At 41.7% G+C, this 268892-nt stretch overlaps 5 protein-coding genes across 15 annotated transcripts; 3 read left to right on the plus strand and 2 right to left on the minus strand.

The window, feature by feature from the left end:
- Window positions 1-5449: 5449 nt before the first annotated feature.
- On the plus strand, window positions 5450-7368 carry LOC101837790 (stabilizer of axonemal microtubules 1-like). The gene has a single exon (XM_013116396.2). The coding sequence runs from the start codon at window positions 5835-5837 to the stop codon at window positions 7272-7274; it is 1440 nt and encodes a 479-aa protein (XP_012971850.2). The 5' UTR covers window positions 5450-5834; the 3' UTR covers window positions 7275-7368.
- A 1584-nt stretch (window positions 7369-8952) lies between these two features.
- Rab9a (RAB9A, member RAS oncogene family) lies at window positions 8953-34993 on the plus strand. Of its 3 annotated transcripts, XM_040744054.1 has the most exons (5): window positions 8953-9110; window positions 17043-17127; window positions 18269-18324; window positions 22976-23001; window positions 33859-34993. In XM_040744054.1, exon 5 carries the CDS (start codon window positions 33890-33892, stop codon window positions 34493-34495), a length of 606 nt encoding a protein of 201 aa, XP_040599988.1. In that variant the 5' UTR covers window positions 8953-9110; window positions 17043-17127; window positions 18269-18324; window positions 22976-23001; window positions 33859-33889; the 3' UTR covers window positions 34496-34993. The 3 variants fall into 3 exon arrangements, with proteins under 3 accessions (XP_040599988.1, XP_040599986.1, XP_040599987.1); XM_040744052.1 differs by lacking the exon at window positions 18269-18324; XM_040744053.1 differs by lacking the exons at window positions 17043-17127; window positions 18269-18324.
- A 3803-nt stretch (window positions 34994-38796) lies between these two features.
- Trappc2 (trafficking protein particle complex subunit 2) lies at window positions 38797-54197 on the minus strand. 4 transcript variants are annotated; one of them, XM_040744056.1, is made up of 7 exons: window positions 54050-54143; window positions 53849-53911; window positions 47303-47375; window positions 45007-45118; window positions 41978-42122; window positions 41198-41283; window positions 38797-39766 (listed from the first exon to the last, which is right to left on the minus strand). In XM_040744056.1, exons 4-7 carry the CDS (start codon window positions 45097-45099, stop codon window positions 39668-39670), a joined length of 423 nt encoding a protein of 140 aa, XP_040599990.1. In that variant the 5' UTR covers window positions 45100-45118; window positions 47303-47375; window positions 53849-53911; window positions 54050-54143; the 3' UTR covers window positions 38797-39667. The 4 variants fall into 4 exon arrangements, with proteins under 4 accessions (XP_040599990.1, XP_040599989.1, XP_040599991.1 ...); XM_040744055.1 differs by lacking the exon at window positions 53849-53911 and having other exon boundaries at window positions 54050-54196; XM_040744057.1 differs by lacking the exons at window positions 53849-53911; window positions 54050-54143 and adding an exon at window positions 53554-53775.
- A 25-nt stretch (window positions 54198-54222) lies between these two features.
- Window positions 54223-89182, plus strand: Ofd1 (OFD1 centriole and centriolar satellite protein). Its single transcript, XM_005074185.3, is given in 24 exon segments — window positions 54223-54546; window positions 54711-54809; window positions 57862-58062; window positions 60577-60645; window positions 60728-60758; window positions 63538-63645; window positions 66589-66725; window positions 67037-67210; window positions 68903-69009; window positions 71273-71392; window positions 72369-72442; window positions 73624-73715; window positions 74986-75175; window positions 77058-77188; window positions 77890-78001; window positions 79648-80259; window positions 80724-80895; window positions 81891-81991; window positions 82826-82930; window positions 86649-86809; window positions 87473-87520; window positions 87522-87626; window positions 88129-88196; window positions 89056-89182. Coding segments are annotated over 24 exon segments (3069 nt in total). The 5' UTR covers window positions 54223-54537; the 3' UTR covers window positions 89099-89182.
- Window positions 89183-91233: 2051 nt separating this feature from the next.
- On the minus strand, window positions 91234-236345 carry Gpm6b (glycoprotein M6B). Of its 6 annotated transcripts, none has more exons than XM_040744050.1 (8): window positions 236024-236345; window positions 126659-126778; window positions 107367-107553; window positions 104395-104551; window positions 99681-99852; window positions 97455-97528; window positions 96191-96256; window positions 91234-93245 (listed from the first exon to the last, which is right to left on the minus strand). In XM_040744050.1, the coding sequence occupies exons 1-8, from the start codon at window positions 236025-236027 to the stop codon at window positions 93096-93098; spliced, it is 930 nt and encodes a 309-aa protein (XP_040599984.1). In that variant the 5' UTR covers window positions 236028-236345; the 3' UTR covers window positions 91234-93095. The 6 variants fall into 6 exon arrangements, with proteins under 6 accessions (XP_040599984.1, XP_005074243.1, XP_005074248.1 ...); XM_005074186.3 differs by lacking the exon at window positions 236024-236345 and adding an exon at window positions 135549-135940; XM_005074187.4 differs by lacking the exons at window positions 91234-93245; window positions 236024-236345 and adding exons at window positions 93632-94771; window positions 135549-135940.
- Between the last annotated feature and the right edge of the window lie 32547 nt (window positions 236346-268892).

The raw sequence follows: 268892 nt of genomic DNA on the forward strand, positions 1-268892 counted from the left end.
TGCAGAAAGCCTAGGTCAGTCCCATGCAGGCTCCCTGGTTGTCTGTTCATTCTCTGTGAGCCCCATGAGTCCAGGCTAGTGGGTTCTGTGAGCCTTCTTGTGGTGTCTTAGACCGCTCTGCCTCCTACACACATTTCTCCTCCTCGTCCACAGGATTTCCAAACTCTGCCTAAGGTATGGCTGTTGGACAGACCCCCATTTTTTAGCATCTATTGAATTGACTGTATTCTGCCCCCTTTAAGCTGCTGAGATACATCCAAATTAATCCTAATAAGGAAAATCCTATTGTTTTGTTTTCCTTTGATCATCAGCCACTTTCCCCTGGCTCTGTGCATGTCTAATGATCCCTAGTGAGTGTTGGACATTGAATATAAGACAGGAATGCTCCAGATTGTGTCTTCCACCAGTGAAGGTTCCTGCTTTTCTGTTAGCCTGGATACAGTTTGGACCAAGATCTCTGTGAAGTTCGAGTATTTATGCCCCAGTGTGGGATGGAGTGAAGTTGAGGTTAGGAGGATGGGGGATAAGAAGTTGGTACTATAAAGATGGGAGTGGTGGCTCATACCTGGCCCTTGGGATCTGAGGAAGGAGGATTGCTTTGAGTTGGAGGCCAGCCTGGATTGCAGAGAGAGATTCTGGCCCCTGCCTAAAACAGAGGATGGGAATATGAGTGTGATAGCTGTCTCAGCTCCCATACCAAAAAGGTGAAGATAGCCACTAACGGGGATGGGATGGTTACACACTGAGTGATCAGAAGAGGACAAAAGAGGAAGGCTTTGGGAGTACTTGGAGTAGCACAAGCATTTTGGATATGTCTGTGTAAATTAAAAAGGACTTTTTAAAAAAGGAAATAGTTGCTAGACACTGGCTTTCTGTCTTGCACTAACCATTGTAACCTAAGGCGAAAATTATACTTGGATGCCCTATAAAAGACTTCCAAAGTTTAACATTTCTTCTTTGCTGAGATTATAGGTGCAGGACTTTAGTCCTAGATACCTGGGGGGCTGAGGCAAGAGGATTACAGTATCTGCCTGTACTGCAGAGTGACTTAGAAGGCAGCTAGGACAACTTAGTGAGACCCTGTCTCAACCTAAAAAGCAAAAAGGGGGCTATGTATGTAGTTCAGTGGTGGAGTGCCTGACTAATGAGTGCAAGACCCTGAGTTCAAACCACAGGAAAACTTCTAAAACCACTGAAAGTTTCTACATGGAGCTGGAGAGATGTCTCAGCAGTTAAGATCATAGGCTGCTATTCCAGAGGACCTTGGTCTGAATCCTAGCACCCTCATAGTGGCTAAAATTCATCCTTAACTCCAGTTCCAGGGGATCTGACATCCTCTTCTGCCCTCCATAGGCACTGTCCACATGTGATGCACAACCGTATATGCAGGCAAAAGACCCACACACATAAAATAAAAATTAATGAATTTATTTAAAGATGCTTTATCTATTGCTCAAAAGACTATTATAACAGAGTTCAACTCTTGAATAAAAATTACCCAAAATCTTTTTTTTTTTTTTTTTGGTTTTTACGAGACAGGGTTTCTCTGTATTGTTTTGGAGGCTGTCGGTCCAGCCTGGCCTCGAACTCACAGAGATCCGCCTGCCTCTGCCTCCCGAGTACTGGGATTAAAGGCATGCGCCACCACCACCCGGCAAAATTACCCAAAATCTTACTGCCAAAATAATTCAATTAAAGTTTTTTTATGTGTATCTTCTGTTCTTTTGTTTATAAATACTCAAATGAAAACACAACCCATATCCTATTTTGTAACTGTAACCACAACATTTAGGCAACAATCTCCCTTTTTTCTAAGATTAAGTTCAGTCTGTAACTAATATTTATCAGTAAATCAGCAATGGGATTAAAATTTCTTCATTTCATTTATGAATTTTAATACTTGTTCCCTTCTGTCAACTGGGGAGAGGGCAGAAGGCAGTATTGAACGGAGGGCTTTGTGCTTGCTGGGTAATCATTCTACTGACTGAACTATAGCTCCAGTCTCTATTCTGCCATTTAAAAAACCCTGATTTCTTTTTATTCTCATGTAAGTGCATGGATATGTTCACAGGTGCCAAAGGGAGCCAGAGAGGGCTTGGGATCTCCTTGAGCTGTTGTTATTGGCAGTTTTGAGTCACTGGACATGGATGCTGAGAACTGAATCAGTTCTTTGGTAAAACAGCCATGGCTAGCTGATACACATGGGAGGCCTTCTCTTTTCTAAAGAGAAAGGAGGAGGAGTGGATTGGTGGGAAGAGGGGGAGGTTGGGGGGAGGGACTACCAGGAGAGGAGGAAGGGAGGGTAAATTGTGATCAGGATGGAAAGCAATTAATTAGTTAATTAATAAAAAAAATAAAAACAGCAAGTACTCTTAACCTCTGAGTCATCACTATAGTCCAATTCTGCCATTTGTCATTTAACTTGGTTAACCTACATTTAGAGTGTGGCAGACAAAGTGCAGCCCTATTTAAGACATGCGAGGGCGACACACACACACACACACACACACACACACACACACACAACTATATTAGATGGAGGCATGGCTAGAAAAACATTTACAACTTTAAGTTTTCATCAGGCATGAAGTGGGCTGAGTTTGCCTCTCTTTTTTTTTTTTTTTTTGGTTTTTCGAGACGGGGTTTCTCTGTGACTTTGAAGGCTGTCCTGGAACTAGCTCTTGTAGACCAGATTGGCCTCGAACTCACTGAGATCTGCCTGTCTCTGCCTTCGGAGTGCTGGGATTAAAGGCGTGCACTGCCACCACCGCCCAGTGAGCTTGCCTCTTTTCCCCCTCCTTTTTTTTGGTGTTTTTCGAGACCAGGGCCTCTCTGTATTGCTTTGGTGCCTGTCCTGGAACTTGCTCTGTAGACCAGGCTGACCTCGAACTCACAGACATCCGTCTGCCTCTGCCTCCCAAGTGCGGCCAGAGTTGCATCTGGAATGGACTATGGAGTGACATAGCAGCCATGGGACCCTGGGCTAGCCAGGGTCCTGCCTGAGTGCATTCTGCCAAGTGACAGGGGCCAAGCCAGCATAATGCCTGAATCCTAACACTAGGTTCTTGGTTAGCTTCTCTGTACTATATACTTCACTTGTAGGTCTCTTCCCATGGCCCTTCCCGTTGTTGCTTGCTCATCCTTAGGCTCCAAAGGAGTCACCCCTCATGCATGCCTTCTCTAGTGGCATCACCTTGTAGGACTACCTATTGCATCTTATTTATTTTCCCCAAGTGCCAGAGTCCAGCTCCAGCAGGGTTCTTGTGCTGCAGAAAGGATGTTCAGAAATTGGCGAAAAAGGAGGAGTCTGACCACAGGTTGTCTTTCAAACTGATGGCCCCGACTAGCTCAGGCAGTCTTTATTTATACAAGTTCTAATGCATTCAAGCATGAGCAGCTCCAAATCATTTCTCTTTAATCATTTTCCAAGAATTGTTAACATTGTAGTTTCTCTTCTTTTCCACTCCCTTGACGTCATTGACCTTTACCCCATATCATTATATAGTAAGCCAAATGTTTATGTCTAGCTAGGTACATGTGGTTATAAAGTAACATATTTGAGCCCTGTGATTAATTCTTGATAATGTGAAATCAGCTGAATATATTGTGATGCCTAGAGTATCATTTTCAGTTGTATACCAATTTCTGAGTAAGCTATGTCAACTTTATTATATGGATTGCAATTATAATCTTGTTCTTTATAATTTCTCAAAATAATGATTAATACCTAACTATTTAACTATTAGGATTAAGTTTCTTTATTCTTTCTGGCAATTTCTACATGTACTTTTTATTGAAACTAGTAGTGCTGGGATTAAAGGCGTGCGGCGCTACCGCCCGGCCCGATTTCTTTATTGATACTTTGATATTGGAAAAGTATCTGAGTGTTCATGCCCTAGTGCCAGAGAAATGTCTGATCTTTCATGTCCTATATCTTTTTCCTTCTATGTTCCTATAAGGTTTTTAATGTAATCTTTTAAGAAACTGTTTTCCAAGTTCTTACGTTCTTTGGAATATATTTATCTCTTTTTGGCATTGAATAAGCAGTAATCATTAACCTCAGTGAGTTCCTCCTGCTTATTCAGGGTGACTGCAAAGGGAGCCAAGGGCGACTACAGAAACTGGTTTCTGTAACAGATCAGAGAGATTTAATTTTTCTATAAAGACTTTTGTTCCCAGTAAACTCAGGTATAATCATGACTAGCAAGGCAAAACTAAGAGTTACCATAAGAATAAGCATGGCAAAAGTTAGAGAAGCCTGAAGCCCATGAGCTCCCTAAGGTCTTTGCAGTATTGTATTCATAGGTCCTTGCCAAATGGATAGGATTCTCCAAAGGGCCTTGTCATCTAAGGAGTTCCATTTGCAACACACCTATGCGCCGTTCCCAAGGGTGACGGCATGGCTTCCACCACCCAAGGTCCTCGATCCTTTTTGTTTGTTTGTTTGTTTTTGTTTTTGTTTTTCGAGACAGGGTTTCTCTGTATTATTCTGGAGGCTGTCCTGGAACTCGCGCTGTAGACCAGGCTGGCCTCGAACTCACAGAGATCCGCCTGCCTCTGCCTCCAGAGTGCTGGGATTAAAGGCGTGCTCCACCATCGGCCCTCAATCTTATCTGTAGCTACACATTTGCTGAGTTGTTTGCCCAGTGTCTCTTCCACTCCTCCTAGAAGGACTGCATTGATTTTATTCACCGGACTAAAGCCAGCAGAAATGTGTAGAGTTTTAGTTCTCTGGAAAGAAGGGTGGTGGTGGGCACAAGCACCACCCCCCATTTCGTACATGTTCCTTTACCGCTCTATTCTCAACTAAGCCCCGAGCATAATGGGTGCTTTGTGGAATAAGTAAGTATTAATGCGGATTGACTGTTCACTTCCAGTGAATCTTTAAAAATCACCCAAGTGAAGAGAGTAAAAGTATGTCTATACTGCAGGTCCTGGAAGGCTTTGGAATGGTGTGGCGCTTACTCACATATGTGGGAGGTACAAGTTGTATTGGCCCCTCTCTCCAGGTTTCTTGGTTTTTGTCAATGGATAAACTGACAGAACACGCAAATGGGTGACTTTTGACTCCCTAATCATATCAGCTTCATAGTGGATGCTAAACGTTGCTCACTAATGAGACGCAGGCTAAGGAGAATACTTGAATTGCAACAGACACCTGAAGCCAAAGGAATTGGAAATTGTATTCGAAGCTAGGTTTATGAAGGCAAGGAGTGAGTTTCTATAAGAAGGTGGAACATGCATGATAGAAAGTGCCACCCAGTGTGCTGGCAGTGTGATTTTTTACAAGTGATCATGCATATACTTACTTGAGAACCCGGGGCCTCTCCGAACTTAACCAGCCCCATCTTTCATCTTTCTTCTAAGGCCCAGTAGGGGAAACCCTATCATGGGTCTGCCAGTGAAGTAATGAAAATTTCCTGACCTCACAAGAAGTCTTTGTGACACCATTGCCTCACCTTCAGACTTGAAGACGTCATAGAGGACCCCCGGTCTGGGCCCCGTGGCTTCCGGGAGGCTTTAGGAGACCAGACCAGTCACTCCGGGTGCTTGGTCCTGGCAGCAGCGGAGGCTGCGGAGGCTGCGCTGCCTCGCTTTGCGCAGCGGAGGTGGGCCAGGCCCACAGGGTGTGGGCTAGGTGATTCTTGCTCGTGCAAGGCAAACTTTGGGAAGGAAACGGGCAAGCGGAGTGTGGAAGCAGGCCGCTTAAGTTTTCTTTCAAGAAAGCTGCCTCTGCCAAACCTCTTGAAGTTTGGCGGTCCTCCCATCAGGCCAGTTGGGGGTCCATGAAGAGGCTCACGCCCAGAGGTATGATGTGAGGTGGTATTAGGAGAATGGCACTCATGAATAGGAAGTGCATCTGCGACCTTTGCTCCTGCGGCAGGCATCACTGCCCACATCCCCCTACCAAGATTTATGAGAAGACAGAGAAGCCATGTCTTTTCACCGAATACGCCGAGAAATATTCTACCTATCATTCTTATGTGCCACGAGAGTCTTTCAAACCCAAGGTGGAGTACCAGAAAGGACCTATACCAATGGAAGGCCTATCCACGACAAAGAGAGATTTTGGGATTCACAACATAGCACCAGTGAAACATTATCGTCCTGACAAGTTCACACCAAGTCCAGACGAAATGGATTTCCTGACAACATATAATCAACACTACAACTACTACCCTGCCAGTCGAGTGAGCCTCATCAAACCTCGAGACAACAAACATCCGTGTACTGACAAAATGGAGAGTGTGCCTACGTACAAAGCTGATTATTTACCTTGGAACCAACAAAGAAGATCTTCGTTTCGTCCACAGCAATTATACCATCCTTCGTCCTGTAGGTTCGATCATAGAACCACACACCAGGACGATTATCCCATGAAAAATCTTGTGGATACAGTCAGTTACAAACCTCAACCTGGACCAAAGATCTGTAACATACCCCTGGAGAATATGACAAGCTACAAATCGAGCTATGTGGCCCATCCTGTGGAGAAACGGTATATGTACGAGGTGGAGAAATATAAACCATGTGAAATCCCTTTTGACGGCCTTACCACCCACAAAGATTCCTACAAGGGTTTGATGGGCGAGCCTGCGAAGAGCTGGAAACCTGTATCCAAGCACTCTGGGCTAGACATACCTTTTCCAACCAACACTGAATTTCGAGATAAATTCCTAGCTTGGCCAACACCTCAGATAGTCCCCAAAGAGCCTGTCCCCTATATTCCACCTGAAGGGGAGATGGATCTTCTGACAGTTGCTCAAGCTGACTACATGTGCCCTAATGCTGTTCCTGCCCAGTCCTGCCGGCCAATCCACCACATAAAGAAGAGTGAGCGCTTTGAAGGCTCCACCACTACCAGAGAAGATTACAAACACTGGGCCAATGTCCGCCGAGAGCCTGTCAAACCTGCTTCCCAGCTGAAATTCCCTGATGAGCCTATGGATTACATGACCACCAATCGTGCACACTATGTGGCCCACACACCTGTCAATACCAAAAGCTGCAAGCCTACCTGGTCTGGCCCTCGTGGAAACATCCCTTTAGAAGGTCAAACCACCTATTCTACTAGCTTTACTCCCAAGGAAATTCAAAGGTGCCCAGCTTCATATTCTGAACCCCCTGGCTACATCTTTGAGGAGGTGGATGCTGTAGGGCACAGGGTGTACAGGCCGGCTTCTCATACAGCTTCTCAACAGAGCCACCATCTTGGCTTTGGTGATGCGGAAAGTCCTAGCCAGAGAGAATTGGTAGTCCCAGACTGCCATTGAAAAATGGTTGTTTAGCAATTAAAATGGCACAGTATAGTAAAAGCAAAAAAATTGAGGATTATTAATTGGACAAAAAAAAAAGAATTCCCCAAAATGAAAGCAACAATATAAATGAAACAGCAACTTTTATTATCAATTTCAGGATATTTGAATGAAATAAGAATCACTTAAGGAGAACAACATGAAATTACCAGCTGATTGACTCCTCTTAACCCTTCGTCTATTGTAACTCTCTATGCCCCCAACTCCCCCTTCCCCCCATTTCCCTTGCTTTGTGCTCATGAAATCAAAGCTGGTCTCAAGAAAATTCTTATCTGATCTAGGTGTATTTTACTAATTTGATCATTTGCCAAGCTTTAAGTGTCAATAATAAAATTTGTTGGGGAAAAAGTAAAATGGTTGTGACCGCTCATTTTTGTCTTTTAATTCTTTAAAATTTTTCGTAGTGTTGTGAATTAAAATTTCATAGTGTTGTGAATTAAAAGTAGACCCTTATACATGTTAATCAAATACTTGACTGCTGAGCTATACCCTAACCTCTTTAATTCCTTTGGGTAAGCAAATTTCCAGTACTTATATATTAAAATTATTCAACTTAAAATTTATCTTAGTATCAACAACTTTGTATTACTTCAAGAAATATTGGACCTTAGTTTCTAGGTAAACTATACAAGTACTACAATTGGTTTGGAATGCTGAAAATGAATGGATGTTTTTGTAAACCTGTACTGAAAATAGAAAAAAAAACTCATAAAATACGCACAAAAGTAGTGCTTAGCCCTTGGTTTAAGCAAATTAGCAAAAATTAACCTCCAGATTACTGTTTTATATGGTAAATTTTTAAATTTCACTTACTTTATTTACTTATTTATCTTTTTACCCTGCAGGTTCTTTGTGTATATATTATGACTTCCAGTTTGTGTTTTTATAGGATTGGTGAGTGTGCAAACTAGTGGCTTTATATTTGTTTCTTATGCCTTTTCTTGGGCTATTTCCTTTTCTTTTGTCCTATTCCAATATGTTAGGGTTTTTAAAAAATCTTATTATATTTTATTTTTATCGTTTAGAAGCCTGTTTATTTTCTAATGAGAGACAGAAGGGTTAGATCTGGATGGAGAAGACTTGGAAAGGAACTTGGAGTAAATGGAGAAGCCAGAAGCCTAAAACATTTAATTAGCAAAACTTTTACTATTCTATAATCTCACAAACATATTCCTTTTTCATCTACCTGTTCGCTGCTCGCTTGCACATTCATTTTTTAAAAACAGAGCAACACTGTTATGTCATTGCGCTTATATGATCAGTTTCTACTTTAAACTTTAAAAGTATTATTTTATGAACACGATAGAAGGAACACAGGCGGGAAGACCAGAGTAGCAGCTGGCACAAAGGAAAACTGCGATTTTGCAAAGCAGTAGGTTGGGAGAGCAGACTCCAGACTTCCTGGCTCCATTATCCTCGTCCCTACATTCCTGGGACCCGCATCAGGGTGTTTGCCTCAGGGTTCAGTCTCGCAGCATCGGGTCCCGCCCCTCAGCTCTTGGCCCCGCCCCCACAGACGCAGGCCCTGCCCCCTCCTCGGCCCCATCTAACATTCCAGGCTCCGCCCCGCCGACTTAGGCCCCGCCCCGTCGCCCCACTGCCTAGGCCCCGCCTATCGCTTCGGCCCCGCCCCGGCCGGCCGCCATATTGATCCTTCTGCCGAAGTCGCCCGCTTTCGGAGCTGGAGCTGAGTAACGCTCTCTACGCCGACGAGCCTCCGGCGCTCTTTCTTCCCTGGTTGCGTCCAGGCGGGCTGGCCAACACCTCCCGGGGCGTCCTGTGTGTGGCTGGAAGGTGAGCGGGGGCTTGGGTCAGAGCTGGTTGAGGGTGAGCGCGCCCACAGGAGCTGGGGGCCGCCTGGGGCGAGGGGCGCGCCAGATTGGCGCGGGCTTGTAGATTGCTGGGCCACAGGGGCGGCTTGTCCCCCAGTCTGGTGACTGACGCAGGAGGAAACATCGGCTTGCCCACTCAAACACACGAGCAAAGGGACACACACCCAACCACTCGAGACACTTACGCCCACGGGTGTGCGCGCTACCACACACACACGCGCGCGCACGCGCTACCACACACACACACACACGCGCGCGCGCGCTACACACACACACACACACACGAAGAGAAATCTATAAAGCACCCCGGGGAGGAGATACACCCAAACCCCCAAACTCTTAGGGTGGTGGAGAGATGCGCACACGGACAAATAACGCAAACACCTGGGTACACACATATACACCCGTCTTTCCCCTAACCACATAGGGCCACACTCACTCGAGACCAAATCTTGCTCTGGAGTGACTGACTAATGCTGAGGAAAGCAAGGGCGCTTGTGTTATTTGAGTTTGACGACCTCTGACATCCTACCCAGTTGAGCATTTACTTAATGTCTTTGGCCCACGCAGGTGAGGGAGCTTGAAAGATAAAACCAGGGCAAAGACCATGTAGGCGGTTGGGAACATTGATTCAGATCTTGACTGAGGTTTCAGAATCGCGTTCTTGCTTTTCTTCCATCTTAGTACGTGAAAAGACCAGATGAGACTTTTTAAGTGCTTACCAAATGGTTGGTGTGTGTATTATTGTTTTGTTTTTTAAGTGATGACACATCCCGTGATCATACTTCTTTTGAGGAATAACTTTTCTGCAAGTTTCCAAATTGGCACGTGACCAGTCTTTTCACAGCGTCCTCATAAAATCATAAAATCAACAGACTGAATTTGGGTTTTGTTTTGTTTATACAAGTTTTTTTTTTCTGGCTAGTTTCACTGCAGTGGAAAATCCCTACACTGCCTGAAATCTCAACTAGAGTTGAAGGAAACCCAGGGCTTTCAACTAAGGACTATTTTCCTTTTTCTTTTCTTTCTTTACTCGTCTCCTTCCATTGCTGGAGACCAAACCCTGGGCCTTGAGCTTGCTAAGCAAGAGCTCTCTACCCCTGAGCAAAAGTCCCAGCTCTTAGGGACTTAAGTAGCCTGCCTTTACTTTTCTTATATAATCCTAGGTCGAAGTTATCATTCATTGTGTAGAACTCCAAAGTATCTAACATCAGAGTGCCATATCTTACATATCTTACAGTGGTGGGCAGTTTTTTTCAAGGTTTTCATGTACATTGTAGTTTCTTGTTGTACTGCAATGTTTGTGCTTTGGAGGCTTATTTACTTAGAACATTTGGGGATTTAGTGACATTTTTGTTTTCTGCAAGGTTAGAATAGACAAGCAAAAATTAGAACATCCATTGTTGGAGGCTAGCAAATACATTGATGGTGTTCTCTTTTTCTAGAGATTATTTTTACATTTTCCCTATCCAACGACTTCTATTTTATACTATAGCACTCTGGAGGCCTGAAGTTCTTTTAGTTCTAGCAATTTTTTTTAATCTTCAATTTCTTACTGTTTATTTCGAAGTCCTACACCATATCACTTGAACTTGTTTTCCTGGTCTTTCCAAAGCAATGGTTCTGTTTTACAAATGATGAATTTGCTGGGACCTGGGAGGGTCAGATCTCTCCAAGGTCACCTAGGGAATGAGGGAGCAGTGCTGATTTACAGAACATGTTTGTGGGCTTTTTAGAGTAGTAGTTTTGCACTGGGGGGAAATTTTATCCTCTCAACAGATATTTGAAAAATGTGTGGAAGCATTTTTGGTTCATAACTCCATGTCACATCAGACTTCTATAGTTCTTTAAGCACAATGTGATTTTACTATTCAGGATAGCATTTGTATTATTTTAAAAGCTTGCTGAGGGGAAAATTCTCTTTATTAAGAGGTATATGAATACCTGGTAACAGAATCCATTTTTTGTTGTTTCATGGTTTGTTTGTTTTTTATTTTTAAGCTGGTCTCAAATTTGGTATATTATCAGAGACTGGCTTTGAACTCTTGATCTTACTGCCATGGCCTTCTAAATTCTGGGATTACAGGGATGCACTACCACACAAGTTTCGGGATCTTTTTTTTTTTTCTAAGACAAAAGTGAGAAAAGCTTTCAAGATATTGGGAACCATTCCTCTGGATTTAATTAAGTTTGTTTCTTCATTATTCCATTCATCCACAGACATTTTCTGAGCAACTTGCTGGGCACTGGTACAAAGGTGCTGGCCAGAAGGAAGAATAGGGGAAGCCTTCACCTTCCTGAAGCTTGCAGTGTAGTCGCAATCATAGGACCAGGTTCTGACGTGGTCCTAGAACAGAGTTTGTTTTTTGGACTACTCAGGAACTGAGTCAGGTGCTCATTAAGGAAACAACACATCCACACCCAGCACAGAAGTACCTGTGTCATGGCATTCTTTTCTGAGCAGACTTAGATGAAGTGGAGGACAGTTGCTGTGCTCTTTAGTTTTGTATAGTTGAATTAGGTGTGTGCATTTACCAAACTATAGCTAGAGACTAGTCTTTTTTCCCCCATAATAAGGTGTCACTGTGTGGTTTCAGCTGGCTGCAAATTCACTTTGTAGACCAGGAGGCTGGCCTGCAAACTCAATCCAACTCACAGTCCTCTTGCCTGGAGAAACTTTGTTTTTTGGCTTTTCGAGACAGAATGCCTCTGTATTGTTTTGGAGGCTGTTCTGGAACTCACTCTGTAGACCAGACTGGCCTCGAACTCACAGAGATCCTCCTGCCTCTGCCTCCTGAGTGCTGGGATTAAAGCTGTGTGCCACCAGTGCTCAGCTGGAGAAGCTATTCTTAATGAATATAAGCATCTTGCTTAAATTTAGCCTCAGTAGATAATAGATAGGTGTTTTATTGTTGAAATCAAGAAATAAAATGAAAAATTTAAAAATAACACTTGTATAATTTTCTTTTTAAAGATTTATTTATTTTTAGCAAAACAGTGATAGTGCACGTCTCTAATTCCAGCACTTGGGAGGTAGAGGCAGGTGGATCTCTAGTGAGTTCCAGGCTAGCCTGGTTTACAGAGTGACTTCCAGGACAGCCGCGATTATTACACAGGGAGACCCTGTCTCAAAAAACAAATACAAAGCTCCCCCCTCCAATTTATTTAATTTGTGTTTATGTATATAGGTGTTTTGCTTGCATGTGCGTCTGTTCACCATTTTCGGTCTATGGAGGCCAGAAGAGAGTAATGGATCCCCTGGAATGGAGTTACAGATGGGTGTGAACTGCCAAGTGGGTGCTGGGAATCAAACCTAGGTCCTCTGGAAGAGCAGCCAGTGCTCATAACTGCTGAGCCATTTCTCCAGCTGGCATTTTTTTTGGTGTTTTTCAGCCTGATTTTTTCCATGCTTGTCTGAGACCAGTCAGAGTGTATGCTGCTCCATTCTAGTGGCAGTTATTACTGTTAGGTGAACCTTGGGGATAGGTGATGGTTGTGGGGGTGGGGTGGGGGAAGGGTTGAATCTGTTTAGCATTTCCTGAGAAAAAAGTCACATAGTCAGTAGGTTTGTTTGTGGATGTGAGTGCATGTATGGCATATATGCAGGTGTCTGGGGGTGAGAAGGATGTGGAGTATCCAGTACTATATTCCCTTGTATAGTCCCTTGAGACAGTCTCTCACTGAACCTGGAGTTAGGCTAGTGGTTAATAAGCTGCAATAATCTTCGTTTTCATGAGACCACAGCCAGCTTTTTCTGGGGGTTCGAACTCAGGGCCTCTTGCCTGCACAGCAAGTTTTGTTACCCATGGAGCCATCTCCCCAGCTCTGAAACTGGCTTTTGACTCCTGCCACTGCACAGTGTTTTTCTTTGCTAACAAATACAGATTTCTCTATTGCTTGCTTACCAGATATTCTCTGCTGTGGGGAGTGTGTGTGGTGCTTGGGGGGCAGGTTACAGGAATGCTGAGTTTCATATCACCTGAAAATGATTGCCAGTACATGCAGTCTAACAAAGGTATGTGGGTTTTTGTTTTGCTTTTCTGGGAAGGGTCAAGAGGAATTGGTGCCAGGAGTCTTGTTCAGTTACTATTTGTCTTGCTACTCTAGCATAGTTATGTCACCACATTGCTTTCTTTGTAAATACTTCCTAATGTCTGCAAGAGTATGTATGTCAGGTAGAGACAGCAAATATTAACTGCCACAATTCTGCCCTGGGCAGTTTGTTGGCTAAGTAGCAGGAGGAAATAAGCCAATTAGAAGTGGTGCCCAATGAGGCTAAGTTGAAAGCTATGTAGATAATAAAAGCTAGTATAAGAAAATAGGGTTTGTAACTTCCAGGTCATCCACAGAGGCCATTTATTAAACAGCTGTTGGGGAGGGGAGGAACTGAAGTCAGAAAACGCCTCAGGGAGTTTGGTGGGAAATCAGGAAGCAAATGAAAGGTCAGGCTACCTGAGGTAGGATACCTGGAGCCAACTAGGTGTGTAGGTGGTGGTGGTGGTGGCCGTGGCCGTGGCGGCGCATGGCATGGCGTGGCCGGGCAGGCCTGTGGCAGTTCCAAGCCTGCTTTGCCTCAGGGTGCCTGGGCTGGTTAGATAACTTGAAGGAGAAATGTGTTTCTCAATGTGACTCTTGGTATTGTACATACTGTTATGTGCTCTGGGTATTTCCACATTCTGGATTTTTCCACTACCGTTTGTTAATTTTTGACCCTGATGATTTCAAGCTGTAGAATGTCATTGCATTGGAGAGACAGACAGGACCTGGAGATGTAGTCAGTGGGTGTTAAGTAAGATAACAGCTCTGTGTGAGGCAGTCGGGCCTGGCTTCATACTTTGTGGACACAGACTCCACTTTTGTCTTGGGCTGAACGCATTATACATGTTTGCCATTGTGTTGACAGGCTGGAGAAACAATATGGAAGGATTCCACTCATTCATTCCATGACTATGTTTGTTTTAATCTAAGAGTAAAGGGCTGAACTAGTTTAATCCCAGGTTTTGGTTATTTGGAGTAAGTGTTCGGGTACAGAAATTTTAAGATAGCTTCCAAGAGGTAGTTGCTCATAAGCAGCTAGTGTTAGCAGTGTAAGAGAAATGTGTAAATGCCTCACACTTATTTCAGTATCTTGCTCCTAAAAGGTAGAGTGTTGAATGATTCTAACAGGGCCAAAAAGGCCAGGCTTGGTAATGTTTGCCTGTAATCCAGGCACGTGGGAGACAAAGACAGGAGATTAGGACTTCAAGGCCATCCTTGGCAGTATAGGAAATTCTAGGCCATCTTGGACAACATGAGACCCTGCCTCCAAAACAAAGTAGAATAAAAACAAATGGAAATCTTTGGGTTGCTGTCTTAAGCTTATAGGGTCGCTCTAGTCTTCTGGTTTCAAGCTTCTATGGTTTCAAGCTTCTATGTTTGAACTGGTAAGTAGACCTGGACTACATACATACACATTATAGTAGGAAGTCAAATAAAAAAAACTGTTAGGGGGCCACATGTTGGTGAAAGCAGAGTAGTCTGGAATGAATTATGAATTATAACCCTTTTTTTTTGAGACAGAGTTTCTCTGTGTAACAGCCCTAGCTATCCTGGAACATGCTTTGTAGACCATGCTGACTTTGAACTCACAGGGATCCACCTGCCTCTGCCTCCTGAGTGCTGGTGCCACCACTCCCCGACTGAATTCTAGTGATTTGAAAAAAACAGTTGGTTTGCAGTAAACAGACAGTTACCATCCTTATAATCATCCTTTAATTTTTTTTCCTGTGATCCTGGGCAGATGCACCTTCACAAAGTTATGTCACCAGAAGAAATGTGTGCTATGTAGTGTTGAATTTGAACTCCCTTGAGCATGGTACCATACAATGCCAGCATCTCTGTTTCCTTTAACATTTAGAGTAGCCTGTCATACTCCTGTGAAGCCATATAGTTAGGAACCATAGCATTAGATGTTGGTGTTTTCCATTAGAGTTTGTGTAAAGATTTATTTAGTGGTAAGGAAACAAGGCATTAAAGTTGGTTTGTAATTCCCTACCACTCCCCTTTCTTTAAGTCTGTAAGCTTTTCTCCCCAGCTTGTAGTTTTGGAATGCTGAGGGGAACGGGCTGCAAAGGAAAGCACAGCCCAGGTTTCCTATGCAGACTGTCCCTCATCCCTACTTTGTATCTCTTTTCTCCCCATTGTCTACTCTGTGCACTTGTTCAGAAAGCAAATGTGCTGGGGTGGTAGGAGGGTGCCTGTTCTTTCAGAGTGCTCCGGCTTCCAGTCTTTTCCTGTCTCTGGTTGGAATACTGCTGGAGAACTAGGCAGTGGCTTTTCAGTCCTCTGGCTGAGTTTCCTTGTCAGTCATTTCTTCTTGAGCTCCACACTGCCACCTCTGTAGGATTAGCTTGCCATTCTCTAAATTTTGTTGATTTTCATCTAAAATAGTTTTTTCTTGGTGGCTTTTTTTTTGGCCGTGTATTTTTTTTTTGAGTCCTTACTGTCACTTGGGGGTGAGGTTACCACTTTTGACCTACTGTGTTTAGCTGGTCCTGGAGATGGGTAATCTTGGTTAGCTTCCTGTGTCTGATCTGTGAAGCATGGGGGGTAGTATCTGATCTGTGGGAGATTCTTAAGAAGCTATGTCTTAGATACTGTGATGGTTAGTGTTGTCAACTTGTAGACTTGTGGGCATCCTGTTTAACTGAGGTGGGAAAAGCCCTCCATTGTGGCTAACACCATTTTCTGGTTGGGATCCTGAGTTGTGTACTTGGAGAAAAGGAGCCACATGTATTCATCCTCTCCTGCTCCTCATTGTGATGCAATATGACTAGTCACTTGAGATTCTTGGTTGCCTTGACTTCCCTGCTGTGGTAGGCTGTATCCTTTCTCGCTTCCCTTCAACTGTAAGTCACAAACTTTCTTACGTAGCCTTTGTCAGAGTATTAAGACAGATACTTAATAGATTTATTGTAGTAAGCAGTAGCTGTTAAGATATTTAACTCAATAAGACAATGGCAATGGGTTGGGAAGGAAGTAGACAGAATTCTTTGTATGATTGAATCAGGTAGATAAGACAGAAGAGGTCTTGGAAGGATAAATAACATGCTTTGCCATATTGACTTTGAATACTGCTACTATAAAGGGACTGGAAGTTCTTGTGTGGCCCTGAGGTGAGAGAGGGTAAGGTGAACTTAAGTGTGACTTTGAAAGATTTCCTGTGAGAAGAGTCCATTCTAGTATCTCAGTAGGGTTAAACTGGGTGCCACTGAAGAGGTGTCATGTACATCCAAGAAACAGACTTCATAGTTACCAAGCCTAGACTTATTCTACCCTTCACTGCCTATGTCCCCATCTGCCTCCACACTAGATTAACTCCCCAGAGTTACACACCTCCATTCCCTGGAACATCAGCAAGTCATCAGAAAATGGCCACTAGCCAATCCAATGGCTTCTTCTCACTTCTCAACACAGGGCCCTAAAGTGACAATAACCCTCTCTTGAAAATTTTCTAAAATAGTTCATGAAACCACTGACGAGAGTCTGCTTTCTCCCTGACATCATCAGCTTTCTTCAGCCAGGTGGCTCCCTTTCCTAACAACGTCTCAAAGAATGTACTGTCCTGAGGTTGAAGTCCATAACTCTTCCCACTGAGGCGATAATGGGGGAGTGGCTAGTCCTTATTAAGACAGGAAGGATCCCACCTCACCTCTGGGTAAATGTGTTTTACTAGCAAGATACTTTGTCAAGTGAGTGTCCATTTCCTCAGTTGTTTTAGAAAACATGATTACCCTTCTGAGATTCTGTGGCATGTGTGTCTTCAAGGAATTTGCTGTCAGTTATCATGGCCACAGATGGAGAGACAAAAAAAACCAAAACAAAAAAACCTTCATTCTTCTTTCTTTTGCTTTAGGGCACTGTGTTGAGAAGTGAGAAGAAGCCATTGGATTGGCTAGTGGCCATTTTCTGATGACTTGCTGATGTTCCAGGGAATGGAGGTGTGTAACTCTGGGGAGTTAATCTAGTGTGGAGGCAGATGGGGACATAGGCAGTGATGGGTAGAATAAGTCTAGGCTTGGAAAGGTTTTCTGTGAGAAGAGTCCATTCTAGCATCTCAGTAGGATTAAACTGGATGCTACTGGAGAGGTGTCCGTTACATTCAGGAAACATTTATGAAGAGCTACTTGCAGTGTGTCTGGCATTGGACTGGTGACAACTTCTCTGTAGGTAGGATGGGATTTCTAAGCCTTTAATCTAGTTGAGTCTTAACAAACAGCTGCTCTTTCTATATTTATATCATTAGTCAGCAACCAAGAACGGGTTCATGCCTCAAAGTCTCTTGGTGTTGAAGCTCAGAAGTAGTGTTTTTTTTTTTTTTTTTTTTTTTTTTGGTTTTTCGAGACAGGGTTTCTCTGTAGCTTTGGAGACTGTCCTGGAACTAGCTCTTGTAGACCAGGCTGGCCTCGGACTACAGAGATCCGCCTGCCTCTGCCTCCCGAGTGCTGGGATTAAAGGCGTGCGCCACCAACGCCCGGCTCAGAGGTAGTGTTTTAAAGACAAAAATCACAAAGACCATTAACTCAAATCAAAGTTGGATGAAGGTAAGAGTAACTGTGAAATGTCTGTTCCTGGCAGAGCATAATTGTTATTTCAGACATAATATTACAATTATTTTTTGACTTGTACATTTTTCAGTTAGTTTAGTTTACATTAATTGTTTTGTTTAATATATCTGGACCCTGGGCCATGGCAATCTCAAATGTCTAAGGCAGATGTGACTGTTTAGGGAGGATGGGACATTGGGTGAGAACAGTCTAAGCAAACAAAATGGATTCATGACAAAATGGCCATTATCTTGGTCACTTTAGTATGTTGTGGATTGTATTTGGTTTGTGTTTTGCTGATTTTATTTTTCTAATATACATGTTTAGATTCGTCCCTTTCATAATTTAATTTTCTTAAACCCTCAGCCATAATTCCTAGTATTTTTTTTAGATAAGGTCTTGCTTTGTAGTCCAGGCTAGCTTCAAAATTTCAGTCCCGTTAGGATTACGGGTCTGGGATACCACACCAGTTTCCCATTATTCTTGTGACTTTTCTCTGTTTCATTCTGTTTTCATTTTGCCTTTTAAAATTCAGCCTTAAATTGGGCATAACAGCACACACCTTTCATCCCAGCTCTCAGGGACACAAAGGTAGGTGGATCTGTCTTGTTTCTGGTTTACATTGAGAAATCCAGGGCAGTCAGGGATATATAGGAGACCATGTCTGAAAAGAACAACCTAAGCTATTCCCACCCTTTTCTTTTTTGTGGAAAACTGTTTTATGGGCCAGTGAGTTGGTTCAGAGTTGGAGATCTGAGGTTTATGCCTAAACCACATAGTGGAGGGAGAGAACCACTTCCCACAAGTTGTACTCTTGTGTGGCACACATACACAAGTAAATAAATAAAATGTATTAAAACTTAAGGTCAGACCTAGTCACAAGCATGAGGACGTATGATCCCTAAATCCCAGGCAAAAAATGCCAGGCTTGGTAACAAGCTCTTATAATCTCAGTGCTAGGGAGATAGAAACAGGAGGATCCTTGGGGTTCTCTAGCCAGTCAGTTGAGTCTAATTGGTGGGCATTTAGGCCAATGGAAGATCCTGTCTCAAATGAGGTGGATAGCATCCAAGGTTGTTCTGTGGCTTCCGTATGCAGTGCCCTCATGCACACATACACACCACACCATAACACAATCTTTCCAGTATAAAGTTCAAGCATACAGGTTTCTGTTCCATTATTATTATACTTATCCTGAGACCACATGGGATTCTAGGGATTGCCCCTCTCTTGTTCACTCATCACTTTGTAGACCTCCTTTGTCTGATACAGTAGCTACTAGTATTGTGGAATGCTTTAATTAAAATGAAGTTAAAAATTCAGTTAAGCAAACTTAAGCACATTTCAGATGTTCATTGACTACGTGGTTCATTGGACATCTCCAGCAATACAGAAAGTTCTGAATTATCTGTTATTTAGTTGTTTAATTGAATCTTTTGTCCTCTTACCGTACCCAACTACAGATGTGCTCTTATGAAAAATTAATGTATGTTTTTATTCAGTTAGATGCTTCATTTTCCAGAAAGTGTACTTACTGGAATGAGTTACTTAAATAGAGTATGTGCTTTGTCAGAGATCGTTTGTTTTTTTATGGTTTGATTTCCACAATTTTTTTTTGTTTTATTGACCTTTCCTATCTTTGAGTCAGTATTCAGTGCTAGATAAACTTACTTCACTTTGACAATTTTTCCCCCCGAGATAGCTCTGGTTGTCCTGGAACTCACTCTATAGACCAGGCTGGCCTCAATCTCACAGAGATCTCTCTGTCTAGGTCTGCACTACCGCCACCTGCACCACTGCGCCTTCCCAGCACCACCTGGCAAAATCTTAAGTCTCCAAGTTGGCCTGTTCTTGTAGTATTTTCCTTAGTTCTGGTTTGTTTGTGTTTGCTTGTTTTGTTACCTTTTTGCTATAGAGCTAGCACCCATTAGACTTCATGATATCTCTGGCTTATATCTCATTCATTTTCTCTCTTTGCCCCCACCCCCCGCCTTCCCACCAACCTGGTTCCAGAGCTGCATCAGTCCCAAATAACACACAGGAGGCTATATTAATTATGAAGCTGTTGGCCTTGCTTGTTTCTTACTGGCTAGCTCTGACTTAAGTAATTACCCCATAATTGTTAATCTAAGTATTTCTCTTACCGGAGAAATTTCTGGGCTTCCTACCCCATGGCGGTTATATCTTGACTTCCTGTGTTTCTCCTACCCAGAGTCCTCCTGGACTCCTAATCCCACCTATCTTGCTTCCCTATTGGTCAACAGTGCTTTATTGACATATACACAGGACTTCCCTCATCACCCCCCCCCCCGTTCCCCCTCATAGTTACATTCAGGCTTACTATGTAGCCCAGGCTAGCCTTGAACTTGTGATCTACATGTCTTCAACTCCTGAATTCAGCCACCCTGCACTGCCTGAAGCTCAGCTTCATTCTCTCTTTTAAAAATAAGCATGACCTTTTAAATATATAATTTATTTAACTTTATTTCCATGTGCATTGGTGTGAAGGTGTCAGATCCCCTGGATTTGGAGTTACAGACAGTTATGAGCTGCCATGTGGGTGCTGGGAACTGAACTTGGGTCCTCTGGCAGAGAACAGCTAGTGCTCCCAACTTCTGGGCCATCTCTCCAGCCCTGAAGCTCAGCTTCTTAAGCTAGGAATTTAAGTGAAATGGTAACGATGCCTCTAATTAAGGCATTCAGGGTGAATGAATGCAAAAGGAACTTGTGAATTTGGGGAGAGGAAAACACCTTCCTAAATTTAAATGAGGAGTGATAAATTCAATTAGAATTTTCAGGGGTGAGAAGTTGCAAAGGGAGTATGTGTTTCTGAAGTTTTGAGGAGGTGGCTTATCAACTCCCTTTGGTACCTTACTAGACGAATGTGCTAGCTTTTCAGCATGTGCATGCCCACTTCTTGTTGATGTCTGTAAAGTACTTAAAGTGTTTTTCTTATTAGAATTGCAAGAATCAATTTTCCCCACATTTTAATGGATATCAAAAGTTAGAGGAAGAACTTACATATAAGTATAGCTAGAAATAATAATAGAATGACAAAAATAAAAAAGGAAATGATTTATTTTAGCATTTATTTGCATTTCACCATGCACAGAACATTTTACTCAATGTGGCAGACAAAAATAGGACAAATGAATTGTCTTCATTAGGGTTTCTGTTGCTGTGATAAAATATCATGACCATAAAAATCTTGGGGAGAAAACTTAATGTACTCATCACTGCCCATTTCCTCATCTGCTTTCATACCGGATTAACACTCCACTGAGTTAATTTAATTTACAGCTCTTAAGTCACACAGCCGTTGATGAGGGAAGTCAGGGTAGGAACCTGAAGCAGGAACTGATGCGGATCATGGTGGAATGCTGTTTACTGGCTTGTTCCCCATGGCTTGTTCAGACTACTTTATTATAGCACCCAGGGCCACCAAACCCAGGGGTGGCACTGCCCACACTTAGCTGTGCACTCCGACTTCAGTCACAGGCTTGCTCAGAAGCCAATCTGGAGGGAGCATTTTCTCATTTGAGGTTCTCCTCTTCCAAAAAGCTTCTGTCAAGTTAACATAAAACTAGTCATCAATGAATGGATGACATAGGTGTTGTGTACCTCCTGGGGACTTGACATTATAATTGGGAAACAGACATATGCAACTGGGAGCATATAAGCAAGTGGGAAATCATAGTGAAGGTGTGAATGATAGTGAGTACAAAGAAAAGAGAAAGGGTATCTTGGAGGCTTTTTGTATGAGGTGATTTGACCTAGGCCTCTGATGGTGAGTTTTGTAACCACTGTGGTACGAAGGTGCCTCCTAAACCAAGGTCATAGCCCAGGCTAAGATGGGGAGTCCACTGGAGGCAGTGGTAGCTTTGGATGGGAGTGGTGGTGAGTTGTGAATATACTGGAACAGACTTCAGAGGTTGGATAGCAGTAGTGCTCTAACCTGCTGAGCCTTCTCTCCAACTCCCTTAGTTAGGTAAATCATTTCTAGGAGTTTTTTTTAAACCAAGTTTCATTTTCTTTTTGGGAGAAGGTGGTTGTAGAATAATACTACATGTATTTTTTGTCTCAAAAGTTGATAACCAAGAAGAAAATATGAGCACTTTTATAATGGTATATAATATGTGTTTTTTTGTGTGTTATTGTGAATGTTTTTAACCAGCATATTTCGTTTTTATTACGAGGCATGGTAGACATGTTGAGTACTAAATTCTGAATGGTAAATATTAGGAGCATGGCAAAGAGGTTCATTAGAATTGGACGTATTTGAGACAGGGTGAGGTATAGCTGCATTGGCAAGTGGGTGCAATAGTTCTGCTTATAGTGGTTTATGGCCACTTGAAACTTGTCTGTAAACTTGCCTACTTGGGACTTCATGTTCTCATCCCACAGAAAGTTCCTACATTCTTCTAATAAGCCTGGCACTGTGGTGAAACACCTGTGTGCAGTTATCTGAGTACATGTTTCAGTAGCCCGTGTCGGCAGACACTGCTATCCCTGCTGTTCCCATGCGCTTTTAGGGAATTAAGTTCTCCCACCCTTGGGCTGTGTCCCTTGGGTTGGTACTAGGAACATGCTTTCATGATACTGCACTACCTCCTGGCCTTAACCTAACTCTACATAGGTGCCTTGCTCTCCCTTAGCTCCTGTTTTCTCTGTGGTTTCCTTATTTCATTGTCTGGAACATGGTTCTTAGCTATCCAAAATTTGGGCAGATTTAATTCCCAGTATAATTTTATAGCTGTGCCTGCATGTGAAAGTTAGAAAAGAAGGGTGGGCAGGTAATCTTGACAGAGGAAAAACAATACATACAATATATGATGTAGGGTCGTTTTTTTAAGGCTGAGATAGATCATTGATAGCATTTGGGTATTTTTAAATTAAAAATATAGATATAGTTAAATGCTTTTTTACATTTAATTATTTTTACACTTAAAATTATGAAAACAGGTACAGGCATGTAGTCCTAGTTACTCTGTAGGCTGAGGTAAGAGAATGAAAATTTCAAGGTCTGACCTAGAGTACAGGGCAGGTTCAAGACCAGACTGGGCAATGAAGTGAGACCCAGTCTCAAAAGTAATAAAAGTCCTGGGGTTATGTAATTCACTGGTAGAGCTTGCCTAGCATATGCATAGCCTTGGGTTCAATCTGTAATACTATAGGAAAAAAATCATCAAAACAAATGTATATCACTAATGTGAGCTTTGTTTTTTTTTTTTTTCTCCTGCAGATAATGATGCTTGCACTGAACTAAGGGTAAGGTTCACAACCTGTGTATTATGCTTTTTTTTTAATTTAGATGTCTTTATTTGTAGAATTTAGCTGTATTAAGTTATATTAAACTTGATAAAGATTATTGCTTTTAGATACTCTTTCCAACTGTGGAATATCAGTTCATATTACATTTATTTTTAGCTGAATTTTTTAAAGTTACATGGTAGGATATTTTTATTCCTTTAGCTTATGCTAAAGAAATCTCAAAGGTTCTGCTGCTTTTAGAAAAGAAAAGAGGCACTCGGTAGTTAATAGTGTTTTTACTCAGCTGAACTTGGTGGCACACTCCTTTAATCCCAGCACTTGGGAGGCAGAGGCAGGAGGGTCTCTGTGAGGTTGAGGCCAGCCTGGTCTACAGAGTGAAGTTACACAGGAAACCCTGTCTGGAAAACAAAACAAAACAAAAAATTGATTAAGTAATTAAAAGAAGTGTTTGTACTTGCAGTTTGGTTCCCAGCACCCATGTAATAAGCAGCTCACAACTGCCTGGTACAGGCACACACACACACACACATCAAAAAGAACAGGAATCATTTTTTTTATTTCCATAAGCTTGCTGTGATTATGTTAATGAGTGGATTGAACGAGGTTGGCTTCTCTTAAATATCATTGAGAACTAAGATGGTTTATATACTTAATTATTACACCATGTGCATTTGTGTACAACTCTAAGGTTAGAATCAAAGAGGTGGTCATGTGTGTTAATAATGTTAGGAAAGGCCCATATGTTCCCAAGTAGGAGTGTCTGGGAGCCCCCAAACAGTAAATGTGCATGTCAAAAATATTACTTGGTGTGTGGAATTAGCAAATGAAAAATTTCTTTTAAATGTCATGAATAGAAAATCCCATATAATTAGGATCACTACAATTATGTAAGATCATGAAACTTTAGTGTTTTTGTCAGTTAAAAACTGTGACTGTTGTGTCAGGTTCATGGAGCTCAGAGACTAACCCAAGGTGATGCAAAAGCAAAAGGTTTCATTTATTGTTCAAGGTGACCAACTTGGATCTCTTTCCATGGTGGAGGAAATGAGATCCACCAGCCAAAAAGAGAAGCTTTTAAAGGGGCAGACCATAAGGCTGAAGGCCACAAATTTCAGTTTCAATAATTACTTAAGGTCATACAAACTACAGAGTAAAGCAGTAACTATATATTTTAAGTAAGATACATTTGAGTAAGATAAGACAGGGCATGGGCTTGCAGGGTTACAGGGTCACAGGGTCTGCCAGCTGTCCCCTGGGCCTGGGTATCTTTACAGCTGGCAGGGGATCTTTAGGACCAGCAGTTAGCAAAGGAATGTTAACAGGGGTGATGGACAGTTACCTCCCCTTCTCTGAGAGCAGGGGCTCAGATGCCAGCCATGGCACTCCTAATTTAAGGAGTTAAATTTTCCTTCACCATTAGAAGTTCCCTTTCTTTGTATAGATTTAGGGCCCAAGTTTTTTTTGTTTTGTTTTGTTTTGTTTTACGAGACAGGGTTTCTCTGTATTGTTTTGGAGGCTGTCGGTCCAGCCTGGCCTCGAACTCACGGAGATCTACCTGCCTCTGCCTCCTGAGTGCTGGGATTAAAGGTGTGCGCCACCACTGCCCGGCAGGGCCCAAGTTTTTAAACTTCAATTAATTTTAATTTTTGATCCCTCATTTCCCCCATTTCTTATAGGTAACCCATTCTTGGGTTACCAATGGACAATTAAAAAAAACTGGGGAAGTTTGGCATACAGATTAGTAAATTTGTATCTTGTCTTCTTGTCCCCCGTGTAAGGGAGTTTCCTTTTGACTTAGCATCTCAACCAGGGAAAAGGGGCGATGTATTCTTTTTTATGGTACTTCCTGCTGACTTTTAGGGTATTGTCAGGGTCCCCAAGAAGGCTGAATGCTAGTCAAAAGCAAAAAGGAGATTCAGAAAATGGCGCATTTATCAGAGGCATCTAGTTTGCATCTAGTTGAAGATATGGGAGTGTTCACATCTGCTGGGCTGGTTCACATCCACAGCCAAGTCCAGGCCTAGCAGTCTTTAGGAGCAGGCTGTAGTCAGCAACTGATGCTCATCTGCCAGTAGTGAAAATCTGTTGAGACATGTTTAAACTGGGAACAGAAGTTAAAACTTATGTACTTAATTAGAACTCTTAGGCCCGTAGTTTTAATGATCAAGAAGGACAGGAGTCCCAAGACCAGAGAGAAAATCCCATCCTCAGGAACAGACAAGTGGGATAACAAAAGTTGTACTTATCTGGAGTCCTTTTGACCTGAGAGAAGTGGATCCAAGCTTTATGACTTTTGATCCTCTGAAGCCTATATGCACTTTATTATATAAAAGGACATAAAAGTTTTAGACATATTATCATTACCAGTCTGTACAGAAATCCACATTGCAGAAAAAGTAGATATTGGGTATCTGTAAAACAGTAGGAATATACTTATACCTTTGAGTGCTAGCAAAAACTGCAGATTTGGGTTAGAAGCTTGTACATTTTTCTTCTGTCCAGAGAGATCCAGGTAGAGATTGGACAGAGGTGCTTTAGGCCTGATGAAAAGCCCCTCATGTTTATACTTAGATGACAACCAAAATAAATCTTAAAACCTTGAGCTTGTGACTGAACAATAGGTAGCCACCATTCCACCAGCTTATTAGAACTATTAAATATTAAGATCTGAACTTTTGCATTTTAAGTTATTTTTATATCCTGAAGACTTATATGGCTTTATATCCTCAGATCCTTATTTAGGAGCTGTATCAAGGCTAGTCTAACCACCATCAATACTATCAGAGATCTGAGAAGGTTAAATTCTGTGTAACTTTTGAATCTATTAAAAAATGCCAAGATCTAGTCTATATACAGCTAGCCATACCCAAGTCTCCATAGCATTGGAGGCAGAAGTAAATCTTCACCAGCTCCATAAAGTGATTTTTTCTCTCTGTGGAAGAGGGACATGGAAAAGACTGACCTTATTTGGTCTAGGCAAAAGTGGTGCAATCAATTCTCCAGTGTCCTGCAGTCAGTCCATAGTCTGAGCCGGGTCCTGCCTGGTAGCAGGCATCACATTTGAGCATCTCGCTCACTGGTCTTCGTTGTCACAATCCGTGGTGCTCCATAATCTTCTTTAGAGACCTTGGGTCACTGTCAGGATCTGGTATTCTCTGTCTGATATTATAAGCTTTTTAATCAATATTTTAAATGGCATATTCTGTGGGCATCTGTAATATTAGAGGTCTGCTGCCTAGGTAACTCTGACAATTTGTTTTTAGTTACTTGTTTTAAGCTTAACCTTTGAAAACATACAGGGGACTGAGTAAGGTTTATCCCCGTTATAAATCATTGGTACTTAGCTTGACTATAACCAACAAACTTGTTTATTTATAAGGATGGCTAGTAACTTGTATTTCTTAACATCTTACAATAGGTTACCAGCTTTTATAAAACTAGGACGTTACACTGTCAAGTTTACTTTTACAAACTTAATGCTTTGACTTTTTAAAGTTTCCCATGTTGTGGTAATCCCTATTACAAAATTTTTCTGTTGTTATCAATGTAAACATCTGACATACCGGTGGTCCTAGGCTACCCTTATAAAAGGGTTTTGTTTTTTTATTTTTAAACCTCCAAAGAATTGAGACTTATGGTCTTAGATGCTATTTTAAGCCCTTTATTATTGTCTTAGTATACCATAAGAAATGCCTCAACTTTTGTTAGCATTTGAAGCTTATGTTTGTGATCATAAATTTTAGCTCTTTGATTTAAGTACAAACATTAACAATATAACATAAGCACAAATGTCTTATAACTTTATAAACTTAAACATTTTTAAAACTTTTTAAAAACAATTAAAAATCCTTTAATGTCATTTTGCAGTATCAAAAATAAAGCACCCTAAAACTATTATCATCTGGGAGACTATTAAATTTATGTTATCATTTCCCAGCGTTCCTAGTTTTAACCTTTTAACTAGTTTTAATTTTTAACAGATTTAACTATAAACAGTTTTAATACTGTCTTTATTAAAGACATTCGAATTCCTGATAACCCAAATTTAATGATCAGAGCTCAGCGATAAATTTTGAGCTATGTCCATAAATGACTAACTTCTATAAGTATTAGACAGCAAAAATATTTAAACCATTTTGTTTTAGCTCTATGCTTGTAATAAAACTTACATTCATACCAGAAACCACAGATAGAACTTTTTAAACAAATATACATAATTTTCTTTTGAGAAATAAACAAAACTTTTAAACAGAATTAACCTGGTATGGTCAAAAATTTTAACCCATATTACTAATTTTAAATTTAGTATTTGCAGATATGAGAGCCCACAATAAACATCCTCCTGACACTTTTACGACTTTTCTTTGACCCTCTTTAATTAAATTTTTTTTTATATTTCCTTACATTCTTTCTCTGATTTCCCTCAGACATCCCCATCTTAGACAAATCTCTCCTTTTCTCTTTGTCTCTCTCTTTTCCCCTCTTATTGGTGACTCTCATCAGGGGTGCATGGCTGAAGTGAATGCCTTATCTTCTTATTTTACTTTAAATCCTGAGTGTACCTTCTCAGTGTGGTGCCTTCCCCTGAGCCTCTCTGCACCCTCCGCACTCTTAACTGCTTGTTCCTTTTACTGTTTATGTGGACTTTACCAGCTCTCCTTTCATGTTTTTTTAAATAACTTTATAAATTTCTTACCTCCCTATAACTCTCCTGCATCTGGCCATTCCTTTCTCCTGTTCTACCTTGTATTGCCCAGAGAAGTAGACTTGTATTCTCAGCACCTGAAGCTCTTTCCAATGCTGCTGTGGTGTATTCTGTGGACATCCGAATTTGCACCCCCATTTGACTTGGGTATACAAACTATATATCCATAGTTTTATCCCATTTGGTCTTCTTTGCATCAGACTGATCATACCAAGTCTGCACATAGCCATCACATCTATGCACCATCTATTTTTTTAGCCTTATTTCTCCACCTCAGTCCTCAGCAGGAAACACAGTGTTGGCACTGCATTCCCTGCCCCGACAGAAAAACTTTATATGGCTCTTATTTTCTTATTATTTGTTTTTAGTTAACATAAAAAACCTTTACCAAAGCCCCCCCTTCCTTAATCAATTTGTACCAATTTTTAAAAATGATGACAAATAAATGTAACCCATTAGGTTTAAATTACTAAAACCCTTATGTATTTTTTCCCCTGGAAGCAGAAGCATCATTTTTTTAAACACAGTATATCTTTGACTTTTAATTTAATGTCAAAACTTCCCAAAGTATACAAACTGGCATAATTTAACATAATTTGGCTTGGGAAGAAAGGGAGGCAGCGCTGGTGGGCACAAAGTGTCTTGGCTGCCAGTGTTTCTGAAAAACAACTTTTTATTACCCTAATAGTAATTTGTAGCCAACCCTTGAATCTGAATGACCAGAGCAGCCCTGGTGGAGGGAAGTCTGCCTACCATGTCATAAAGGGCCCTAGCATCACAGGCTGTAACTTTACATCACAAAGCCTGGCTAGGAGTAGGCAGCTGTCAAGATAGGTACAGGGGTCTCATCTGCTAGTGCAGGAGGGAGCCTCGACGAGGGAGCCTCGATGAGCCAGTGAGTGCCAACTTTGGGGGACCCTGGCTTTCCTACTGGCAGCATAGTCTCTAAAAGTTCACACATGCCCTGCTTCCCTCCATCCAGCAGTCACAGGCCTGCTGGGAACACCTGGTTGACCACCTGGTTGACCATCTGGGCTCCGTCCCCCGCTAGGCCCGCTGTGGCCTCAGCTCCCCAGGAATGGATGGCCAGCTGGGTACACTTAGACTTGGAAGCACCCACCACTTGGCCAGTCTGGTGCGTGACCTGCAGGCATCTTTCTCCCGTGGCTTTGTCACCCGTGCAGCCACCACTGACAGACGCCATGGGCCATGGTGGAGGATGCTTGTGCCCTGTGCGCTGGCAGGCCTCTGATCGCCTGCAGGGAGGGAGGGGCAGGGTGAGTCCTGCACCAGCTCTGGCTCTGAGTGCCCAACTGCCCACCCGTTCCCATGTGCTTTTGCCTAACCCAATGACCCTCAGTGGCTGCTCCTCAGCTGCCTGGCCAGGCTCTGTCAGACTGGCAGTGCAAGCTGGTCTTGGGCCAAGCTTGGCACAAGGAGCCAGGGGGTACTGTCCTCCCGCCAGGCTGTAATTTCACACAGGGAACCACTGTGGCAGGAAAGTATGTTTTTCAAAGGGGAGGAAGGGATCTGTCCCATTAGATTCTGTCCTGAGACAGTGCCCTGTAAGACAAGACAGACAGACAGACAAACGCAGCGCTGAGACAAAGAAGAAAAGGCCCATACCTAGATTCCTAGATTTACCTAGACCCCTATTTTACCTAGAGAAGTCCTCAATTGGATCCCTGTTTTACCTAGATTGCAGGTTTGATCCAACTCTCGGTTGAATACCTAGATGGGAAGTCGGGGACGTCTCCTTGCTTCACCAGGCCTGGCCTTGTAGGCATGTCTGCCAAGCTCTTGGCCTGTTACCTATTACCTGTTTTGCTAGCGTACCTAGATGCCTAGAAGTACCTTGATTCCTAGATTAGAAGAACATGCACTTAACAGACAGACATAAAACATTTATTCACCCAACTAGTTGGGGTTGAAACCCTCAGAGTTCTGAGTCCTGGGAGACTCACGCTCTTCCCAGTCAGGGAACCAAAATCTTGTGCCAGGTTCGAGGAGCCAAGAAACTAACCCAAGGAGTCGACACTCTGATGCAAAAGCAAAAGGTTTCATTTATTGTTCAAGGTGACCAACTTGGATCTCTTTCCATGGTGAAGGAAATGAGATCCTAACCAGCCAAAAAGAGAAGCTTTTAAAGGGGCAGACCATAAGGCTGAAGGCCACAAATTTCAGTTTCAATAATTACTTAAGGTCATACAAAGTACAGAGTAAAGCAGTAACTATATATTTTAAGTAAGATACATTTGAGTAAGATAAGACAGGGCATGGGCTTGCAGGGTTACAGGGTCACAGGGTCTGCCAGCTGTCCCCTGGGCTTGGGTATCTTTACAGCTGGCAGGGGACCTTTAGGACCAGCAGTTAGCAAAGGAATGTTAACAGGGGTGATGGACAGTTACCTCCCCTTCTCTGAGAGCAGGGGCTCAGATGCCAGCCATGGCACTCCTGGGTTAAATTTTCCTTCACCATTAGAAGTTCCCTTTCTTTGTATAGACTTAGGGCCCAAGTTTTTAAGCTTTCATTAATTTTGATTTTTGGTCCCTCATGACAAGAACAACATTGATGGGGATTGATGGGAAAGGATTTTCAATAGCAGCAGTGACCAAGCTGAGTAGGTTTGAGGGCATAGCAGTGACTTTGGGGTTGGAGTAGAAGCAGCATCAAGCTTGAGGTAGCAACACGTGCTTTGTCAAAGGCATAGACAGTGAGTTGTTGTATGACATTATTCCTGTGAGTAAACATTGACTCATCCAGATAGGGAATTGACAACAGAACCACTAAAGAGTAGTTTGGTGAATCAATGTGTTTTGTTGGAGTTATTTACAGGAATATGGGTGAGGGGTTACTTAAAGGAACAGAAATGCCCATAGACAGCTGCATCCCTTCCATTATTGGTGACAGCTTGTAGGTAGAGCCTGCAGGTAGCCCAACAGATTGGACTGTCCCTTCTTGCTTGTTATGTTGATCTGAGCCTTTTCTAGGCAGCTATACCACTCTTTGTTTCTCCTAAGCCAGTGGTTCTTAACCTTTGGTTGTGGTGACCCCCAACCATAGTATTATTTTTGTTGTTACTTTATAACTGTATTTGCTACTGTTCTGAATTGTAATGTAACCAATATGCAGATTGTTTAGGGACTCTTGTGTAAAGGTCATTCTACCTCCAAAGGGTTGCAACCCACAGGTTGAGAACCAGTGTTCTAAGCACTTTAGACTAGTCTGAGTCTTATTTGAAGTTTTGCTTGTCTTGAGAATGTCTCTCAGCAGTCTCTCTCTCTCTCTCTCTCTCTCTCTCTCTCTCTCTCTCTCTCTCTCTCTCTCTCTCTCTCTCTCTCTCTCTCTCTCTCTCTCTGTCTCTCTCTCCTCTCTCTCTCTCTCCCTCCCTCCCCCCCTCTCTCTCTGGGGCTGGGGAGGGAGAAGCCTAGCGAATCTGGTCAGTTCCAGGGACTTCCTAAACTATTATGAGTTGCTTAATTCCTGTCTTAATGAGCTTTTGTGTGTATTTCACTTCCCTGCGAACACTCTATCTTAAGATTCCCTCCAAAATGGCAGGTTTTAATCTGGGAGGAAACTGTTATACAGCAGTTGTGGTGGGATGGCCAAGTTAAAGTTGAGTTAGGTGTGAAGAATAAATCATTGGAGAATTTTAATAATTTTGAGTGAGTTTCAGATGTTTTCTCTTATGTTGAAATACAGCACAATGAGGACACATTCTGAGAAGTGTATCATTATATGATTTCAATGTACTGTGAACATCCTCCAGGGTACTTACATAAGCCTAGGTGGGGTTGGCCAGTCACTTGCCAGGACCTCTTGATATCATTGTGAAACTGGATAAGCACAAGCTTATGTGAGGCTTGCTATTTATTGGCTTTCCACTGTCTCTTGAGTGCTTGGATTTCATGCATATACCACCACACCCAGCTTTGGATCATTTTTTATTCATGTTTTCCCACTAACTTGATTTCTCTCACTATCTAAACTGCTGTTTTTTGAATAGTGGAAATATAGTTAGAAATGCAGAATTCCTGTATGTTACAGAAGTATTCAGTCATACTAGATACCTTCACATTTAATAAAGAGACAAACAGATAATATCTACTACACTGGTTATAGAAATTCAGCCTAGTAGATAAAGCAATTATTCTTCATTTCTTATTTTCCCACCATGGGAGTCAACAACATGCACTGTCATGGTAAAGCTCATGAGTGTTTTTATTTTAGGACTCTTGTCCAGTATAACTAAATGTTTTTTTTTAAATTTGGCCATTTAAATTAGCCTACAATTAAAGAAATGGGGCCAGAAGTGTAGCTCAGTGGTAGATGTCTTAATGCTTAGCATGCACAAGGCCCGATCCCCAGTACCTAAATTAATTAAATTCAGTTTCTTGTTTATCAAGTGCTCAACAGCCACATACAGCTAATGAGTACCATGTTGGACCTTTCCATCATTATGTAAAAATCTTTTGGACAGTGCTGATGTAAGAAACTTAATTTTCTTCATAAAATTTGATATACTTAACAGATACTTAAATCTGAAATATTTGTATATTAGATGATTTAGTTTGATTCAACTTATGTAGAAACAAAGGCAAATATTAGTTATGGAACAAACAGGCTTTGCATTAGGTTGATAATTGATAAAGATGGGGTCAAGTTTTATGGGCTTTTCCACCCAGAAGTTTTATGTTTGTTTAACTTTTTTGTTTTTGTCTTTTGAGACAGGGTTTCTCTGTGTAGCCCTGGCTGTCCTGGAACTTGCTCTGTAGATCAGACTGGCCTTGAACTCACAGAGATCTGCCTGCCTCTGCTTCCCAAGTGCTAGGATTAAAGACATGTGCCATGACTGCCTGGCTCTGAATTTATTACAATGAAATTAAAACAAAACATCAAGTAGGGATAGTGCCATCAGTAGGATCTGAAGTAGCCATAGTTACAGGCATCAGAAATATCACCTCCACAGACTGACTTTCCTGTAGTGTAGGAAAGCTTTAAAATTCTTCTGCCCCTGGACTTCCTTAAAGGGCATACATCATGTATTAACACATTTTCACTAAAGATTGGTCTTCACTTTACTTTATACACACATGTGGGGTTGGGGAGATGGCTCAGTTGCTAAAGTGTCTGTTTTGTAAGCATGAGGACCTGAGTACGCATGTAAAAAACTGGCTATGGAATTGTACCTATAATGCCAGCACCAGTGAGGCAGAGACAGGAGGGTATCTGGCTCGCTTGCTGGCCATCCAGCATAGCAACATCAGTGGAGCTTCAGGCTAGAGACCTTGTCTAAAACTCCACCTGTTCAAAAATAAAAAAGGTGGAAGACATCTGGCATTGACTTCTGTCATTCATGCATGCTTACAGAGAGAGAGAGAGAGAACAGAGAGAGAGAGAGAACGAGAGAGAGAGAGAGAACGAGAGAGAACAGAGAGAGAACAGAGAGAGAGAGAACAGAGAGAGAGAGAGAGAGAGAACAGTAGACAGCAGCGTGGGTACATATTTGCTAAGAGTTGGAGCTGCCCAAATGAGTTTTATGAGTCTTTTGCTCTATTATATGAGAAAGTCCATGCTGCTGTCACTGATCTTAGCAACTCAAAATAGTGCTGCCAATGAAGACGGTAAACTTTTTGTACTCTCTAGTTTATTGATTTTTAGTTCTTATCTGAATCAGTGAGATTCTGAAAGCTTCAGACTTTCCTGCTCAATAGCGCCTATCTCTGAAGTGACTAGGGGAAGGGCTGTAGGAACATGTATTAGTGAACTGGACATTGAGGAGCTGTTTGAAGTTGTTAAGCCTATGGACTTTGGACTCTTGCAACCTCTCTCAGTTTAGGGTGGCTGGGGCTAAGAGGAGTTTATGATAGTGATGGCTCAGAAAGGTCTTGGAGGTTAGATTTGGTGTCTAGTTTCACAGTCAGCTGTGATGCAAGGAAGGGCAAGAGTGAGACTTTACTGTTATTTCAAGGGAATAATGAAAATGGATAGGAATTGGTACATGTCTAAGTGACAGTAAATGACAGTGTTGTTCCTTTGCAAAGAGGAATCAGGGCTGTGTTTTTATTTCATTTAAACGTTGATTTTATTAGAATTGTGTGGATTGAAACAGTAATAAGGCATGTAACGGTACCTCCCTTTTTTTTCAGAATTCTGAAGTAAAGACTCATACTATTAATAATGGCAGGAAAATCGTCTCTCTTTAAAGTAATTCTTCTTGGAGATGGTGGAGTTGGCAAAAGCTCTCTTATGAACAGATATGTAACCAATAAATTTGATTCCCAGCTCTTCCACACAATAGGTGTGGAATTTTTGAATAAAGATTTGGAGGTGGATGGACATTTTGTTACCATGCAGATTTGGGACACCGCTGGTCAAGAGCGATTCCGAAGCCTGAGGACGCCGTTTTACAGAGGTTCTGACTGTTGCCTACTTACTTATAGTGTTGATGATTCTCAAAGTTTCCAGAATCTGAACAACTGGAAGAAAGAATTCATATATTATGCTGATGTGAAAGAGCCTGAGAACTTTCCTTTTGTGATTTTGGGCAACAAGATCGACATCAATGAACGGCAAGTGTCTGTAGAAGAAGCCCAAGCCTGGTGCAGGGACAACGGCAACTATCCGTACTTTGAAACAAGTGCAAAGGATTCCACCAATGTTGCAGCTGCCTTTGAGGAGGCCGTTCGAAGAGTTCTGGCTACAGAAGATAAGTCAGATCACCTGATTCAGACAGACACAGTCAATCTGCACCGAAAGCCCAAGCCAAACTCATCTTGCTGTTGATGGCATTAAAAAGATGGTCGGTGCACACACACACACACACACACACACACACACACACACACACACACACACACACACACACACACACACACGAAAGAGGAAGGTGGAAATGAGAATTAATATTTGCTGGAGGGTTGGTTCATCTACTAATAAAATTCAACTAACGAATGAATATTGCTGCCTCATTAGTTGGTGGGAGAAGGGACACATTCACTCTGGGGGAAATTTATTTACTCAGTAATGGCACCTTACATTTATAAATTGTAATGGTTGTCTAATGTTTAATTTAAAATGTTAGTGCTAATAAGATGTGACCAAGAATTGAATTGTAATTCAAAAACTTTGACTGTTCTAGAAGTTACACTTTGGTTGTTTTTCCCCACAAGAAAATGGAGAATTACTTTTATATGTGTGTATTTTTATGTAATTAGCATTCTATTCTTGGTCCAGGGAAGTGAATTCCTATAGCAATACTATTAAAGATTAAAGTCTAATGCATTTCTTTATGTTGTGATAGCTTTTGATTTGATTACCTCATCTTTTTAAGATGACTTTTCTTATTCTGCATATTAGAATCTATCACACTGATTTATTTAGTTGTGTGACATGCACATATATCCCCCTTCCCAACAGAGAAGCTAGCTTTAAAAAAAAAAGAGTCTCATGTATTCCAGGTTGACCTTGAACTTCTGGTAGTCTTGCCTCTACCATGAGCTTGTGCTGCCAGGTCTAAATGCATGACAGGTGAGCTGTGTTTTCAGCCCAGAATTGTACTTCCTGAGAGGGTAATGAAGACAACTGTGTTTACACAGGTATTTCCTTGGTATCTTCTCTATCACTATTGAGTGATTTTTCTCTCAAAACTTTATTCTAAAAAGACAACTTGCAGTTTGCGATGAAACACCATGACCAAAAAGCACCTTGGGGAGGAGAGGGTTTATCTGGCTCACACTTTCACATCATAGTTCATCATCAAAAGAAGTCACAGGCCATGGAGGGGTCCTGCTTATTGGCTTGCTCTGTCTGCTTTCTTACAGAACTCAGGACCACCAGGCCTCACCCACAATTGGCTGAGCCCTCCCACACCCTATAGGCCTACCTGATGTTACTGAGGCTCTTTCCTCTCAAATTCTTTCATGAGTTGATTTCATATGTGGTATCACAACAGTCCTGTCCCGTGGGTGCATATCAATCATAGCCTAGCCTGACTGCTGTTATAATAAGGTTAAGACCGGTCCCTATGATAATTAAGGACATACTGGGGTAGGAGAGTGAATTCCTAGGCTGGGAATTGGGGGATGGTAGAATGTGAAAAAATAATCAGTGTCTCGACGACACCCATTGGAAACTAGGAGGAAACAAATCATTGCAGTAAGTTTAAGGTTTTGAAAGTAATTTCCTAACAGGAGGGACAGTTTTTGTTATATGGGAACATTTTAAATTTGGAGCAATTCAAACTCATGTTACAGTGAACTTTCATTCACGCACGCACGCACACACACACACACACACACACACACACACACGAGACAGCTGGATGGGTAGGTTTAGACAATTCCATGTAGTCTAGGCTGGCCTTGAAATCCTGATCGTCTATTAGCAGGGCTGTATTAAGCCCCCACCCAAATGGCCTCAGTTTAATTAGTTCTTCAAAGGCCCTGCCCTAAACATTCACATTTAAAACTTTCTGTTGCTGTGAATAATATTGTAAAAAAAACAACTTAACAAAGAGGTTTATTCTGGTTCACAGTTACAGCCTGTAGTCATTATGAAAGAGCAATATAAGCATGCACTCTAGAATTTGAAGAAGCAGCTGAAGAGGTGAACTCTAGAATTTGGAGTCAGGTATGGTGGGTGGCAGAAGCCAGCAGAACATACATATGGGAACATCAGATCAGCAGCTTGGTTCTGTTAGGAGAGGCCGAGTTCCTTGGAAGGGAGCTCATACATGCCCTCTTGGGTTTCAAGCACCAGATGAATAAAATGAGGGTGTGACTACTACAAGGTATGATTGAGGATTTTATTGTAGATATGAGAATACAGTCACATCTATTTGTTCTGAATCTCTTGGGGACCTGACACCAGTGTTCACAATCCAGAATTCCTCCTGCTTAGGGAATGGTGTCACCTACAGTGGGTGGGTCTTTCACTTCAACTAACACAAGGTGATCAACCATTGAGACTTCTCACATGATTTTAGATTGTGTCAAGTTGGTAACACAATCAGGTTTTGGAGGTTAAAGTTTCAACATGAATTTTAGGGGGACATAACTCATCCTAGATATGTTTAGGCTTTTATTACACACAGACACGTGTGTATTTAGGGCTACTTTCTGGAGGACAGGTATTTAACATCATTGGCAACTTTACTAGTGCCTATACCACTGAGAAATATGACTTCTCCCCTCAAGGAACCATCAACTGCTTACAGATCTTCAGGGAGGGGTGGGGCCTTATGAGCCCCTCCTTCCTAGCATATTTTAACTGCCAGTAAGTCCTCCATGATGGAATGTCAACACACCCAATCTTATGCAGGTAATCACAGCTGCTGAGTTCACCAGTTTAGTGACCATGTATCTTTTATTAGAAGATTGTCTTTTTAGCTTTTGTTTGTTTAATGAGACTCTTGTAGCTGAAGCTGACATTTAAAAGTCCTGACCTTCTATCTCCAGGTACAGGGATTTCATGTGTGCAAAACCCCACCCACCTTTTTAAAAACATTTTTCTTAATTTTCAAAAAATATTTTCAAAACTTTGAGTTTACTATTGAAAGATTATACTAGTTGATTTTTAAACTTGACTTTCAAAAGGTTAGAGCTAGGCAGCAAACAGTGATCAAAAGAAGTTTTGTGTCTATGGGCTAAGTACCCAGCAGGAGTAATGAATACTAGCTAACCTATTACACATGCTACCAACTGTATAAACCATGAGGAAGAGGAGAAATAAAACCTTAAGGGATAGCCTCGACATTAAACTGTAGCTAACACTGAAAGAAAAGCATGAGGTACATGAAGATAGGGTTTTCTTTTGTTTGAGGAAAGTCGGGGGTGCAATAACGGCTGGTATTACCTAGACATAGATGGACACACACACACACACGTCAAACTTTAAAAAGCCACAGGGGTAGTAGTATGGGCAGAATACTTAATAGTGCCTATGTATTAAAAATACAACAAAACATGGATGGCACTGAGTGAAGTACTAAGAATTTCCAGCTACAGAAAGGACACAAACAGGTTTGTGTATTTTTATCTGGATCACCTTTAGAGTATAATGTATACTGTAAGTTTAGTGCCAACACAAAATTTCCCATCTAGTAGGGACATTACTTGTCAGATCTAAGCTTTGTCAGATGAGCTTGCTTAATGCTGTAGCCCTTATACAGGTTCTGACTCCATGCCTGTATGTCTGAATGGTGCTTTCCTATTTGAACATTCTGAGGTCCCAGTCATTGTGGACATCCCCTTGAACTATTTGACAGTCACATGTGAAGATTAGTACTTAACTTTGGCAATATACTCACACAAGGTGAGTAGTCCTAATTCTCATTCTTGTCCTCGTAAGCCTGAAGAAAAGAAAGGCTCTTTGCAAGGTACCTCTTGCTCTCCAAGGCTAGAAGTCAAGTCTCACCCCTGGCTTCATGCTGTAATATGCTGCTGCTGCTGTGTCTGGAATTACAGCACCTCCCTGGGTGTGGGTTATGTGCTCATTGAGGGTGAGACAAGTTGTATAAGATAAATACATATTTGGGTCTCTCCTATTAGTATTGTTTAAAGGAACAGATTTTTTTTTTGGTTTTTCGAGACAGGGTTTCTCTGTATTGTTTTTGAGGCTGTCCTGAAACTTGCTCCGTAGACCAGGCTGGCCTCGAACTCACAGACATCCACCTGCCTCTGCCTCCGAGTGTTGGGATTAAAGGCATGCAACACCAATGCCCAGCAGGAACAGATTTTTTTTACAGAAAAAAGATTATTTTTAATAGTATGTGCCTGCAAGTGCAGGTGTTAAAGGAGGCCAGAGGCATTGGATCCCTCTAGAACCGCTCCACCTAGGAAGCCAACCTGAGTCATCATCTGCAAGAACAGAACATACTCTTAACTGCTGAGTAACATCTCTCCAGCTCCAAGTTCTAGATTTTTACCTGAGTGCCTTTGGCATCTAGTGAGAGGTGATCTGTGATGTGAGCTGTTAAATGGGTTGAGATATACCATATTAGGTTTCAGACTTCAGTAGGAAAATGGGATTTAAAAAGTATTGGTATTGGGCTGCATCTTAAAAGTAGGCATTTAACTACCACAATCTTGAATGTAAGTCTTTATTTAAGAAATCAAAGAGTGATGGCAACAACTTCACAAAAGGATACAAGAAGGCTTATAACTACTTACTCAAAAATTAGAATGGAAAGTCTTCCAGTGTGTACATGGAAAGCTGCTTTACTTGTTTTCCCATGCATATGTGCTATTGTAAAATCAAACCAACATTTCTTATAGAAGAAGCTACATCTGCCACCTCCCACTCCATATATAGCCTAAAAGGCTAAGTGCAAATGTCAGTGTAACCCAAACTTTTATTAGCAATACCAAAGCTGTATCACAACATTTTTAAGTACAGATAGAACAAGTTCATTCAACTTTCATTAGTTTATTAGGAGAAAGGAAACACAAGATTATAAGGTGACAGAGGCAATACATTTTGCTGTGGCCTGTAACTGGTCCAGTGTATATGGGTCTAGGGTTTAGAAGCAGGCAGGTATGTAACACTTGGCATTGCAGAGGCTTTCTGCTTCAGCTTCTTGGTACTGTAGTGTCTATGCATTTTAAAAGAATCTCTCTAAATGTGCAAGTAATTCAGTTTCGTTCACGTCTGCAGAAGCATTTCATTTTAAATACATCTAACAAATACTATGACATTTGCTTTTGAATTAATAAATTAAGAGCAAATTACTTCAACCAGAAAAGTCAAAAGTTCATTCTCAAGCTTTTAAATAAGAACCTTTAAAATTACAGGTAAAGAGCTCCTTATAAATAACACTGTTCACAAGCAAATATTAATGCTGATAGTCAACATGAAAACAATGTACAATTTTAAGTGAAAGTTTCCCAGACTATTTCAGATGACTTACAGGCACACATTCCTGAGTGTGATACTGTTTATTTCAGAGTTTTTCTCCACTTAGCTTAAAAGGTGTTTCTTCCCAAGAAACTGAACTTTTCTGTCAAATGCACTTGATCGAATAGGAGAATTGGGTTCATAAAATGGATTCATTGCAAACTAGGAAAGAAGAAGGTATTAGTGAGCCTGTTAAAGGAAAGAGGCTAATAATTACAGGTTGCTAAAGGAAATTTACATTTTAACATAAAATATAGCGAGACAATAGCCTGAGTATCATTTTTAGTTTTCATTGAAAGTGCTTCATTGTTAATTTTTTTAAGAAGCAGAATTGGGATTTTTAAAAAGGTACTTAAATATAGACTGTAATCATGAGGGTTAAAGAGAAAGACACCCAGGAAGAAAAGCACACCCAGGGAATTTGTGTGGGCTTCTCAAAGGATGCCCATTGTTAAATTGTAACATCTTAGTCAGGTGTAGGTACATAAACTTGTGATTTCTGCACTAGGTAGGTGTAGGAGGATCAGGAATTCAAGACTAGCTTTAGCTGCATAGTGAGTTCAAGACCAGGTAGGGTTACATGAGACTCTCAAAAAGGTAAAGGCAGTGCCTAAAGGCAAGATTGACAACCAGACTTCCATCCCCAGGACCCACATGGTGGAAGGAGAGGGCTGATTCCTGCAAGCGGACTTGACCTCTCTCCATTATGCATACATCATGGCAGGTGCCACCTCTTCCCAGCCCCCTAGAGTCAAAAAATGCAACAATAATCTTTAAAAAATAAACATCAAAAATGTCCCCTTAAAGGAAATTTTCCTGGGAGACGACAGTTTCTCATTCTGTAGCCTAGCCTGGCCTTGAACTCTGACTAGCATTAAACTCACTGTAATCCTTCCACAGTCTCTCCAGTTCTTGAAATCTCGGCCTATGCTACCACACCTGTTTGTCTGAGATAGGGTATTATGTAATCCAAAGCAGTCTCAAACTCACCATATATCTGAGACTGACTTTCAATTCCCGATCTTCCGGTTTTACCTCTCAAGAGCTGGGATCACAGGTATGCATCACCTTCCTGTCACCTCTTCAAGAATTCTGTGTTCCAGTATTTTTTGTTCTGAGAAGTACCTGCAGCTAACCTAATGGCTGTATGTTGATATGGTCTATATACATTAACATGGATCTTGAATCTACCTTGTATTCATTATAAATGTGGATACGATCTATATAGCCCTTTGAATTATGTAAACAAATGGTAAATGTCTCATACGCTCAGTTACAAAAAAGAGCTACACCATACTGCTATTAAGTACGATCATTCTTGGGTAGCCCAGCTGGCTTCAAACTCATGATCCTCCCAGGTGCTGGGATTAAAGACATCCGTCACTGTGCATTGTAATCCTTTTAATCCTTTAACATAAAGCTAAAATTCATCAGTTCCTTAGCTAATATAAGTGCTTCCTAACATATGTGAGAAAACACTAAAATGGAGTTACTAATGATAAGAGATACGATTTTTATGCCTTAATCTGGACTATGTCTCTAGCCCTATCTGTTTTAAAATCAGATTATTTCAAATTATAGAGTATACCATACCTTTATATACAAATCATAGACATCAGTAAAGAAGTTCTTTATTCCATCTTCTTGCCTCACATCATGAAGCATAATAAATCTCATATGTGTAAAAATTAAGGCATAATCTTTACTAGAAATGAAAAATTTAAAGTAATCATCTGATAAAATAATCTTCATATTAGTCACATGAACTGTATTTTGTGATGGCAAAGCTGAATATATAAATTGGCTTAAAGTCAATGTAACTTTACCTTAAGGAGAATGTAATCTTTTAAAGTTAGGACACAGAGATAAAGTGAAATAGCCCTTGGTGTGGTTCAGATAAACCCTAGTTTTACATGTGAGACACTTTAAAATTATTTGTTAAACAAAACAAAAAAAACCCTCATAAATGGAAAATTTATCTCAGCCTGACTCTTTGAAGTCTTCAAATTCAGAGACTGCCTCTATGTTTCAAGTTCTTGTTTTCTAACTCAGCCTTCAGTTAAGTATTTGTGGTAATGTCTGAGGGGCGTTCTCTTAACTGCTAACTGATAGTCCATTGTAGGTAGCACCCATAAATAGGTGGGCCTAGGCTGTATAAGAAAGGTAAATGAATACAAGCCTGAGCAAGCCCAGTATACAGTATTCTTCTATGGTCTCTGCTTCAGTTTCTGCTTGAGCTCCTGCCCAGACTTCCTTCAACAATGAAGTGTAACTTGGAAAGTGTAAGCTAAATAAACCTTTTCCGATTGTAGTTGGTTTTGGTCATGTTTCTAATAGCAACAGAAAGCAATCTACAACATAAGGAAAGGATATGTCCCGCAGTGACAAATGCTGATACAAACCACTCGTTGAATTTGTCCACAGTTTTTAAATACATGTTATTAGAAAGCCACATGTTTTCATCCACAAGGTCAAGAGCAGCATGGGCTATGAACTGGTTCAGATGACGATGATCATCCTAAATGACAGAGAATGGAGAAAGATGAACATTTCCATATGGCCTTGGGACCACAGACAATTCATTCTGAAATTCTGTCAATTTGTATGTGTTGTGTGTGTTCTCTTACTTTAGGTATGGCCTTACTATGTAGCCTAGAATGTTTTTGAGCTCCTGATCCTGCCTCAGCCTCCCAGGTGCTAGTATTACAGGTGTGCACCAGCATTCTGGTTTTCATTTTGTACATACATGTTTTTCTTAGGGGAGGATTCTTATATTGTTGGTTGTGAGCCTAGCCTTTAATGGCTGAGCCATCTCTCCAGCCCTAGGGAATGATTCTTTTCATTTACTTCATGTATTGTCATCATGAGACATAAAATATTTTTACAGTCTTGATATCTATCACTCATAAACAATAGGAACAGTCAATTAATAAAAGTTCTCAAGAAACTATTAAACATTATATTTTAAATGCTGGAAGAAGGCAATTACCAAATTCTATAACTATTTAATTGGGGAAATAAGGAAGACCCTACTTTCTGGAAGCCCATATCTTTTTTTTTTTTTTCCGAGACAGGGTTTGTCTGTGTAGCTTTGGAGCCTGTCCTGGAACTCGCCCTGTAGACCAGGCTTGCCTCGAACTAACAGAGATTCTCCTTTCTCTGCCTCCCGAGTGCTGGGATTAAAGGCATGTGCCACCAACACCCGGATTAGCCCATATCTTATTAGAAGAGAACCACACAAGGTCTGTGTATGCAGATGTATTATGTAAAAGAGGGCACTTTTCCTAGACCAAAGTGGATGTCAAGGAAAGATGCAAAGGTATGCCATGCACATGGGGCCTCAACAGCCAGAGGCAACAGGGAGAGCCAGGCTTCCTGAGCAGAAACAGCAGAGACAGACGTGAAGACCTATGATATGCCTTTTGCAGAACAAGAGTTTACATGGCTTTGGGATCTGGGATGGGGAGGGAGTCATATTCAGCCCCGGCTATGAATTGTCATCTCTGTCAGTAGTAAAAACAATACTGTCACAACCAGAAGTGTTCTCTTCATGGGCAAAATGGCCTAACTGGAAAGAAGGTAGGAATGTATCACTATTATGTAGAGAGGACATTCACAACCTGGATATAGTCTTACTCCTGTAGAATTCTCTTTCCCAATGTTCTTTTTTCAAAAACTACCTGCTATGATATAGATACTATATAGCAGTGGTTTTCAACCTTTGGGTTGTGACCCCTTTGGGGTCAAACAACACTTTCACAGGGCTCTTCTAATATCACCTGCTTATCAGTTACTTACATTATGATTCATAACAGTAGCAAAATTAAAGTTAAGAAGTAGCAATGAAAATAATTTTATGGTTGGGGGTCACCACAACATGAACTGAATTAAAGGGTTGCAGCCATGAAGATGGCTGAGAACCACTGCTAGTCTCTCCTTAAGGAAACTCATATGGTCCTCAGAATATGGCCTTTCTTAGAAAGAGGGTCAATGCAGATGTGGTTAGTTAAAATGAGCTCACTCTGGAGTAGAGTGGGCCTCTTAGTCAGGTGTTCTTGATGTCCTTGGAAAAAGGTTCACTGTGTGTGCTAGCTCATACCTGTAACCCCAGCACTAAGGAGGCTGAAGAAAGAGAATCAACCATGAAATGGAGACCATCCTGGACAATCTTGTGAATTCCCAGCCAGTTGGGCTAGAGTGAAACTCTGCCTCATCCTCCTCCACACACACACAAAAAAATAACTGGGGAGATTTGAACACACGGACACAAGGAGAATGCTGTCACACGACTAGCATTATGCTGCCACAAGTCAAGGGAACTACCTTCTAAAGCAGTGTGGCCTTGCCAAGGCCTCAATTTCAGACATCTGCTCCTAAAACTGTGCTACAATCCATTTCTGTTCTAAGCCACTCAGTTTTCAGTACCTTGCATGACAACCACAGGAAAGTAGTGTAAACTTCTTATTGAGGAGGTTGTTTCCAGGATGGGGCTGGTGGAAGGCTGCTAGTTGCCAAGGTACCCTTGCACAACTAAAGTATGTTTATATTCTTATCGCTGCCATGCCAAAGATCCCTGAATCCTTAAAGAAATGGATATATTTTGTGTCTGTCTCTCAGCAGTGTTTCCCATGCCTGTACAATGATGATTATTCTAGGAGGATTGGGCACACACTGTGGAGATGCTTTAAGAAGGTGATGGGAACCAGAGAAAGTGCTAAGACCAAGTCAAGTTAAAAAGTGTTTTCATGTGCTGCTACCCAATAGGTCTCTGGAGTACACAGAAACTGGATGCAAGTGGCAACGCCCATGCAACTCTTGCTGCCACTACCTCAAAACAAAATTTAAGTGTCTTCCTAAAGGCAAAGCTTTGAAATAACACAGGACCAAGAGTTAGCAGACAATACTGTAAACAAATTGCTCTGTATTTTGGTGGCACAATTTGAATAACTGAAAAGTATCTCCTACTTCAGACTGTACAATGGGGGCAATGTAAGCAGCGCTGTAAAAGCCAATGACATGAAGTGCTACAGTCCCAATGACAGAAGGACAACATACGGGAGTAAGGTTCTTTTTTAATCCTCAGGTGTAAAATGATCTATGTCTGTTCTACTGAAAAATTTGATGTCCTGAAACGGAATGGACTACTGTGGCATTCTGAGGCAACAAAAATTGTTTTAGTCCCCTAACAGGTGGGCTACATTTCCATATGCTTAAGAGGCATTTCCTAGTGGATGACACTTCTTCCTTAGTTGGTTTCTAACAGTCTGTGGGACTCCAGAGAAAGTCTTATTTAATTGTTGCTATATTTCGGTGGCTTCATCTCTCCAGTTCTAAAAGACTATTATTCTATACCATTACAAACAGCCTAAAAATTCTTATGAAGTTTAAGGTTGCATACGTACTTTAGATTCTGCTTTCCCAGGTGGCAAAAATTCCATTTCAAAAACAGGATTATCATGGTGGCCAACAATTACAAAGTAGAAGCTTCCAGACATTATCTTCAATGTATAGCTCCTAATCAAATAAAAACACACACACATACACACACACTTTTAGTCCTCAATACCAAGACCCAAATTGATTAACATTAAGTACAGAATTCTAGTCTTCTTTTTTTTCTTTCTTTTTTTTGACATTTTGAGACAGGGCTTCTTTTTGTAGCTGTGGCTGTCCTGGAACTCACTTGGTAGATCAGGCTGGCCTCAGATCAGAGCTCATAGAGATCTGCTTGCCTTTGCCTTCCGAGTGCTGGGATTAAAAGCATGTCCCACTACCTCCCAGCTTTATTTTTTTTTAAGTTTTCTTACTTAAATTTGGCAACATGGTCTGCTTTTTACTATACTCTCATAGGCATATGACTTTTGTACTCTACATATTAAATATCTGTGATATGTCCTTTAAAACTCAATGTACTATATCTTCTGAAGGAAAATGGAAAATCTGTGATATGTATGTATTCTCATGATTGAAAAATTTGAAACATTCAGCCTGAGGGTCTCCATATTTGATGGAGTATGTTTGCCTTAAGTTGGACCACACTGGTTAGTGTTCATATTAACCCTGGAAAGACTAATAGAGGTTGCTGGTTAGTGTTCATATTAACCCCTGGAAAGACTAATAGAGGTTGCTGGTTAGTGTTCATATTAACCCCTGGAAAGACTAATAGAGGTTGCTGGTTAGTGTTCATATTAACCTCTGGAAAGACTAATAGAGGTTGCTGGTTAGTGTTCATATTAACCCCTGGAAAGACTAATAGAGGTTGCTGGTTAGTGTTCATATTAACCCCTGGAAAGACTAATAGAGGTTGCTGGTTAGTGTTCATATTAACCCCTGGAAAGACTAATAGAGGTTGCTGGTTAGTGTTCATATTAACCCCTGGAAAGACTAATAGAGGTTGCTGGTTAGTGTTCATATTAACCCCTGGAAAGACTAATAGAGGTTGCTGGTTAGTGTTCATATTAACCCCTGGAAAGACTAATAGAGGTTGCTGGTTAGTGTTCATATTAACCTCTGGAAAGACTAATAGAGGTTGCTGGTTAGTGTTCATATTAACCCTGGAAAGACTAATAGAGGTTGCTGGTTAGTGTTCATATTAACCTCTGGAAAGACTAATAGAGGTTGCTGGTTAGTGTTCATATTAACCCCTGGAAAGACTAATAGAGGTTGCTGGTTAGTGTTCATATTAACCCCTGGAAAGACTAATAGAGGTTGCTGGTTAGGCAAAGGAAATACTTAGCTTGCCTCAGAAATGTTCAGGACGTACCCTTCAGAGGAAGCTAAAACCCAGCTATACCAGACCATTATACAGTCTATTTGTCTTCTTCCTATCAGAAGGATGTATGCAACAAATTTAAGTCTCTGAAAATGCAAAGGTCTATGATATGTCTTTTCATACACTAATTTATTAAGAAACAGTATACTGGGCATGGTAGACAAGCCTTAATCCCAGCACTCTATAGGTAGAGGTAGGTGGATCTCTGTGACTTCCAGCAGGTTCCAGGGTAGCCAGAACTACATAACAGAGAGACTCTGTCTTAACACAATACACAAACAAACAACAAAACTAAGAGAGACTGGGGTAGGTTGGGCAGAAAGTAAGTATTCCATGGTTTTACACCAAAAGTTTTTTACATTCATCTATTGTGTGTGTTGGAGGTATGCCACAGCATGCATGTGGGAGTCAGTCATTTTTTCCCCCTCAATCAGAGTCCCAGGGATCAAACTCTGGTTGTCAGGTTTGGTGGCAAGTGACTGCACCAGCCCTATTCCATGGCTTTCAACAGAAATTATTAGGAAGCTGGGTTGGTAGATGTGTGGATTTTAATATACTTATATTTTCAGTACAAGGGCTTTGGATTTATACAAAGACAGGCTCTTACTTGCAATGTGACCATAGGCACCAGCTTAATCTCCCTGCCTGTTGCCTCACCTCTACAACAGTGGTAACATTGAAGCTACTTTACTGATACTTGTAGGACCCTTTCTAAATAACCCAACATAGGTGAAGCATGAACTTCTAAAGGAGGGTGTCTGGCTAACAATGAGTGCTCCATAAGTCTTCTGCATAATAAATAACATGGAAGAATATATGACACTGGGGTGTGACAACTAAAACTCCTCAATGTGGGGTGGGGATCTAGTCAACGGCAAGTGTCCAGTCAGCTTCCTGAACATCTGAGGACATGAGAGACAACTCACCAAGACTCTCTGTGTCTTCTGCTGAGTCACACAGAAAACTCAATGACATCCAAAGAAATCTTAAACGTGTTTCCTAATGAAAGAGAAAGCAAGGCAAAGTTAGCACTTTTAGTTCAAATTGGAGAGCTATGATTGCCGAAGACAAACAAGAGATTCTTCGGGCACAATTAATATTTAGAACATTATCTGGGACAAGGGCCTACACCTGGAGATTGCAGGCCAAAATATAACCTCACTTATCCTCTTACTATGGTCTAAAAATTGCTTTTTCCCCTTCAACATTAGAGCTGAGTATCAGCAACAGAGACCATCTAGCACACACAGCCAAAAGTATTTACTATTTAGTTCTTCCCTGAAAAAGCTGCTTGTTTTAAAAGAAAGGTTAAGAAAAGGGTCCAAGAGTAAAAGTAGGAAACAAATATAAACAGGAATACCAGAAAAGCTATACAAGATTAGGGAGACTTGGTAGAAGTTTCAGAGGAAAGGAAAGGAGAGAGAACTTGGAATTTTAACCCACTAAACGATGATATCAAGAATTCTGGCTGGAACAGGCTGCAGGGCTACAGTTTGCCAAGGGATGGATTTACTTTGCTCAGCACATGTATTTTTAAGCATAGGAGGGGGCCCCAGGCAGCAGAAGGAAGTGCATGCTTAAGAAAGATAACCCACATCATGCCCCACATTTGGTCCTTTATGGGCTGTGCAAATGCTAAAGAAGCATAGTGTCTAAGGATAGGAACCAGAAGACAGACAGATGAGGGTTCTCTTACAACTTATCCAGCTGGGCGGTGAGACAGATCTTCTTTCCCTTAGGACTTACTAACTGCACAAACAATGGCTTTCCCAAGGACATCCTCACCATGCACAATGCATTTTGATCATTCCCATGTCATTACCACCCTTTCTTGTTGCTTCCTTCTCACAGATGCCCGCTCTCAAATAGTCCCTCCCCACTTCTACTTTCATGTGCAAATGTCATTTAGCCTAGATCCCATATGTAAGAGAAAGCATGCAGCATTTCAATTCAGGAAGGGAGCATCTACAACCTTTTAGCAACTATTTTCAGGCTTACCTCACGCTGGGTAGTGGGCAAAGGTGACACATCTTTGTTGTCCATGCTAATGAACATTCTGCCAAGGTAGACATGCTCTACAATTGTACAGTCTAATATGGAAGCCGCTAAGCATTTGAAATATAGCTAGTATAACCGCAGAACTGAATTTTTAATTTATTGGTTTGAAGTAAGTATTTTGCAGGGCTAGCACTTCCAATTGAGCAGCTCAACTCTAGATCAACTATTCTAAACTCTTTATAAAACCTCTGCACCTTCTCAACCCACAAAACAAGCACTACTATTTAGAGTTCCAACATATAAAACAATACAAGCTGTCTCATGCCCGTTTTCCCAGCACTTGGGAGGCTGGGACAGAAGGGTCACTGGCTCTGAGGCCAACTTGAACTAAATAGTGAGTTCTAGAACAGTCTGAACTAGAGTGAGACCTTGTCTCAAAATGAGAACAAACAAACACAAAGTAATTGCTATGGTTAAAAGTACTGACCAATGTATGAGTCTCCTCGTTTTCTTCAACACCCTAGAGACCCCTGAAGCATCTCCACAAGGAGAGTCTGAAGAGGTGGACACACATAACTTGGTAGTAGATTATATTGCAGCACAGAGGAAAAAGGAACAATCCAGGATGGTTTCAAAATGCCTAGCTCAGATAAGCCCGATTAATGACCCTCCCTCTCTGGAGTTGTCCACATCATAATATCTAAACTTTTGAATATGTTATGGTTCTTGTGGATAGAAAAGGATCTTATTAGCTGATCCCAAAGAGAGAGATTAAGCCAGGCACTTCAATTCTAGCAGTGGGGAAGCTAAGGCAGGCAGATCATTGGGTTCAAAACCAGCCAGGCTCCATGAAAATAGCAAAATTCATAAAAGAACTGAGGTATGTGAAATATGTTAAGAAAAGCAAATGCCTTTGTAGGTTACCTTTAGGAAAAGCAGGGTTTCCAGCACTAGGTATACACTGAAATAACTGAAGATGCAAATCTGCTTAATTTCTATTTTCTCTGTTATAAACCATAACTTCTCAACAGCAAGCCATATTAGACATTAGGAAAATTCCTAGGCACTTTAATTCAAGCAAATCTTCGGGTCCTGGCAAATTATATATCTTGGAGTAGCAAATCTACATCTGTTGTTAAATGACATTAAAGAAACCACAGGCACAGATGCTAAGAGATAGGTAAATGTTATTCCTATCTTCAAAAACAGGTAAAAGGGGAATATCCAGAAATGAAAACACAAGTAGGTATTACCTGGCTGGTTTTGGTCAGACACCATGCCAAGACCTTTTCCTGTACAGTAGCCCATTCAGTATAAGTAAAAACAAAACAAAGAACAACAACAAAACCCAAAAATCACCACCACCACCAAACAAGTTACTATTCATGCACATTTTCTGCTTAATCTAAGAACAAACCACATCAAACTTAACTTTTCTGCTTTGCAAAGGAAATGTGGTATGTGCGTAGCAAACACTCAGTTATTTTGGTAACTATTTAAGAGCACACAGGAGACCTACAGCCTGGGTGACAGAAAGGCACCCTCAATGAGAACAGACACAGTTTTTATTCTCTGTGGTATCCCAGGGTTACAACAGCGCCAAAGGCCCAGCAGGCACACAAGCACTCATCATTTGCTGAATAAGGGGCAACTTATAAGCTGACAGCATTCATACCCAGGGCCACTGAGTGTCTATACCAGTTTATGGTTCAGTGTCTCCAGGGAGGTTTCCAGTCTGACCTTAACATAGTTCAGATAAGCATTTGGACCAATACTTTTTTTCTTTTGGACACAGGATCTTGCTGTGTAGTTTGTCCATATTGGTTTTTAACTCAGGATCCTCTTGTTTCAGTGCCCTGAGTGCTTAGGTGGTAGGGCTGAACTATCATGCCTGGCACTCAATTAGTAACTTGTAGACAACTTACCACATTGAAATACAAGGCAGCTATTAAGAGCTTATTAGCAGGTAAAAGTTAGGAATAAAAGAGATTTCCACTGCTGGGTGTGGTGGCACACATCCTTGATCCCAGCACTTGGGAGTCGGAGGCAGTTGGATGTCTGTTTTAAACCAGCATGGCCTACATATAAGACCAAGGACAGCCAAGACTATATAGAGAGACCCCCGCCTCAAAGAGAGGGGTGGGGTGGAACCTGTAAGATTACGATAAATTCATGTGTTACATAAAATTCTAAGATATAAGAGGCAGAGACATGGTCTTGCATTTGAGTTTTAAAATAAACCGAAGCTAGGTAGAATGATTCACATCTGTAATTCCAGTACTTGGGAGGCCAGGACAGGAGAACAGTTGTGACTCTGTCTCAAAAAACAAACAAACAAAAAACAAAACCCCCAAACCAGCAACAACAAACCAACTGCACAACCAAAGGAGAGAAACCTAGAGTAAAAGAAATATGAACCCAAAAGTTTGAATTTATTGCTCAGTAAGCAGTATGACATGTCAAGAACAGAAAGCTAAAGCATTCTAGGCTGCATGAAGAATAAGACAGTGGGGCAAAAAGATTGGTCAGTGGATAAGACAATGTAGTGCTCTTGCAGAGGACCCAACTTTGGTTCCCAGGTCAACTTCAGCTCTAGGGGATCTAACTCCTTCTGGCCTCTGTGGGCACCTGTACTCCCTTTTACACACACACACACACACACACACACACACACACACACACACACAATTTAAAACAAAATAAATCTAAAATACAAACCAAACAACAACTAAAGCTGAGCAAGACAGTGTCTAGCCAAGTGGGGAAAGTGTTGCTGTCATTTTCATTAAATTCTCTGCAGAAAGTACTCAGTTCAGGGAATCAGACTATAAAAGGATGGATACAGTGTAGGGAAAAGGGACCAGTCAAAGAAACACACCCTGAGCAGAGCCAAAGAAACACACTTTGGCCCTGCAACCAGAACCAAAGAAATGTACCCTGACCCTAAAACCAGTGCCAAAGGAACACACTTTGTCCCTGGAATCAGAGTCAGTGAAAGAAATGTACCCTGGCCCTAAAATTGGAGCCAAAAGGCTAAAAAGGACCAGAGAAAGAAACACACTTTGGCCCTGAAACCAGAGCCAAATCTGACCCTAATCCTGTGTAAAAAAGTAACCAATCCCGGAGCAGAGCTCTAGCCAATCTGAGCTCAGCACTGAAATCGGACCAATCCCTACCCTGGAAAAACTTCCCCAACCCCAGGAACCCCTATATAAACCCTGTGTATGTTCAGCTTGGCTGGTCCAGCTGTCTTCCAATAAACACCTTTGGATGAGCTTCGGGTGAAGATCTTCTTTTGCGGCGGCGACAGAGCAGAGGCGACCCTGGGCAGAGCAGAGCAGAGCAAGCAGAGGCGACCCTGGGCAGAGCAGAGCAGAGCAGAGCGAGCAGCGCTGTGCCCGGGAAACCTTCCTTGGCAGAGCGGAGTTGTTACACTCTGCTCCCGCCCGGCTCCCTGCTCTCCGCTCTCGGCTCTCCAGGAGCAAAGCTAAACTGTAGCAACTTCGCCCAAGAAACCTCCTGCGGAGCAAAACTGCTACACTAGGCGAACATCCCCAGCTGGAAGACCCTGTCCCGCTGGAGCGGAGCTGATACACCGGAGAAGCCTTTCTCTGAGGCAAGGCTGTAAGCTGCCAAGCTTACTGCAACCTGTGGTGGTCCTTGGCTCCCGAGCTCCAGGATATCTTTCCACCTGAGCTGTGTAACACTGAGTATTCTGTGACTCCCGAGTGCCAGAATACCTAACCCACTCCTGTTCCATCCTGTCCTGACCCATCCCGACGAAACGCTTACATACAGTAATCAGTGTGTTGGGGGAAGGTGAGATTTAACAAAGAATGCTGTGGAAACAAAACAAGAGCAACAGAAGGAACTGAGGGTGTTTTAAACTAAGTGGGAAGTATCTTTTTGGGGGATAGAGGTACAGTATATTACTGAAATACAATACAATGTCTAATCGAAAGGGATTTCACTATCGACAGCAAAGGCTTTCTTGAGAGCAAAATTTAATCAGCCGGTATGAACGCCAGTAGTTGGTGCTGAGAAACAAGGGTGGTCAGCAATGGGTTTAGGGCAGTGCAATACACACGTGAGGCCACGTATTTGCTAACTCTGGACTTGACGGACTTATTCTAAACTGCTCTAGAGGCCAAACCCAGGGCTATCATCTGAAGTTATCAGGAAGCTAAAATTCATGATGGTGGAATACCCCCAGTGAAAGAGCAGGAGGATGGACTTAGTAATCCTTTCCAAGTTAAGCATTTTAAGTTAGCAGCAAATACAAGAGAAAACTCATACACCCCAGTTCAAAGTCATCCATTTTTATAGCCAATCTCTCTACAGTCTCTGGAGGAACCAGAAGAACCTCTAGGAAACTGCCCCGTGTTCCTGACAGCATAAGGTTCATTTGTTGTACAAAATACAGTCTGTAAAACTAAACTGTTGTTGCATGGAACATGTCTGTGCAATGAAGAGCTGTATGAACACTACTGACAGATCTCCAATGGGAGGATGTCCCTATAATATCAGAAGCAATGCCTTCACCCCCAAGTGAACTTATGTTGGCTTTTAGAGACCACTAAATCTACTTCTAATTAACTTTGGGACCAAAGACAGGGGTGAAGAGGTTAAATATCTTTGGGCACTGATGCTATTTAAAAACAGTGTTTACAACACATCAGCATCTTTTAGAACAGTCTTCACCGTTCTGCTCAAAAGTTTTACCAGTCAAGACACTGAAAACTCACACTTTCCCCACAGAGATGTCCTCAATTGCTTCCACCTGCAACCACTTTTCCTGCTACACTCTTCAGTTCACAAGACTTCTTAGTCATCATTAATTAGCTGACTGCAATGTTTTTCCTCTTGCTCCCAGGGATTCTGGTTTCTTTTCTTTCCAATGAAACTTTTTTTTTTCTTTTGATAAAGGGTCTCATTTATGCCAGACTGGTGTCCAACTCACCACGTCGTGAAGGATTATCTTAAACTTCTGATCCTCCTGCCTCCAACAATACTGTGGGGGTTTTGTTTTTCAGTGCAGTGCCTGGGATTTAATCCAGGGCTCTGTGTATGCTAAGCAAGTACTTTACCAATTAAGCTACATTTTTCAGCCCCAGATTTTCATTGTCTTCTTTAGGTACATCATAACCCAAATTGACATCGCATTTTAAGCAATACTCACGCCTGTCTTCCCAGCGTTGGGATTACAGATGAGCCACCACGCCCGGATCTCTATTATCTGAGCTAGGCATCCCCGGCACTTGGGTCATCTTCATCTTTCTCATAGCACACACACAATGGGGGTTTTCTATAAAATTAAACTCCCGTGGTTCTCAACAAGATGCGAGTTTGGCTTCTGAGAGCATCTGTCAAAAGCCGGAAACAGGTGTGTGCGGGGACAGGGCACTACTGGCATTTAATGGGAGCAGACCACTGCAAAGGCACTCAGTGGAGATGTGATGGGTTAAATGACTGACCTCGAGAACGTCAAGTCTCCGAGAGCACGGAGGTCGTTTCCATGTGGAGCCGGGGGGCTGTATCTACCGGGAGAACAGTGATTAAGCAACCCCAGAGACTGGCTCCGATGTTCCGAGTCAGGTCAGGTTAGAGATACAGGACCAACATCCGGACCCGGAACGCCCGCCCGCCCGCCCCCACCCCTTCCCTGCAAATCCTACCTGTAGGCAGAAGCCGACAACAAACAGGACAGCCTCGGAAACCCGCGATCCGTAGTTTCAGCCGGGAAACCCGGGTCACTCCCGTGTGATCTGAGGCTACACTCTCGCGAGATGTGGCCGAGCGACCCGAGTTCGCGCATGCGTTACAGCGCTGCAACCGGTGGCGGGTACGTTTGGCCAATACGTTGGGCCGGCTGACGAAGAGAGAGCGGCGTTTGCGTGAGCTATGGAGCAGTGAAAACTGTCTGCTGAGCGGCCGCTTTTGGTCCAGAGTCCCTCCGGGGTCACGGCCCCGCCCACCCTTTAGAACTGCGCGAGGAAGTGCGCGTGCTTGCTGGAGTAATGGGCTGAATGCTCAGCTCGTCGTTCCTCCGGGTCCCCAGAGACAGGCTGGGCTCGGAGGTCAGGGGCTCCCTCTCCACCCACGGCCTGGCCTGGCCCACGGAGTCTGGCCATAGAGGGCCGAGCTCGGGAAGCAGCAGATAACAATGGCCCAGGTAGTTCCACCTGCCGCTTCCCAGGGTCTTTAAGAAAGGAAATGCCTTGTTTATGTTGCTGCAAGCTCCGCTAAGCATCTTAGGGCTTACCGGGAGGCCACTGGTCTGACTTCTGAAATCTAGGTCCTCTTTGCCGCTAGGTAACTTATCATTTTCTCTTTCAGTCCGCCATGTCTCTCAAGGGTGATGTGTTGAGTCAAGATGAACTGCGCAAAAAGCTATACCAGACGTTTAAGGATCGGGGTATACTGGACACACTTAAGGTATCAGATTTAGACACGACCGTCCTTAGTTTTCCAAGTGTAACCTTTGACAGTAGGTTCCATATTTCAATTTATCCAGAGCTTGACTTTCTGAATTACTAAAATATGGCTTGTGTTGGGGAGTTACATTTTGAAAATGTTGACTTTCAGTCATCTTAATGAACATATAATAGATTTATTGAACTGACATTAAGGTAGCACATAATATGTATATAGTGAAAACATTGTAATAAGGATACGTTGCTGTGGATGGTGGTGGTGGTGCACGCCGTTAATCCCAGCACTTGGGAGGCAGAGGCAGGTGGATCTCTGAGTTCGAGGCCAGCCTGGTCTACAGAGCTACACAGAGAAACCCTGTCTGGAAATAAAAGAATACGTTGCTGTTACAAATCTTGTTTACAATCTAGGTTTGACCCTGTTTTATTCATAAGTGTGTGTGTGTGTGTGTGTGTGTGTGTGTGTGTGTGTGTGTGATGAAAGCAAAAGGGGGACTACTGTGGGGAAAAGACGGGACTGGGGGAGTGCAACAGGGAGGAGACTATGAGCAGTACAACAGCATACATGTATGAGAACATCAAAATGAAAACTATTCCTTGCTAGCTTAAAAACCAATAAACCCAAAACTTAGATTTACACTTTTCACAATTAATATGTGGTTTTAGAGTCTCTTTGGATGACTCTACGTAGAAAATATAAAGAAGTTACTGCTTACAGTGTAACAGTTTGAGAAATGTACCAGGTATGTTGTCACACGCCTTTAAAACCAGCACTTGGGAAGCAGAGGCAGGCACATCTCTGAGTTTGAGGGCAGCCATGGCCAAATAGCCAATTCCAGGTCAGCCAAGACTGCATAGTGAGACCCTGTCTCAATAATAGTAAATAAAAATGAAATATGTTAGAATGTGAATATTGAATATGGATAGCAAATATCTATTAGTGCACCTTAAATTTAGGTAACAGCAAGGTGTGGAATGAGTTAGTTCAATGTGTTTCATTACAGTATACCTTTCAGAAATATATTTTACATTAAAATTGGAAGTTAAGGAAAGGTGAGCCTGGTTTTCCCACTCGTTGTTTTATTAACTTCATAAAAATAGATGACTTGTCTAGAAAATACAAAAAAGCAGAAGGGACAAAAATCCTATCTCTTATAATCACAAACTCGTATGAGTGTGTGTATCATTTTAAAATTTAGATTATATGACAGACCTTTCTTTCCCTGTTTCCTCAAGTTGCTTGAAATCCTTGTTTTCGGTGGCAGCAGAGTCATACTGGATAGTCAAAGGTCATTTAGGTAGCTGTCTCCTATTGAATGTTTAGCTTCTACTAAAGTCTATACATGATCTATTGTGCCTGTAATTTTCTGTCTACCATAGAGAAATCCCATTTCTGAGTAAAGAGGCATGAGTAGGTTTTGGCCCGTTTACGGTGTTCCTTCTGCCTCTGCCTCTTGAGTGCTGGGTTATGGGCCAGGGCCATTATGCCTTGGAGTATGAGCACTTTTAGCAGTGTATCTGATCTGAAATGGTTTTTACAGTTTATATTTCACAAGCAGTTTGGGAATATGTTCCATTGTTGCCCCTTACACCTTTTAACAGTGTACCACTGAAGAAAAATCTCATTGCTTCAGTCATTTTCTGTTTCATTTGATTATTCAGTTCATTGTACTTTTCTGGCCGTTTATATCTATTTTCCCACGAGAATGGTTAAGTCGATAGTATTTTAAGAAACTTAATAGAAACTATTGATCTTTTTTTCTGTTCTTGCTGCAGTACTTTATCACAGTGTCCTACTTTAATTTGGCTTTCAAAAGTCAAAGTAGCTTTTTGTATTCTCATGTCATTGAATGATTATTCACTTTTGGGAATGTGTGCCCTTGTGTGTTCTGGCTCCTCCGTATGTAGTTGTGTATGCATGTGAGTGTATTCCTGTCTTTATGAGCCATCCATCTTGTGTTTTGAGACAGGTCCTCCCACTGTGACCTAAGATTACTGATGAGGGTAGGCTGCCTGGTCACTGTGCTCCAGGTGTCCTCTTGTCTTATCTCCCCAGTGCTGGGATTTCAAGTGTTCACCACCATGCCTAGCTTTTTATGTGCATGCTAGGATTAAACTCAGGTTCTTATGCTTGCAAAGCAAGTATTTTAGCAACTGAGCCACCTCCAGAGCTCTCTCATTTGCAATGTTAGAAAGGCTTTACCTTTTACAACTCTTTAACCAAATAGTGATACTGGATTAAACCACCTGGGTTGATGACACTTCATTAATATACAATCTTTTCATTCCTAGGTGTGTCATACTCCAGATTAGACTTGATAGTCCTTACTTCATATCTCAGTTTTATTTGGTATTGACCAATGAATATCTTTATCTGTAGCCTTTTTGTGCAAACCTTGTTCACTTCACAGCTATAGCACGGTTGGCTATTCAGACTCTTATTAGCCCAACTAGATGAAAGGCAGGGCAGATTGCCATTTTCTCAAAGTTAGCTATCATAATTTTGTGTGCACATATGTAGGTGTGTGTGTGCTTGTATGTGCAGGCAGGCCAGAACAGGCTGTCTAATCCCTTGTGTTGCGAGGGCACCCAGGTGGCATGTTACACAAGTACTAGGATCTAAATTCCAATCCTCATGATTGTATAACAGGTACTTTTAACTACTTTTTATTGAGATAGGGTCTTTGTAGCCCAGAATAGCCTTGAACTATTTATAGAGCCCAGAATGCCCTTGAATTTCCCAGTTTATTTGAATGCATTGCCACAATCCACATTTGGGATGAAGTGGCAGAATTTTCCCCTTGGTTTGATTTCCTGATGATAAGCAGCTGAAATTGCTTTTAGAGAAGTCAAGTTATGGTCTGTGGACAGTGGGTGTGGGAGCTGGGGAAAGAAAGTTTTGCCCAAGTCCACTGAGGGATAAGACAAATTGTGAAGGAGGTGCTTTCTACCTTCTGCCCGTGGATCTGGAGTCATTTTGAAAATGAAAGGGTTCAATTAATATGACAGATGTGTGCTTTTTTTCTATTATGAATGTGTAATGTATCTGCTTCTAGACACAACTCCGAAATCAGCTAATTCATGAATTGATGCATCCTGTGTTGAGTGGGGAAGTGAAGCCTCCATCCATTCCAGTGGAAGGCAGTGCCCTCCTAATAGGTGCTTCTAACTCTCTGGTGGCAGATCACTTACAAAGATGTGGCTATGAATATTCACTTTCTGTTTTCTTCCCAGAAAGTGGTTTGGCAAAAGAGAAGGTAAATTCTGATAGTTTTAAAATTTCTTTTGACAGTTTCTTCCTCTAATAACTGGGAAGTGGTACATATTACTCTGCTTGTCCCTTGAGTGACTAGGTTCATTATTTTGTTCATCTTTGATTCCTATCATCCCTGCACAAATCTGTTAGATAACAAATTAGTACCGAATATGACTGTTGTTAGCGCTTTTCAGTCTTTTGTAAAATAGTGACGTGTGAAATCACTAAATGTTTTAGAGCTAAAGTGATGTTACAGTCCATGTGGTTTAGACTGGTAACTGCCATTTTTGCAATGTTGACGGTGAAACTGGTACTGTGTTGGGTACACTATAGGGAGCACATGTGTTGCAAATGACGACTCAGATTGTAGATTGGTGAAGTGATATATCAAAGGTAAGTAGCTTTTAAATAGCATTGCAGGATAGAACATCTTGATTTCTAATATGTGCTTCATTTAGATTGCTACAGGTGTTTCTCTGCTTTGTAGTTACATAAGTGAAGTACAAAATACACAACTTAGGAAAATCTATAAAGTTCCCAACTATGAAAGCACATGTCGTACGGTTTATCACTCTAATGATTTTAACTAGTTCTTGCCACCATTGAACATAATAGTCACATTTTATTAATTATTTACAGTCCAATTTAACAAACATTCTCAGAACTTATAGAATTCTGGATTTGGAATAGTTTTAGGTTTGTAGCAGAATTGAGTGCAAAATAGTTTTCATATATTCTCTATCCTTCCTTCAGAGTCCTATACTATCAGTATTTTTGATCCAGGGATATATTGGCTGTAGTCCATTTTTCCAAATTGGCATTTAATTGTCAGTTGAGTCTATTTTTTACATTAGGATACATTCCTGGTGTTGTATCTGTGTGCTTTTGCTTTTGTTTGTTGTTTTGTAATTTTTTAAAAGTTTTAAGACATAAGAACAATGTCAGTATTCTGATGGAAGGTTGAACTTTAAACATGCTATGCTTTATTAACAACTATATTCAACTTGTCAGCATAATTTATTGCTTAAGCTAGGTATGGGGCTGTACATCTGTAATCTCAGCTCTAGACAGACTTGAGAATTCCAAGTTTTAGGCCAGCTTGGTGAGTTCAGGCCAACCACATATACATATTGAGACCCTGTCTTAAAACATGAATTCATTTTTAGCTTATCTTCTTTCTAAAGGCACATTTTACAATTTGATTACTGTGTAATACTATAGTAATATGTTGGGGGCATAGCACGAAGGCCCTTGAGCCCCCTGACTTCCAGAGAAAACAGGAATGTTAAGCCCACAGGATTGTCTTTCCAATTGGAAAAATGAAAAACCTGTTCTTCCATCAAGAAAGCCGAGAATTAGAAGTGATTAACAGCCAGGTGATCCTGCGTTATCTGTTGGATGTTGGACCAGGCCATATCAAGTTCCTACAATAAGTCTGTAGAGACCAGGCCAGATCAGTAGGCCCTTATGGCTAGTACAAGTAGTGTATCTCTAGAACTCCTCTTCTTGGAGAAATGACATGTATCCTGAGTTGAGTTTTAATGTAATTACGCTTCCTTTGCACCAGAGATTGTATCACACCAGGAAAATTCTTTCCAGATTATACTGGGCTTAAGTACATTGGGAATAAATTATGTTATTAGATTATTGAAGTGTGATCCAGGTTAATGAAATCAATGAATACCAAGTTTTCATTCCTATCTCTTCGTGCAGTTTGCTTCCCTGTATGACACCTGCAAAGACCCCTTCATATCATTAATAGTTTCTAATAACGTAAATGCCAATCAGTACTTTTTATTTAAAGGGAAACTACTTGAGAATACATTGTATCAGTGTACTAAGGATAGAGCTAGTACACAACACACACGTTAGTAGAAATATGTGTGTCAAGGATAGCTGTGTGATTAAAAATATTTCAGGCACACAGTAGTCATTCATAGTTGGAGACTAATAAAGCCTGGCATTTATTGACTTTTTTAAATAACTGTAAGGACCCTGAAATTCATTCTTAAATCCACTGGTTCACCAGATAGCCAAATGTTATCTGTAAAGCATTAATAATTTCTTTCATTCCTGTTTGTATTGGGAGGTTAATTACTTGATTAAAAATATTTTATCTGGACAGGCAAGATGACTCAGCAGGTAAAGGCACTTGCTACTAAGGTTTGAAGTTTTGAGTTAAAGTTCTAGGTCACACATGGTGGAAGGATTGAACTAAATCCTGCAAATTGTCCTCTGATCTCCACATATACACCATAACATGTTCATGTCCTCCCAGTACACACAAAAATAAATTAATGTAATTTAAAAAGCAAATTATTTGATCCTTCTGACCTCAACATATTTATTGTAACTTATTGACAACATAAAAGCTTTATTTTTGCACTATTAAGTTAATTATAATATTATTTTAAATTTAAAATGAGTTTTAATTTTATGTTCAGTAGTATATCATAATTATTTGAGCTTATTGGTATACAGATTTGGATGCTTAACTTTCCCCCCTCTCTTGAAGGTATTTACTATGCAGGATCTATTACAGCTCATTAGAATCAACCCTTCATCCAGCCTTTACAAATCACTGGTAAGATTGTTTTTATGGTCTACTTTGATTTTCTACTTATAAATGGGTAATTTAATGAAAGTAAAATATTTTCTTTTAACAGATTTCAGGATTTGATAAAGAAAACCAAAAAGGTAGGAGACTTCTCTTTGTGGAGAATAACAAGATCTTTTTATTTGCTTTTTCTTACAAAAATACAAAGCTTGTGGTTATCAGGGAGAAGAATAGGAAATTTAATTAGAATTAAAACATTGATTTTCCTTGCTCACCATGGCTTGCTTTTAAATAAGCAACTGTTCCTATTATTTTGACAAAAATACCTTATTTCCCCACATATTTCTATGTTCTTAATAAATCTTACATATTTAAGTAAGGACACTGCAGACAGTAGTCAAGAGCCCAACTATCAAATGAAAATACTCTTGACAGAATACATACTGTTTAGAACATTTACACAGTAGCTCTCCTTCCCATGGGAAAAAAAAACTAGTAACATAAGCTGAATATTTTTGTAGATTAGATATGTTTCTCAAAGATAATTTATGAAGTGTTAAATGTATTCGTAGTTTCTTTAAAATATCTATACTTTTTATAAGTTAAGTTTTATATATTCTTGATAAATTACCTCAACCCTGGCCTTTCATATTGTATATTGTTACTAAAGTTGCCAGACTATGCTTTAGACTTGGCAATGGACTTTGTGTCTTGAATATAAACTGACAACGTAGCTGCCACTGATAGGTAATCTTTTGGCCTTTTTAAGTAGTCTATGACATGTCACAGTGGTCCTTTTGTGTTTGGATTTTTGTCTTGCCATCCCTGCTAGGATGTTCGTAAGCTTGGAACTTAATTAGCAAATATTTGCGTGTCTACTTTCAACTGGCCATTAGTCTTTGACTTAATTGCCAGGTCTCTTGGAAGTGATGTTTGCAGTGAGTAAGTAAATTGGCTTACATGATGTTCTATGCTTCCTGCAACATAGATCATCCCTACTGAATTTCATTATGGCAACTGACCCTAAATTCCAGAGTGAAACAGCTCCCAAAGGGTATAGCTGGATCAGTTTGTATTACAAAATAGTGTTGGGCAGTCTAAATACAAGTGAATTATTATACAAAATAAACTTGTATTTCATACTGCTAAGTAAATGAATAGATAAACTCTATATTCTGAACTCCAAGGCAGTGTGCTATTTAGTGTAACTCTGGTTTTGAAGGAGATGCCTATTTCTGCTGTCTCATGTGCTGGCCACTAAGTTTATGAGTTACTTGAAATGGGGCTACTTTGACTGAATAGTGAACTTGGCTTTGGTTGAATTTAAATTCAGTTGCCCACATGGCTGATATATTAGAACACACTGGCCTAAATTGTGCCACTAATAGATGTTGCCAAAATATTGAGAAGGAAATTTAGATCTTGAAGCAATATTTGGAAACAATCTACCTTACTATAGATATTTATATTATCTTTAAAAGATGTTGCCTATAATTCTACCATAATCTACGTAAATACTTCTGGTTCAGAAAATATCTGATTTAACAGCTGTTACCATCATAATCTGGTAACATTTCTGGTAGTCAGAGAAACTGAGTAGCAGTTGTGTTAAGCATCCAAATACCAAAATTTGGATAGAGCTCTTTGCTAGCCATTTTGTTAATTTTGGCAAAAAAAAAATCAGTATAAGGAGTAGTACAATTGAAATTGAGGATATTAGATGATCTCTGGATGGAATGTAGATTGTGGCCAAACAGTGTTACTGTCATGTTCTCACTTGGTCTTGGAGAGTGCTGAGCTTCCTAACTCTGTAATAGTGGAGCCTAGCAGCTGAAGGAATTGGACTGTACTGTAGGTGATAGTTACTTATATAGGAGGACTTAGTAATAATTGTGAAATTGCAGTTAAGTCTATAGGTAGTAGATAGTAAAAGCCAACTTTCTTACTCTTAGAATGGGAATTTGGGCCATTGAGATGGCTCAGCTCATAAAGGTGCCTGTTGCCAAATCTAAGTTGCTGTGTTCCATCCCTAGCATCTACATGGTGGAAAGAGAACTGACTCTCATTATGACTGAGAGTTTAGGTAGTTTGTATGTGATTATTAGATAGGGGGTGAAGTGATGTGTTTGTAAGAGGAAGTCATGAGGGTTCAATATGAGTTTGCTTATGTACAATTGTAGGAGTAGAATTTTAATATCTTTAGTAGAGAGTGATAAAAGATTGTAACTTGGCTGATGAAACAGGAGTATTTCAACTGTTCATACCATTTTTAAAGAACATATTTTACTCTCTATTGATGGAAACTTAGTTGTTGTTTGCTTTTTGCTATGAGAAGCAGTAAGCGTGCATGATGCACATTTTGTGCCCTTATTGAAAGTTAGTACAGCAGTATAAACTCAAAATGACTAGGTTAAAATAATGTACATTTGAAATGTATAGAGACAGTGACAAATTGCTCTCTTAGATTCCCTTGACGTCGGTGATTTAATCTTAGCAATGCTATGCAGAAAATGTGGTCTCTCTTTTATGTTACTAATTTGCATTTATAGGTTTCTGTGCATTTAACATTTAAAAGGTTTTTATTTTCCATTTAAATTTTCTTCCTGTGAACTTTGTCCATGTCTTTTCCTATTTTTTTGTTTACTGATTAGTTAAGAGTTCTTTGACATTATGATGAACCTGTCTGGTATTACAGAATCTTTCCAATATATCATATGTCATTTGACTTTATCTTATGCCATATATAAATTTATAATTTTTGTGGTAATTGCAACCTGTATTCCTTTTAAGGTGTATCTCATCCTTGAAAGACCTCTCCCTGGTAATCAAATGATGTTATAAACCAAGACTCATAAACAGCAATAAAGCAATGGTTGAATGATGTTCTGAAACAAAACTATGTATGTTATGTTTTTATAGGTTTTCTTATGAGTTTCTTAAAGGAACTGGCAGAATATCATCAAGCTAAAGAGAGTTGTGATATGGAAACACAGACAAGTGCCACGTTTCCTGGCAAGGTGTCCCTAGGTAATTATAGCCTTCTCACTTCAATTCTGCTAGGTATCTTGTTATTATTTTGTTTTTGCTTATTATTTTTCAAACAGGGTCTCACTATATAGCCCTGGCTAGATTTGAACTCACTGTATAGACAGAGCTGGCCTCAAACTTTAGATTGTACTGCTTCTCCCTCCTCTGGATGCTGGTATTTACAGATGTGTACCACATCACTTGGCCCTGTTTTATTTTTGGAAGAAGAAAATTAACGTGTTTATCATACTATGTGATTTTTCCCTCATCTGGAAAAATGCTACCTGTGTGTAGGTGACAAGGAAATTCATTTTTCTGGAATTGTGTTGCTGGACCAGGAATTGTTTTCCAGTCATAATCTATCCTTCTGAGTGCCATGGCTATACTGGCCAGTCATGCTGGCATGCCAATTCTTCTTACTTGTGGAGTTTAACCTCTTTTACCTAGGAAATTCATCTCATGTCTTCTCTAAACTTATTTTTTAGCCATTGAATTAGTGTCTTGGCCAGTGTTCTGTTATTGTGAAGAAATGCATTTAATTGGGGCTGGCTTACTGTAGAGAGAAGCCTTTTCCTTGCCAGCTGCTTTGATTTTTCCCCACCAGTCGCCTGGGCTCTGCCACATTGCAGTCCCCAAATGAACACACAGGACACTTTTAATTATGAAGCTGTTGGCCTTGCTTGTTTCTTACTGAATAGCTCTGACTTAAGTATTTAACCCATCTAAGTATTTCTCTTACCGGACGGACATCTTACTTCTCTGGCGGGCTACATGACAACTCCCTGTGTTTCTCCTACCCAGAGTCCTCCTCCACTCCTAGTCTCAACTATCTTGCTTCCCTATTGGGCAACAGTGCTTTATTGACATATACACAGGACTTCCCCATCTGCTTACAGTTTCAGAGGTCCATTGTCATCATGGCAGGGAATATGGTGGCACACAGGCAGACATGGTGTTGGAGAACTAGCTGAGAGTTCTGGGTCCAGATCCACAGGCAGCAGGGAGAGAGAGATCCACTCACTGGGTCTGGCTTGGGCTTTTGAAACCTCAAAGCCCCCCTCCCAAGACATACTTCCTCCAGCTAAGACACTCCTACTCCAACAAGGCCACACCTCCTAATCCTTTCAAATAATGCCACTCCCTGGTGACTAAGCATTCAAATATATGAGCCTATGGGCTGGGAGGAATTCCTGTCCAAATCACCATAGTATGTTACAATCTGTTCACTTTGCAAAGAGAGAAGTCATTGTCTCATCATTTCACTCAATAGTTGAAACTGAGGTCTTCAGAGGGGAGAGCAACTTGGGAACTCCTTTTTGGGTAGAGTTCAAGGCCTAGAGATTTTGCACTCTGCACCTTTCTATAGTAGCCTCCTCCTACCTGTGCTGGCCAGTTTTTATTGCCAACTTGACACAACCTAGAGTTGCCTTGAAAGAAAGAGCTGCAGTTGAACAGTTGCCTCCATCAGATTGGACTATGGGTATGTCTGTGGAGAATTGTCCAAGGGCCCTGCCTGCTGTGGGCAGCACTGTCACCTAGGAAGAAGTCTTGAGCTCTCTAGAAAAGCTAGTATTATGAGCTAGGAAACTAGGCAGTAAGCCTTGCTTTTGTGTTTCTGTTTGAGTTCCTGCTGGAGTTTCTGCCTAACTTCCCTCAGTAATGTACTGTGATCTAGAGTAAAAGCTGAAAATAAAGCTTTTTCTTCTCTAGTTGCTTTTGCTCATGGTGATTGTCACCGCTATAGAAAGCAAACCAGACACTATTTTTTGGTTTTGTGTCAAAAGAGATGGAAAGCAGTTACTTATACTGATATACTTACCCAACTTTTTGGCTCATCCTCACTTAGTAGTGCCTCTAATTTGTAGGATGATAAGGAATTCATCATTTACAAAGGTATATTCTACAACTGGTACCTTAAGTATAGTTTTAATACCATTAGCAAAATATTATGTGTTAATTGCAAAGGAGAGCTTTCCAGTAACACAAAGCAGATAATTTTGAATTTTCTAGTAGTTACATTTAAAAAGATGAAATGAAACAGATGAAATTCATTTTAATTATTTAACCCCAAACATTCAAGATATTTAGCAAGTACTCAGTATAAAATTATTAATGAGATACTTCACATACATTTTTTGTAGCAGTTCCTGGAAATCTAGTGTGTTATTTTCACTAAAATACATCTCAATTCAAATTTATCTCATTTCAAATACTTAGTGACCACATGTGGCTAGAAAGTCCTGTGTCAGACTCTGTGGTTGTGGCTTATTGGAAAATGAATGAAGTGGCTGGAAAAACATGCTCACAATTATGACTGTCGCAAACACTCACTATTTTAATCTACTCCTGCTATCCCTTTCTTCCCATGTGTGCTGATGTGCATGGGATTGTACTCCATATTTACGTTTACCCTCTGCTTCATGGTTGATTTGGCAAATCTGGTTGGTTTGAGGGCTAAGGGCCTCCTGGGAAGATATCTGGCATGAGAAAGTCGTCAGGACTTGAGTTGGGCTTGGTTGTGTTATAGTTGCTTAACCCTTTGGAAGTCATTCAAACTCTGTGGTCATTTGTTCCTTTTCTGTAGAATGCAAGAGTTAAAGTACATAGTTTTTATACTTTTAAAGTCCTTGTTTTGAACATGTGTCAACTTTAATCCAAGTCCAAAAGTCTCTGTACTTAGAAACTGAGAAGAGATTGATTTGTACTCGTCAATTTATTATTGACATTTCCAAACATGCAGAACAGTTAGAACAATGTTACAGGGAATATTTGCTTATATAAATGCTGCTGTAAAATTTGTATTATACTTGTTTATCATTTATCTATCTTAGTTTTTAAATGTATTTCAAAGTAGGTAGCAGATATCTCTATACTTCCCTTTTAGTATAGTCTGCTTTGGGCCTCTTTTATATTTCCTAATTGGCTGTGTTGTTTTTTTAATAGCTGAGAAGCTTCAGCTTATTGATGATGAATTTGCAGATGCCTTTCCTCACCGTCCCAAGCTAGAATCTTTAGAGACAAAGTTAAATGAATATAAGAAAGAAATACAACAGCAGCTTCAGGTAGAAATGTGTCAAAAGGTAAGCTGTAGTTCTTTCTCCTGCCAATGAGAGCTACTCCCACTTATCTTCTACTGACTTAATCTTAGCTATGTGGGGAAACACCTAAAACTTTTGAATTAAACAATGCAGTACTAGCCTGATGCGCACATGTTTAGATCACTGTTGATGGCATCTGTTCACACTTTTGACTGAATCCTATAGTACAATAAAGAAGATTAAAACCAGAGATGGATTAAAGATGGATTTGGACAAAACATTATTATTAAACTAATGAGTGAATTTGTACTATTTTTAAGAAACTATTTTCAGTTTTTGTACTCAATTCATAGTTGAAGTATTTTAGAGAAGCTGAAATAACAAAAGTTCAGATGGAAGAGAAAAGAAAGTATGAAAAGGAATTGGCTGAGTTCCGGAATGAATTTGAAAGAATTTGTCAAGCAAAAAATGAAGCCCTCATTTCTCAGGAAAAGAACACCCTGGAAAGAATTAAAAAGCACAGAGAGGTAATACTCTGGGAATGATATACTGGGTGGCTCTGTCCTGCTGCTGTTGGTGGCTTCGTTTAAGACCCAGCAAGGACAACTCTAGAGGAACAGTTAGTTAGAATTGTAGTCAAGAGTGCAAAGAGAAGGCTGAGTTCACACAAGCTCATCTAGTCTTTGCTCTGCGATGCAGAAAAGAAAGAAATGGAGTGAATGTCCATGCTGGGATTAGGGGACACTCAGCAAACAGCATCTATCTTGTCAGGAAAATTGGAGAGAGATGGCTTTAGGAGAAACTGGAGGTAAATAGTTGCTATGGACGACGGGGAGCAGCTCTTTAAAGCAGAGAGGATTAATACTCAGCTTAGGCAGTAGCCTAAAAGTGAAAGACCAAACCATGTGTTTGGACAAGAGGTTTCTGATCTGGCTTTGGGGAGGGTTGATAATTTCTGATCGATCTGTTCGCCCCTTTCCATGAGGGTGGAACAGTAGCAGTGGTTGAAGAATGTTGTTTTGCCAAGCTTAATTTAATTTGAGAAAGGCAACCTCAAGACTAAAGACCTTGGGGCTCTGCTAGGGGGTTAAGAGGGCAGAGAGAAGCAGGGAAGAAGGTGAGTGACCCCAATCCTGGGGGAAATAAGGATACATGGCAGTGTCAGTGGTCCAGGAGTACGGTCTGAGCGGCTGTGTTCAGAGTAGCCCAGTCACATTTCGGGCATAGATTTCCTTCAGGAAAACCTGTTTGCTAAGAGCATGGCTTCAGCCAAACAGGACTTGCAGTACTCTTTTCAGTGTGCATCCAGAACAGTTGTCAGAAAGTATTCAAAATAGGAGTGTTTCCCCTAGAGTTCATCCTTGCTCAGGCTTTTCAGTAAGACCTGTTATCCAGCATTAAATACTACTACTGTGTGTCTAGCTTAATCTGGGAAATGGACTACTGTCATCTATAAGAATAAGCATAGATGTTTAAAATACTGGGTTATGTTTAGATTGACAACTTTATCTTCAACATAAGGTGACGGACTAGATCCCTAGTTAGTCAATAGTACATGAAAGTGTTGAAGATTGCCGTTCTAGTCAGTGATACCATGCCTTTGGATGCTTGTCCACATCTCTCCCTGTTAAGGCTGTGCTGTTGACTCACAGACCCAGATTCATGTCACATTAGTGACTTCTTCCCCAACTCACTGAGTGACCCATACAGGTATTGTTCCTACATGTGGCCTTTATATACTTCAGTTGTGAGATTTACATCTTCATGAGATTGGTTCTCTCTCCCTCAACCAAATTGTGACAACTTTTCTGTTCCATGATGGGATGGCCCAGCCCATTCACTCGGGGAGTTCACGTGCATCCGCTAACTGAAACATCTAGGTACCATCTTCAATCACCATGGAGATTCTATTCATTACCAACTATACATGTTTAAAGTTTTCCTGCTGAAGAACTTATCAAATTTTTGAGTAAGGGAATACGAGGGGTGTTAAAGAACTAGACTAAGGTTGTTAGGCACAGTGTAGTTTACCATTCATTGCAACTATAATGTGGATTTAAAAAGCAAATCTTGATTGAAATTTCTGCAAAGAGAAATTGTTACCCTAATTATTTGTAATTTTCATTGTGCTCTAGAATTTAGGAAGCAACATCTGACTTCCAGTGTTTTTATTTTATTTTACTTTCTTGCTTACTAAAAATAAGTACTTCCCTATGCAGATTGAAACGAAAGAAATTTATGCTCAAAGACAACTTCTACTAAATGACATAGATTTGCTTAGAGGTAGAGAAGCAGAGCTGAAGGAAAGAATCGAAGCATTTGAATTGTAAGTAATACATGTCTAAATTTTCTAGCCTTTTCCAAGAGAGGGGGGGAGGGAGAGGTGTTTGCATGGGTATATGCAGGTGCATTGACCCATATATGCCTGAAAAGGTCAGAAGTCAGTGTCAGTCATCTTTACCATTCACCAACTTATCTTTTACAGGATCTTTCATTGGTTGGCCTGAAGCTCATTGATTGACTAGATTGGCTGGACAGCAAGCTCTATGCATCCATGTATTTCTTTTATCTCCCCTACCATGCCTGGCTTTTATATGGGTCTTGGGGATCAGAATTCAGGTCCCCATGCTTGCTTAGCAAGCACGTTATTTACTGAGCCATCTTCCCAGCCAAATAGAAGCCTAGTATGATAGTGTATGTCTGTAATCCCAGCACTTTGGAAGGGTAAGACAGGATAATTTTCATGAGTTTGAGACCAGCTCAAGCTCCATGGTGAGTTTTAGGCCAGCCTGGATACTTGAATTAGGTTTTCAGACCTGCTACATTTACCTGCGCTATGTTCAAAAAAAGGAAATACAATAGTCTGGCTTGACTTGTCATGGATGGAGCTATTTCTCATGGTGTTAATGCCCTGCCTAATAACAAAACAAAACAAACTTTTGAGGGAAAGTTCCTGGCTGTGAAGGTGACATCAACTGATTTAGAAGGTACACCCTGTGGGGAAGGGAGCTTGGAGTTTTCCTTGTAAACATAGATAACAAGTTGGGTACCATGATGAAATATTTCTGCCTGCCTTGAGGCTAGACAACTTGGAGGTACTCCTAATGCTTCATTCAACAGATTGTATGCTACCTTCTGTTAGCAGACCTCATGGTTTCATATATATATGAATTCCAGGCATCCTGGCCTGCTCCATTTACCTACTTTGTAATCCAGTAAGGAGATCTGGTCTAACTTGGCTTGTCATGGAAACATTTCTCGTGATGGGGGCGGGGGTGCTACTTAACTTTTTCTAAGTGCTCAGAATGCTTCATCCTTCAGCTTTTGCCTGGGACTGCTAGCAAGTTCACCATCTGTAGTATTTGCATATAACCTTTTTTCCTAATTAGAATCAGCTGTTAGCATTCAGTAGGTATTCTAGGAGTCTAGTACATTAAAGACATTGTCACTGTCTTCATTGGTGGTGTTTTCTTACTTCTGTAGGCCCATATCATTTGATTTCTTCTCTACTCAACATTTTACCTTCACTTCTGCTCTGCCCTCCTAAGCGTTCAGGTCAATTGAATGTACTTTCCAGGTTATCCAGCAGAGGGAGCTTTTATCCAGTTCTTGGACCAGTGAGCTTTGGGTATTCTCAGAATGGCTTGCTCTCTGCAGCAGCTGGAAAGTGGAGAACTGCTAGTACTGCTCATCCAGTCTCACTAAGAAGACCTTGTTGAGTAAATGTGTAGCAAGGATATGACTTTCCCCACCTCCCAATGTCCCTCCTTTCCTTAACTCCCTTCCTCCAGCCCCTCTCTTCAGGGTTTAATCAATAGATTAAGTGTTGAAAGCAGATCTTCAACCTTTAGTATCTATGGGTTAGTAAATTAGATCCAACAGTTGTAATAGGTGTTATAAAAAAAAACAGTTGCATATATAAGATAACTTTTGTTTGTGTTTTTTAACATAATTATTCACCTCTAAATTATCACCACTTACTGTCTTTAACTAGATTTTTGGTTTTTTTTAGTTTGAAATATAGTCTCATTTTTTTAACCCTGGCTAACCTGAAACTCACTATGTAGACCAGGCTGGCCTTGAACTTGCAATGATCCTTCTGCTTCTGCCTGTCTAGTGCTGGGATTATAGGTGTGGGCTCTGTGGTCATGACGTAAGCAGTTTGCATGTTTGACCTTCAAATCAATCTATTGATGTGTGACGTGAATGTGTGCCGCGGCAGTGCACACATGGAGGGCAGTTCTCTCCTTTACCATGTGGGTCCTTGGGGATGGAACTCAGCTTGGCGGCCAGTTCCTCTACACTGCCCTCCTAGCCAGTTTTTAAGTGGAAATTAGCTCCTATAAGAAACTGCTTTGGCCTTGACTCCTTCTTGCTTCTTTAAGCCCCTGTCCTGCTCCCTCCCTAGTTCTGACATACAGTAACTAGGTCAATTTGTAAAATCTAGAAAGACTTTGGTCTCTTTCACTTCCTATTAGTACAGTTATATACATTTCAGCCTGTTTGTCCTGCAAACATTTTTCTTCTAATTTGTTACCTTAAATATTGTACTTTGTCTATTTTATATTTTTTGTTGTTGTTCATTTCAGGACCCAGAAGCTCCAAGAAGAAAAGAATAAAAGTGAGGTTGAGGCACTTCAGAGATGGGAACAGAATCTAAAGAACATTGAGGAGACCTATGATCAGAAGCTCAAAACTGAACTTTTAAAGTAATTGTTTTGGCAGTTTTAAAGAAGTAATATGTTTGAATTAAGTTGGTGAAAATGTGACCAAAACTGATGATTCATATAAAGCTAATATTTACGTGACAAAGCTTAGTGCTTGAACAAAAACTATTTTCTATGAATTTGGATGAATACTTGAATTAAGATGGCTTTTAAAGTATCCGGTATAGAGAATTACATCAGCTGCCCTTATTCATAGCTTTTCTGACTGTGAAGGATTGAGATTTACTTTAACTTTACATATGTAAATATATATTATATTGTATATTTATTGCCTTTGACTTTAGGACATCATATGACTTGCTTAGCTTGTGTAGCAGACTAGCTGTAAAATTGGAATTCTAATCACTTTATTCATCTTTCTCATGCTGCCACTGAGATGAATGTCAGTAACAATTTACAAATTACTTAAGGTAGAATGTTAATCTCAGGAGGGTTTGTCTTTTTTTCACCCATCTCTGACTAGTGATAACTGAAAAAAAAGTAAAATTCCATGGAAACATCTCTGTGGATAAAATAACAGTAGGCTATCAATTGTACATAAAAGTTCTTACCTGGCTGAGGTTTGGGAGATTGTGCAGGCAGATTATAAGTGACTGCCTTGCCGTCTCTGGGACAGAGAATGTGTTGTGTGCTAGCTAAGCTTTGCTTTGTTTCCTTTAATGCTCTCTGTACCAGTTGAGACCAATGGAGAAGTAGTTGTTTTCAGGAACCCTATGATAAAACCCTTCATTTTGAGTGATTGATCTTTGGGGCCACATTTATAGGTGTTGGAGGCAGGGTTCTGCTGGACCTTTGATGTTTAGAATTCAGTTGCGTGGCCTTAGAACAGAGACTTGGAAGTTTCTCCTCAGCTGTGTTGGCACTCTTAGGTATGCTGGGCCACAAATAAGGTCCTTAGGGTTAGTGGTCTTTTTGAGGGAGATGGCAAGAACCTCATTTTAGTCATTCTGATTCTCAGATACCAACTGGAACTAAAGGATGACTACATTGCTAGAACAAACAAACTAATGGAAGAAGAAAGGAAGAATAAAGGTGATATGAGTGGCTGCCTTATTTGAATTCTGATACAGGTTACTAAGTTGCCTCCTAAGTTGCATCTATTGTGTATTCTTAAATACAGGCTTCACTGTATTTATTTACATATTATTTGTCAGAGGGAGGGGTGTGTGTGCTATGGTATACGTGCGAAGGTCAGAGGACTTATGGGACTTGGTTTCTTCCTTCTACCCTGTGAGTCCCTAGCACTGAAATTGGATTGTCAGACTTAGCAGCAAGGGTTTTTAGCCACTAGTCCATTTCACTGGCTTTTCATTTATTTTTCTTTTGTGTGTGGGTGTTTTTCCTGCATGTATGCCTGTATGTTGTGCGTATGCAGTGCTTGTGGAGGCCAATAGAGAGAGACATCCCCTGGAGCTGGAGTTACAGTTATTAACTGCAAGGTGGGTCCTGGGAAATGAGCCCAGGTCTTCTGGAAGAGCAGCCAGTACTCTTAACCACTGAGCCATCTCTCCAGCCCCATTATAGAAAAGTTTACTTTCTTTGTCCTCTGTGACCAGGTTTCAGAGTTCTTTTTTCTTACATGTCTTTACACTTGCTAAGCTCTCTAGTTTATATTGACCTGAGACACTGAAGTGGAGTAAGTTTTCAGTTTTCAGATATTTTACATTTTAATATATTTGTAGGAAATTGTGAAAAGAATGTGAACTGTGGAAATTTCAAACATTTTTTGAAGTAAACTGGAGCTGCTTACTTGCTATTGACTAGATACCAACTATGTGGCTCCTTTTGCTCATGTCTTACAGAAGCAGTTGCATCTCTTGTAGTTTAGCACTATCGTGTAATTAAGTTTATTAAATTTTCTTCTGATATTATCTGCATAGACTCGTGTTACACGATGGAAAAACTACAGAAGAAAAACAGACATCTTTGCTTTTTAAGGAAAGTAGGTTCTGTTAGTAGGCCCATGTCCTTCCCAGATGGAATAACTGGTTTGCATGTACTAGGAATTCCACCACATATATGACATGTGTAATTTGTCACACATTGGGTAATGGGCCTTATTTGCTCACTCAGCTTTTGACTTATACTTGTTGATTTAGACTATGAAACAATGGTGATTAGGTCTCGTAGAATGACCATAAGTTATTAAATATTAAATGTCTTTTATGTTCAGTATGAAATCACTATTTAATTGGTTCTTTTTTATTCTCTAGAAAAAACTATTCATTTGCAAGAGGAGCTCACAGTTATTAATTCCAAAAAGGAGGAACTCAGTAAATCTGTAAATCGTATAAAAGAAGTTGAGGTAATTGTTAAACCCATTTTTTAAGTTTTCTTAATGGTGTTAGAATTACTATTTTTATTTACAAAGAACATTGGGGTGTTTTGAGATTTATTTATTTCATGTTTATGGGAATTTTGCCTGTGTGTACAGTGCCTGTGGAGGGCAGGAGAGGGCATAAGATCCCCTGGAACTGGAGTTACAGAGCGTTCTTAGCTGTCATGTAGGTGCTGGGAATCAAACCCAGGTCCTTTGGAAGAACAGTCAGTGCTCTTAACACTGAACTATCTCTCCATCCCCTTAGGCCTTCCTTTTGATTTGCTTGGGCTGATTCCTTTATGACTAAGAAGGTGATAACTGAAGTTATAATTCAGTAGGTTCTAATTTCAAGCAAAGGCACACAGAGACATAGAAAAAGAGCTTGTATCTAAGAATCCTGCTGCTCAAATCATGTCTCCCTCCCTTACTGCTTATGTGCCTTTTGGCAAATTCTGTGAGTGTAATCTTGGAGATATTTCTAATAATGCATGATTGTTGGGTGAGTTGGGTAAACTACCCATAACAGGTGGCCAGTATATCTTAGCTTCTATCCTAGCCTCTTCTATTCCATCGGTAGCAATTAAAAATTTCTATCACTACATTATTCTCTTACAGATTTTTTTTAGACAAAGTAAGGTAAAGTTTTTACATGCCGCTGGTACTATACTGCTTGTCAGGTAATGTACAAGACTAGAACTTTAAGGTAATTTAAGGAGATTGTAGCTGGGTGTAGTGCTGCACACATTTTATCTTAGCACCCAGGATGCAAGCAGATCTCTGAGTTCCAGGTCAACCAGGGCTAAGTGAGACCCTGTCTAAAACAAACTGAAGTAGATACTATAGGTGGAATTTACCTGTGCAGCCAGGAGATCTGTGTAGGCTTTCAGATTCAGATATAGGACATATAAGACTAAGAAAAGGAAAGCATCTCACAGCAATAGCGATTGTTTCCACCTTTTATCTGTTCATGTTTTTTAAATGTCTTGTTAAGTTGTGCAGTTGTATTTGTGACATTTGGGAATTGATTCCAAATTGCATTCACCATACACTCTTTCCTTACTTCACAGGACAAAGGTCTATTGATATAGGTTCTGAGCTTAGCTTGGCTTATCACCACTGCAGAGGGCCTGACCTCTGTCTGGTAGTCACTGTCATTTATTCATTTATGATGTTTAAATTCAGACAGCCTTCCAGCCTTTACCTTTGCAGTGCTGTGAAAGTTATTCATATAAAAGTTTTCCTTTTTTAATTTTAGCTGGAGCTAGAGTCTGTCAAAGCCCAGTTTTTGGCAATGTCAAAACAAAACCACTTGCTGAATGAGAAGGTGAAAGAGATGAGTGATTACTCACTACTGAAAGAAGAGAAAGTGGAGCTTCAGGCACAAAATAAATTACTTAAACAGCAACTGGAAGAGAATAGGAATGAGAACTTACGTCTCCTAAACCGTATGTCTTTTTTCTGATGTGCATGTTTCTGTAACTTATATTAGGTCAGGATTATAGAATACCTTCCTATCTGTAAGGGGGGTTTACATTGGGACAATCTTTTAAGATCCTTATATTGGAGCTGGCTTCATTTTTGTTTGCTGTTGCCTACTTCGTAGTTTCATTCTAAGTAATGTTTGTTAAATAGCTGCCTCTGTGGGTGGCTTCGGGGTCATGCCTTCTGACTGTTGCCTCAGTTGAGCCAGGAAGCACTTGGAGCAAGGCAGGGAGAGGAGGTTGAAGTTGTAGTTATTTCTTTTTTTTTCCTTTTAATTTTAAATAGCTTGTTTTACATGTCAATCCCAGTTCCCTCTCCCTCCCCTTCTCCCGCACCCCACCCCCGCCATCCCCCCACCCTCCCACCCTATTGCCAATTCCTTCCACATAGGGGATATCTAGAGTCTGTCATTTCACTCAGGGCAGGGTCCAGGCACTCTCCTAAGAGTCCAGGCTGAGAGAGCATCTCTCTTTGTGCTATAGGCACATGATGTCTGTTTGTATTCCAGGGATAGACACTGATCCACTGCTCAGGGCCCCATAGGTTGCCCAGGCCTCTTCACTGACACTCACATTCAGGGGTCCAGATCATAGGTTAGAAGACAGATCAGGCACCAGAGTGACCTCTAGTGATCTAAAGGGATGACACCAATTGACAAGCTAAGCAATAGTGGAGAGACCACCTCGAATGCCCATTGCTGATAATGAACTTGATGTCTATAACCATCTGGGAGCCTTCATCCAGTGACTGATAGAAGCAGAGGCAAACATAATTAAGCACTGAACTGAACCCAAGGAACCCAGTGACAGAGAGAGACGAGCAATGAGCAAATTGGCAAAGAATAGGCTGGCAAAACCAGCAGAGACAGCTGATCTGAACAGGGGAGAGCTCTTGGACCCCAGACCGACAGCGGGGAGGCCAGCATGGGGCTGATCTGGACCCCCTGAAAGTTGTAGTTATTTCTATTCCTAGCTTTGGTCTCCAGGTACAGCAGTCTGGACTTACTGTGCCTCTCAGGCAAGAGAACCCGGAATCCCTGCTGGAGGTCTCCCACTAGTGCTCTGGGTTTGTGCCTACTCATTGTACTTCTGGAAATGTCTCCCTCTCCTAAGCCTCCTAATCGTAAGGGATCACTAACATTGTGACTCTGTTTCTGCTGCACTATCCTTTATGATTACCCTACATAAGGCACACTTTATTCACGGGGCTCTTAGGTGACACAAATGAAGAGCACCATCAGTCTTATTTGTGGAGCCTGATTGCCATGGGCTGTTCAGATGGGATGAAAACAGGGGCAGTCACTGACAGGTGACAGCTGGGGAGTTCTTTCTTTTTTTTTTCTACTTTTAAAAAAAGATTTATGTATTATGTATACAGTGTTCTGTCTGCATGTATGCCTTCTGGCCAGAAGAGGGCACCAGAGCTCATTGCAGATGGTTGCTGGGAATTGAACTCAGGACCTTGTGAAGACCGCCAGCTGGTGTGCTTAATCACTGAGCCATCTCTCCAGCCCAGGGAGCTCTTACTTAAAATACTGTCTACATGTGGTAGAGGAAAGAGATAGGCTATTGAGTTAATTTAAGAATTTGAAAGAATTCTTTAACTTAGAAGGCTCCTGGGGGAATAAAGTTGTATTGCCATGAATTAAATTATTTTATTTTGACATTTATGAATCAGAATTGTTCTTAGGTCATTTAATAGAAGTGGTAGAATATTAATTGCATGAAAAAAGAAAGGAAACTATTTTAAATCTCTATCTGCTTTTTTTAAAGTGAAATAAGCAAATTTAAGATTGGTAGTAACTAGGAATACTTTTCTTTTTCTTTTTTTCTTAAACCTTCTTAGGCATAACTCAGCCACCTCCTGAGCTTTTGGTTTTACAGAAAGAATTACAGAAAGCAGAACATGCTATAACACTGGAGCACAAGGAGTTTGAAACTCAGAGGCAAGCTCTGCAGAAACAGTTGCAGAGTGAAGTGAGTAGTGTTCTTTCTTCTTGTGGCTACTATGCCAGTCCACTTTAGTAGTTAAAGAAACTTTCTACATATCACACTAGCAAAAATCAAATTTATATGAATACAAATAATTTCTCCCCCCAATGTTGCAAAGGAACCTTTCTCATGTGAGAAAATTCTCTGGTGATTCTGACTTTATATTTCTAATAGCAGTAGCATTGAATGGAAAGTACATTCATCTAGACCTGAACTTCTCAGAGGAGCTGATAATTACCACCATGAGTCTCTTGATACTTACTTTGTGGCATACACACATCCACTGTGTGTCTGTAATTTCTGCCTTTGTGTAGTAGAATAGCTAGCTGTTTTTAGACTTAAAATGAAAAGGGAAGGAGGGGGACGTGCACACACATTTAATCCCAGTACTCAGGAGGCAGAGGCAGATGTGTCTTTGTGAGCTTTAGGACAGCCAAAGCTTCACAGAGAGGCCCTATCTCAAAAAACAAAAACAACAATAAAAAAACACCCAAAAACAGAACTTGTTTGGAGAAAACTTGTTTGGGTGGTGTTGTTTTAATAGAGGTCATCCTATTGGTTGTTGGTGTAAAAGCTTCTTTAAATTGGCAAAACAAAGAATATAAACACAATAAGAGAAATATTCTTCTTGAAGCAAGCTGTAGTTGTTTTGTATTTGTTTCTTTTTCTTTGACTCTTTTTTTCAGATTGAACATTCTACACAGTTAAAGACTCAGATATTGGAATATGATGCTTCTGTTAAAAGGTTAACCGTTCAGGTGGCTGATTTAAAAACACAACTAAAACAAACTCAGACAGGTTGGAAGCTTTTTAAAAAATAAATTGCTTATTAATTGTGTTTGTGTGCGAGTGTGTGTATGTGTGTTTTGTGTGTGTGTGTGTGTGTGTGTGTTTGTGTGTGTGTGTGTGTATGTGTGTGTAAGAGAGAGAAACCGACGCGTAGAGCACCAGGACGCTGGCATTCAGGTTGAGGCCACAAGACTTACCAGGGATTGGTTCTTTCTCTACCTTCCACCTTGCTGAGGCAGTGTGTCTTGTTTTGATGGCAGCACCACCTATTCCAGGCTAGCTAACTTCTGAGCTACCTGCCCATTGTCCTGCTGTATAGTATATCTTGAGCATATCTGCCCTACTGCTTTCCAGCTTATCTCTCTTGTCAGTATATCTTCCTTTCAGCTTCAGTTTTCTTAGTTGCCCCAACTCAATGCTTCTTTCTTTTTTGTATGACCCTGATAAGACTAATATGTTTTCCCATATTTTATATAGTTTTTAGCATACCTGTGTATAAATACATAAGAGAAGCAGGATAGCAGGGTGCAAAGGAAATTGCTTTCAGAATTGGAGACCTGTTTTTGTTTTGGCTTTCAGTTGAAGTTATTTGATCTTGGGCATAACACTTAACTTCCTCAAGTTCCTCATTTATAATGGGGATGAAGATTCCTATTGGGTCACAATGAGAAAAGATGGAATGGGTATCAGGCATGAGCTGCTATATGGAAGTCATTCTAGCACTAGTTACTGCTAATAATTCATTACTCTGCATTCCCTGTGGATGTCTCTCATCTCTTTGGCTTCATAGAAAGATTAGTAAAGCTTGAAAGCTTTCTTCAGTTGCTTTTGGGCCCAGCGTTTATTTGTTTTCGGTTCAGCTTGGTTCTCATCCTTGATCTTCCTTGATCCTCCTTGCTCAGCTCCTGCTTGGACTGTTTCTCATCAGTCCTTCCACATCCTCTAGTTTTATTTCTACTCCTTCCTAAACTCTTCTTCAGTTCCTCGTTTTCTGCTCACAATTGTTTGCCAGACTGTCCACCACTTAAGTTATAGTAGTCTTTGTAATATGGAAGTAGACCTGTGAAGCTAGGGCCCTTCTGCAGTTCACACACATGGACCTGGTCCATTGTACACTTGTCTTTGTAGCATCGTATGGAGGTATTACAGGTTAAGACACAGCACAGACACTAGATTTATGCTAAGAAATCTCAGCAGCTCTAGGAATTGCTGACTATGTGGTCTCCACCTCAGGAAGACAGCATCTCTTCTCCAGACAGACAGCAGTGAGAATTCCTCGCTAAGTTATCTGACAGGCTTGGGGGGTGGGGAGACACTGTGTTGCACTTAATTCTGTGAGTATCCATGCTGGTTGGAATAAACAATGATTTATTAAATGGATTTACTACAGTTTGGATCTGGGTAGACTTTGTACCCAATACATTACATATTTTCATTTCTCAGATGCAGGCATTTCAGACTCATATGTAATAGATTGTGAAATTATATCATGTTTATAAAGACTTGATACATGAAGTTAGCTTTCAGCAAATGTTAATAGTTCTGACTATGGCTTCAGAAACTGTTTAGTGTGCAATCTTGATCTTACTACTTTAAAAAACATTCTTGAGTATAATTTTTTCTCATTTCTCAAATTTTCTTTTTGTGACCTGCAGCCCTAGAGAATGAAGTATTCCGAAATCCAAAGCAGTCTCTGACCCTTCATTCCCTAAGTGGTCTAGTGAGTGGCAAGATGGTGCCTCACAATGGGGATCCAAGTGGGGATTTCTTGAATGTGCCCCTTGAGCAGAACAAGGTTATGGCAGGTGCAGTTATGTCAAAGGTCCTACCTTATGCAAATACAGCGACAGAGGCTAGTTCCCCAGACTCTGACCTTGAGTTTGTAGCCAGTAGTACTAAAGCCAAAGTAAGAGAGCTAGAGCAAGAGGCTGAGCGCTTGGAAAAGGAGTTCAGAAATTACCTTCGGAGAGTTACTCGGAATCCTACTGTGAGTCCTCAGCCAGCAAAGAGTCCTTCATCTGCATACTCGATAGGAGTTCCTAGAAGCAGAGCTTCCAGTTCCATGGACAGACATGTTTCTGCAGAGGACAGAGGTGTCTCTGAACAGCCTGTTGTGGACATGCTAAAGGAAGAAAAGAGTGATGTGTCCAAAGCATTCATGAGCAGCGTGGTTTCTCGGCCTCGAAGGACCTCTTCCTCCACACGCCTCTCCTCTACACCCCATCCAAAATCGAGAAGAAGCCTTGATAATGAAATGTATCTGGAAGGTAAGTCACTGTCCAGAGGGTTGTGACATAGATGCATTTGACTCAGGTAGTATACTCCGTAGTCAGCCTGTGGGAGCCTGCTCTAGCAGTGGTGGGTGTTCTCTTCCTGCCATGCGCTGGCCAACACTGGTAGCCCTCCCATGTCACGGGGTGCTGTGGAAGTCAGCAGCACAAAGGGTATTAAGGTCTAGAGTTTCCTTAGCACTCACAAGTATTGAGGGAACAACATGGCCTTTGTCTTGCTGCTGATTAGTTTTGTATGTTTCATGTCACTAACATAGTTTGATTTTGGTGCTTGAATCATATTTAACCATTTCCTTCGTGGATCTTATCTATCAAGCTTGGCTATTTGCAAGAATGCCATAGGATTTATTTTCAGCTTAATAGAGCTTTTTTAAAAACCACTTTGATACCTTCTCTATGCAGCTTGTAACATCCTTGCCCTGATTCCTTCTACCTCATAGGCCTGGGTAGATTACGCATTGCTTCCTCCAGCCCTTGCCTTGACAGAGCAGATGGGTCACATGTTGCTTCCTCTAGTCCTTGTCCTGACAGGACAACAGCCCAGCCATCACCTGTTCCATCTAGGCACAGTTTCTCTGGTCCTTTGTCCAGCGCTCGAGAGAAAAATGCCTGGTAAGTTATTTTCTCATCAGCTTCTGTTGACTCATACTACTGTTTTGACTTTTACTTCTGTGGCCTTTTTAAGGCAATATTAAAGATTATGTGGCAGTCTGAAATTTATAGTTAATTATAAAATCATTTGTGATCTTTGAAAGTCACCTGAATTATGAAGGAGAATGTGTGATAATTGTGTTAATAGACATCTTCATAGGTCTGTGAATGTATTTTGTTCATAAAGATAGACAAATGTAAATAAATTTTGTTAGAACAAATAAATTTGGCTCATTTTTAAATTTGGAGAAGTTTCACACGTCAAAATGTCATTTAAAAATATGTTTTGAGGGCTGGGTGTGGTGGCATACACTTTTAATCCCAGCACTCAGGAGGCAGAAGGCCAACCTGTTTTACATATCGAGTTCAGGACTGTCAGGGCTACATAGACTGTCTCAAAAACTAGGATCTCATGTATGCTGGGCGAGTACTCTACAACTGGGGCCTAGAGCCATTATTATTATTACTATTTCTTAATGTGTACGGGTATTTTGCCTCCTTAAGTGTCTGTGTACCACATGTGTGCCTGGTGCCTGCAGAGGCCAGAAGAGAGTGTCAGATCCCCTAGAACTGGAGTTACAGACTGTTGTGAAAAGTCATGTGGGTGCTGGGAATTGAAACCAGGCCCTCTGGAAGAGTAGCCAGTGTTCTTAACTCCTGAACCATCCTCCAGCAAATAAAGTCGTTCTTTATAAGCCAGTGAAATAAGTTTCAGAGTCAGGCATGCTTGCTTATGCCTACAGTTTCAACATTCAGAAGACTGAGACAGGAGAATTACCATAAGTTTGAGATCACTCTGGGCTACATAGTTGAGTTCTAGACCAGTCACAGAGAGCCAGTCTTAAAAAAAAATCAAAAGGTTTGGAAATTATTTTTAGCAACCAAAAAACTTTTGTCACCTATTTTCTTTATGCTACTAATACTTCATATTCATGTATTTTATTTTTCCAATCCAGTTTTTATCAGAGACAAATTGAAACTCAAGACAAAAGCAAAGTTTCAAATGTGGACAAGCAATCTTTGAAAGATAATGAGGAGTGTGAACCGCCTTTCAGATGTAAGCTTTGAATAGTAGGTTTTGTGTGTATCTTTATACATGTTTACATATGTGCCATGGCACCTACATAGAGGTCAGAGGACAACTGCAGATGTCATACCTCATCTTCCACCTTGTTTATTCCCCGTTGTATACTGGTGTTCCACACGACAGTCAGTGAATTAACTAATGGAGATTCTCCTGTCTTGGTCTTCCATTACACTTCAGTCATGCTGGGGTTGTACACTTGCTATCATGACTCTTTTTCCATGGGAGTCTGAGGCTCTAACTCAGGGGCTTCCACTTGGAAAGCAATCTCCCTACCCATAAAGCAGTTTTAAAGATTTTATTTATTTTGGTGTATTTTGCCTGCCTGTATGTCTGTGTGCCTTGTGACCATAGGGGCCAGAGGAGTATATCAAATTCCATGGGACGGGAGTTACAGATGGTTGTTATCTTCCATGAGTATGCCAGGTGCTGGAAATTGAACTTGCATCCTCCTCCTTCATCTGTACCAGGATGTTGACTGGCTTTCAGTCATGAATTCAAAGGATTTTATTTGAAAATCAAATGAATTCTCTGTTGAGTAATAAATCTAGTTTTGTAAAAAAAATGTAATTCTTTAAAATAGAAAGAAACTTTGAGAGCTGAGCACCTTGTAAGTGTTTGGACTTAGAACCCTGTAGGAAATGGCCACCAGATGCTTTTAGTGCAGTTTTGGTGTTCCATGGTTACATCTATCCCCAGTTCCCCCTTAACCCCTACCACCCTCCACCCCTGCACTACATAGCCCTCCCTTCACTTTCTGCTGTTACTAAGGCCTCATGCACAATTATGCACCTCATGTGAATACAGGGAACAAGCCAGAAGCAGAAGGACTCCACCCTGCTGGTGACATGCTTATCATGGATGTTGCTGCAGCTGCTGTGCATTCCAGACCAATTTCATACGACTGCCCAAGTGAGTGGTTCTTTTCTTAAACTAGCAGTAAACAGTAGCCACACGCTGCATCCTGATCTGTGTCCTCTGTAAGTTACTTCCTGATTTCTAAAGCTCTTCTGTTCTTAGATTTATTTATCTATTTCATTCATTATGGATACTGGTGTTTGTCTGTATGTGTACATGAATGTGCAAGGCTGTGGGAGGTCAGAAGACATTGCATTCTTTGGAGCTAGAGTTACAGGCTGCCTGGTGGTGGGTTCTGGAAACCAAATGCTGGTTCTCTGGAAGAGTAGCAAACACTTTAACCCCCAAGCCATTTCTGCAGGCTCAACATTAATTTTTTCTTTGTTTGGGATTTTTGTTTGTTTGTTTATTTCTGTTTATTTGTGGACATCAAAGGATAACTTGTGGGAGTCAGTTCTCATGGATCAAACTTGGATTTGGTAGCAAATACCATTACCTGCTGAGCTATCTCTCTGACCCTGTAGGAATTGCATAAACATAAATTATTCAGAGACTTGGCCTTGTGGTATTATCATTGTTAATAACATACTGGATACCTCTGAGAAGAAGACTTCACATTAAGTCTTTTTAAAAATGTTTACTTGGTCAGAGTCGGGCAGAACAGTAACACTTTTCCCTTAAGACTCCTCTTCTGCAAAAATTGTCCCATAAGGAACAATTCTTAGAAATTATGGTAAAACCTCAAGTAATGATCAAGTCCCATTGTATATCTTTAATCACAATATTTTAGGATTTATTGTCTTGCTTGCTTCTCTTATGTCATCAGTTATGATAGAAAAACATTATATTTCAATCTTCATAAACGTTGGTATCTTTACATTGTCACTGGAGGAAAGTGACCATCAGACATCTGCCTGGCCAATGCTTCTTTCTCTTCTTCAGCTTATCCCCTTCTCTGTCAGGTGAAAGAGGGAGCAGAGAGCAGAACTGAGAGGAAGTTTGTGTTTTGTTCCAGCACAGCCAACAGCCAGGTCCTTTTCTTCCCGGCCTCAAACTTGAAAGGAAATGTGTTACTTAAAGCTGCCTCTTAGTGCTGCCCAAAGAGGAGCACCGTCATTACCCCCCCCACACACACACATGCACACATACCCAAAGTCTCTTCATAGTAGTATCTTGGTTTAAGCCACAGTCCTCAGGGAGATGAGGAGCTACTGAAAGGAGCAAGTGGTTTTGATTATACTCCTCCTGAGTAAGTGTGCTTCAGAAAGTAACTCATTTAATCAAACACAACCAAGCACCTTCTCTCTGTTAGGCACTTGCCTAGGGGGCTGGGTATAATCAGTGAGCCAAACCAAGCTCCTGCCTTCATGGAGAGTCTTGAGGAAAGGGTGTGGGTACAGTGAAGGAGTCCAGCAGGCCACTCATGCCCTTGTTAGGAGGGGCAGAAGGTACAGCAGCCATGTTCACAGACCTGAGGAAGGGAGCCAAAATAATAGCTAAAGGGGATCAGTGAGTAGCTTCCTTGAGATATGGCTTTTTAAATAATCAGCAACATGGTTATGTGTTGGTCACTTGAGAAATTCTCATATATTTGTCTCTGCCTCTTCATCTAGGCACAAATAAAGGTCAAAATATGGTGTCCTTGAGGTGCCTAACGCATATGCTTCTGGTCTTGATTTTTTTTTCAAGACAGGGTTTCTCTGTATTGTTTTGGAGCCTGTCCTGGAACTCGCTCTGTAGACCAGGCTAGCCTCGAACTCACAGAGATCTGCCTGCCTCTACTTCCCAAGTGCTGGGATTAAAGGCCTGTGCCACCAACGCCCGGCTCTGATCTTGATTTTTGTGTCCAAAGAAGGTTTCTGTATAATGCTGCCACTTCCTCTCTTTTCCCTTCCCCCTTTCATCTTGCTCTGTTTCCTCCTCTTCTTCCCACCTCCTCCTACTTCCTTTTTCCTTTCTCAGCAACCATTCTATTTTGTTACTGCTATTCCCCGTGGAAAAATAGAATCATTTGAAGTAACCTCTCCACCAGCAAGGAGAGGACAGGGTGGTTGTGCCCATGAAAGTGTGAGCCAATGCTATTTTAATTTCATGACAAACATGGATAGATGCATAGATCTGTGCTGCCATTCTCTTGTCAGTAATGCTAACTCCATTCCTGCTAAGCATTTGGGATAAGGCACAAGTCTGAAGTCCTCTGGTGAACCTGATTGTTGCTGATTGGCATTGTTGGGTGAAAAAATGTAGGTCATAGACCAGAACTAAAAGAACGGCCAGCATCATCATCTGTGAAACTGAGACTTAATTAAACCTTTGAAGGATAGAGACCTGTGCAAAGTATAAAAGGGAACAGACACGTAATTAAAACATGGATGTAGTGGTTTGAATGTAATTGGCCCCCATAATCTCATAGGGAGCAACACTATTAGGAGGTGTGGCGTTTTTGGAGTGGGAATGACCTTGTTGGAGGAAATGTGCCACCTGGAGGTGGCCTTTGAGGTCTCATATATACTCAGGCCACACCCAGTGTGACAGTTCACTTCCTGTTGCTGGAGGGTTAAGATGTAGGGTTCTCAGCTCCCTCTCCAGCGCCACGTCTGCTTGCACATTACCATGTTGCACCATGATGATAATGGAGTAAATCTCTGAACATGTAACCACTCCAATGAAATGTTTTCCTTTATTAAGAGTTGCTGTGGTTATGGTTTCTATTGTTGTTTACAGCAATAGAAACACTAACTAGGACAATGGGCCTTGATCAGAAGAAATAGAAATGGGGAAAAATAAGCACACATGATGTTTTAGAAAGAAAATATAATCTACTGGCAGGTGATTCACTGGTATATTTATGTATCATTGGAGGGTAAGGAGGACCTCACAGAAGAACTGTCCCTGTAACAGCAAGATCAATTTTACAGCACATAAGCCCTGCTGGCTCAGTGGATATAGGATAAACTGTTACTTGGACTGCAGTATAGTTGTGTGTATCCATGGCCTATCTAGACAAAGATGATGAAAGAACCATTATACCTTTGGGAGGAGGCTAGTGTTGTAGAATTTCTCCATGCCTTTGTCAGAAAGCCCATTAAAGACATGGTTGTGAGGCTGGGGAGAATGGTTGGGTATGAAGAAAGATATGGAAATGACCGGGCTTTAAGATGATCCCTAGGGAGGGGCTAGAGAGATGACTCAGTGGTTAAAAGTACTGACAGCTCTTCCAGAAGATCCAGGTTTGATTCCCATCAGCCATATGGCAGCTCACAGCCATCTGTAACTCCAGTGCCAGGGTATCTGACACCCTCTTCTGGCCTTCTCAGGCATTGCATACATATGGTGGATAGGACTAGGATGAAGCAGAGGAGGGAGTTCTGTTCTGTGTGGGATAGGAATGACTTGAGCATCTTTTTAGGAGTAAGGAGAAAGGGTTTTGGAACTGTTGCGGAAATGGGGGCTAATGGTTCTGAAGCTAGGACAGAGATTGCACTCAATTGTGAAGGCAGAAATGTAGGATTTTCTATGGAGAGGCTGAATCAGTAAAGAGGATATGGGATGGAGGGAGGACAGTTCAGGTTGTTTGTGGTGTGACTTATATCCATCTCAGAAAAGTAAAAGTCTGGGTATGTTGCTGGGGGTCAGTTTTTGGGCTGGAAGACAGTAAAAACAGAGCAACAGTTTAGAGTAACTCATCAGAATCAGAAAAGCAAGCAGGACTGCAGAAGACTAGCTGTGAAAAGTCTGATGCTGGCAGCTACTCTGTTTTCTGTCCCGTTAGATGCTGATCGGAGCCAAACTGGAGAGCAAAAGGAAGAACAACAGCAATGGGAACTCCAGATGAGAGAACAGAGGCAGAGAGAAGAACAACGGCAGAGTGAATGGCAAGAAGAAGCTCTAGAGAGAGAAAGAAGAGAGCTGGAAAAACTGGAGCAGGAACGGGTAATGTGTCACTTAAATCTCTGTACAAGTTTCTCCATGGACACCTTCAGCAAGTACCTTGAGCTCAGGGATGTGAGCCAGTAGTGCTGTGAGGCCAGAGAAGCAGCAGGTGACTTCAAAGCCATTCCTTCTCCTCTCCTTGTTGTGTTTGCCTTCTGAGCATCTTGGTTTTGAAAAGACATTCACATGTACTCTCATGTGTTGTGTAACTTCCCTCTGTATACACATTCTAACAGCCAGCTAGTCAGCCTGGAAGAGCCAAGGCAAGGAGGTGATTCTAGTCAGTCTGCAGTGGCTTCTAGGCACACACAACTTCTCTGTCTACCTCTCCTTGCCTTTCGTGTTCTGATTTTAGTGCTAGGCAGAGGGATTACTTTGGCTACTTAACATGTTTTAGAAATGTTTCTTGGCCTTCTGGTTAGTTCCTTCCTTCTTTGAAATGACATATTTGTCTGATAGTAGCAATGAGTTTGGTTTAAATACACACACACACACACACACACACACACGCACGCACGCACGCACGCACGCACGCACGCATGCACGGTATGATATGCAAGTTGTGTTTCCATGATAAGGATCATACTGCTATGGTTTTTAAACACTGAGAAGCTTTTAAAACATGTTCATGTATTTCCTATTTTGGCACTGGCCTGTTTCTAGAGAATGATTGAAGAATCACTGAAGATTGAAATGGAAGAAGAATTAGAAAAAAAGTATTCAAGAACCAAAAGACAAATCAACTCATGATGAAAATCCTTTAGAGAAATACATGAAAATCATCCAGCAGAGACAGGAGCAATCAAGTGCAGATAAGGTGACTATGCTATGGATAGCAATGTGGGGTGGCAGAGGACAGGGTAGTTAATGGGGAGGCTTATTCCAACACCTTGGGACATGTGTTCTCTATTGAAGAAAAAGGTTAAATACTAAGAAGTGAATATTTAATTTGGAACCATGAATCTATACTTTTGACAAAATTTCAATCTTTGTTTAGGTAAAACGCTGAAAAGATTCTGATTTGTCATTTTGTATCAGTTGGGATGTCTTATTTGAAAACAAGCAGTAGTGATGAATTGTGAAAATTTTTTCTGTCTGAATTAGGAGTATTGAAAATGCATGCTATTGGATTATTTTGATATGCTTGCAAAATTTGATTTTAAAGAGGCCTTTATTAGTCTCTTATATATGTTTCCAAAATAATTATTAGAGAATTCAAAGTGTACTGATTCTTGGCCTTCCTGCTAAGATCAAGTGTAAAAGCATCTGTTTCATGACATTAACTTGTTTCAAAATTCTTCTTTCCCATCTTGTGGAAGAGCTCAAAAAAATCAGGCAGAGAAAGCTCACTAGTGGACACGATGGCACCTAGTGACAAGGATGAAAGGTATGGTTTCCCTCAAACATTCTGTCCCTCAGGCGAACCATTATTGCTCATTTTGTCAGCTACAAATGATCAGATAGTTGGGCTTGCCTTAAAGAAATTACTAAATCAGTAAAAATTACTGTCTTTTGGGGCTGGAGAGATGGCTCAGCCGTTAAAGGCTAGGCCCACAACCAAAATTACTGTCTTTTGAAAGTTGGCCATAGTAATATATGCTGGTAATTTCAGCACTCAGGAGTCTGAGGCAGGAAGAGCAAGAGTTTGAAGCTAACTTGGGCTGCATAGTGAGTCTCTCAAATAAATGAATTTAACAGGGATGGAGATTTAGCTTAGAAGTGTTTAACTAGAATGTGAAATCCCTGGGTTCAATCCCCAACACCTCATAAACAGGGTGTGATCCTGTATGCATGCTTGTAATTCCAGCACTCAGAGGTGGAAGCAAGAGGATTAGAAATTTAGTCAGTTTGGGCTACATAGTTTGAGACCAGCCAGGGATTCATGATACCCTGCAAAACCAAAACCAAAACAACACTGGCTTTAAAAAAAGTCTGTTGTGGTTTTATTTGAAATTGGTCTTGATAAGTAAGAGCTGTATTAAGATTTAGAACAGTGCTTTTCAACCTTCCTAATGCTATGACTCTTTAATACAATTCCCCATGTTGTTGTATCCCCCCCAAGCCATAGAATTATTTTCATTGCTACTTCATAACTTATGACTTGTAATGTAAATATGTGTGTTTTCTGGTGGTGTTAGGTGACCCCTGTGAAAGGGTTGTTCAATACCTACCCCCAGCTCCCATCATGACCCACAGGTTGAAAACAACTGACATCAGTTTTTCAAATATCTAATTTTTCTCTTTAGTTCTCCAGGCTTTTCTCATGAAGAACCAGATGACGTCTGGTAATCACATTAGCTGTCTAGCTTCTTCCATACAAGAAGTTGTGTAATAGTATTCTTATTTTTCTGTAATTAAAATTGTCAAAAAGTTTGTGTGTACTGATTTTTTGATGTGGTTTTAATTTGGTACCATAATGTAAGAAACAAATAACAGAGTCGGTTGAACCTTTCCACCAACCTTTTTATTTTTTGAGACACTCATGAAATCCTGGCTGGCCTTGAACTTGCACAGATTTGTCTGCCTCTGTTTCCCTTTTAAGGCATACATTGCCATGCTTTTTTTTTAATCCGTGGAATTTATTCATTACACTAAAATGACACTCCCCTCTCTGGTTTTGTCTTGTTATACCTATTTGAAAACTTATATTGTTAGGCTGCAGGCCTGCATTTGCTAAGTTTAAACTGTATGCCTTCTGCTCCACACTTAGGCTCTGACGTGTAAAACAGGAAGCCATCCATCCAGCACAGTTTTCTCCCTAGATATGAACACAAATTTTTCCATTGTAATGTCTATAAATAATATTTCGCCATCTGCTGTGGTTAAATGTGTAGGTCCTCCAATACTCATATGTTGGAACTGAAACTCTAGTGTGATTGTATTAGAAGGTGGTCCTCTAGGAGATGATTCAGGCATGAAAGCAGAACCCTCCTAAATGGAATGAATGACCTTCCTATAGGCCCATTTGCCTCTTATCTTTTTAGAGACAGAGCAATCTCATCTCTTTCAGAAGTACCACGAACTTCACCACTCTATAAGCCAAGGCCTGACTGTCACCAATCACTGAACTTGCCAGCACTTTGTTATTGAGTGTCTCAGTCTCCAGAACTGTAAAAACAAAACAAAAGAAACCTCAGACTTAGTTAGTGGCGGTGCACACCTTTAATCCCAGCACTTGGGAGGTAGAGGCAGATAGATCTCTGAGTTTGAGGCCAGCCTGGTCTACAAAGCTACACAGAGAAACCCTGTCTAGAAAAAAAAAACAAAACAAAAAGCCCCAGAGTTCTTTCTTTATAAGTTACCTGTTCTAAGATATTTTATAGTAGGCATAAGCCAACATCTTTAAGGTAGTATCCTTGATCCTTATTTACAATGAATGGAGTTGTTAATTTTTAAGTATGTAAGATTTTAAGTATGTAAGCTTCCCCTGTAACTTTAACTTCATCCCCCGAGACGCAGTTTCTCTGTGTAACAGCCCTGGCTGTCCTGGTGGAACTCACTTTGTAGACCAGACTGACTTTGAACGCAGAGGGATCCACCCGTCTCCGCCTCTCAAGTGCTGGTAGTAAAGGCGTGTGCCACCACCTGGCACCTAAAATGTTTTACAAGAGGTAATTGGAAAAACCTGTGCCCTTTGGAGGTTTCTGTGTTTGATGGTAGAATTTGTCAATTAAGACTGATTGTGATTTTTGTTAAACCATTAGAGTTTATTCAGGAGGTTCCTGTGGCTTATCCAATGACACAAACTGCAACCTAAGCAGAAGGTATTAAGTGAGACAAATTTCATTGCATTTGGGCTCCTGTTGGTTCTGCAGTATATGAGTGAGAGGCCGTGATCAAGTGCCAACACCTCATATAAAGATTATTGTGTCCTTAATGCCCAAAGGCTGGGCCTCACTAAGAAAGGTCAGGTATAAACAATGCAAATGCATAATCATACAGTAATGTTTCAAATTATAGAATGAAATTTCAAGTATCAAGTTTTGTGCTGCTGCTTCAGAAAATAACTGTCAGAATTAGATTTCATGATATCCCCAGATAGATCTTTTCCCCTAGACTTTGAGATTGAAAATGAGTCAACTAAGGCTCTCCAGTATTTCTACTTTGCCCTAAATTAAGCTATGTGTTAATCCTGTAGGTAGATGGCTTTTTATTGGAGAAACTAGTTATGAAAATCTTGTCCCTTTCACAGACCTTTTAAGTGCTAGTGGCATTTTATACAAAATACAGCCCAGTGGTTATATTTCCTCAGATTGTTCTTGCTAAAATCAGGTTTCTGTGTGTGTGCAAAATAAAACCTGTAGCATTCTCCCATGGACTACATTTCTTTACCACTGTGAAATTTTGAATTATGTTATTTAAAAATGACACCATACTTCGAACAGAGAAAGATAGGATTTATGTATGGTAAAAAGGCAAGCAAATGAAGCTATAATTTTATTTCATTACTCTTTAGTACATCCACAACTATTTCCACCTAAATAGATCTTTAAAATAAGCATACACAAGTATTGACTATTATCTACAAATATTTATTGTAACACTTGAATAGAACTACAGGAAGCCCTTGGCACTGATAGAAAATATTGATTCACTGTTAGGTTACAAAAATTTATACATAGCAAAATTTAATGCTCTTTACATAAAAAATATTAGACTACTTCAACAAAACTTTCATAAATTCTTGGCAATAGCTACCAGAATTAGAAAAGTAAAATTAGGCTTTTAGACACTGCCTCTTCTAGAACACTGAACTCTAACAGCACCTCCACTGCTGGAAAAAATATTGAATTCTGTCATGCAACAGGAAAACAAAACACTAAGCTATCTTGGAACAACTTTTCTACACAGAAGAGAGCATCTCCCAATTACAAAGAATCCAAATAGGCGTTTTTTCGGCATTGACCAAAAGAAAAAAATCCAAATGAAATACGATAGTTGATGTTCGATTTTAATAGCATCTTGATAAAGGTATGCTTCCTTTCATGTGAATACATTTCTGCACATGTATATTTTTTAAAATCCAGGAAACAGCCAAACCACAAGGTAACTCTTAACATGAATATACATAGTTAACCCTATAGTATGCAGCCCCTTTGAAAAGCACTGATGCACCCCACAGTTATATGAATCATTCCAGAAAAAAACAACACAAAGCTTACCATCACTAATACCCAGTACCTATTAATCACTTAATGTTCTGGAATACAATGAGTTAGAAGGCAAGTTTCTTTTGAAAATGGCTTAAACTCAAGCAGTTTTCTTGCTGAACATTAAACATTATTATTCCAGGAAATTAAGATTTAGATAAGAAAACAAATACCAACCCTAATTTAAATTACTTACGTATTAAAGTCTATAAAAGTAGGAGGTCAGAGGCTGTGGTCAATTTGCAGTTAGGTTTTAGATAGTTGATATGAAACTGTAAACTCATTATCCAGACCACTTAAGATGGTTTAGAACTGTGGTCATTTTAACAAGGTAACACTTCTTAATTAAAAAAAGAAATTCATGGAACAGAAGTCTATGAAGGACTATTTTGGGTCTCTGGTTACAATATAGATTCTTGGAAATTTAAAGCAAATATTAAGGCAGAGCTGACATTTGTTTCTAAACAAGAATGGTGATCATCATCACTATCATTTCGTTGCCATGTGAGCTAATATAAAGCCGATTTTGCAGAGCTCGAGTCTGAATCCAGCTTCTGCACTGATAAATTTAGCGTAATTGCAGCTCATTTTAGCATTACTAACAGATAGATTTCTGAGTGGCATGGGAAATGAATGAGTGAGACCTTGGGGATGCTAATTTTTACAGGTTTGAAATAATCACATCTTTGATGAGCCAAAGGTTAATAAAGGTCAGCTATCAGAAATGAACTTCACACCAATTCTATTTTGATAACACTCGAGAACAGGTGGCATATGCAAATCTAGAATCACATTCTTTGATACTATCAAGGAGCATGATGTAATTCCATTGCCTGTATTAGAACTGCTTTAGCAGTTAAGTGCACATGCCACAACTTTGCAAAGGATGAACGGTCATTCTGTCAAAGTGTTGCCTTTTAAAATGGCTAACATGAAACCTCCAATATTTGTTCTAAGAAAATGATTTGCCCACTGGAAGGTTTTCCTAGAGATCCACCCCAGCAGCTTGAGACAGACAGTGAAATGTTGGTATGTCTACATTAGTTTGGTGGGATACACATCTGTACTGCAGAGCAGCTGTCTGATGATTTGTCAGAGCTGTAAATTCGTCGGCTGACACACTCTGGCAAACACTCTTAAGTGTAAGAATTGAGTTGTTCTTTTGACCGAGACTGGATATCTTGCAGTTCCTGTTCTTCCTTTGCTTTGATATCCTGGTAAGCCTGCATTTTGCTTGCATCCTTTAAGTAAGCCCAGTTAGAAGACAGTATCATGAGGAAGTGGATCTGGAAAAGAAGGGTGAGCATGATGGCTAGTGAGCATGTGAGAAGGCAAAGCGAGCTGGTAGTCAGATTAGACAGATCAGCTGGAGAGGGCCGAGGGTTATTCACTATTAGTGCTCTCCTGCTAGCAGAGCTGTCAGAGGCACAGCATGCTCTACTAGTTGGCTTCATACTAAGAGCTGAAGAAAAGTTAGTATGCAAATAGAGTAAACTTGGGAATAAAATGGCCAAAGTTATTGTTAAGAAGTCAAAATGAAACATGACAGTGCCTTTTACCATCTTGAGAGTAATTTTAAAGACAAATGCAGAAGCTCAGAAACATTGCCTTTTAGGTTTAAAAGTCTAGGGCCAAGACTTAACTGTGGGTAAAGAAAGATTCCCCAAAGGCCTACAAGTGTGAAAAATGTTTATTTTGAGTAAATAATTATAGAACTGTATATTTAATGTGGAAAAATTAAATGGATGTCAAAACCCAAATTAAAAAACTAAGTATGCAGTCTGTGTGCTAACACGTTTTTAGTAGTGAAAACTGTTCTTCCTTTTATAACTGCCTTTACTTCATTTCCTCTAAGTTCATTTCACATAAAAATCCTTATTCTTTACAGTTTATGTGGCACACACTTCCTTCTCATGTATTTTCCTACTCCTTGAAACATAAATCTACACAGCTCAGTCTCTTTAAAAGCCATACTTCCTTCTCAGTGTATATGAGACCTTCAGATCTGGGCCCAGCTTCTCTTCCTATTTAAAATCTTACATGCAACTTAAGAACCTAGTTATGAGGGAACAGTTACTGTTCAGCAAGACAATTTGAAGTTACTAGTTTTGTGGGTTATAAAGGTGTAAGTATTACGCCAAAAAATATGTAATCGTTTTTCAGAAAAATCAAATGGGTGACACCCTTCTTCAAATTTGTATCTGGTCCACTTGAAAGGGCATTATTTGGTAATGAACAAACCATGTGATATAAAAGCCTTTTAAATGGAATGTAAAATATGCTTGCAAAATATTTGCTAGAAAAGAGAATGACAAAATGAAATCTAGGTTATAACTTTTCCATCTTCAACACTTGTTTTCTTTTCCATCATTAAGGCTGGTTATCAAGCAAGCAAAAATAACGGAAAATGCAGGTATGTCTAAGTGGTAACACTTCATTTAGAGATACTGCTCCAAGTTTAAGTTCAAGAAAATTATTTTTCAAAGGATGCTCACCAGTGTCAGTAAATAACAATCCTTTTCAAACTGTGAAATAGCCAGACCCCATTCTTTTGTAATCCATGTACAGTAAATCATATTATTTAGTCTACCATGCAAAGTGGGTTAACTTAAGCTATTTACAAATTACTGTAGCAAAACTAGAAAGCTAGACTCTGCTTTAGTCTGGAGTGTCAGTGGTATTCATGCTACAGAGCCAAGCTCCCTAAAGCTCCTTATCAGCCTTATGCAATTTAGAACTTAGTGCAGCAATCTTCCCGACTCTTAAACTTCAAAACCGCATAGTTATATGTAGTAGCCATCATGTAGATCAGCTGGTGGAAGAGAACAAAACAGGAGAGTAAGATACAGGCAGTGGGGGCTGATGGTGCGACACCTCTAAACTGGGGCAGGCATGAGTGCCAGCTCACAGTCTAAGGACTTTCTCCCCACTTTGCAATCAAAGCAGATGATGTTTCTCATCTAGCACATGACTTTTTCTGATCACACATACATAATGTAAGTCCTTGGCTCTGCCCTTAGTAAGATTATGAAAAAGCCTTGGATATGGTTCAAGAATAACAAGATAGAGAGCTGGGTCAGCAGTATGAGAGATGAAGCTCACTGCCCTGTTTCTTCTCATCGTTTCCAACTGCCTGCTCAGCAGCAATTAGTCTTCTTCCTGCCTGTTGCTCAGCCAAGACAACAGGTCACCATGGTGATTTCATGGGAAGGAATGACTTAATGGTTACGAAAACTGAGGATGGGCCATCTTCAAGCAGCTGAAATCTCCTTGCTCTCCCAGTCTTAAATTACTTTCTTACAAGTCATAAACCAAGGCCCTGTGCCACCACCAGTCCCAGACATGCATGCAAGCCTATTTGCTTATAAGTTGATTCTCATTATGTGCAGATTCCAAGTTCGCCTACTTGGTAAAATATGTCACACTAAAACAATATTCTCTCATCAATGACTGGGCACGTGCAAAGCAGTTAAAGATTTGAGTCCCCTCGTGTGCACGCCTTTAGCTGAGGTTTACTGAGGTGATGCTTTGCTGCCTGTGTTCTGTGCTCACACTGTAAGCAAGCATTCTGTTTAGTGCCCCTTTTGCTAAAATAGCTCCCAAGAAAGGCGCGCTAGTGCCTTCCAGAGATAATGTATGTGAGACAACCTTTAGCCAGACATGGGTAATAGTGATGATGGTAGTAAGGAATCAACAATATATATTAACTAAAGTATCTTACACTGAAATCTACATGGAGTAATGTTACCCAGAGGCTACTCTGTGTTTCCCCGATAGGCTGTGTTCAATATATACAATTTAACATTTGAATTGACTATATAGAATATTATTTCTGCACATAAGGAGATCAACTATTTATGTATATTATATTTCTATTTGGAAATCAACATTTCTTTGCAAAGAAATGGGCAGTGACTCACGTGAGTCTCTGTCCATGAATGAAGTCATGGAGCTATTTGCTAAATGCAATAAGGCAACATGCTATGCCTAGTCAGCAGGTGTTGGTACCCTCTCTTCTTTCCAGTGTCCAAACTGCATCAGTCGGTGCCAAGGCAGCTACTAATACTTCCTGCAAACTAGACATTCGGTAAGTTTACAGAAGGAACAGTTAACCACAGCTGAATATACACATCCTTTGCTTCATCTGCTGATAAAAGCTGAAAAGGAAGTGTATTGTTTGGAGGAAGGGGCAAGAGTGCTACACTAGGGGGTTTCTGGGATAGTTACTCACCAGGGCAATGACGGTGGCACCAGCTCCAGCACAAGCCACAATGAACAGGTGATAGGACATGTAGAACTAGGAAAGAATGGGGTACCATGAGCATTTTGTGTGGTGTGAAGGATCTTACATGCTGCTTTACTCCACAGCCATTGACTACATGCTGCTTTACTCTATAGCTATTGGCTGCCAGCCTGGGCATAGGCCCATGTGCCCTTGTGCCCTTGGAGTCCAGGCTCATGTTACAATCACTGTGGGAGGCTCAAACATTTCTGATGCTCAGGCTGCACCCCAGAATCACATTGGACTAGCAAAGGTCTGGGCCTCAACCATGGATATAGTGTAGTCCCTTGACTGCTATGTGCAGCCAAGGTTAGGAGGCTCTGCTATGAGCCACCAATCCATGTTATGGCTATACAAATGGACAAGCCAGACAGGGGAAAAGCTGATTGTTCCTATAACTTGGTGTTTTCCAAAACACATTAATGTTTTCTTAAATACACACTCTCACCAGTGCATTGGAGACTTGTTTCCTAAACAGTTGTAAGCCCACAGATGATGAATAGCATTAAGCAAGTTTGATTTCAGTGTTAGGGTATGTTGCCAGATAAGGACTAAAAAAAAACCCTCATAATAAGTTGTTCTGGAAATAGAAATGATTAGCTCTGGTCTCTTAGTAAAAATCTAATATATGCACAAATTTAGGGTACTTTATTGTTTTTTATTGTATTTGTGGGTATGGATGTTTTGTTTGCATGTATAATAGTATATGTGCTTGGTATCCTTGGAGGCCAAAAGAGTATGCTGGGCCCCCTGGGACTGGAGTTAACAGATGGTTGTGAGCTGCTCTAACAGGTGCTGAGAACTGAACCTGTGTTGATCTGAACAGCACCAAGTATTCTTAAGTGCTGAGCCATCTCTCCAGCCCCAGACTTCTAAAAAAATGGAATTAACTTCAGTTTGTCTGTGAAAAGTGTTTTGTTTTCTGAAAACATTCCCCAAAATCATTTCTCAGATATTTAGGTTTGGGATCACAAACTATTGCAGAGAGTAAAAAAGCCCATCATCTTAAGGATCCTTCCTAAATGGGCTGGACCATATGAAATGCACATTATTTTTTTGGTGATGGAAAATAAAGAGTGGTGGTTACACAGAGTTCAACAGTTTACACTAAAGACCTTCCTTTCCTGGCACTTTCGCCATCATCTAGAGCCCTGTTTCTCAGCTTAGGTTGTAAGTCACCAAGTGTGAGTGCTCAGGACTGTGACTTGTTTACCTCATTTGTGTTGCAGATGTTCTCCAGGGCAGAGCCACAGATTTTGCCTGGGAAAGCATTCCAGGGAATGATACCTGTGAAATGAACCCGAACAGAATATGAGTACAAACTGTAGTACCAGTGGTTTGGCTTCCATTTAGGTTGCTTTAGTTTTGTGGTGGTAGTGCTCTCTCTCCCCTGCAACGCCAGGGATTGAATTTAGGGTCCTTGTGTGTGCTAAGCACACAGTCAACTATTATGCTGCCGTCTTGGCCCTCCTCCTCACTTTCTTAGTAGACCTTTCCACTTTGGATTCGTTACATTGTCAGCTATGTTCCTTTTCAATCAAGTCATCTGCTGTCTGAAGTTCAGGCAATGAGGAACCAAGAATAAGCTCTGTTTGGGTAACAGAGCAAGAGCTAAATCACTCTAGTCTATGTGAGACTTCAATAGTTGGGCATTTTTTCCCTGTAGACTGTACTTTGTTCAGTGGAGTTAAGTATTTATAAATGTCAATTTTTATTTTCTTTTAGTAGATACATGTTTCACTGTGTTGCCCTGGCTAGCCAAGGACTAGCTGTGTAGACCAGCATGGCCTTGAGATCTGCCTGCATTTGTGTCTCCTTAATTCTGGGATTAAACGTGTGCAGTGCACTGCATGGCCCACACTTTCAAGGCTAGAATTTTTTTCCTGTAGTGAATTTAATTTGCAGGGGAACCCCCTCATGAAGCGATAGTGGTGCTTTAGATCACATGAACCTTAGGGTCTGTATCCTTTCCACAGGAACACAGGTTGTATTATTCTTTTTCTAGCTATAACTCTTGTGTTCTTTCCACAGTGACGGTTGTCTACTGGGTTACCACTCTTCTCTCTCTTTAATGCATGGAAATGTGCTTAAATATAAGCATGGCTAAATTTGCACTTCTCCCAGAAAGTAAGGAAGGGACTTTTGTTAAGTCCTCATTCTCTCCTATCTCTAATGTCAACTCAAGTACACTCAAAAATAACCAGCTGGGCAAAGACACGATTTAAAAACGTTATTACCATGGCAACAAGAGTTCTTTGTAAGGCGTGCAGAGATTACTTGTACATATTCCTTTATGGAAACTATGTTTTGAAGCAGGGTCGAGTCTGCCCAGGCAGGCCAGGAACTGGCAATCTTGCTGCCTCAGCTTCTTGACGCCTGTGATTATAGACGTGCCACCGTGCCCAGCCCGAGGCCCTTTCAATCTGTTTTAAGGCTGAACCCTTGTGAGAAGAGATCTGCTGTGGGCAGTTTTGGGCAAGTTTTATACAATGCTATAAGATGTTGAGACTAAGCTACATAAGCAAATCTGTGTAAAAATGAAAGCCGTCTTTGTCCAGGACACATTCCGAATTCATTTCTAATGGAAAGCTCTCTTCCTCCCTGTTTTCTGGTGAGAACCCATTTCCTACTATCCTAGATAGAGCAGTAATTACACTCCCTTTTTAGGATGTGGCCTTCCCTCAGCAAGGGAGTCAATTTTCACCCAAATTAATTGGTTAAAGACCCCAGTGACTCTTTCTGTGGCTTGTCACAGGAACTGTGCTTTGAGGATCCCATTTGTGAGAAAAAAATATCTAAACCAGCTTTTGACTACTGAAGACCGATCCGCTAGAGTCCATCATGGTGACTTTGAAATACATCTGCATTTTATGTTGTTTTTCAGTAAAGATTAGTTAAAGTTCATGGTCCTTTAAAGAAGGCTTCCTTTAAAGAGCCAGGTATACAAATATATTAGCTGAGAAGTCAGTGTGAAACTGAAAAGAACTGGGCATAGGAGCACATGCTAGGATCCCAGCACTCAAGAGACTGAAGTGGGGCTGTGAGTTCAAGACCAGCTAGCCAGCCTGGACTACACAGTGAGATAAAAACAAAAAGAGGGCAAAAAAAGAAAAACAAAAAAAATTAAATTTTTACAGTGGGTATCAAAGTTGTTTTTAGTTGAACTGCATTATAAAGTAGTTTTGCATTATAAAAGGCTTATTTTTTTAACTATCTACCTAACTTGAAAACTATTCTTACAAATCTCAGATAACATCCTCTAGCAAGTATAAAGGCCCAGGGAGGCTTGCCTCCAGGAAATAGAGAAGAGTGTGAACTATTCATGAAGAAGGCAGGAAATGAGTTATGATGGTTAAAAAGAGGTCTATGTGCTAATTCTATCCCAGGTATAGGCACAAGACAAAGAAGGAGTGATGGGGACAGGATTGAAAGGAGGTACCATATTGCCGGACATCCACACAGATCTGCTCAACACCCGAGGTCCCGTTGGTTTGTGGGGATTTGATGACTTCACAAGTTGACCATATGTTGTAGAACATAAACACAGGCACCGCAGAGAAGCCGAACACACCCAGCCAGGCCACTCCCAGCACATACGTGAGGAAAACGAACTAGGCAGAAAACGAGAGGAGGGAAAAAGAATCTCACTGAAATGGGCAGGTTCATCTCAGGGAAAGGGCTGCACTTTTCTGCCCAGTTGGGATCCATGGGATACAGGATGCATCCAGGGACCTGACCTGGCTGCAACTGAGGAAGAAACATTACTCAGCATAGAGGAGCAGGGGAGGTATTGCTGTCAGGGCCCACAAGAAGGATCTAGCATGGTAGTGCCCTAATGCCTGAAGAGAGCTTGGAGCTTTCTCAGTCTCCCCATTGTGTGTGTGTGTGTGTGTGTGTGTGTGTGTGTGTGTGTGTGTGTGTGTGTAGATACACATATGCATGTATGTGTGGACTGTAGAGGCCAGAGGACAACTTGTCTTCCTGTTTCTCAGGTACTTGCACTTTTTTTTGACAGTGCTGTCTCAGTGTTCTGGAACAGACCAAGTAGGACCAGGGATCCCCCTGTCTCTGCCTTCCCAGTGGTAGGATTCCAAGCTGGACCACCATGCCTGCATTTTTTATGTTGAGTTCTGAGTATCAAACTCAAGACCACCCAGTTGAGCCATTTCTCCTGCCCCTCATATTCCTCTTTTAACCATCAAAGTTGTGAGAACCCAAGAGGTGACCTTCATTTAACTAATTAGTTACAGGGTCTGAAAGAGGCTTGTGTTGTGTTGTTATTGTTGTTTGTTTTTGTTTTGTGTTTGTACTGGGAATTGAATCTAGGGTCTTGTACATGCTAGGCAAGTGTTCTGCCACTGAGCTAAACACCCAGTTCCCTTTTTATATTTTTATTTTGAAAAGTGGTCTCACTAAGTTGCTTAAACTTTTGATTTTCTTACCTCAACCTGGCATAAAACTGGGTTCACAGGCCAGCACACTTGGGCCAGCGATGAGATAGTCTTTCTAAACATCAGCTCCCCAAAACTCCCAGTATCCTACTAAATGTGAGGTAGGTCCAGGGTGTCTTTTACAGGTCACTGAATCATAACAGCATGTTGATTTCTCAGCACGTCCCTTTGTTTTACCTTGCATGTGGGTATGGAAAAATAGCAACTATCACAGGAAGCCTTTTCTTAAAAGGAACTCTGCAAGTTTCCTGGTGCAGAGAACTTACTGGAAGCATTAGATGCTTGAACCTTGACCAGAAGTTTGTCATGAGCACAACTGAATCTGTTAAGATTCCCGTTTTCCTCTTCTATTTCATCTTCACCTAACTTTATGCAATAGGGGGAGAATGGCCTGGACATCAGGTTCAAATTGCTGCCCCTTCTTTGTCATCCTGAGAAACTGCAGATACAAGGTACTGTCCTGTTCTTGTAAGGGCCTTCCCAATTTCTGAAGCACCTGTATTGCTAAAATTATTCAAATGAACACACTTCAGGAGTCCCACCTCTTCTTCCTCCCCAAGAATTCCAAGCTGGCTGTTCAGAAAAGGTTTTCTCCTTCTTTCCCTATCCATAGAGAACGGATGCCCTTGATGGGCTTTCTAATAACACCAAAGGGACTTGAGAAGGGGCTGCTGGTGTTCCTTGGCCTAGATGAGCCTTTACTTCCCATGGAGGGGTCAGGTCCCAGAGGTCAGACCAGTGCTAGGTAGAAAGCACCCTCTGGAAGCTTCTCCTCCCACCATGATGAATCTGGTGTTCAGAGCCTTCCTCAGCAGCCTCCCCACCCTGGGAAAGTGGATGTTTGTTTCCCATCAAGGCCTGAGGAAAGCAAGGCCTTCCTCAACACAGAGCAGTCCTCATCTCTTCACCTTACATTAGCATGCTGCTGCTGTGTCCCCAACCATGCACTTTTTGCCCGGTCAATGTAACCTTTCAAAACCAAAGCCAGTGATATGGCCCTTGCTACCAAGCCTGATGGTGACCTATTCTGTCCCTAGAATGTGCAAGGTAGAGGACAGAACTGATTCCTACAAATGGTCCCCTGCCATCCATACATGCATCATAACATGTATACTGTATATCAAGCTATTATGGCCCTCACCCCACTAAATAAATATAAATATTTTGAAAGTCCAAGTTTGGCTGGGTAAAGCACTTACTGCTACAAGCATGGGGGCCTGAGTTTGATCCCTAGTATCCACATAAATAGCAGAGTGTGGTAGTACACACCTGTAACCCCAGTGCTGGATAGTTAGAGAAAGGTACACTCGTGGAGTTCACAACTACCCAGTGTGGTCTAATCAGCAAGTCCCAGGTCCAAGACCAGCCAAAAGAGATGCTGGTGTGAGTCAACAGGCATATGGTGCTTAACAGGAGTGTGGCCACAGTGGTATCCCCTTTCAGTAAGACTGTTCATGACCTTGCCTTACGCTGAGGGAAGTGAGGGCTGGCCAGTTCCTGGGACAGTGGTACAAGAGACAGCAGGAGCCTGAGGTACAGCCATTCAACTGTGGTGACACTTGGACAGAACTAGCAGAATGGAGGTTAAGAAGGTTGTAGGCATCTTCAGGTACTATGTGCCACAGCCTTCAGGATGTGGGTTCCTATAACAGTGAGGAGGCCATTAATGGGAGGAATGGTATACAGACTGTACCTGATACATCAAATGATCTGGACCCTTCGCAGGCATCTCCTTGGCTACTTCTCTCTTACTTTCAGAGACATTATGTGTCCCTAGATGACTCTGACCCTACCCAGCAGATGATGACGTACCTCTGGACTCCTTCACAAACCTTGGTGGAAACTTGCTTACAGTTTTACTGTTAGACAAGTGACTCCCAGTCATCTCAGCCCAGAGTAATCTCAGAAGCCCCAGCCCCAAGCTTGTATATGACACACTAGCTAATTGCACGTGGTTCTCCAAGGCTGTATTAAGGCCCCGTGGGTCATACCGAATCCACTGACTTCTCCACACCCTAATGGCACACAGTTCCCCAGCACAGTACTGGAGCCAGACTTGTCACTCAGTTCTTCCTCTCATTGTCCCACCCACGACCACATCCAGAGCTCCTCCTCCACTCCACTGCCTGGGCTCAGTTGGCATCCCCACAGTCTGTCTCACTTGAGTCCTGAGATGGCATCTTGCAATCTCACTTCTCCAAATTCATCCTCCATACCCCTAAATGACTGGCCAGATCTTATGCTTTACTGAGTTGATCCTGCCACTACCCCACTTGTCTTTGCCTACCAATGCCATTCTTAACCTGAGATTCAAGGCTTGTCTTGATTGGGCCCCTCCCCCTCCTCCAAGCAGTGTTCTTTCCCCTCACCTCCATTCTTCCTGGTCAGCCCAGTCACATGACTAGATTACTTTTCTGGGCCTCCCCTGCTCACACTGGTCCCTCTTTCCAGTCTCATGTGAAGCAGTTTCCTCTGTTTTGGTCTGGGATAAAGCCCTTTCTGGTTATGCACTTCAGTGTCCCTGTCCCTTGGCCTGGTGCCACTCATTCCCACCAGCATCATAACACTCCCACCCTCCACTCTCCCCCTTTGTGCAGCCAAGGACACAAAATTCCAGGACCAAGCAGAGCAACAGCTGGGACAGTCTGTGTCTCCATGATTTTCCCAGGGTGGTAATACTTCTGCCACAGTCAGGATTGTATTTACCTTGATCATTTTTAAAATTTCAATTACCATGTGAGTATTGTGTGCACGGGTGTTTAGCACACATGCAGAGGTCAAAGGCTAGTCTTCAGGGAGTTGGTTTCTCTAACATTGTCAGTTCTCACGTTTGAACTCAGGTTGTATAGTATGTATGGTGAACATTTTCACCCACGGAGCCATCTCATCAGCCCCACATTTACCTTAGGAAACTTGATACAATAGCTCTTATAATATTCTTCATGACCAAGTCATCAAGGGTACAAAGAATTCCACCCCAAATAGCATGCCTCCTTCACAAAAATTGTTGTAAACAGTGGACTCTCCTGGTGCTGGAGAGTCCTTCCTCTCCTTCCTGGTTCTATCTTCTACCTCTTCTGCAGCAGGGTGCAATCACAGCTACACAGTAGAAAGCATCATTTCCTCCTGGGAGGGTCACACCATGCCTTACGTTTCTTCCTCAGCATTGGTACTTTTCTCAGACTTCCAATTACTTTCTCTACATCTGATCATTCTTCCAATGAATAGCAACATGTCCAGCTCCCTGTGCAACATTTTGATAGGGACATATGTACAAAATCTGTATAAGGTTTGGGATGTAGCTTACTGGTACAGTACCTACCTAGCATGCAGAAGGCCCTGGTTATTTTCCAGTGTTAAATACTCATGAGCATGTACTATATGTAATGTTTTTCTTTTGTGATGAAGCAGTCTATTACTCTATCTTTGAAGATTTATCTTCCTCTAGAACAGAGCCCAACAAAAGGGAGACATTTGACTTAATACTACCAGTCACAAATTTTATCAACAACACAAAGGTTTTCAAATTCCTGTGGCCATATTGGTAAGAACAGTATTTGTGTTATGGACCCTCCATGAATAGCTCCTAGTTTCAGCTAGTAGGAAGAAACCCAGCCACATATGGCTCTGAATAGCTCCTGTTTCACCTAGTAGAAACCCAGCCCCGCATGACTCTGTTGAATACCGGAGTTTAGTACTCACCATTCCACTGATGCACCGGCCACAGGCAGTTGTTTTAAACTCACCGTGCAGCTCTTTCACTGCACTTGTGGTGTAAAAGCCTTCTGCCAACAGAATGATGCCATACAAGAAGAAGAAGGATGCAATTCCATAGATGACATACTGCATCAGTTGGATTCTGTGAAAAGAAGATGGCTGCAAATGTGAGAGGCACTGTGGAGTGGGGACACGAGGCACCCTTACTGTGGCATCTCTCGTAGCCTCATCAGGCTCACAGGGCAACCCATGGGGACATGCTACTCACTTTAGGAGTCCAGGCCTTCTTATGTTAGGACTGTGGGTGAGGTCGACAACCTTCTCAAGCAAGAGTTTTCGTTGATCAAGTCTTGTGCAATGGAGGTTTATATTTCCATTTTACATGTAGCACAGGCATTGAGGAGCCAAGCTACCCACCCAAAGCTACACAGTGCCACAGTAGGCATTTGAACCCTGGTTCAATAGACAGCATGCTTTTTCCAACATGTCAAAAATACTTCCCAAGCAGGCTTGGTGGTTGACGCTATCACCTAAGGCAGCCCTTAGGGTATCTTTAAGGGGACATTTGTGCAGATCCTTGTTACACAAGTGATGGGATTGTCAACTTCCATGTGAGTTATAGAAAGTTGATTCACAACTAAGTTTGTCCCTTAAAGGAAGATCATCAGGCACTGGCTTCCCAGTGAAATCATCTGGTTGTTTCAGAAAATACCAGTACCTGGATAAGACCTCCAAGAGAGTTAGTTAACTGGTCTGCAGCAAAGCATAGACATATTGCAAACTTTCTTGGAAGTTTGAGAGCCATGATTAAGATCACTAGCTAATTGAGTTAATACACCTTTTCTGCTATTCCTTCTCTGCATATTCTCTCTGTTTTTTTTTTAAAGAAAAGGCAGGGTGTCATGTATCCTGGATTAGCTTTGAATTTGCTATATAACTGATGTGAACAAAAGGTCCCAGAAAGAAACCACACTTTCAAACTGAAGCTTCTAGAAGGCCTATGAATTGGTTAGTACTTAATGACTGTGGACAGATCCAGAGCCCAATTACAATTTAGCTTGGGCTATCTTTAACCCCCTAAATAGCCACTCATTGTCCATCTCTGTGCCAGACCTAACATCATGTGACTAACAGATAAAAAAATCCTTGGATTGGATTGACTTAGTAGAGCGTTACCTTCCACCAACCAAAGCCACAAGTGTCATCAGATAGTATCTGAGGCCTTCAACAAAGGCTTCCTGCTTTGCTTAACCTGCCTCTCTGATGTTTCCATCAATGTATTTGAAGAATGTCTTCATTTGTGGCCTTCTTTATTGTTATTATAAAAACATGAAAGTGCTTTCATTTTGGATCATGGAATTTGAGGTGACCTAAATCTGTATTCCTGAGCCACTGTCACTCTCATCTGACTCCAATGCATATTTTTCACATCAACACTGATGGCTTTAAATTTCTTGCCTCTACCTGCTTGAGCACTGGGGCTACAGGTGTGTGCACATACAGGTGTGTGCACGTACAGGTGTGGGCACGTACAGGTGTGGGCACCTACAGGTGTGGGCACCTACAGTTGTGGGCACGTACAGGTGTGTACTCAGTTTATGCGGCGCTTCTAATCCAACCCAGAGCTTCATACATATTAGGTAGGCATGCTACTGATCAGGCTATGTCCCCAGCTCTCCACCCATGCATTACTTCCGCACATCTGTACCAGTTGATTCCCCAGTACAGCCTTCTCATTCTTGTTTATCTCTTTAGATGTCATTTGTGTACAGATTTTAAAATGTGGTTTGTGTCAGGCATGGTAATTGACACCTGCAATCCCAGCACTTGGGGGGCAGAAGCAGGAGGATCATCTCAAGTCCAAGGACAGCCAAGACCACAGCAAGACCCTTAACATCCAAACCAAAAGCCATTTCATCATGAGTCCACAAATGGCTATTTATGCCTTTTCTACTCTGATGAGGATGCTTCTTTATGATCACAACACATAAACAGTGAAACTTCAGAACTACAACAAAAAGACCCAAATTGTCAAGCAAGGGGAAGTTGCTCGAACAAGTACATATGGCCACAAGTGGGGCTTGCAGTTCGGAGATCAAGCTTGAGAACTATTGTGCTGCCACTGAGAATCGTTCCACAGTAGGAAGACAGAGGGCCAGGGCTATGGTTCCAGAGCTTCCTCTTTAGTGCACTGGGGTGCTCTGGGCTTAGTTCTCCTGCCAGAAGAATTAATAGAGAACTACTGTTATTGAGGTAGAAATACTGTTCCTGTCGACTTAGACCTGCATGAGTATTCCACAGAGGATCAATTCTAGGGGGTAAATTGGAGGATTCTTGTTACTTGGGAACAATGATAACTGCCTGGTAAGGTGCTCTACAGCATCAACCCGTCACTGTGTTACGGTCCCCACATCTACCACTACTGTGTGGAGTATTTATTTACACCTGGTCATGTGCAAGCGGCATTCCACCCTGGGTCTCAAACACACACTACATACTTGGCCTTTTCTCTTTTGTTGTATCATGGACTCCTCCCACCCCCATTTCTTTTCTGTTTCACAAAACAGGGTCTCATATCCCAGACTGACCTCAAATTTGCTATGACTTTGAACTTTTAATATTTAAAAAATTATTTTCTGAGAATCTCTTGTGTTTATACAACTAAATATGACCATGAACTTGAACTTTTGATCCTTCTGCTTTTACCTCCCCGTGCTGGGGATACAGGCCATGCAGTGCTGAGGATGAATCTCAGGATTTTGTGCATGGGATGCACATACCCTACCAACTCAGCTACATTCCCATCTCTCGTGGACTTTTTCTATCTGAATATAGCAAACTCTAATCAAAGGTGTTGATTTTCTGGTGAAGGACAGGGTAGTCTGTCAAAAGAAGAAAGAGAAATCACTGAGGTAGTTGCGTCTTTAATGCATTTGTGAAGGGAAGGGGATACTCACACTTCACTCAGCAAGGCATGGTCACTGGTGTTGGTAGAGAAGTGTTGCTCAAGAATCGCCACGGTGCCCGCGAGAGCCACATGCCCACAGCCACAGAACAGAGCGACTCCTGAGAAGCACAGGATGGTGGCCACCAGGGAAGCATAGGGAACTCCTCCCAGACACTTGATGCAGCATTCGAAGCAACCTACACCAAAGGAGAAAAAGGTGGCCGTGATGGGCGGTGATGCCTCTGGTGTTCATGAACACTACCTTTAGCATATAAATTTCTACTCCATCGCCCTTCTCAGCTCTATGTGAACATTCCAAGGACCACATGGTGGAGTTCCCACAGTCTTACATTCTGTGAGTGAGGACCCTGGCACTCTTAAAGGGAGTGTAACTATGATCCAGTCTCCAAAGATAGTGAGTAACAGCCATCAACTGTCAATTATGAGTTGTAACAAGAGCTTCCTGACTGATTGTGAGGCAGAGGGGTACCTGCCCAAGTGACAATAAGGAACACTAATTCCACTGATAAAGGCAAAGGAGAGGACTGCAGAGCCACTGTGGCTCCATGAAGAAAAGCCACAGTCAGCTTTTCTCTAAAGCCAGCCTTCTGGGGTTTCAAATACATCTACTGCCATAGCACCCAATGGCTTTCCCTAAGCCCTCAATGTCCTGGGAGGCTGGAAGAATCCAATGTGGTAATTAGACTGTTGCCAGGTTTGGAAAAATACCAAGGGGACTGTTTTGGAAAGGGCCTCTAAGGTACTGAAGTACCAAGTCACCACCGTCCACCCAAGTGGGTCCAACCAAGTTTGCTTCAAACTAGCAGAAATTACCTCAGGTGTTTAATATAAATTCCCCTCTCCAACCTGGGCAGCACAAGCAATTCATTTATAGTCCTCTTCCTCCTCCTCCTCCTCCTCCTCCTCCTCCTCCTCCTCCTCCTCCCCAAATTCCACCTTTTATACACATGCCACATGCTCAGAGTCAGAACCCAAACCCAGTAGGTGATATTTAAGTAGTTGAAGGGGAAAAAGAAACAAGAGGGGAGAAGGACAAAATGAGACTCCATGAAGTGAAATGAAGGAGACAGAGCCAGACTTCACACTTGGTATAGAGAAGATGAGATATCTATCTACCTTCTTAAAAGGATTCATTTTGTATTATTTCATGTGTATGAGTGCTTTGCCTGTGCTTATGTACGTGTGTGCACTACATGCATGTCTCATGCTGGAGGATGTGGGGAGCCTCCTTGCAGGTTCTGGGAATTGAACCCAGGCCCTTTGCAGCAGGAAGTGCTCTTAACCACTGAGCAAACTATCTAGTCCCTTTATATACTTTTCAAAGAAACTTCTCCTTGAAATGTCCATAAAGGCCTGCCTGACCTCCACAGCCAGGTGACATTTTTAGTATAGAGACATTTATCTTCCAGTTATCACAGTACTGGCTTTGGGGATAATGTCTGTATCTCTCCTGACTTCCCATCCATGTTTATATTATCCAGACCCTCCAGTAAATGGCCTGTCAGGGAAAATCCAACTTTAAACGCATTAACATGCTTAACAGCAATCAAGGGCAATTCATTAGTTCGGGGTAAGCACACTAAGCTACTTGAAAGGCTTTCCCTCAAATGGTCTTCATAGGATGCAGGGATTGCAAGCCCAGCAGGACAAAGCGGTGAGGAACTTTTCTCAGATGAGCATACCATGTGAAGGTAACACTCAATGTCAGTCTACCACAGAAAGTGACTGGATTCTCTGCTTCCCGAAACTGCTCTTCAGCTCATCGGGAAATGCAAACTATCAGGGTTTCCCAAGAAGCCTGTGCATCCTTCTATTTCAAAACGATGACCACCTTTATTCAGGAAGGTTTAAGTCACTGAAACAGATTGCAAAATCTCATAGAACGAGTGCACAATATGATTTCAAGTTCATTAGCCAGTTAATTCCTTAAAGAGCCCCGGACACTTGAGATTTGTAAACACGGATGTTGGAGCTCAGGGTTTTTGTTGTTGTTTTGTTTTGTTTTGGCCACATGGCTTTCTGCAGATTGACTGGAAGGAATGCATGTAAAGTCCAAATTCTCTTCAGGCTCTTAAACTAAGAGAAACCAACATCCTTGGGCTGGATCTGTTCCAAAAGATAAAGAAAAGATAGAAAGATAGAGCTGTGTGTTTTGGATCATTAGTGACCTCCTGTTCTCAGTTTCCTTGATAATATGAAGAACATGATGGATGCTTGCTGTTGTATCTGATCTTTATTAAACATCTGCGTGGCTCCAGAACTGTGCCATCTGATCATGTGGCTATTGAAATCTAACTTATTTAAGAGGGAATAAAAAGAAAACTTCATTTCCTCAGTAACACTGGCCATGTTCCCTGGGTAAGCACCGGAGCTAGTGGCTGCCATAATGGATGCTTCACATTATTTCGTTATCACAAAATTCAGACTTACCATTTATTTGCTTGTCTGTAATATGAACTGGCGTCTAACCGAACCCGATGAAATCACCTTGGATTTCATTCATTAGGTACTTGTGAAGACCTACTGAGCGTCAAGCATTGTGCTTAGCACTAGGTACACACATCTGAAATAAGATACTTTCATCTTCAAGATCAGTCTGATGCTGCATCAAAGAATAGTCTTTGCTCAAGCATGTCCAGTTGTGTTAACACTGCAACGCAACACTGTCATATACAAAGTTCATGCTCAAGAACTGCACAATAGAATCACAAAATAAAATTTCAAAAGTCCTCATGTTTTAAGTAGCTTTTATTATTTTGTGTTGAACCACACTCATAGCTGTCCAGTGGTGCACAGCCATACCTGGTAACATGATGAGGGTTAGGGTACAGACTATCCGAGGACCAGTGGAGGAAACCAGACAGAAGGAAGCAGGGGTGCCAGAATGGAAGGGAATTCATACTGGAGCTGGCATAGGAAGGCTTTATGTGGCAGTGCCTCCCTCACTCGTGTGATGACCATGACATATAAGCTGATAAAGTGCTCACTCATTTCGGGATATTTTGGGTGCATGTGTATTTTTAACAACCCATATCTTTTCTTATCATTTGGAGTTAGGGTTAAGTGTTACAGTATAGCACATCTATTCGGCCCTTAACAATGGAACACATCCTTCCAAATCCACAGTGGCTGCTTTGAAAGGCTCTTTTATCCAGAGGGTTAGAGTATTCTGCCTTTTTTTCAAAGGAACTATCACAGCTGCTCCCAGACTCAAAAAGAACAATGCCGTCCAGTCCCAAATTCAACACTCAAGCAAGGCTGATGTTTCTCTACAATTTCTCACTCCCACAAACACCATATACTGCATGTTGTGGAAAGCAGGGTTTCAGGAATTCGGGGAAATCACAACCACATCAGTGAATGCCAGTCTTGACCAACATACATTTCCCTCAGATGGCTTCATTTGTGGCCGGAGAGTGTGACTGCTCCAGACTTAAAACCACATACTTGTCATCTTCATTCTACACACAAACACAGATACAACTCTTAAAGATCCTACCAGACAACATGACTAGAAGCTTGTGATATGTAACATGGAGAAAAACTGATTAAAAAATACTACTACCAGGTGGACCTAGAGCTTATTCTAGCTTTGTTGGCCAGTTAACTAAAGAGCTAAAATTCTTCCTGCAGTGAATATCCAGCTATGCCCAATTGGACTGCTCTCCACCATTTCTATGTCACTGTATAATCGCTCAATACTCACAGAGGCTCAACTTTGAGATCAGCTATCCTGATACAAGTTCCATACTGGGCCAGTGTCAGCTGCTTTCTTCTATGACAAGCCAAATTCTACCACAATGAACTCTAACTCCCCAAAACAGTTCTTTTTTTTTTGTCAAGATGGAGGAGGCGCAAAACCCAAATTTAACTTCCTGCCTGAAACAAGAAAACTGGACAGACTATATGAAACAATATACATTTAAAGGTATTAGACAACAGGCTATGAAGAACTATCCTTGGCTAATGATATAACTACTAAATCATATTGAAGAAGCAGCTATGATAGTGTAAGTCTATGTGAAGGCACAGCTTGGCTTTCATGCAAATGAAAGAAGCTCCTTCCCTTAACCAATGTTACATTCAAGTGTTGGGGTCTTTTGGAAGATAGTTTTATTTATTGGAGCTGCTATAAGGCAGGATTCTGGACCAAAGCAAGGATAGTCAGCCATTCCATGGCTTTCAAAGAGTATACAGTGTTCAATGAATGCATTTGATATCCTATGCTAGGTACTGGGAACCCAATGGTGAGCTTAGATATGTGTGCTCCATACTCTGTTGGAATTTGCAGTTTATGGAGGGTGAGGGGGTCATTAAACTATTCTAAATTAAAAGTTGTGAGGAAAATGAACAGTGGGAACAACTCAGGTTTCAGGAGGTGATTAAGAAAGGTATCACGAGTTTAATCCAAGAGGGAATTAGGTAAAGGCAGGAAAAGATGGAGAGGAAGAGCAACCTAGGGAGTGAGAAGAACATGAATGAAAATCCTGTGGTGGGAGAGAAGAAGGTACAGCCAAAGGCCACCTGAAAGCTAAAAGAAGCCAGAAACAGTTCAATGAGAGGGTGGAGTGGTGAACCTATGGTGGTCCATAGGTGCTTGATCACATAGGGTTTATCAGGTCACTTTACTAATTCTGGAATGTGTTAAAAGACTCCTGCTGGGTATAGTGGTGCACACCTTTAATTGCAGTACTTGGGAAGTAGAGGCAGGTGGATCTCTGTGAGTCCAAAATCAACCTAAACAACAAAGTAAGTTCCAGGCCAGTCAGGGGTTACACAGTGTTGTCTCAATACCCATCCACCCACCCCACCCCTAGAAAAAGAATCTGCTGACTGATTGACTGGTTAGAACTTCCCTGCTTGTAGACACCTGGAATGCTACAGGTTCCAAACCAAATAATCTTGGCCTATTTTTAGCGCTCTTAACATTAACATTAGCCTCTCACATTAACAGACAATCATTGCCCACCTCTGTGTTGAATATAATACTCATCTTTATGATTTACTAGGTAGATCCTTTTGGAATATAAAAATAGACTCTAGTCTTTACCAACCCAAAGGACTAAGAATGCCATCAGATAGCTTCTCAGCAAAGATCTTGATTTCTGCAATCTGTTCATCTGCTGTTCTCACCTGTGGATTTTCAAAATCCTTTGGTTTATGAACTTTCTTTGTTCTGTTACTATTTAAAAAAACTTAATTGAAACTATTGCCATGTTGGAATGTGATGTTTAGGGGGTCTGAATCTGTGTTCCTAGGACATGGTCACTCATATTTGAGAATGAACTATCACTTTGAGACCAACTGCATTTTTGCATCAACAGATGCATCCTCAGAATCACGCAAAGCCATTCAACATTTTAAAGCAGGGAAACAGACAGGAGTCATACAAAATGACTCTGGTTGATGAGAGGAAACACGTGGGCTTCCAGTTCAGTAAAGCTAAACCTGAAGCCAACAGCTACTATTGGACAGCAACAAAAACTTCCAGGGGTCAAGAAGAAATAGGAGCTGGGCTGGGCAGTGGACATCTCTAAGGCCAGCACTCAGGAAGCAGAGGTAGAAGTGGGAATTCAAAGCCAGTTCGGGCTACACTCTGTTTCCATTTGATCTTAGCCCCACAGCCAAGAAGCAATACAAGATCAGAGAGCAGAGAGCGAGGGAGGAAATGGCTATTTCCTAGCAAGGGTGCTTCCGGGAGGAACAACTGTAACTTTGAGAAGTGGAGTGTTTGTGAGCTGTGTAGCTATGCAGTCTCGGGTGTCATCTCTACCAACCAGTTAAGTGTGTACTGCACCATAGTGAGCACCCCTCTTTCTGGAGTGGTATGCACAGGTTGGAGGAGCCACTCTAGTTAGCAGTCCCGCTTTCTCAGGATCAGATGTGGTCTCCCTAGTCCATGTGAAATGCCTGCTTTCCCACAGTGCTTGGCATCTTACCCTCTAAACAATGGAGGCCCCTAGGATGCAGTCACAACATTTTAGCCACTTGCAAACCTAATGGCTAGTTTGGGGGCTACAAGGAAGAAAAACAAAATGTTCTAAATCGTTCTGCTCTCTTGAGAGCCTGCAACTACAGTGCTTTCTGAGAGACAAGGAAGCCCTGATAACCTCAGCAGTTCTCACATTAAAAATACCTTTTACCCTGATGTGGGAAGGGGCTGAGAACATAGTAATGGGACCACTGGACACATTTGACTTACATGCACCCCTCACCTCCACCAAGGTGCCAGGTATGCACACTGGCAAAGGAAGTGGGCCTCAGATTCAGGCTAACTCCAGGTTAGGAAGTCCCAGGCAAGTGATGCTGTGAAGTATTGGCATGGCGTTCCATGTCAGCAGCATACAGTGTTGCTAACAGCCAATGCTTGTTAAGGAAGAATAATGTTTTGCTTCAGGACACTTGCAAACCCACAGAATTGAATTTTCCCAAGCTTCAACCCAGCACTCATAATATTAGTTACCACAAACCAAAGGGACAAGAAAAGCACCCTCCCACCCCGTTCTTATGGCTGTGATCTTATTTTTATTAAAATAAAAAAATCAGTGCCAGGGTTTCAAACATAGTTTTACTAGTAATACTCAATCTCTCTCAACAAACTCCCAAACTCTTTTTGAGCTAATATCTTAAGCTTTAATTTAGCTGGTCTCTGTGTAAAGATAGTTTTAGGTTTGATTCACACAAAAGCTCCAGTGTGTATTAGTCTAAGACAGTTTAAATATAAACCACATAGGAAGGAGAAAAAAGTACACATCAATGCCTCTAACTGTCAATGGCCATTTTGTCCCCAGCATCCCTAGAACCTTTTGTGCAGAACAACAGAATAAAACACCTTTTGTCCTTGGGCTTGTGGATGGCCGTTGCCATGGCTGTGAGTTCATAATGGCCAAGTGATTTGCCCAAGTCATCCGTGATCTTGGCTGCAGATTTAATGCTGGCTCAGAAGGAGGGCTAGCGGGAACAAGGGTTCAGATTCTTCCCCAGGGAATGAATGTCTCTTACACACACACACCACACTCCCCTCTACTCGGGGCATGCCTTGCCCCCTTAACAAGCTACAAAATTAAAAAATGGAAAGACACTTTTGCAATGCTCAGACCACCAGCTACAGGGAAATGGAAGCAGCTAGAATCCTACAAAGTACATAGATGCTAAGAGGCATTCTCAAGAGGGGATGATTGTGCCTTATGGGGACATCTGGCAAAGTTTATTGATATTCTTGCTTGTCACAGCTGGGGTAAGAGATGCTACTGACATCTAGTGGGTACGTGCCAGGGATGTTGTAAATATTTTACGACGTGCAAGACAGTGTCTTACGACGAAGACTTACCAGGAGGCCCTGAATGTCAATATAGTTTCAGAGGAGAATGCCTGAAATACTATAAACAGAAAGTTACATTATTTAGACCAGTAATTCTCACACAGGGGCCATCTTGCTCCTCAGGAGACACTGGGAAATGTCTGTAGATAGTTTGGGCTCAATTGTGCTCGGAGTGTGGTGCTTCCATTTGATGCTAAGGGTGAGGAACCCTGCTCTGAGTCTGCAATGCACAACCTTGGCCATAGGATTTGGCTTTGTCACCAGCTAAGGTTTTTAAAATGCATGTGTTCGTCTATGTGTGTGTCTGTGTGGGTACATGCATGTGAGTGCAGGTGCTCCATAGAGACTAGAGGCACCCATTTCCTGGAGCTGGAGTTATAGGTAGTTGTAAACTGTCTGATGAATGTGCTTAAGAACCAGACTTGGATCATCTGAAAGAGCAGCAAATGCTCTTAACTGCTGAGCCTTCTCCCCAGCTCCCAAGTTCTAATTTTTAAAAATAAATGTTTAAGATAAAAATTACTTTGTTTTTTTTGAAAAACACGCTATAGCAGGTCTTGCTCTTTCTAGCACATTAGAAACATCTGGGAATTCCAATGTCTAAGCTCCATTGGCCTGAATTGATTAGATTGGAATTTCCAATTGGTAAGTAGGTAATATTGAGAAACAACAGAGTTTGTTGTTGAAACCTTTGTACTTTCCTTGTGATATCAATGGAAAACCAAGGATATGGAACACAGGTCAACAAACTGGTCCATGGGGCAAATCTAGCTTTCTCTCCTTATAGCTACGAATGAAGAATGGTTTTTACATTTCTAGATAGTTAGCCAGTTGTGGTAGTACATGACAGAAGCCAAATGCCAAAGAGAATAAAGCAGTAAGATCACAAGTTCAAGATCAGTTTGCGCTATTCCTTTAGTCTGTGTTTATAATACCCCTAAGTAAGACAATTGCCTCAATGGGGCAGGGGGAGGTTAGAAAAAAGATTTGGTGACATATGGAAAACATCTGAAATTCAAACTTGTGCATCCATGAATAAAGCTTTATCAGCACATGGCCACCCACATTCATTTCAGTCAAGTTCGGAGGCAGAGTTCAGTGGTTGGCCATGGATAATTACATCAGACCCTCTAGAGGAAGAGCCTTCAGAGCTCTACTGGAGAAGAGCAGTGGTTGGCAGACTTTATCATGCAGAACTCTGGCTAGGGGCTAGAGAGCTTGCTGCTCAACCATGGGAACTTGAGTTTGATCCCCAGAACCCATGTGAGGTAGGGTTTTCTAATTTCAGTGCTAGGGAGGTAGAGATAGGTAGATCCCAGGGGCTTGCTGGGAAGCCATTTTAGCCTACTAGGAGAGCTTCAAGCTGAATGAAAAACCTTTTCTCAAATAACAAGGTAGATGGTACCTGAGGAATGACACCTGTGGTTGTCCTCTGGCCTTCACAGGTGCACCCCCCCCCAACACTACACCATGCGCGCGCACACACACACACACACACACACACACACACACACACACACACACACACACACAAGTCTGTATAAGTCCATGGAGATAACCAAGCTCCCAGAAGATTCTCTGGTGCTGGTCTGCCAGGCCCACCCTGAGCCAGGAAGACAGAGTTTTTAAAAGGAGCTTGGTTGAGCTCTGGGAGATTTCGAAGCCCATTCAGAAGGCCAGTGGGGTCCAAACTCTTTTTTATAACATCACGAAGGCGTTATTTACTTTTGCCACTGTACTGACATTTGCACAGTAAAAGGGCTGATGCTGTAGCACAAAGCAGACAGTGGCTCCCAAGTGTAGTAAGCACATTCTTCAGAAAAGAAAACTGCAGAGCTGGCTTCGTGTCAAAGCATCCTTGGTACAAAGAAGACATCCATCTGTGTACAATGCCACATATGTTAATATACAGTAAATCTCAACCGGAGATTGCATTTTTGGATATTCTGCACAATGGAAGTGGAGGAATTCAGAGCACTTGGATGGATATCACACATCAAGGGATGGGCATAACCTTTGGGAAAGTTCTGGTTCAGTTGTGTCACAAGCCCACCTGGCACCTTTTCTCATGGAACACTGTTTTTCTTTTTCTGGAAGGAAGCACTGACAGGCTGTAGTTACTCAGACATAGCTATTCAGAAGAAATTTTCTCCAAAATGAACTAAGTGAACAGCTTGTCATTTCAAAGAAAACAACTGATGGTATCCTTTGCCAATGAACTTGGGGAAACATGCACCTGCCACAGTGGGAGTGACAGTTTCTCCTGCTCAGATGACTTCTTGATGAAGTCTTGGAAGTAATATGATGACATGGGGCTTTTTGTGGTTTAATAAAATGTGTCAATATTGGGAATTCAGACATAGACACACACACACACACACACATTGTTAGTGTTTTCCAAATAATCAGTGTGACTTTACAAAAATCATTTCTGAATATAAGAGTTGATCAAAGTCCAGGGTATAGCAATGGATTTTAATAGATCAGGGTACAAAAGGATCATCAATACGGTTTCAGATTTCACGTTGTGAACAGTCTTTAAGAAACCACTACTTGGGCCAGCAAGATGGCTCTGTGGGTAAAGTTGTGCTTCCTGGCAAGCTTGATAATCTGAGTTCTATCCCTGAGACCCACATGGTGGAAGGAGAGAAATGACTTCTGTAAGTTGTCCTCTGACCATCCCCCATAAAGTATAATACACTATTCTTTTACAAAGAAACCAGTACTTGATGAATCTTGTCATCAGCAGAAAAGAATTTCCAATTCTGCGATTATTTTAAAAGGTCACTGAAACTCCCCTCCAACCCTATATCCGCGAGAGATGGAGATTTCTTCATATAGCGCAACTAAAGTAAGATAAGCCAAGATAGTACTAAATGAATGTGGAGGTAAGGCCTATATTATAAAGATTAAACAGCAAGAACAACAGTACTTACTCTTCTCACTAAAGTATTTCAGTTTGGAAAATATTTCTCTTTCGAAGATGCTCTTTGGGATAACATAGGATGGGTTACTATTGTTTAATATGGATGTTGGACTGAAGATGCAGCGCAGTGGTAGAGCACATGCCTAGCATGTTCAAGGCAGCCTCTCTGCCCAAACCAAAAGTTTAGTGTTTATATCATCTCTTATATCAAAATAAATATTCATATAACCAGTATCATTCAAAATTTTGCTTTTGAGGGGGCCTCTAATTTTATGAGTATAAAGGGTCCTAATACCCCAAAGTCTGAGAATCAGCAATTCAGAGGTATTGACAATTCATAAGGTATTATGAAATCAATTCATGGCAGGGAGACTTCCCTTAAGGGCTAAGTACAAAGCCACTTACAAAGTAACTTACCTCCCAGTCATTTTGACTCACTTATAGACCTAGTTATGAATGTTCAACCATATAATGATAAGAATACTGAGACTATTTCTAATGTCATAAAAGTAATCATTTCTCAGCAGACCCTTCTAAAAGTTTTCCCTAAAATCTATTTAACAAGAAACTTTAATTTCTGTGGCACAGCATAAAAATCTTAAAATAGATTAACCTTCAACATTTGTGATAATATGAGAGCAATGGAAGCTAGGTGACCATATAAAAGTTAGGTACATGGCTGGGAATAAACAAATTCAAGAAGCAGATATTTTTTAACCCTTCTTTTACTTTCTGTAGGAATTGGCTTTGGCTTTCCTAAAGATCATGCTTAATTAACCCTTTGCCTGGTAAAATGGGGAAGCAGGGGGCAAGGGAGACTGACACTGAGTAGGGAAAACTAGCTCTAAGTCCAGATAACATTAATTTTTCAGAGCAGGGAGATCTGTGGGAAGTGAGGCTGAGGTCTAGTGACATTCAACATCCTTGACAATTTGGGGGTTAGCATCTTTGCTTTCCTGGATCCGTTCTTTGAGTCTGTTGGTTTGCTGCTGCTATGTGTGAGACATTGTGCCAGGGATTTCAATTGTTCCCTTCCCAACACTGATCATTGTAGCAGGTGGTGAAGGAGCAACATACAAGTACGGAACTTCTTATTAGGATTAGAAGAGAGGCAACATAGGGACAAGGGGAGTGAGTTAGGGAAAGATGTCCTTGGTTAGTGTGGGAGACTGATGAAAAGGTCTATGGATAGACTGAGTGTGCATAGGCCTTGGAGAGCACACATGCTCCCATGAGAGGCACTGGGGAAGGAATGCTTTATCATCATGATGTGGGAGCCAAGGTTTAGCTGAGTTTCTCAAGGACACGAGGGTAGTGTTAGGAGAAGTTGGAAAGAAAGGCAGGTGGGCCCTCCTCCAACCGTAGGAGGCAGTCAAGCCAGCCTGAGCCTCTGTGCTTCATTTGCAAGCAGGAGAGGGGGCAGGTTTGGTGCAGGCAAGTGACATGATGGGAGATGTGCGTGTGAGAGTCATCTGGCACCAGTGTGTAGGCTGGGCCCGAGTGGGTGCAAGCTAAAGTCTTCAGCTGTGGGTGGAGGCAGAATCAGTCTTTCTGAGTTTTATTCAAAGGGGACAGGGCGTCTTCAGGGGAAGCAGGAAGGATGGAAATCAGACAAAGCCACAGAGCTATGAAGCAATCTATGTCACATGCCAATTTGTAGGAATAGATAAATGAGAAAGGGCAAGAGAACTTACGTGAAGTCATCTTTGTAAGGCCAATCTAGAAAAAGCACAGAAATCCAGAGAGAAGGCAAAGCAGAGGTTGATTATGGGAGGAAGCAACAAGAACGGGAATAAAGAGGGCTTGGTGATCTTTGCACATGACAAAATATCACTGTCATATTTAGTATACAAGGAAGCCAAGACTTAACCCTTGAAATAGACTCAGGGTGATGATCAATCCTGACTGTCAACTTGAAAGGATTTAGAATCACCATGGAGACAAACCTGTGGACATGTGAGAGAGTTTCTAGACTGGGTTAACAGAGGTAGGAAAGCATCATCATCCCACGGGCTGGGGTCCTGGATTGAATATAAAGGAGGACGTGTGCAATACCTGCTTTAATCTCTCTCTGATCCTCGACTATGGGTGCTGTTTCATGCTCTTTATACCATAACTTCTTTGCCATGATGGTCTACACCAGTGGTTCTCAACCTTACAAATGCTGCAAACCTTTAATACAGTTCCTCATGCTATGGTAAAGCCCAACCATAAAATTAATTTTACTGCTTCCTCATAACTGTAATTTTGCTACTGTTATGAATCATAATGTAAATATCTGTGTTTTCTAATGGTCTTAGGTGACCCCCGTGAAAGGGTCATTCGATCACCTAAAGGGTCTTGACCCACAGATTGAGAATGGGAGATCCATACCTTCAAATAATGAGTCAAACCTTTCCTTAAGCTGCTTTTTTATCAGGTATCTTGTTGCATCATATATGCATATTACTTCCACCTCAAAACAAGGTATTTTATCTATCTACCTATTCGTTTATTTCATGGGAAAGCAATCATAGATCATTCATAATGGGCATGGCTGGTTTACATAAAATTTTATAAAAAGACAATGGGTGGCATCTCAAACCTCAGAAATTTCCACTAATTACCCCCAGGAAACATCGCAGGAAGGTAAGGTGGGAGAATTTCAATCCCATGTGTCTCCTACAAGGCAGACATTTCATCACTGACATTCTCTTTGGGGCAAAAACACTGTCCATGAAAGTGTCTAGATAAAATCCAAGCATAAGTTTCAGAGAAAGGCTCAACCTATCTAAATGGCTTTCTGAGACCAGGAACATTTCATTTAGTATCAATTTGTCACAGACATAGAAACTAGTTATGTGTGTGGCTTCTGTGGAAGTGAATCGGGATGACAAAAAGGACACATTCTGACGAGGTGGGATGACTCAAGCTGCCAATGTTTTCTTCCCAGCCATGTTCAGGAGGGTCAAATGTTGCCAAAGCAAAATTAAATAGCTGTCACTGAAAATAATACGAAGCAGCAGCAGCGGTCAGACCTCATTACTTGCAAAGACTGAGCAGTACTCATTCTGGAATAATCTAAGCTTTGTTCCTAAAACTATATGTTGTGCCTGACAAACAGCTCCAGATCAGCTTCCAGGGCTGACAGATTCCCTCCTTTTTCACCTTCTTTGCTTGCCTACTCTGAGCTAGGGAGCATACACAAGAGTCAGAGGCCAGGTAGGCTGATGCAGTGGGAAGTCATTGGGTCACTGGGACACAAAGAAGTGCTACTTGTGTACTGAGCAAATAGCAGCCCAAAATTGGAGTGTTTGTAAATAATCTAGAAGTTTTCTGGATATATAAGATGGACGATTATAGCTTTTCCTAAGTAAACCATGGTGTAGTTACTGTAAAATAGACCACATTTTTTTTTAAAAAAAGCAAAGGAATCCTGGAAAGCAGAGAACTTCAGAGTGTGAATCACAACAACAATATGCTTGCATTGTCTTCACCTCCACTGAACCAGAAAACCCAGAGTGGCTAGAAGCATATTGTAGACAGGTAGCTTCCGCAGCTTCAGCTGTACATACTCATAAAGCTACTGCAACAAGACTCTAGGGAACTGAGTAACAAGTGCCATCATAACCTACATGACATGGTCACCCCTCAAATGATGGAGGAAACCCCACTACAGACAGGTACCATATTCCTGGCACATGTCAAAATAGCAAGAAAGGGGTTTCTTAGCCGGGCGGTGGTGGCGCATGCCTTTAATCCCAGCACTCGGGAGGCAGAGGCAGGCGGATCTCTGTGAGTTCGAGGCTGGGCTGGACCGATAGCCTCCAAAACAATACAGAGAAACCCTGTCTCGAAAAAAAAAAAAGAAAGGGGTTTCTTTCTTGAGACACATTTCAATTGTTTGAAGATACAACCCTCAAACATAGTGGTCATAAATCCTTAAGTTCTGAAAGAGTGTCCATAAGAGACAGTAGCACCCCTCCTCCATGTCTGGCTAACAGCAGATCCTGAGGTAGAAGTTTCAAGGTCAGCAGTGAAGGGGGCAGATGAACTGTCTCCAGGATTGTGAACTGGTTCACATAAGTGACCTCAGGCATTCTCTCTCTCTGTACCCCTCTACAGCAATTTATGGATCCATTCTTAGTAATCCCAGTTGCCTCTCCCGACACTCACTATCCTGTCACACAAACAGGTGTGTTCCTTGTTTGGGCTTCTGGATTTATCTATGGACATCTCAATCCAAGCATCATAGTAGTTTGCATTTGGTTGTTGTTTTTTTTTTCGGTTTATTTTCGAGAAAGGGTTTCTTGTGTAGCCCTGGTTGTCCTGGAACTAGCTCTGTAGACCAGACTAGCCTCAAATTCACAGAGATCTACCTGCATCTGCCTTCCAAGTGCTGGGATTAAATGGATGGGAGCATTTGGAAAAAAGAAGAATTGGAGGTTGGTGAAGTGAGAGGGTGTCTTTACTTCTCAGGTTGAAGTCTGGATGTCCAATTTACTGATAAACAGCCATTCTTAGTCTGTTAGTTTGCAGCCTATGTTAAATAACCATCCCTGACACATAGTTGGACCATATTGAGGAAGATGGGAGACACTTGCGTCTCTTTCCCAAGCTTCCATCCACAACTTTCTCTGCCATCATTGTTACTCATGCATCTTCATAAGCAGAGAAGGAAAAAAGATTTAAAACTGTCAGAGAGCCAGGTGTGGTGATGCAGGCCTTTAATCCCAGCACATGGGAAGCAGAAGAAGGTGCATCCTTATGAGTTTGAGGCCAGACTGGTTTGCACAGAGAGCTCCAGGGCAGCTAAGGTTACATGTAAGACCCTGTCTCAAAATAACTAAAAATAAAATAAAATAAAACTGTGATAGCATTTGGGAGGTAGAAGCAGGAGGATCAGGAATTCAAGGTCATTCTCATCTACACAGTTGCAGCATGGGCTGCATGAGACCCTGCCTGGGGGTGTGTGGGGAGTAATGGTCTTAGTAACTATAAAATCTTAAACATGTAATCTCCTTAGATGTTACAGTGAAAAGAAAAGAAAGTCATGGGGGAGAAGTCAAAGCAAAAGACACTGGACCGACCTTGATCTTTCTTGTGGGGAACAAGAAGTTGGGGTAAGGTGGCCTCTGCTAGTGACTGTATGGGTGAGAGAGGAATTTTTCTTTGGCAAAGACTTCCTGGTCAGCTAGTAGCTCCTTGGCCCCCATGGAAAGAAACTGAAAACTATGTAGGGAAAGGGGAAGAAAAAAGAAAAGACACATGAGCCATATGGAATTCTCTATTTTCCCCCTCATACCATCTGGCTTAAAATCTAAGTAAAGGATGGCAAAACTGTGTTGATTTTGGACCCAAGAAACCCTGGGGAGATGTCTCCTGGGGAGACAACGACATGGCTGGGTCAGGTCTTCTCCCTCTGTGATCTAATCTTTTACACTGTCTGTTGTAATGTAGCTCTAGATACAAGTGAGACTTCAAACATACATTTATTTGGCGCTTGAGAAGCCAAGGACCGAGATGAATGACTACAAAAGTCAACACAACACACATACAAACCATTTTAGGATTTTGGAAGCTCACCCTTTACAATTTAAAGTTCAAATCAAATGAAAGGATTTTCTTTCCCTTAGACAAGAACCTGATAGCTCCCAGAATTCATCCTTGTAATATCACCAGCAACCTGTGACCATGGGCAGCCTGGACCTCTCATTATACCAACAATTTCAAAATTCCCCAAAATGTAACTTTTAAATTGGGGCATGGAGGGGAGAATTGCAACCTCGTGTTGAACTCAACTTCTTTGGTGCGGAACCTTGAGTTAATGGCCAACGGAGCTTCATGGGCTGGGCTCTCAAGAAAGGTGAGTGACTGTAGTAGCAGTCAGACCTTGCTTGTGGGTGGGAGGGCATGCCCTCAACAAGCAGTATCATCTTCAAAAACCCATGTTCCTCAGGGTCCTCCTCCTTCAAAGAAAACCAATTTCAGGAAAATCTTTGAAGCCTTACTTTTTTTGTTGTTGTTACTCAGCTGCAACTGCAGCTTCAATTGCCCCACATTCTGAGGTTCCAGCTGTTAAGGGAAAAACAGACACATCTGTGCTCTGCTGTAAAATTGCTTAATGCCTGGAGAACTCTCCAGAACCACAAGCACAGGTATGTTTTCCTCTAGGCAGATGATTGTTTATTCTTTACCACACAGCCTAGTGTCTGCTGTTCAGGAACTCAAAGCTCTTTTTGATTTCCAACTACCTTAGTATCATTAAATTGGTTTTTTAAAGATTTATTTATTTATTACATATACAGTGTTCTGCCAGAAAGAGGGCACCAGATTGAATTGTAGATGGTTGTGAGCCACCATGCGGTTGCTGGGAATTGAACTCAGGACCTCTGGAAGAGCAGTCAGTGCTCTTAACCTCTGAGCCACCTCTCCAGCTCCATTAAATTGGTTTTCACATTTATTTGTTTTTGTGTGTTACACACACACACACACACACACACACACACACACACTATGGTCAAAGGACAAATCACAGAAGTCAGTTCTCTCCTTCTACCATGTGAATCTCAGGTTATCAGGCTTGGTAGCAAGTGCATTTACTGAGCAATCTTGTCATCCCCAACATTTATTCTTCAAATAAATACCATGCTGTCTGAAAAGCAGTTTGTGATTCCTAGTGGGTAACAATACTCCCCTTCTCTTTTGCCCTTGAGTTACATACATATAATGGGATGGGTTATGTATGGTCTAACTAACTAACTAACTAACTAACTAACTAACTAACTAACTAAACATGGCTTCCAGATATAACTTATATACCAGAAAATTCACTTTTTTAAAAGGTAGGAACTTATTATGTATTACTGGAACTGTGTAGCCCAAGTTGGCATTCAATTCATGGTAATCATCCTGCTTCTGCCTCCCAAGTTCTGGGATTATGGGTATGTGTCCCATTCTGCCAGGCTCTCATCTATTTTAAATGCTACAGTGGCTTTGAATTAATCTGGAGTTGTATAATCATCTCCACAATCTAATTTTAGAACATTTTCATCACCCCAAGAGAAATTCGTGGTGCTCATCTGTAATCAATCTCTGCCCCATACTCCCCTGAGACCCTGGCAACCATTCTCAAGGAGTGTCTCTAAGGACTTACCAGTTCTGGAAACTCAATAAAAATGAAGTCTTGGATGCTTGGGCTCCTATATCTGGCTTCTTTTACATAGCTTTATGCCTTTAATGTGTATTATGTCACACTATGTAATGGTACTTCATTCCTTTTCATTGCTAAACAAGGATCCATTGTATAGTTGTATTATATTGAATGGCAACAGCAACTTTTAAACCAAGATCCCATCCCTCACCATCACATTCTTTGAATGATCTATGCTAAAAGTTGCTCGCTTCATTCTTGTTCACCTTGTGGGCACACACAGAACAAGCAAGCACCTATGGGCTGGGGTTGTAGCCCTTTGGTAGAAGGCTTGCCTAGCATGAATGAGGCCCCTGGTTTGATCTTCTGCACCACATAAACTGAGTATGGTGACATGCACCTGTAATCCCAGCACAGGGTTATCCATCAGATGTTCAAGGACACCCTGAGATACATGAGATTTTGTCTCAAAGAAGGAGAAGGAGCAAGAGAAGAAGACAGAAAAGCAGTCACCCTATCAGCCCTATGTGGAATGATGGAGTGCATGACCCAAGACACAGAACTAAAAGCAAAATCGGATTTCATGATAATTAACTTCATGCTTCCATTTTAGGTCTTAAAGGAAAGAGAACAGGTCTTCCATTCAACAGGATGTTTTACACTATCCCTCAAGATGTTTCTTGCTAGTGCATTTAGCACACAGTCATTTCTTTGTTCTTTTTAGGGGTGTGTGTGTGTGTGTGTGTATGAGTGTGTGCGTGCACATATGGAGACTAAAGGTTAATGCTGGGTGTTTTCCTCTCTCCCTTAGTTTTTGAGACAGGGTCTTTAACCAACCTAGAGCTCACCAATTGGCTTTGAGCTCCAGTGATTCAACTGTCTCTACACCTCTCATGCTGGGATTTCAGATGCACAGCGCCATCTGCTTTTACATGGGTGCTGGGAATCTGAACTCTAGTCATCATGCTTGTGCAACAAGCACTTTTTACATTGAGACACTTCCCCAGCCCCTACCATTGCCATTTCTGCTTTATTCCTGAAATAAGTATACAACTCAGTTGGGAGAAATGACATCACAGGTTGAGACAAATTGATAGCAATACTGTAAAGCTTACTATTGAGTTTATCTGACCCATCATTGGTCCTTTCTGGAGCTACCATCCTACACTGAGCTAATTGAGCTGAACATTAAGACATATTCAGGCTTTGGGGATGGGGAATGGAGAGGTTCATACAGCTCAGAAACCTCTCCATCTCAAATCTCCAAATTGACCCATACACATTTTGCTCATACCTAGCCCCCTAATGGTCACAGAGGTGAGGGTCCTTCATGAGCAAGGAAAATGGAAACTGAACTCAAAGGATCTGCCTGGTGGGGAGTCTAATACATAGTTATCCGATCTTAATTTCACAGGCTTTGGTTTTGCTTTCCTGAAAGTATGGATTGATACTAAAGGAGGGTCGTACAAAGCAGTACCATTGAAGCAACATGTTAATATGCTCAAGACATTCAAAGATGAGACTCCTTGAAGTCTCTGACCCAGTTCTGGGACCTTGGGTAGATGTGTACAGGTCCTACCCCATTACTGATTCAGACATCTGAAAGTCTGTGGTTAACCCAAGGACATAGCTCATTGTACACTGTTCCCTTTGATACAAAGAAGTGGGTTGAGGAAAGAGGGGAGGTGGGAAGAAGGTGGAGAAAGATGGGTGGAATGGAAAGGGGGAAAGAAAAATGAAAATGATTAAAATTATTAAAGGGCCATTTCCACCCACACCCATGTCAACAAATGAATGCATCAAGCAAAACATAAAATATCACCAAACTGAAAGAGCCATTATAAATCACAATCAAGATAACAGTTGAGTTGTTTGTGTAATTCACCCCAAGGCTGTATTTACCTGGACTGCTCAAGGGGCCAGCCCTGTCCCCCAGGGTTGGCACGGGACGGTACTGATGGTTCTTTGAGCCTGGGTACATCCAGTGGTACCTGCCAATTTCCATTTCAGCTCTGCTGTTCACTGCCAATTTCAGTGGCAAAGAGTCAGTGTCTATCTCCAGCAAAGATTCTATTATCAGCATTTCTATTTATTCTCTTACCATATAGTAAAGGAAAACGGGGAGTTAAAAATATACTACCAAAATGCAATCCTTCGGTACCAATTTATCAGTTCAACATAAGTTTCAGAATCAGTTGGACTCTTGTCCTCCAATTTTGAATTGAAGTTTACACAAATTACCAACATTTCTTTGTTTCTATTTTCTGTATTTTCTCCTCCCCTAAAATGTTCATTTGGGGATGACAGTATTCATGGTAAAAATGTGGTTTCATATAATGTGTTTTTTTCTGTTTATTTCCTTTTCAGACCTACAGAACATTGTAATTCTTTTTTTTAAAGATTTTATTTATTTATTATGAATACAACATCCTGCCTCTACATACGTCTGCATGCCAGGAGAGGGCACCAGATCTCATTACGGATGGTTGTGAGCCACCATGTGGTTGCTGGGAATTGAACTCAGGACCTCTGGAAAAGCAGTCAGTGCTCTTAGCCTCTGAGCCATCTCTCCAGCCCGAACATTGTAATTCTTGCCAGCTGCACATGTGAAGGTGAACAGCGGCTCATTCTCCATTATGGTGCCCAGTTCCTACTCTAGAACTCTGGCAAATTACTCTGTCGTCTGTTGAATTCTGGATGAAACTCCTGCCTTCCCATTCACACTTGAGGTACCCTATGCCACTTCATCTTCAGCTCAGGGCATCACAGAGTCCAGAATATTCTGAATTGAATTCTACTTCAATAATCTTTCAGTGTGTCATAGAAAAGGAATTGCTTGTTCATATGGTAGCAAATGGTTTCCGGGGACTCCAGTCTCTATCTGGTAATAGATTTCCTGCTTCTTAGGGGACTATAGAAACAACAATAGTATTTCTCAATTTTTCTGGCATGTAATAGATGCTTCCAGTCACTGTTAACCAAATTCTAATCCTGAAGTTCTTAAGAAACTAAAAATGTCACTATGGGCCATCCATGCCTATAAATTCCATAAAATGTGTGAAGTGGTGATGTCCTCTGAGCTACTACAAAAACTTAAATAATTTTTAAAGAATGCCTTTGGCATTGATGTGGATAATGATTCCATCAGAAGATGAGGTTCTAATGTTCCATGTGGTACCTCAAATCATTGAAGACTGGATAAATAACCACACTGTGAGGCTAGCAAATGCCCATCCTTACCAGATACACTACAAAACTTGTCAAGCCTTAGAAACATCCCAATTCCACTTGACAGTCTCTGAAAAGCCTAGAGAGATTGGAGATGGGGGCACACTTTAGTTAGTGATACTCAAAGAAGACCCTTTTGGATTCAAGGTCAGATGAAAACGTCCTATTTAAAAGGGAAGAAGGGCTGGGAGTATTACTGCAGCACTGTGCAGCATGTGTAAGGCTCTGGGTTACATTTCTTTCTTTTCATTTTTGGGGGTTTTTTAGAGACAGGGTTTCTCTGTGGAACAGCCCTGGCTATCCTGGAATGAGTTAAATTTCTAACACCCCCAAAATATTAAGTAAATAAGGGTTCTCAAGTAAGAACAGAAGCGTACCACGAAGCTATTTTTTGCTGCTTCTGTTTGGGTTGTCAATAATGATGATAGCTATAATTTATGGTGTGCTTACCGTGTGCTAGCAATGGTATTACACACATGATACCTGCTGTCTCACTAGCGATAACCACCCTAGGAAATTATCATTCAATCTTGACAAGTGAAGAATGGAGTTCAAGAAGAGACCCATCTCTTGCCCAGGGATACAACCTGGAGGTAGAGCCTCGCTATGCAGTTAGAAAATCAGCCTCCAGAGGGTCATACTCAAAACCCTAGCACCAACCATTTCCTCCTCCTCCCCTGCTTGGGGGACCAGAGAAGTTCTACCTTTTCCTCCTTTCTCAAGTTGTTAAGGCCAGTGAGAGCTGTTCTAAGGTTCAAGTGAAAGTGAGTAGTACTTCAATGGTTCCTAAAGAAATAGTTCTGGTCCCCTGTTAACTCAGGGTTCATTAAACTTAACTCTACTTTCCCTGGAATTAGGTGTTTGCCCTCTGGTTTCCAGGGCTGAGGGTGTAGCTCAACAGTAGAGCACTTGCCTAGCATGTGCTGTGCCCTGGATTTGGTCCTGGGTACCACCCAAACCCAACTAAAACAAATAAACAAAAACTACATCCAATTTTCAAAAGCTATTCTCTTAGGCAAAGGTTATAGTACATTCTCAGACAGAAAAGAAGCCCAGCCAGGCTGGTGCAAGGAGCCATAGGGTCAAGTCCCCTCATAGTATAAGCTGATTTCCTTTTGGTAAAGTTGATTGTGAACCCTTCATATTGATCCCTCAAGTAAAAAGATTTTAAGCAGTTTAATCTCTTCTGATAAGCAGTTTTTTCTTTTTGTGAGTGTGGGGGAGGATACTAGAGATTGAACCCAGAACTTCATGCATACTAGGCATGTATTATACCATCCATCTACCCCCACAGTCCTCATCTTGTTCTAAATGTTATCTATATATGTACAGCACACAACAGTTCCCAATAAATTGTTGTTGGGTGAGTATTTCATTGAAAGCAAAGGACCACCCTTGGGGCCTATGGACCCCCATCATGCTGACTTCCCTCTTAGTCAATAAAGTCTGGCTGGAACACTGTCACATGAATGTGTGTATATAGTACATATGACTACAATTCTGAGGGCATATCTGTGCCCTGTACTCATAATCTCACATGGATGGGAATGCATGCAGATATCTTGGCACTCAGGCAGTGACCACTGAGCAAAGATAATGAAAATGTATGATTGTCCAATTGTGTTTTTTTTAATTTCTTCCTCTGTGTGTATGTCTTTCTGTGTGTGTGCATGTGTATGCATGCGTGTGCGCGCTCTGAATGTATGTTTGCGCACCACATGCAAGTTGGAGCCCACAGAGGTCAGAAAAGGCCACCACCATGTGGGTACTGGGAACCAAACCCTGGTCTTCTGCAAAAGCAACAAGTGCTTACAACCACTGTGCCAGCTCTCTAGCCCTCAAATTGTGACAATTTCTCTGAGAAAAATATGGCAGCTGGCCTTCTTGAGATTCTTCACAGAACGTGAAAATACTATTACTGCAGCAGATCCAGAGATAATATCAGACAACTGTATGGCTGTTTTCCAATCTCTTGAACTAAAACTTCTGGCCTTTGTTACAACAGTCAATCTTTAGATATGAGAAACAAAAATAAAACCACTTCTGTGTTGTACTTTTAAGCAGAACTTAGAGATATTAAACACAGAGTGACCTGCAGTGTTGTGACATCAGACTACATACTTTAATCCCAAGGACAGGATCCAGACACCTAGAAGGAGTGAAACACCCCACTGATTCTAGACATGGGCAAGAATGAAGAAATAGTCTATTCCTTACATAAGCAAACTACAACATGATCTCCTTCTGAGATGGTACAAAAAAGTGGCTATGGTGGATCATGGGGACACATACGCTTTTGAGTAGTCATCACCAAAGTGGGTGCATGATATAAATAATGGGAAATTGAAGAAAGAAAAGCAACACAAGCTCCCATCCATATCCCCCATTTACTTTGATAATATGATGTAGAGACAAGTGACTGCCAGGCTGGAATGCTTTTACAAATTATCACTGGGAACAACCAAGTGACTAATACAGCTGGTGAGGAAGACCATATTCACTGAACAAGGTCTTTTCAAAGCTGTGTTTGTCTTTGTCTGTTGGCAGCCATTAGCTAAAATGTGAGGGGAAAGACTAGATTCTGCCATAATACTGGACAGGGCTGCAGACCATCATTTGGGAAATAAAGTCTGACTGGAACACTGTTACATGCTCTTATACACATACATCTGTGGCTGCTTCTTCATGCCCAGGATGGCAGAAGTGAGCAGGCACAGCAAAGATTTGTAGCCTGGAAGAGTAAAATATTTATAGGAAAAGTGCACCATGGCCTGGCATCAAGTGGTAAGTAGGGCTTGGTATACAAAGTGGTTAGTATAATTAATAAAATCAGCCTGTTTCATAATCTGAAACCTAGCAAGAAGGACTCCTTTGCCCATCCTTTGTTCTGATCATTTTGTAGTAATACAACTTGTTGGGTGCATACTGTTTTTGTTTGTTTGGTTTGTCTGGTTTTGCATTTTACAGTCAATGTAAAATTGAAGAAAACATGAATTCTCACTTTGTTTTCTGCTTTCACTCTTCCTTTTTAAATATATGTTATTCAAAAGAAGAAAATAAAATAAAATCATCCTGTAAAACAAGGCATTCTTTTATTTCCTCTTATTCACTCTCTAAAGTATCACGGAGCTGGGTGAGGATCAAAAGTCTCTGTCCCTACTGTTGGTTATTTGCCAATAAACAGCACAATATGGTTAAAAGTCAAATGAAGCGACTTCTAATGATGCCATTCACTCCTCCAACAGGAGCTCAGAGCACAGGAGGAAGAATGACATTTCAGAGGAACATGTTATTAAATGAATAAATGACTGACAAATGGTGATTAAAACTGGGAGTGGAGCCTCCCTGTCTCTAAAGCCAGGGTGTCCCATTCTTCCTCCATCCCATAGCCACCCCCTCTCCTGGCCAAATAGCTCATGTGTATGTCTATTTGGTCTAAAGGAAAAAGAGCAAAGGGGTGACTTTGGACTACTCCAATTCATCACCAGTCCTGGTGAAGGCGGGTGGACATCATGCAGACACTGGTTGTTCTGCATGTCCGTGGATGCAGCAAGACTAACAGATGGTGCCACTAAGATCTCTTACCCTAAACTGACATGTATTTCCAAGTAACATAAAAACACGATCTTATAACTTACTGTTACAATGGAGGTTTATGCTCAATTTCAAGGAAGAAATAGCATGGTCAAGTCGTGAAAGCATGTTCACGGAACTGATAGCAAAAATGGAACAGCCAGACCAAGTTGCTCAGATCTTTCTCCACATTTGAATTTTCTTTAAAACAAAAACCCACAACTCTTCCCCTCCCCAAACCATCAAAGGATGCCATGTCATGCCTATCACATATGTCCTCTGCCATCTGGCCAGCCACTTTTTGCTACAGCCTATTCCCCAGGCCCCGTCACTTCAGATGCTCACCTTGGCAAGCTCTAACAGAGAATAACAGCGTCTAAAACTTTCCTTGTATCACATTCGCATAAACAAGTTAGTAAATGTCAGTGAGAATGTCATGGATCCTTCAGAATAATGTTAACATGTTAAATGTTCCAGAGAATTGTTTTTTTCCTTAAACAAACGAAAAAAAACAAAACAAAACAGAGAACCAACATGCACATGTTTTGCTAAATTTAAAAAATAAGCAGAAAGAATTTGTTAATATTGTAAACAAGTCACTGATTCAAATTCATCTTGTATTCTGACTCTGTCCTCCAATTTACTTTCAACCAAACATGATTTCCAATTTACCACATTTCTCTCTTCCTACGTGGCTAGGAACTTAATTTGATACTTGGATTCTGGGATTGATTTCAGCAATGATTTACAGGAACTGAACTAGCCTGCTTATAATTATTCTAGGAGATTCCAATTTCCTACATGTAATAAAAAGAATTTTCAGCACAGATACTGCCCCTCTGCCCCCTCTCCCTGCATAATAGAGCTCCAAAGCTGTTAGGGATTCAATTGCTTTTCTACCCCAGCAATTCCAGACACATCTGTTTTCACAAATGAAGTGATGCTAAGTGATACTCCACGGACACAAATGGAAACCTAACTTTCCATCTTTTTATTAGCAGAGCCATCATCCACTTCCTTTAATTGCCTTATTCATTTTCTCTGCTCATTCCATCTTTGCTGAATCTGTTTATTCAATTCTGCCACTTAATTCTACACTCTCATTTAAAAAAACTGTCACTTGTAATAATTTTGCATTTGCTATACTCATCTGAGAAAGCCTGCTTTATTTCCTTAAAAACAAAGCAAAACAAAACAAAACCCAAAAGCAAACCCCTGTCTATCCCTGAACACTCTGTGTGAATCTTGGTTGCTCAGCAGCATTCCGGGACACTATGAGAACATTGCAAAAACGTAAACGCCTTCCCTTTTGTGAAGACTCGGATCATTTTTGTCTGAAATAAGAACAAAGTGAGTCTGATCGAGTTTCTAAAGACACAGATCTCTTGGTGGCAGTTAGTGAATTGCAATAGCTCAGATGTGTTCCCCTATATAAAGTCCCTCTGGGAACAGACACCAACCAGAAAAAGCTGAGGTCAATTTAAAAATCTTACTTTAATTTACATTCTTCATAGACACTGTAATAATTATCCAAAGCTATTCATTCGCAAGCTGTTGGGTGCTAGCCATTGGGCAACAATACCTCTAATTAACAGACAGGCATTGCCCCTGCCACCAATAACTGAAAACCAGTGGGAAAAGAGGCACACATGGAATCACATATATGCATACAGACCTCTGTGAAGTAACAAAAATATAGAGGCTAACATGTAGGAACTAAGAAGTCTTGCAGACAAGCAAGAAGAAGAAAAAGATTCTCCAAGCTCCAAAATGTACACAGTTCATTTTATAAGTAATATTGTTAAGTTTACAAATGTTAATGTCAATGAAATAAGCATAGGGTTTAGACAATTAACATTACATCTGAAGGAATACAGAAGCAATGAGTATACAGGACCATTCGTGGCTACAGTTTTATAATAATGGCCCAGCAAACTAGGGAATGACAAGGATACTTATGGGAGTTTGGACTTTGGGCAGTTAGTATATGAACATGGTCATCCAAATCAAGATGCACTGATAAATCATCTTCCAGAATTCTTGGGGTGGGAGTCCACACAGTGATCACAATCCTTGTGGCTGCAGATTGAGAATAAATTTCCTGGCCCCGATTCTGATCCAAACATGTGTCACACATGTGACCCTAGCTTAGTAACTTGTCATTTTTGAATTATTTAACAACTAGTGTTTATGCATCCTGGTCATCTTTAAAGTTCCTCTGAAAATGGCATTTTGCTTCTAATGTGTTGCCTCTATAATGATAGCTAGTTAGTTTTTATATCCTGGGGATGTAGTGGCAACCTGTAGACCTGATATTAAATATGTAGATGATGTAAAATAATGACAGTCTACGAGACTAAATGAGAATTAGCCACACATTTGTATAGTAAAGACTTTATGCCTTTTGTTTTTGAGAGAAAAAACAAAAGACCCATTTCTACAGATCTAGATGGTCTTGCAGAGGTCGCAGTGGTTTTATCTGTCACAGGCAAACACGACATTAATAAAAAACATGTATAAAGCAAAATCATCCATTTTAGGAGAAAAATGCTCTAAACTGTGGTAAGTTTCTCCAGGATATTACTACATCATCACACATGCAATCAACTTAGACGGAGATGAAAGTTGATAAATACACTATTGCTATTTGACCATTCATGTAGATTAGGGGAAAAGTGAAAAAAATCACATACAAGAAAAGACAGAGTGTCTTTTGTTAGAGGAGGAGTAGGCTGGCTATAAGGATTGAACTAAAGTACTAACTTTAAAATCCAATTGCTATGTACTTTTTGCCCCTGAATTGTAAGTTTAAAAGTGATTAAATGGCAAATGTGTGGATTTTATCATGCTTCTAAATTAAATTTTAAAAATGAAACTTGTCTACTTAGGATGGAATATTAATATAGGCAGAAAAATCTATATGAAAGTAAACGGCCTTTACCCCAATGTGCTATGAAGCTGAATTGCATGAAGATGTGCTTTTTTATGTTTAAAATGGTTGACAGCAGCAATTTCATGTGGCTCAACCCATATATTCATAAAGAAAATGTGACTGAAGAATTACTATCATTTAAAGACTGCAACTGAGTATAAAAGACATGACAAAGAACCTTAGCATGATGAATTTTTTGAAACCTGAGCCCATGTAGTTATAAAACATGTTTTTGTGCATCTTATGACAGTTTTTATCTCGAAGCGAAGAGATCAATTACAGTGTAGCCAGACACAGCTAACCTAACAGCGGCTGAGATGTTTCTAGGGGGCATCAAACTTGACCTCAGGCATAGTGTCTCTTTTCTGCCATTTTCTTGGTGCAATAACACCAATTTCTCTAAAGTCTGAATGTCAAAACGGTGACATGGTCTGAGTCTTCTTTTAAGGATGGAGCCCTTGGACAGTTTTCCTCCTCCAAATCTTTAAGACATAATCAGCAAAAGACCTCTTCTCTCCTATCAGTGTTAGGCGACAAAGCTGAGGTTAAGCTCTCACTATAAATGAATCTGATACATGGAAAGAACAATCATGTTAGAATAAGAAACTTACAGCATGTCTAAATTACCCCGGTATTATTGGAATAAAAGCATATTTAGCATGCATGTCTCTCCGGTTCCTCCTTAGCATTAGCACGGAATAACGCATCCCCTAATCCCTAAATGTAGCATGCAGAACACAGAACCCAAGTTATGATTGATTATTTTAGTAAAAAAGAGAGAGAGACAGTTTTCACACTCCAGTAGTCCAAGGTGACAAACTACAGACATTCTTCTATGAAATACCATGTTACATAGAAATACTTGCAACAGAAATAAAAGAGAGGCTACACTATTAATTTAACATTAGACCCCAGGATAAAGACAAAACCCATCCTAAAAAAGAACACACCATCAGGGATTGTTTGCGAGCCGTTTTACAAGAGACAAAACCTGGATAACCCCTTTTAAGCACCTCAGTGAAAAGCTTTAAAACAGGCTATTGTCAGAGCGCTGGGTACCTTTTCTCTCTTGGCTTTGTTCAGTATTTTCCTCCGCTGCAGTTTCCATGGCTGGCTTCATACCATCCACCAAAAATGCTTTTCCCTGCTTCCCCCCAACACACACTTTTCCCCCTCCTCTTCCTTTTCTTTTGGACTCCCCTCCGTCTCTCTTCTTTACACCCGCCTGATTGAGAGGCTCTGTTCTTCACTACAGTAGATTACAGTGCCATCCAAAATGCAAAAGTCTTGTCAGCGTCAATTTCGCTCTGCCTACTGGTCCATAGAGACAGCTGCCAAGGAGCAGGCGACCATACGTCACCGAGGATCCCAGTTATAAAACAGCCACTGTTTGCCCCCACTCCCAGTGCACCCCGGGAAGGTCCTGCTCCCCCACCAAGCTCTTCCTCCTTGCTGTCTCCCTCTTAAGATCTCTCCTTCCCTCCCTCCCTCCCTCCCTCCCTCCCTCCCTCCCTCCCTCCCTCCCTCCCTCCCTCCCTCCCTCCCTCTCTCTCCTCCCTTCTTTCTTCTTGCCAACTGCAACCCAATGAATACTAATTAATTCTCCCAGGAAATAATAGACTTGTGACATCAGAGGAAAGGATGTGGAGAAGAAAGAAAAGACCCCCCCTCCCACCACATGACTTGGTCAGGCCACACTATATGTTATCTCTCAAGAGAATGCCTGTTTTCCTAGGCTTCCCCTTTCTGGGGCATTGGTTTTGTTTATTTTATTTATCCCCAAGCCCTGGCAAAGAATCTTCAAAAACTGTGTCCTTGTTCTGTTTTTAAAAAATACTTCCGTTTCACAAATATCTAGACAGGCTGATTTTAAAAGAATACTAAAGTCAAGAGGATAAAAGTCCTCGAGAGGGAAGAAACTCCAAATAGATTTAACAATGGTACCATAGCAATTCAGTATTATAATCTACTTCTTTGTATTAATATATGAGAAATTTAGCTTAAACCCAATTTCTAAAATGGGGGATCTATGCTGATTCAACTATCAGTATATTAGAAGTATATCTAGCTGATATTTTGCTGGTTTCTAATATGAAAGTCAAAAGTTTTTTTAAACACATTTGCATGGCATTTTATTCATTAGAACTCTTCAGTCAAACTCTCAAGAGGGTACTTTTTTTTAAAGAGGGTACTTTTTAAGAGCACTCTAAACATCTGGCTTCAAGGCTAGTGTACCAACAGGGATTCCAAGGATGCTGATGGCTGATTTCACAAGTCCTTCTGCACTAGCAATGTTCTTAGCTCACAGTAAACATTTAAGCACCACCGGTTTCAGAGACATTTGTATAATTGCGTTTAGCCCACTCCCCTTCATTATCCCTACTGAAAAAAATTCTAGAAACTAAAGTCACACGCAAAGATAACTATTGACAACCACAGGATAAAGGAATCCTGAACCCACCATAGTCTGCTTAACACTACCTTGGGAGTAAACATTAAAGGCAAGTTGGAGGGCCAGTGAAATGGCTCAACAGGTAAAATAGTCTGCTGCCACGCCTGACCACCAGTGCTCCATCCCTGGGACTCCCAATGGTAGAAGGAGGGAACTGATTGCTGCAAATTGTCTTCTAACCTCCAGATTGACTTGTGTGTGCGCACACAATTATAAAAAAGGTGTAAACCACCACTCCTAAAACACATTCTCCAAAGTTTTATGCTTTTTTTGCACAATACCTGAAAACAATGTGGGAAGATCCCAAATCAAAATCCTGTAGCAGCCTGATCTTTTAATGCTTCGGTTTTAGATAATCTCTCATGCCCTTTTACATTCAAGTTTCTGCTATGCTGAACCAGAAAAGACTTTGAAAACCAGTTTGGCCAGCTTCAACACTTTCTTTTCATTTTCTATCTCACTTTCCACTTTTCCCATTGTTTCTGAAGATCATGCCCACAGTCAGCTATTTCCCCAAAATATGGCTTCAGCCAATTTTATTGTCTTCTGGTGAAGGGATTGGGGAGATACCACCTAAAACTTTAGCCTTTGGGAGAGAGAGGGGGTAGAAAAAGAGAGAGAGAGAGAGAGAGAGAGGGAGGGAGGGAGGGAGGGAGGGAGGGAGGGGGAGGGAGGGAGAGGGAGGGAGGGAGGGAGGGAGGGGGGAGGGAGGGAGAGGGAGGGAGGGAGGGAGGGAGGGAGAGAGAGAGAGAGAGAGAACCTCCATGGGAAAATTTATAGTGTGCCCTAACAGAACAATTTGAAACGTGTATAAGAACAACTTAGGTTTATTCAGACAGAAAGGTACAAAGAACAGCGCATAAATGTTTTCCTTGTGGGTTGGTTTTAGTCCTCAGGACTCATGTGATACGAGGAGAGAACTGACTTCCACAGTTATCATCTGACCTTTACACACATATCATTACACATGTGTATGTACATACAGTGAAATAAATGAATGTAATTGAAAATTAGATGTTTAATTGCAATTAACTATGTTAGTGCATATTTTATAAAATGTCTAACAAAGTCATTTAATTCTGGAACTATCAGAGTAGCCTAATTTCTTGGACTCTTCTTCAGACTAAGAGCTATTTATGTAAGAGACAGGGTCTGGCTACAGTGAGGCACCTACCACTGAACCAAATTGGGAACATTAGTTTAATAATACAAGTAAAAAGGCAAGGTATGAAAGGCAGCCTAAATTTAGGACAGTTGTCATTCTATAACATAGTGACAAATCAAAACCACTGGGCAAAATGTTCATGTCTACATTTTTACAGGTAAATAAGCAATTCATTATTTTTACCCTATTTCCAACTCTACTTTTGTTTGGACCATGACTTATGACAATAGTTCTGGAAATTGCCATTGTATCAGTTCAAAAATCTCAGAGGTTTATGACAAACCATATGATTTAGAAAGAATAGAAAGAAGCAATAGAGAAAGAAGCAATGAATAGAGAAAGAAGCAACGGAGATCTTGTTAAGAAGAAAAAACAGAATTCATGTTTAAAATATTTTAGAGGTATGCATCCATAATTTTTGGTCAGAAAAGCTCAATATATAGAATTAACAGGATATGAAATGTCTCCCTGAGATGAAAATATTTTTTGAGCCCTGTGATATAAGACAATAAAGATACTTCTAAATGCTGATGCAGGAATAAGAGACATCAACAGAAAACAGATGTATTAGATTGAACCTCATGAAACTTCTGGTGCTGTCTACAAAGAAGTGCAGTTTCACAGAGCTTATTTTGTCCACCTATACATCTGCTGGAACTTCACAGTGAGTTCAGTAAGTATGCATGTCCTTGGAAGAGTCTCCCATGTGCTAATGTCTACAAGTATGGCCATGAGCAAGCCATGATATATTTTCTAGGTAGTCCACAGGATAATGGGTCACAGGGAGCTTGCTTAACAGAGCACTCCTTTCTGCCAGTGATATCACAAGATGAACAGAGGAGGAGTCCTTAAGCATCTAGTGGATGCCAGGAGCCACCTTTCTGTGGCATGTGAGCATGTTTGGTCATCTGAAAATTCATCAACTTTCACAGTGATCTGCCTAGTCTAACCACATGGTCATAGAACAATTTTCCAATTGCCTCCTTTCCTCAACTTTCTGAAATTATACTTTAGGTTTGTTTTTTATTTTTATTTTGTGTATCGGGGCTCAAAATGATTAGAGTCAACAAACACTAGGAGGAGATTTTTTTCCAATTCATTCCAAGTCTAATTCCACTACAAGCCCTTTTGGTTCACAGAACATTTATGTCACATGAAATATACTTTGCCATAATCTTTACTCATTGTTCCACAAAGGAAATTCTGTAAAAATATAAGAAACACAAACTAGAAAAACAGAATAGTGCTAGAAATTAAGAATATGAATCTTTTTTTTTTTTTGTTTTTAGAGACAAGGTTTCTCTGTATTGTTTTGGAGGCTGTCGGTCCAGCCCGGCCTCGAACTCACAGAGATCCGCCTGCCTCTGCCTCCCGAGTGCTGGGATTAAAGGCGTGCACCACCACCGCCCGGCTAAGAATATGAATCTTAAGAATTGGTTTTTATCTATAATTAGACTGTATCAAAACATTTATCAATTTGGTAAGGCCTTTGTATTGCATGATAATGCAATTTCTATTTTTTTTTTAGTCAGAAGGATTTCCAAAGCTCGTAGCCAGCCTGAGCTAACAATGAGATCTCTCTCTCTCTCTCTCTCTCTCTCTCTCTCTCTCTCTCTCTCTCTCTCTCTCTCTCTCTCTCTCTCTCTCTCTCTCTCTCTCTCATACACACACACACACACACACACACACACACACACACGAACAAATCAAAAGAGGGCTGCCACACTAGTGGGTAAGAACACTGACTGTCAACCCTGACAATCTAAATTGCATCCTTGGGACCCAGATGGTGAAAGCAGAGAAAGTTGTACTGTGACCTCCACATGTGTGCTGTAGCACATGTGACCTTTACACACAAACTAAGTCAAAATGTTGTCAAAATAATACATAAAAATAATTGAGTTTCTAATTTTTCATATAAATGTGAGATTTGGAAAATGCCTTTGGATTCATTACGTATTATTATTTCCTCTCCTGATGTCTTTCCTCCATATCTTCATTTATCTGCTATACTTTACAGGAAATGGCAACTTATATTGAGCTGAAAGTACAGATCAAGTCAGATGATGTTTATGAACACTTGTTAGAAATTGTGAAGCTAGGGACTGGAGAGATGACTCAGTAGTTAAGAGCACTGGCTGTTCTTCCAGGAAACCTGAATTTGATTCCTAACACCTACATGGTAGTTCACAACCATCTATACCTCCAGTTCCAGGGGATCTGACACTCTCTTCTGACCTCTGAGGGTACTTGGAATGCATGTGGTGCACAGATAAGCATGCAGCCAAAACACCTGTATACATAAAATAAAGTAAAATTATTTTAAAATTGTGAAGTATGAGTTGAAGATGTAGCTCAGTGGCAGAGTGCTTGCCTAGCATACAAGAGGACCTGACTTCAATTATTAATGCCACAAAAATAAACGACGAATCTTTGTAAGGGTAAGCCATCATCCATAGTAGCTCCCTTTAACAGTAGAGGTTGTTCCCAACTAGATCCTTGGCTAATGTCCACAACTATGAGAATAAGATGATTTTTCCCCCTTACTTTCCAGCCTCATCAGCTGTTTACTTAGTGTCAGGCAGTAACCTCGTTAGAAGATCCAGGAGCTGCCAAAACAGCAATTGTTAAGTTTGGCAACAGTCAGCTTGAGGTGTTCCCAGCTCCTCTGTCCAAACAAAAAACCTTCAAAGAACCAAATGTTCAAACAGAGAGTAAGAACAAGTTTCGCATGCACAGACTAGGGTTCAACATGATGGCAGCAGGTGCAACAGGGCAGTTTCCACATTCCCAGCTGAGGAATGGGCTCAGCATAGGAGGCACTATGGCATGGGATAGCAGGTGAATTTTCCTAAGTAGGATGGACCACGTTTATCACAAAGTCAATGTCAGTATTGTGGCTTCCTTCCTTCCTCGCTCTCACATCAAGTTTGCTCAATGTCAGAATAAGCCACACATAGCATGGGGTCATTCTCTACCCAGGTGATGTCTTGGACATAGTGCGTGTTTGAGAATGTCCCTGGTCTCCACTCACCAGATGCATGTTTCTGAGGGAGGGAAGTCACTCCCAGACGAGAACCATTGCCTTCAACCCAGTTTTCTATGGTTACTATAACATTCTCTTATTATTCAATGGCTCTAAAACCTGGCTGTACCCTGAAGTCACCCGGGAGGGTTTAACAATCTACTTTACCCCCAGATATTGTGACTTGTTAGTCAGCTTGTGTGATGTGGTGTAATCAGATCTTTAAAATCTCCCCCAGGGCATTGGAACATGCAGGAAGCATGTAGGCAGTTGGGACGCAATCAGCTACCTTTGGAAGAGTACTGATTGGGGAATTTGATAGACATATAGGAGACCAAAGTCAGGGCAACTATGACCATCAAGGAAAAGATAGAGGCTCACTGGGTGGTGGTGGCACAAGCCTTTAATTCCAGCACTTGGGAGGCAGAGGCAGACAGATCTCTGTGAGTTCAAGACCAGCCTGGTCTACAGAGCTAGCTCCAGGACAGCCTCCAAAGCCACAGAGAAACCCTGTCTCAAAAAACCAAACAACAACAACAACAACAACAACAAACAAACAAACCAACAAAAAAACAAAGATAGAGGCTCTATACCCAGCCAGGACAGAAAAGACCAACAGCATCAAGTCAAGAGACAGGGGAGTCAGTGTTGAGACCCACAGGGAACATAAGAAGATCAGGGGATATACTGATTTCCTAGTGCCACTGTGACTAAGGAACATAATCTTCATCACTTCGGACAACAGAAATTATTCTCTCACAGTTCTGGAAGCTAAAAGTGCAAAGCCAAGGTGAAGGAAGGGCTGTGCTTTCTCTAAAGAGACAATGAGATAGATTCTTTCTCGCCTCTCTCAGCTTCCAGCATCATCAGTACCCCTTATTGTTCCTTCTTTAGCTTGATACTATGCTCCAGTCTCCACCCATGTCACCATATGGTGTTCTCTCTGTGTGTCTCACAAGGATACCAATCACATTGAACTCAGGCCTACCCCAATCAACTATGGCTGTATGCCCACTGCATTATATCTACAAAGACTATTTTCCAGTAATGGTACCTTCCCATGTTCTGGGAGTGAAGACTTTCATATATCAGCACCTGGGAGACAATGTATGACTCAACTCCCACCAGGTAAGAAACTTAGAAAAACAGTCATGTTTGGAAGCCATGTGAGCGATGCCTGTGAAACTGCTCAGTCTAGGCAGAATTTGGAAATGAAGAATCGGGTGCTGGCAGCAGAGCAAATTATAGTGGGAGTGGGTGTGATGGCAAAGCAGAAGGCTCAGAGGAGAACACCATGCAAGCGCCATCTAAATTCAGGGGGCCTTGGTAGAAAGGCTCTCAAATGAGGCCAAGGATACTGGAGAAGATCCAGGACAGGGGCCTGTCACAGACGAGAGAATTTTGAGAAGCGGGGGACGTGACGCAGTCACAGCAGTCAGACAGGGAGGATGTGGCAAAGACCACTGAAACGGGACATTCCAATTTCCTTGCCAGTGGCATGGCAGAGACTAGAATGGAAACCGGTTTTTAGAAGGCTCATGAGAGGACTGGAAAGGGAGGAAGAGAAGGAAAGTGTGGGCCATGTTCTAAAGAAATGTACTGAGAGGAGGAGGCAGGGGAAAGATGTAACAGATAAAGGAGAAGAAGACAGCCAAGAGCAAGTCCACGAATGTGGGACCCTGCAAAAGCAGCTGGGATTGGTAGAGATTAAGATGTAAGTGGAGGTGGCTAGGTGACAACAAGTCGAGAGGACGGAAGATGGGCAGTTGTTCCGGAGGGCAAGCTGGGACAGCTCTCCTTCTCACATGGAAGAAAGGACAGAGGAGAGAGAGGAAAATGATGTCTATCCAATTCCAAGGCTCAAAACACTCAAAAGTGGTGGTGGTGACTGGCAGGTTTTTGGTGCTGCCTGCCCTGTGTGGAGAAGGGCACATTTATTACCTGATAGCATCCATGTCACAGTCTTAGCAGGGATGACTAGTCCCAATAGATGACATAGTGGAGGGATGGTGGCCTTGGCCTGAGTCCGGGTTGCTTGTGGATATTAGTAGACCTTAAATTTTCAGTATATCAGAGGCCCCAGGAGGGAGGGAAGAATGGAGGAAGGCAAGGAGGGAGGGAGGGAGGGAAGGAGGGAAGGGGAGAGAGAGAAAGAGAGAGGGAGGGAGGGAAAGAGGGAGGAAGGGAATGGGGGAGAGAGAGAGAAAGAGAGAGAGAGGGAGGGAAAGAGTGAGGAAGGGAAAGAGGGAGGAAGGAAGGGAGGGAGGGAGGACACCCTTACTATGTCATTACACATTACGCTGGGGAATGGGTCCCAGCAAGACAGTCACACCTAAGATAAATTAATAGCCAGATGATTTTTTGACAAGTTTAAGCTGCCCTTAAACTTGCTATATAGCCAAGGATAGTCTTGAACTCCTAATACTGCCTCCACCTCCTGAGTATTGGGATCATAGGTGTGCACTGCCACACCCAGTTTCTATCGAACATGGGACTTTGTATATGGTAGGCAAACACTTTACCAACTGAGATACATCCCTGGTCCCTATTTTTATTTCTTTTAAAATGTTTTATTTATTTATTATTTATGTGAGTGTTTTGCCTATGTGTATGAACATGCACCACATGCATGCCTACAGAGGTCAGAAGAAAGTATCCAGTCTCCTGGAAGTGGAGTTATAAATGGTTGTGAGCCACTATATGAGTTCAGGGAACTGAACCCAGGTCCTCTATAAGAGCAGTAAGTTTTGTGAACTACTGACCCTAGCCCCTCTTTCTAATAAAGGGAAAATTCTACTGTGTACACAATGAATACATCAGGAGACAGTTGATCTAATGAGGAGGTGCTTTGGTTCATTATCACATTCCACAGGGCTTTTGGATTCTCCCATTAGGAGTGGTACACCACCCAGATCTTCCTGAAGGCTGCTGTCTGATCAGCACACACATCTACACCACATGTACCAGATGGATCTGAGCAAGAGCAGACCTTCAAAGTCCATTTGTTAGGTCTCAAATGAAGCCCTTAGAATTTCAGTCATGACTCTCCTTCTTATATCACCAGAAATCCCAGAGGGTACAGCATTCTACCATGCATGAGCTGCTCAACTTTACAGCTGGGGGAACCTAGGGTGCTCTACTAACTAAATGTCTCAAATCCTATGTCAAAACTCCACCCCAGCTAGCCTTTCCAGTTCCACAAGGACACAGGCCTAAGCCCTTCTCTTTTAGGTAGCTTCCTGGGTGGTAGGCCCCCTTCTCTGCAACTTCAGTAGTTGTTTCCCTCTTACTGATAAATGTCAGTTCTTTCCACTAGAAGACAGCCAGGCATATTCACCCGCTTTCTACTTGGGTTGGAAATGATCACTTGGAGCAAGTCAACATTCAGTAGGGTGCACTGCAGGAAGACCACCTAAAGCACAGATGTCTCTTTATCTTTGGCTTTGTTAAAGAGAGACAATTTGAAGTTAAACCACAAGATATTTGGATAGTAAAATATCACACACGTTGAAATGTTATGGGATATGCCCGGCAGGGTAAGAATAAAGATGATATGTCTCTTTTCAAACACCCTGCCCAAACTAAGTCAATGTGGGGATTAACGAGTTTCTGTCTCTCGGGCTGCTAGGAAAAGGTGCTTTCTCGGACAGGCACACAACCCCCCCCCACATTACTTTTGGAGTGGCAGACCCATCCAGGCCCACTCACAACAGTACTCATTTCATACTCCTTTGGGAGACAGGAAGTATCAAACAGTTGTATTTGGCTAACTTTTATGTATGCACCAGGGACACTTGGCGAGACGGGGTTTCTGGCTACATGTGGAACCCAGACTGACTAGGCTCAACACTGTCTCTATAGAACCCTACAGCTGTCCCCCTGTGAGATGTGACACAGCCCTGCACTTAAGGACAAGGACTGCAGGTATCCTCTGCACCAGCACTGTGGAGGAAAGTTGACTCATGTTCTTTTTTTTTTCTTGTAGGACAATATTATAAGTAGGTCTTGCCATCTTCTTTGGACAGAGACAGCAAAGAGCAGAGGGAATCAAAGGGACTTGGGCTAAGGCCAGAGTTTGAGCAGAGTCTTGGCTCTCAGATGCTGATGCTGGGAATTCAGGAATCTGGCAGTTAGAATGGAAAGGGACAAAGCTAAACAAGGTCCCATGCAAAAAGAGGTGTTCACTATCATGGACTATTTAACCTCAAGACTTCAGGTGGTTTTCTTCAAACAGCTCTCATGGGCAGGAAATGTAGCTCTGTTAATAGGGTACTTACTAAGCATAGATGAAGCCCTCAGTTCAATCCCCATCACCTCATAAAGTAGCTATAGTAGTGCACACCTGTAATCCTAGCACTTGGGAGGTGGAGGTAGAAAGATCATTAAGGTCATCCTTAACTACAGAATGGAATACTTGCGACTCTGTCTCAGAGAAAGAGAGAGGAGGGATAAAACAAGAAAGAAAAGAAAGCTCTCTTACACTACTTTCTCTCCCAAACATGGTTATCCAGAGCACCCTACCTGCCTCCCCTACTCTGTAGAAACCAGTACTGTGTACCTCCCTGACAGAATAAGGATCTCATGGCCACATCCTTGGCTACAATCTGTTCTCCCATGACCAGCCTGATGATGTCACCTGACCTTGCATGAGCCTTGACTTCATCAGCTATGAGAAGAACTCATGCAGGAGCATCCTCCACTGGGCTATTGTTAACATAGCAAGATGCTGCAAAGCCTCAACATGCCTCCTACTTGGTACTGACAAAATGCTATTTCTATTTTGGAAACTTTTCATGCTCCCACTACTGCCATGCAGTCCCACGGAAGAGCTCAGCAGAGGAAGGACTAGTGGGTGGTTGCATATCCTACTAGATCTTTCCTTGTCCTTGGGGGCCTCCCACATACTTTTTAGTTTAGGGTTTTTATTTTGAGACAGGCTTTCACTCTGTAGTCTAGGCTGACCTGGAACTCATAGCAATCATTCTGCCTCAGCCTTTTGATTACAGATGTGAGCTACTATGCCTGGCTTCAATTCTGTGCCCTTGTCTAGCTTGATTAGATTTCTAGGGGCACATCGGTCCTCAGTCCCTATTTGCCTTTGACCTTGTCCTAGCCAGTCCCCAAACCATACCCACGGAGGCCTACCTGAGGACGATGCCCAAGGATATAATACCTCATAAATATGTCAGTGGGGCTGATATGAATAAAGCAACAAGGTATTTATTCTTTAACAGGTACATGGAATTTCTTTCTAGAAGTTGGAGGGGCTACTTGTTAACACCTGAGTTTCTGAGATAAAATCAGATTTGCCTCTAGTTTCATTTTTGTTGTTGTTGTTTTTTTTTCGAGACAGGATTTCTCTATGTACCAGTTCTGGCTGTCCTGGAACTCTCTTTGTAGACCAGGCTGGCCTCGACCTCACAGAGATCTGCCTGCCTCTGCCTCCTAAATGCTGGGATTAAGGTGCACACTGCCTGGCTCTCCATTTTTTTTTCAAACACAATTGAATTTCTTCATGTCAGAGATCATACAAACAGAGCTACTTTCATGGGCATGCAACATGTATCCTATCCTTATCTCAAAAAGAATCTTTGATATCAAGGTCTTGAAATCCTTTCTTTAGAGACAGGGTCTTGTGTGTTCCACTCTGGTACACTGGGATTGCAGGTATGCACAACCACACATAATTTATGCAATGCTGGGGATCGAACCTATGGCCTTGTACATGCCAAGCAGCCTTCCAACTGAACTACCATTTCACCAGTCTCTTTCCCTGCACTTTGAACAAACAGACCACATTTTCAGTTTGCACTGAGCTCTGAAAATTTTGTAGTTAGCCCCACATGTGAGGCCTAATCCAGTAAACAGTTAACATTAAAAGCATTTGGAAATATCCCAAATGTTGGGGGGGAGTATAACTTACTGTTGGTAGCATCATTCAGTTATAAACTCCAGTGGGGGAAAAAATGGGCCACTATGTATTCAAAGTGGCTACGAGATGGTAGTTGTCAATTCAGAGAATAAGGTGTTTAGTTCTCCATCACTCATCTCTGCACTTGGTCTATGCCATGGACGTGGGAATGTCACCTACAGCCTCAAGAAGATGGGTATAAACCTTCGTCTTAGTACTTCATCGTGTGAAATAAAGACATGGGAATCCATCTAGAATTTCTTCACAGAAAACTACAAGAATGTTGTTCAATTCCTCTGATATTATTTTAAACAAATGTGATGTATAAAGAAACAAAACTGCTGGGTGGTGGTGGCGCATGCCTTTAATCCAAGCACTCAGAAGGCAGAGGCAGGTGGATCTCTGTGAGTTCAAGGCCAGCCTGGTCTACAGAGCTAACTCCAGAACAGCCAGGGCTGTTACACAGAGAAACCCTGTCTCAAAAAACAAAAACAGAACAAAACAACAGCAAAAATCCAAAACAGGAAAGAAAATTTATGAGCATGTAGTATCTTCTCTTCTTTCCTAGCCTGTAGTCAGGACAAGACAGGACTAGAGAGTTCCGTTCTCTTGACCACAGCCCAAATGCTCTTGTTTTTATCTGATGCATACTTAGCAAATATTCTCTTGGAATAAGGCACAAGTACCAAATCTACAACGTATATTCTCAGCAAAGATAATTCTTCCCAAAATAGACAACTTTGCAAAAGCCAGGTTTAATGTATTTCTACAAAATACTTTTCAAAAATAAAACACTATTGGGCCAACATAGAGCATAATAGAAAAAGACAGCATAAATCTGAAAATCAGTGCCTGATAATCTTTGTTTACTTTGTATTTTTGAGACAGAGTGTCATTGGATGGCCCTGGCTATCCTGGAACTCATTATGTAGACCAGGCTGACTTCAAACTCCTTTGTCCACTGAATGCTGGGATTAAAGGTGTACACCACTACAGCTGACCAATTTATTTTTAAAATGAAACTCTGACAAACCACACCATAGGATTAAGTAAATGAATGTATGCTCCAGGCTTTATAGGAGACCTAGGAACCCTTCATGAGAAGTAATTGCTATGATGAATAGGTAGGACCAGAGCTGGGTATAAAATGCTTTTTAACAAAGGCAGTAAGCTGTGGGACCAAGCTGTCAACCTGCCTCCGCCAAAACATAATGGATGGATAATGGTCACCTGCTACACCTACTCTCAGGGGACAAACTTGGATTATGGACAAATCTCAGCTCCAAGCTGAGCGCCCACTTATTTCCGCCCACTCAGGAAAACCAAAGCCAAATGCAAAGCAAAGGTAGTGGTATATGAGCAGAAAGAATGTATACATTTAAGAAAAGGTCAGTAGGCACATTTGCATGCCTTTCTGTGTAACAAATGATTAGAAAGGCTAATAGCTTTACCAAAGCACACAAGGGTTAACATGCTTATAGCTGAGAATGACCGCTTTAGGAGAATATGAAGTAGCTCTAAGCACTTACAATGATAAAGTGCTTCAAGAATCTAAGCTGCTGTGATTATACAGCCCAAGAAGAAACAGTCATTGCTATTTGGGCTAACGGAACAAAAAGCAAGTTTTTGATTTGGACTAAGTCTTCAAATCCCTGACCCAAATATGAGTTTGAAGCCATTATTTCTTTTTAAGCACTTGATCCTAAGGATTGACAGAGAAACACAACTCCATGTTAGAAAATGAAGTTCCGATATGTTTAGAGAATTTAAGAGGCTTGCTTTCTTCTTGGTTTTGTGAGACAGCCTTACTATATACCACAAGGTGGTCTTCAGTTTTGTGTGATACTCCCCCTGCCTTTCAGCCTCTTAAGGCCTGGGATTACAGGCACCCACTCTGATGATTTAAACCCCGTTAACTAGTTTGTCCCTCTAAGTAGACACTCAGTACCTGGTTTGCAGTAATCAAGAATGTTATTTAGAGGATTTGATGTGTACCCTCTTTGCCAGTTTCACAGATGGAAGCTCTGGGGGATTCATGTTCACATCCAAGGACAGATCAGTCAACACATGAATTATGTAATATATTTATTATTAGTTTTGAAAATGTAACTTTTTTCCACTAATTTTTGCTAGGGCTAGTGAAAACATTAAAAGGAAATTAGATGAGTTTCAATCCTGCTACCCTCATACTTAATGCATTTCATAAGGGAAATTTCAGAAATTATTGCACAGAAATAAGTGCCTGTGATTTTATTGCATTCATTTTTTTTGAGACAGGTCTGTCTCCCTACACAGCCCCGGCTGCTGGAATGTGTTTTAAAGACCAGGATGACCTTGAGTTGGAAGGAATCCCTCTTACCTCTGCCTTCTGAGCACTGGGATTACACTCCTGTACCACCAGGACTGGCTGCTATCCCCAAGTTTCTGTGACCTGAACAGAGCAGTGGCATAGGGCCATGTCAAAGCTGACTCAGAACCAAATGCAGATGCTACTTAGATTAATGTGGCTCTTAGACTTGTCCCTTACACCACCCATAGATATCCCTCGCTCTCTCCCTCCTTCCATCCCTCCCTTTCCTTCACTCCCTTCCTCCCTCTCTCTTACACAAACACACACACACACACACACACACACACACACACACACGATGCTAACTGTGATCTGTGTGAGTATGAGCTAAGGATTGAGCATATACCCACTGGCCGGTAGAGCTTTGAGTCACTAACAGGTGGCTGACTTGCCTTTTCACTTTGCTTTCCTTGACCTGCTAAGATGTCAACCGTTTGAAAAAATGATGGCTGTTCACAGGCTGTGATTCTAAATGCTAAAGTATGCTCGCCATGCAAGTAAACAGACCACCAAACAGAAGACTCCAGATTTAATTGAAGGAAAAAACAAAATCTCTAGTCTTAACCAGTTACCACCTGCGTGCAGAGGTGATCACCTTCTGTAGGGTGGAGTGGGGTGAAGTGAACAAGCTCCCAGCCTTATTTCTACCTAAGAAATTCTGTGGACACAAATGCAGTCATGTGTTGCTCCAAGAAGGACTATGTTCTAGGAAATGAATGACTAAGCAGTTCCTTTGCTGTGACATCAGCTGTACTTCTAAAAAGTAAGATAGCTAAGCTGTCACTACATAATGTAATCTTCTGGGACCACTGTCGTTCATGTGGCCCAGTAACCAAAACAACATTGTGTGGCCTGTGACTTCAACTTCCCATTTCCACAGTACAGAGTTATTATGCCTTTAACTCTTTAGAATGTATAAATAATTCAAGGAACCAAAAGATGCAGTCAAGTGCTTTACTTTAAAAATTATTATTTTTTAAATGATGTGTGTTTATGTGCAGGGTGGGGGGTGGGGGGAGCATGGAGTCTGTGAACATGTGAGTGCAAGTACCCATGAAGCCCTGAAGGGGGCATCAAATTATAGGTGGCTATGGCCCACCCAATATAGGTTCTTCTAGAAGAACAACAGTATATGCTCTTAATAGCTGAGTTCCAATTATCATTTTTAAAGAATAACATTAGCAACTACTGCCATGCAACTATAAACCTATATTTTTGTTTCACACATAAAGCATACTACCATCAATATTTACCAAAACAAACTGAGAATTCCGCTAACATTTGTGACCTACATAGAATCTGCCACATTACGCATGACAAATACATAAACAGTCTCCAATGAACCATGTGAAATTTCAATTTAGAAGCAAGTTTGCCTGTCTTAATGGCTGCTTGCTAATTAATGCATTATTCTTTGGTTATAAAAAATCTACATATTTAAAAAGCAGCCCAGCTAAAATGGCCCCACAAGGAATTAAATCAATGCACTTTCACGGATAAAAATCAGCCACTCTGAGCAGGAAGGAAAACATGTTTGTTTTGTATTATGGAATGTAAGAATCTCCACATCCAAACTGTTGTCTCACTTTGCAGAAATCCTGATGAAATATGCCTTATAAAAATATAAGCCAGGTGTGGTGGGACATACCTGTAATCCACAGCACTGGAGAGACAGAGACAGGAGGATTTCCTTTGAATTTAAAGCCAGCTTGATCTACATAGTGACATCCATGCCAGGCAAGGCTATATAGCCAGACTCTATTTTGAAATAAATAAAAGCGAAAGTATCAAATACAAAAACTGGGCTACATATACGGTTATCTGGTGAGAAAAATGACTGGGCAAATTGACAGTAAAAAATAAAAATAACTAACACTATTAAACTATGACAAGCAGAGGCTTTGAAGGCCTAAGTTACTGCCATAGTATCACTAGGTCCGTGGTACCATTTCAAAACACCGATTTCTTTCTCTTTGTTTCCCCCTTAGCAATGCCTTGTCTAGGACATGGAAACTTGACCCCAGTCTTTCTCCCATCCCCCTATCCTGGCTTGCTTATTAATTTGAAGCACAAAGTCTCTCTTGAAGGACGTTGGACAGTCCCCTAGAGGTTGATGCCATGGAGCAAAGATGACAGGAGGCAGCGTCTGGGGAGGGAAGGCCAAACATACTCATGCTGGGCAGTCTGCAGACCTGAGGAGTTTCCTGGGTGACTGGAGCTGCTACCCTATTCATCCCCTTTCTCCTGGTACAATAAGGAGCCTCCAAACCCTCGAGACGCTACCCTCTCCTCTCTATCATCATTCATATCTCATCTATGACAGGACTAAAAAAGGCTCTGATGGGAAATGTGCCACCAATTAGCATATCCCACCACCCCCACCCCCACCCCCACACACAAAAGAGGCTTTTAAGCTTCTGCTTTTTAAAAACCAGGGGCTGGGGAGGGGGAGGGGAACCACCAGGCAGCTCTTAGCAACAGTGTCTGCAATTCAATGATCTGCACTCCCTCAAAACAGCTTGTATGTTTTTCAATTTTCTTCAAGCAAGTCTCCTCTCAAATGACTTAGGAACTTATTAGAACGTATTTATTTGGCCGCTGGGTGATAAACGGCCTCCCTCTCGTTGTTGTTAAATTGCAATTCAATTCTTTGATTAAAAAATAATAATTATAAAACTACAGTCCTTCCTTCATAATCCTGGTATAGAGAGAGCACGGACAGCATCCTCTGCCCAGAGAAATTGACAAAAAGAAGAAATGCTCTGAGGCAACACCCCTGTCACATTTATTCATCTGTTTCCCAACTTCATGAAAATGAGGGGAAAAGATAACAGAAAGCAAACAGGGGTTTGCCTGTGGGATGCCAGCAATCATTGTCATGCTTGCATTCCACCTAAGGAGACTCCCAAGCCGCAACATTTGAAGAGCTGGAGAGCTGACTCAGTGAGCCAGAGTGTTTGCCGCTCAAGCATGAGGACCTGAGTTCAGATCACAGAACCCATGCAAAGAGCCAGAGAGAGCTGTAACACAGTGCTGTGGTGCGGTGGAGACAGGAGGATGGCTGGGGCTTCAGGGTCAGTGAGAGACCTTGCTTTAAAAGAATACAACAAAGAGTGATTGAGCAGGATCCCTGACTTCTTCCTCTAGCTTCTGAATTTGGCCGTGAACACCTCCCTACATGTATGCATATACCGCATGTGCTCTCTCTCTCTCTCTCTCTCTCTCTCTCTCTCTCTCTCTCGTCAATTTCTAGGGACTAGCAAAAAATGATTCATGGTCCATGCCATGAAATATTAATTCTCTCAAGGACTGATTCTCAATTTGAAATAGAAAATGGAGATTTGTCTGGCTCAGAACGAATTCTTTAAAGGCATCTGAACCTTAATGGCTGCTCAAAACCATTAGGGAGTCCTTAAAAGGGTGGCTTCTTTTATACAGGTTCCAGGCCCTTAGTTACCTAAAGCACACTTCCACCACAATCCAGCTTGGGGAACCACTGAGTTTATCGGGCATACTTTACGGAGCAGGGGTGGGAGGTGACTTTCAGGAGTGTTGGTGGCTGCAAAGCAGCTGTTCCATCACAATGTTTTAGCTGAACAAGGAGACTTCCCTATGGCTGCATAGCTGGGGTTACATTTATATACTCTAGCATGTCCAGCGACCATGGCGGCACCTACCTTTAGGGCAGAATTGCACATTAATGACTGGGAAGTGCAGGAGGGGTTGACTACAATCTCAGTTGAGAGTCTACCCACCTTCCCCACCCTCTCCTGCGAGAGAATACCAACGGTTTTCATCTGCTGCTTGGTGGAGAGCAGGGCCAAATCAAACATTGAAAAACACATTGACAAACATTCAGATGATGGCTGTGGGTTCTTGCTTCCAGCGGAGTACGTCTAGAGCAGCGAGATACCCATGGAGAGGCAATTGTGCTCCACCTACCCATGGCTGTCTTCCCTTGTTGGACTACCCCCTTTATTTTCCCTAGGGTCCATCTATGAATGTGTAAAACACACAAAATCTCTTTTCCCTGTAGAGTCAAATGATTCCTCCTGGCCTCAAAGCCTCCATTCCAGATTTGAGGACAAGATTTCTTTTCTTTTTTATTTATTTATTTATTTATTTATTTATTTATTTATTTATTATTTATTTATATTTTATTTTCCAGTTTAAATTTAGACAAGAAACGAGGTTGCTTCACAGTCAGTTCCAGGTCCCTCTCCCATTCCCCCCCCCGTTATCCCCTCATTCCCCCAGGGAGGGTGAGGCCCTCCATGGGGGTGTCCATAGTCTGTCATTTCATATAGGGCAGGGCCTAGACCCTTCCCCAAGAGTTCAGGGTGAGAGTGCACCTCTAAACTCCATTCTTTTATTTTCCCAACAGCCACATATATGCGGGTGCACACACATCCACATGTACACATCAGTTTATATGTGAATGGAAAGATACAGAGTCTAATCTGGACAGGGAAAATAGATTTAAGTTAGAATATGTTGAATTTAAAATATTTTGTGTTTGGTTGTTGTCTCTTGGAAGCCTGCTCTTTTCTGAAGGGAAACAAAGGGGGCAGATCTGGGGGAAAAGAGAGATGGAGGGGTCTTGGAGGAGTGGAGGGAGGGGAAACTGTGGTCAGGATGTATTACTGTATGAGAGAAGAATCTATTTTCAATAAATAAATAAATAGATAAATGTAGGAGGGAAACAGAACTCCGCCATTAGCCATGTGACTTATTAGAGGCGCATACAGATGAGGTAATAAAGGGGCGGTTTACCACACCGCTAACCACACCCACTTTAGTCATGACTAAAGACATATACGGATGTAGGCAGTGAACTATGTCACTAGCCAGGCCCACTTTTGGGCATGGCTAGGGGGCGTTACAGAGGAAGGTATAAAAGATGGAACAGCGGAAGTCTTGCTCTCTTTTCCGGCTTTCTGGCTTCCAGTTCAGTGGTGGAAAACTACTCGGCTCATCTGGGTTACTTGTTCATCTCTTGTGAGTAATTTCTATAATAAATACTTATTTTTACTTTCAGTAAGTGTGCCGTTTATCATTGCAGCATCAGATAAATATTTAAAAGAAAGTATATGTGTTGGCACTTACACATGCATGCATAGATACACATATATAGGCACAATATATGCACTGATATAAACATATGTGTGAGTACACATGTGCCCCTATGTACATAAATCATGGAAACATGCTGTACAAACATGCATATACTTATACACATACTTTTATTGAAATATATTACATCCTTCTAAGCTCAAAGTATGCAAAGTTAAATTTTAAAAAATTTACTTCCTTATGCCTTATTCTTGAAGCTAAACTATCTCATTCCTGAATTCCAGCTACCAAAACACCAAGATCTAGCAATCAAAATTCATTATTTGGCTACACTGACTAACAGGCCCAATCAGGAATTACCAACTCATCTGAACACAGCCTTCCCTTTTTTCTCCTTAAAACCCACTTCTGCAACACTACTTGCTGCTTTCTTTGCCCAGTCCAAAGACAGCCCCGCCACATCCCCCCTGTAAGGCATAAATAAAAATCCTTTGTGCTGAAAAAAATTTATTGTATGTGTACAAATGTTTTGCCTGCATGAATATATGTGTACCACACACATGCTTGATACATGGGGATCAGAAGAGGACACTGGATCCCCTAGAACTGGAGTTACAAATGGTTGTGAGCTGCTATGTGGGTGCTGGGAACAGAACCTGGGTCCTCTGCAAGAGCGTATAGTACCCTCAACCGCTGAGCCATTCCACTTTTTTTGTTATTTGTTCACTTTTAATTCCTTAAAAGTTTCTTGAGGCTATTTTATGTGTATGGGTGTTTTGCTAGCATGCATACATATGTATTACATGTGTGCCTGGTGCCTGCAGAGGTCAGAAGAGGGCATTAGATCTCCTGGAACTGGAGTCACAGACAATTGTAAGCTGCCATGTGGGTACTTTGAAAGAAGCAGCAGGTGCTCTTCAGTGCTAAGCCAACCCTCCAGCCCCAAATTTCTCTCTTTTTGCTATTTGTTCATTTTGGTTAAAACACATTTTTAAAAACTTCTATTTATTTAGGTATATGTGTGCATGGTATACTAATAGAGGTCGACACCTTGTGGGAATTGGATCTCTATTTCTATCATGTGGGTCCCAGGGATTGAACTCAGGTCAGTAGGTTTGGAGGCAAGTACCTTCACCTGCTGAGCCTTGTTGGTCCCCACCTAGGGATTTTGAGAGATTATATGACAGTCTTGTTATATAGTCCTGGCTGGCCTGTAACTAGTTATGTGGATCAGACTGACCTTACATTTATGAGGCTCTTCCAGTCTCTCCCTCTTTAGTGCTGGAATTCCATTCCTTTTCTTGATCTCTAGGCCCATCAGATGCCTCCCATGTACCCCAATCCTAATGTTCTCCTTCTCATCAAAGGCATCTTTACTCCCTTTAGAATCAAAGCTCTGCCATTTACTAGCTAAGCCACATTGGGAAGTTAGCTAACTTCTTGTATGGATGCAGTTCTGCCTCCGCAGTGTAATAATTGTAGTAATACATTCCCATACCACCATATAATGTGTAGTCTGGAACAACCATTTATGGTAGGCAAAGTCCCTCGTCCCTCTCTATACTGTGCATGCATGCTCTCGCTTATAAAGTACATATCAACCAAAACTCATTCACATGAGTTACTAAATCGATGCAGGCCAGGAGATCAATAGTTCAAATCCCTCTTTACCCCTTTCTTTAACCTTCTCTGAACTCAGACTTGTATTATTAGCAGTGACTCGTTGCAATCTCCCCAGTTGCCCACCTGAAACCAAAACACAAACTTTCTTTTCCCAAAATGAAAACTTTCATGGAGTCGTTCCCCTCTCATGCAATGAAAATATTCCCCGCTAGGCCAGGCTGTCTATCAGTGACCCACACAAATTATCCTCCTTTCTGCCAAATCAAGGGTCCCTGCTCTACTGCGAGGCTCCTCACAGTTAACCTTTGTATAGCCTCTTACCTCTGCTTCTTGGACCAGTTTTCTCAATCCTCCTTGCCTTCCAACTTGATATATGTCTCTTCATTTGCAAGGTACAACTCAAGGGTCATGGATGTGTGAAAGCATGCTTTGGTTCTCACTGTCTATGTTCCTCCAATGTGTCTCATTATACCACCTTATCTTTTTTCCCAAAGTATCATGCACACCAGCCTTACAGTCCATAAAGATTTCTATATGCTTTTTTCCCTCTGGTGCCATGTCATAGAAACTGGCCTAGGGCATTACTTATGCCCTTTGGTTTTAAAATTATGGTATAATTTCTCTACCTTAAGTGACAAAATAACCACACAGTATCATCTCTATCCAGAAACTGTTAAGTATCCAGGCATGTACCTATAGTCGCAGAAACTTGGAAGGCTGAGACAGGAGGATCACTTGAATCCAGGAGTTCAATAACAGCCTGAGTAACATAACAAGAACCACTTTACCCCATGTCAAAACAAATAAAAAGAAGGCTTGGGGGTGGGTGGGTGGCTCAATTGATAGTGCTTGCTTTGCAAGCATAAGGACCTGAGTTTAATCTCTGGAACTCACATAAGCTGAAACCAAAACAAAACATGTTAAGCAAATAGCATTTCATTACCAGAAGGAATTTGGCAAACAATGCAGTGCAAATTTATGCATCTAATGCATTGTATCCCTAGAGTTCAATACATAGAAATGCTACTAAGTAACTTTCATTTTCCACCTATGGTTTGTGAAGCCCAGGGGGCCCCACATGACCTCACTGTGGAACAGGAGACACATCCATTTGCCAGCAGCAATTGTTTTATTGACCTGATTAAAGAACAACTATTTCCATGGTCAAGAAGATCTATCCAAACACATCAGCCTCAGCTACACAATAGCAATAATTAGAGATTCATTATACATGGATTAAAATATGAGTCAGTGAGCACAGCACAGAATCATGTGTTATTAACATTTACCCAACCTAGTTCTTTTGTTGGTGATGATGTATGATCAGAGCTAGAGCCCATTTTTAAACAAAATCAACCAAATGCATCTTTTCTAAGGTATTACAGACATATCTCATAACTCACCTAATTGCACAAATTGTTTGAAACATATTCCCACCTTTCTGCTTATTGCAATTGTCACCACAATCTGATTTTGAATGTTTTTGTTCCCCCAAAAGAAAGCCTAATCCCACCAGCACTCAGTCCCGACCCTTCCTGATAACCCTGACACAAGGAAGTAACACAGTTTCTTTATAAATTTGTCCTTTTCTGGACACTTAATATGTAATAAAAATACTTTTTAATTTTTTTTATCTGTATGAGTGTTTTGCTCATCATGTATGTAAGTGTACCACAGTCATGCAGTGCCGGTAGAAGCCAGAAGAGGGTGTCAGATCCTCTCAGACTACAGTTCTAGATAGTTGTATATCACCATGTGGGTGTCAAGAATTGAGTCTGGGGCCTCTGGAAGAGCTGAGCCATTTTTCCAATCCCAGTATGTAATCTTTAACCACAGGCTTTTTTCACTTAGCGTAATGATTTCTAAAGGTCATCCACACTTAACATGTTTCTTTTCATTGCTGAATCACATCCCATTGCCAGTCTGTAGAAAATTTTGTTCCTTCATTTGAGTTTTGGCTTTTGGGTTATCATAAATATTAACGTTATGGACAAGCCTTTGGGTGAACCAAGTTTTCAATTCTCCTTGTTATATATACCTAGAAGTGGGATGAATATCTGGGCCATATGGGAACTCTATATTTAGCCATTTGAGTGTCTGCCAGGCCATTTTCCAAAGTGGCTAGCCTACACATTTTTCCATTTCCACCTGTAGTGTGAGTTTTGAATTTTCCATACCATTATCAACATTTCTTTTCTGCCTGTCTGATTCTGACAGGTGTGATGTGGTATCTCATTGTGGTTTTGGTTTGTGGGTCCCAAAGGCCATGTTTTCGTGCAATTCTTTGGTTTTTTTTTAAAGGGATGTTCTAGTAAATCTCTTATTTTCCTTCTGAGCTTCCAATTGTGAGCTCTTTTTATGCATTCTTGATGCAAGTCTCTTAGATTCTATTCCATTGAGACATGGTCTCACAATGTAGACCAGGCTGGTCTTGACCTCACAGAGACCTACCTGACTGGGCTTCCTGAGTGTTGGCACTGCATATGCCATCATGCCAAGCTCTACACTCTCTTTTAAATATTTTCTTTCCTTCTGTGGTTTGCATTTCTATTTTTCTGATAGTACCCTTTGCAATACAAAGTTTTAAATTTTGATAAAAACACCATTTTACCTATTTTCCCCTTTTTTCTTTATATTTCTGGTGTTGTATCTGAGAAGAGAGTGTGTGTGTATATACATGTGTATTCATGGGAGTCTCAGTTCTCACTTTCTTTCATGTGTATCCTAAGGATCAAATCAGGTTGTCAGGCAGAGTGACAAGTACCTTTACACACTGAGCCATCTCGCCTGTCCATATAAGCTTTTCCACTTTTTTTTAACATGGAGAGAGAGAGAGAGAGAGGAGTAGTGCTGGGATCTAACTTGCCTCAATTTACTCAAGTGTCTGTTACTATTTGCCAGGATAGTCTTTATTTTACAGTAGAAATCTGAGCACCTGAAAGGCTTCCAACTCTATTTATTTAGGAAAAATTGCCAAGTTCCATCTCACAGGATTTTTGTTCACTGGAAAGAAATAGCCTTCCCTCTCACCTCTCCCAACAGTCCACATTGCTTCTAGTACACACAGAAAGTAGAGCTTCTGTTTCCCTGCAAACCTTGAGAGTACAGAGCTGATTTTTTTGCAATGATTTTTACATGTCATTTAGACTGCATGTGCCAAATAGTTACAAATGTTTTATTTAAGTCACTAGCATTCTACTACTTTTTTTGAGGCAGTGTCTTAAGTAGCCCATGCCACGTCAACTTTTAAAAGGGCAGAGGATGCAGCTTGGTGCTCAAGCTCTTGCCTCTCATGTACAAGGCCTTGGATTCAATCTGCAATCATGCTAAAAATGAGAGGAAAATTGAAGAGAAAGTAATTTTTCAAAGCCTAATGATCATCAACAGCACATTAAATTAATGCAATTAAATTTTCAGAAATCACATTGTATTATCTACCAATGATTTTGTCTCTCAAAATATTTCAACAAATAAGGATCTCTGGTCTTTATAGATTCCAGTATATTATTTCTCACAGAAATGTATAAATAGCTCTATCTAAATTCTAACCCAGTACTAATCCCATTTACATTTCAATTTACATAGATTGACCAAATGAATTATGGTTCTATTCACCCCCCTCCTCAACATTACTCAGACCCTCCCCATAGGCATCTCTTTACAGGAAATGTGTTTGCTAACCACTCAAATGCAAGGAGATTAATGCTACTGCATTAGAAAATGGCTTCTATAGATCATGCCAAATGAGTAATTCCCAATATAGGACTTTGTAGTAAAGCCAAAAAGGCCCTCCAAATGATGACTTTAACATTCACTGTCTATCAAGGTTCTTTTTACAAGTAACTTTACTAAAAGTGTTTTAAATATTAATAGTTCATTAAAATTTTCTATCACTTGGTTTCTAAATGGTTCTGGGGATGAAACCCAGAGCCTTGTACATACCAGGCAAGCACACCACCACTGAGCTACACCCCCAGTCTTCACTGTCACTTTTTAACCACCTTTGTTTCAAGACATCAAAGGGGAAGTAGAAAAGAAACACCTACATTTTTTCTATATCTAAGGCTAGAACTACATGAATATTCAACGGTCATTACAATGGTATTAAGGAAGCTACCACCCCCATAAAAGAAATCAAGGACTTCAAACACATTTCCTTTGACTCCAACTTCTTCTGTTGCATATTACAAATGTCTCTCAACTAGCTTCCCTACACTCCAAAGGCCCTCATATAATATCACCTTGGGACCTCATTTTTTCTGACTGTGGGGGCTATCCTGAATGGAGAAAAGTTCTTTGGTAAAGTGCTTGTAGTGCAAACAGGATGACCCATGGTTAGACCCCAGTAGCGATATAAAAAGCCTGGCCTGGCTGGGAAAGGCCTGCAATCCCCATGCTGTAGAGGCAGAGTCCTGAGGATCCCTGAGGCTTCCTGGCCAGCTAATCAAGCCAAACAAGTATGTTTCAGGCTCAGTAAGAAACCCTGTCATAGAAAATAAGGTGGGGGTCTAGAAAGATGGCTTGGTAGGTAAAAAAACTTTCGGTACAGCTTGACTACCTGAATTCAACCCTGGAACCTTTATAGAAAGTCATGTGTGGTTGCACAAATCGGTAAACCCAGAACCCCTGAGGCAGGATGGAGGCAGAGACAAGAGAATCACTGCAAGCTCACAGACTACCTAGTCCAGGGGACATGCAGGGGGTGGGGCAGAAACAAGACAGAAAACAAAAGCCAAGCTGAAAGGAGAGAATTCACTCCTCAAAGTTGTCCTCTAACTTCCAAATGCAGTAACGATAAAACAATTTTAATAAAACAATTTTAATGTGGTAGAAGATGATTGAGAAAGACCTCTGGAGCATATACACGCATGTCCCACCTCTCAAACTTTCAGAAGCAACAACAAATCTTGACAGGAAGAGGAATATAAAAGGAAATCTGGGCATGGATGTTCATACCTGTAATCCTAGCACTAGGGAGGCAGAGGCAAGATGATTAAGAGTTCAAAGGCATCCTCAGGCCCAACTAGACTACATGAGATCCTATTTCAAATGCATGCTCGCGCGCACACACACACACACACACACACACACACACACGCAAGCATGGTGGCGCACACCTATAGATTCAGCAGAAGGCTTGCTATGAGTTTGAGGTCAGTCTGGACTACATAACAATAACCAGGACTCCTAGGGCTAAATAGCAACACCCTGTCTCAATCAAACAAAATGAAGTAAATAAATAGATGTGGGGGAAATAAGTAAAGAGCAGGTGTGGTAATAAGATGATTGTCTCTTGGAACATGCTGTAACAGAATGAGAGAGAAGAGAGCTGATTACAAAGATTATAAGGGACAGTGCTGTCTGGATGTCTGCAAGCCCTTTCCTTCCAAGTCCAGTATTCTGTAACTCTTGTAGCACTGACAATCTCCTGCCCTATTCATTTGGATATAATCATGTATTGCTATACACTATCACTTATTTGGGGCACACAGTCATTGCCTGGAGGCTGATGCATACATGGGTGCACTGTAAATATAAACAAATGTATGATGAAACAATTGAGTATAATCAGCTTAAAGCTGAATGTAATCCATTGTTCTGGATTCTCCTAATAGTCATCATAATGTTAAGACAATAAAGCTAACAATTCCCCTTACATAGGAGTTGTAAAGTTATCAACACCATGATTGTTCTGGGTTGAATATAAAATGCCTTCTCTCTGAAGGCTCATGGCTTTGAATAGTTGGTCCCCAGCTGGTAGTGTCCTTTTGGGAGGTTGTAGAGCCTATAGGAGGTGAAATCTAGCACTTCCTAATTCGAACCCACTGAACACACACATACGACTGAAAAATAATAGGCCTGCAAGATGGCTCAGTGGGTAAAGGCGTGCGCGCACGCGCACACACACACACACACACACACACACACACACACACACTCCTCTTTAGAGATGACTCTGCCATGCCAATTCTTCCCTGCACTGTCTAGCAAGATGAAGTCTCTTCAGATGAGCCAGCCAGCTAGTTTGAATGTATATCATCAACGGCAGGAAACGGATGTGGCTTTGGGCAAACCGTGGCTCCATGGGATTGGCTCTGATTGGCTAGCTGCTTGCCTTGAAGCACTTCACACCATTTGAACTGAACCCGCAGCTCTCTCCAGGCTGCCGCAGGGAAATGTGCCTGGCATGACAAAACTGTCTCCTAACAAAATTACTATTTATTGCAAGCTGCTGCTTGAAAGAAAAAAAATGACCCCATTCTTTCATTCTTCGACACTACAAAGGACCAAAAGGGAACAGGGCTGATACTGGCTTCAGGGATTTTCATGAAAGACTGTACCAGCTCTGTGAGAAAGCAGGATTCAGAATAGATGGCCTTTGGTTTGGAAGTAGGGGTTTAAATACACAAATTCCTTAACAATCGTTTTCTCTCTAGAGCAAGTATTTTTCTAGGGATTCTGTATTGGTACAGCTATTTCGAATACCCAGTTCTCTGAAATCACCAAGGCTTAATATATTACACAGAGAGAAAATGCTAGGGTTATAGGCAAGCACAGCAATGCCTGGTGGTTTGCATTTGGGCTGGGGATTCAAACTCAGATCCTCATGCTGGTCCACACACTGAGCCATTTCCCTAGCCCTTCGCCCTGCCTTATAATGGCACTAATAAGCCTGCTCAGTCTTTACTTTTCTAGAAATGGAATTCTATGGAATGGTCTCTTGAGATATTCTCTTGCGTTGCTGCATGTTCCAGTAGCTTACTCATTCACAGAGCTACATAGAAATTCGTGACGGAAATAAACCATGGCTTATTTAGACAGTCTCCTTCAAGAGGCATTTGGGCTGTTTTGCATTTGCTGTTTGGAGGAAGAGTTCAATGCATTCATTTTACAAAATGCTAGTAAGAATTTTCAAAATAACTAAATAACAGACTCACAATCAAGTATACAAAGTACTCAACTTGATGAATTTAGCATGCAAACCTTCAGTATAACCCATGTGACCAAAGCCAAGAGCAGGCAGTTTCCCAGGGGACAGTCTCTCTTTTAAATCACTCCAAAACCAGGAGCAACGCCCAAATCTTTATACATATAGCACAACCTCCAACTGAGATGGTTCAGTCCACAAGTTTAAGTCCCAATTCTAGGCCATCTTCTGTCATTGTTTGGTGATCTTCTTGGGCAGGGGTGTGGGGGGGAAGTCACTTTCAGCTTTGGTTTCAAAGACTAGCAAATGAGGGGATATAATAAGATGGACACTTATGGGGCCCCTTGTGTCTCCTGTCTGTCAAAGAAATCCATAGGGAGTGTTCATTTCCTACATTGGAATCCTTGCGGTGATCTCTAGTTGTTAATAGTTAATCACCGTCTTCCTGTTTGTTATCTGTCCAGTTTCTTACATATCACCATTGAATCATCTTTCAGCCATCTCTGCTTATAGTAGAATATTTGCAGCTTTTGCTTTTTCCCCAAACTGACTTTCCTCCAAGTCTTCAGGGCTTCTCTGTAAACATTTTCTAATTATCTACATGCTTCTAAAAAGGAGTCCCCTAACATTCAGGGGACCCTAGGTTCAATTCTCAGGACCATATAAACCAAGCATTGTGGTACATATCTATAATACCAGCACTGGGTGATAGAGGCAGGAGGATCAGAAGTTCTAGGGCATCCTCAACTATATAGTGACTTTGATGCTAGTCTGGCCTACATAAGATCCTGTCTCAAAGAACAACAAGTCAACCAAGCAGTCAACCAAAACTAAGTAGGTATTGTGAAGAAAAACTGAAAAGAATCTGTGTTTGGAGTCAGACTCACCCTAACATCTATTCCATCTAGGACCTGCTGGAGCTCGTGAAGAGACTGGTCCTGTGGAACAGTATCTGCAGGATCTCCATGACTTGGGGTGGCTATGGGATATCTCAGAGGGGTTCTAGTGAGGATCCAGTGATGATGGTGTACCAGAAACCAAAGGCCTTGAACCAGACCAGTGACTTATTGCAATGAACATTTACCAATCAAGCTGATCAGACAAAAGGGTATACTATATGACACACCCAGGCTCCCAAAGCCACTAGGACGAATGCAGGGGTGCTGGAGAGGTGGGAAAGATGGAAGAGCAAAGACTTTTTTGTTGTTGTTGCTCTGTTTTATTCTTGGTTTTGTTTGTTATGTTTTGTTTTGATTTTTTTAATTTTCTTTTGGGAGAGGTTCTGCGGTGGTGAGGGGAGGATATGGGGGCACTTGGAGGTGGGCAGAATTATGGTGCACGATATGAAACTCCCAAAGAGTCAATAAAGAGATTATGTGGTTTTTTTTTAGAAAGAAACTGTCTGCAGAAACTGACTGATTAGAACTTTAGTACTGTGGAGAGATTTGGGATGTTACAGGTCCATAGACTAATTACCTTGTCTAGAACTAGTTCCTATCCTCCAACACAGCTATTCTTTGCTCACCTCCGTGCTTGAATTAACATCTTGTGACTAATAGAAAGAAACCTTTTGACATCTGTTATCTGAGCTGAATACTAGCTTCCACCTATAAGAATGCCATCAGAGAGCACCTTGAGCCCATAGAAAACCTCCCCCATCACAGCTGTATCCACCTCTCTGATGTACCCGCCATTCTGTTTTAAATTTGCTTTTATCCATGACTTTCCTTGTTCTTTATAACTACAAAACTGTTATGAAACTACTTTCATATTGGAACATAAAATTTGGAGTAACTTAAATTTGTGTTTCCAGGCCATGGTCACTCAAATGGCTCCAGAATAAACTCTTATTCCCTTTAAGATAAGAACTGTGGGTTTTTTGTTAACAATACAAAGATGCTATAAGAAAAACCTTCTGATTTGTAGGCTACTTTTTCCTAAGTACCAAAAAATAATTTGTTAGTGATTTTATTCATTCAATGACTATGCTTACCTTCTGTGTGTTGGAAGCCTGAAGAATACCAGAAGGTATAGAGAAAGGATTCGGTTTGACCTGTGAGACACTGGAAATTCAAATGCTTCCTATATCTCACAGGAAGTTGAGAGGAGAGGGAGCATCATTGACTAACGATCTGGGAATGTGTTTGTATGAGATGCTCATGACATCTGTGCTGCATATAGAGTCTCCTGATGCTTCAGTTCTCATGTACACTAAACAAAACCATTCCACTCCTTCCTACTTTAGCATAAAGTAGGGATGGTTTTGTGTAGCGGGTCACCCTCCCATCTGAGTATCTGTGTGTTGTGGCCACGATCACTCTGTTTGCTTTCTTCTCTGAAGTTCATAGCTACTTAGGATTACAATTCTTCTGCCTTTCATTTTTGCACCTAATGCATCTATCCCTAACCCATGCCTAGTTAGGCTTGCTTCTAGAACTCCAGTAACATCAGCTTTTCATGACAGTTTTTATGTAACTTCCCTATAATTTATGAAAGGATACAGATTGTATGAAGTCCCTCTGACTTCCTGCTTTGCACCTTAGATAGTATACAGATGTATGGAGATGTCTCAGTAACATTTGCATTAATTCCCCTTTGAAATAATTGTAATAAGGCTGGAGAGATAGCTCAGCTGTTAAGAGTGCATACTACTCTTGCAGAGGACCCATGTACAGTTACTGGCACCCATGTCAGATAGCTCATGACTGCTTATCTCCAGCTCCAGGGGATCTCACACCCTCCTCTGGTCTCTATAGGTACCTGTACTCACATTCACAGTCATATACAGAGAGAGACATATAATAAAAATAAATAATTTTAAAAATGCAAAGTCTCTAAAAAATCAATTCTAAGATTTTTCACTCACCTTTTCCAAAATACAAGAAAGCCTAATGTTAATCAGTTTTATAATTCACAGTAACTTCTAGCTTTGGGGTATAATTTACATACATTAAATTTCACCTATTTAAGTGTATAATTTTATGAGATTTAGTAATTATATGCAGTTGTATAATTACAATAATCAAGATACTAAACAGCTCCCTCTATTTATGGTACCCTAGTACCTTTCTGCAACTCATCTCCTTTATTAGATCTCCGATTTTTCCTTCTTATTGATCAGTAGCATTCTATAGACTATATATGCCATAGTGACAGTTATACATTTTGAATCACATTTGGATTGGTTCAAGTTTGGAGCCATTATGAATTATGTTTCTAGGTACACTAATGTATAAGTCTTAGTGTAAATAGAAGTCTTAGTGTAAATAGAGTTTTATGTTCTTTTGTATCAGTCAGAGAGTTCTTTTATATACCAAACCCAATTATAAATGTTTTACATTTCATGCTAACATCAACCCTCAGGAATACTTTCAGATCACCCCAAACAGTGAAGTTGCACAACTTTATACAACGAGGAAGTGGAGGAGTCAGGATTTGAACTCTGCTAATCCATGTGGTTGTCATGGGGATCAAATGAGTTAATACATATAAAGTGCTTAGAATAGCAGATGCTCAATAAATGTCAGCTATTATAACTAAGCTCTTTCCCACACATGATCCTACCACCCACAGAGTACTCAACAGTGCTTGAAATAAGGCTGCACAGCAACCGAAATAAATGGATAATGCTGCATCGTTCCTTTTTCTCGGTTTCACCACTGTCCTTCACTCAGGTCCCAGGTTAAGAAAGAAATCTGTGTCTCCTCACCTTGGCAACTGAGATCACAATAGTAGTGACAACAGACATCACCCAGAACTAACACACAAAGCAAAACTATTTCACTGAAGTAAAAGAAGAGCCTGCTGTCTGGGCCTGGAATCTGACAAGGAAAGAAGATAATCCTTAATAGAGTTTCCTTGCCATTGTTATCAACTGTTTTTCTTCCCTTGAAAAAGTGTGGATTTGAAGAATACTTCTCAAAACTATTACAGAACCCTTGCTGGGAAGAGCAAAAGACAGCTTTCATTTAAAATAGAAAGGAATCTGGGGTCCAGGGTTCAGGTCCATGTTTGGGTGTAAATATACGTAGATGTGTACACTCAGAGAATATGTACATATCTACATAGCTACAGAGAAATCTCTTTGATGGCAAACAATTTAGCTTTAAAAATGGTTCCTATATGGAGCCCAGTAAGAGCATAGCATTCCTATAAACTCCCCAAAAGGATTTTGTACTTAAAGTTCTAGCCATTGCCATATGACAACAAAAGGGGATCAAGGGGATACAAATTGGGAAGGAAGAGGTCAAACTTTCACAAACAGATGATATGATAGTTTACATAAGTGACCCGAAGAACTCTACCAGGGACTTCCTAGAGCTGATAAACACCTTCAGCAAAGTGGCAGGATACAAGATCAACTCAAAAAAATCAGTAGCCCTACTATATACAGATGATAAAAGGGCTGAGAAAGAAATCAGAGAAACATCACCATTTACAATTGCCACAAACAACATAAAATACCTTGAGGTAATGCTAAGCAAACAAGTGAAAGACCTGTATCACAAGAACTTTGAGTCTTTAAAGAAAGAAATTAAAGAAAATACCAGAAAATGGAAAGATCTCCGACGCTCATGGATAGGTAGGATCAACATAGTAAAAATGGCAATCTTGCCAAAAGCAATCTACATATTTAATGCAATTCCCATCAAAATCCCAGCACAATTCTTCACAGACCTTGAAAGAACAATTCTCAACTTTATATGGAAAAATAAAAGACCCAGGAGAGCCAAAACAACCCTGTTCAACAAAGCAACGTCCAGAGGCATCACCATCCCTGACTTCAATCTCTATTATAGAGCTATAGTCCTGAAAACAGCTTGGTATTGGCAAAAATTAGACAGGTAGACGAATAGAATCAAATTGAACATCCTGATATTAACCCACACACCTATGAACACCTGATTTTTGACAAAGAAGCTAAAATTGTACAATGGAAAAAAGAAAGCATCTTCAATATATGGTGCTGGCATAACTGGATACTGGCATATAAAAGACTGCAGATAGATCCATGTCTATCACCATGCACAAAACTTAAGTTCAAATGGATCAAAGACCTCAACATAAATTCAGCCATACTGAACCTCTTAGAAGAGAAAGTGAGAGTACCTTGAATGAATTGGTACAGGAGACAGCTTCCTGAACATAACACCAGTAGCACAGACACTGATATCAACAATTAATACATGGGACCTCCTGAAACTGAGAAGCTTCTGGAACGCAAAGGACACAGTCAACAAGACATAGTGACAGCCCACAGAATGGGAAAAAATCTTCACCAGCCCTACATCTGACTGAGGGCTGATCTCCAAAATTTACGAAGAACTCAAGAAGCAAGTCTCCAAAACACCAAAGGATCCAATTAAAAAGTGGGGTACAGAACTAAATACAGAATTCTCAATAGAGGAGTTTAAAATGGCTGACACTTAAGAAAGTGCTCAACATCCTTAGCCATTAGGGAAACGCAAATCAAAACAACTTTGAGATACCATCTTACTCCTGTCAGAATGGCTAAAATCAAAAACACCAAGGAGTGTTTATGATGGAGAGGATGTGGAAAAAGGGGAACACTCTTCCACTACTGGTGGGAGTGCCAACTCATATAGCCACTTTGGAAATTAGTATGGAGACTCCTCAGGAAAAATGGGAATCAGTCTACCACAAGACCCAGAAATTCCACTCTTAGGCATATACCCAAAAGATGCACATTCATACAAGGACATCTGTTCCACTATGTTCATAGCAGCATTATTTGCAATAGCTAGAATCTGAAAGCAATCTAGATGCCCCTCAACTGAAGAGTAGATAGAGAAAATGTGGTGCATTTGCACAATGGAGTACTACTCAGCGGAAAACAATGGAATCTTAAAATTTGCAGGCACTAGAAGAAACCATCCTGAGTGAGGTAACCCAGACACAAAAAGAAAAACATGGCGTGTACTCACTGATATATGGATTTTAGACATGGATCAGGGGAGTGCCAGCCTACAATCCAACTGCCAAAGAGTGTGGGAAACAGGGAGGACCCTAAGAGAGATACGCATGCTACCCCAGAGAAAGGGAATGGGACAGGATCTCCAAGCAGATTGGGAGCATGGGGGTGGAGGGAGCTGGGGAAAAGAGAGGGGGAGAAAAGGAGGGGAGAAGAAGGCATGGAGGAGCAGGAAGTTTGAGTCGGTGGAGAATAGAGTAGAGCAGGAGGAGAGATCTGGCACTAGTGAGATTTCTAGAGATCTACAAAGATGACACCAACTGGCAAACTAAGCAATAGTAGAGAGGCTACCTTAAATGCCCCTCCCTGATAATGAGTTTGATGACTATCTTATATGCCATCCTGGAGCCTTCATCTAGTGACTGATGGAAGCAGAGAAGACAACAGACACCCACAACTAAACACTGAACTGAACTCCTGGAACCCAGTTCTAGAGAAGGAGGAGTGATGAGCAAAGGGGTCAAGGCCAGAGAGTGGTGAAGCCCACAGAGACAGCTGACCTGAATAAGGGGGAGCTCTTGGACCCCAGTCTGATGGCTGAGAGGCCAGCAAGGGACTGATCCAGACCCCCTAAATTTGGGCATTAGCAAGGAGGCCTAGGCAATCTATGGAGCTTTGGCTAGTAGATCATTATTTATCCCTGGCATGAAAATGAACTTTGGGAGCCCATCCCACATTGAGGGATGTTCTCTCAACGTGGACACATGGGAGAGGGCCTAGGCCCTGCCCTGGATGAAATGACAGACTCTGGAGATCCACCATGGAGGGCCTCATCCTCCCTGGGAGCAGAGTGGGGATTAGGTGGGGGGGCTGGTGGGACTGGTGGGGAGGCTGGAGCAGGGGAGGAGGGGGAAGTTGAGGGAGCTGGGAATGACATGTGAAGCAAGCTTGTTTCTAATTTAAATAAAAATATATAAAAACTGAACAGATTTTATTAACTAAAGTAGTATACGCAAATAATAATACCAAAATAAAAACATAAACAAAGGGTATATGTGTAGAAAATGAGGCCCCCACTATAGGTTTCATGCATAAAAATCCTGAAAAAACTATAACCAAACTCTGCTTACATTTGTACACTTCAAGGGAAGATGAACCAGTAGATTCCTTAGGAGTTCATGACTCTGAAATGGTGACAATCATCTGTCAAGTGATAGATAATGATAGGGTTCTCAGGCTATGTTCTCATGTCAGTGGATAAAGCAAGTTGGAACATGGTCAAAGGCGTAATGCCTACTAGTATTCAGAAGTTGCAAAGCCTCAGAGAAGCAGGCTGGAGTTGTAGCTCAATTGGTATAATATTCAGCTAGCATGCACGAAGCCCTGGGTTCTGTAATCCCAGTTCTCAGGATGTAGAGTCTTTAAAGCTTAAGTCTGTTTTTCACAGTATTAAATCATAAGAGTAACCTGATGGGCAATATAAATGTTGTGAAGCACGAGCAATACAAGCACGGACAGCCCTCTGTATTCATGTATAGATCTGACAAGCAGCCACTGGAAATTTGAGAAAATTCTGTCCGCACTGAACACATACAGAATTATTTTCTGGGCTAGGGATGTAGCTCAGTTGGTAAAGTTGTTGCCTAGCATCCAAAATATGTTGGGTTTGCTTCCTATCACTGCATAAAATGCATGTAAGGATAAATGCCCTAGCACTAGGGTTGGAGGTAGGATGATCAAAATGTTTGGGGTCATCCTTGATTACACAGAGAGTTCGAGTCCAGCTTGGTATATGTAAAACTGTTTCAAACTAAACAAATTAGTAAAAAATAAAAATGATGTTTTTCTTCTCATTATTCCATAAACTACAGAATGAATTTCATGGCTTTTATGCTGTAGTGTATACTGTAAATGATCTAGAGAATATGGGAAGGTGGACACATATTATTGTGTACTGTTAGTGATACCGAGAATATGGGAATATGGACATGTATTATGTAGATAGCCCCTCCCTTATGCTGGGGACTGAATCCATGGATATACATTGTTCTAGTGCCTATGTTACAGAAATAATCTGCCTTTCCAGTGAGAAATCACTCTTCACATTTAAAAATTACTAAAGGAGAAACTCGTTGCTGAAAGAAAAAAGAGTGTGGCTACTACTGTCCAAGGAAGAGCTGGCCCTGAATAGAAGATTTTACTAGCTTATGTACACCTTAGGACTATGCATGCTACATAAATTGTTATCCTTAGATCTCTTTTAGGTCCCAGCCCCAGGTTACACTTTGAACAATTTAAAGAGAGACAAGAGACTGTAAGTCTAGCTGCTTGGCTAGATGGGAGATTTACACAGCAAAGAGACTGCCAGAATTGTTTCTTTAGCACACCAGTGTTGTTCTTGAATACTTGTTACCTGAGTTCATTGTGCCCATATGGCAGAATTGTGCATTTTGTGGTAAGAGGGGACTTAATAGCAGAACAGGCAGGACTTAATGGTATTTGTTACCGTGCGCTGCCCTCTTGAGATGACTGTCAGAGGGATGTTCTTTGGGGATGGGCCTAATGGCTGGTCAATCCTGATGAAGAAGCATTTACATCCTAGCACCGTAAATTTACTTCTCTCTAACAGGCCTGGTTAGCATACTATTTATTTTTGGGTATTTTGGAAGCAGCAATCCCTTAACTGAGATCTACTTGACATCAATTCTATTACTTTGAGTTTCTTCTACATTATCTGAACTGAATATTGAACATCTTATATGCAGATATTAATGTGCTGCCGTATAAGCATCATGAGCATCCATGTATTTGGCATTCAAGAGGATACTGAGATCAATACCCTGCAGATATCAAGGGTGGACTGAGCATTATAGAATTACTGGAAAACATCCAGTGAGAAAATTATAAATATCCCTTCCCAAGGGCTATCTATTTTTTCTGATTTATTAGTAGAAACATGCTTTAATAATTGGAATAATCATCTGGGCAGTGGTGGCACATGCCTTTAATTCCAGCACTCAGGAGGCAGAGGAAGGCGGATCTCTGTGAGCTTGAGGCCGGCCTGGTCTACAGAATGAGTGCCAAGATAGGCTCCAAAGCTACACAGTAAAACCCTGTCTCAAATCCTCCCCCCAAAATAGAATAGGAATAATCACACAAAGTCATTAAGTCATAACGTAATTACCCTCTCCCATCCCAACCCCGCCAGTACTGCAGATCTTGCTTTGGTAGACAGCAGCAATGGTCTCTGCTCTGTTCTGATGATCAAGAGACTTGCACATTTTCACATGCTACATTATTAATTTTACCAAAACACTGTCCAAGGGTAATCCTCGAAAAAATGAGTCACAAAAAATAGAGTTTCATACCAATGTAGTTAATTTCATTTCTGTTTTAAAACAAATGCCCTCTCCATGTGGTACAGTCATTTGAAATAAAAATGTACTAAGCTCCATGTGAGTTGTTCAATCCATAGTAACTATTTCCACTCCCTATAAAAATGGTAGATCACAATGCCACAACACAGAAATTTTGCTTGAAGACTGTAAGAATTTAGCCCCAGAGGGGGAAAAAAACCCAGGAGCCCCAATGCCACATTACAAAAGCAAGCTGGTTGTGTATATTCTGATGCCAACCAAGCTGGTCATTGTGTGCCCCTTTTCCATGTTGGCTGCTTCCCAGAGCTCATTACGACAAAGGTTGTTCTTTCACCCTCCTCAATGAATGCGGCTTTTGAATACACTTTCTAGTTCTATTTGGTCCCAGCACCGATAGGTTATTTTAACCATACTCCCCTAATGGGAAATTCACTCACTTTATTCCCAGAGAATGAGCTGCCCTGTGACAATTATAGTAGTTTTCAAAACTCCAGGATATGTGGCATTTTCTGAAAGGAAAGGGATGGAGTCCTTGGCAAAACAACAAAGAAATAATTTCCCTTTGGTCTATCTTTGTCTGTTTGTGATGAAATGGTAAATGAAACAGGGGAAGTAGCTGGGTTGCTGTTTTGTAGGTGATACTCATATTTTTTTTACTAAAACAAGTTTTTTCCTGTGTTTGTGTGTGTGTGTGTGTATGTGTGTGACAAAAGTTTATAGACAGTGTTTCCTTTACTCACTGTCTAGTTTCCCAACCTCACTTTTTAATTTATTTATTTAAGACAGGGTCTCATTTTGAAGTTCTGAGTAACCTAGAACTCATTATGTAGATCAGGCTGGCCTGGAACTCAAAAGATCCATCTGCTACTGCCTGCTGGGTTCTGGGATTAAGGGCGTGCACCCCCATGTTTTGACATAAACTCTCTCAGAACCTGGAGATCACCAATTCTGCTAGACTAGCTGATTAGCAAGCCCAAGGGATCTTCCTGCCTGTTTGTCTCCCTTGTGCTTGGATTACAGGCATATGCCACCACATGTAGCTTTTTACATGGGTGCTAGGAACCCAAACTCAGGCCTCCATCTACATACTTAGCGCTTTCCCCTCTTAGCCTTCTTCCTGGGCCCCTGGGATCAATTTCTTCATCATTATTAGTTTTTACAATTACTTTCTCCCTGTCCTTCACTCAGGTCCCAAGTTAAAAAAGAAATCCATATCTCTTTACCTTGGCAACTGATATCACAATAGTAGTCACAACAGACATCCCTCAGGGCTAAGACATATGACAAGACTATTTCATAGTGAGGTGAAGGAGGAGCATACTAGTTAGGCCAGGTGGATTTTTGTACCTGGAATTTGTATCTGAACTTGATTTATTTAGAGGAGGAAAAGGAGGAGGAAGGAGGGAGGGAGGTAAAGAGGGAGGGAAGGAGGGAGGGAGGGAGAGAGAGAGAGAGAGAGAGAGAGAGAGAGAGAGAGAGAGAGAGAGAGAGAGAGAGAGAGAGAGAGAGAGAATATGCTATGGTGTAGGGCAATTAGTTCTCTCCTACCATGTGAGTTTCAGGGTTGGAATGAAACTGGGCCAGTCAAGCTTGACAGCAGTTGGTTTACTTGCTGGGCCATCTGTCTGGCCCAGGATCAATTTCTTGAAGGACAGCTGCGTTAGAGACTTGGATTATCTCAGATGTGATGCTGTTGAGATGTTATCATCAAAGTGCTCTACAGAAAAGCAAATGGGAAGGCCAGAGTATTGGAGTGGCTTGTGGGAATTACTCTTCCCACACCGTTTCTGTGATCAGCAAGAATGAACGGTCAAAAAAGAATTGCAGGGACTAAAGTCAGAAAGGTGAGCTTCAGAAACCTTCTCCAGTATAACATATGCAGCACACAGTAAAGGCTATGTGGTGAAAATGCCAGCAGGTAATCAGGCTTTGTCACAAAAAGGACACCTGGCTTGGAAGAATCCTCTCAACCCCCTATGACATTAAACAGAAGTTCAATTCTGCTTCCTCATTTCTAAATTGCAGGACACAAAACTACTGATTCACAGCGGTCATTTCATATGCATGTGAAAGATTCTGGTAAACTGTAAAGTAGCTCAATTTGTGATCAAAAGAATAAACAGGGCCAGTGGGATGGTTTCCAGGCTAAAGGTGTCTGCTGTCAAGCCAGGTGACCTGAGTTCAATCCTGGGGGCCCACACATATAATGGAAAGAGAAAACTCATTTCTGCAAATTGTCCTCTGGCTTGTATATGCCCCTGTAGCACATCCACCCCAGTAAGTAAGTAAGTAAGTAAGTAAGTAAATAAATAAATAAATAAATAATGTGAACGGTCAGACAAGAGTTGAGGATGAAACATTGGGCATGACCCCCAATGCTGTGTGAAGTGGATATGGGAATGATGCCTGTAAGACCAGTGCTTTCAAGGAGGAGGCAGGAGATTCAGAAGTTCACATCAAGTATAAGGCCAGACTGGGTTATATGAGGCCCTGTATCACAAAATAAGATAAAACAAAACGACAACAGCATTGTCTGCTTGGACAAGAAGAAAAATGACCTTTGGCTAGAAAAGAACTGGGGAAAAATAATTGAAGGAAGAGAGACCCAACGTCTCAAAATGATTCAAAGACATGATGAACAAATTTAAGTATTCCAGTGAAGACACTGAAGAAAGTAACTAAATCTTCCCCTATAATACTAAACAGGGCAAGGAAAATGTATCTGCAATTTGCAAAAGGAGAGGGAAGACATGTTTTAACAACCATGGAGTGGGGGAATTTGATATACATCCTAGCCAATAGTCTCCAGTAGATTTTTGAGAAATGTTGTGGGAGTGCTTAGGAATGATTACAGTGATTATTAGAAGCAAGGCCAGCCTCTCCTCCTTTCTTTTGATAAGATTACCTTGCTAGACTCAGGGAATACTCTAGGGACAAACTATCAGGATTTGGACAAGTATATTAGTCAAGTTTCTTTACTGTACAAAACACCTGAACTAAACAACTTAAGGAAATAAAGGTTTATTTGAACTCATAGTTTTAGATATTTCAGTCAATGATTACCCAGTCTCCTTGTTTCTGAATCTGTGATAAGGTTGAACATCTTGATGGGAGGATGCGGTAAAACAAAGGGGCTCACATCATGGTGGCTAGGAAGCAGAGAGAAAAACACATCTGCATTTCCTCCTTCTTACCCTATTATCCCATCCAGGTCACCCAGTCTATAAAATTGCTGCTGTTCTCATTCAGGGTAGGTCTTTCTTCTTTAGTTAATTCTCTCTGGAAACATCCTCACAAACACAGCCAGACACACACTTTGCTAACATTATTTTAATAGGTTCTGAGGACTGAACTTGGGTCTGCATGCTTTCAAAGTGAACCTTTCCCAGGTATAGATCAAGATTAAGCATCACAAGGGATTTTCCAAAGCTTCAGGCTTCCTTGTTCAAAAGGGAACATGGAAGAAAGTCCTACAGTGAGACCAATTCTCAAAAGATCACGAAGCTGTGTCTGGAAGCAGTGATGCAAGTATGAAGAGCCGGAGTGGGATGCAGTATTTGTGCATGCTATTTGTCTCAGTTAACTGTCTTGTAATACCCTGACAAAAGCAACTTAAGGAACAAAGGGCTCATTCTCGCCCATGGTTCCAGAAGGTTATATCCCATCATGGCAGGGAAGACATAGTAGTGGCTAGCAAAGGCATGATTGCAGGAGCAAGAGGTTGGCCACATTGTATCTTCAGGAAATAGAAGGGGAACAGAAAGTCAGGCTGGACTACAAAACAGCAAGTCTCACCTCCAGTGACCTACTTCCTCCAGCAAGGTTCTACCCTGCTAGATGTTCCAGGTCCTTCCCAAACAATGACACCAGTTGGGAACCAACTGTTCAAATATGTAGACATTTCATATTCAAATAACAATTTTCAACGTCTAAAATTATGTTATTGGTATTTTCATGATTAACTGTGCAGGTGATTTGAAGCCAAGAAGTAAGGCCAGCCTGTGCTATGATAAAATTAACTGGGTACCTAAAGGAACCTGGAAAACCAGAAAAATGGGGAGACTAGAGAGAGTAAATGCCATGAGGACAAATGCCTAGGCCTTAGGAACTAAATGCATGGTTTCAAGATGGGGAAACAAGAAGGTGGGATGGTTTAAATGAGAAGTCCCTCAAAGTTTGGGGCATTTGAATACTTGATCTCCAGTTGGTTACACTGGTTGGGGAGGCTTGGGAGGTGTGGCTTTGCTGGAGGAAATATGTCACTGGGGGTGACTTTGAGAGTTTAAAGACTTGTACCATTTTGAGTTTGCTCTCTGTGCTTCGTGTTTGTGCTCGAGCACTCAGCTCACTGCATCAGCCACCATGCTTGCTTGCTGCCACACCTCCCCACCAAGATAGACTCTTACCCTTTTGAAACCATAAGCCAAGCAAACCCTTCCTTCTACAAGTTGCCTTGGTCATAGCGTTTTGTCACAGTGATAGAAGAGTAACTAATGCAGAAGATTTGGGGCAGATTCAACAGCAACAGAAAACAGTTGAATGGGCTTAATTTGGACAAACATCTAGGTAAGTTCAAAGTGTGCGGCTACTCAAAAAGGCTAACCAAAACTTACACTGAAAGCCAAATATGAATGCTGATACGCGTGTCCCATTGTGGATGTGCGCCGTCTTTAACAAGGAGTCTAGTGACCACACAGAAGAGTGTGTGGGTGGATTAGAAGTGCCTAGCACGCTTCCTCTCCTGAACTCCACACTCTGCAAAAATGCCTCCAGTTTGTGCACAAGTGAAAGAACAGCACTAAGAAAAATTCAAGTGGGGCAAAAAAAAATGTCCAGGAAGTGAGAAATTCTTCATGGAAATTTAAATTGCTTGCAAGTGTGTTTTAAAGTACTATTGGAAAGAGTCATTGAAATGACAGGAAATGCTTTGTGCTAAAAATCACATTTATACGATAGCTGAAATTCTAGATTTTTAAAAATAAAAGGCCAACATTTAAGTAGAGCTAAGTTTCCAAGTCTTATTCTGCTCTTGACTTTCTTTAGAAGACTGCCCTTGCAACTGAATGGAACTATGGAACTTTTAACTCAACTCCAAAACAAGCCTGGGCTTTCCCCCCTTCTATTTCATTTATTTCTGTTAATAGAACATGAATTAGATATGTAAATCAACTCTTGCTAAAAGTAAAATATAGGCTCTTAGTCATCTCTCTTTAGGTAAAATTGTCTGCTGCTGGTTATTAACCAGCCCACAAGTAACAGATTAACTTTTAAAATATGATGGTTGCATAAGAGTTTTCCCTTACCCCTTGGGTCAAATGAGGGGAAATTCCATGACCCAGAAAGCAATGTATGCTGTTTCCACAGAAAACATTCTGTTTCCACAAAGTTTGGCAATAGCATTCTTGGACAACTAATATCGTTCCTTTCTCACACTTATTCAATAAAGCAATTCACTGCATAATTCCCCAAAGTGATTATTGATTTGTACATAAAATAAGACACCCCCCCCCCATTTCTGAGACCCCAGGGAAGCATTTCTTACCTTAATTCTAAAGCTTCCCAACATGGTCAATTGTGTGTATAAGTAAACAGTCCTGGATAGGATGCCCAGAAATGTGGAAATGTGCAGATGCTCGATTCCCAACAATCTATCTTTTGAAGCAACAGACACAAAGAACATGAGAGGCTAGGAGACAATTCTCCAGAAGAATTTGATCAAAGGTCACTGTGCTAATATTCCCAAAGATATTAGGTATTTATCACATGATCAAGAAATAAACAGAACATAGTACATACACACTTATACAATGCAATGGAAAGGAATGATATAGAAGCTACAATGTAAATAAATCTTTAAAAAGAATACATTGCGCTAAGTGAAGGAAGCCAGACACAAAAGATCATGTATGATTCACTTAAACATCCAGAATTTTTAAAAAAATCCTATAGAGACAGAAAGGAAATGAGTGGTTGCTTAGAGCTCTTTAGAATTGGAGAAGGCATGTTGGATGCTAGAGAATGAGGTTATTTTTTTTCTTTTTTGAGGTACGTAAGAGAAAATTCAGGATCTTAAGACTACTAGACATGTGCTCTATGACTGAGCTACATTCCCAGCCCTTTATTTTAGGGGGGAAGAAAATGTTCTAAAATTAAACTGTGGTGGGATTGGAGAGATGACTCGGTGGTCAAGAACACTGACTTTTCTTCCTGAGGACCTGAGTTTGAGTCCCAGCACCCACATCAGGTGGCTCACAACTGCCTGTAATCCCAGATCCAGGAGGAGCTGACACCTCTGAGGGGTGTGAGCACTTACATTCATGTGCATATACCCACCACATACTCTTAATTAAAATACTACAAATAAATCTTTAAAAAATAAAATTAGACTGTGGTGATAGTGACACAAACTTGAGGCTATTCTAAAACATGGTGAATCACACACTTTAAACGGGTGATTTATGTGTTATATAAATTCTATTTTAATTGTTAAAATGGAATTGTGACAAAATGTGGGACCCTCAATTTGTAATCTCTGGTTTCTGATTTAATTTCCATATTGAATCAGCTCTCTCCCTTTTGGCTTTTTTCTCCTCTGAGGACACAGTAACCTTCCAATTTTTTAAGGAACTTTTTTTTGTTTTGAGATCACTTTAGCCGTTCAGAAGTGTTGTCAAAATGTCATAGAGCCAAGCATTTTAGTTCTGGCATCTGGGAGGAAGAGGGATTCCAAATTCAAGGCCAAACTGGGCTACAAAGTGAGACATTGTCTCAATGGGTAAATGTCATTGGAGTTCTGATAAATCCTTACTAACTGAGCTTCTTATATTAACATCTTACATTGCTATTCAACAGTCCTCACAACTGGATACACAAGCTTGGTACAGCTCTATTAACTCAACTGTAGCACTTACTTGAAAGTTACCAGTTCTCCAAGTAGTATACCCTTTCTATCCTAGGTCCTTGTACCATGTTTACTTTTCACATGTCTTCAATCTAACTCAATTTGACAGTCTCTCAGTCTTTTGTATGATCTTGATTCTCTTCAAGATGATTGGGTAAACATTTTGGAGAAAAGCTCCCACCCTGGCTTTAGTTGACATTTCCTCGTGTTTGGTTGAGGTTGTGCATTCGAAGGAAAATCAGAATAGGGACGCTCTTTACATCACTGCTCATGGTATCAGGAATGAATGATAATGGTAAGTGTTATTGATCCATATTCCTTTTGACACATACCTTGATCAGGCTAAGGTGGGTTCTGTTAAGGTTCTATACTGACAAGTTGAATTTATCTTCATGGGCTCAACATGTTGAGTTTATATATCTGCCAGGGGCCAGAGACAATGTCAAGCTCATTTCGGTGTAGACATTAAAATGACCAGTGCAGCCTTTAAGACAAACAGGGGAAAACCATGTGTCTTTCACCTTGAAATGATCTACTTTATGTTATATAAACCTAATCTCAATTTTTATCTTTTCATATCTTTATTTATTTAAAAATAAATTGTGTGAATGGTTTGCCTGCATGTATGTCTGCTTGCCACATGTGTGCCTGGTTCCTGTGGAGGTCAGAAGAGGGCATCAGATCCATTGGAACAGGAGTTACAGGTACCTGTGAACCACCATTGGGTACTGGGAATTGAACCTAGGTCTTCCTCAAGAGCAGCCAGTGCTCTTAACCACTGAGCCATATCTCCAACCCCCTCTTTTTTTCCAAAGAGGCATGATGGTATCTACTTCATAAGGAAGTCTCAGGATTAAATGGACCGATTAGAACAATGCCTGCCACATGTTCTATATTACAATGACATAGATTACCAAAAGATGCTTCATTCAATATAAGGTCCATGAAAATACATTCAAAAGATCCAGATGGTTTCATCATTGCAATTGTTGCCTAATAAATGATCACAACCCAAACATATTTAAAAGCATAGTTCCTAAGTTGAGTGCCCTGATGAATGCTTGTAATTTTAGCACTTGGGAAGCAGAGGCAAAAGGGACTTTGAGACCAGCCTGGGTTATGTGAGGTCTTTTTTTCAGAACCATGAGATGAAATAATAATAATGAATGCATTTGTTTAAATAATGTCTCTGAGGTATCCTATCCTTCACAATTTCCCTCACTAAAATAACAAGTTCTCATTTCATTAAGCTGTACTTTGTCTTTTAAAAATTAAAAACGGCATTTAAAAGACCAGGCTGCTTTAAATAACAAAGCTCACCATGTCATCTTTTCTTACCCTGAGCAAAAACACATGAGACGACTCAATAGCACATATTGTGCAAAAGGACACATCTCAACTTAAGCTGCCAACAACTTACAACAGACATATTAATGCTATTCTTATTCAAAAAGTGTGAGATTAAGGAAGACATTGTGAGATGTCAAAATCTTTGTTTTAATGCCCTGTAAACAGATATAAATAAAGAATAAGGCTCCTGTCTAAGAATAAAATAAAACATTTTCATAAAGAAAAAGGCTGTACTTTTCTGGGTTTAAGGAGAATAACTTAAGAATCTGGGAAAGTGAATATCACAAATGCTACATTCCCTGGTTAATTAGTTTCCACAAAGACTCAGAACCATGATCATATGTAACACATTCTGAAGCTTCTGGGTGATACAACTTTGGAATGTGGGAGCTACACCCCCCAGCCCCTGCAAAGCATTTTTGCAATTTCCAGTTGTTACTAGAATAGCCTAACAATAGAAAGACAAAAATAGTAGTGAGCGCTTTTGGGTATTTTTGGGGTTTTTTTGTTTGTTTGTTTTTGTTTTTTTTTAAGACAGGGTTTCTCTGTGGCTTTGGAGGCTGTCCTGGAACTAGCTCTTGTAGACCAGGCTGGTCTCGAACTCACAGAGATCCACCTGCCTCTGCCTCCCAAATGCTGGGATTAAAGGCGTGCACTATCACTGCCCGTGTAGTGAGTGCTTTTAAACACAGAGAACTGATAGTCATCTCTGTCCTTGAGAAACTGGTCGCTGAGTACAGGTAGAAAACCATCAAACCATCATGCAAACCCAAAGGATCAGGGCTGACTCCAATGGAGATGTGAGTATCTGTAATGTAGCATCTGTAAGAGCTAGCTGAACCCCATTCCCCATAGAAGGATACTCTCTCAGCCTAGACACACAGGGGAGGGCCTAGGCCCTGCCCCAAATGATGTGACAGACTTTGATGATGCCCCATGGAATGCGTCACCCTCCCTGGGGATCAGAAGAGGGATGGGGTGGGGGGGGTCAGTGGGGGGCATGGGAGGGAGAGGGAACTGGGATTGACATGTAAAATAAGACTGTTTCTAACTTAAAAAAAAAGAGCTAGCTGAACAAGCAGCATTCACAGAACTACAGACGCTTCAGTAAGTAAAGGACCTGTAGGTGAGCATGAGGACCCAAGTTTGAGCCTCAGAACTCATGTTAAAAAAAAAAAGCAAGCACATGCTTGTAATCTCAGCACTGGGGAGGGAGAGACAGGAGGATCTATGGAACTTGGAGTTCCAAACCAATGAGAGTCATTGTCTCAAAAAAAAAAAACAACAAACAAACAAACAAACAAAACGGTGGACAGCATCTAAGGAACAACACTGACAATTATCCTCCAGCCTCCACACAGGCACACACATGAGTACACGCAGACACATGTGTTCACAGAAATGAAATCTTATTGGACAGAGATGGATCCAGAAAGATATTCTGGTGCAATCTGGAACAGGCTACTGTTTGTCAAAATGACCTATGGGCTGAATCTAAAGGCAGCAGGGATCTTCTGCCAGCTTGCGCTAGCTCAAATTACAAAATATCTACCTAAAATCATGGGTGACGGTGAACAAGAGAAGAGTTGTTTGCAAGGGAATTCAGTGACCATGATAGAGTGCTGTATATCCGACATTGAGTGTGGCCCTTGTCTGGTAGCATTGGCAGTGACATCATGCACATGCCATGATGTTGTCTCACCCCTTTGGAATAATGGACAAGCCTCTCGGGTGATTTCAGAACACTATCTCTACTTCTAAATTGAAGAGCTGTTTGGAGCTCATGTGTGTGCACAGGCAAGACCATTCTTTGGTTCCCAAAGTTCCAGCTGTGCATTTCAGCGTCATCTAAAGGTCTGGGTCACAGGGCAGGAGGGGACACTTCCTCCATACCCTAAAAGAACCCCTCCTCCAGCTTCCAGGAAGCTAAAGGAAACACCCACCAGTTAGAGCTGCTTTTGAAGGGTGTTTGTTCTTTTTGGCATACTGTTCTCCTAAAAGGAAGCTCCTTTTAGATTTTGAACAGCCCATTGAGATATTCAAGAAAGCAAATGTAACAGGGTTGCAAGGTTGTCCTCAGGGTCATGGAAACTTGACAGAAACCCGGAATTAGCCTTATTTAGAGCACCTAATAAGGTAGCGGAGAGTGAACAAAGCAGTGTTTGGGAATGGCTGGAACAAAATCTTCAAGGCTGGGAACTAAGTCATTGTGCCAGGGAATCTATTAATAATAATAATAACTTTAATTTTAGTTTCAAGAAAGGGCCTTACACACTTCCAGGCTGGCCTTGAACTTACTATGTAGCTGAGGACAGCCTTGTATTCCTGATCCTCCTGCCTCCACTTCCCAAGTTCTAGGATTACAAGCATATGCAACCATGCCCAGTTTATTATGCAAGTTCTGGGAATCCAAAGGTAGGTTCCTCATGGTTGTGTCATAAGTACTTTACTCAACATGTCATTTCCCCAGCCACAGATTCCTCTTGATACTGAATGTCAAGTAAGTTCACCACACTTTCTTTAACTTGTCAAATATACAAAACTAAAAAATCTAATGTGCTGTCTTTCATCTGTTTCAAACAAACAAAACTCAGTTTCCTGAATAGAATTCTGCACCATTCTGAAATACAGGGAAATATTTTAAGGAGCTACTAAGGGACACTGCAAATCCCCAAAGCTCAAGAGTCTATAGACTTGACTTTGTCTCTATTGCTACTAAAATATCCAGGAACTGGGGCTAAAGAGATGACTTGGTCCCTATGGTGCCTGTCATGCAAACACAAGGACCTGTATTTGATCCCTAGAACCCATATAAAAAGCTGGGTGCCGTTAATCTAAGGTCTGGAGAAGCAGAGACCTGCTGGCTAGACAGTATAGCCAAATAGGTGAGCTCTAGGTTCGGTGGGAGACCCCATCTCAGAAAATAAGGTGAAGAGTGAGTGAGGAAGATATCAGTAGTCAGTCTCTAGGTCCATGGAGGTACATGTGTACAAGAATATAGCATAAGAAATGGTGTCTCTATATTGCCACATTATTTTTCTTCTGAGACCTATAAACTATAATACATTATATCATGAAGTAGACTGAATTTTCTTCATAGCCATTAGATAACCGAGGTTGCATTCCTGGCCAAAGACTCTAAATCAGAAAGAAAGATATAAATCAGTGACAGAAGGAAATATACAGCGTCTAGTCGGCATAGCATTTAAAACATGAAAGGACCCAAGGAGGAGAAAGCTTAGATGGCATGATCTAGGAACACATGTAGTCTGTCCTGCAATCTTTATGGGAGAAGGCAATGGAGAGACAGGGAGAAAAGCAACAATGTGTCAGGCATGGATACATACTTTGTGTCATCTCACTTAAGCAGATATTGAGTAATTGGTTTGGGAAGGAGTCTAGTTCTTTGGCTTTGAGTTCCCAGAACAGCTTATGTAAAGACCTATCCACATCACTTGAAAACATTGTAAAATTATATGTATATGTGCATGTGGGAGTGGGGGATTTGTGCACAAGTGCCACCAGTGCATATGAGTGCAGTGCCCGGGGAGGCCAGAAGAGGGCATCAGATCCTCTGCAACTGGCTTTACAGACAGTTGTGATCCACCTGTGTGGATGCTTAGAACCAAACAGTCCTCACTTTAAAAAAAAAGCTTTATTTTTTTATGTTATGTTTATGTGTGTGTGAATGTATTTATGTACACCACATGTGTGCAAGTATCCAAGGAGTCCAGAAGAGGGTGTTGGACTCCTTTGGGCCTAGAATTGCAGGTGGTTGTGAGCCACCAGACACAGGTGCTAGGGAGCCAAGCACAGGTCCTCTACAACAGCAGCAAGTGTGCCTCACCATTGAGCCATCTCTCCAGTTCCTGTACTAATTTTCTTATAAAGCATGAATAAGTAAACTATCATCATCAAGTACACATGGAAGATTGACATATTAAAAATAAGTTCACTGACTTTTATCCCAAAGTAACATATTAGTTAGCATAAGTACCAAAGAGCCGGGTGGTGGTGGCACACCCCCTTAATCCCAGCACTTGGGAGGGAGGCAGAAGCAGGCGGATCTCTGTGAGTTCGAGACCAGCCTGGTCTACAAGAGTTAGTTCCAGGACAGCCTCCAAAGCCACAGAGAAACCCTGTCTTGAAAAACCAAACCAAACCAATACATAAGTACAAAAGAGTCCATTAGTTATCCTGCTGGCTGCCTTAGAAAAGGAAATGCTTGAGAGAGAAGTGTAGTTCAATGAAGACCACTTACTTAGAAAAAAAGGAACTCTTTCATGTTCAAATGCTTGTCAAGGCCTGCATTACCTGTAGGGAGGCCTGGAGCTCAGCCCACATCAGTGAGGAGAAACAGAACAAAACCCAAGCAAAGAGAAGAAAACATATAATGTTCAGAAGTTAAAGCTAAATGGCTGTTCTAGTTCGCTTCCCATTACTGTGACAAACATGGTGAGCAAAAGTAACACTTTAGGGTCCAGCATGAAGCAGAAGCTAGGGTAGGAGTTTAAGGTAGGAACTCAGAAGCAGGAACTGAAGCAGAACCATGGGGGAACGCTGCTTATTCACTTGCTCAGTCAGCTTTCTTCTAGAACCCAGGACAACTGGCCTCAGAAGGGCACCACTCACAGTGGGCTTGGCACTCCCACATTAATCATTAATCAAGAACATGCCCCACAAATATGTACCTGGGCCAATCTGATGAAAGCAATTCCCCCATTGAGGGCACTTCCTTGGTGACTGCAGTTTGTGAAATTTCTTGGAAATTCCAAAATAGCTAGGTGGAAGGATTTTGAATGTTCACAACACAAAGAGATTAAAACTGTGAGATGGCAGACATGCTAACTACCTTGACTAGATCAGGACACACTATAAACCTCTATCAAGATATCACTGTACCCATAACAATGGGTCCAAATCTTCATTCCCTTCAGTACAGTCAAAGTGTTTGTCTGACTACCATGAACCAGAAGAGAAGAGGCTAGCCTTATACTGGAAAGTTCAACATGATTTATGACTTGAGTTTGGAGTGGTTTTAGGTTTTCACCCTCTCTGCTTTCAAATGTGATAACTGAGGATTTTGAGCCGGGCATGATGGCACACACCTGTGAACTCAGGAGGACGAGGCAAGCCTGGGTTACAGGAGACCTTGTCCCCAAACAAAGACAAAACCCAAGCTGTAAGCCCATAAACACATGAGTTTTTTTAAAAACTAAAACCGAACAGAAAGTGAGTACAAAACAAAAGAATTTACATGCATACATCTTACTACATTTGTAATTTGTTAAATCAGCAACAGAGGTGAAACTTTGACCTTGCAGTCTACCCCGGTCTCCTGATTTTCTGACTCATGAGCATAAAATGATTCTTGATTTCTGGGTTATGAGCCACAAAGACTTGGATGACTTAGTATTCAACATATTCAAGGAAGCAAATTTATTCAAATTTCAGCTAACGAATTAGCAAGCAGAAGCTCACCCTGAAGTTCCATAGTTAATCAATGATTAATTTAACCCGATGCCTTTAGGAGCTAAATTGATCTCTTTGTAGTCCACAGCATTTTTCTCCAGAGAAATGTGGAAAGTACATTCCTCCATCTTTATGTTTACAGTAGAGTATGTATCAGGATGTAGCTGCATTGCTGGAGCATGTGAAAAATGCTTGCACACATAGGCACTATTTATAAGTTCCCACAACTGTTGACATTACAGAGCCAGTAACAGATAGCATCCCTATATAATCCTGTCATCCCAGGCCTCTGCCCTGGAATCTTACATTTCCTGTTTTTGCCTACATGAAAAGGCACCACACTATTCTCAATGGTCACTTGCCTGGTGATATCAACTCCCCAGCTCCTCCCTCCCTTCAGTCTCTACCCAAGTCATTGTCACTGAAGAAAATGATGTCAAAATGTAGAAGGTTTCACTCCTATTGTTTAAGGTGTGGAGTTGGGTGCTAGGCTACCAGTGTCTCTGGCAATGGTGCCCTTCATCTTCCAGCAAGTGTGCTCCTGTTCCTGCCTTTCCATCCACTGATAGATGCTTTCGTGTTTTCATTTTGGTACAAGTCGAAATCTAATGACATGAGCAAAGGGGAAAGAGTTCAGTTTGGGGGGTTTCTCCCTCCAGCGGACTTTGGGGTTACGGGAGGGAAGACAGAGGTGAGGCTGCTAGAGGGGACAGCACAGAATCTTGGCAGTCTCTTTTATACCACGAATGCTGTTGCACCAGTCTCGAGGCGGCTATGAAGGCAGTGGGGGCGGGAGAGTGTCCGAAGGCCACTAGGCACTCTCCATCACTAGCTTGCCATCCCCTCTCACCTTACTTCCCCAGGAACTGAAGATAGAGGAGAGAAGGGCAGTGGTGTGGAAGAAGGGAGTCTCAACTCTGGCTGCATTAGACTCACTTGGGGGAGCATTCGTTCGCTGCTGTTGCGGCTCTACCCCTAAGTCCAATCAATCAGAGCCCCCAGGCGTGCAACCAGGACAGTCAGCTCGCCTCACCGACAGCACAGCTCGAGAGCCAGTGGTCGACTGCAGTGCTTTTGCTCAAAAGCGATGGCTTCTCAAGCCCTCCTGTGATTCTACTGTGTCCCACCAGGCTTAACGCCCTGAATCAGCTAGCTAATGTACATTCAGGCTTTAGATTCTACATGTGTGATGGGAGCAGAAAAACAGACGGCGCAGCACTGAATTCGATGACCCCTTTCCACACCCAGTGACCATTTTTCTGTGCCTATAATAACATCTCCCATCATCTCCCGCTGGGCATCAACATTAAGGAAAGGTGGCAAAGTGTGCTCATGTTGTAATTTCTTTCCTGTGTGTATGTCTGTGGCTGTGTACGTGCATAGTATGTGTGTCTGTGGGGGGGGGCACTGGTGTCAATCTCAGTATCATTCCCCAAGAGCAATTCACCTTGTTTATTGAGGTAGAGATTTCTACTGGGACTCTGGGCTCAGCGATAAGCTATGGAGGCCCAGCCTGATAGGCAAGGGAACCCTAGGGATCCCCCTGTCTCTACCTTCCCAGCACTCACATCACTGTGCCTAGCTTTTTGCATGGCTGCTATGGATGGAATCTAAGCCCTTATGCTTGTGCAGCAAACACTTTTACCATCCGAGCCATCTCTCCAGCCTCTAGAGTCTTCAAATATTTCTGTAAGCAGCCAGGGATTGCTGTAAAGCTCACTTTCTGTAAGAAAGCCATTGCTGATGAGGCCAGACTAGAAAAATATTCTCGGTCCTAACAGATATTCTAACGTACATGCAGAATTCTTCGTGAATAAAATTAATTACCCTCCACTTTCTTTCATGGAAACCCACAAAGGACTGAAACGTGCACATTCCCCTTTTCCCTGAGAAATGAAATCACCGTCTCCATTTGTCACATGGTTTCTAATTGAGCCAATATTCGGCAGTTCCAACTCAGACCTCTCAGCCATTTCTTGAACATTCTCTGTTCAGGAGCCCTGCACACACTGAAACATTATGTTGAGGCCTCTGGTAAAAGAAAACAGGAAATGCATTCTATTCTCTGGAGCAAAAAGATGTAACTTTTTGCCTCTTATTTTTCGTCTCCATAGGCTAAGGTTATTTTGTTTAATCTATTTGGGCTCCCCCATCCCTCCCTTCACATCTCCTGTTCTGTTTGGTGGTGGTGTCACAAGCTGAGACTAGAAATGAAATAGGGCACATTAAAAACAAAACAAAACTTGCTTTTTGCCTTTTGTCTCCAGAGCCAATTATTTAAAATAGAATCACGACTGCTTCAGATGGCAACAATACCTCTTTCTCTGTGGACTATTTTTTAACTTTGCATTGCCGCCGTCTGTGGCCTCCAGAAACCCACAGCGATTTCCTTCATGGCACAGCCACCCGATCTCCAGCTCTCAGGGCCAACTAAAACAGTGGCACATTAACATCAAAGGGTTCCTCAGACCAAACACACAGACAATTCACCTGAGGCCGTTTGCTAAACAGTTTCTGGCTGCTGGACCTGTGACTCAGGTGTTTCAGAGAAGCCCTGAGGTCTTCCTGAAACTGCTGGTCCTGAGCCCTCACTCTGGGAAGCAGGGACCCAGATGACAGTTCAAAAGCCTGGTGTCTGTTGGGTTTCCTTATAAAGGCTGGAGTGGTGGCAGGTCCTCGGGTCAACGGAATAAGAATTTGTGGCCTGTGGCCTGGGCATAAACTACTCCAGGTGATTCTAATCTATGCCAATCTCCAGAGAATAACATCATGAAAACAGTATTGGACCACAAGTTGCCCATTTCCCAACTCCTCCCACAGCCAGAGGGCTAAAAGACAGACATATTAAATATGAATGCATGGGTAAGTGAGTTCCTGTCCCTGAGGAGGTTAACAGATGTTCTACTGGAGTCATCCAACCAGCAAAGATTTGTGGGACAGTTGCTAAATCCCAGGAATGCTCCTGGGTACTAGAGATCCTGAGACTATTTAGCAGACTTGCTTCCTACTGTCAGAAAGTGACAATCTGGTGAGGAAGGACACCACTCAGCAATACAAATCCAGGTTGATTTCAAGCCATAAGTGCTAGGAGGCAAATATAGTGAGCCCAACGAAAAGATAGGACATCCTGATGTTTGCAGCTTAGAATCAGGGAAGCATACCTTTTATGGTCCAACCAATCAATGATCAAGAAATCACAAGGTTCCCACAACCCCTCCTCCTTCATCTCAGGGTATCATGTAGCTAAATTGCCCTTAAACTTGCTATATAGCCAAGGATGACCTTGAACTTCTGGATCCCTGCTTCTTGGGTTTACAGGTGTGTGCCATCACATCCCGTTTATGTTGTGATGGGGACTGAACCTGGGGCTAGTTATCTAGCTCCATCCCTAGACCCAACCTGAGGCACTTCTAAATCACCTCCTGCCCAGGCCATGCTCTAGAGCAGTGGGTGACTCTCAACCTGTGGGTCTCGGCCCCTTTGTGAGTGATCACGGGTCACCAGAGACCATCTGCATATCAGATATTTACATTACAACTCGTAACAGTAGCAAAATTACAGTTATGGAGTAGCAATGAAAGTATCTTTATGGTTGGGGGGGTCACCACATCATGAGGAACTGCTTTAAGTGGTCGCAGCATTAGGAAGGCTGAGAACACTGCTTTAGAGAATTAATAACACAGAATCCCTGAGGGTGGAGCTGGACATTTATTTAGTATGTGTGCATGTGCGTGGACAGAGGACAATGTGCAGAAAGACGTTGGCTCTCACCTTTTACCATTTGGGTTCCTGGAATGGAACTCAGGCTATCAGGCACCGTTACCTGCTGAGCCAGCTTGCTGACACAGGAGCAGTTCCAAAAGGCCCAAGGTAAGCCCACCTGTTACCAAGGTCAAGCCCCATTGCCCCATTGATGGAGCACAAGCTGCACAAGTGTACCAATCCCTCCACTGCAACCTCCCATCAGACCTGGAAAGAAGTTACAAACTGCAGAACACTAATCGGCAACCAGATCCCAGCTGACTCAAATGCACATAACCACTGCAGAAACGGCTGCTCTGGAATTCATGACAAGAATATGACAGACATGCTAATCTTGCTTTCCAGCTACAGAAAACAACTCGGATGCAAACAACAACAATTGCTAACTGTGAAAGGGTGGCTTCTTAATTTCCTTTTAGGCTCCAGAGGCCACACTTTGGTGAAACATTCTGTGTTTACCATTTGTCTGAGCTTGCAGTCTCCCCACATAGGGGGCCCAACACACTGCTATGGACTCCGTGGGTGCTTAATAAATATTTGCTGGCCGCCTAGCTCACCCAGATGTGAGAACAAAGTGTATTTTCCTTGGAGTTGGAGAAAATATAGCCACCTAACCATTACATATGACCTCAGGAAGGCAGGCACAATTCAGTTTGTGGCCAGGTTTTGGAAAGTTGCGGGGCAGGAGGTGCTGGAGGGGAGAGGGAAAAGGCCACGCAAGAAATTTCAGCATCGTTGTACCCGTGGCATGAAATAAACAGAAGAAAACTATGCCAATCACTGCATAATGAATTTGCTTCTGGCTGCCAAAGTAGGGGGCCTCTGAACAATGAACAATTTGAACGGCTTCTGTTTCCACAATGCAGCCTTGTGAATGTCCACGGGCAAGAATTTCTGCCTACCAAGCGCTGCACATTTTTCTTTTGGGGTCTGTGCTCTAGATCTGGGCAGCGAATTGTGGGCCAAATGAACACTTCCTGTCAGGGGCGGGAAAAGGAACAGTTGAGTCTGCTGTCTGGCACAGCTCTCAGGTATAATTTCTTTTTCTCGAAGCCATTTTCTGAACCAAAGGCAAATGCTCAAAATGGCTGCAGTGGTCTGGCTACATGAAGATGGCAGTCTTGAAGGGTTTCAAGACTGTTTCTATGGACACAGCCAGCTTCAGCATCCTCATACCGCCTTCAAGTTTCTGTGAGAATGTGGTGACTAATTTGGCAAGTCATGGCAGAATCCTTTGCATGCCCTCCCAGTATGCCTGGTGGTCTTCCAAGATTGTCCCCAACCTGAATCTTCTTGAGTCAGTTTGTAATAATCACTGCTTCAGACAAAACCTGGGGTCTAAGTAAATACTATTTATCTAGTACGTATAGAATAAAGTTTCCTTTTAGTCCTGTTTTCTGAAACTCCTTCCGTACAACAAAATCTTTAGTAATAGAATCACACAGGCTTGTGTCGCTGTTCCTTGTGCTGTAGTCAACTGCATTTAAGCACATTCGGACAAATCAATGCAAATCTGGCTATTTAAAGAAAACGATTTTTCACACAGATGCATACTTTCCTCCAATAACAAAGGCACGTGACACCCTGGGTGCAACTGGCCCATCATGATCCAGAAGAGTAAAAATCTACCAAGGAAAGGACCATCTCAGGAACCACAGGTCTCATTACTCTGGTCAGTGGATCTCACCTAGGGTTGGCAAAGAGATGTGTACTATCCACCCCTGTAGACAGAAGTGATTAAGGAATGTTCCCTGAGCACAGTCCATTATAGCACATGCCTATAATTCTAGCACTTGGGAAGATGAAGCAGAAGGATTGAGAATTCTGGGCCAGCCTGAGCTATATAAGGAGACCCTATCTTTTTTTTTTTTTTTTTTTTTTGGTTTTACGAGACAAGGTTTCTCTGTATTGTTTTGGAGGCTGTCGGTCCAGCCTAGCCTCGAACTCAGAGAGATCCGCCTGCCTCTGCCTCCCTAGTGCTGGGATTAAAGGCGTGAGCCACCATCGCCCGGCCAAGGAGACCCTATCTTAATAGTAATAATTATTTTTTCCTGGGAAATACATCACACTTAAGGCTTTTAATGCATGGCAGAGACACCAGGATCTGTAAGAGACAACACCCACCCTCCAGAAGTTCTAGAAGAATTAAATAACCACTCAATTATCTTGAGTTTAAGGTTGAACATATTAAACCCTCAAAGAGGACAAAAACCCTCTTCCTGTCAAATACTAGTTCCTGCCTTCTCTTTGACCACAGCACTGGAGGAAAGAGGTAATATTCCAACTTGGCACTTTTTTTTTTGCAGCTCTCAATACCATCATAGAAGGTCAAGAGGAGACAAAGTTTAAACATGGTTATAATGAGTGTGTTGGTGAGGACGGCTGGGGTATTTAGTATTAAGACTGACTAATTAGAGGCTAAGGAAAAAGTCAGTCAATAAGGTGCTTGCCTTGTAAGCATGGGAAAGTGAGGTCAGTCTTAGCTGAATTCAATTCCCAGAACCCACATAAAAGAAGCTGGGCATGGCTACCTATGTCTACAACTCCAGGGCTGTGGGGGACAGAGACGGGGTGATCACTGGGTCGTGCTGGCCACCAGCATAGCTTTATTTCCGTGACAGATGCAGTCCCAAAGGAGTAAGTGATAGAGCAGGACACCTCTTGTTCTTCTATAGACTCCACACTCATTCATGCAGTCACACAAGCCCACGCACACTTGCATACACACCACACATTCACACATACAGTAAATACGTTTTTTAAAAAGCCAAGATGGACAGCTTCTAAGGAACAACACTGGAGGTTGACCTCTGACCTTCCTATGCACACATACACATATTCGTTCATACTTGCAAACATACACACACAGACAATTGAATAACTCAAGGCTGAAGTTGTAGTCATGCTTTCATGTTTTCATGTGCCCTTGGTCAGAGCAAGCATTTACATTTTGTCACAGGGAACAACCTGTGAAATAATAACTTATGATTGCCTTTGGAGAGTTATCTAACAAAACAGGAAGCAATCACCAACTGGATCAATTAATCCAGGAACCAGCAAACTGTTTCTGTAAAGGGCCAGATAGTAAAGATGCTAGGAGTTTTGAGCCACATGTGGCTATTATTACAGAGTCACTTTCTCATTTTGACAGAAACACAGCCAAACATAGATAATGCACAAATACATGTCCCTGGCCAGACATGGTGGCACGTGTAGCTGCAACTACCTAGAAGGCTGAAATAGAATGATTACTTCAGCTCATAAGCTCAAGGCCAGACCAGGTAATATAGGGAGATCACAAAGATCCTATAAAAAATTAAATGGTCTGAATTAGTAAAAAAAAAAGGCCTGTGTTGGGATAAAACTTTACTATGGACACTGGGTTTTGAATGTCTTAAAATTTATGCTTCAAAAATAATCTTTTATTTTTCTTTTGAACTTTTATTACATTTATATACTTATTTATTTATTTATTTATTTATTGTGTGTGTGTGTGTGTGTGTGTGTGTGTGTGTGTAGGGGTGCAGCCATGCCATGGTGCACTTTGTAGGCTATAGTATGGCTTTTGGAAGTTCTTTTTCTCCTTCTGTGATACGGGTCCCGGGGTTCAAACTAGGGTCATCAGGCTTGGTGGCAAGAGCCATTACCTATTTCACCAGCCCTTTTACTTTTTTGTTCAACCATATAAAAAGGTAAAAATCATTTTCAGTTTACAGACTGTTCAGAAACTGATGGTGGACCAGACTGTGAGTCCATGGGTCTCAGTTTACAAAACTCTGCTATGGGGGTAGTCTTTTTACATACACACCTGTATTTGGCAGGATATTCACTAAAACTAACAGACAGACATTAATTGTCTTCTGACCTCCACACATTTGTTGTGGCATGCACATACATAAACATACACTCATGAATAAATAAGTGTACTTAATTTAAAAAAAAAGGAATACAGCAGAGGCAAGGTTGGTTCTAAACAATGTAGGCCATTTAGCTATAGAAACACCTCACTTTTATATTTGGCACCCAGAATAAAGGGGTTTGTTGGTTTGATTCTATTTGAAGGACAAAACAAAAATTTAGTCAAATATGGGGGGTTCATATACAGAGAGAACCAAAGTGAGCATCCCACATGCTTCCTCTCTTTCCTCCTCTCTCGCAACTGCTCAGCCCTAGGACATAGAAATGACAATAAAACAAGTCACTCTCACTATTTTCCCTGAACTGTTACATCCTTTTGGTGAGAATGAGCCTGCCGGTTCTTTCCACGCAAATATTTTCATTTGGGGTTTCTTTTCATCATGGGCGGGATCTTAATTTGAGAGTGTCTGTTGGGGCCTCTTGGCTGATGTTTTTGCCTTCTTTAGGGCTTCTGAATTTACCCACATAATCATAACAGCCCAGGGGGCGACAATTAGCTCTTCAGCACCTCCTGCTATGATCCTGCCTCTCTGTGTGACTTTGGCAAAAGCCACAGGAAAATAAATGAGTCCAATTTTCCCCAGAGCATAATGCTCTGGTGCTTATTTTTTTCTTCATTTATAGTTGATTTAAGGAGTTCTAAACTTGTGTTGAAACAGGCAGCTTTCATTTCCTCAAAGAGGGGTAATATTCTTTTAGCAAAATTCCTGGGTCAAATCCATGTGTATTTTGGAATGGATCAAAAACTGGAGGGGGAAACACAACCCAACAGATTATCATTCTGAGAGAAAAAAATCATAGCCAATTACTAATAATTCCTTCTGGAAAGTGACTAGTAAGGAGAAGCATTTTCCAGACCTCAAAAAACCCCGTTTCTCCAGAAAAAAATATCTGCCAATATCTTACCATATGTGGCTAGTGGAACAGAAAGGCTGGGGCACAAATAGGGTTTTTACAGAATTTGATAAGTAACCTTGAACCGCATTCTTCTTAAAGCTACTTTGTAACCAAAATAAAATGAAAATACAGTGTTGATTAATACAGTGGGCCATAGGAAATCCTGGGTGGTTTCCTAGGTAGGAAGTGGTTGTATACTGTCAATTTGATATGTTTTGCTCTAACAAAGATTATAAAGTGATAACTACAAGCTGGGGTAGTCTAGAGTTTTAAATATTAAATAAGGGAAACTGTTATGGCTCAGCTAATCAATTTGACTTTACTTGCAGGAACAAAAAAATAAGAAACATCTATTCCACATAATAGAATCACTGGTTAGGGGAATTTTATTTTATTGTATCTTTTTTGTTGTTGTTTATGAGACAGGGTTTCTCTGTATTGTTTTGGAGGCTGTCGGTCCAGCCCGGCCTGGAACTCACAGAGATCCGCCTGCCTCTGCCTCCTGAGTGCTGGGATTAAAGGCGTGTGCCACCACCGCCCGGCATTTTATTGAATCTTATAATGGAACGTAACACACTTAGCCCAAATCTTAATTGTTCTATTTTTTATTTATTTCTTAAAATAAATGTACCATTACTCCGTGTGTGTATGCACGCACATGCGTGTGAGCAGCACACATGAGGGGTTTACATGCCATGCTTTGTGGGGGGAGTCACGGGACAATTCTTTCCTTCTGTCTTTATGTGGGTTCCAGGGACTGAGCTCAAGTCATTAGACATGCGCATAAGCACCTTTGTGTGCTGAGCCACCTTGTCTTGTCCATCCCACAGACATATTCTTTATTGGTAGGAAAAGTTAGATTTTCTTAAGGCTCCACACAGTGTTACCTTGTCTCTAAAATTCTACCGGCTTTAAGAAATATTGGAATTGTGCATTTTATTATTTAAAGATTTTATATTATTTACTTTGGGGTGTATTTAAAGCATGTGTGTGTGTGTGTGTGTGTGTGTGTGTGTGTGTGTGTGTGTGTGTGTGTGTGTGTGTGTGCACATTCCCATCTTCCTGTGGAGGGCAGATGTTGACTTGAGGATGTCTTCTCCACCTTATATTTATTCATAGATGGAGCTAGCCTGGTTGGCCGGTGAGCCTCAGGATCTGTTTGCATGTGCCCTTCTAGGGCTGAGGTTACAGGTTTGCACTGCTTAGCTCAACTCTTAGATGGCCAATGGACAGAATTAGCCTTTTAAATTTAATTTTTTTGAGAACGCTATACATGAGTACTATATTTACATAATTCTATCCGCCTCCTCCCTGAAACTCCTCTCCATTAAATTTATGACCTCGTCTTTAATTATTGCTGTATATAAGTATTACATAGAAATAATTTATTGTTTTACACACATTTACACAAATATCTCCTGCTGTGCCCATTTAGTGTTACTCATATGTATACTTATTTAGTACTGACCACTTGGCATTAGATAACTTACTGGCCTGTCCCTGGAGATTGATTCTCCCTCTACATCCATATAAAATTTGAGCTTGTAGTTCTGCCTGTAGCTCTTCATCTAGGGGCAGAGCCTTGTGAGATTGCCCTGATCTGTGTTGGCATGTCAATTGCTATTAGCACTGTTCAGGTCTTGTTTAGGTGACTATATTTTTGTGATTCATAGGTGCAGTTTTCCTGCCATATGTAGAAGACACGATCTCACAGCAGATATCCTTGACTTCTGGCTCTTACAATCTTTCTGCCCCTCTTCTGTGATGTTCCCCAAGTCTTGAGTGTGAGTGTTGTGTTATAGCTACATCCATTAGTGCTGGGCATCTCATGATCAGTTGTTCTCTGCATTTTGACCAGCTATGGATTTCTGTGTTAATCTCCATCTACTGCAAAGGAAGCTTCTTTGATCAGGGATGAGACCTACACTTAGCTGTGACTATAAGAGTAAATAATTAAAGGCAGCTAGAAATTACTCTGGTCTAGGAAAGTGACAGCAATAGGGTTTCTTCTAGGTTCCATGGCCTCACTTGCCATGGGTAGTCACAGTCAACAAGATTCTTTTTGTTTTGTTTTGAGACAGGGTTTCACTGTATAGCCCTGTCTGTCCTAGAACTTTCTCTGTAGACCAGTCTGACCTTGAACTCAAAGATTTGCCTTCTGGGATCAAAGATGTGTGCCTCCATTGCCTGGTTTTAAAGACATCATTAATGATCCAGCCAACCCTTATTTTCTCCTTTCCACAAATGAATCAGTACTTTCTTTCTAGCTGACAAAGATTTATTATTGTATTGTCCTCTAGTGTCTCTACTATAGTTAACTTCCAAATATATTTCAGAATCAAGTTATAACTTGATATGAAATTTCTTTTTTGTTGATTTTTGTTTTGATTTGAGACATGGTCTCATGTAGTTTAGGCTGTCCTTGGATTTGCTGTACAGCTGAGGATGACTTTAAATTTCTAACCTTGCCTACAACTACATTTCAAGTACTAGGATTACAGGTATGTGCCACAATGCCTGGCTTTTGACAATGCTGGGGTTTAAATTCATGGTTTCATATGTGCTATGAAAACTGTACCTGCTGGGCTAAAGCCCTAGGCCCTTAAATTGCTCTTTGCACATACTAAAGATGACAGTTAACAGAAGAATGCTTTCAAGGAACCCATTTGCAGATGAGCTACTCCAACGTTTTGTTGCTGTTGTAGTTTTAAATGATTCAACTACAAAGTGATTCTAGCACTGCATGGAAAAATCCAGATGCTGTCATGTGCACGTCCTAGGGAAGAAGAGTGGTTTATTAGCAAGCATATTAACAAATAACAGTCTGTATTTGTTGTTTCCTGGAGGGAGAACTCTTCCACAGAGAATTCTGGAGCACTGCTATCCTTGCAGAGAATCTGAGGTCTGCAGACCATAATACTGCACCACTTTGTTACCCAGCTGCAAGTCATAGTCAAGAGTCCAAGGAATGTCCTAAACTTGTTCCAAAAATGTCCAGCTGGACTCACTCACATACCACTCCAGTAACAGCGCCGATGGATGCAGAGTTGGGTCAGTTCACTGCACGCACATTCTGTAAGGAGTAGGCATCCACCCTTCCCAAAGATACCCAAATGATCCCCTTAGTGTATACAGGTCTTTCTATAGATCTCATGCTGCCCAAACAGCTTTCCTTGTAACTTAATTAGCTGTGTTTATTTAGATCACAGTTAACATATTCTCTCACTTTAAATCAACTGATGGTATTTATTCATGGCAACTGCCAAGTTTCACCACTATAAACTATGTGGTACCAACTGGTTGGGTCAAGATGAGTCTGACTAAATCTGTGCTGCATTACTGAGAATAAGTGTGGGATCTCTTCAAAAAAGAGTTTCCAACTGCAGTATTGCTGACACTTGGGGTCACATCATTCTGTGGTGGAGGCTATCTTGGCACTGTTTTGTATTCCCAGATTTCCACCACTAACTGCCAATATCACCAGATGGTACCAAATGGTCTTGGGCAACAAACTGTGCTCAGCTGAGAACCACTGCTTTAAACTTTATAGAATTCTAAAAACAGTTTGCTGGCTAAAATATACCTCAGTTGGTAGAGTGCTTGCCTAACATGCTGGAGGTTTTGAGTTCAATCCCCAGCACCACATCAACCAGATATGGTTGTACATGCTTTTAATCCTTGCACTTGGAAGATAGAGGTAGGAAGATTAGAAGTTCAGGGTCATCTTCGGCCACACAGTGAGTTCAAGGGCAGCCTGGAACACATGCGATCCTGTTTTAAAATTTTAAAAAAAGAAGAACTAATAATCATAAAATAGTAGTTGTCTTCATGCTTTCTTCGAATATTGCTATTTAAAGTGGAGTTACTAGTCTTGGAGTGCAGCTTAGTGGTAGAGTACTCGATTAGCAAGCACGATACCCTGGGTTACATTCACAAAAGAAGCAATAGGTTGTAACAATAAACAGCACACTTGATGAAGGTATAGGTGACTATTTTTTTTTTGGTTTTTCGAGACAGGATATCTCTGTATTGTTTTGGAGGCTGTCCTGGAACTTGCTCTGTAGACGAGGCTGGCCTCAAACTCACAGAGAACCACCTGCTTCTGCCTCCCGAGTGCTGGGATTAAAGGCGCGCGCCACCAACGCCCAGCATAGGTGACTATTTATTGTAGAAATCACTTACAAGAAAAAACTGGCAACCAGGGTGAGTCAGCAGCTTTCGCCACAGAACCAGAAGCCGAAAAGGGAGCTTGTGTCTTTCCCGCACCGCCTTTCATTACCACATCCATTTTGGGCATGGCTAGCGGCACAGTCCTAAAGTCTCTTCCTACAATAGGTTGAACAAAAAATGGCTTAAAATATAATGAAAGGAAAAGTCTTCTAAGATGACAAATTAGGGCTATCAAATAGGTTAGAGGGTACAGGCTCTACCTCCAAGCCTGAGGACCTGAGTTCAATCCCTAGGGCCTACAAAGTAGAAGGAGAGAACCAATTCACAAAAGTTGATCTCTGACCTTCACAGAAGGTCCCCCCAAATAAAATCATAAACATATTTTTAAAAGTTTTAACATTCCACTTTAGCTTTGCTGAATGCATGGACTGTGATCAACAATACAGGGGAGACACACACACACACACACACTCACACATACTCACATACACTCACACTCTCACACACTCACACACACACTCACCCACTCACACACACACTCACACTCTCACACACACTCACACACACACACTCACACACACACACTCACACAATGGGAAAGGCAGTGATGAGTGGGGACAGAGGACAGCCTGAGATCACACTGCTTTGGGCAGCCATGACTTGGAGTGGATCACTTCTGAACCTCAATTTCTCACTTATCACCTGAAAGAGTTACCATGAAGACACAACATAGCAACTACATCCAAGGAGACCTGGCATCCAGCAAGTGTTCCTCTTTCTTCATTAGTCACCATCTCCAGCTACAGGTTTTAAATGTCATTAATTTTGTTTCTTTGAGAAACAGAGCTATTCTTTCTTGTGCAGATTTTGGATAAATCACAAACAGAACTTTATTGTGTCATAAAATATCTATAAAGAGATGAGTACCTCTCATCTCATCTAGAAAAATAGCATTAAATAACATGAAGTGACTGTACAGGCCCTAAACTTTCCATCTAACTTCGTGCTATTTATTGACTTAAAAATGATCATTCTCAGAACCAACAGAAGGTTCAGAAAGCAAAGATTATTGCTGTATAAGCCTGGTGACCTGAGTTTGATATCATAAATGCACAAAGCAATGGAATCTGTGAATTGACTTCAAAAAGTTGTTCTCTGACCTTTGCACCTGCGACAGACACACACACACACACACACAACTAAATAATTTTTAAAATCACTCTTGAGCTAGGGATGAAACTCAGTTGGTCAAGTGCTCGCCTAGCACACACAGAAATCTGGGATTGATTCTTTGCACTCTATAAACTGAATGCAGTAGAACAAACCGAATATGGTAGAGATCGTTTGTAACCCCAGCATTTAGGAAGCAGAGGCAAGAAGGTCAGGAGTTTGAAGATCATCTTCAATGATATATCAGGTTTCAGGCCAGCTTGGGCTACATGAGACCTTATTAAAAATAATTTAAAAAGTAAGACTGCAAGGGAGTATTGAAGTGAGTGCCTTCAGTATTCTGTCTGACTACACAGAAACAATAAATCACAAAAGGTGTACATATTAATGAGGGTGCCTTATAATTTCATTATACAAGGTTCAAATTAAGTGAAACATTAATCTCCTCAAATTTGTATTCTTTGTGGTGAAAAAACTTAAAATTTTCTAGCTGTTTAATTTCTTTCTTTTTTTTTTAAATACGGGGTTTCTCTGTATAACTCTGGCTGTCCTGGAACTTGCTGGGTAGACCAGGTTGGCCTCGGACTCAGAGATCCCCCTGCCTCTGCCTCCTCAGTGTTGGGATTAAAGGCCCATCTTAACTTCTTAATCTCAGATAGACTATAAGAAAAATTATCCTCTTTTTCTGAAGGGCCTTTTAGCTGAGAATCAAATCCAACTATAGTCTTGGAGCCCCAAGCAGAGCTTTCCTGAAGTATAATTTTTTTCTTCATGACATTTCCAATACATAACATTACATTCCACTTCTTAGTTTCCATGGGGTCAAAAATTCACCAAGTCATTCAATGTGCTGAACACAGGAGGCAGCTGAGGAGAAAGTTCTAAACAGACCCTTGCATGACCTGCTTGGAGTCTTATTATCTAATTCTCCAAAGGGGTTGTTTTGAGGACTGGCTGAGAAAACATAGTTTGAAATTACCTGAGCCAGGCTTCGAAAAGCAGGAATTGAATGTAAATGTGGATGCAGTACTTAATTATAACCTGTCTCTTCTAGGGAAATGTCCTGTACTGCCTCAGCATAAAGTGTTCACAAAGGCAGCTGTGCAAACACAGGCAGAATAGAAAACAAACACGCCAGGCACTAGGGAGCTGAGAGACATAGGCAAGCATGGGGAAATCGGCTGCTTCTACAGAGCCAGGGAGACTTTCATTTCACCCTGGAGTTTTCACTGGCTTTCAATGCCTTGGTTTTCGGGTGTGAACATCTGGAATGATCCATTATCCTTGTCTAAAAGAAGATTTATTCTCTGGAGTCTGAAATACAGCTCTTGCCCAATCTTTTCTTCCTGTCATGGTGCTAGAGGGAACTTCAGAGCCATCTGACTTGCTTTCCAATCTTCCTTAAATCTGTCAGGAATGAGGACCATTTGTTCGGAAGTCTAGACAGACAGACAGACAGGGTCATGAGGCAACCTCCAGAGACTTATGAATGATTGGCCCAGGGATTCTGGGAAGTCCACTTCTGGAGCAGATCTCTAGATCCTGACTGAAGTCCTTTGTTGGCTTCCACTTATTATTTCTTCCTGCTCAACTAGATACTGAAATTTAGACGTCCCACCTCCCACCCCAAATGCTACCTACCCCTCAAATACTGAACATATGCCACACACCAGGCTCAGAGCCAGGAAACTTTTACCTAGAGCCAGGAAACTTTCCCAGCCAGGAAAGGGATCAGCAAGCCTAAATCTATCTGCCTGTTTGTTTTTTATGTATTACAAAAATTATTAGATGTCCTTTGGTTTTTAAGGGCATTTTGTTACATCGAATTTCTAAAGAGTTGTCACATAGAAGTCAAGGGTGACAATGTAGACTTACACTACATACATGTGCCTCTCAGAGAGAGACTCGTTGGTTGCTTTGTGTTCAGAGTGGTGACATGAGTAAGAGCAGAAAGGTAACTGACCATGTCGTGTGTGTGTGTGTGTGTGTGTGTGTGTGTGTGTGTGTGTGTGTGTGTGTGTGTGTGTATGGTTTTCCTGTTAGACTTAGGATCCCCAAGGTGGAGGTAATGTCCTGATTAATATTGATAGTCAATTTGAAAGGATCTAGAATCTCCTCAGAGACAAGCCTCTGGGTGTGCCTGGAGGGATTATTCAGACTGTTTGTTGGGATGGGAAGCCACACTTTAGCTGTGGGAATGCCACTCTACGAGCTGGAGTTCTGGGCTGAATAAAAAGGAGCTGAGCATCTGCAGTCTTTGCTCTCTCCTTCCTGACTGTGAAGCAATGTACCAGCTGCCTCCTAAGCAGAGACCCACTTCTTTCCACCATGCCTCCCCCATCATGGTGGACTTCCCCTTGAACTGTTATTTAAGGAAGTTGCTTTGGTCTTGTTGCAGCAATCAGCAACAACAAACTGATATAAGCAGCATCTTTAACCAAACCCTTCAATAGAGAAATGCAAATTAGATCCTGTTTAACATGGTTGCTCTTTTCTAGTTTTGGATGCTTTCAAAAAAAAAGTGGGAAATACCCCAGCTCCAAAACACAAATTTTTACCTTTACTTAATTTCTTACTAAAGGTTATTGATTGATGAATGTAGATTGACTTTATTATTATTATTATTATTTTAGATTTTATATAGATGATTCCCATCTCAGTCCTCTTAGCTAGACTCAGCTTATTTCCAATATCCACTAATGAAAGAAGTTTGCTCATAAAATAATGTCTCGCTATTGTTTTGTTGGAATCCTAACTGTAACCCCTAACTCCTAACCCCAGCCCCTAATCATAACCATAACTGCTAACCTTAACCCTAGCCCCTAACACTAACCCTAGCCCCTAACCCTTACCCCTGGCCCCTAACCCTTACCCCTAGCCCTAACTTATTGCTTGGGGAGGTGATTACCTTATTTCTAAGTCACTTAAGCACATAGAGAGGTTCAGTGGATCGCCCAAGATCAGAGCAGTAGTAGAAGCCCCCATCTCTGATCTTTAGTCCAACACGCCTTCTATTCTGTCACAATAGCTGGGATGGCAGGAGCTGCCTAAAGGCCAGCAGCTAATCACTGAGAACCTCAGGCTCCTGTCTGAACCTGTCATGGCCCATGACCCACACAGAGAGCTTCTGCTGAGCCATGACAGCAAAACCCATCTCTCCTCATCCCAATGGCCCCAACAATTCCTGTGAGTCACTGGTACCTCAGTCACATGACCTACAGTGCCACAGGCTGAGCCCACAGAACCCAGTCCAGAGAACACACTGAAGATTCCGTTCAATCAAGACAAAAGGAGAATCATGTGATATATACTTAGAGTGATCTGTCTTCCTGTGTCCATGTGCACTTGTGTATAGGTACATGTGAAAGCCAGAGTTCAATTTTCAGTATCATTTAGCAGTATCATCCACCTTATTTTCAGAGACAGGGTCCATCACTGGTCTGGAATTTGCCAAGTAGGATAGGCTAGATGGCCAGAAAGTCCCAGCGACCTGCTTGCCTCAGTCTTCTCAGTTCTGTATGCAAATCTGTATCTGGCTTTTCTTTCTTTCTTTACCATTCTGGGAATCAAACTCAGGTCCTAATCCTTTTAAGGCACACTCTACTAATGGAGCTATCTCCTAAACCCTCCCCCTCCAAGACCTTTCTAGGCTTATTGTAAGAGGTGACCCTGGAACCAACTAAGGACTCTACAGCTAGATACCAGATCCTATAAGTGACCAACAGAGATACCAGCATCATAAGAGTGTTGGACAGACTTACTTCATACTTTGTCACACCACACCAGTCTGTCCAGGGGAATCCTCTCCTGGCTTGCCACTGTCCACTGTGACTCTGCCAGGTGAGTTCCTTGACACAGAAACTCCCACCTGTTTTTCTCACATTGAGATCTCAGGGCATCTCTGGGTACACATGGCTCAGAATTTGGGATTTACACCAGGCAAGCCCCTAGCATGCATCCAACTGCTCATCAGCCTAGGCAAATACTGAATGTGTTCCATGCACCAGGCCAGCCACGTTTTCTTGAGTTAGTCTATTATTTAGTCTTGACTGCATCCTATCAAGTAAGTACAATCCCCAATTCGCAGACGAGGAAATTGAAGTTCAGAGAGAATAAAGGGAGGCCCTTCCCAAGCACATAGTTAGTGGAATGGACACATCAGCATTCTGCCCCTAAGCTCCTGCTCATTATGGTTTTGCTGTGCAGGCTCTTGGACCTCCTCCAATGTGAGGCCAGCCTCCAGGAAGAGACACTGGCATGGTCAGGGTGGCTCAAGGTCATCTTCATGGCAAGGCTAGTCAACTCCAATGTGTCACTGTTCAGGAAAGGGGGCTCATTCCATTGATAAATTGCAGACCCATTCGATTTCAGAGCCTGGGGCCTCAATATTACATGTAAGTAAGTAATGACATTTTAACAAGGCAGGGCTGGGATGAGTGTCTGTGACTAGAACCAGGGTCCACAGAACCAGAGGAAGATCAGTGGGACCCACACAGCACTGTGAAGGCTGAGCAGGTCATACTTGGAGACATAGGGACATTCAGTGAACTGGAACTCTCTAAAACCCAGGGACTAGGTGGGGCTTACACCTGACCCTCTATGGGGTAGTAGTATGTAGAATCCAAGCTGATTGGACCTCAACTACCCTCCAGGACTCCTGAACAATTCTGAACCTGAGGCAGCAGGCAATCACTGCTCAAGCAGGCTTTCTCTGAACCCAAGAAAGAGGGAGGCTCAGAATAGGATTCTTCAACTTTAAACCTACTTATGCCTTCAAGAAAAATCAGAGTACTTGTGTGGCCTGGGAGTGTAGCTCAGTGGCAGAGCACTATAGCATGTGTGAGGCCCTGGGACCAACCTCCAGCACCACAAGGAAAACAAAAATCAAATTCTTTGCTGTACAAAGCTGTGCTGTGCCCTTCATGAGATCTGCCCGTGTGCAAATGTGGCTCTATTAAGAATTCAATTTAATTCTCTACAGTTTATTTAGCCTCAGTGGCAACGTGCCAGGAGACAATGCCCATTCCCTTGTAAAATGAAGGACTCTGTGTTGCTTGGAAGTATGATGACAGCAGTGTATACACATGAGCCATCTGTGACCTTGGAAATGAACACTTCCAAGAAGAGCCAGCTAACCCAGCCTCTTCCATGGTCCTCTGGTAATTCTAGCTTTATTTTAATTGAGACAGGGTCACATGTAGTCCAGGCTAGCCTCAAACTTTATATGTAGTTGAGGATGACTTCTGATCCTCCTGCCTCTACCTCCTGAGTGCCAGGATCACAGGCATGTACTACCATGCCAGGGTTATGCCTATAATTTCCTGAATGCTAGGCAAAACTCTACTAAAGTCAGTAATTCTGATTATTCCTTATTATAGTTTCCCATAAAATAAGGGTATTACCGTGCAGCCTGTCCTCCCTGTTTGCCCAATTTATATTACATTGTTCTTTGACTGTCATATTTTTTTGAAACCCTATTTGGGACTGAAGAGATGACTCAGTGGTTAAGAGCATGTATTGCTCTTATAGAGGACCTGGATTTGATTTCAAGCACCTATTAGGAGGCTTGAGTCACAATCCTCTGAAGTCTCCAGGTATACATACATGTAAGGAAAACACTCACCCATACACATAAATAAAACAAAACCCATTTGGTCTTGGACTTGAGAAGATCCAGCTTGAGCCGTCTATACCCTTTATTCATGAAACAATGGGATCACACTTAACAAAGAAATAAGAGAAACAAAATCATAATCATAATTGCCTTCAGAACCCATCTTCATATTCCATAGTGAGCACCAGCCCAGACTTTTGGAGCCAGGTAAAGCTGTGTCGATCTAACAGTCGCTGGTCTCTTGAACCATTTTCAGCTCTGGGTAAACTCACCGTCTTCCTACCCAGACTGCATTTCATTTCTCCCCTGATAAAGAACATCCTGCAAGTGTCAGGATCACCCTAGCGATCCAGCCTGAGCCCATGGCTGCTTGCTTCTTTGAGAGTCCACACAGCTGCTGTGAGGGAATTGTTTTTCTTCTCCCCCAGCAGCTGCTTTTGTCTTTTGTTCCATTGGCGCCTCCCCCCCCCCAACCACTCACAAAGTTGGGGGCCAGGGCCTGTTGGATACAAAGCTGAGCTTGTTACAAATTTGAGTAAATCTGGGCTAATAGCCAAATTTAATTCTAAAGACCCTTTCTAGAGGCTCGGCTTCAACTGGAATCTAGTTATAGGTCCGGCTGTTTCAAGGACACCATGTCCCTATTGCTGAGGGAGAAGGGAGCCAAATTTGCTTTGATTGGCCACTGTGTTTCAAACGCTTGATCCATATTTTAAAAATCAACAGTTTCTCAGAGCTAGGCTATAAAGAGACTCCACTGAACTATCAATTTATGACTAGAAGACATTTTACAGTCAGTGAATATACTACATGTCAATCACATAACCTTACCTTTCAAACTATAACCTAACTAGACAAAGAGGCAATCCAGCCCACTTTTTATGGTATTGTTTGTTTTTGCCACTAACAGGACTTGAACCTAGGGCCTCATGCCTGGTAGTCAAGACCTCTATTACTGAGTGTTTTTTTTTAAGGTTTTATTTGTAAGAAATACCCAACCTACTGAACTTCATATTTTCAGAATTCATCAGCATTATCGAGTATTCAAAAAACCAGAGTATTTCTTGGGAAAGAAAAATTGCCCAAATTCCCGTGCCTTTCCCGGTGGTGAGATTATTCACACATCAACTTTAAAGGCCAATTTTAATAGGCTTTTAAAACCTCATACAGGGGGCTAGAGAGACAGCTCAGTGTTTAAGAGCACTTGCTGCTCTTCCGGAGGATCCCAGTTTATTTCCCAGCATCCACATTGGGTAGACCAAAAGTTGCTATGACTCCAGCTCCAAAGGATCTGATGTTGTCTTCAGTCACCCTCCCACGCACAACTGAGAGAGCATAAATTCACACCGATGCACATATGTTCAGAGATATCATTTAAAAAATCTTGAAGACTTCAGACATGATTCCTATAATAAGTTATGTCCTAAGGGGGTTGGGGATTGGGTAGAAAAGAGAGAGGAAGGGCTTAAGACAGTCTAATAGCCTAGGCTGACCTGGAACTCCATACCTATAAAGCTCAGGCTGTTCATGAACTCCAGGGATTTTCCTCACCCTCCTGAGAGCTAGGATACATTGACAGGAGCCCCCCACAGTCAAGTTACATGGCAGTTATGGAGTCATGGGTGGGGAGTGTCCTTTTGTGTTCTGAAGTTATCTGCAGAACTCAGGAATGCTGGACACAAAGGCAAGACTACCAAGTTGAGAATAGTCTAACTGCACTTAAACATGAGGGAATCAATGTCCAAGGGTCTTCTGTTGTTCCTGCTTCTATGCTTCCTATCAGTTCTACAGTCCACTTGCAGTTGTAGAAGGATGTAAAGCTAATTGTTTAGCCTTTTGTGGTCTGTCAACTCTGAAGGGGCCACAAGAGTCAAGTGGGATAACATCAAAGACCAAAACTGTCATTGATGGGGTTCTTACCTTGTATGCTCCTGTGTTTGCTCAACCATCCTCTGAGAATGCTGCCATTTTGCAAACACTGTAAGGTGTACTCACTTAAGCTAGCTGTTACACCTGGCTATCCAACTAGACTGAATGACCTATACCAGGCAGAGCCTCAAGCTCCTGGGACCAGGATGGACAGAATAACATGAGACAAAACCAAGCCCAAGAGATAATGAAGCAATGTGTGTGAGGCAGCCAGCTTAGCCTGGCACACTCTTTTACAGTCAACTTCTTGCTGTGTAAGTAGAAGGAGTATTTTGTAAAATGATGACTAAAACGACAGTAAATAGCTGGGTGGTGCACGCCTTTAATTTCAGCACTCAGGAGGCAGAGGCAGGTGGATCTCTGTGAGCTTAAGGCCAGCCTGTTCTACAGAGCAAGTTTCAGGAGAGCCAGTGTTGCTACAGAGACAAACCCTGTCCCCCAAAAACAGACAGACAAACAAACAAAAGACAAAACAAAAGAAAACAACAACAAAAAAGATTAAAAACTACAGTAAATAAATAAATAAAGCTAGCAGCTGCAGTAATTCTTTTGTTTCCCTAAAAGACAAACAAACAAGCAAAAAGATATGGCTCCTTTAGGAAGTTCTGCCATATGCAGAGCAGTAAACAGCCCTTTTCACGCTAAGTAGAAACAAACAGCCTGCTGGGCAGGGATGCCTGCTGTAGCTCTGTAACTGGGGTTGTAGTGCATGCACAGGAGGCTGAGTCCAGCTTATTACATGAATGCTGGAATCTGAATTCTGGTCTTCATGATTGTCTAACCAGCGCTTTAACCAATGACCCAATACCCTATGGTAAGCTTCCTTATACCAGTTTCACCCCAAACACGAATGACTGCTGTATAACAACTGTCACCAGGTGATAGGAACTTTTGGTGCCCATTACTGTTTGTTGTTCATTTTGAGATAGGATCTCAAGTAGCCTCAGACTCCCTCTGTAGCCCAGGATGATCTTGGACACGTACTCCTCCTGCCCCAGTCTCCCAAGTGTTGGGATTGCAAGCATGGGGCACCACATCCCACATCAGCTCCATTCTAATCTTGTGGAACTGCTGTAGCATATGTAGTGTGTCACAGCCAGACACGTCACCATACAGTAGCGCTCAGCATACCACTGGCACCCTCTCTAACTCTTGTATCTACCCCAGGGAGCTCTTCTTGGAGAGCTAAGAAACTGGCTAGTAAGAGGGAAAGCCACAATTGTTTTTGAGGTTGGTCTAATTCAATTCATTTTTTTTGTTTGTTTTATTGGTTTTGTTTTTTCTTGCTTTTGGGGCAGACTATCAAGCAGTCCATAGTGTCCTGGAATTCTTTGAATTACTGATCCTCCTGCCTCCATTTTCCAAGTGATGGCATTGCAGGCATGTGCCTCCATGCCTGGCTATAAGTTATTCTTCACCCTTAAGGTCAAATTCCAATACAAGTTGGTGAAAGTTTAAAATGGGCAGAAACTGAGTATGTTTTAATACCTCCTTTAATCCCAGCACTTGGGAGAGACAGGCAGTTAGATCTCTGTCAGTTCAAGCCCAGCCTGAGTAAGTTCCGGGAAACCTAGAGCTACATAGTGAGACCCTGTTTCTTCTTCATCATCATCATCATCATCATCATAATAATACTACTACTAATAATAATAATAATAATAATAATAATAATAAATGGGATGTAAATAGTGTACTCATTTTAAAAGCCAGCAAAACCAAAATGCTTCAAGGAATATGCTTAACAGTTAACATGCTTCTTTTCCTGAGCACTGTCTCAAGTCTGGCTTCATCCTACCCTGTTCTGCACACAATTCAAATGGCTTGGTGAGCTGCTTTGTCAACCACCGCCAGCAGCAGAACTCTGCGACCTTCAAGCAAGCACATTGAGAGCACCCATGAGACGAAAGGAAGCAAATTATGAAAATGACACACAAACAGTCAGAAGCATGGGCTATTTGAAACCATTTTATATGCAGACATAATATTCCCCACATCATTTTTATATTGTAACACGGTACACAAATGATGTCTATTATGAAAGATATTTATGAAAATGGATCTTGACTTGAATCTCTGTACTTTCTTGCTTTGCTGTGAATCTAAAATGTTCTAAACTATAAGGCCTTAAAAATGAGTTTAAGAATACATATGTGCCCTTAAGTGAACTATCAGAATTAGCAGTACCGGTAATGAAATACGATGAGGTGACATGTTCCCTGATAGCGTGTGTGTGGCATTTGTGCCCCAAACATATACCCCAAACCATCAGAAAACATCGGAACATCCAACTTGAGGGACTTGCTCCAGAATATTTGATCTGCACCCTTCAAAATGAGTTGAGGTCAAGGACTAGGGATGAAGCACATTTGGTATAGTGCTTGCCTACCATGCATAAGACCCTGAGTTCTGTTCCCAGCACTGCATAAAATGGAGCATGGTATTGGATACCTGCCATCCCATCACTGAGGAAGGTAGTGGCAGGAGGATCAGAAGTTCAAGGTCAGCTTTGGCTATATAGTGAGCCCGAGACCAGCCTACTAGCTACATGAGGACCTATCTGTTTTTCTTGTGTTTTTTTTTTATGAGTTGTAGTTGAAAGCCATAGAAAGAGTGAGGAACTATCATGGCATGGAGGAGACCGAGGAAATCTGAGAACTAAATGTCATGTGAGATCCAGAACTGCTATAGAAAAAGCCATTGGAAGAAAAGCTAGTGAGGTCCAAACAAACATCTTGGCTTAGTTAACAGCATTGTGCTGGAGCCAGTTTCCTGGTTTTGATCATCATACTACAGTTATGTAAACGAATGTTAGGGGAGGTGTGGTGAAGTGTAGATGTTTGTATGGTGTTCTCTATCTAAAATATTATTAGTGCTTTATCATTATTATTGGCTTGTGGTTTTTTCCCTTTGAGACAGGGTTCCGTGTAGCCCACACTTGCCTTCAATCCCTGACCCTCCTGCCTCCTTGTCCCAAGTGTTGGGATTTCAGGTGTACACCATCACTCCTGACTTTTTCTACATGAAATTATTTCTTGAGGTAAACAAAACTTTTACATGAATCAAATCTGGTTAAGCACACATATGGAAGTCTGTACCTTAGAAATTCTGTCCCATAAATATGTAAAATAAAAATGTTGTTTCTTTATGAGAAGGGTTAGTATCAGGTTTACTGAGCACATGGCTGACATATAAACATTGAGTAATGAATCAACAGCTTGTCCCTATTTACCAAGACAGTAGTCCCATGGCAATAAGTTATTAAAACACTTTATCTTAGAACTCTCGGGGTTATAGAGTTCTTGTCAAAGCGCTACACAGAGTTCTCATATGCTTCCCACTCAGTTTCCCTATTAACAGGCATGCCACTACTTCCATGTACGCCACGACTAACTCTGCTGGCTACCTCATCTTTATTCTGATAAGGATGAAGACCAAATGAATACTAATGAAACCTTTGTTTTGATTTTTATGCCAGGGTCTCATGTATCCCAGGCTGTCCTCAAACTCATTAAGTAGCTGAGAATGACCATGGCCTTCTAATCCTCCTGCCTCTACCTCTTGAGTGATGGGATTACAAGAGTGCACTGGCATTCCCAGTTTGTTTTGGGGCTGAGGATTAAACCCACGGCTTTATGTAGGCTAGGCAAGCACTGTACAAATGAGCTGCATGCAGAGCCCATGATTTTGTAATTTATAATCATAGTTGCTGAGAGTAGGCCAGGAGTTTCAGTTTACATAAATCATCTAATTATCACCATAATGGAATGAGATGTGTGCCTTTTCTTGTTCCCAGCAAATGGGGGAGGAGAATGAAGTACAGAGAGGTTACCATATCTGTACCAGATCATCCTGGAGGAAATAGGGAAGCCAGACTTTACCCCAGGATAGTTTCTGAGGGCTCCTTCTTTACTGCAACTGTCAAGGAGACTCACCCGCGGCACAGCTGTTCCACGAAGCTGCTCACATCATTGGCATGTTTCAATGAATCAAACAGCCTTTTCTCTGTTCCTTTTGGCTTTCCATTTAGATCTGTGCATCTTTCCTTCTAACTTGTCAGTGGTGTTTCTAGACCTGTCAGCCAATGTCTATTCTTTTCAGTCTAACATGATCATTCCTGGGTTTCACTCATGTGCTAGGCATGCATTCCTACCCCTGACAAAAATTTAGACCTGGGCCAGGAGTGCTGATGCGTGCTTATAATCCCACCCTTGGGAGGAGGGCCAGGATTATGAGTTTGACGTGAGTCTGGGCTACAGAGAGAGAAACTTTGTAATTAAAAAAAAAGCCAGGCATGGTGTCAGAACCCTTTAATCCTGGCACTTGGGAGACAGAGACAGGCAGATGTCTGAAATTTGAGGCCAGCCTGATGTGCAGGGCAAGTTCCAGGACAGCCAGGGTTACACAGAGAAATCCTATCTCAAAAAGCCAAAAAAAGTAAAAGGGTTGGGTGTCGGTGTTGCTATAGTTTAACTGACAGAGTGTTTGCATGCATGAATTCCTGGGTTTAATCTCTGGCAGTGGATAAATGAGGTATGGTAGCACACACCTGTAATCCCAGCACCCAGAGGTAGAGGCAGGGAGATCAGCAGTACAAGGTCATCCTCAGCTACATGAGATACTATCTCAAAAAGCCAACAAGCTAAGGCCCTGGACTAAATCCCATGAAAAACAGCAGCCACTTCCATCCAGGTTGGTGTAGTCTCTTAATAAGCAATGGCTGGCTACCCTTCTAAAGCAGCCATTCCTTATCACTGGGTACAGTCTAGCTCAGTGTACCTAGCTGTATGTTAGAATCACGTGTCAAGCGCCAAAACTCCCCATGCCCAGGGCAGCATCATAGATAATTACACACAAGTTTTGTGGGTGGGACCTACACTTAGGCCCTAGCATTCTCAAAGTTCTCCATTTGAGAACAGTACATAGCTGGGATGCTCCTTTGTTCTTATGTGAAAGAACATCATCAGTCACTATGTCCAACCCAGGGTGAACACTGAATACACTGGCAAGGCATTTATTCTCACTGCCAAGTCAAATCACTCCAGATGAGAAGCAGTGCCGGAAACATGGAAGGCATGATGAAGCTGCAGGTTAGAGACATTTGCAAGCCAAAAGGACACGATTTTACCTACCCACACATTGGCATCACAATATTGCTCCACACAAGGGCATGGAAGTAGCAGTCATAGAGTGGATATGCTCTCAGAAGCTTTGAGTAGTTCTAAGATACGGTTCAGAGACTTTATGATCCCAAGCTAAAACAGAATCATCTCAACTCCCATTCCAAGTCTACTGCTAAAGAGGAGTGCCATTTGTTGTGATTTTTTTGAAATGTACTCTATTTGGTTGTCCAATCTAGTAGCCTTTAGCCACACACGGCCACTGGAGAGTTTAAATATGTCCAGAGAACTGCATTTCAATTCATTTTAAGTAGCTCAAATTGGAATGGCTAATGACAGCCATATTGCACAGACAGCAATAGAAGCCAGGCGATGTCTGTTATTTGCACCCTTTAAAATCACTGCTTCTACTAAATTGGAAACAGGCACTGCGAAGCTGCTTTTTCTGAAAAGCATTGACTCACAGAACTCACAGAGAACTAAATGCAGGATGAAAACCTGGAACCTCTGCCTTCATTTCGCACTTGTCTCATTCACTTTGGGTCATGACTCTTGCTTGATTCTGCATAGGCATATTACTCAAGGCTCAAGTGGCCGTGGACTTCAGAAAGAAACCTGACAGGAAGGACCTTTTCCCAGGATGGCTGGGATTGCCTAATTATGCAGATCTCCACCCCAGATTCCAGTTCTTTCTCTATTGAGGTCAAGAACTCATGTCAGTATCCTGAAGACACTTTTGAGCACTGTAGCTCTTTGTCTAGTCTACTTTCCAGTGTGGCCACAGTGGAAAACTCCCTTTCTCTCTACTTCATATCCCTATTCATTTCTTTCATTCTTGTGTCATTGAGTGTGTGGTAGAGCCTAGACTGTTATCCTAAAATCTTGGGTCACAACTTCATTCCCAAAAGCAGGTTCTATTTCTGTGACTGTTTAACTGCTCATTGGTCCATCTCAAGTTCTATTGAAAGAAAATCCTACCAAGAAGTTTGGACAAGCTTGAATTCCATGCCTTCTCTGGGTACTGGCCTGGCAAGATCAGCAGAGCAGGCTCTGCTGAGAGTTGGGATATTGGACTTGCGAAATGGAGCGAAGTCAACAAAGATCTCCTGCAAAGAAAAAGCATTGTGCTATGCTCATTGACCGTTGAGTCTATTTGCAAGGGGCTGGAAGATGTGTTGGAATAAAGCAAATGTGAACATTACTCGCCAACAGTCAATCACTTGGCTGCTCTGAAATACTGCCTTATGCTGTGATGTTGGAGTTACCAGCTCAAGACTCTCTCAGCCAGCAACCACAAATGGTGTTCAGCACTCCCTTTGACCTATCCCTTTCCTTCAAATACCTGAGAAAACCAACACCAAGCTAGGCAAGGCTGAACAATCTGATCCCAGGTTTAGTCCATAGTAAATCCAGGAGTAGAGCCCCCAGATATTGCCTCCCTGCTTCAAAAATTTCATTCTGCAAAGTACTGCTTAGACAACATGTGACAATTTGTCTTAGGTCCCTACATTGGTCTGCTGTTGAAAAATATCTCTACAACTGAATCAACAAAGTGATGCTCTTGTGATTCCAGCACTAGTGAGGTGGAGGCAGGAGGATTTCTGGGAGTTCAAGGACAGCATGATTCACATAGCAAGACTGTGTCTCAAAAAAAGAAAATTGGTTTTTAAAAAAATAATTACAGAGCTGGTGAGATGGCTCAGTGGGCACTTTCTGCCAAGTCTGATGCCCCTAGTTCCATCTCCTGGACCCACAAGGTAGGAGACAACTGACTCTTGCAAATTGTCACATGTGTCTCTGTAGACCTTTCCACCCAATAAATAATGCAAAATTTGTTTAAAAGTAACTACAAAAGCATGCATATAAAGAAGTATTTTCTTGGTCTGGGGCTTTTCATTCAGTTGGTAGAGTATTTGCCTAGCGTGCATGAAGCCCTGAGTTCCATCCCCAACACTGAATAAAACAGGCATGGTGATGCATGTCTGTGACCCTGCTACTCAGGGAGGAGACAGGGTATTCTCTGTTCTCTATCTCCCTCTCCCAATCCCTCCCCTCCCCTGGGTCTCTTAGCAGATCCCCTATGGTTCTGAGCTGCAACCCCCACCAAACCAAACCAAACCAAACCAAACCAAACCAAACCAAACCAAACCAAACCAAACCAATGGTGCCATTAAATGCTATCAACTGCACTACATCCACTAAGATGAGATGAGGGCCACAAAACTGGGCCAGAGTTCTTGACTTCAAACACTAACTGGTATTGATGATTCTTAGCTAAGTGGTCTCACTTGTCACATGTGTAATATGGTAAGGATTACAATGCCTGATCAAGAAAGCATTAAGAATAATGTGTACACATAGTAAGGGCTCAGGCCATTATATATGTGTGTGACACATATGTATGATATATGTACATATAACATATATGTATATGTGAAAAGTGGCTGTGTTTGTCATGAAGGCAACACACATTAGCATAGGTTATTATCTACGTATAGGCTCCTTTCCTAGATGATGGGGTTATGTCTTATGTGTATGTGTGTGCATATGTTCAGTTCTTAATTGATACACACATATATTCTGCTTTCTGTGAAAATCAAGTTGACTCATACAGCAGTGTCCTTTTGTCCTGACTTCAAAACACTTGTCAAAGCTCATTCTCTTGCATTCATAATATGTCTACTAATTAAGTGCATCTGTCACTTACCCATCCCCCCAGGGGGCTGTGAAAGGCCCAGCATGAGCCTCAGCTGCTGGGGACTCACCCTCAGCAGGGGAAGGAGACACGTGGGTATAGAGCAGGAAGGGCACTGCAGGCAGCAGGCTCTGAGCCTGCCTTGGGAGGCTACAACTCTAATTTTTTATTTTCCCGGTGACCAAGGGAACTTGTTTGAGCCACCCAAACGATGTAAACACAGAAATACAGACACTGCCAATGAAAGGTTTCCATAACAGCCAGAGTGGAGCAAAGAGAAGCTCTCAGCTGAAGTGAATCTCTCTCCTATGCTGCCCCCTAAGTTTTTGGAATGGAAATCTAAACAGAGGAACAAACAAACAAAAGGCACTTGTCATCGCTCATGTCCAAAGCAGGACTTACTTATTTCACCAATACGAACCCATAGCTCCACAAAGTAATATTCTCTACTTGTCCGTGATGGGAATGTCAAGACTCAGCCATTTGCAAAACAATTCTGCACAAAAGGCAGAGCAGTCAATGCCTGCCACATCAGACTGCATACTGCTCTAAGGTGGGGCCACTGCATGGAAAAGAAGGCAGCAGTCTTTGCTGCTTGTCTGTTTGAAAAGAACATGTAGTGGTTCATAAATTGGTTTGTGTTGGAAAGAAGCTCCAGCTGGAACAGGTATTTAAGATTTAAGGGACCTCTGTGACAACAGAGGGGAGGTCCTGACTGAAGTCCAAATGACACATTCATTGAACAGACTTGAGAAAAATCAGTGATGGCTGGTGAACTGAAGATTCCTGTCACTCTCAAGACACAATGACTGTATGTGTGAATTTTCAAGTAAGATTCCACTAAAGTGATTTCACTCTGTTAACATGGTAAGGACATGCATATAGTAGTTTTTAAAAACATTACATTTGTTTTCAATCATGGCCATTTAAATTAATAAATAATTAATAGTGCATCTTTAGTGCTTTATTAAATAACTTATTTCTCCAAACTGTATATGATCAAGGGATATGCCTGTTAAATGAAGAATTAGTCACTGAACAGGAACAAATTACATAGAGAAGTTTCTTTTTCTCCAAACGATCAAACTGTAGATGTTTTTAAATCAACTAAGTACCGTTTGCTAATTTAACTATAAACTTACCATAGGAATAATAACATATAACCTGTCTCCGTGACCCCCAAAGATACTTATCATGGGTGACAGATATATAAAACTAATTAAATGGATTACTGGATCAGACAATAACATCTGAGACTAGAATTCAGTGAGCATTTGAATTACGCCTGGAGTCAGTTCTCCTACCATGGTTTCTGGAGATCAGACTTAGTTGGTTAAGCTACAGCTGGAAGCACTTTTATCGGCCAAGCCATCTTACCAGCGATCTAATTCATTTTCATAAAGCATGACAGTGTCATGAGGCTTATGAAGAAGGAAGCACCAAGTAATGCTGATGTTTCATCAGGTCTTTTAGAGCTACTGACATTTAGGTTTGACTCCCCTATACAACTTGTGGTCTTGATCAGTTTCATCCCCAACCATCTCTATTTTCCTAATTGCACAAGACTATCAATGATAATTCGCTACATTCAGAAAATGCCCTTTTGGAAAGGTCGGGTTCTTCCCAGCTGCATGTTTCATTTCAGCAGATTGTTCACTTGCAAAAAAAGCAGCACATTGGTATAAGTAAAATGTGAAACTTGTTAGTACAGTCACAAAAACAGTCAACCACAGTTCAGAAGGAGGCAGAATTACATACACTCACATGTATGTGGTAGAACTACAGGCCAGTGTTAAGGAGCATTCTATTGTCAGAGGAAAATGCTTTCTTGAATACATTTTTATTGCTTTGCATTTATCTTTGTCATAACTTCTCCTCTGAGGCCAGCAAGATAATTCAAAGAGCAAAGGAAGGCACTTGCCTCCAAGGCTGATAACATGAGTTAGATCCGAGGGACATGCATGGTGGAAAGAGAGAACTGACTCCCTAAAGTTGTCCTCTGATTTTTCACATGTATGCCATGACATGCTCCCACTTCCCATAGATAGATAGACGATAGATAGATAGACAGATAGATAGATAGATAGATAATTAAATTTCTCTGCTTTCGAGCGTTTGTGCCACCAGACTATTGGTGTCCACTTCAAAGGCAAGGACTGGCAAAGCATAAGGTTTAAGGGCGTAGTCTACATTTGCAAGTGCCCATGAGCAATGAATGTGCACCAGGAGACCTGGGAGGCTGATTAGGAAAGAAATCCATGCCTCAAAGAATGCCTTTGATGGCATCAACACAGTTAGAAACATTACCCCAAATGGTTACTGGAGCATGGGCCTTGCCTACAGCCTTTCTCTTCAGGTACTTCTATAGCTGGTAGGGTAAAGACTAAACAGTAGACCTTTTCTACAGCATTTATAGATAGGAAGATGGAGGCATAGAAAATCTCTAGTTCCTTGGGCAGATGATATACAGTGAGGCAGACCTTCCTTTCCATTATGGTTACTGTCTTAACACTTCAAGCCCTCTAACTTCCTTATTTAGACTCCGCATTTATCAACTCTTCAAGCTCAGGCAAGGGTTCATAGACATAGCCTCTTTTCTTCATAAAGATTTCAAATAGAATCACACTGGTCAGGCAGGGATCATTAAAGATGGACTGGAGATAGGAGTTGGGAGTAAGAAGAGGAGTTGGTTTGCCCTTCTGCTTGTTGGAGACGGGCTCTCCTTCTGCAGCCCAAGCCAGTCTTGACTTCCTTCTATGGACTCGGCTGGCATAGAACTCATGATACCCCTGCCTCAGTCTCTTGAGTACTGGGATTACAATCATCATCATCATGCCTGAGGATTTTCCTCACTAGCCAATAAGGAGTTTTATGATTTTTTTCCTTGACATTTTCAAGAACAAGTAACTGCTTTCAAATATAAGTAAGTTAGAGCTGGAGATGTGGTTCAGTGGAAAGTGCTTGCCAAGCATGTACAAGTGTTGCTGACAGTTTCTTTCCAGCCATGTGCCGTCATCCTTCTCAGTCCCAAAGAAACACACAGATGCTATGTTAGTTATAAAACTGTCAGCCGAGGACTAGGGGGCTTCTTATTGGCTAGCTCTGTCTGAAGTATTAACCCACATGGTCTTATCTTACCAGAAAAGGGTCTGGACCTCTTACTCCTTTGGCGACTACATGTCTGTTCCCGGAGCTTCAATGGCTACCTTTCCCAGAACTCTCCTCCTCTCCTAGCCCCACCTATCTTCCTGCCACTATTGACCACAGTGTTTTATTCATCAACCAATAAGAGAAACACATACAGAAGGACATCCCTCAGCATACGAGTCCCTGATCTCTATCCCCAGCATCACAAAAAGAAAAAAAAAAAGTCTGCAAATATGAGTAAATTATCTAATGAGAAAGGTTCTGTGTGGGAACACCAGACCTTGAGCAGAGACCCACTTCCCCTTCTGCCTGGGAGTAGGCAGCTGTAAGACAATGTTTACTAAAAACAATACAATGCCTGGGGGCATTAAGTTCCTGGAAAAGGCCTGCCCACAGAAACCACCCTGACCTCGACCTTGTCCAAAGACTAACCACCTCTTCTGCCACGCCCAGATCAGTTTCTGGGGTCAGAGCAGAACCAGCCAGGGTAGAGGAGAGAGCAGAAGCTTCTCTGGTGGGAGCCTTTCTTAGGAAGTTTTCTTGAACCTTTTTGGAGCCTGCTTAAAGTTTTCTTTACATCGTTGAACAAGTCTCTGTGTTGTCAATCCCCGACACCCTCTGCACGTTCTCGGACACAGGCCACGCAGCAGACGCGACAGTTCTGATTACTTGCTGTTTCACATAAGGATGAACTTTTAAATTTTAATTAGCTAAATCTTAAAAACATGTCTATTTCTCTCTCTCCCTCATGTCCCCCCCTCTATAGTGAGGAGGCACAAACACAACAGCACCTATATAGAGGTCAGAGAACAACTTGCAGGAGTTGGTTTTCTCCTTCCATCATGTGGGTCCTGGGGTTCGAGCTCAGGCCAGCAGGCTTGGTGGCAAGCACCTTTAGCCACTGAGGCATCTCAACAGCCATGGATCAACTTTTAATTATAGGAAACCAAGATACAGGCGTCCCTGTTCTTTATCCTCAAAGAGAACTATTATTTTCATTTTTAATAATATTCATGACTGGTTAAGAACTGTGTGTAAGTAATTAAAAATAAAACTTCTAAACAATCTGTGAGGGTACACTTCTTTGTGAGGCTTTGACTGACCAGAGGTATACATATATTCAGAAATCATTCAACTGCATGGACATGAGCAGCTGCCAATTGATAATTATTTGGAAATGATATCTATAGATTTAACAATTTCAACTTTGGCTATAAATAATGCTTATCGTCAACTGTGTAGAGCAACATCAAAACTCCCAGAAGCACTTGTTAACTCTAAGTGAAAGATGAAGTCAAACCTAGCTAAAGAACTTCCCCTGCTTGTCCATACACTGGATCCAGCCAGACAGGCCCTTAACACACATGCTGAGCAGACAGCACATCTGCAGAGGACAGGCACTAGGGTGTTAACTCTTTGCTATGGGGAGAGTGGCCTCCTATGCCTCTGCAGGACAGGATTTGGGAGAGCAACTTCAGGTCTACAGAGGAACTTAAAAGCAGTGTCTTCTGAAGACCGACAAGAATGAAACTACCACATCATGGACACAATTTTAGAAGAATAAGTGGCTGGTAGGAACTCTGGGGTCTGAAATTGAGACCATGACTTCTCCCCCTTTTTTGCATGTTGGACAATGAGGCCACATTTGAACGAACCATATGAAAAAGGCACATTTGTGTATTTTTTAAAACGACCCAAATAATGTGTAATTCATACTCCTCAACCTAGCAGCTACACCAGCAACTGAAAAGTCAGGGCAACCTGAGACTTAAACCAGTCATTATACTATTCATTAGCATCTCTCAAAATATAAAAAGGTTAAACCTATTACTTCAAATTAAATGGTGATTGAAAAAATAATTGGTTTGCTTCAGTGTTCTGCCCTATCTTTTTTTGTTGTTGTTACATTAATTATGTGAGTGTTGCCTAGAAAAGTTAAATAATATATAAACAAAACATTTAGGGTACAAAGGAGTTTCTGAAGCTCATTATGGTGAGTTTTATGTATGCTATCAACATTTGCAGCTCCCTGTTTTTCAATCATAAAAATTCTGTGTTACTGGGCATGGGGGCAGAGGCCTATAAACTCAGCACTAGGGAGATAGAAGCAGTAAGATCACCCAGGAGTTCAAGCCTAGCCTAGTCTTACATAGCTGCTGCTAGGCCACTCAGGTATTTATAGGCAAACTCTGTCTCAAACACAAACAAGTCATGGTGCCAGGTTCATAGTAAGAGTCCTGTATCAAGAGAATTATCATGAGTAGGTGACCTTGTTACTAGTAAAGAATGATACTTGGGACTATATCTGCTTCTGGGTGGGGTTTATCCAGAAAGATGCAGTTACTTCAGCATAAGCTTTTTTTTTCTCCTCCCTCCCTCCCTTCTTTCCATTCTTTTTTGAAAAAAGAGTTTTATATCAGTCCATACTGGCCTTGAACTCCCTAAGTAACTGAGGATGACCTTGAATTTCTGATCCTTCACTGTCAGGATTACAGATGTGTTCCACCAGGCCCATGTTAGGAGGTTCTGGAGATCAAACCCAAAGTTTCATGCATGCTAGGTGAGAACTCTGCAGACAGAGATACATCCCTCGCCTGTTTTCTTTCTTTTTTTAAATATCTCATTTGCCATGTTAAGATTGGGGAAACTGCATCTCCTTTTATAAAGAAGTAATTCTTCTGTGTCTACACAAATCCCTGACAGCTAAAATATGATGGTAAAAGTTAGACTTTAGTTTAACTTACTTATTTATGTCCTTATTTATTGGTGCCATGGACAGAAGTTAGGGTCTTATGCATGCTGAATACACCCTTCACCATCAAACCACACCCCGAGTCTATACTTCTATTTTATGTATTTTTCCATTTGTTTATACAGTGCTGGGATTGAACCCAGGAGCTTCTATAGACTAGGTAAGTGCCCTACTATTAAGGAATACCCTTAGTCTAGATTTAAATTTGACTTATTTATTTTTATTTTGCAGTGTTGGAGATAGATTCCAAGGCCAGTAGTACCTTTGGCATGTGTTCTACCAGTGAGGTATACCCACAACCCTCTACTTCGATTTGTAAATAGTAAAATATTAACATCATGAAGCTACTCAGTGACAAAATACATTATAAAAGAAGTAAACCTTGAGAGTGGATTCTTATGGCTGTAGCCTTTTAAGGCTCTGAAATCTCAGGTTAGGTATGTAAGTGAAGTGCCACAGATGGACACAGAAAGTATCCACAAGTTTGGTTTGGGTCTTCACTACCCATGAGACACCCTATTTTTATTTTTGGTTGTGAGTCTAGCCTTTAATGGCTGAGCCATCTCCAGCCCAGCACCCTATTTTTAAAGAGGCTGGTGGATCTCTAAGTTTGAGGTCAGCCTGGCCTATACAGTGAGTTCCAGGACAGCCACGGCTACACAGAGAAAGCCTGTCACCAACCCCCACCCTCCAATAATAAAATGAAATAAAAATTTAAAAATCACATTCTCAAAGTTATTTTTTTAGGAAAATTACATTTGTGGTTTCTGTTGCCCTTGAAATAAATAAATAAGTAAAAGCTTGAGGTCTTGTTGGAGAATACAAGTATTTCTATGAAGTGATGGGTAGCAGTCACACATGTCATCTCATTTGATGGCTGAATAAGCTGCTTTCTGAAATAAAGCAAGCCCGTGCTACAGGCCAACTGCTGCCCTCCTCTTCACAGGGTACATAGCTAGGTAAAATAGTTTAGGAGAAGTGTTCCATTAAATTACTTAGGGAAACTAGGTAATCTTGAATGGACCATGAAATTTTCTTTTTTTTTTCACAAGCAACATCACTGAACTTGGAAGTAACACTTGAACATTGCTGATATATAATGGAAAATTACCTTTTTTTCCTTTCTCTTCCAACTGGGAATTACCAAGTCTCCTGCCTCCATCTATCAAGTGCGGAGACCTGCAGGCATGTGTCACCATACACGCAGCTTTCTTGTTTGTTTCTTTTTATTTGTTTGTTTGTTTTATTTATTTTGAGACAACATCATGGTATGTGGCCCAGGTTGGCCTCATACTTGCAGTGAACCTCCTGCCTCTGTTTCTCAAGTAAAAAAAAATGTCTATTATATGGAAGGCTATGTATGGAGGTCAGAAGAAAACTTTGTGGAGTTGGTTCTTTTCTTCTACCTTTAAGTGGGTTCTGGGGGATTAAACTCAGGTTGCCAGGCTTGGGTGGCAAGCACTTTTATCCACTGAACCATCCTGCTAGCCTCACAAGTTATTACTATTTAGCTGAAACCTTATGCTGTTTTTTTTCTAATTTGTGTTACTTCCACAAAGAACTCCTGGTCATAACAATATAGTATGAGAATCCAAATCAGCTTTTCTACTGAGAAGGAACTCTAGTGGGCAATGGAGAATATCCAGCAACTATAGCGGCTTGTTTTACAATTTCTCCAGGAGTCCATGAATTTGGAGCCACACTTCAAAAGTTAAAGTGTCATTTCCATAAAATCACAGCATTCATCATCTTGTGATAAAGGGATCTTGTTTAGGACCCCAGATACCCTAAAGATGGGCCTCAAATTCCTGTCTTTATACAGAATACAAGACAGAAGGAAAGGGTTTAGGTTGAATGTAGAAAATTTCCTTCTACTGAAGATGGTTGTACACCAAGGAGCCATTCAAATTAATTTCAAAGGTTGGGAGTAGTGGCACATGCCTTTAAACTCAGTACTCTGGAGGCTGAGGCACGCATATCTCGGTAATTCTGAGGTCCGCCTGTTCTACAAAGTAAGTTCTCTGTCTTGAAACAAAAACAAAAACAACTTTCAAAGCTAGGCATGGTAGTACCCATGTATAATCCCAGCATTTAGGAGGCAAAGGCAGAAGATCAAGAGTTCAACACCAGGGGATAGAAAGATGGCTCAGTGGTTGGAAGCATTGGTTGCTTTTCCAGAGGACCCAGGTTCAATTCCCAGCACCCACATAGCCACTCACAAACTGTCTGTAACTCCAGTTCCAGTGTTTTCAACTCTCTCACACAGACATGCAGGCTAAACACTAATGCACATAAAAACAAACATTTAAAAAAAGAGTTCAAGACCAGACATAGCTGAATATCAAACTCCAGAACAGCCTGGGCTAAATGAGACTGTCTCAAAATCTCTGAAGATACAACCAGCATGTTGGTCAGAACATTTACTACAACCCCAACTCAAAAGCCTGTTCAGGGATGTTTGTGGACCATGAAAAGCCAATTTCCAAAGCAAAGACCAAGAATAGCTCAGAAAAGAAGAGCTAAAAGAAGAACTTCTGTGAGATTGCCAGGCTTATTTAAATGAATATAACCAAGGCTGTTTATATTAGCACACAGACACACTCACACATATGTAATATAAATGCATAAAATATAAAACCAACACAAGAGGATGAGTTAAACTCTGAGTGATTTCTATATATATTATATAAAATGAAACACTTTAGCATAATTCTATACCAAAAAACGTCCTGATGGAGAAAAAGGACTAAAGGGCTGGGGAGTGTTTGATATGTAAGCATTAGAGCCTGAGTTAAAATCCCCAGCAGACACATAACAAGCTAGCATGAGCTGGTGGGCTGGAGAGATGGCTCAGTTATTAAGAGTACTTACTGTTCTTACAGAGGACCTGGGATTAGCTCCCTGCATCCATATGGTGGTTCTTTGTGTAACTCCAGTTCCAGGAGTTGCCAATTCCCTCTTTTGACTTCTGAGAGTACCTGGTTCATATGTAATGCGCATACACTCACACAGACACATAAAAGTAAATAAATCTTTAAAAAAAAAACCTCAGGCATAGTATGGACATATGGAACTCTGATGCAGAGGTAAGGAGGGGTGTGGCAGAGATTGCCTGGGCCCAACCCCCTTCCCCAGTAAGAAAGATCTTGCCTCGGGGAAAAAGTGATAGATGTCTCTCCTCTGATCTCTGTGTGCTCATGCACACATCCATACACATAAGCACACACACACACACACACACACACACACACACACACACACACACACACAGGCAACAGAGACAAATAAAGACTGAAAAGTTCAAAGTATAACTTGGTAAAACCATTAAAAGAAATAACAGAGGAAAAGGAAAGCATTTTTTTCTGACCTTAGGAACAAGACTGATTTTTAAGTAATACAAGGATAAAAAACAGAAATGATAAAGTAGTGAAAGGGAACATTGATCACTGAGACTTTCTGACAATTTGAAGACTCAGTACAGTGTGACATGTTTGGCAAAGTTAAAGGTGGGTCACACACAGGAAAAACTCACATTGACCACATCCTTTCTAACGATTAGGATCTAAAACATAAGTGAAGACAAACGAGGACATACTTGGAAGACAAAACCCAAGTAGCCAAGACACTAGCCCACAGTTTTAAACTCTCTAGGGAAATTCAACATAAAAATCATTACATACCATTCATACCTACCAGATTTTGAAAAATGAAACAATATAATTACACCAAAGCTGAAGACACTGAGAAGCTAAAATTCTCACATGCTCCTCATGGAAGAATATATGGGAGTCATCACTTTGAAAACCATGATGACATGATAAAAATTGGGACAATAAAGTATCCATTGTGCTGACCACATCTTTATTGAGGTCAAGAAGATAAAACTTCTCACTGAGGGAAAGCAGGCAGATTATAGCTGTGTATGACCAAATAACACCCAAAGAAGTCATTTGTCAAAGATAATTCTGTATCTATTTGTGTATTTCAGGATGAAAATCAGAAATCATCACAGTCCTTCGAACCTTTTTCCAACCTTGTACTCTATTTACTGTCAGTTTCTGAGGAATTATGGCTGATTCAGACACATCCTAAAACTCCATCTTATTCAGGAAGCTCATTGGAGTGAGGCCCTGGCCTCTATTACAGCTTTATATCCTGAAGCCAGAAAAGCATCCATATTGATCATTTCCTGAATGATCTAACCTAACAGTGACAGCTTCCTCCATGCCTAGCACCTCACCATGTACTTTCCCTCTCAGAAGCACACACGGAGATGTATTATTGTCCTAATCTCTTCAGTGCCATCATGTTTGCACATGTAAACAGTCTATCTCTCTTCAAGTGTTTTTCCACATTCTCTCATGGCTGCTGTGGTGGGGTCTTTCACCTAAAATAAGAGTTACAAACTCATGCTTCATACCTTGTCTACTAAATTTCTATAGACAAAGGCTTTTTTTTTCATAAATGCCTATAACCATAATGATTTAGAAGCATGCCTGTCTTCTAGACAGAAAACATCCCTGGGTTTTAAAATAATGTTGTTAATGTTGAGCAAAAGCTGTCAGCATTTATACTCTACAATTCAATTGATATAAAATGTAAAACCAAGTAAAACCATACCGCTGGAAACTAGTGATTACCTTTGGTAGGGATGACAGAAAGGCTCCTCGACAGAAGCTTCTGCAAGGGCTCCTAATTCTTCTTTTTCTTCCCCTTCCTCTTCCTCCTTCCCTTCCCCTCTTCTGTCTTGAGACAAGGTTCTGCTATGTAGCCCTGGCTGTCCTGGAACTCACCATGTAGTCCAGGCTGGCATCAAACTCACAGAGATCCTCTTACCTCTGCCTCTAAAGAGCTGAGATCAAGGACACCACCGCACTTGGCCTTTTTTTCCAGTGGTGAGGACAGAGCCCACGGCCTCACACATGCTGGGTAAGTACTCAGTCACTGAGATATATGCCCAGGCCTGTGTTCTGCGCTTGGAAAAACATATTGAACTCGTATACTTATGTTGGCTATCTTATGCCAACAAATTTCAAACGAGTTTGTAATATTCATGCCTCTTACAAAACATCAAACAGTATTTATGACAAGCCTTCATTATGTAATAGGGCTCCAAAGAGTTTTCAGTAATCCAGTATAGTAGTTTTGCAAAATGGCTGTAATTCACACACACTTGCTCTGGATTCTATTTTACTTCCCATGGAAAATGTGAGAACATGCTGAGTGCGGAAATGAAGGGGGCAATATGAAATAATAGGCTGCATCAAATAAAGTTATCTGAAATGCTTGCATTACTTTGCTAATTATGCCACCATTCTTAGCTCACTGTGTGAAGGAACAGATGCCTGAATTCAAGCTCCCACTTGAAAACCCACCATTGATAACAGTCGGGGAGAGGTTGTAAAAGCCACACTTCTCCACCTAAAACAGTAACCTGCTGTACATAAATAAAATAAAATAACAGAATTTCTAAGCTCCTTCCAATTTTCACTTTTGATATGCCTTCTGTATTTTTGAAAACATCTGTGTGAACTGTGATCAGTTCTCTGGGGAAACAATGACTTACAGTCTCCACGGGGGTGGGTTAAGACTGGAGAATAGGAAGGAAGACTCAGTGGCTACAGAGAAGGATCTCTGAATAAGGAGGGGGAAGTCAGTCTTTTTTCCAACTCTTGAACTTTGGAAACATAATGAAGACACAGCCATGCACCCTAAGGACAGCCTTAAGTCCTTAAGCTGGCTAGATTTGATTCTAGCTAAGGGGATGAAGTCTAAATTTGGTAAGGCCATTGTGGTAATTAAGGGTGTGATTAGCTCCTTCATGTCTTTCCACTTATTGGAAACAGGGAAGAATGATGTCAACAACTTTACTAAGCAAAACAAACTTCAGAGATTGAGCCCTTTGAGTGAGAAAGTGCACTATGCATTAGACAAAGTAACCAAGGCAAAACAGGCATCCTGTTCCAGCAGAGGGGGAGGACAGGGTGTCACAATATTGAGATGGCTTACAGTGCCATTTTATTTCAAGGGATGCATGAATCACATGGTGTGCCAAACTCCCAATTGCAGTATAATCCTTTCTGGTGATGTTAGAAAAAAATGAAAACAAAATGCAACTTTCTTAAGCTGGGGGCGGGAATCAAGCCTTCCTCCTGGAAAGAGGGGACCTTTATAACTAGAGATCCCCTGATTTGCAGATGTGTTTGCAGATGTGTTCAACCAAGTCCTCAATGAGGCCAGGGCTCTGATTTTTTGATATTGTGATGCACAAACGTTTTCTGTAGCCACCTACTTTTTGAGACAAGATTTCATGTAGTCTAGGTTGGCCTCAAAATTTCTATGTAGCCAAAGGTGACTTTGAAGTGATCTTCCAGCCTCTACCTCCCCAGTGCTGGGATTATATGCATATGCTATCATCATTAGGTACTGAGGATTGAACCTAGGGCTTCCTGTATATGAGAGCTATACTCTACCAACTGAGCTGCATCTCTACTCCCTTCTTACTCTTAAACCATTCTCAGTATGGCCCTATACCCAGCCCCTATTCCATCAAGGTTAGCTGACAACATTTGGGGGACATTTGGTTGTCATAATTCAGAGAGTGTCACAGCATATAGTGAATAGAGGTCAGGGATGCTGGTAAGCATCCTACAATGCACCAGTGGGGATGGGGCACAAGAGGGCAATGATGGGTGAATATGATCAAATCACACACACACACACATGAAAATGCCATAATGAAGCCCATTATTATACATAATTAACACATGTCAATTTGAAAACCTTGAAAGGGCAAAAAGCAAAGGAGAAGGGTAGCTAAATGCTTAGTTCCTGTGATGTCAGTGTACCAAGAGAGGGCATAGAAGCTCCTCGTGTCTTCTCCCATACTTTACCCTGTGTGCCTCTCCAGCTATATGCTCTACAAAATCCTTCATAACAAGTCAGCAGACATGTTGAAAAATAACAGTCACCAAATAAATAGACAAGGATGGTGTTCTATTTCAATCCCAAATGATGAAGGAGCCACATCAAAGTTACTTCTTATCTCTTACCATCCCAGGAAACTAATATTTTGTTCTGTGGCTTGAAAGGATGATCAGATCATAGATTTGCAGGATTATATGTGCCCATTTATAATAAACTAAAATGTATCACACCCATCTGGCTCTCTGTCAGCCCACCAAGTCTTTTTTCTTTATTTGATTTTTTTATTATTCGTGTATTTTATGCATATGACTGCTCTGTCTTCATGCACACCAGAAGAAGGAATTTGATCTCATTACAGATGGCTGTGAGCCACCATGAACTTGCTGGGAATCAAACTCAGGTCCTCTGGGAGAACAAACAAGTACCTATGACCGCTGAGTCATCTCTCCAGTGCCCTGAATATTTTTTTTCATTTTTCGGGGGACAGAGTTTCTCTGTGTAGCTTTGGAGCCTGTCCTGGAACTCACTCTGTAGACCAGGCTGGCCTCAAACTCACTAAGATCTTCCTGCCTCTGCCTCCTGAGGGCTGGGATTAAAGGCGCACACCACCACCGCCCCGTCAAATTTTTATTACATTTATTTATCATGTTTGTGTGTGCATGTGCACACTATGCTGTGTATGCAGGTGGTCAGTCCTCAAACCTTCAGCATGTGGGTCCTGGAGAGCAAACTCAGATTTCCAGGCTTGGTGGCAAGCCCCTGCATCTGCTAAGCCATCTTACCCGGAATCTTGTTTTCTATTCTCCCCCACACTATTCCCTGATATGTCCAGTTACTTTCTTTTGGATACCACTGATGAGCCTTGCTCACTCCTACCTCGCCTGCATGGCTAGCCCCATCCTTTCCATCCTTCCTCTCAGCATGCCTGCAGTGCAAGCTCCCACTAGACCTTCAGAGAGGAAACGGGTCTCAGTCTTCTCAAAACTCTGTCTATGCATTTATTTGGAATTTTACAACCTCTACTTCCCAAGTAGATGGGGTTACAGACCATGATCACCAGTACTGTTAGGTGGAAGCCCTACTGGCATCCATCCATATCCCAAAAGGTTGGGATGTTGGGGATCTCCAGCTCGGGGCCCCATTCCATGATCAGGTCTCACTCCTCTCATTCCAAAGCCTCCCCTCAAAAAGCTCACCAAGGGTCAGCTTCCTTCCCAAGGACTGCTTAGGACCACGTCTATAGGCTATTTAAGATCTGGTAGCCATATTTGCCACGTGATTCCTCTCCTGCCCTCCTGAGGGTCACCCAGGAGTGCTTTGCTCTGTTCATTAAACCTGGATTTATTAATTTGGTTTGATTGGCTTATTACATCAGTGACGGCAGATATCCAATAACTGGGGATTTAAAACTTATCAAGTACAGTTATGTTGCAATTACCCAACTGATGACTATGGCCCCAAAATACAATAGAAGTGCTCCTTTAAAAAATAATTTATTTATCTTTATTTTATGTGAATTAGTGTTTCACCCACATATATGTCTGTGTGAAGATGTCAGATCCCTTGGGACAGGAGTTACAGACAGTGGTGAGCTGCCATGTGGGTGCTGGGAATTGAACCTGGGTCCCCTGGAAGAACAGCCAGGGCTCTGAACTGCTGAGCAATCTCTCCAGCATCATTCACCCAGCCCACTCACTTCACTGCCTTGTATGATGGTTTATATTTTCATCTTGACAAGATCTTGACTGACCTAGGAGGCATGCCCCCCCCCAGGCATAGCTGTATGATGATAGGATTAGGATAGCCACTGTACATATCTGTGAAGGAATAGCTAAGATTAAGTTAACTGAGGTGATAAGACCCACCTTACCTGTAAGTGCATCATTCCATAAAAAGGAAAGTGAGCTTAGTACCAGCATCCCTCATCCTGTCTCCTGTGACTGGACTGGACTGTGATCAGCAGCTTTGAACACCTGTTGCCATGGGTTCTTTACCATACGGATTGTACCTTCAAACTGTGAGCTAAATAAACCCTTTGTCAAGTTGTCAGGCCATTTTTATCACAGCATTGAGACAAAGTAACAAAAACACCTTGAATCCTCTTTTCTTTTTCTAAACCATACTTAACTGCTGTCCACAATTAGAATCTTCTCTGGAGTATTACTTCTCTCATCAGTTTGTGTACTTAAGAAGAGTTCTTTGTCTTGGTTCCAAAAGGTATTCATAACAGTTACGTTTGTTATCATGATTATGCAAATTAATTCAATAGTGCATAAACTAATGAAATATGAGTCCAAAAGAAAGTTCTGTTTCTTTTCAAACCTGATCCACTGCTTTGCAAAGTCTTATCCAAAATGAGTCACTTGGACAATAGTTGCCAAAATAATTCATGGCAATAAACGGGTAAAGTTTTATGGGGAGTGGGGTGGGTAATATGAAAGGCTTCTGCACACAGACTGAATTTGAGCACCTTTATGTCTCATTTTACTTTACAAGTATCTCAAACTGGCCATTAGAAACCAATGATGGGCTATGGCTCATGTATGGGAAATGTCAAGGAACCCCAATCCCAATCAGGATTTCTTGGTCAAAGAAAGGCCTTGACTCTCCAACAATGCCTCAGCCTATTAATGCCTAAGGATAATTACAACATTTAGGAGACAGAAACAGCACTTTATAGGATTTGCCACTTTGGCATTTTCAATAAAGCATCCAACTGCTTGATCCCGGATGTAACTGTCCTCTAAAAAGCCCTGGGGAAGCCAAGTGGTTTGGCCAACAGCTACTGCTAGAGCAAAAATATAGTAAAGAATCAATTACTTCTTGTTTGCCACAAACAATCCTCAGTGGACTTGGTCTGAGGGTTACTCAGAATTTTAGCTTGTTTTGAAAAGAGCCTCTCTGAGGCCCCGGGTGGGCTCCTTACTCGACATTTAGTTTCAGGGGGAGGCTGCCTAGCACATGCTGGGACCATATCCTGCCCAGTTATGCATGAGGACACCACTCTTTTGTCTCCAATGGCATCCGAATTCCTGAGCCAACTTCCAGAACTAAATGTTGTGTGGAAGGGTCTTCAGGGTGCTGCTTTCTTTTGGGGCACAGCCTGGGTGTGGGGGTCAGGAAAAGCTCTGTAAAGACAAGGGGGCAGACACCAAAGCTGGAAGTGTTAAAGAAGGCATCCTTAGGGTTCCCTCCACCCGCTGCCTTGGAGAACAGCCATCATCCTGTAGGCGGGCGCATGGAAGGTGCCAGCATTTTACCCAACTGGCTGCTGCCTTCACAGAACCAAACAGTTTTTAAACAATTAGGGAGCTGTTTGCTCCTGTTTTTCCAGCATAACATTACTCTCTCATGTTTGTCCCCTAAATCACATACTTGTAGATCTGTAAAGATTTAAGGAAGTAATTTTACAGACTCTTTTTTCTAGTAAACTGAGGTTGAAGAGTGAGAATCGTGTGTCTTGATCATACAGTAGTGAGGGTAAGCTGGGGCATGGACCAGGTGCCCGACTTTCCCAGACTTTTCTCTATTTTTTTGACTTTAAACCACCGTCAGCAGAAGCAGCAGTGCTGGTGTGACTTTTAGAAATGTCACCAAGGCTGTTCCCAGGCTGCTTGAGTCAGGGCACTTTCCTTTCACCAAGATCTCCAGATGATTTGTAACGCCATTATTAAATTTAAAAACAGCGTGTTGTGTGTGAGAGAGAGAGAAGGAGAGAGGGTGGGGGGAGAGAGGAAGGGCACCCATTTGCCATGATGTGCATGTGAAAGCCAGAGGACAACTTTCTAGAGCAGGTTGTGTCCTTCCATCTTGTGGAGGCAACGTCTCCCTTGTTGTTTCTGCCTTGCTGTGCATTCTAACCTAGCTGGCTCCTGAGCTCCTGGGCAATTTTTCTCTCTTCACTTCCCATCTTAAAGTAAAAATTCTCGGATTCAGATGGACACCACGGAATCCAGTTTTGGGGTTTTTTTTGTTTTGTTTTGTTTTGTTTTTAATGTGGGATCTGGGATTAAATTTAGGTTGTTAGACTTGTATAGCAAACTCTTTCATCAGCCCAGTAGAGCCATCTCAGTGGCCTTGGATTCTCTTGTAACTCTTATCTACTGTGTGTGTGTGTGTGTGTGTGTGTGTGTGTGTGTGTGTGTGTGTGTAAGTTCATTTGCTTGTCCCAATGTGCATGTACATGCCAGAGGATAGCTTTTGGGAATCAGTTCTCTCTTTCAAGTTAGGTTGGCCAGCTTTCACAGCAAGCACTTTTACAAGCTAAGTCATCTCACTGGCCTTTTTTTTTGAGACAGGGTCTGATGTAGGCCAGGCTGGCCTCAAACTAGGTGTGTAACCAAAGATGACTGTGAATCCCCTAATCCTCCAGCCTCTATCTCCTAAGCACTGAGGTATCAGCTGTGAGGCACCATGTGTAACTTTTTTTATTTATTATGTATACAGCATTCTCCTTGCATATATGCCTGCAGGCCATACAGGGTACCAGATCTCATTACAGATGGTTGTGAGCCACCATGTGGTTGCTGGGAATTGAACTCAGGACCTCTGGAAGAGCAGTCAGTGCTCTTAACCTCTGAGCCATCTCTCCAGCCCCCACCATGTGTAACTTAAATGAATACTTTTAAATAATAGTGAAATGATTTCATTTCATAATCATAAGAAATTCTTGCCAACTGGGTGTGGAGGTCTTTGGTCCCAGATATTCGAGAAGCGGAGACAGGAGTATCAGTTGAACCCATGAGTTTGAAAAAAGCCTAGGCAACATAACAAGAACCTGTCTTAAACTAAGACACATTCTCATAGTGTAAAATGGGTCAAACAATTATTTCCATCCACGTTTTGTGACATCGGATCTCTTCACCTACCCTTAAAGTCACAGACAGCTAATGAAATAATGTCAGCATTTCTCTCTAGATACATGAGCCATATTCCACAAAGGACTTCTGAGAATGTATTGCATTGAATTTGCTTAATTACTCTGCCTTCAAGCCTATGGGCAGAAAAACAAAATCAAAATTTTGTTGACCAAATGGGTTCCCATCAGATACAACAGAGTAATAGGGAGATGACATGCTGTGCCATGTGGAACCCTTCCCCTTCAGCGGGAGAGATAATTAGTCTCAGTACACTTATTTAGGTACCATTATTTACCATTTCTTGTCATTGTGCCAAATAGCTCAAGCTACTGACTAGTCCAATACAGTTCAAATATTAATTGGCTCATTTCATTTATGTGAAATATCGGAAAGAGCTAAATCCATAGAGATAGAAAGTAGGTTAGTGGTTGCTAGGGTTGGAGGGAGGAGAGAATGAAGAGTGTTAATGGGCACAGGTTTGGTTGGGGGTGAAGATAGGAGCATTAGTTAGACAACTCTGTATCAAAACCTGCTGCCTTGCACTCTTAAGATGTGTGAATTGTATGTGAATGGTAGCTAAACCAGAGCAGAAAAGAGAATCAATAAAAACTCATTTTCTTTGAAGATGCATCAAAAGATAGAATTGTATATCCACCCAGTGCTCTTTATCATGTTTTTTTCTTTTAAAGTTTTATTCTTTCTTCTTCTTTAAAAACAGTTCAGAGTGCAAACCCAAAGGAGCTTGTATTTGTACAAATTTCATTTAGTTTTTTCAGTGAAGTAACTGATGTCAGGTTAAGAAGGGAATTGTGTAAAAGAATCAACGGAATGGGCCAATGGTCAGAAATTTCCCAGCATTAACTCATTTGAATTAGTGCATTCACAAGGGTACATTCAGTAATTAACAACATCTGGAAAAATAAAGCCAGTTCATGGCCCTGTAGTGCATTTACTGGGAATGTAAAGGAAGTCAGTATGTTTCCTTTCTGGCATGAAGGGAACTTGCTTTTTCACGTAAACTACAAGACTAAAACCAAGGCTACTGCCAGAAGCAATGAAGTATGCACAAATTAACACAAATTGGCAACTGCAGTGTAGAACCAATAATTGTCCAAGACACAAAGTACTTCCTTGAGAGCAGGCTTTTGGCTTGGATATTTGTTTCATGAGAACCTCAGTGCCTTTCCATGCCCACTTAGAAACACCCCCAATAAAGACCAGAGTACTTCAAACACCACTGTGCAGACGGTGCTAGCTAGTGTGCTCATTTGTCACTCAAATCCAACATCTGGATCTCAATGTCTGGAGTTCAAACACCAGGAAGAACTCCATTTCAGGGAAATGTGTGCTTTCCTCTATCCTGCCGGTCTGGGAAACTGCAATTATCTTGGAGAGCAATAGTTGCTAAAGCAGCTCCAAACTGCCCCACAGTCCTCAGCTGACTTTCATGTATGAACCTCATTTAAAAGGGTGACTGAGGTGGTGGCTAACGCTTACAGGAGGACTTTGAAAGAATCAAGAACCAAAGTTACATGCCACTCCGTTCTCCTTCTAGAAGAATCTTATCCTAGCTTGCATCTAACTTTTTGAGATGAAATTTTTTCTTTCATATTTTGATCATTGTATATTTTTAAAGTGTTTAAATGTAAAGTTATTTCAGGTTTCTTTTTTTTTTCTTTTGGTTTTTATGAGACAGGTTTTCTCTGTATTGTTTTCGAGGCTGTCGGTCCAGCCCAGCCTCGAACTCACAGAGATCCGCCTGCCTCTGCCTCCTGAGTGCTGGGATTAAAGGCATGCGCCACCGCCTCCCGGCACAGGTTTCTTTTTTAAATGGAAAACGATATGTCCTCCTTACTGTCTCTTCCCCAATATTTAATCAGTAAAAAATAAAAAAGATCACTTCCCCACCCCCACACACTCAGAGTGCAGTGGCAGGAGCTTGCTTGTGATTCCCAAGCCCTGGCTGTCAACCTTCAGCGCTTAAGTTCACTGCTTTTCACATTAGGAACGTTTCCGAGGGTCCCTTCTTAGTCCTCGTGGCGCTGTGGCTGGAGCTGTCATTAGAGAACGATAATGAAGCAGAGAGAAAACCCTTTCTCAGACATAGCTCTGAGAGCAGCGGCATGAGGATTATTTCCAAGGAGCTCTTGAGTTTCCCTCCCCGTGGTGCCAGTTTAAGGACATGTTGCTGACAGAAGCATTTGGGGTGTTAAGAAGTGACAGAACGGATTCTCCCGCCACTTAACACCCACCTCCGGGCAGGTGAAAGATGGTCACTTCCCTGAACAGAGTCTTTCACTGTTGAGAGTCGTTCCCCAACTGCACTGGAACCCCCCTCTCACTGGCTCCACCTGCTCAGGGGTCCCACTTAGGCAGTTGAAAGAGGGGACAAAGAGAGACTCTCGGTATGCCCCATCCTGTTTCTTCCCATCCCCTCCCACTTCGCTAGTTTCAAAGGTCTGGGTTCTGAGAAAGGAGCTTTCTTGGAAGATCCCGGATTTAGGGGATACAGATATGTTTCTGTGGGCTTCAGGAAAATTGGTGGACCGCAGGGCTACACAAGACTGGATTCAGGGCTGGGAGCTCGGGTGACAGGGAGATCATCCCAGGAAATGGGCAAGAAGCCACTTTTTACCAACCCCTTGAAATGAAGCAGGGGCCCGCAGTCCGGGACTCGCTGCCCGACCCCACCCCCCTCCACCCCTCGCAGGGCCCAGCTCTCTAGCTCCCGCGCTTGGCACGCGCCAGGGTACAGTGTGGGTGCAGCTGGAGTGACGACGTCCCCGCGGATGGGGCAGGGAGGAGCACCTGGGCATTGCGGACACCTGCGCAGTGCTCCTCCCACCTCCAGCCTCGGTTCCTCTCCCGCACCGGTCTGGACTGGGTCACCCAGGTGGCTCAGGTAGCACCACCTGAGCTGGGGGTAGGGCGGGGCGCGTCCCTCTGAGAGGCGGGGACGCGAGGCCGTGGCGGTGGTGGTGGCCGTGGCTGTGGCATGGGGCCAGCGCGATCACTTACCCATGGTTGGAGACTGGCGGGAGGGGTGTGGGCTCCGGGCGATTGGGCTCCCCCGGGACGCACGAAAGCCGGTGGCACAAGTTTGCAGGTCTGGCTGGCACGTGCGCGGGGCCGGGCTCCGGGCTGGCTGCGCTGGGCTGCGCTGGGCTGGCCGCTTGGCTCTTCGCTCTTGGCCGGGGTGGGAGCGCCGCGCAGCTCCGCCTGCACTGGGGGCCGGCCGTGCCGAGAGGGGCCCTGACGTCAGCGCCGGGGGCTTTGTGCGCCCGGAGCGAGGGCCAGGCTGGGGGCAGTGGCCGCGCCCGCGCTGTTGCCAAGCCCGCAGCTTTCACTGCTCCCCTGGAGCGAGGGGCATGGAAACCGGAGAAACAAGAGGGGGTGATGCAGAAAGAGGGGAGCGGATTCTAGTATCTTGGGGGCGTGAATCTATGCTCCAGATGAAAACTAGTAGAGTGGGTGGGGGGGGGGGTTGAGGTCTTAGCCACAACCCGTTGTACAAATAAAGAAACTGAGGATGGGGACACTGCTCCAAGGATACCCTTGGGCTGAGCTGCCTCAACCCACACCACACTCCTGACAGCTTTTGCACAGTTAACAAGCTGCAGGTGGTGACTTAATCGGGCCTCAATCCTAGTGGCGTTTTAGAATCACCTAGTTCACCAAGGCATCTGTGGGTGGGTTCCAGACTTAGGGCTTTCACACCACTCAGGGAGATTCATCATGTTCATACAAGACCTCATGCAGACCACCAACTGGAGTTGCCTGTGGGTAACATGTGACTTACTTAGAAGAGCTCAGGTGACACCCACTAGTCTTGGGTGGAATCAGATTTGGAGGTGTCCATAGTTAGTCAGCTGTCTAGATCTCTGGAAGGCCTCCCTGGTAGGCTTCCACAGATTGGGCCAGCCAAAGCAGGTTCCAGCTGTTCAGGACTTGTGCTTGAGCCTTTAAGCGAATTAATGGTTTAGCATCACCGGGCGTTTAAATTCTTCCTGCTTCTTTAGAAAGAGAAGAATCTTCCTGTCAACAGAAGTATTAGAAAAGCCCTAAGACCCTGGCAGTTCCTGAAGCCGATGTTCGCCAGGAATATTTTATGTTGTGTTCCTTTATGGTTTTGGAACTACGGCGTGATACTTGAACAGAGGGTTATGTAAACAGTAACACTAGATAGTGCATTTAAGGGACATTTAAGCCAGAAGAGAGAGGCTTTGGGATTGAGAAAGGGAGGAGGAAGCAAACATTTCATCTATTGAAATTTATTGGATTAGGAAAGATTTTATCAAGGCAGAGCTCTAGAAAGCCTAATAATATTTTATATAAAAGGACAGAGATTTGTGCTAGTCGGATCACTGGCTCATTTTCACAATCCCACGGGAACAATCACTCCTACCCTATCTTCATGTGGTAATAAAGCCGCGGGGATCTCACAGGTTTCAGTTTTCCTATTACTGGAGTAATCCCTTTGAATGAATCCTGAGTGCACCCTTGTGCAGGAAGCCAGCCGCAGGTGACTACCTGAGGCTGCCTGTGAAGAATAGAAAGTCCAAGGTGGTCTGGGTGAAGACAAGAGGAATTCATGTCAAGTCTTGGTTTTTGGAAGAGCCCTTTGATTGGTTTCTCCATCTCAACTGATTCCTAGGAAACAGCAAAAACCCCAGAATGGGATTTGGGCATTCAAAATCAAAAATAGCATGTTTATGGCTTCCATGAGCTACTTGAGGACCAAGAACTGGAAAAATTTTCTACACTGAGATGATAGTCAACCCTTTTGCTCTGCTACCATCATTGTCTAGACATATTGGATTTTTTTAACCACAGAAGAGAAAGAACAGTTGTCTAAATAGTAGAGGTAGTCACAATGGGATGCTGTGATTAAAAAGGGAAGTCACATTTTAATAGTGACTTTCCATCACTTTGCAAGTGTGGGGATTGATTTCACCAAGCAATTGACCCCAAAAGTCTAAGAAAATCTTGGGAAATCAGAGTGCAGAAGATGGGCTAACCAGCATATTTGAATTCCCTACTAAATACTTTCTTAAAATAAAACGAATGCTCTCAAGTTAAGCAACCAAAGTCTTCATAAATTAAAGCAAGAACCACTGCAGGTGGGTGAGTAAATTGGGCAAGGCTTTCTGGAAAGCCCTTTGGCAGTGTGCATCAAGAGACTTTAAATATTCATTGCCCCAGACCTAGTAAGTCCTCTTCTGAGACTCTCTCCTCAGTAAATAATGATGCTTGAAGTTAAAATGAATGTAAAAGGATGTTTATCAGATGTTGAGATAAAATGGCAAATAAAACAACAAAATAAAAACAGGAAAACAACCATTGCTCAACTGTCAGGAAGTAGCTACAGAAACTTTTTGCTGATTTAGCTCCAGGATTCTCAACCAAAAGGGGTTTGTGACCCTGTCCTGTCCTGATCGCTCTCATCCAGAGCCCCCCCCCCCCCCCGGAGACATTTAGCCCTCTCTGGGGAATTTTGAGTATTGCGAACAAGTAGGAGGGCTCATCTGTGTCCTCTTTACCATGGTACTGTTAGAGACAGCCCCAGATTGGAGGACTACTGGTCTGGACCACCTGAGATAAGTGAAAGGCTTTCCTTCCCAGGGGTCCATCCTGGGGTCTTCTTTTAGAACTGGTATCCAGCTGGCCTATGGCTTAGAGAATGGAGTAAGGGTTAGATCCTGTGGCTGAGTCTTACAGAGTTCAAGGTCAGAAGTGGGAAAGACTAGGGCTCACAAAGAGCAGCAGCCTGGGGGCTTTGGACTTCAAAGCTGACTAAAAACAGATCCTGCCTTTTAAAACACAGGTCATTTCATGCTGCTCTTGTGAGTCAGAGCAATTGGCAAGCATTTTTTTAAAATGTGATTTGTATTGAGCATCTCAGTCCAGCAGTTTGGGTCATGTCTGTCTCCAGGGCTTGGGGCTTTATTGTGATATTCCATATTTTTGTACCATGGCCAAGTTTCCCACATGTGTGATTTTAGATCACAGTTCACAGCAGTACATCAGAAACTGACAACAAATGCCCAAGACCATGGCTGGCCTAATGGAGACTATAGCTAATCTGACAGAGTCTCCTTGTATCTGCAGATAAAATTTTACAATGAGCCATTCATACAGTTCCAACAGTGTTTAATCTGTTCTAGTTCCATTTCTGTTGCTATGATAAAATATAACTACAGAATGCAGCTTAGGGAAGAAAAAAATTACTTGGTTTGCAGTTTTAGGTGACAGCCCATCACTGCAGGGAAATCAAGACGGAACTTAAAGCATCTCATTCACAGTCAAGAACAGAGAGGAACAAATGTATGAGTTCTTGCTTGATCACTCACTCTCAGCTAACTTTCTCCTCTTTTTTTTTTTTTCAAGATAGAGTTTCTCTGCATAACAGTTCTGGGTGTCCGGAACTCATTTTGTAGATCAGACTGGCCTTGAACTCACAGAGATCCACCTTCCTTTGCCTCCTGAGTGCTGGAATCAAAGGTGTGAACCACCACTGTCTGGCTGCTTCCTCCTCTTTTATACTGTTCAGGATCAATTGCCTAAGGAATGGTATCAATGATATTTGATGCTATATGGAAAACAATATATTTAGTTACCAGAGATAGAGAGAGAGTCGAACAAACCAGGAGTTAGAAGCGTGGCTGGCTTCCAGGAGAAAAGGGAGGTTCCTTTTCCTTTCACTTCCTTTTATATCTACCTGTGTCAGTTTACATGTCCCCGCCCTCATGGGCGGATAGCGTTGTGGGGTTCACTCCTACAGAATGGTGTTACCCACAATGGTCTAGGTTTTCCTACATTATTTTATAATCAAGGCAACCCTCCACAGACATTCTAACAGGACAATCTGATCTAGATAACCCCCCATTAAGACTCTCCTCTCTGGTATTCTGAGTTGTGTGTCAAGTTAACAGTTAAAATTAACCAGTACAACCAGTATATAGCTGATCCCTTGTAATAACAGGAAATTATCTCTCTTACTCTTTCTATACATTCCTATGGCCTAGAAAAAATGAATTTGGTAAGTTCATACCAACCAAAACCAAAACAACAAAAACCACAACTGTCACCTCCAAGGAGATAAAAACAGTTTATTCTGGAACAAAATATGAGTGATCATGGTCAGGGAACACAGATTCTGGTTACCTCAAACACTACAGTTTCATTTTTACAGTGTAAAAAGAGTCATTAGGTAATTAATTTTTATTACTATAGCAAAATGGGGGAAATCTCTGCTACAGGTCTCAGATGTTACCTGATGACTTTCTTAGCTGTACGGTTGATGGAAGCTAGGGGTCTGTTTGTGCATTCCAAAAGGATTTTACCTAAAAGACACTGGGATACTAGATCAAGCACACAGATAGGCTACTAAGGGGCCTAAAGAAATCTCAAGGTCGGCCGGGTGATGGTGGCGCGCGCCTTTAATCCCAGCACTCGGGAGGCAGAGGCAGGCGAATCTCTGTGAGTTCGAGGCCGGGCTGGACCGACAGCCTCCAAAACAATACAGAGAAACCCTGTCTCGTAAAACCAAAAAAAGAAAGAAAGAAAGAAAGAAAGAAAGAAAGAAAGAAAGAAAGAAAGAAAGAAAGAAATCCTAAGGTAACTTAGCACTGGATCTTCAATATTCCAACAGCACTACAATATTTTAAGATCTAATCAGTCGATCAGCCTTTGTTGAAGGTTCAAAGTAGGATGCAACTCATTTGAGGGAACTTTAATTCACGGTGTAGATTAACAGTCTTGGAAAAATCACTCCAAGCTAGTCGAAGCTTCCTTGACTGTTATAAAAGTCAAAGTTATCATTGTTTACAAAATTTCAGGAAAGTTTAAAAAATATCTCAGCATCCTGAATTATCCTATGACAAGCATTCCAGGAGTGCCCAAAGTTGGTCTTCAGGTAAAGGCCTCTCAATAGCACACCCATCTCTTGCTGGTAAAGATAGAAGTCTCTTTTGTCTCAGGCTGGAAACATTCTAGAAGTATGCTTTTCTGGTTTTTGTTGTTGTTTTCTCATGATAAAACTCACATAACATAGCATTAGACTTTCTAATTTTTTTAGACAGGGCCTCTCTAAATAACCCTGGCCGTCCTGAAACTTATTGTGTAGACCAGGCTGGCCTCAAACTCACAGAGATCTGCTTGCCTCTGCCTCCTGAGTGCTGGGATTAAAGGCATTTATGCCATTATACCTGATCAGAGTTAGATTATTTTAAAGTAGAACTCGGGGACATTTAGTATATTTGCACTATGGTAGAAGCATTAACACTCTGTAGCTCTAGTGAATTTTCACCAGTCCAAAGGGCAAACCACACACTAGTTAAGCTGTTGTTCCCCCCTTTCCTTCCCACCCACACGCAATAACCTCCACTAACCTACTTTCTGATCCTATAGATTGCCCTTTCCCAGATGTTTCATATCAGTGGCCTCAGTGTTTAGCTTTAGTATGTTTTAGGGTTTTATTCCACTTTTATGGATGAATATTTTCCATTGTTTAGCTGTCACACATTTTCTTGACTCAGACATCTATCTTTTGGCTACTGTGAATAACACTCCTCTCAACATAGGTTTACAAAGGTCTGTTCAAATTTCTGATGATAATTCTTCTGAGCCCGTTGGAACTACTGCATCATTTGGTAAGTTCATGATGCTTTAGACAACAACAGCACTTTCTGACATTCTCATCGTCAGTACAGAAAGGTTCTAGTGTCTTTGCCTCCTTACCAACACTTGTTATTTTCTGTCCTTTTCATTATATGGTGGGGATGCAGTCATATTCCCAGTAATCTACATTTTCAGCTCTCCTTGCCATACCCAATAGGTTATGCCCAGACTGACCCTAATCTCCTACTGCCTGATTCTTCCTGCTCCAGCCTTGGCCCTAACCGTCCCCTTGCAGGGTAGGACCTCCTGTGCATGTCGCTTCTACCTCTTCTGTGTCTCTCAGCATCTGGCTCTTAGCTTGAGGATCACCTGCCCTCTAAAGTCCTGTCTGAACTTTCGCCTGGGCCAGTAACCCAGTGGCATTTCACTGTGCCAAATACCTCCTCTAAACCTGGCCAGGGCTGCAATTTTATTTTGAATAAGCTGAGAATGTAGTGTGTGTTGTTCCCCCCATTAGACCGTGATTGGAACTGGGAACAAATTGTAACACTTTTCTCAATTCAGGCGCAGGGATAGCTCAGTTGATAGAGTACTTGAGTAGCAAGCGTCAAGTCCTGGGCTTCATCTTCAGCACTGTGTAAACCAGACATAGTGGTAACTGAAGCATCAGGGAGCTGGGAACAGGAGGAGAAGAAGTTCTAAGTCATTTTTGGGTGAACAGTAACGTGGAGGCCAGCCTCGGATATATGAGGCCCTGCCTCAGAAGAAAAGTTCTGTAAATTCTGAGTTCTGTAAGTGTCTGATTTCTTCCTTCCCTAGGATTCTGCTCCTGAAGTAACAGTGCTTTTTTTTTTGTCTAATGTGAATCATAACTTTTAATCGGGTGATTTGATCTGATCCCCTTTCATTGTAGTCTTAGCAAAGCTCAAAAGAGTCACACATCCCTGTGCACACTTTTCTCACCTTGCCATCTCCGGAGCCCCCCCCCGCCTCCACCCCCAGGAAGTTTACAGTCCCTACCCTGTCGCTGAAATTGCTCTTATCAAGGACACATGACAGCCCCAAGCAAGGCAGGATGCTTGCACTGTGTCCCCACATTCTTCTCAGAGCAGCCTCTTATCTGAGAAGCAGGGCACTCCTGTTCTCCTATATCACAGGATACAAGTTCTGCTTGTTCTTTGCTGCTACCTAAGCTTTGTTTTTTCTTCTCTCCCCCGCTTTCTTTCATCTTTCTGTGCTGAGGACAGAACCCTGGCTTCTTATTCCCACTAAGCGTAAATTCTAGCACTGAACCATATCCTCCTTTAATAGTTAGTCAATTAATTTGTGGTGTGTGTGTGTGTGTGTGTGTGTGTGTGTGTGTGTGTGTGTACACATGTGTTGAAGTCAGAGGACAACTTCTTTTGTTTTTTTTTCTTTGGTTTTTTGAAAGAGCATCTCACTATGTAACTCTGGCTATCCTGGAACTCACTACGTAGACCAGACTTGTCTCAAAAAATCACTGATATCCTCCTGCCTCTGCCTCCTGAGTGCTGGGATTAAAGGCCAGTGCCACCATACTTGTCTTAGAGGAATTTTGAGAATTGGTTCTCTTCTACCATGTGAGTAAGTACCTTCATCCAACCGAGTATCTCACTGATCCTTATTTATTGTTGTTTTGTTGGTGGTGGTGCATGTGTGTACTCGTGTGTGTGTGTGTGTGTGTGTGTGTGTGTGTGCGCGCGCGCGCGTGCCACAGCATACATGTGGAGGTTGGAGGGTAGCTAACTTTTTGGATTCTAAGGATCAAATGTGAGTCAGACTTGAGCCATCTTGTCAGTCCGTCATATTCTTTCTTTCAATCAGCTTCACTCGGTAGACTGTATGCTTCCTATGAGCATGAATCTTGTGTGTTTTGAGCATATTGTTGAGTCTGTTCGCTGAATTTGACTGGTGCGATTCTGAACATGTTTTCTTTTGGTGCAAGGGAATTGAACTCAGAGCCTCACACATGCTAGGCACATGCCCATGAAATATACCTCCAGCCTAAAAAAAAGCCCGTTAAACTTCTTGTTCAAGTCAATAAGATCCTAACGCCTTGTCTACATCATCCTTTTTCGTCTTGATTCTCCTACTGGACACTTTCGCTATTCCTTCTACTGTTCCTGGCTATCTTGCTTCTTTTGGGTGACCTCAAGTCATTGACCAGCATTCTTTATGCACTGTTGTTTTCAGCCACCTGGACAGTCCTTGACTGTGCGGCACACATCTCTCCGTGTTGTCCATAGGGATTGAACAACTTGTGTTGTGGAAAAATGCCATCCTTTGTTTAGCACACAGAGAGTTCTAGGTTTATGCAGCTGTTCAGCTGGGGAAAGCACCTGTTGGCACAGTAATTTCCAAAATCTGAGTGAGCAAGTTTCATTTAAAACCTCAGAAAGAGGAACAGCTATCATAATGCCCCAGTTTATGGTGCAACACCATGTCTCCTGGTGAAGGAACTGGTTCTCATGCCACACTGTGGCCAAGGTCAAAGAACTGTTCTAGCAGGGCTGTCTCATACAGTTTCTCCTCTCTGTCATTGCTCATTGCTCTGCTTCTCCACCTCCTGAAGACCAGACAGGAAGTTGAGTGGCATTCTTATTCATCCTAGCAGCTTGATCCAGGAAAGCAATGATGTTGGGAGTGGGCAGCAAGCTGCTGTAATGACTTCATAAACCCTCATTTTGTGGGGCCATTTCTTTCTTTTCAAATATGCTCAGCTCTACCCAACGTTCATATATGTGCACTACGCATTGCCCAAGAGTGCCCCATGGAACTCAGCAAATATGAGGCACATTATGAAAACTTTGCAGAAGACAATGTTCAGTCTGAGGATAGAGTAGTATCTTAGTTGTGGAATGAACGGTCGTAGATGACTGCTTAACTGGAGTCACAAAAGCTTCTCCATGCTTTCCTTTCCCACATACCAGCATCAGCATACCAGTGGTAGAGTGCTTGCTTAGCATGCATAAGGCCCTGGGTTCAAAACCCAGCTCCACTCCCACGAAAAGTAGGCAGTACTGGCTAGGCCACTTGTGGTTTCTTTCCAGAAATAATTCTTACCTAATCCCTTTGAACCCATTTCTTCTTTCTCTTCCTTCCTTCCTTTCTCTTTCTATCTCTCCCTCCTTCCCTCCTTCTCTCTCTTAAAATTATTTATTGCTGGGGTAAGTGGTACATGCCTTTAAACCCAGCACACAGAGGCAGAGGCAGTGAGTTCCAAGCCAGCCTGGTTTACATAGAGAGTTTCAGGCCAGCCAGGGTTATGTAGAGAGATCCTGTATTAAAAATAAATTTTATAAGCTAGGTGGTGGTGACACACGTTTAACCCCAGCACTCAGGAGGCAGAAGCAGGCATATCTCTGAGTGCCTACAGCGCAAGTTCCAACACAGCCAGGGAGGGCCACACAGACAAACCCTGTCTCAAAAAAATGTGTGTGTGTGTGTGTGTGTGTGTGTGTGTGTGTGTGTGTGTGTTACTGTGTGCATGTGAAGGTCAGAAGGCAACTTGATGGAGTCAGTCCTCTCCTTTCACCTTTATGTAGACTCCATGATGAAACTCAAGTTGCCAGTCTTGTGCAGCAAGCACATTTACCAGCAAGCCACCTTGCTAGCCCTGTGTCCTTATTCTTGATTGGTAAAGTAGAGTATCATTGGCACATGCTTTCTCGTTCACTCAGTGTTTGAAGATGCAGAGTCAGATGAAGCCCTGCATTAAGGCTGATTATTTTTGCTGTTGATGACATGGCTTTTTTTCAGTTACCATGTTTCCTTTACTGGAAATGGAGACTTTTGCTCCTGTCTTGGTTCTCTGTTGATGCTAGTTTATGTTGGAATCTCATGGCATCTCTGGGTGGTGGTGGTGGTGGTGGTGGTGGTGGGGCTTGGTATTTTTTGCTGGAACAAGGAATCAGATAGAAACAGGTGGAGAAAAGGTGAGAGAAGTTCAGGAAAGAGTATGGCATTCTGGGGCTGGAGTCATGGCTTACTAGTTAAGAGCACTTGCTGTTCATGCTGAGGACCTGGGTTCTGTTCCCAGCATTCATATTGGTCAACTCAACTACCTGTAACTCCGGTTCCAGGGGATCCACTGTCCTCTTCTGACCTCCATGGACCAGTGGTGTACACACAAGCAACGAAGTGTGTGCATGTGAGTGTACACACACACACACACACACACACAAATAAAAGTATATGCATATGTTCTAGGAACTGAAGAGACAGCTCAGCAGCTAAAATTTGTATTTTAAAATATACAAAAATTATATTTTAAAAGAAAAGAAAGTACATTATGTCAAGGGAGAAAGTTTTGAAGCTCAATGGCAAATTCTGTATGAAAGCTTTCATGTTACATAGTGTGGGCTTTTGGGGTCACTGGCATAGGACAGATTTTCTCCATTGTGCTCCCGTAAGTTATCTTCTACATACAACTTTATGTGTCATATGTCTCATTGGCAACTTAAACCAAGGGGTCTATTTTAAGATAACAACCCACAGTTCATCTTCGAGACCCTCTGGAGTACCTTGGTATCTGTGCCAGTGACTTAAGCCAATTGTTTCTGAAGTGGGGATGTTCCATCCTTCTTCTTTGACAATAGGTTTTTGTCCTATGCCACCTTCATAGCCTTCCAGACTCCAGTCTCCAATCTGTTCTCTTGCTCCGCTGTGGTCCAGAGAGTTGGTGATGGTGACTGCAAAGTTCCAGAGACTCCAGGAATGTGTTAATGACTGACAAGCTTGAAATTCTGAACTCAGATGGAAGGAATTAGACGATGTCCGGGTCGATTTGAGCTGTTCTAAAAACTACCATAGATGGGGGAATTTTATTTCTCATATAGTCCTGTCTGGGAAGTTCAAGGCAGCAGTAGTTGGTTGGTGGGGGCTGCTTCCTGGTTCCCAGACAGCCATCATCCCATTCCTCTGTCTTCATGTTGTGGAAGAGACTACGGCTTGCTATGGGACTCCCTTTATTAAGGGTACTAATTAACTTCCAATACTACTATCCTTTCCAATACTATATGAATTTGCAGATACAAATGTGCAAGTAATAGCAGAGATTCTCATTTGTGACTGACCCTGGAGAGGGCCGAGTTCTTCTCCATGTCCTCCTCTTGCTGTTGTGAGTCTCTCATGGAATAGTTATTGAGTGAAAGAATGAATTAATGGATGAGAAGACAGACCTAGTATCGGGCCCTATTAGCAGAGCCAAAGTCTCTCCACCTTAGTACCCTTGAAGGGTTGGGCTGGCCATATAAACAATAGCAAATCTGTAGTTTTTCATTCCCACATTCAGTTTAACTCAGCCCTCCCTTTCAGAATGGGGGCCACTTCCATTTTGCTCACCCCTCCCACATACTTATTTATTTCTATTATTTGCTCCTTGTCAAAGGGAGAGGAAAGTCATCTTTTTGTCATCCAATCTGCTCCCACCCATACTTCTATTCATGTGCTGTCCCTCTGCCTTGTCATGGGTTTCAAAATATCCTTTGTGTTTTGTGGGTCACGAATAAAAGCATAGCACACCCAAGGATAAGACATTAGTGTTCCAGTCAGCCAACATAATGTACTTTAGAAAACCAAGGTAATTACAATTCATAATTCTAGGAACCCTCATACTTGTTTTGATTTCTCAAAATGCAATTGAATTCAAGATAAAGAACCAAAATTCTTTATTTAAATTATATTGAAGTAGTTTTCTATTGCCAAACAGGTCATATTTGGGGAGCAATTTCTCAATATTTAAAATGAATAATAATTGCTTTACAATAATCATAATTACATCCCCAAAGGGAATTTTATCTCAGTTAATTTTTCTCCTTTGTACTGTCTAATGACTGATCCTGAAGCAATTATGAAGCACAGCATTCCTTCTCGCCATTGAATGGCGTGCTTATTATCCTGCCTGTGTCCTGTGTTTCCCTGCAGTCCCGCATGTGTTTGAAAACAGTGGTTTTGTGATTTAAGCTTATCACAGAAAATGGCAATGCTAATCGACCTTTGGGTGTGTAAATCTCTGTTCCAAAGCAAAGGGCCATGAAAAAAAATATGTAGGCGTAACAGCTATGAGGCATTTGCTTTCCACTGTGCTAAGGGGCTCTGTGTGGGTGGCATGAGCAGATTGAGGTCTTATAAAATCCTGCTCCTCTCTGGAAGAGCTGCCCATTTGGCAGTGGCTCCCAAGATCAGATTTTCTGAGCCTCTCTGTCGGTGGGGAGCTGGGGTCTGCCTTCCTGACATGTGTGCCCATTACCTTGCTGCTGGGGCAGCTCCTTAAGTATCAGACCCTATCAAGAAGGATGCATGATGAGGTGATGCTGCTCTGTTGGCTCCTGCACAATCCACTCAGCTAGGAAGACACTCATGGACTCAGTGGAGAGGCAAGCTTTGAGGGTAGGTTGGCTGAAGTTTAAATCCTGACCCTGCCCATGGCTCATCAGGTGATGCAGTAGGCCTGTCCTCATGTGGACATGGGGATGCTGAGGTGGAGCTAGGGGGTCACACCATAGACAGTTTGCTTTGACAGAAGCCACCAGCTGTTCAAAACCCATTCTGGCATGACCCAAATTGTGGTACTTTCCAAGACCTCAATCTATCTGAGTAAGTGTTGTCTTTCATAGAATGGGAGACAAGCCATACCTCTCCTAAGAGGTTGTTAAGAACATAATATATAATGTACTTAGATATGTATTTATGGTATTTATGGCGTGGACCTTTTCTCTTATACAGTATCTCCCCATTCTGAGCAGCCAGGGGCATCCTAGAAGGGCCCAATGAGATACTACCTACCTCATCTTCTTTGTTAGGCATGGCTTCTTCAGAAGGTTGTGTGTGTGTGTGTGTGTGTGTGTGTGTGTGTGTGTGTGTGTGTGTGTGTAGGTTAGAGGACAATTTTGGAAATCATTTGTCTCTTTCTACCTTGTAGGTTGCAGGGAACCAACTCAGGCTGTCAGGCTTAGCAGCAACCTGTCTGACCTACTGAGCCTTCATTCTGGTCTCCTTTGTGTTTCTTTGTTGATGGGTAGAAGTATAGGTTTAATTTCACGTACATGTATTTATGCAAATATTGATGCCTGCATCCTTTTGGTGGCATTGAATGGTGCTTTTTCTTGCTTGTCTCATTTCATGAAGGTTTTACTACAAGATGAAGCATTTGATCTCTGGAATGGATTTGTGGAGACATTTGTCTCCATATGTGTTCAGACCCTCTCTCTTGCACTTCACCAGTTGTCAAGCATGCACACAGGGGATGCCATAGTGGGGGATGAGGGTCATGGCATAGCCATCTCACTTAGGCAGAAGCCACCAGCTTCTCAGAAGCCATTCTTCCACTCCCACAGAGTCCTTGGCTTGGGCTCCCAGCAGTTGCCCCCCTTACTGTTCTCATGTCTTACTCATAGTCACTGTCTGTTCTCAATCTGTCTTTTTCTGATTTCCTTTTTCTTACTCCTCCTACTCCTCTCCCTTCTCTTTATTTTTTGGCTTCCTTGTCTAATTCCCACCAGTCACTGCTAGAACATATATATGTATGTATATTTATTATTTATATATTTAGACACAGGATCTAATGTAGCCCAAGCTGGCCTCAAATTTGCTATATATATATGAAAATGACCTTTAATTTGTAATCTTCTTGCTTCTACCTCCCAAGTCCTATGATTACAGGCATGCTGACTACACACAGTGTATTAGTTAGGGATTCTATTGCTGTGAAGAGACACCATGACCTCAATAACTCTTTTTTTGAGACAGGGTTTCCCTGTGTAACTTTGGAGCCTGTCCTTGAACTAGATCTTGTAGACCAGAGCGGTCTTGAACTCACAGAGATCTGCCTGCCTCTGTCTCCCAAGTGCTGGGATTAAAGGCATGTGCCACCAACGCCCAACTTCTCAACAACTCTTATAAAGGAAAATTTACAATTGTGGTGGATCACTTGCAGTTTCAGAAGTTAAGTTCATTATCAATATGCAGGGACATAGTGGCATGCAGGCAGACACGATGCTGGAGAAGGAGCTGCACATCTTGATCCTGTGGGTAACAGGAAGTGAACTGAGATACTGAGCATAGCTTGAGCATATATGAGACCTCAAAGCCCACTGCCACAGTGACATACTTCCTCCAACAAGGCTATACCTATTTCAACAAAGTCATACCTCCTAATAGCGCCACTCCTTTTGGGGGCAATTTTCTTTCAAACCACCACACCCAGTTTATTTGGTGCTGATGATACAATCCAGGGCCTGGTGCATACTAAGCAGGTGCTTTACTGAAGTAATTCTGGCATCAAGAGAAGTGAAACTCTCCAGGCTCTTGTTCCAGTATTGACTTGTACTACATGGTAGGAGGAGCTTGAATGTCCTGGACTCCACTGGCAGGATTTCTCATCCAGTGGGTCTGGGGTGCCAAGGGTGCTGGAGAAACAGAGAGTCCTTTCTCCGTCTGGGACTACCTCTCAGCTAAAGTTAGATCTTTGAATCGGATGCAAAGACTTACAGCATGAGCCAGAGGGAAGCATAGTTAGCAAGTTCATTACGCTAAGGGAAAGGTGTAGCTCAGTTGGTAGAGGGGCTGGTTATTATGTACAAAGACCTGCATTTGATCTCAGCATTGCATAAAGTGAGCATGGTGGCACACATCTGTTATCACAGCACTCCAGAAGTAGAGGCAGGAGGATCAATACTTCACGGTCATCCTCAGCTACATAGGGAGTTCAAGGTGAGACATCACTGACACATTGTTTATGAAGGTAGAGGTTTAAAATCAGTAACTTGCTTTTTCCAAGCACAAAACTCTGGTGTTTTTCATCTAGATTTCATGACAGCGTAATAATGTGTTTCCCCAGTCTCCTGGCCTGTTCAACCCGGTTCCAGCCTACAAAAAAAAATGACACTAGCTCCAAGAGAGGCTTCCTGATATAGCATTGTGTGGTCAGACATCAGCATGGCCTTCGGACAAAGCAGGCTATGGAATGTGCCAGCAAGACTGGTTCATTGAGCCAGACATGATTCTTTGCACCTGTAATCCTAGCACTTGGGGGTTCAAGGTGAGTTTCAGAGACTCAAGAACTGAAGGCGGTGTAGCAATGAGTTCACTAGACCCAAGATAAATGATAAATGGTTATTTTATCGGTGAATAACTTACACAGATAATAGTAAAGAACTGCTGTGGCGTTCCTGCTCCAGAAGACGCAGTCTCTGCCCTTCCTACTCGATCTTCGACCCCAGGAGAGCAAGGGCCCGCTGGATGTTTCTCCCCCTCTTGGTCAGGTACTCATCTGAAGCCACACCCAAAGGGGTGTGGCCACTAGCACATACATTGGCAAGGCGGGATGCCACTACAAAAGGACAACCTGGGCTACATAAGACTGAAAATGGAGCTGGAAAGAAAACAAAAGACTGATTTCTAGACGGATTGCATCAATTATCCCTGTTTTGATGCACAGTATTAGGAAACAACAGCAGGTGACTCATTGTCATTTGATTTCTACCCACCCCCCTTGTTTCTCATACTCCAAAGTGACACAAGTCTTTAAGATGTTTGTTTTGTTTTGTGTTTTTTAAAGTGGTTTCAGGTAGCAACCAGCACTATAATAAAATTTCAAATGCTTTCATTGGCTCTGAAAGAAACTGGTCTAGAACAATCAGCAGTTACTTCCGATTGCTCTCTTACATAAATGAATGCAGGGAGGTGCTGGATAGGGAGGGCAGGACATCGGATCTGGCTGGAGAATGTTCTGGTCACTTCAGAGAGCCCTTCCTGCCTGGTAATTCCCTGGCACTTTAAAGGGAAGCTGGTCACACTGTCTCAGGATGAAACGATTCTTTAGATGGGGGTGCATCCTCCTCCATTTTGGTGTTTGGAACTTTACCCAAGTGAGACATTGCAGTTGAATGTACTCTGGGTCTCATTCAAAGTTCTAGGGTTCCAGGTACAAAGCAGCTGACCTTAGCACTGTCAGGGAGACAGAACCCCCAACCAGGAACCCCAATTTCATCTAAGTTGAGTCCTATGATTGACAGTCAGTCACCTGTCATGCTAGAGCCTGGGCCAACATAATTGGACTGAGTATTTTGGCCTCTACCAAACAAGCCCCAATGAGAGTCAGTGGCTGGGAATTCTGGCTTTGCCCCCATGTGGAAACTGTTTTCCCCAGCTTGTGGGTGTCCTCAAAGCCAGCTATTCCTACCAGGTATCCATAGTACCTAGACTTCAAATTACACACACACACACACACACACACACACACACACACACACACACACACACACACCCCACATGCATCAGAGAGAGACGGAAACAGATCAAAAGACAGAGTCATAGAGAGACATAGGTACACAGAGACAGAGACACACAGAGAGAAAAAATTGACGTATGCAAAGTTTAGAAGAAATAAAGGCACAATCTTTTTAAAGTTTTTCCTTCTGGTCATTGTATGGTATGATATTCCAGGGTGGAGAATTGCCTCTACTTTTTCTTCCTGTAAGGAATGGGGAAGGATGTAATTTTTGAAAATTTTATTATTTTTTGGGATTATAACATAATTGCATCATTTCTTCCTTTCTTTTCCTCCCTCCAAGTCCTCCCATATACAACTCCTTACTCTCTTTCAAGTTCATGACCTGTTTTTTCATTAATTGTTAATACATGCTTATATGTATATGTACACATACACACATACATATTCACATTCATATTCATATATACATATATATATGCCTAAATACAACCTGTTCAGGCCATATATGTATGTATACATGTTTTGGGGACTAACCATTTGGTATTAGATAATCAATTGTGTTTTTCCCTGAGGAAGACTATTTCCTTGCTTTCAGCATTCCTTAGTTACATGTAGTTATTTGTGTAGGTTTTAATTACCTTTTTTACAAATATAATTTCACTACCATAGTTCTCCACTCAGGAGAAATCAGTCCAGTGTCAGTGTTTGATTTGGAAGGAAAAAACTGAAATGTTCAAAGACAGAATACCCACTTAAATTGTAGAGACAGGTCAGTCAGTGCTCAAGAGCACTTGCTGAAGCTGAAGAGATAGCTTGAGTTAAGTTACTAGTACCCACAACCATGTGTAGCAACTGTAAAACCCACAACTAGACTCACAGCAAGCGATAACTCTAGGTCCAGGGCTGTGGTGAGCAACAGGCACCAATGTGGTACACAGACATACATGTATGCAAAACACCCATACAAATACAGTAAAAATAATTTTAAAAGAGAGAAAGCATGCTGTTCTTCCAGAGACCTTAAGTTTGGATCCTAGCACCCACAGCTAGTGGCTCACAATTGCCTGTAACTCAAGTTCCAGGAGCTCCAATGCCCTCCTAGGATATTGAAGCACACATGTCATACATCCACACAGATATACAGACACACAGACACACACACACACACAGACACACACACACACAATCAAAATAAAAGTAAAAATTTAAAAGAAACCTCACTAAATACTTTCTGCTTCTACAGATTTGCTTATAATGGATATTTCATTTAAATAGATTCATACTCTATAAATACTCCTGTAAATAACCTCATGCCCATGCTCCTAGAAGCAACACTAATGAAACTCTCTCTCTCTCCCTCTCTCTCTCTCTCTCTCTCTCTCTCTCTCTCTCTCTCTCTCTCACACACACACACACACACACAGATACATGAAAATAGAAAAGGGAAGGGGATCAATGGGAACTGGAGGGAACAGATAAGGGGAATTGGGGGTGAATAGGAATATGATCAAACTATACTATATATATATATACAGAAATAGTGTGAAACTCATTATTATATAATTACATATAATTAACATGCTAGTTAAAACCATAAAAATGTGGTCCTCTATGTCAGGCTCTTTCCGTTAGCATGAAATTTCAAAATGTGTCCATGCTGTAGTATGAATTGCCATCAGTACCAGTAGGTTGCTGGCCACCTACTATTCAATTGTACAGATAGATCATATTGTGTTTATTTATTCATTCATTCATCTCTTTTGGATATTTGAGTTGCTTCCAGGTTACGGCTACTATGACTAATGCTGCTACAAATATCTGTACACAAGCCTGTTGTTGTTTTAGAGATAAGGCTTCATGTAACTCGGGTTGGCCTCAAATTCTCTATGTATATCCTTGAACTCTGGTCCTCCTGCTTTCTTGAAGCTTTATATGATGCTAGGGATCAGAACCTAGGGCTTCACTTAAGTACTCTATCCATGGAGCGTCAGTCCCAATTCAGCAGGGCTTTGTCTTTTGCCTTTTTGAACTTTCTTCAAACCATACTTTTGTGGTGTATGTACAAAGTCTAGACATTAACATCTTTTTATGAGGTCTTGCTGTATAGCCCAGGCTGCCTTCAAATATGCAAACGTGAAAGCAGGAGAATTCCCGTAAGAGTGAGCCACCATGCTAGGCTCTCTTGAGCATCTTTTAAAAAATTGGCCGTCAGTGTAGAAGCCAGACCATTTGTCTGCCTGCCTCGGAGGGTCTGATCATTCCACGGAGTGAAACTGAACTCTATCACTTTTGAGAGTTCATCTTCTCTCTTCTGAGCCCCCTGGCCTCCCAACCTAAACATAGAAAGCCAGAGATGGAGGAGTAGAAAAAGAAGCAATAAATCACTCACACGAGTGGATCATCTTGAAACTAACAATGTAAAATCAAGATCCCCAGTGAGAGAATGAGTCTGCCAACTGGTTGAGAGGTCTTAGTGGAAAAAAGAGAAAGAACAAACGATTTTCAGGAAATGAACCTTTCATTAACAGGAAATAGGAATCTTCTTCAAATATTGAGCAAACAGTCCTTTGGGAAAACCCTGCTGATTCGTTCACTAACAATATGTATCTGCATGTCAATTTAATATGAGAACTGAAGCAGGCATGGTGATGTATGCCTATAATCCCAGCACTGCATGGAAGAGCAAGGATTCCTGTGACTATTGGCCAGTCTGGGCTATATCATAAGCTCCAGGCTAGCCTAGATTAGAGTGTGACACCGTGTCTCAAAGAAACAAAAGCGATAGCTGATTTCTGAAGAAAAATGGGAGCCTGTCCTCCAAAGGCCTGTGGCATGTTTATTGGAACCATGTTTGGAGAAAGAATGGATGCATTTGGGGATGTCAAGGAGGCTCAGTGAGTAAAAGTGCTTGCCTTGAAAGCCTGATGACCTGACTTAGATCCCTGTAACCTACAGTGGATCCTTTCCCCAAAGTTGTCCTCAGAGCTCCACATGTGGGCATCTGCACACACCCATAATACAACTACCACTACATGAAGAATGGGAGGAATTAGAAAGTGCCCCCTTGCACACATCCCTACCACCCAGCCCTCAAGCTCCATCAGGTCCCACCCTCTCCCATAGCTCCCTCAGCCCGCACAGGGCCTTTTGCTCTCCACAGCATCTTGCTCTATCATTCATGCTTTGACTAGATTCTCTGCTTCCTGAATTTTTTTCTTTAGGAACACATTGCCTCCCGTCTCCCTGCAAGGTTCTAAGGCCCAAGGTAGTCACTCCTTGTCTATGAAAAAGAGAGTTTCAGTAAGTATTTGCTGAAGTGAGTTGGGTTAGGATCTCTGAGAAAGGGACCTACTACTGGGTGGGCTCTCGTGATCTCATTGGGTTGTATTTTGTCACAGTTCTCAGGGCTACTGGCAGAAGTGAGGAACAGCAGGCTCGGGGGCTGCAGCTTCTGTCACTACACTATTTGGCTCTTCCTCTTCTCCTTTTTTCCTTCCTGTGCCCCTACTTTTTCTTTTTCTTTTTTCTTTCTTTCTTTTTTTTGAGACAGGGTTTCTCTGTAGCTTTGGAGCCTGTCCTGGAGCTCACTCTGTAGACCAGGCTGGCTTCGAACTCACAGAGATCCGCCTGCCTCCGCCTCTCCAGTGCTGGGATTAAAGGCGTGTGCCACCAAAGCCCAGAAATACCTCTACTTCAGTTTCTGCCCCTTTTACTTTTAAAAATGTCTAGCCTCACTAAAATAAGAGGAAAAGATGGTGGTCACAGAGCTAAGACTCTCTCCCCCCCTTACACACACACACACACACACACACACACACACACACACACACACACACAATTTACTAGTTCTTTTCCCAGTTGGGGCAGGGGGAGTTAGTTGCTGCAGATCAAAGCAGGTTTTGTGATTGTTAAATTCACGTTCTATATCCAAGTCCCTCATTTATTTCATTTAAAAATATTGGGTGGAATGGCTTTTGGGCATTTGGATTCAGCTAGAATTTTAGATGTTGGGAAGGTTGTACAGGAGCTAGGAATGTAGTTCAGTTGGTAGAGGCTTGCCTAGCATGCTTAGGAAGCCTGGGCTCCAGCCCCACTATTACTTAAACACAGTATAATGAAGCGCACATGTGATGTCAGCACTTAGGAGGCATAGATAGAGGATCATCAGTTCAAGGTCATCCTCAGCTACATAGCAAGTTCAAGCCCAGCCTAGGATAAAGGTGATCCTGTCTGGGGGTAAAAATAGATCTATGTGACAAACATTCAAATTTAGCATGAACAGAGAGAGACATAGACAGACACAGAGAAAGAGAGAGACAGGCATTCGCAGAGGGGGAGGGAGAGGGGGAGAGAGACTGATTGAGAGAAATGTTGAAGGTTGTATAACTGAGAGATGATTGTTTTGACTCCCTGTCCAAGGAAGTGGATGGGATTTCTATGCATAAGAATGCTTGTGTCCTAAGGAAGATTTGCTACTCCAGTTAGCAATGTGTACAAACCTGTTTAATGTTTACTTCAATAGACCACATACCCAGAATTGAATTCAGACTCACACAGAAAGACAACTGTGAACTGTTCTGTCTCAAAGGTTTCAAAAGTTCATGGCAGAGCTTCTAAATCCCCACAGCCACCTACCCTGGAGAATGACTTGCTTTATTTCTGGTGGATGATATGACAGGAACCAAGAGCTGGCAAGCTGGTGACATGCCAAGCTCAGAAATGAGTGTGAATGTCAAGAGGCCTCTCCTGGGGCTCTAGTCCCCCCCCCCTAATTTGAATTAGGTTGTCCTGGAATTAAAAGACTCCTTATCTGTAGACCAAATGGCACATTCCAGCATTAGCAAGAAATGCATCTAGTTTGTTAGATTTCCATCAAATGTCTTTGAGAATCAGTTGATGTTGAGTAGGGCAGGAAGGCAAACATTTGGTCCTGAGCAGTTTCCATAAATTTACTTCCAGAAACTTTCTAGCAGATGTCTTAAGACTAGTTTCCTTCATTTTTATGGGCTTTGGAAATAGCACTCAACATTTTTGCTTGTTTTTTTTTAAAATCACATGTACTTCTTTTGTGTGTGCAGAGGGTGGTTCCTGACTGCCACTGTGAGGGTGTGGAAGTCAGAAAACAACTTGTGGAAGTCATTTCTCTCCTACCATTTAGGACTCTGGGCTGGATTTGAGGTGGTCAAGTTTGGCAACAGGTGCCTTTACCCAGTGAGCCATGAGTGGTCCAGTGCTCTCTAAAATTGGTTACATGATACACCAACAAGTAAAACACACTAATGGGAGGAAATGGAACCAGGTACTGAGATAATAGACATGTTGCAATTTTGCTATTTCCTGAAAAGTGTCCCTGTCTGCCTGCAGGTTCACTTCTTTCATCTTCATGATGGCTGAAAGCCTGACTGGAACAATCGAATTCAAGTGGAGTACCGGTTGAATCTACTCCCGAGAGAACACAATTCACTGAGAAAATGGTCCAGCTCAGCCCCTCCAACAGATTTGTCCATCAGAATCCTGCACTGATGCTGGTTGCCAAGGAGATGATTAGTTTAGGGACCCTGGGACAGAGCCCAGCTAGGTGACTGCCAGGGAGTCTGCAGCCCAAAGCCTTTTAAGACCTCCTGGTTCATCAATACACACCAGGAAGTCACTTTTGGAGGGACATGATACCAGAGGGGCACGTGTGTCATTACAATTCTGTCTCTTATGCCTTTGTGATTCACAACTCATACTCATAAGAGGGTCAATGGCAAGAGTCTCAGGGCCTGAGGTTAACCACTGCTGAAGCTAGGAAAAGCCAGATCATGGGCTTCTGTGGTTTACTGAAATACTGAGGATCTCGAGAGCATTTTTTCCATTATAATTTTTTATTTAAATTAGAAACATACCTGCTTCACATGCCGATCCCAGCTCTCTCTCCCACCCCTCCTTCCTTGCCCCTCCACCAGCCCTCCCAGCCCCCCACCCAATCCCCACACTATTTGTCAGGGAGGGTGAGGCCCTCTATGGGTGATCTCCAGAATCTGTCATTTCATCTGGGGCAGGGTCTAGGCCCTTCCCCATGTGTCCAGGCTGAGAGAGCATCCCTCTATGTGGAATGGACTCCCAAAGTTCATTCGTACACCACGGTAAACACTGATCTACTACCCAAGACCCCAGAGATTGCCCCAGAGGCCTCCTCACTGACACTACATTCAGGGGGTCTGGATCAGTCCCCTGCTGGTCTCTCAGCCATCAGTCTGAGGTCCAAGAGCTCCCCCTTGTCAGTCAGGTCAGCTGTCTTTGTGGGTTTCACCAGCATGGTCTGGCCACTTTTCTCATTGCTCCTCCCTCTCTGTCACTAGGTTCCAGGAGTTCAGCTCAGTGTTTAACTGTGGGTGTCAGCCTCTGGATGAAGGTTCTAGGATGGCATATAAGGTAGTCATCACTCTCATTATTGGGGAAGGGCATTTAGAGTAGTCTGACTACCTTCTTGGTGAGTGTCTTTGTCAAAGAGGCAGTGACGATGAGGTCCATGGGAAAAATGAACCCAGCCTGATGAGACATGATTTACTCCCAGCATGCACTGCTGAGCTTCGGTAAAGGCCTTTTGGGGTCACAGATACTGAGATACAATGTATTATATCCTCTACCCAAGCATCACAGTTCCTAAGGAGCCTGAGCCTTAAAAGAGAAAGAGGGGAAGTGCCTGGTTTAGGGAATCTTAGCCTACTTCCTGGCCACATGGCATCCACCACAGGGGGAATCAGATGGAATCCCGCCCTGCAGTGCCTTATTCGAAGTGTGAAACTTCACGAAGGTTTGTCAAAGTCCCATATGCCAATGTTTTCTCCAGGCTTCTCCCATGCCCTCTCTTCCATAAAGCCACCCACATAACACAAGCCAAAGTAGAAGGCATTACATCATCCTTTTGTAGGCCAGTTTCTCTACTGCTGTGGTCTGGGCTTTAAAACATGCCAGCTTGCTGCAGTTTGAACCATCAGACTTTGGCTTTGTGCTGTGTAGAAGAATAGCAGAGTACAAAATCCCAGAGCAATTTATTGGGTAAATAAGAAGAAAGCAAAAAAAGGGAGAGAGACAGACAGACAGACAGACACAGAGACACAGAGATACAGAGATACAGAGACAGAGAGCATGAGCAAGTAAGATATTTTACACACATGTCAGGGAATCCCATTGTGGTTTAATTAGAAGATAAGTCATTCCAAGCCCAGACACTTCAGAGCATTGGTTCTCAGTCCCGGATGCACATCCACTCCCCTGGGGAACATTTAAAATGTACACATATCTTACCCTGATCAATTACACTGGAATCTCTGGGGGCAGTTCACAGGCATTCGTATTTATTAGAGAGTATGCTGCTATTCAGAATCACCAGATGCCCGAGAACTGTCAAATTAGGTTTCCAGTGTAGAATTTAGGAAGGCCACATCTAAAAACATCATCTGCTTTTCTACTTAAATACAAGACCTCACCACAATTAGCATCTAGTGTTGGGCCTCAGTAACCTCAAGTTGCTATTCTATTCTTTACATTTGTAGTTACCAAGGGATTACTAGTTATCAGTTTGCATAAAAGCAGTTAGTAGATAATAATGTATCTATGTAGATAGACTGGTTAGAACTGTTTCTGGAACTGAGATACAAAATGGCTTCATTTTTACTTGGTATTTCTTCACTATTGTGACCTGAGCCTTGAAAAATGTGCTCATGTGTGTCTGTGCACACACACACACACACACACAAACACACACACACACTTGTGGGTGTGCTCTCACAACATAGTGTTGTGTTTCAAATAGCTTAAGTTGTCCTTGAAATTGCTAAGTAGCTGAAGATGAGCTTTGATTTGCTTCCATCTCCTGAGTGCTGAGTTCACAGGCATGTACCACCACTGCCACTGCTTTTTTTTCCAGTGTTGGGAATGGAACTGGTGGCTTTGTATATGCTAGGCAAGTACTCTGGCAATTTATGAACCAAGATAGACAGCCAGCCCTGTCATCTATTCCTTTATGCAGAGACCACATTAGAAGCCTGTGGTAGAAAACCAACATTGGTCCAAGGAGGAGACATCAGGATAGGCTGGTAGAATCTGGCTAGTCTGCCAGGAAACGGAATATTATAGCACTCACAGGACAGGCTTGGAATGAGGTGCAATGGGTGCTGACAGAGTTTTGGGAGGACATGCTTTGCTGGTAATCCCAGAGGGATGGAATCACAAGACGGAGGATAGGAGGCCCAGAGGCAGCAAAGAAATTCCTGTTAGACCATTTCTCATTTTAACTGAGATACAGCACAAAACGGGAGGGAATAAGCCTGTTTTGTCTTACCAGGGGCTGTAGACAGTCTATCAATTGGGCAAATGAGATACAACCATCGCTCTTGAGGAAATGTCAGTGTAATCAGAGGCTCAGACCTGAGTCACCATTTTTCCCCTTTGAGTAGATTCTCCCTGAAGTAGATTGCCGAATCTGCTACAACAGAAAACAAGACCAAGCCTTTGAAGAGACACTCAAGGCCCTCTTTATGTATGAGTATCCAGTGCTGAGGGCCCAAAACTTCAAACCACTCTGTCACTTATTAGCATGTATGTGCTCTTCATGCTAATCATACCAGTCCAGCAATAATATTTTGACATTAATTGACTCAAAGAACCAAGTGACTGACTGACACGGAGTTACAATGCAATACACCGTTTCACATCTCCCATCCTCCCATGTCTTATCTCGTCCTCATTTTGTGCAATTCTTCTCTTCTGGCCAATTTGTCCCAAATGTTTCCATGCCATACCATTTAGCAAGAAGAGAAGGCTAGTCCTGAAATGACTCATTGGAGGAGAAGGTGTGAAAAGTTAGTTCCCAGTCTCCAGCTTAGTATCTTAGCAACCACATATATTTAGTCATGACTGCTTCTATGCCTACAAAGCACACTTGCTTTCATATGATCCACAAGCTGTACCACAATTTAACGGAAGCTTTGCTCTAAAAGCTCTAATGACTCTTTCATGCGCAGAATCTTAGTGTTCACCATCTCTGCCATGCATATGATGTGTGAAATTCTAGCACTTTCTTAGTATAAAAAGAAGCTGCCCCCACCTTTGACAGGCTCCCCCACCTCCTTGAGGTTGTATATGACTTTCATAAGCCTGGGGGAATTTGTATAGGTATAACCTTTTTGGAGAGTGATTTGATAGTGACTATCAAAAGCTTAAAACATGTTCTTCATTTGATTTGCTAATTTCACCCCTGTATTCTGCCCTCAGGCAAATAAATATGAAAAACAGGTTAAAATTTATGCACAAAAGCCTTTGCTGAAGCATTATTCATAACCATCAAAGCAATATTTACAACAGCAAAAAAGTGCAAAGAATCTACAAAAATAAAAATTTAGTGAGATGGTTGAGTTGAAATTTATATAGTCATAAAATAGACTCAAGGATATAGGGTGGGGGAGATGGCTTATTAGGTAAAGTGCTTGTCATGCAAGTGTGAGGACCTGAGTTCAAACTTCCAGAACCAACACAAAAAGTTAGACCTGCTAGTGAATGTCTGTAAATCCCAGCATTGAACTGATGGCAGGAGAATCCCCAGAAGCTCACAGGCCAGCTCACCTGCCATTTACAGGAATGAGCAAGAGAATATCTCACACAAGGTGGAAGGCAAGGACCAACATCCAAGGTTTTGTTTTTGTTTTTGTTTTACATGGGGACTTTCTATGTCACTTTGGATAGCCTGGAACTCTCTTTGTAAGCCATGCCCACCTTGAACTCAGAGCTATGCCTGCCTCTCTTCCAAATGCTAGGACTGAAGGCATGCACATGAGACTGGCACATGAAACAGGGTCTCATGTGGCCAAGTGGCACAGGCTGGCCTGGAATTCATTATATAGCCAAGGATGACTCCGAGCTACCGATCCTGCGTCTACCTCTGCAATGCTGGGATTACAGATGTGAGCTACCATGCCTGGAATATGGGGCTGGGGATCAAATCCAGGGTAAGCCTACTAGCAATTGAGCTACATGCCCAGTACCCCAGCCTCTTGATTTTCTACTGCTGCGTCTATCAGCCAATGGAATGTGTTGAAAGGAAGGATGAATTTCCTGTCTCTGCTCAACGTCCTTTAACACTTCATCAAGGCAGTGTTCTCAGGAAAGCTGCCAAAACTCTGGGGGATTTCTCCTACCCTCTTTCCTTTCCTGTCACACTGGCATCCTTGGTGTCCTTTGAATAGGCGAGGCACACACTTGTCTTAGGGCCTTTATACTGATAGTGAGCACTCTCGTCTCAGGCACCAACATAGCTGTTCCTTCCCCTCTTCCCATTTTTGCCCACACATCATCTTCACAGTGAGCCTTCCTTAGAAACACAATTAAAGCATATACTTTCAAGATTCCCATCCTGCACTTCACCTTGTTATGGGATTCACTCCCCACTTTTCTGCAGGCAGCACCATGTTTTCACAGTCCACTTGATCATCATGAAACAAGACTACTTTTGGCAGGGCAAGAGACAGAGCCCTCCTCCCGTTGGCAATCCTGGGACACTTTTCTTATCTTCTCCTCTCTTCTAGAACTATTTATTATTATATTTCTCATTGTGTGTGCCACAGTGCATGTGCAGACAGAGGACAAAATCCTTTCATCTTTACTTGGGCTCCAGGTGTGAAACTCACATTGCTAGACACAAACACCTGATCCTCTGAACCATCTCATCAGCCTTCCTAATACATTTTTGTTTTTTAGCAGTGAAATGAGTGTATGGGTGTGTGTGTGTGTGTGTGTGTGTGTGTGTGTGTGTGTGTGTGTGTGTAACTTCACATCTGCTTGTTTATTCATTTTGAATTTATTAAAATTGGGCGGGTAAAGCTAAATCATAGAGGTCATTTTTGCTTAGTGGATAAAAGCATATGCATCCACACACACTAAGATTTATGTCTAAGGATGAACATAACAGTATTGTTTCCATTAGAAAATCAAAATTGTGGGCCGGAGAGATGACATTTGTTGTCAAGCCTCATGCATGACCTTAGTTCAATCCCCAGGACCCGAATGTTGAAAGGAGAGAACCAACTCCCTCGATTATCCTCTGATGTCCTACATGTGACATGTGCCCCTAACACAAAATAAAGGTCTCTTAAACAAGAACAAAGGAAGGAACAAAGAAAGAAAGAAAGAAAGAAAGAAAGAAAGAAAGAAAGAAAGAAAGAAGGGAAAAGCCAAATTTCTAGCCTGAGCTCTGTGTAGAATTCTTGTCTAGCATGCACTGGGCTCTGTATTTTAATCCCCAGCTCTGCAAAACAAGCACAAACTGAGTTGCCCAGTAATAAGGAAATGCTGTTTAATAAAGCTCTTCTGCATCCATACAATGCAATACTCTATAGCTATTTTATATGTGACCTGCAACTTATCTGTAATTACACAGTAGCTTATATAACATACACTGAATACAAGTCATTTTCAAGTAAACTGATGCCAATATGTCATACATGGATAAAGATATTATTGTGAACATATACAGACTTTCTGGAAAGAGTAATACTTTTACCACTGGGTGATAGATCTTGGACCCACATTTGAATAGGGAAAGCTTTACTTTTCATTTAATAGCCTTTTTATAGTTCTCAGTTGTTTCTATGAGATACATGTGTTATCTTTATTATAGCAGCCCAAATCCAGGATAAATGGTATTCCAACATGCTGTTGGAACTGTGCTTCAATTATAAAGGTATTTTATTCACTAGTCAATGTATCTTCCTGAACAATAAAAAGAGCTTTGTAGACAGTGAAAGCTAGAATCAGAATGTAAAAAATATAGAATTGGCTGAGGTTCAGGTGACCACATAAGGGTATCATTATCTCCTAATGAAAGCGACACCTCTACTTCCCAATTAAAACACTGAGATGATTAACTCCAAAGACACTGTGGTCTGAGAGGGCTGGGTTAGCATTAAGAATCTACTCCTTGCTGGGCTTTGGTGGCACACGCCTTTAATCCCAGCACTAGGGAGACAGAGGCAGGCAGATTTCTGTGAGTTCAAGGCCAGCCTGTTCTACAGAGTGAGTTCCAGGACAGCCTCCAAAACAATACAGAGAAATCCTGTCTCGAAAAACCAAAGAGAGAGAGAGAGAGAGAGAGAGAGAGAGAGAGAGAGAGAGAGAGAGAGAGAGAGAGAGAGAGAGAGAGAGAGAGAGAATCTACTCCTTTGTTATCGGGTGACCTAAGGCATTCAGCTCTCCATAAGGAAAATTCTAAAAACAATGGTTTAAAAGTGACAGATTTTAGGTCAGGTGTTGGTGGCAAATGCCTTTAATCCCAGCACTTGGGAGGAAGAGGCAGGCAGATCTCTGTGATTTCGAGGCCAGCCTAGTCTACAAAGCGAGTTCCAGGACAGCCTCCAAAACAATACAGAGAGACCCTGTCTCAAAAAACAAAACAACAAAAAAAGTGACAGATTTTTCCCCTCTATTATCACAAAAGATATTTCTAGAGATAGAACTCTAGGGCTGCTATGGTGGCTACAGCTCCATGGCTACCAGGAACACAAAACCTTGTACCTTCCTTCTTCATCCTCCTAGAAAATGCTTTCATTTTCAAGTTGCCTCATGATCCAGGGTGGCATCTGAAACACTAGCCACCATATCAGAGTACCAAATGGCAAGCAGGTATAAGGAAGGAAGGATGAAAAAGGCAGCTTTTCATTGATTAAACTTTCTTTAAGTGGTCTAAGATGTTTCATACAATCATAGCTGGGAGTTTTCTCTCCTGCCTGGTCCCCCTAGAACGGTTTCTCTCTGGTCTACCAGTTCCTGCAGCCACTGCTAATTAAACGAGCATTATGAGACTTAATATTAATTATAATTTTTTGACCAATGGCACATACATATTACTAATTAGCTCTCGCAACTAAATTAACCCATTTCTATTAGTATATATTTTACCACGAGACTCATGGCTTCTTACCTCATATCTTGCTTCCCCAGGGGGCTACATGGCATCTCTCTGACTTCACCTTCTTTCTCTCTCCATATCTCTGTTTGGATTTTCCATTTGGCTCTATTCTGCCTGGCCATTGGACAAATCAGCTTTATTCATCAACCAATAAAAGGAACAGATATTAGCAGCATGCAGAAGGACATCCCACATCACACAATAGTTTGGCTTGGCTATTGCTAGAAAATACTAATATCATGATCAAACCTAGCTGCAAGGGAGGTAAGGGAATATAGTCTTCTACCTGATCACATTGTTAGCCTGAATAAACCCAGTCTTCTGATACTGAGAGAGAAGAGCTTACAGGATGGACACAGTCCCCAGAAACAGAAATAGCAATGTCCATTTGAACACAGATTTGTGTGTGTGTGTGTGTGTGTTTGACACAAGATTTCATCTAGCCCACATTACCCTCAAAATTACTATGTAGTTGACAATGACCTTGATCTTTTGATCCTCTTGCCTCCACTTCCAGCACACAAGTTAGGACTTGTGAATGCTAGGCAAAGCACTCTACCAACTGAGTCCACATCCTCAGCCTTGGATCTAGATTTAAAGTCACATTCGTCTTACCAGTGATCAAGCGATATTTTCATGTCTGTTATTTGGACATTAAGTTTACATTTAGTTTACAATTAATCTTAAATGAGTAGAAAAACAGAATTGAAATGTATTAGCAAGCCAGGTGTTGGTGGCACACACCTTTAATCCCAGCACTCGGGAGGCAGAGGCAGGCTCTGTGAGTTCGAGGCCAGTCTGGTCTACAAGAGTTCCAGGCCAGCCTCCAAAACAATATAGAGAAACCCTGTCTCGAAAAAAAATGTATTAGCATCTTAATCCATAGATGATTATTTCATGCACTGACTGACTTTCTTGGGTCTTTTTTTAGACGTGGAAAACAGAAAAAGAGATTCTATGGTTGCTTGGAAGAGAATGGCTCCCCTAGGCTCTCGTTCTTTTCCTTTCTGTTTTTGTGGTTTTATTTAAGCACAAATAAAACATGCATGATTATTTCATGCACTGACTGACTTTCTTGGGTCTTTTTTTAGACGTGGAAAACAGAAAAAGAGATTCTATGGTTGCTTGGAAGAGAATGGCTCCCCTAGGCTCTCATTCTTTTCCTTTCTGTTTTTGTGGTTTTATTTAAGCACAAATAAAACATGCATGTGTGCTATATATTCATTTTCTTTGTTTTGCAGCCTGCTGTTGGGATTGATGACTTTGATAGACAGCTGTGCTGTTCTTTCTATGGCAGCTTCTCGGGTCTTGGGGGCAACACGAACAATGTCAGCAGAGTAAGATTTGTTGCACAACAGCAGCACTTCCGGCTCCTTGTGCTTGGGTTTCTCCTGTGACCGATGGTGGACTTCAGGGTTTGGCCCTAGGGTCTTCTCTGCACCTGTTGTCAATACCTCTGCTTTCTGCCAGTTTGGCTTCATTTCACCGTATCTGTCTTACTAGTGTCGGAGGCACTTCTTGGTCCTCTATTTGATGATCTTGAGCTTCATCAGGTGTTTTTAACATAATCTAACAAAAAATGAGAGACTCTGTTAATGTCACACTTGTGGAATGATATATTTTCAATATTTTTATGGGATTGGTGTATATTAATTATCCACAATAATGAGTTTCATCGTGACATTTTCATACATATACATTTATCATTTATTTACCCATTGCCCTTTCTCAGTTTCTATAACCCTTTTGTTTGGAATGCAATTTTATAGCTATGTTTGCTCAGTATATTTTGTTTCATTATTGTTAGAATTCTACTTTTCCAACTAGAACAAAAACATTTTTTTTCCTGGAAAGTTGACATAAAAGAACTGTGTGCTGGCAAATGCACATGATGGATTAATACTCCTCTCTTCATAACTTGGGCAACAAAGGTCTTTTGTGACCTAGAGAGACACACTATCTTCTAAGACAGAAATGACATATGTGCATGTCTACTATAAAAAGAATCTCGTGCAGGGAGTGCCACACACCCTAGGGAAAGTGGAAGGGAGTGACAGAAGAGAGAGCAGCAATGCCTTTTATGGCTTCCTTTCAGAAACTTGCTTCTCATGCCCTTTGCATTTCACTTCCTGAATAATGAGCTTCGTGCATAATGAGATCCTCTGCTACTGGTGTTGCTTCTATTTGGCAAACAGTTCTATTTCTACTGGACTTCAAAGGAGAAAAAGACCCTTGAAATATCGTAAGAAATGGTCCTAAGCAAAAATAGAAAGGAAATTGACTACTTACAGGGAAATGAAAAATCGGAAAGAGCAAGTTACTATAAATGTGGCACAGGTGGGCAGGAGATGTGAGTTGGGAATCAATGATGGGCACAGTCTGCCATGGCTTCAGCTTCCCTTTATCTATTTTTCTTTTGATCTCTTTCTCTCCCTCCCTTCTGTCTGTCTCTGTCTGCCTGTCTGTCTCTGTATTTCCCTCCCCCCCCCGCTGTGTGTGGTGTGGTTCATGTGCATGAATGTGTGTGCACGTGTGCCACATGCATGTGTGGAGGTCAGAAGACAACCTTGGATGTTGGTCCTTGCCTTCCATCTTTGTTGGAGACAGGGTCTCTTGCCAGCCACAGTGTCCAGCAGGCTAGCTGACCTGTGAGTTTCTGGGGATTCTCTTGCCCTGCCTCCATCTCACTATAGGAGCACTGAGATTACAGACATGTGCTAACATGTCTGGCTTTATGTGGCTTCTGTGGATCTGTACTCAGGTCCTTATGCAGAAAATGTTTTCTTCACTGAGTCAGATTTTTAAATTTTGTTTTGAGACAGGCTCTACCTACAGAGCCCAGCCTATCTAGGTTTGAACTCGTGATCCTTCTAGAGGAGTACCTAGTTCTCTTCATTTTAAAAAGCCTAGATCCTCACCATCTTCTATCACCATGACTGACAACTGACTGAAATTGATTAGGTACAACTGCAAGTATCACACTCCAGACTCTAAATCATAGCTGTTCAAGGAAATAAAACTTCCTCTCATGAAAAAAGTCGGGACTGGGTAACTCAAAATTGATACAGCTATTATGCTTCATCCAATCCCGAGGATTCAGACTCATTTCATGTTTTCTAGTATCCCCAGGATATGATGCCCCACCTGTGGTTGAAAATCATGGTCAGGAGCCCAACCACTATATAAGAATTCAGGGCAGCAGAAGGGAGAGATGAAGAACAATGCTTCAGTGTGCATGGGCCAGCTGTCCTTTAAAGATTCCTGGCAGCAGCCATGGAAACTTCTTACTCACATCTCTTTGGCTAGAATGTAATCACATGCCACAACTAGCAGCAAGGGGATATGGGAATTGCAGTCTTTCCCTGTAACTAGCTTTAAAAAAATCAGTTTTCAGTCTGATCAATTCTCAGCCTTCTGGCTAAGATCAAATATGACATCTACTCCAGTGGAAGAAGAACATTAGATACTAGGGACAATCCAGACAAGCCAGAAATTGTTCATTGTGCCTTCTATATGTTGGTTTCAAATGCTGTTTCTCAGGAGCAGTGTCAACAAGTAACTAACAAAGAACTTACTGTGTTCTTTTGAAATGTAAACATATCTGTGCAAATGTGGCTACCTTTAAACAGTTTTAAGCTGTCCTTCATCCCTATGTCAAGGCTCCATTAGACTTGACTTCATTTCAACTTTCAGTTTCTTCGTGGGAACATAAGAAGGTCCTGATGTGTCTTCATTGAGTTGGGTCATGGAAACTCAGGTCCCCAGGACACTGTCCATCGTCAGATGCATGGAGACACAGACAGTCATGCTGCACCCATGCATGGCATGCCTCAGTCCCTCCTAGGGACCATGAGTCATGGTTTAGAAGCTAGAGGCTGTAGGTCCAGTGGCTTTCATGGATAGATTTCATGATTTTATGACAAGGTAGGAAGTGGAGAGAGTAATTCAGGTGTTCAGTTCTATAAAGCCCTCTTGGAACACTCTCTTGTGATCATCAAAAATTGGAAGGAGTGGGCCTTTGCTTTCTTTCTAGAAAAGAAACTCTAGGATCAACTATCTTAACAAGT

This window comes from Mesocricetus auratus, unplaced genomic scaffold (genome assembly GCF_017639785.1).
Source record: "Mesocricetus auratus isolate SY011 unplaced genomic scaffold, BCM_Maur_2.0 Super-Scaffold_100003, whole genome shotgun sequence".
NCBI lineage: Eukaryota > Metazoa > Chordata > Mammalia > Rodentia > Cricetidae > Mesocricetus > Mesocricetus auratus.

Excerpts from the sequence above, each read along its gene's own strand:
- Rab9a (XM_040744054.1), top strand. The coding sequence starts at position 33,890 with ATGGCAGGAAAATCGTCTCTCTTTAAAGTAATTCTTCTTGGAGATGGT.
- Trappc2 (XM_040744055.1), bottom strand. The coding sequence starts at position 45,099 with ATGTCTGGAAGCTTCTACTTTGTAATTGTTGGCCACCATGATAATCCT. Across the intron at positions 41,284-41,977 it reads AGCATTTGTCACTGCGGGAC|ATATGAGATTTATTATGCTT; the intron begins ATATCCTTTCCT and ends TAATTTTTACAC. Across the intron at positions 39,767-41,197 it reads TCTATGATTTGTATATAAAG|TTTGCAATGAATCCATTTTA; the intron begins GTATGGTATACT and ends CTTCTTTCCTAG.
- LOC101837790 (XM_013116396.2), top strand. The coding sequence starts at position 5,835 with ATGGCACTCATGAATAGGAAGTGCATCTGCGACCTTTGCTCCTGCGGC.
- Gpm6b (XM_005074186.3), bottom strand. The coding sequence starts at position 135,609 with ATGAAGCCAGCCATGGAAACTGCAGCGGAGGAAAATACTGAACAAAGC. Across the intron at positions 126,779-135,548 it reads ACAAAGCCAAGAGAGAAAAG|TGAACAGCAGAGCTGAAATG; the intron begins GTACCCAGCGCT and ends TGAAATTGGCAG. Across the intron at positions 104,552-107,366 it reads CATGCCTTGCTGAGTGAAGT|AATCCAACTGATGCAGTATG; the intron begins GTGAGTATCCCC and ends TTCTTTTCACAG.